Source organism: Melozone crissalis, unplaced genomic scaffold (genome assembly GCF_028551555.1).
Source record: "Melozone crissalis strain CALT ecotype California unplaced genomic scaffold, PUWL_Pcris_2 ptg000019l_1, whole genome shotgun sequence".
Lineage (NCBI taxonomy): Eukaryota > Metazoa > Chordata > Aves > Passeriformes > Passerellidae > Melozone > Melozone crissalis.
In genome coordinates this window covers 12,287,962-12,538,746 of record NW_026535797.1, presented here as the reverse complement: position 1 = coordinate 12,538,746, position 250,785 = coordinate 12,287,962, and the positions used below count along the sequence as shown (strand labels likewise).

Genomic DNA, 250,785 nt, shown 5'->3' with positions numbered 1-250,785 from the left:
TAAATTTTATTTTTCAAGAAATTCCATCCATGGGTACCAGTGCAGTGGTGTAAATTCCCTTTTCACCTTTTGAACTGAGAGTGTTTTAATATATCAACTGTGTTTGTTTTACTGTGGACCAAACTCTAGGAGTTAAGAGAAGCTGAAAACTCCCCCAGCATCTGAGTTCAAAAATTGGGGTTCAGTCCTACCCCTGCACAGGCTGGCCTCCAGCTGTAAGCAGGGAAGAGAAAAAGGCTCTCTCCATGGAGGAAAAAAAACCAGCAAAACCAGTAAAAATAACAAAAATCCTAATCTTTTGTTTTGTTTGTTTGATTGGTGTAGGTTCCCATGTACCTCTGTGTTGTGTCATCTGCATTTCATTGCTTTACTTTAAGATGTTTTGTGTTCTGTTTAAAGACAAGAAAAACTCATTGTGAATAATTGGATACCTGTGATCGTGAATAAAGTTGATTTAGATATCCTACAGCAGCACGGGTCGCTGAGGATTTCCCACTTCACGAAAGCAGCAAAACACAATGGCCAGCACAGTGTGAGGCTGAGGTAAAAGCAAGGGTGGCATGAGAGCCTCTTGCTTAGGGGGAGCTGGGGGGAGACATCTCAGACCTTCCTTTAGTTCTGGAGGATGAGAGGGCATTGGGAGGTGGGTATCAATATCCCCTTGGTGGACACCACACACACGTAAGGAATACAGGAAAGCACAGAAGTAAAAGCAAGAGTTAACATAATTTCTGAAAGCTTAGGCCTCACACTCCTGAGCCTCTTCCTGCCCTCCCTAGAGAGAAGTCACAGTTTCTTTACTCTCACTGCCTTGATTACAGTCTCTTCTGTAACCACAAAAAAGCACCCTCCACCAAAGAACTTGTGCTGTGAGGAGGAAAGCCAGGACATGCTGCTCTGCCTAGGAAGGGGCAGGTGGGGTGGCTGAAGATGAGGCAGAGCATCATCCCAGCCCTGGCAACATGCTGGGAAGGCCCACTGACAATCTGTGGTCTGGCCAAGCAAGATGCTGAGGTAAGGTGCAGATGCTTACTGGGTACATAGCAAGGGACACAAGGGCCCAAAGGGAATTTGGATTCTCCAGAGATCATGCCAGCTCCCTCAAAACCCAATCCTCTGCTGCAAGTATCTGCTCAGGAGCACACCTACAATACAACAAATGTGAGCTTTTTCTCCTCATCTTTTTGTTTAACTATTCAGTAGATGAGATTATCTGGATCACACTCTTGTCATGGGACATATTTGAGGTGGCATCTTCTCCCTCAGTGGGTATGCTCCATCTGCCAAGGGCCTGGGACAGCCCAGGAGTGGTGTCCTCAGCCTCTCCAGTTGAAACCATTCTACTCTTCAGTAGCCCTAAACATTCCAGGCTGGGTAAAGAGCCAAGCCAGCTTTCTCCAGCACCAGCCTGAGGAGATCCCAGCTGTTGGGACAAGGCAAGTCTGCACAGCCGTGTGCTGCCCTCCAAGAGCTGTTCCAGCTCCTGCTTTCCCGGGGACAGGATGACCTCTAGTGGGTCTGGAAAGCCTCCTCATTCCCTCAGGAGCAAGGGACAGGGTTGCACAGCACAGAAAGCCCTAGGACCTAGCAGCACTGACGTGCTGGATGTGCTGAGCCCAAGCACTGCCACAGATTAGGATGAGAGAAGTGCAAATGCTCTGGGCCAAACTCAGATCTCTTCCTTCCTTGGCACCAGCAAGAGGTACCGTGGCACATCTGCCAGGTTTCCCTCTGCCAACCTCAGCCTGTGCAGCCCCTCATGCTGCCATGTGCAACAGCCCCAGAGAGCTTTGCATCCTCATCTGCTGAGCATCGCTGGAGTCACCCCGCCCTGCCTGTCCTCCCTCCCCACATCCAAACCAGAGCTGCAATTTCACCATTGCTCCCCAAGGATTCTCCATCAAGACCAGCTGTGGTGCAGAACTGACCTGCCCCAGCCAGGGCACCCCAGCCCATCCCGCTGCTTCAGGCAGGGCTGCTCGGCTGCGGCACAGCCCGGGCGGGCGAGCAGGAGGCGGAGGAAGATGAGAGGGAGGATGCTCCGAGACTGGTCCAGGAGCTGCAGCGCTGGTCCAGCATCGCCACCTGGTGCCCGGCCCGGAGCTCAGCGCCGCTCCTGCCGAGATCGATTCTAACACTGCAAATACACTAAAGTAGGACCAGAAAAATTCAGTCTGGAGTGCAGCACAATTCTGGTAGCGGTTCTCCGAGAAAAAGGGGCAAGAAGTGAGCAATTAACAGTGAATTACAGTGTACAAGGGGATACATTAGTAAATAAATTGCATCAGCCCAAAAAAACCCCTTTCAAGCTGATTGGCTCACTCAGCACAAAGGGAAGAGAGGACACAGTTTCCTGTCACACTTGGCACTACGTTTGTGCCCAGGACTGTGTGTGCATCAGATTCAACTCCTGGCATCCTTCAGAGAGCAACAGGACTCCTTGGGCACCACTCACCTACACGCCAGCACAGAGGAATATCTACAGTCAGGCTTGGAACTGAAGAGATAAAAAACAACCTTGTTATCTCTCTATGTTACATGCCTTATTAAAACCTCCTTACCCAATATATCCCCTAATCCACTGCTTTTGGCATCCCCAAGAGTTGTCTCTGCATAAAAAATACAAAAATAAAGCATACACTAATAACTTTGGCCAGGGAACAAGACAAGGTCCATTTAACCTAAGATGAAATTTGCAATTGCATGAACATACACATTAAAAGTTATTTTGGGAAAGATAAATTCAGTGGAATTCAAGTGGAATCAAAACACTACTGAAAAAATTAGAAGAAAAACCCCAACAAAACAAACCAACTGGATCACAATTAAAAAGGTCAAAAATTTATTTTTCCTTAGGGCATAAGAGGCATTGTAAACAAAATACCAACAAACAAACAAACAAATCACAAGTCAATTCTTACAGTCTGCAAGCATTTGAAGATAGAGTACCCTTTTCCCACCTCCCCCCAAACACTGCAAGCCTGCTCAAATGGTAACAGGCAACAATCCTGGGCCCTGAAGGTCCAGGGAGTTTTGCCATGTCCCAAGCTGGGACTAAATTTCTCATGTAAGAAGGACACTGCATCTGTTTTATCAAACACTTAAAAAAAAAAAGGTCCAACAAAATATAAATATTACAGACAAAGATCAGATTTAGCACCACCTTTGGTCCAAGCAGTCAATGAACTGGGAGATGACAGGTACAGTTTGTTTAGCAAGTCCTTTCTGCCTGAGTCTTTGAAAACATTAGAGGTTCGTATTGCAAGAACTTGTAATTTCTCTGAGAAAACACTTCTCAAATTCTGGCAGTCCCTCACAATCTCCCAGGGTCCTGCACACAGGGAGGGGGGAGCATCCTGGCTGGGCAGCAGCACCCAGGTCAGCAAAGGTCACTCAGAGTGCTTGGCAGAGCCCTGTGGGACATGGCAAACACTGTGCCAAGGGTCTGCTCCTGCTGTGGCCCAGCAGAGCTCTGACTTCAGGCGTGGAGCAGGAATAGCACTGACAGCACGAATCCTGAATTTCCCTTTCCACCAACATTTGCCATCCTCCACCACCTGTGAGCTGCCAGGGAGGGAGATGGCAGATGCCTGGAAGGAGCTGAAGTTACCTAAATGTAAGTTATTTCAGCATATCTGGAACATGCAAATCAGGAGTTCTTTTATCAGCTGTAGTTTACTCCAAGGCCTTTTTAGGCTCATCTTTTCCAATACACATATGCCCATCAGATGCATGGTTCTGAATTTTTGCAAAGAGGTGTCACTGACCAGCACTAGCGTATGCCAGGACACAATCACAAGGACCTGTGACTTCTTAGAAGAAAAATTAGGTTAATACAGCACCTGGCCACATTTTATGCTTCTTACAACTCCCTCTCCTATAAGTGTCTAGAACTCAAATTGTCTTTTCCTTTCTTGCAGGAATTTTTGAGCAGTCCTGATTAACCATTATTAAATACTGTTCAGTTCCAAAATAACAACAGCTCTAACAAATGTCTATAGAGAAATGCTGAGATCTACTTTTAGACACAGTAATCTGAAGTCTTTGTTCTGCATCTTCCTATGTACAATTTCCCAAGACAGATGGTGTTTCTTATTCTCTGTTGAGAGACCCATGCCGAGTTTCCACCTTTACAGAGACATGATTAAAATTTCCCAGAAAAGCACTTGTTTTTACTTCTTTACTTTTACTGCTTTAGAATACACTGCTCTAGGGAAAAACCTCAACCTCAATTGCTTTTCATTGTTTTGCAGTTCTCTGAGCAAGCAGGTGGCTGTGGCACAGAGAGGAGGGCAGCCCCTCTGAGTGCATTCCCTGTCCCACACAGGGCACAGCCATGAGGACAGCTCTGAAATAGTTCTGGGCTAGGCACTGCAGTCAAGTAAAGTCTGCAAATTTGGATTAAGGGGGAGCTTATGCTTTTCACAGCTCATTCCCCCCACCACTGTCATACTCAGAGCAAATGAAAACATTGTGCTATGATGATTTCATTAATTCTTGCTGGGATAAAGCCACACTTCTGTTGTCCCAGTCACAGAAGCAGGCTCCCAGTACCATATATATCAGCTAAATCCTCACAGGTCCCAGCTGATTTGTGCTGAAGTCTGAGGAAAACTTCTAGAGAGTCATTTGGCAAAAAGGAGATCTGTATTCTCCTCAATGCTAATACATCTTTTGTGTTGGCCCACAGAAAATTTGCTCATTTTGTTAACCAGTACTGTAATCTGCATCCAGTCTTTACAAATGTTTACACACAGACTTAGGGACTGGTCACAAAAAGATCTGTTTTGTGCCAGTTCAGACAGACTGGGGCATCTAATCCCTCATTAACAGTAACTCTTGCCATCAATGGCAAAAGATGCTCTTAAGTGCAGCAAGTGTCACTTTTCTGGATTTCAGTTTTACTGGGATGACTGAGAAAGGCAATATTTTAATAATGCATATGATTTCCTGTCCTAGGAAAACCCCTCACAGACTCAAGCACATCTGTACCCTTGCAGGAGTTGTTCATTGTACAAACAGTTTTATCCAACTGGTCAGCATCTCAAGTTCATTGAACAAAAACTGAACAATGCTTGAAGCTACAGTTATTATTTCAGTCCCTAGCTCACATTTGTTATGACACATAATGAATGGCATGATATCTATCACCTCTCTAATAATTAATTAATGACCAAAAACTTTAACATCTACATGATCAACAATATTCACTCCACTGCCTTCAGTGGAGCTGGATCAGAGGCCAAAACAAAATATGGTCCTAAGCTGTTACCACAAAAAAGGATTTCCCCAGACTCATTTTCTTTCTCTCTTAGCTTAACTTGCAACCCAAAACAAACTAAATGGTCTCCTGCCCATAAACTCTCTTAAAAAAAAAAGCAAACCAAGAACAAACAAACAAAAAAAGCTCTCAGCTAACTCCTTCTCATATTTACTGCAACAGAAACCACACCAACTTCTAGACCTTTTCCGAAGCAGAACAGACAAATTGGTTCCCATATTAAAAACAAAACAAACAAAAGACAAAAAAAGTGTCACCAACTTGACCACACACACACTAAGACCAGCCACACATTTCTCTACCTCTGGTCACCAACATACTCTCCCAAGACTCCAAGCTCCCCCAGGTACATTCCCACCACCTAACCACTAAAAAACGGAGCTCTACACCAACACAGAAATGACAACAGCATCTAGTTTTCAAGGTCACATGAAGAACACCAACCACACAAGAAACCCACTGCAAAATTTCACTGAGACCAGGCCTAGATCCATTTTTTTTTTTTTTCTTTTTGGTCAACTAAAACTTTGGGACAGCAAACCCTCTAGGAGCTTCTAGTACAGACATGTGTCACTGCTCTGCTAATGCAGAGGAGAACAATAGCTCAAACAAATTTCAGCCTTCCTTCACCAGCAGGTTTAGGCTCCCAGTAACTCTCTACCCACATTTTGCAGAGATAATCTGGACTAATTAACAGCTCTGGAAACAGCTACAGATGTACACAGGCATCTGAGCTGCTTTCAACACCCACCTGGAGTTACCCACATCTCAACTTTAGCCTAAGCAGCAATCAATCAAGCTGCTGGCAGGGCCTCTCCTGATATGATATTTGATACTGAGCCTTAAGTGAGGAGGCTCATCTACATGATCCTTCCTAAACACTGCTAGCAGAATAATAAGCACTGCTGTCTGCAATTAAATCTGCACTAAAGGAACAGCACTGACGTCATGTGCAAGTCAGCCAGACAGCAGAAATGCACTTACTCTGTACACTACTGACCCCACTTTGGACCCTCAGTACAAAAAAGTCATTGTAATGCTACACATGCTTTGATTTTGCAATATTCCAGGTTTGAGCTCATCACGAGTAATGAGCAAGACTTTTCAGCAAGCCTGGTCAGCATGACACAGAAAAATTCCTCCTAGCAACTGGAAACAATTCTAGCTTCCTCCTTCCCTGAAAGTCCAAGACAGGAAGTAGTTAAGTCAGCTATTCACTGAAATACTTAATTTTTAAAAATGTTTATTTTTCTTTTCTTTTTTATTTGTTCCAGTTTACTAATTGCTACAGGCCAAGCTCCAGTGACTGCACTATTCTTTTCTGTCCTGCTTCAAGGGGACAGAAACAAACTGAATTAATGTGTTCTGGGGGGTCCAGAGTCAGGACAGAATTGAATGCCCCTCTAGGGGTTTTCTTTATTTATTACTACTTCCCTGGTGACCCAGAAGCAGTTCAAGAACAAGCTCTCCAACCACAAAAGAACTGTTTGCACAGAGAATGCTGCCACATTGCTTACCTTTCAGTCATCAAATACAGAGTCAATAACACCTTTGATGGGAAATATCTGGAGAAACCTGAAATATTTACCTAACTATTAAATATCATATTTTGAAAATTTTCTTTCAGTGCCAAGTGATTCTCCCTTCCACCTGTTTTTCTCCTCCATTAAACAGAGACCAGGACAGGTACCACTGTAACCCAACAACCCTGAGCATCAGGGAAAGGTCACTAAAGCCAACATTTTTCCAGAAGCACTACTAGCACCAGGTTGTTCCTGCCAACATGGACAGGTTTAGAACAGCCATGCTTGCCCAGTCCACCAGCTGAACCTTGGTGTATATAAACTCCCAGACACACAAACTGCCTCATCTGCAACAAGCAGATAACCTATGTTTGCCTTCTGTTGGTGGATCGGTGGCTTCAGGATACAGATTATCATAGTATATTAGGGACTGAAAAGAAATCAACTTTTCTCAATAACAAAAATCCTGTTACAGAGCAGTGATGTATTTAAACCATCTATACAGAGAAAGCACCTGCAGTGTCAGACCAAATAATTCATGGCCTTACTAGAAACATCTTTTTCCTCATATTTTATCTATCTCTCCCCCTGCCAATACAGTTACTTCTAATTTCTTTCCAAATGATCAACACAATTCCCATAATTTCAATTCAGTAACAAACAGGAGTCTCAACTCAGGACAGTAGTGGCTTATGCTGACAAGAACAGGTCTGTAAAATGCCAGTGTGAAGCTTTAAACCAAATTTATTTATAAAAAAACCAAACACAAAACAAAAAAGATTGCACTCTCCAACTAAAAATCAACACTACCTTGATGCAAGAACAAATGAAGAACATAGTTGATGGGACCAGCCCAGCCCTGACAATATAAAATGGGGAAACTAATTTGTTCTGACGATGCCAGTTGTGTCCGCACGCAGTGCGGCGCAGCTTCTGCTCCAGGAATTGCTGCAGACTCCTGGCCCTGATGCAAGGGCACCCAAGAGAAAAGAGCTCCTCATTCCACCCTTGGCCACCCTGCAAAACTGACACCCCAAAGGAGAGTTACAGGTGACTCCTTACAGACACCTATGCTCTGCTCCAAATTGGGTCTAAGATGGAGGAGGAAAAGCAGCAACAGCAACAAACATCCCAAGCCAAAGTCAGCTGACTGGGGGCTCCTGGATCCGGCCTTATGTACAGTACTTTGTTTGAAAATTACAGACACACACAACAGACACAACTGCTGAGCAGCACAGAGGGAGAGAAAGAGCAGCACAAGCACTGGGCAGCGTTAGCAGAGGCCATCAAACAGTTCAAGTGTGCGGACACATTCTCATGCATCATCGCAGTGCTGGTCTCTGCTTCTAGCAAGCAACAAAGAGCAAATGAAAACAAAATAACTTAGACAAACACATGCTCTCAGACCATCCTACTGGTACTGATGGCAGCTATCAAACACTGCACTGATACACAGCACTTCTCTACGTGGCTAAATATCATCTGAAGCAGACAGAGAAGGAGCTGCTGGTGATGGAAAAGCACCAGCAAATAGCAGCAAAGCTCCAGCTGGTTTTAAAGAGCTGCAATGTTGGCAGCACAGTGGATCATGGCAGAGCAGCACCAAGGCTAAGCAGCCCTGTGCACCCTTTGGAGGTGTAGGAACAGAGTGCACAGGGCTTGCTTGTGCTGAGAACGGTCCATGCTGAGCACCCACAAGGGTCTTCTGTCAGTGTAACTCTACTGATGCTCGCGGGCCTCTTGCCAGTTTAGACAAGGGCATGTGAAAGAATTAAGTTGGCTCCTCAAAACCAGATTGCTAATTGGTAAAGTATTAGAGGTTCTCCAAAATCACGTGTTTGATATACTATTTCAATACAGCTGCAGAATTCCGTTTTTCTGTTTGAATGCAAAGGTCTCTGGTAATATTAAGGCTTTTTGACAAACTTAAGAACAGCAGGACAAAAATTAAGCAGAAAACTGAGGTACATCTCTCCAGAGTAATTAACTAGAGCCACAGGAGATGTACTTTCCAGAGCTCAGTGAGTCAAGTGCTCTGGCTTTCACATTTCTCTTGCACCTTACAAAAATAGTCCAGTTTTTCAAAGGTAGTAGATTTTGCTGCTACCTGTAAAGTCACATTATTTTTGACAGCTGGAAGTTCTCCTTCCATTCAAATAGAATTTAATACAATATCTCTTTTGAAGAGCAAAGTTTCTGCCCAACTTTATTTAGGACCTGACAGATCCACCTTTGCAAGCCAAGAAATATGAAATCAATATCCAAAACATCTGTGAAATTCTGCAGGTGAGAATTAACCCAGATAAAAGGGAGACTTTTTCTTCTTAGGTTAACAATAAGGGCAGAAAAGTAAGGACCTGTGAAAATATTTCCATAGCTCTTGCAATAAATACAAGTAACAATGCAGTAGCCAAACTTGGGACTGCACCAGCAGAATTATTTTCCCTTCTGAAGCTACCACCAAATCTGAAGTGCAACAGAGGACTTAACTAGCAGAGACAAACCAGAAGACAGAATCATCCAGCAGAGACAAACCAGAAGACAGAATCATGCATGGATGACATACAGAGTGTTTCAAGCATAGCTCAGAAGTCCTGTATTGATAAGGATGTTAATACACAATCTATACATAATCCTGGCGACATGCTGCGTAATCCTTATGCTTCCACTAACAGGTGATACTTGTTTATGGAAAGCATCCATTCCCAACCCAAGCCACCCCAGCTGTCAGTCTCTACCTACCCAAGGGTCCTGTTTTCATCCAGTTGCCCCCTCCCTGCATTTCCCCTTCCCTAAGAGTGCATGAATAGAGAATTGCAAACATTTCACACTGCACGTTCCACTCCAAGTCCTGGATGAGGGGCCTGTTTATTCTATGAATATTGCACTTATCCACTCATTGGATTTGCTTTTTCTCAAGAATGCAGAATATTTGGGAAAAAATAGAAAAAATAGTAGGATACAACACAGGAAAATATGAGTTATTAACAAGCTAGCTATGAAGATCTAAAATTAAATAGTACTAGTTCTATTCTGTTAATACTAGTAATATGAAAATAATGAATGCTTTATCAAATTCCCTTGTTTTTCATATAAGATAAAAGCAGTAACTTTCTTTTTAACTGAGGAAAGCAATGAATATATATTACAATAAAATATGATTCATTAAGATCTGAAAGTGATGAAAACAATTATATAATGCCTTCGTCAAACTTTATAGCATCATAATGGAAGGAGTCTTTGGGGTACACATCCACAAGGGACAAATGCATTTTTTAGCTATACCCATGCAGATGTGAATTTCCATTTTGAAGAGTCTAGCTGCAAGATAATCCCAATCTTTCCTTATTGTGTATTTGCTACTACTGAATACAACAATTTAAAAACTTCCTGTTGACACATCAGTTGAGTACCTCAACATGTGCCCATCATCTCTTTTATCTTGAAAGGTGTGGCTTGCAAAGAACTGGTACATAGGACTGCATGGGGTGACAGCTAAAACAATGAACAGGAATTGCCTCCCATGGGGAAAGACCCCTAACAAAATGCATGACTCTTGCTGTTATGAGGAAGTGTTTTGAAAGGGGAGACAAGGGAAACCAGCAAATAAACTTTTCAGGCATTATATAAACCTCAATAACGAACTCAGAAGTGCTCATTATTATTAAAGTTGCAGTATACAGCAAGACACAATTTTCACATTCTTTAATTTTGTTCTCTGGCATTGGAGTTTGGAATTTCTGCTGGTCCAAATTCAAGACTTTTTGGAAAATACAGAGTTTGGGTGAGAGCAGACAGCACGAGCAGCTGCCTCTTCCCCCAGAGGAGGGCTCCCTTCAGCTGCAAATGGCTTTGCTCAAGCCCTGCAGACTCTTCCTTTTAACAATCTGAAAGAGAAATTTAAACAGTACTATTGATTTCTGCATTGAGTGTTCACTGAGGTGTACATTACATTTAAATATTGCTCTTGATCCAGTGTCAGTTCTGACAAATTTAGTAAAAAAGGTGACATTAACATTTTTAGAAAAGAGCTAAAACATTTCTAACACTACACTGCCCTCTGAGTACTCTGCCAGGTTTTCCTGCCCTGCAGTAAGCTTTGCTGATGTAGCTTAAGGCCCTTCCCTCTGCTTCACAGCTAAGAGTGAAGGGCTGGCTATTTCAGGTATCAGTAGAACCGACCAAAACTAGCGGCTCGCCGATGGAAAAAATAATTATTTTTCTGATATCTCTCAGCTGAAAGCATCAAAAAAAGAGAGAACGCCTCAGTGAGAGATGCTATGACAATGGTAAGACAGGAGTGGGAAAAATTACATTTGGAGTATTTGTTTTAAAAGTGCCCTTTTAAACACAAGCAGCCAAAACAACTACCAAGTGAAGGGAAGCCCAAATGGACGCTTTTCCTCCAGGGTGGAAGCCAGCATGCCAAGTGGTGGCCAACAATAATTTCTGGCACCAAGTAGGCCATCTGCAGCCCATCCTTTTTGGTGGTACAGGTGAGGGCAGAGGGAGGCCACAAGTGTGGCACTGCAGCCCATCTACAGGGTCTGGTCTCTCTCAGGAGGGCTGAAGCCTTTGAGATGGGATAAAGCAGCAACTGAGCCATGGAGCTGCTGCTGTGTGAGAAAATCCTGGCAGTACTGCAGGTAGCCTCATGCTGTGCCACCCTGCCCTGCCTGAGCACCGCAAACCACCTCCCTGCAAAATCCAGAGCTGGAGAAGAAAGCCAGCAAGATGGAAGAGGAGCTGTGGGACAGACAGACATCTGTCTCAGGCAGATCCTGAAGCCTCCTAACCTGAACCTTGCTGAGAACCTGCATCCACTGGGGCCAGCCCTGTGCAAGGCACATGGCAGCCAGGAACTGGAACTGTGCCACAAACACCTGTGCCACCCCACACCCTGCAAGCACTCCTGCACTTCACAGGTGCCCAGGGCTTGGATGTGCTGGATGCAAATGTGAGTATTTCCAGCAGTCTGAGCTCTTCTGTCTCCTTGCTGCTCTTCCCTCCTTGGATAGGGGCTCATGTCAGACCATACCATACTCAGAGAATTCAGTGGCTCAATGCAGAAGATCTGGGAGCTGTGCTTTACATCCCCCCAAAGAGACGACCTAGTGGGAATGTCTTTAAACAAAACTTTAGAATATTTTAAATAATAAGTTAATTCTTAATAAATATGTGCTTCAAGAAAATGATAATTATATACTGCACCTTTAAATAATGCACTTAGTTCTCTGCATTGGCTTCCATTTTGGTTTCTTTTACTGTTAAAGTGCATTAATTCAAAATAATGAACCACTTCCGCATCATTATTGTTAAAATAAATCATAACATTAATATGAATCACTAAGTCACTACTATTAGTACTGCAATCTAGCAGATAACTCTATGTATTGCTCTATTTAATACTGTCCAGCAGAAGAATATAATACTTCTATTATAATCTCACAACAGCTCCAGCAGTCTTTTATGGCTGCTACCATATTAGTACAACTAAAAATGGGGAGAAGTATGAGAGACAGGGCCACAATGTCTCACACTGACACACACCCAGTGAGATGAAGCTAACTGGACATGCACTTACACATTGCATGGTGAGACATCAACATACAGAGAGGACCCTGCAGTGGGATATGAGCTGTTGTGCAGTCACACCTCCTTCTCCTGCCACCACAATTTAAAGGGATCCCAAACAAACAGCCTCCCCTCCCCACCTGCACGCAGAGAGCTGCTCAAACCACAGCACTGTTTGTAGCCTGTAGCTGTGGCACCTGGATGTTGTTTCAGCTACCGAAAGGACATCAGCCACATTAGCTGTAGGCAACTCTCTCAGTGTTATCATGGAAATTAATAAAACTCCCAAACCACACACACATACACACACATAAGAAAAAAAAAAGAAAAGAAAAAAAAAAGAAAAAAAAAAGGCAAAAGACAAGAATAACATATAGGTTTCCTAATTTTTTTTTTTTTTGGCAGTGAAACATCCCCAGTAACATATGGTCTTGTTGTGCTGTTTTACTCAGCCCCTTGATCTCAGCTATTTTGAAGCCTTTATAACCTTCAACTTCCAAGCCAAATCAGTGTGAAACTCTGGTGGAAAAAAGGACATGTAATGCTTTGTGTAAACCAGTAGTGAAATGGTCTTCTGCCCCCGCCAGCCCACCCTCCCTTAGAACAGATTTACAATGTTGCCTATTATTTAAAGGAATTAGATATTGATCTTGAGTGATTAACAAGGCCATTTAAGAAAACCCCCAAGCATGACTTCCTTAAGCACAGTGGGGATTTAGTAAATTATGTTTACAGTACAAGGCTACCACACAAATAACTCCATGTTCCTAGCCTCTTCTGATGGGTATCTCTTCCACTTCCCACACTGTGTGCCACATTTCAAAACATGAGTTACAAAAGGCAAACAGAACTGGAAATAGAAGAGGCAGCTTCCTGGTTAGATGCATTGTAGACCAAATTGCTTTGATATGAAACCTCTGAGCCTGAGAAGCCCAGGCCCACTTTCCAGTACAAATGTACTCTTTGGATTCAAGTGGGAACAGAAACACATATTTGGCTCCTACTTCAGTTTTAAGTCTTTTCTGGTAAAACTAGACACACATACTAAGAAAATACAGTAAACCCAGAATGCACAGAAAAGACAAAAACAAAACACAAAAGCAATTCCCCAAAAATATACAAATTATGTGCAGACTGAGTTTGATGGCTTTTTTTTTTTCAACTCATTGTAAACAGTGATGTTGCGGAAGGTTTCAAATTTTTCTCACTAATATCTTGGTGGGCCCTGCCAGCAATCAGTGCCCTTGGATTTGGACCAGAGGGCAAAACAAGAATTAACACATCTGACAGCTTTGTCTTTAGTGTCTTAAGGGACTTTGTTGACCAACAAAAAGTTGGATAACTTTTGAGAAACCTAACTCTGGGAAGAGAATCAACCAGTGTCACCTGGCAGGAGTCAGGCACAGAACCAAACATGAAGCCTACACAGTAACAGACGTGTTTAAGCAACGGGTTTGTAGGTTTGTTTTTACAAGCACCAGTAGGCATCACTGCCCTTGAACACCTGAAAGCCCAACTCAAAGAACAAGACAGAATGAAAGGAAACAAAAAGCCCCCAACCCACACCACCTCATAGCCTCTTCCGGTGAGTTAGTCGTAACAATACTGAAGTCAGAGACCAAAACTCTCCGTGATGAAATGATGAAAAGGCTCCAACTCTGGATCTACCAACTGTTGAGTATAGTAAAAAAAAAAAAAAAAAAGTGAACATCTCCAAAGGATTAGAGTCCCTCTGTGTTTCAGAAACTTTCATTTGCTTCTCACTTTAAGTTGTGGAAAAGCATCCAAAATTCTTGGGTATTCCACATATTGACAAAAATGAGGAGAAAGGGAGCCAAGATTGTAAAACAGTTTGGCACAGAACTCCCCAGGTAGATGCATGTGTATTTCTCTCACAAAAGGCACACATTTGGTTTCCTATCAATAATGGGAAGGATGGGATGTCATACCCTGTTACACATACAAGATTATTAACAACTTCACAAAAAGGCATTTGACTATGCTGCATCTTCCTCGTAGTTGCTTACAACATGTAAACCCCACAAACCTCTTCAGAACATGGCAGATTTGTCCTCATATAGACTCCTTTGTACAAACTGGAGCACAGGGAAACGTCTTTTTGTGTAGCAATTTTTTTTCCACATGTACACAGCAGGAACAGTATAAATTAGGGAGGTTAAAGATATTGCAACATTAGTTCTTTTTCTCCAAATAATTTGAGGGCACCCAGCCTTTGAATGGCTTCACACCACTCATTATCTGGCAGTACCACCAGCCGTTCGGGTTCCTTTCGAGGACCTCCATGCAGACACCTTCCTGAAACCCCGCAGTCTCCTCATCCCCTTCATAGTCTGCAATGGAAACATAGATGTCCTTGAGGTTGTTGTGGATGAACTGGGATTTCTCAATGGGCTTTGGCCTGACTGTGGACACAGGGATGCCGTTCCTCTGCGTGGGGAGGTTGGAGGTGGTCTCAGAGCTCTCCGTGCCCAGCTGCTCTGGCTGCTTTCCCTTTGTGTCACCGGGCTGTGACCAGGCATTGCTGAAGGAGGAATTCCGGCGGACGGTCCTAAGTTGATCTGTGGCTGTTAAAGACTCATTCCTGCGCAAGGAGCACGACAGGTTGTTATCCTTTGGTGGTGGAGACACAAACACTGACTGCGGACGGACAGCAAGTTGTCTCACACCATTCCTCATTTTAACCGGTCCTGATGCTTTGGAAAAGCCACCAGGAGGTTTGCTTGGGATGGGTGGTGTTGCACGTTTGCTCTGGTTGATGGTGTTCAAAGCTTGAACCCTCTTCTCTATCTTCTCTAAACTGTTTGACTTGTTTTCATTTTTCCTGTTCCTGGCAAAAGAGGAATCAGTCTCTGCTGATGTAGTTTCTCGCTGGTTATCAGGGAGAGCCAAATAATGGGAAGGAGCCCAGCCTTCCATGTCTCCATACTTCAGGTACCACCATCCACTGGCTTGCTTTTCCAGCACTTCCACTTCTACTCCTGCTGGGAAGCAAATTTCAGAATCCTGTACCTTTTGGTATGAATCAGTGGTCACATAGAAACATCTGGAGTAATTTTCTTGTTCAGTTTTGGCAGTGTGGCTGGAGCAGAAGACGCCACGGGAAGGAGCTGTGATGAAATCAGCTGAGCTTCTCCGAACAGGGTCATCCTGGTTATCAGAAGCAGTGCGTGGGGGGCTCGCAGACTCCTCACTTCTTGAACCTTTGAGTCCACCTCTGAGCTGCCCAGTTGGCCTCAACTGACGCCTTAAAGTGCTAATGTCCATCTTTTCTTGGCTCTGAGAGTCTGCCTTGTTCAGGAAGGGTTTGGGCCTAACGATTGGCTTTGCTCTGATGGAAGGACTCTGCCCAGGGTCTTTCTTCATGCCTGCTCTTGGCACGCTACGTAAGCCAACATCTGAAGCTGATCTTGGTTTTGTCTCCTCACTCCTGGAATAGTGACATTTTCCAAGATCAGGCTGAATGTTTTTGTCAGTTTTGAGCTTCATGAGTGATGATTTTGGAGAGCTGGAAGATGGGGAATTCCTTCGGATCAAGGACAGAGAGGAGCTTTTCTGAGAATCAGAATCCCCACTAGATTCCTTGTTGGACAAAGCATCTTCCACATAACGCCTGAACCCCTCATTCTCATAGATGGTTTCTTCTTCATGAGCAACTTCTTCTGAAGACTCTCCTACTTTGAACTTAGCTTTCTGAAGTGATGACACAGGTGAAGGCTTGAGGGGCTGAAACAGTCGTTTTTCAGGAGTGCCCTCTTCATGGTGACTTTCACTCACTTCACACTCCGAGTCAAAGCCAAAGGCAGGTACATCATACTCAGGTTCTTCGTATTTCAGCTTGTGGGGAGAGTCCTGGGCATCTCCTGAAGAAACTGCTCCAGGAGTTGTTCCTTCTTCAGAGTCCTTTGGTTTACTGGGAGGTGCTGGGGGTGGAACCTTTGGGCGAGTTAAAGTACTGGTTCTTCTGTTCAAATTTGGTTTCTTTCTCTTGTCAATGTAAGATGCTGGAGCCCATCCTTCCTTCTCTCCAATCTGCACATACCACCAGCCCCCAGAATTCTTTTCGATAACCTAAGAGGCAACAAGGAACATGTTACTTAGAAAAAAATCTCAACTCACTGCTTCCCACTCCTCCCCTTCCAATCCACTCCCATGCAACAGATAAATATTACAATTTTTCCAGATACACTGTTAAGGCTCACCTCTGCTTTTTGTCCTCCACGAAAGCTTATGCCATCAGAGATGCATGACTGGAACTCAGCAATGGTGTAATATTCCACTTCCACGGAGGGTGGCTCTGGTGGCTTGGGTAACTGAAAACCCTACGGCAAATAGGATGCTTTGCTCATTTAAACCAAAGACACAATCAGCTAAACAGCAGTATGAAAAAAAAAGCTTTTATTCACTAAGACTCTTCCTTCTTCCTGTGCTACTTCCTAATGCTAACTGCCCAGGTCTCCTGAGCAGGAGATGATGTATTGATATGGGCTAAAAGAGAAAAACCTCTCAACATATGCACTGCTCATGCCACCTTCACCAACTATTAAAACTGTAATAATCTTTACCTGAATAGTAAAATGTTGTACTTGTGGGTGATGAAGTGTGAGCTGCCACTGCAGTCACACTAAGAGCAGCCAATTTACCCTCAGATTTTGTCCAGAAAGACTCAGCTCTGGATAACATGCCACAACTGCAGAAAATTGCATTGCAACAGACCCCTAACAGATTCTGCCTGACATTAAATACACTATCTTAAAATGTCATCCCAATGAATCATTGTTCTGTATCTGCTGCTGGACTTTTTAAACAATCTGAATTAGTCAGTGATGTGAGCTAATGGGCATCTCTTGTAGCAAGAAACAAGGATAATATTATAGACCCCCCCGCTTTGCCCAGCTGAAGTGCTAGAAAGGAAGGACTTTACTGCTTGATCAAAACAATTCCAGTTCCTCCCCATAAAGACCCAGAACCTCTACTCAATCCCAACACAACCTTGCTAAAGGTTCTATAAGAAGTGACACACTGCTATTTACAGCCATTCTGGCAGCATAGCAGGCTCCTCCAAAAGTCTAAGTGACTTTACATTAAGGTGCCACATTTTGCTACAATTATTTTTTAAGGTGATAAATGAGAAAAGTGTCCTTTCAGGAATTTCAGTATTGAAAGCTTTTCAGATGAGCACAGTGCTCATCTGCAGGGCAGCTAGGTGAAGCTGCACAGCTTCTGCACTTCACTACTTAGGGTTCTGTGAAAGAACCATAGGTCAGAGCATCCACAGACAAAGCACAGGACAGACAAAGACACAAAATGATCCTGAGCCATCAATGCGAGAAGGGCAAATCACACACTGTGCTTTATTCTCCTGCTCCTCTATTTCTATGATACCCTTTCTGTAACTAACAGTCGATGTTTCATCACGCACAGCATGTTGCATCTCACAGAGAATGCAGCTCTGCACCTTAGGAACCGTGTCTAACAATGTTATAATTGAATGTTTCTGCACTATAAATGCTGAAATACAGCAGAAGCACAGCATAATAAAATGCCTTCAGATAATAGGATAGTTTGGATTAAAAGAAGATAATTAAAACCAGCAGATATGCTCAGGGTTTCACATGCAATATCACTGTTATTTTTAGCATGGGATTAAGTGTCATAGTCTTGCCAAAACAAAGTCTAATTGAAAAGAATGCAAAGAAAAATAGGAAGAAAATGCTAATATGCTATTCATGTAGTTTGTTAGGAAGCATCTCTGGTGACAGAAAAATTACAAGTCGCATACGGCTCATAAAGGGTACAGTGAAGATTAAACACTATGCATTGCCTAGATAAACAAGCTATTAGCATGACTTTTTGTATAAATACACTACTGACTAGTTCCTATTGAAGATGACAATTCTAACCTCAAATTGGTACAAACTTCCAGGATTCTAGCTTTGGGGATAAGAAATCATAGGGGGGTCTCATTCCTGTAGCACACATCCTTCCACAGGATTCTGAGCCACTCCAAACATGCACAAGAGTGAAGCTCAGCCACCTCAAAGGGGGCAGCAAGGGAAGCAGGGGACACATTCCCAGTGGCTTAAGACAAGAGAAGGTCAGAAATTTCAGTCTGGGCTAAAGACACCCAGAAGACATTTAAACCTTCTGAGTCAGCCAAACAAGTTTTAATGCACAGAACACAGCAGCTTTATCCTATTCTCCCTTCAGACCTGATTAGCTGGGGCAATATTTTGAAAAACAGAAAATGTGATTTATCATTAGGATGCCCTGTGGTCTGCTCAACACTTAAACAATGAAATGAACAGGCATGCAAATAAAGGATCCCTCCCACCTTGTAGAGCTGCACAAAGTCTCACAGAGCACCCAGACACCTACCCACTGCTAAGATAAACCATAAACCAATACACACCAGACTGGACTCTCTTCGTGGGGGTGGCCTTGTTCTTAGATTTGGAGAACCTGAGCAGGAAAGGGAACAGGGAGAGTTTATTTAACTTCACAAGTACTGCTAAACACATTTTTCAGCAGCTCTCTGCTGTTACATAGTTTGAGAATAGAAGCCAGTATGTGCAATATTTAAGGCATCTCTATGAAACAAGATAGGAAACTATGAGAATATATTAGAAATACCAAGGTATCTTAGCTATTCATCTATGCTAAGCCAGCAAATTTAAGAGGAAATCACTGCCAGAAAGCAGTGGATTGTATTTTCTCCTGGATCTGACCAGCTTCATTGGAGACTGGATAACAAAGGACTGACTAATACCTATTTTCCCCCCAGCAGTAGAAGTAATTCACTAAACACTCACACTGTCCTCTCTCCTGTTATTCTGCCATTCCTTGCACAGAATAGCATCAGCATCTGCATTTTGTAGATGAAGTAGTAAAAAACACCATAGCAACTTGCCCCCAGGAAAACAGCAGAATAAATACAAGAGACGACACAGGTGGTCTCCTCAACTTGAACATGCTATCACATTATCTACTTTTCTGGCCTAGAAGGGCACATTTTAGAGCTTTCAAAAGGGGAAAAAAGTATTTTCTGGTAAAATTAACAAAGCAAACACATGTAGGCTAAGATAAAGAACCACCAGTCAGCCCGTGTATAAAGTGAAGTTAAATTTTATCAGTACTAGTGAAGGATCACATTCTGGAGTCCCTCTTGATACATCTACAGGCTATGCAAAGGTCTGCTTGTGTGGACTTGTCTGTAAGGCCAGGACGTGGGGCCTTAGCTGACAGGCAATACCAGCCCTGAAAGGTAGAGAACAGGACTTCACTGCAAGCCTGTGAAAACCCAGACTAATGTACTGCCTTACTTATTTGAGCTCGTTGTGGTGCTATCCTTGCTATGGCTGGGGATCCCTGGGCCAGTTTGGAAGCCTGCTTGTCTGGAGTCATCATGGCATTGCCATTAGAGTCATTGCACAGGATGGGCAAACTGATTTCCTTCTTGGTGATGTGAGTTTCTGCAGACTCGTTTTCTACTTGAGCTTCCTTGTCAGTAGATGACTTCTTGTTCAGCAGGTTACTGATCTCCATGATGTTTCCTATGATTTCCACTGGCCCAGTTAAGTTCTTTTTCCTAGATGGAAGATCATCTTTAGCCTTCTTTAGATATGAAGCTGGGGCCCAGCCTTCTTTGCCCAGATACCTGGAGAGGCAAAAGGAAACACCATCACATCAAACACAGCCTTCTCATGCATTTCAGGTAGAACAGATAAAGCAAAAGTGATGGATGAAAACATCAAAGAAAGTTTGCAGTTCTCAGACAAGATTTTGTAGTCTCTACTAATTTATTATCTATTGATTAGACATATCAAAGTCAGTTGAGCCAGCAGTGAACTGTGTAGATGAAAGCCACTAATCATCCTAGGGAAGGAGCCTTTCTGGACAAGAAATAGTTACACACAAGGTAAAGAGCTTCACCAGTTTGTTTCATGCCTCCCCTAGACAGTACTCGGCAAATCTAGTATTTTCCCACACAGCAAAAAAGCAAACAAGTAAGTAAAATATTTTAATAGTTTTTAAACTTCCTATTGGCAAGTCAGATTGAAAATGGGCTAAAATAGGGATGAGCAACACCTCATACAGAGAACCTGCACCTGCAGTTTAAGATCCTTGTGCAAACCACCCTCCCTGAAACTATAAAGAACACTGGCCCTCTTTCCATAATTCCCAGCCCTGCATGAGCAGCTTTTTACCATGGAACATGTGGGACTCAAACTACTGCAGCTTCTTCCAGCACTGCTAGATCAAGAAACAATTTGTCTGAGGAAAAATGGCTTTGATGGAGACTAATTTTCCTGAACAAGCTAGAGGCAATTTGAAGAAATAAACTGGGAAATGTTAACAGATACCTGAATCCAGTACATGCTCCTGAAACACCACCCTGAGCTGATCATGCTACACTTCAAACTGAGGTAATTCTTCCACAACTGGGCTTTAGGGAAGATTTCTTTTTATAACTCCTGCCATTCCTAACACCTCAGCAGGGATTTCAGATTACAATCAGACTCCAGGGAGGACCATGTGGACGAACTGCTTTCCCTAATGAAACCCTAACTTGGTACAGTGAGAGTCACTGAAACCCTTCTCTCTACTCTCTCAAGATACCCAAAGCAGGCACTTGAAGTGTAAGTGAGAAAGCAGGCATCATTAAAATCCTGGTGCTCAGGAAATCTGCAGGAAATACAAAGGTTAAAACAGGAGGACTCTAAGGTTCTTTATTGAAAAGGGAGCCTCATTAGACAGCAGAGGAAAGAACAGGGGCACATGGGATATGAGCAAATCACTTCCTGGCAGGTGAGCTTCTTTGTCATGACAGCACTTGGATTCTGAGGTTTCCAGTGAGATTTCTGCATCAAATCTCATCCTGGTCTTCCTCACGACATCCACACACTTGAGAGTGGCTCTGGGACTTTACAGGGAGAACAGGAAAATGCAGTGTAGATTTGATTCTCTAGACTTCTTTATTACTCTTCCTGTATAAAAGCAAATACAATTATAGCAATGACTAAAAGGATCTTTCTGTCCAAACTCCTGCCTTTCCCTCTTCACCCACCTAGACCAGGCAGGATACTAGAGATTCTGCTTCTCCTTACATACTTGCCTTCTGTCACACATGAAGGTAAATATGTATGATCTCTCCTGCTCAGAGAGTTTAGTGGCAAGGTTTTCCAGTGATTCTCATGTCAAAGGAAAGCATCCCAAGAGCTCTGAGCTTTCTGTGATGCATGGAGACTAACAAGAAGTAGCAGCCTAGTACTAACTTGATTTGACTTCAAAAATATACAGAGCATCCACTGTGTGATGCTATGTCAAGAAGCAATTTGGATCTATTCAATCTTGTCCCTTTTGAGGCTTTTCTGCTAGGCCTCAAACCAAGCCAAAAAAAGGAAAAGGAAAAGGAAATAAGGAAATGCCACAATTCCTGCTGTGTCAAGGCATCACCCAGTGCCATTTTCCTGTCCTGAAGACTTTTGGTTTCATTCCCTTTTCCAGCTAACAGCCCTTTTGCAGAGACCAATGCTCCCTGCTGCCTTTGCATCAAGGAAGTTTTTTTAAAGGACATTTTTGAGTTTATACTATGTGGAGGTGTAGAGGTCTCCATCTGTGAGAAAGCCACAGTGGCCAATGCACTGAGCACTCCAGTTCCAAAGGTTACTTGCAACAGAGCTTGACTGTGCAAAATCACCAAGAAAAAATAGTTTACATCCATCTTAGTTTGTGGGAGACTTAGCACGTTTGAGATCAGAAAGGCGCCCACAGGCAGGTTCTGCACTGGCCTGTCAGCACTCCTGCCAGCTGTAGTATTTGGATAAGCCTGGGTAACCCCACTGCTACAAACACCTCTGATCTCCCACAGTTTCTCCCCATGAATAACAGCAGCAAGAGATGGACAGTTAATAACTCTGAGCAACACATCCTCAGTAGAGAGGCTGTTGTAGGCTACTTCCTCCTCTGCCAGCTAATTTAACCTGAAGTTAATGCTGAGCAGTAGCTACCAGAAACTATCAGTTTATTTCTGCAATATCACAAATAAAAACTACTTATGTAAGTGAAATATGCTTAGATTTTTTACCTTAGTCCTTGAATTTGTTCATCTTTAAGCCCTTTGAAGAATAACCTTGGAAGATTCATCTTCCCCATTTTATAGGTGAAAGAACTGAAACAGCTGTTAATCAATTTCAGCAAAGTTCTGAACCAGTAACAATTTTCATTTCACATCTTAAGAGTTGACTCACAAGTATCCTTCCTTCCTTTATATTCAGAACCTACTGCAGATATTTGAAACCCCATCCAAGACTCCTCTTCATTTCAGGGCTGCCAGCACCTCCCAGCTGTGCTTCATTCTCATGGGCTCAGAGCAACCACAAAATGAAGGACATGAAGGCACATAAAAAAGCTTTACTTAGCATATTGGTACCAACTTGCCCTGCAGTCAGTCCACTTGGGCACCACATGATTGTACCTGCCACCTGGAGACAAAGTAAGATCTAAATGAGGGATGCTAATGCCAGCTATGGGCACCCTGGGAAGCAGAGATCTACTGAAATCAATGCAGCAGTAAGCAGGATCCCAGGACAGAGCCTTTCTTTAATTTCTCCCTAGTCCTGATTTTTTTAAGTCATAATGCATGTGGGGCGGCATAAAGACAGACAGCAATATTGCCTCTAGCTTGTACAGCATTGAATTGGGGGGGTCTCAGAATTAGGTGCAGTGATTTGGTTCCTTCATGCTTCCAAAACCCTCCCTGTTTATATTACATGAAGAAAAAAATGGATTAAAACCATAGGAATGTTGAAAAAAGTCAGAAGTGCCTCTGTAAGTCTGAGAGTCACATCTGCTTTCCAGCTCCAGAGCACTGGAATTACTCCAGAGGGAAGCAAACTAGGGAAATAAAAAAAATAATGAAAAAAAAAATAAAAGAAAAAAGAAAGAAAAGAAAAAGAAGGACAGGAAATGAGGATCAGCACATGGCCAAGAATTTGGAGAAATTACATATTTAAGGTGGAACAAGCTAATTTCTTTAAGGTGGATTTAATTACAAACTACTGGATTTACTTTCCTCTCTACACATTGAAGTGTGTTCAGCCTCTTACCCAGCTCAGGGTTCAGCTGCATTCTCCTCCTGCTCCCTCTCCCCTCACATTCACAAGGGGAGGAGGAGTTGCTCCTTCAAAGGCACTCAATACTCACAGAAGCAAATTTCTGCAGGAAGGGAATCCTTGTCTGAGGGGTACCTAACAGCATGCAGGGCAGTTTACATGTAACAAACAGCACAACAGCTGGAGATCAGCTATCCAGGCTGCAAAGGACCAGCTTGCAGGGATGGATCACATCATCAACATTTCTGGAAGTGCTGCCCATGGAAAAAAAAAACAAACCTGTTTCTAAGAGTTTAATCCTCCAGGAGGAAAGCAGCACCGTGGAGCACAGTTGGCATGCCCTATACTTGTCACACATACAGGGAGCACGTAACATCTTCCAACAAGAAGAGAGGTTCCTCAAATCAAAATGCCTCTTCCAAAAAAGCCAAGTACATGCAATCCCCACCCATCATGGGGTGGCTGGGGTATCCACTGTGCTTTCAGCAGATTCCATGAATGGAGATGACATGGAAACCACTGCAGCAAGTGTCATCATGCTCCAGAAGGCACTCTTGGCATATAGAAAAATGTGTATTTTGGGTTGACTCAAAGAGGTGTGTGAGAAAAAGGGGAAAAAAATTCAACTAATTGTAGGAGTGCTAATATGGCAAAGGGAAACCTACAGTAGTAACCAGGCTACATTGCAGAAATAAAATAGAAAAATAAACTAGAGGTGTCTTCCAATGGTTCTCCCCTCAGAAAAACCTATGAGCTTGATTCCCCCATCTGAGACTTTGGATTCCACTTCTGTAGACAATTAATGGAGAAAAAATGTGACCTGACCAAACCCAGGCATTTCTGAGCTCCTCCTATCTAGAGTGCCTTCCTGGCTCCACTGCTATCTTTATTAGCTTATTTGCTCCATGGGATCATTAGACAGAAAAGTGATTTCTTTTTTCCTTCTAAGTAAGGGAAATCAAGAAAAACAACAACACTGCTTCAGTCAGCATTTTCACAGTCCTCATCCATAGCCAATAAATCAAGCAGCATTCAAACAAAAGCAAGCTATAACTTGGGGAGGGAAAGAGGAAAAAAATCACTATAATTACATGTTGAATGGAAAAAGATGACTCCATGAGATGCTCTGCACTGCTGAGAGATCAACCTCCATTTTAAGCTACTTGTTGCATCACATCTTGTTTGAAGAGAAATGAGATGTCACAGCACTGAGAGGTTCACACACAGATACAAGACAAGAGGTAGAACCACAGAAGTGCACTAAAACCCAAATGCTGTGTGAACCTAGATGAAGAAAACTCTCATCAAGTGCTCATCCTGACACCCTACATCACTGAGGCAATATCTAACTTACAGTCTCCCCATAAGCATTTGCAAAGGAGATTCTTAAGTCAAAACTCTCTGCTAGGACTGCTGTTCCAACTACATAAAAAAATTTGATATACAATAACAACTTCACCTGCCCTTGGAATGCAGTCCCTCTACATTAGGAATATCCAATGTAGACAGGTAAAAATCAAAGCAAAATAGCTGAAACCATGGATAAGCTTGCACAAGAGCTATAGCCAGCAAATTTATCTCATATCCCTGAAAGTAGCACTACCTGCCCCAAACAGCTCAAGAGATCACAATCAGCCTTTCAGCATTGCTATAAATAGATTTAAATAAGTTGCAGAATACCTCTTATACTGGAAACACATGAAAATTATACACAACAGAAAGCCTTGTTAGGTCTCACAGATCTTAACTCAGATATGGGCTTTTAACTTGAAGCAAGAAAAAAAACCTCTAAAACTGCAAGTTAAGGCATTTCCTCACTGGAATGGCCTGCAGCCTTTGCAGACACTCTAGTGTTACTTTAGTCATCATCCAATTGCCTCAGACTTTTCTTTATATTTCTTCAAGAGGCATTATGAACAATTTGGGCTTCCCTGTCCAGCTACAGTATGATTTAAATGCTAGCATTGAGTGAATGACCAGAAAGGCTCATTGTCACAGTTTCTGCAGGTTGCACAGCTCCTTTACCTGATGTACCACCATCCTTCCAGGTTCTTTTGGATGACCTCCACGGTGACCCCTTTTTCGAAGCCAATCTCATCCTTCCCCTGGCTGGCGTACGGCTGGATGGTGACATATTTCTCTTCTGGTGAGGGGAGAAAAGGCAACATCAGTTAGGGTCAGGATCAGTCCAGCTGCTTTTCTGCACTGCTTGCTTTTAAGCTGTTTTGCAGTGATTACGTGAAGCCATCACAAAGGCGGAGCCCTGCTCAGGGGCCCACTGGTTATTTATGCTGACGACATGACAGATAATCAGCCCCTTGCCACTACCCTGCTGCTGATAATCACAAAATGTTTCCATGCCAATAATGACACCAAGTCCCCAGAGAGCTCCCCCCCTTTTCTTCCCGCCTCCCTCCCCTCTCCAAGTTCCTCGAGCGGGTAAGGGAGAGGATTTGAAGCTGGACTTAACTCCCGGACTGTAACTTGACAGAATCAATCCTGCTGCCAAATCAGCCGAGCATCGCGGCGGGAGCTGCAGCCAGTTGGCTCTTTGCACACACACATGGCTGCACGGAGCATTGTGTTACTGAAACCTGAGCACTGCATCCCCAGGGGGACACAGCTCCCAGCCCAGAGGGGCTGGCCCAGCACGCTGCTCTCCTCGCACCTCCCAAGCAGCACAGGTCTACAGCAATGAGCTTGAAACATTAAAAAAAAAGTGACAGAAGAACAAAATAGGTTTGTATATGACAGGAGGTAATACAGCATTTGCATTCATAGGCTGTGAAGTGCTTTACAAACATATTTTTGCTAAATATGACTCCAGAGAAATGCTCGTGTGACACTGGTGAAGGCGGGCCAGAACTAAGACACACACTTCAAAAGCACAGACTGGATTTCAAGTACAGTGTTGGAGCCAAAAATTTAGCATCCCTATTCATCTCCAGCATCTATCCCCTTCCCAGCTGGGCAGAGGTTTTAGGCAGACTTGCTGAGAGCAAGCCAATAAGCAGAGCAGAACAGACACTTGTCAACCTCTTCTTCCACCTACCCAGGAGTCATTTACTGCAGCATTCCCATTACACCCAAGGTCACCCTTTCTCTCTGGAGCTTAAAAAAATCACACCTGCCATTGAAAACTTGAACTACCATCCTTCCTGTGCAGCAGCAGACATGGGAAGTGTCACAGAACTCCTCTCCTCAACCCAGACTATGGTGCATGTGACAGTTTCTGTAGCCAGATTAAAGGCAGGGAAGGCAAGCAATGAAGTGCACCCCAGCCAGCCTTCCTAGCACTTCCTACCAGCAGTCACAACAAGGCAGGGAAAGAATAAATGGAGGGCTGTCAGTGCAGAGGAATGGGGAGGAAATGAAGTGAATCCAAAGCTCCTGATCACTGCAGAACAAAGGAGCCATGAAAAGGCTGCAGCAGCTTGAAGCGAGCACTCTTTAAGAGAGTAAAACAGATCCAAGCAGCTGTTTGGTTTTGTGGCTCAACTGTACTTTGTTGCTGGGTGAAGCATGGAAACTAATGAAAAATAAACCAAAGCCCTTACTGAGATAGAGTAAGAAATAATACCTCAGAAAAGGGAAAATAATGTTGACAGAGAATCCGATGGCAGTGAACTCAGCAAAGCTACATCTCTGAAGTCAAATTCCCTTGATTGGTCACATTTGGATCCTTCTAATTCTGATGGGGCAAAATCTGTCAAAACCTTTGCTACCAAGAGGAAAAGATTCTCTGCTGCTCTCCCCTAGGAGGGCTGCTTAACTGGCTTATAATTGGTAAGAAACTCCAGCTAGTTTGTAATTAGCACCATCAGCTTATGACACTTCCCCACAGAAATATTCTACTACAACATGGGGCCTGAAAAATGAAACCTGGCAAATGAAATCCCAGCCTCCAAGTCACAGGACAGGAGAGTTTTTCTAGCTAGGTTTCTGCTCTGGGTGGTAGAACTGGACTAATTTTCCCTCTGTTTTCAAGTCTGCTGCAGAAGGAGCTCCATGTCTGGTTTCCACTGCATGCAATGCACTAAACTGAACTGCAGAAGACCCCATGGCAGCTAGATTGTGTCCCTGTAAGGGCCAAGGGAAAGTTCAGAGCTGCTCTGTCCAGACACACAATGTTTCAGACACTTCCAGGGATGTTTCTAGGACAGTAATACTGAGCTAAGCATATATTTGCTGAGTCTTGGAAGAAGGCCCTGTTTTTTCTTTCCCCCATACCAAAGCTGCTTTATAACCCAGGCTGTCAGAGGTCACCCTTGCCACTAGAACTCCCACAGAAATTGCTGTGTTTATTCTATTTCCCCTCCACACAAACACCAGGCTCTGCTTCAGCTAAAGGCAGCTATTTAGCTCCTCTTGCTGGGCAGAGTGGTCCCGCTCCTCAGGGATGTGGCTTCCCTTCTTCTGCAGATAACCATGCACAGGGTGCTCATGCCTAGCTTCCTACAGACCTTTCCAAACTCGTGTGTGAGGAACTGAGACAGTGGTCACCCATCAACACCAAAGCACTGGAGGCTGATCACTCAGGAGAAACAGAAAGGCTCTTCTGAACTGCCACTGTCTCATTCTGTCCATGAGCACCCTCACTGCTTACATCTTCAGTCCTGTGGCTGTTAATTCAAGACTACTGCTTTTTGAGAATAAAGCCCTTTAGGTGACTCCTCCCTATAGAGAAGAAATAATTTTTAAAAAAGAGTGCATGGAAATATGGAGGGAAGAGAGAGAAAAAGGATCTCCTATGAAGCAAGACAATCAAAAGTGTTAAAAATCAAGTCTAGAAAAGAAGGTCCCACAATGTTTTTGTTTAGCAGCTCTATTTTTAAGCCTGCAGATAAAAGCCAGGAAGGCACCATTACAATTTCCCCTTGCAAACTACTTTGACAGCAAAAATTACATTTCCAAGATTACACACATTTGGTTTCTGTCAATGCTGCAGGAGATACCACAAACATACATGAGGTTTGTAACTTAAACAAACTGGAGATATGGGCCCCCTTGTAATCAAAGTGTAAATTCTGTTTTGTTTCTCAAAGATTATCTCTAGCCAGTGGACACTTTGTATAAACCAAAATTTGCTGAAGGGAGCAGGGGAACTCTCAGTGGACGTGTCACTGAAGAGGACCGATAATAGCATTCAACATATCAGATTATTATTCAAAAGTCTTTAGAAAAGATATTTGACACTTCATGACTGATATGTAAAGTTACTGTAAAGACAACTCAGATAAATGGTTTCATGAGAGAATCAGCAGAGCGTCAGACAGCAGAATGACACTGCTCTGAGTTACACTGACAAATCTGATATATCATGCTGGCTTCATTCAGCTTTTGTGACAGGCAAGAGTATAAAACAGAAGTCAGTGAACCATCCCAGACCTACCATTGAAGTTATATGCTCAGATCTACAGAGAATACAAAAGCATATAATTTTGGTTCATTAAGTTTTGACTTCAGAATTACCAGGGAAAAAAAAGACAAACAAAAGGATAATTCGTATTCCCCAGCTGCAGCTTCTGTTACATCAACCTCAGTGTTGAGGTCAAGTGGGCAGAATAAACTTTACTACATGCTACAAAGCACACACACCAGCTAAAAGGCTGCATTCAGAAACAATGGGATCAAAGTCCTACCCCCTTTGAGCTAAAAATGGCAAGAAGGCAGCTCTGCTATTACTGAGTGACATCCAGAGATCTATTAATTGGCAACTCCACTCCCATTCCTTTATCACTAATTTGCAGGCCCAAGACACCTTTCCCAGCTGAACTGAAGGAGGTTCCTCTCTGGATTTTGAGCTGCCCCAGTAAATCCAAACAAGGCATGCATGAAGAGGCAAAGCCCGTTTGGCAAAGAGCTACAATACACATCTGTCACATCATGCATTATCCAACTGCAACCTGCTTGGGTCGGAAGGAAAGGATTACTGTGCGTCATTCTCTCTCCTCCCCAGACACAGACACTATTTAAAATACACACAACCAGAAATTTTGCACTATTTCAACCACCCAGCTCATACCTTGCTGCTGTAGCTGTGCTCTCCCAGCCCTCCCAGACACCGTGGCAACCCAGTGCTCAGTCCACTACTTATTCCAAAGCCTCAATTCCCTGTCAATGTACCTTTCTCCTCTTCCTTTTCCTCCTTCCTAATAGAAGGCAGGCTTTTATTTTGCTCTGGTCCTACCTAAAGTCTCCTGAACCAACACAGTAGAGAACTGGGATCAAAATACAGGGACAGATCTTAGTGGATCACTGGGAAAATGGCATGGACAGCAGAGAACAGTACCTGTGTCCTTGGAACAGCCCGTAGTACTACAGAGAAGACTTTTTATAGCAACAAAGATTTTCCCCCAGAGAATACAGCACAGGTAGGGCTGTCCAGCTGGAAGGTGTGCACATACACAGGGACAAAGGATCAGAGCTGCACAGTGCCCTGCATGACAGCCACATGCACCACATGGTCTATACAGATGTACACAACAGCCCTGGTACAAGCAAATCACAGGTGTTTAAATGTTATGGATCACTTTCTCACAAGTTTTTAACATCTAATGTCCTTCTGTAACCAGAAAAGAAGGAAAAAGGAAAGAATACAAAAACCCCACCAAAACAGGAACACAACCATTTTGTGTTCCTCCAGCAACACCGTGGTGTTTTGCCAAGCTGAGGCCTCTTCTATACATAAACAGCAATAGCTCTAAAACTAAAAAGACACTTTAAAACCAGTTTTTGAATGCAGAGCAGAGTCAAAACAACTCATACAAAACTTGATCTAAAACCTGGCTAGTTTAAGCACGCTCACATTTCTTGTCCCACCCATTTTAAGATGAAGCTTAATGAAGTGCAACTTTTCACATAAAAAGAATTTATAATACAGCTATTAAACCATCATATGATTTGCACCAGAGCAAGATGACCTGTAGCCACCTTGGCAATGCTCATCACATAACAACAGGTCACCTCTCTAGTCACAGTGTAATGAGGACTGAAATACTACTTCTGTCTTGCCCAGCCTGTTCACTGGCTGTGATACAACATACTGGCTGCAGAAAAATGAGGGATGAGACATCTGACTTCTTAAATTTTAGAAGGACAATGTCAATGACAATTATTTTTGGATAATTGCAGACCTTGACAACTGTGCTTTCTTTTTTCCTTTTGTGTAGGATTGCAGCTTGCACGTGGTGAGCAGTTGGGCACATTCCAACACATTCCCTTTAAACAACCTATTTCTGAGTAAGCTTTCTTTTGTTTCACCTGATGTATTTCTGTCAAGTAGTAAAGGGAAATCTCAGAATAATTTTTAAGCATTGGTTATGGCATTTTCCATACCAAGTAACCTGTTAGGACACCTCTCTCACAGGAAAAACCTCAGGACAGCTAAGATAAAGCTCCATTCCCTCCTGAAGAAATTGTACTGACTTGGCTGACAAAGCAAGACACTGAACCTGACAGAGCCTGTGAGGCTCCTCCAATCCCATCTGTCAAACCAGAATTCCATATTTTGCATGTGTGACTGAGCACATTGAAGTTATGAGGTGCCTTGAAATGGCAACCTGGTCCCTCCTCTGGCTGTCTGGATTTATACCTAATGTCAGGTCAAGGACAGCAGACCTATGGTTTTACAGCTCGAGTTGTAACACAGAGCTTCAGTAGCTTTTCAAAATCTTCCTCATTCTATCTTCCCAGTTCCCTTGGCACTGCTATTGCAGATTCCTCCTAGTCTATCACTGAGGTGACAGACTTGCCCTGACATTTTCAAAGTTCTCCACCACTGCTGCTCCTCACTGTCCCTTCAGTGACTCTTTTGCACAGCCACTGCAGCCACCTCCTGCCTGCTTTTCTCCCTTCCCAGCCTTTCAGCACACACTGCTCTTGCAGAAGGCTCTTGGCACAGCACTTCTCCGGCATTTCAACCAGACTCCTACCAAGTGCATTCCCAATTCAGTTGTTCCATCTTGAATTTTCAAGCCTGTGTGCTGTGCCTTGCTTTAATGCCCTACTACACACACTCACACGTTCATGTGGATTTCCCCCTCCTTCAAATTCTGGTATCTTTTCCCACTCAGCCTCATGCCTTTCATATGATGCCTCATCAACCTGAGCATGCTCCTTCCTCGATGGTATCAAATAACCTGAGGCTCTCAAATCCTTCCTAAAAAAGGATACCCTGATTTCCTGCCTTCCCAAACAAGCTTAGTTTTAGTCCTTCTCTAAAAGCTTTTAAAAATACCGAAGAAGGATCATTTTACACTGTGAAAACCCCTTTGGTTGCAGTAAGATTCATGCCAAATTGCCACTTGCCCGCGTTCCTTTGACGCACAGATCTCCCTCTCTTTGTTTAGGCTGTAAACTTTCTGGGACAGGAGCCTTGCCTTGAAGCAGCTAAAATACCACGCACGTTTCCAGCCCTGCACAATCTGCCTCATCTTTCCCAGGCAAACAGCCAGTGGTCAGACATTTCTGCTTCCAAGTTCTGAGAGCCCCATTTCACATTCCTCTCCTTCACCTCTGTTTTGTAAGTTTTCTCTTTTCTGCCTCCATTAATAAGCGTGGAAGTTATCAGCAGTGCTCCAGGAGCCAACCAAATAAGGGAATCATTTCCTTTGCTCAGCTGGGGCTTGTAAATGCCCCCAACTTTCTGTGACCCCCTCCTGCTTTGATATGTAGGGGTAGGGGAAGGGATAGAGGGGAACTGAGCTAGAAATTATCCAATTAATGATTTCTCAGCAAAATGCAACAGCCCCAAACCTACATCTTCCAAACCACAGAAGAATTTTCTTTCAAAATACTTTCCCCTCTGTCAGCAGTCTGTGTTTGCCCTCCCCCACTCCTCCGCTCCACCCCCCCTTTGTCAGACCTGCTTCTGGAAAAAGTCTCTCTGTTCCAGAAAGCAATGCATTAATTCAACATGGACTTTGTTTTACTGGCCTAAATATTAAGAGAGAGAATGACTGTCCACAGTTATCAAATGTGTTCATCTGCAGACAGAAGCTCTTCAGCCTTTGTCCCTCTTCCCTTCCCTGATTTTTGTTTGAAATAATAGAAAACCTTGTGCCAACAGATAGAAAAGAACAATAATGACATTTCTTCTAAACAGCTTTGTATTGTGCACGCTCTTACTTCAACCAAGCAAGGACCAATAAGCATTTACTACTTTCCTTGGAGAACAGAGTAAAAGAAAACCCAAACAAACAAACAAAAACAAAAACAAAAAACAAAACAAAACAAAACAACCAAAGGAGAGAACAAACTAAGTCTGAAGCTGCTCTGTGCTGGTTTGATTTAGCACAGCAGTGTCACTCACAGTCTTCTGCTGTGATTGACAAACATTTCATCACCATCAATCACAAGCAGGAAAGAGTGAAAACAAGGGGAGAAGTCCCATGGAGGGGGCTTCCAAAGAGGGCAGAGCAGCTCTGGTGAGATGCAGGAAAGTGTAAGAGTGCACAGGCACATCAGCCAGGCTGGATTATCAATACTGACCAAGAGCTCTCTCCACAGCTACAAAACTGGCTGAAGAACCACCCACCTGGGCTAGGACATGGGGTTCCAGTATTAAAACCAACTCAGGATCAGGTTCAAGTATCAAGACCACTGGGTTACATGGCTGCCTTCCCTCTACACACCACCTTTGCCCACCAAGCTCCCTCACTCCCTAAGACAGGCAAGCAGTGGGAAGTTCTAACTTCAACTCTTTCAATGAACAGCTTATTCCTTGTGCTAGGAGCTACTCCTAAATAATTGGCTCATTTGGCAGAAATTCAGCCCATATGTCACTATATTGTTGGTATGAATAACTTTAAAGTGCTTTTCTGCATTGTAAAAGCTCCAATTGAAAGCCCTGGGCACAAAACCAAAGCAGCAATAACTTAGGTCAGATATCTGGCATAGAAGACAGGCATGTAACATCCCAATTTTGCCAATCAAACTGTAAAAGCAGAAATGACTTTTCATTAAATTAAGCCTGTAAATAATCCTAATTTCCCTTCCAGGGGAAGTTCCAAATAACTGCATGTGTAGAATTACTATTTAACCCTGCACAAAACATGAACTCTGCAGCTTGCAGGTCTAATGAATGTCAAGTCTGAGGAAAACTACAAACTTTCAGGGTTCTCCTCACAACCCATATTTGTATTACTGGAGTTTCAGAATGTATAGGAAAAAGTTTAGAAAATGTACCACATTTAACATTAAAAAAACCGCAAGCTTTGCAGCTACATAAGAAACACAAACCAATGTAATCTCTTAGATCTGGGCACACCACAGACCATTTTAAAGAGAAAAGTTCAGCAACAAAAGTCATCTGTTTCTCTTTGTAGAAACAGACTACAGCTGTTCCCTTTGCAGATTTTTTTTTCAGGTTTAAACAAGGAGCACTACCATGATATTCAACAATTTGTCTTTCATGTTTCTTATTCACGGACCCAGTAACATTGCTTCCAAATATCTGGAGGTCAGAGATGCCTAGCCTCTTCAAATGGCTTTGGGGAAAAGTTAGAAATAAATAAGCCATATGCTACCCCAAATAATTTTCCCCCATCAGGCACAGTCTAACAGGGAAGCAAACACTCTTCCCCTCTGCACTCCAGCTTTCTCAGTGTTTTCAACATTCAAGTCACTTAGAACATTCTGCCCTTCAGAAGCAATGCTTAATTCCTTTGATTCTGTCACAGGCCTAACTGATAAAAATGCTTATTAAAGGTACCCAAGCATAAATACAAATGGAGGCATCCTTTACAGCTTGCTTTTAAACTCCAGTGAACTCCTGGAGCTAACCCTTCCAGCTTCCAGCAGCAAGGACTATTTCAAGCAGAATATTGCTGGGTGGGAAGAATTTCAGCCAAAATGTTTAATTGAGTTTGTTTCCAAGGAAGAGGCCAAGTGGGGAAGGGGAAGCTGTTCTGCTTATGTTGAACAATTCTGGCAACCTCCTGTTTGAACAACTTGACTTCTTCTGTGCTTTGGAGCAAGGACTTGAAGGTTGGCAGGGGAGTGTATATGTACACTTTGTGCATTCTGTCATTTCAGTGCAAATTCACCCAAATTTGGCCTTGTTAGAAGTCTTCTGGGCTGGGATGGGAGGGGAAGATGGGAGAAAATCTCTCCTGACCTCATATAAACTGTGTTTTGTTAGAGAACAGCAGGCTGGACACCCAGAGAGACTCATACTTTCAACAACTGCAGTTTGGAAGGAGTAGATGTCTGCACAAGCTGCAGCTCTGCCAGATCATGAAGCCACTGTCTCCAACTTGTGCCCATTTATTCAAGTCACTTTCTTTATTTCCAGTAAGCCTGCTCTTGTAAGGATTCCCTAAGCTATCATTTCTGATGACAATAAACAGCTTATTTTTAGCTAGCTGTGGCTGAAATACATTGGAGAGACCTTATAGAAGCAGCTCAGACACAGAGGGTGCCCCAAACCTTGGACAAAATCACAGATTGCTGAAGTCTGTGCCAAGTCCAAGTGCCAAGATTCAGTTTGAGATAAAGCACATATTCTCCAACACCTTCAAAACCCCAGCCCTGCTTGGGCCTAATAGGGAAGAAACTGTAATGAAACAAGAAAAAGACAAAGATTCAAGAGATTAGGGGAGCCTGTACTGGGGAAGACTGCCAGGGAGGACACTGACACTGGTCTGGAGAAGATGTACACATGGTGGGCATCAGAATGCAAAAGGGAAAACCTGGAAATGCATCTTAGGTCCTTGAGTCTTACCAGCTGACTGCTAAGGGACTGGTTATGCAGTCTTAATATTTTATGGAGTTTTGTTTGCAATATTGCACAAATATTAAAGAATGCATTTGTTTTCACCAGTAAATAAATTGTTCAGAAAACTGATTCTCATAAATTCTCCCAGTTAAATTGCCAGGAAGCATCTAGCAGAGTTTGACAAAGCAAAGTCAGTAGCTCCCAAACAGCTGGGGCACAGAAGTAAGCACACTTTTTTTCCCCCCAAGACAGCATGTGGGCTTATGAGGGTTTTTTGGTGCCTTCAGAGTGCATTTGGTGGCTGAGAAGCAAGACCTTGTCTTCTGAAGGTAGTTTCAGTTTCTGCAAGGTCAAGCTATGGCAGGTAGAACACAGCTGTTGCTGCTTTTGTTGCCTCAATAATAATTTGAAACAAAGTTAAAGGGTCTGAAAAGCTGGGTGTGCTTGAGACAGGAGTCTGCACATGGTATCATCATCAAATCCAGGATGTAAATTTGCCACTTTAAAAGTACATTCCTTAATAGGGAAGGGCACCTTTCCATTAACTGGGAATCATCTCTTGTGCTTACATCAGTAAGGTTGTCTGAAAGTTACAGAGGTGCAAATGGTGCTTTGTCCCACCTTTCCTTTACCAAGGCCAATGAAAACACCGATGATTTTCCAAGTGGGGCAAGAGGTAGATAGGGATACCTTTGGCCTGGGAAAGATGATTCATCTGCCCTTAAGAAATATTTTACTTATAGGGCTCCTCAGGCTTCACCCAAACACAAGGTGTTCCCCCTTACCCTGCCACACTCACTGTTAGACCAGCAAAAGCTGAAAGAACACACAACAAACCAAACCAACTAAAATGCTGCTACTGGTGGCATTTTAAATACCTGGGAATGATGCCAAAAACTCCCAAAAGTTCTCAAGACTCTCTTTAGTACCAAGCACTGCTTGCAAGGAAGGGAGGGGAATGCAACTGGATTCTCATCTTTCCACACCACACGCTTTTCCAGTGTTCACATCTCCAACCATGGCTTTTTGGCATTCAACTCATTTTAACAGCCCTGTAAGTATCACTTGTCCTTACTGAGGCAGGAAAGACTGAGCACAAATATGCCCAAGTTAAAACACAACAGATGTGAGCTTCCCCAGCAGCCCAAAGTCAGGCTGCAGAGCTACCCCTGATGACCAGCCTCCAGCTCCTAGGGTGCCTAATGCTGGCTCTGAGCCACCCTCCAGGTGCCATGTACGAAACCCACAGCTGAACTCTGGAGTTTGGCCCCTCACTACCAAAGTGCCAAAGATGCAGGTCCTGCCACACAGCTGCTGAATTGCAGTGTGGCTTTTGGTGCCCCTGAGTGGCTGGTGCCAGAGGAAGCTGTGAATTCACCTCGGCTCTGCTGCCTGTTGACTATCCCGCCCAGCGTCCATCGCCGGTCCAGGCGCCTCAGGTGAGCCTTGCGTCGCTTAGAAACTAGTTTGGAACATGGATGGAAACAAAACAAAGGGGGAAAAAAAAGAAGAAAAAAAAAAGTGATGGGAGGGTGAGGAATAAAAACAAAACATGGTGTTTACAAGCACTGATCTTGTTAGTGGGAATGGGTTAGGTGGGATGCAGATGTTTTGTTTTAGTTTATACAATACAGTGGAACAAGTTAACTTCTTGAGCTTGAGCAATGTGAGCCATCCAGAACTGTCACAAATTGCTACTCCTGCTATTGGCATTTCTTAAAAAGCAGTAATTATAATTTAAAAAAAAATCAAAAACATATCCATACTCCAAAACAAGCTGCACAACTAAAGACAACTTGTCCAAGGAGAATGCAGTGGCAGGACACATCATCATTGCTGTTGTATCTCCTAATTCAGCTGCATGATCTTTGGGGAATTCAGTCTATTGCACACGACATGAAACCCAAGGGCTCTAAACCTCTCTAAGAAAAATTATCACACTATAAACAAACCCACAAACTCTTATGTAAGTTCCCTCATAAGACCAGCACTCAGGAACTGAACCCAAGTGAAAAGTCTGATGTGCTTGCAAGACATTCCTTGCATGCATTGCCACAGCTGGTTCTCATGATCAAAACTTCCAATATACAGATTACAATATCAGGAAAAAACTAACCTTGCAATTATTCAGCAGGCTCAAGAAGCTAACAAGTCAGGACTGAGTGTTAGTTACATACTCAAACAATACTTAAAACAATGCTTAAAGTATAAACAAAGACAAGACACTTATGGAAATGGCACTGTGAGAGCAGCTGTGCACAGAGGACATCACTTGTTTTCTGGAGCACATACTTAGATCTCTACTCAGATTCTTCCTTTGCCTGTACAGGTGTGAAAGACACTGGAACCATGAGACTGGCACAGAAACACAGACAAACACTTTTCCATTCAAGGGCTTCCATCCCAATTTGGCAACTACTGCAAGGGGACTAGATGCTGCTGCAAAGCAATGCAAGATATTGCAAGGCAGTGATATCTGAAGTGCAAACACAATCATTTTACCAGTGGTGCTGGAAAGCTGTTCATAAACTTTGATATCGCATCATTAATAATAATTCAATTCTGTATATGTGCAATTATTTAGGGATTATATCCTTATACTGGAGTAAGCACTGTTGTTTTCTAGAACTGTGTTCTGTTGGCAATTAGACACAGCAAAATTACTTGATTGGGAAATCATAAGCTGGACAAGAAAAAAAAAAAAAACTTCACCAACAAGTGGCTTTTGATTTTTGTCCTTTATATCTGTCAGGGACTTAGACCACACTTTTACATCCAGCCCACTCTCCTCAATTTCTCCTTTGCTGTAAGGCCCAAACCTTTCCACACCACCCTAGGTGGAGGTGTGGTGAATGGTGTTGAACAGGTACATTATCTAGTCTCTGGTACTCTGTACTTCCCCTTTGATCCCACGTTGGTCAAAAATCAACCACAGATTTTCAGATGAGCCAAATCTCAAAGTTTTAGATAGCTATGGTTTTGGCTCATGGAAATCACTGATCCTCTTGGAAGCCCATGGAGGGACAAAAGATGAGCAGATTTAACCTGGTGACTTTCCTGAAATCAACAGGACATTAGACTGCCAGTTACACACATGCTACACAGGGAGACAACAAAGGACACCTTGCTTGACACACAGATTACAGCAGAGAGAGAACTTGCAATAAGGCTGCCTGGGTCACACAGATCCACCACACTGTGTCCTCACAATGCATGGCCATCCCCAGTGACAGCCCTTTTACAATGATGCTTCTGTATGAGCCAGGGTTTTTACCTTAAAAATACTGAATTTTGTCATTTTGCCCAGACTTGGACTTGGTTGGTCATGCCACAGTCACCAGAAAGGTTGCCTATTAACAAGTGTCTACACCTTTCCAGAGATTATTTTAACATGTTTACTTTATCAGATCCTGTAGCTGTTAAATGTTTCTTTAGATTGCTGATTGTTTTCCAAGCCTTGCAAGATGTGTTGGTCTAAACACAGGCCTGGGTAACAATCAGTCTGCCTTCACCCAGACAAAAATGTTGTGCAAGCTCAGGTGCAGGGAGGAAACACTTCTGTCTTTCTCAGAGAACAGACTATTTAAAGAGACACATGAAAATATTACTGTTATATTAGTAGAGGCAGGATTATTAGCAAGATGTGTTCAGCACCCTGCTATCTTTACTGGGCCTGCCACAGCAGAGCAGACTTCAAGATTTGCCTGGCTTGTGGACTTGTTCCAGGCCTGTTCACATGGGGAGGGACAAGGGGCTGATACACAAAGCTCCCTACATCAGTGCTCCTGTGCTTTCCAAGTTGGGGGAGCAGAGAGATTGCACAGTTGCAGGAAGTCAATGTCTGTTGGAGTCAGTCTGAAACTTGTGCAAGCTCTAAATTGTGGGGCTAAGGCATTTATCCACTAGAGGTGCCTTCCTCCCCAGTTACATCTGAGCCCCTTTCTGCGGCCTACCTGGAGACAGCTGGCAAGTTTTCTGTCTACGTACAGTCACTTTGATAAACCTTTTTAAAGATAGTGAATCCAAGTGATTGATTCTTCTCCTATGAAGTAATTATATGGAGAAAAACAGCCCAAGTAGAGAAAAACTGGAGGGGAAGAAACAAAGAATGTAGGAAGTCTCAGCTTAGACAACTAATAATATAAACCAAAGTTACTAAAAAGCAAGCAAGCAAAATCTGGGGCACATAAAAGCAGCTGCAGAGGTTATGCAATTACATCTGTCACTGAGATGGAGCTGAGCAGAAAGGGAAGGGCAGTCTCAGGTTTCAGCATATCTGGATTTGGAGTGAGGCACAGAGCAGGACTGCTGACCATAGCTTAAGAGAGCAGTGTAATGGATAAAAAGGGACTGAGAGGAGGAGATAAGAAATATTTGATAGATTTTCCATTACCCAGAACAGACTGCTGGGTGGCAGCATCCCTGTGCAGAGTGCACTCCAGAGGGCAACATGAAAGAGGAGGAGAGCATGAAATGAAAGCAGTTTAAGCTGTAAGGCTGTCAAGCACACACCATATTTAAGAGTCAGGAGAAGGGAGGGAGCTAGAGACCAACAGTCAAGGCTTTCTCCAGTGCTTGCAGGGCAGAGCAGTAAAGTTCTGTTCTTTAATAACAGAGAAGTTTTACTCACTGCTTTTGCATCCACTGAGATGTTGCATCATACCAGACTGGTCCTGACCTACCAGTCTACAGCCAGTCTGTCTCTAAACCAGGATATGGGTAGACTTGAGCAGGGAAGAATGAGTTGCAGAGACCAAGCTTTCAATAAGCCACAGATGTCACCCTTGGAGCCCAGCACAAAGTCTGGTTCTGCCTGTGTGCTGTGTTAGTGGGCAGATGGTCACCCCAACACATCTCTAAGCCTCCTGCCTGTGCTAAGGAAAGGTCAGCTGAGTTTCCACATACATTTTACATAAGTGTCACGTCAAGAAGACCTAGATTTAGCAACAGATTCACTAGAATGGAGCAAATCATAATAAAAGTGTCCTTTGTACACAGTTGCTACATGAGAAGCCCATTAAGATGTGGTTAGTCTTTCATAATGGAACTGAGGAACATGCAATGCTGAACTATTCCATTTCTGGAACCCGAATTAAGCATCTTTAGTTAAAAAAAAAAAAGAAGAAAGCAGTGTGGCTAAATACATATACATGACAAATGGCATCTCACTTTTAACAGAATGAGACCATACCAATTAAAATTATCTTTCCACACAACCACAGACCATAGCAAACAGCAGTGAAACTATTTTCAAAGATTAATTTAAAAGAAATTATTGAGAAGCAACCATTAAAGTTAAATCTCACTCCTTTCAATGGCCTGTGGCTCTATCATGCATCTCCTACCAACTAGAAGCTCTCACTTGGGGGAAAAAGCATAAAGTAAGAGAATACCAGTTCTCTCTTGGTAATAAAAAGCTTTCCATACCTTCCCCAAATTTAGATGTGTTGATGTCAGAATCATCTCTGGTTCCATTTTGGGATTCCAGGTATGTAGCAGGGACCCATCCCTGCTCCTCTGCTGTGCTCACAAACCACCAACCTACAAAAAGAAGCAAAAGAAGTTTCTCAGTCAACATTTAGAGAAACAAGAATAGTAAAATGCTACAGAGAAGATGAGAGACTCAGCAGCTTTGGTGCATGTTTGAGGTATTCTGCAGCTTCCTAGAACAAGAAAGGGTTTAGTGCTATCACACCATTTCTAGCAGATCCTCTCCCAGTGGTAGTGTGCAGCCTTGCTAGAAAAAAGGTGCAGTGAAGCAAATATCAATTTATTTTAAGAAATTCAAAGTCCATTCACGACAACTTTGACTGAAATTCCCTAAGTCAATTGCACCTAGCTGGTCTTGCTATAAGCATATCTACAATATCAAAACACTTTGTATATGTAAATATGTACATGGGCACATATTAAACAGCACAAACACTGCCCAAATCCTAATATGAAGTATTACAAAAGGCAAATGAGGGAAACAGCAAACACATTCACTGAAGAGCACAGACTTCAGAGCAGGATATAAAAGTGCTTCTAGAGCACTTGTAACCACAGCTGGTGTTTAACAAACATGACCTGAATTCAATACCCTGAGAAGCTGGAAAGTACTGCACAGAACAGAAATAAAGTCAGAAAAGCCAACTGACATCTGACTTCAGGCCAAAAGCACCAGTTATTTGCCTTCCCACCTGAACATCCAAGTTTCAACCAGTATCTACAAAAATGTTAAGTATTCAGCAATATATATGGATATAACCTTTGAGTCATATCTGCGGATGGATGAATAAAATTATATGCATGCCAGTTTCAGATTAAATGCATTCCAACTGTAACTATCCTTGCCTCTTTTCTTGCTTGATTACACGGATTTATTGAATCCTCCAATGATTTTGACATAGACTCACTCACCCAAGGACTTGCTGCTCTCAGATAAAAGCACAATTAGATTCTCCTCCATTCTGATAAGGTCTGAGTTAAGACAACAGGGAAATAAAAAGTCTAACAGGTAACCAAACCACTTCTGTTGTTGCCTGTGATATGCCAGTTTTCCCAGAAAGCATAAGCTGCTTTGTCAGGACCATGCAAACTGTTGTCCATTACCACCCTTCCAGCTTCCCCAAAGGGAGTTGGGAAAACAGCTATTTCTGTACATACACCCCAGAACAGTTTACACTTTGATGGCTCATGTCATAAACACAGCAAATTTCACACAAGCCTGCCTGTGAAGAGCAAAGGTGCCAGCCTGGGCTGTAAAGAGATGGGCACCAACACCAGTGAGCTGTGAGGTGGCCACACATCCCTCCCAGAGCTGGGATCCCACAGCCCAGCCCAGTGAGGGGGAAGAAGGTCTGGGCTCTGCTCCCATGCCACATGCAACTGTCTGTAAGAGAAAAACCACCCTGCCGAAACAATGCTCAAGTGTTCATGCTAAAAGTCACCCAAGTTCATTCCAAATCCTGTCATGGAAGATTTTACCAGAGAACAGTAGCTGCAAGCCCTTGCATTCCTCCCTGGGGCATGTGGCTGGGAGACAATGGACCCCGAGCAGCAACCCCTCACATGGCCCTGGGCAGCTCCTAGGCAGCTCTATTTATTTACTCTCCAAATTCAGACACAGACTTCCATCTTCTGGCCCAGCAGAGGTTTGGAAACTTTGCTTCACGAGGCTCATGGTTGGAAAGTTTAAATTCAGTTATACTCCCTCAGCAGGAGGTGGATTCTCCTGCCACGAAGCCCACAGCAGTGAACATGCAGGATCTGCCAGACCGTTTCAAAAACACGTCCTCATGGTTGTTCCTGATTTCACCAGTAACATATCAACGTGGGTAGCAAACACAGTTTAACATACACTTATAATTAGGCACAAAATGTGAGAAGCTGGCTTCCAGCTGATATTAATTAGACTGGAATAGTTTACCTACTCTCTTCCTCAGAAAGAAATTAAACACAAGCGCAAAAAGGACTTGCCTACATTTAAAAATGTACATGTGGGCTGAATTCAAACCATGGTAAAACCATCTTTGGAGAGCTGAGTGGCACTTCCTTGACACCAACCCCGTGCTAGCCCATTTCACAATACAGCTCCTCTGGTTTGGGTCACTAGCCCCAGAGCAAGTTTAGATTTTTGCTTAGGGCCATAGTGGAGCTGAGTCTCCATCCATCTAAACGTGACTCAGGTTAAAGCTCCTAATTGCCACAGAACTCATAAAGCCATAATTTCTTTCTAAAGATTTCCTTTATAAATTCTGCACAAGGGTAAAGTATAAATGAGAAATCTCCACAGCTACTGAGAAATCACAGCATTTGTCCAAGCTCAGGGTAAACCTGGGCTTCAGCCCCCCACTCTGAAATTCTCTTCCCCAATTTCAAGCTTGCTTCTCAGAAGGACAGAAGAAAGGCTTTAATATAGCCCATTGAAATAGCATGTCAGCAGAAAAATGTGTGTTTTGCTTAAACAGACTCAACAACTGAGAAGACTGAGAAGCTTCCAGCAACACCCCCTGGCACCAGAGAAGTCACAATTGGGTGCTCACAAGCAAGATGTGCAAAGTCTCAGAGTGGCCAAGGAACCACTACTGAGGCAGCACATCCCTTGTGAGACCAAAACCTAAATTATAATGGCACTTGCAAGCCATAATACTACAGAAAGGAAATTACAGCACACAAGAATTAACTCCTAGCAGAAAATGGCTGCAGAGCAGACAAGCTCCTCAACACAGCCTGTGCATGACAGCCACACACTGCAGGACTCTGCTGGCTGATGAGGGGTTGGTTGCTCTGCACCAACCCCTCATCAGAAGCATTAGGGCAGCTGCCATATGGTACCACCCCCTCTTCTCCGTCAGGTTCATGAGTATTCATGGTTTGCAGGCAAATTAGACAGAATGGTCTTGGTTTGCACCATTATAGCCCAAACCTTTTGCAAAGAATCCCTTGTCCCATCTCCTGCCATCTTTCCCAACCCAGAGCATCACAGAAAACTTGCTTTTGAAACCCAGAACAAAACACTGCATTTATTTTGAGTTCTCCTTCTATGCTGGAGTTTAGCTTGACTTCACAATTCATTATTAAAACCATTCTGCAGCAACATCTGCAGGGAATTATGCAAAGTTATCTCTGTGCACTGCCAAGCCACACTGAGGTTCACTCTTTCACTCACACCATCTGTAAAAATTAGGCAGTGCTTTACAGCTTGAGTTAACCCTTACAGGTGCCCCTGGCTCTCAGGCACCAAAACAACTCTAACAATGATGTGGCATGGATGTCTAGACTGAGACTCCCAAGCCCTCGTCTCTGATGAGGATTTAAAGGGAGTTTGAGCTTCACAGAGCCACTGTGTCCAGAACAAGTTCAACTTGAGCTTTGCTGCATCACTCCAATTGCCTTAACACTAACCCAAGAACAGAAATTTTTAAGGTAGAAGTGTAATTTTGTCCCCACATATGTTGCTGCTTTGGTTGGCATCTGTCAGCATCCCTAGGCTGCAAGAGCCAAGATATCTCCTCATTCACAGAGTCCACCTAGGCTCAGATAACTCCCAGGCATTTCACAAGTTACCAAGAAACAGCCAGTTCCACTTGACAAGCATATAATGCACAGTGCAAGATGGTGATTGCAAAATGGATTGGTCACACTGGAGAATGACTAAATGATAAAAATACTTGGACTTTAAAAAATCATGTTCTTGCTCCTAATTGCATTCCAAGTCCTCTTCCCAAAAGGCTTTTGGAAAAGCAAAACAATTAAGCAAATGTTAGCCACAACATGCATCATGGGAAACTAGTGGAACCCAGTTAAGGAGGTATATTTTATGCCAGTTTTGCTCATGTTTGCATGCATCCTTACCCATCCATACTTCAATGGATGATGCACCTCAACAGGAGAACACGCTATTCCCATTGAAGCCTGTCTGATCATAAGATGCTACAAAACACTTCAAATACATAAAATTGCAGGATCATGCTGAACTTTGGTTTCTAATTCTCTCCTCAACCATTAATTTCTCTGTAGACTTTGACTGTCATTTTATGAGCTTAGCTAAAGTAAACAGGACTGATAGCACCACTGTAAAAGGGCATGACTATTTCTCCAGCATGAGTAGACTACACATTCTTCTAAACAAATACTTAAGTAACACTCCACCTCTCAAGAGTCTTGAAAAAATCCCACTCAAGCAGCAGTCTGGTACATTTGACACATGGTCTATGGGCTTCAGAGAGCTGTTCATTTTTAAGTCCCTTCGCCTTGGAACTCTCTCAAGAGGTTTTTTTGATCCAACAACATAAATTGTCCTACAAAGCAGTACTAGGTGCAATTAGGTCACTTCCAGACCAGTCACAGAGACCTCTTCATGCATATGGCTGATTACTTCCCTTCAGAGATATGATCTACTCATTAAAAACAGCTAAGACAAGGATGCTGCTGCTCAGTTGAAGGCACTTGCTTTTTCCAGCCCTCCAAAGCTCTTGCCCCACAGTACATATACATTTGATACACATAGGGCAGTCTCAGTAATTGCCTCTGACAGACCTCTGATGAATATGTAGAAGCAGATGTATAAAGGCACCAGAAGGCGCTTTTGCAAGAGGGATTTTCTGCAGTAAGCTTATTCTCACACTCACTCCTGTGTCTGTGTGCTGTTAGACACTACCATTGTCCATGCTGGCCCTGCTCTCTGCAAAAGGCTTTTTCAGTCCCACACACTTGGAAAAGGCACAGAAACCACAGAATTCATATGAAGGCCAGTCTACAATTGCTGAGAGTTTTATTCCTACAATTCACAGAAAAGGCATCTTTGAAATATGGAGATACATGCAAGAGGTCTTTCTAGCACAGAGCTGACTGCAGTTGAGGGTACAGCAATCTGTGAATGACTCACTGCAAGGAAGACTAAAGCTGTCATCCTAGGATGAATTTTTAAAGCTGGTGAAATATTAAAGGCAGCTTACACCTCAAAACACACAATGTTTCCCAGCCTGTGTGCACTGCAGTCTTCACTGCAGCCACCCCTCAACCATGCAGCAATGTTTGTCTTGTTTTAGAGATGAAAGTGGGGCCCAAAGACATGCTCCAGGAAGAAAGATATTTGTGGAAGACATCCTGCTCAAACACAATTAAGATCCACAGCACAGCTTCATAGCCTTTTATGTGTATGGGCCATAGATTACGATTCCAAATTAACAATGTATTATGATCTTTCCAGCCAGTTCATGTCCTAGAGCTACAGCCGGGAGTGTGGCTCACATGGGAAACCGTAAATCCAACAGGAAGTGTTGCCACCCCAAATGTCTGTGCCTGATTGCTCTAACATTCAAGAGTGAAGGCTCCTGCCTTGCAACTACTGTGTTTGCACTCCAGGTACTAAATCCTGCTTTAGGAACTCAGGAATAAAATTCAGCACCCCGTTACTGCTTAACACCAAGAGGTTTTTTAATTTGCTGCTGAAATACCCCACAGTGCTGTGATAGGGCAGAGCTGTTGGCTTTTTTTTTCATGTAAGAGAAAAGTGTAAAAAGGATCACACCTGTCCCTTCTTTCCTGGTAGCCTGACATGGGAATTTGGGGATTCTGCATGAGCTATGAAAGAAGGTCTTCTACCACAGTGGTAAAAAATTAATGAAGAAATACAAACACAAAAACTCAGCCTTTTAATTTTTCAAAGAGCACTTCTTGTTTGAAGAAGACAGTTGAGATTTAAAAGGTAATAAGCAAACATTTTGCTCCTGGTACCAATAACCCCAATAGCTGAAGGATATACCTTAGAAACCACACATCTATTCAACAGTAACCACACAGCCACAGGCTACAGTCTGCCCAGCAAGCTACCCTCAGTATTTAAAACTGAGTAACAGTTTTAATATTTAGTGAAGAGAGTATACATTGAAGGAGGATGAGAGGTTGCACACTCCTGTGCCTTGTGTTCAACTGAAAATTTACAGGTGTCCCTACAAAAATGCAATAGAAACCTGACCTTAAGAGAATCACTCTGGAACCCTGACAACCCAACCCTGGAAACACTTTTCTTTCCCTCCTTAGGGAGGGTCTGAAAGCTGACTTATGTTCTCATCAGAGTACAGGCTGCAACGGTTTTTGCTTAATTTGTTGATTGAAACAACACTTGAGAGGTTCCTGAGGAGAGGGAGAAGATGAGGAGCAGGCAGGGGGAGGTGGAGACTTCTGGAAGGCTGAAATTTGTGGATATCATTTTTTGGCTATTAACAGGACAGCATTCTGCCTTATGGAGCTAAAAGCCAAAAAGCTCTGCCTTATGGAACAAAAGGCCAAGAGCTGAGACCACAGTTTGCTTTCTCCACCAATATTTGATAGTAACTGCCAATGCTCAGGGCTCAGCAGCAGCATAGGGAATTGCAGTCCTTGCACTGCTTCAGGTGTCACTAAGCACAAGGAAAACTGAAGCGAATCCCAGATTTTAGGTGCTGTAACATACTCTTCCTGCAGTGACTGGTTGTTAAGGTAACCAGCTGGATTTGCTGCCCTAATCCTTCCAGTCTGTCTTCTTCCTACACTTCTACTGCCAATCTTGTGACATTTGTAGACAGAGAATTCTCAGCTGTGCTGTTAGCAAATCCCATTGCTGCTGCTCCTACAGCTGGCTGGTATGGAGAGGCCACTGCATGGGAATTAACATGCTAGTTAATGATTCTTCCTGGGCCCAAACCAGCGGACTAGGTGTGTACATAAGTGTTTGATACAGAGTCCCAAAATGCATCACAGATTCTGGCTGAAATATCTGGCTTGTTTGAGTTGGTTTCACATCACGTTATATGCATAAACACACATGTATCTATGTGGAAATTCACAGCCTGACCTCTGCTCTCAAACACACATTATCCTTGTCTTCTGTTGGGATTGGAATTGTGTTTCCCTAGTACTTTTGGAAAAAACAGAAGTGATCAGAACATGGGAAAAGTTCATGGGAAAGAGAAAACTGGATAATATACAACTCAGCTCTAATACTTTATGAGTTACATCACTAGCAGAGACGATGGATATTCCGAGTATTAGACAACTAGGAAATACCACAGTACTGTATTTATTCAAATCTTATAAGCTAGTAGTCAACAGGCCTTCTTAGAGGTGCACATTTGGCAAAATACTGATATATTTATCTCTCATTAGAGTGACACACACTTCTGGTGTCTGTGTGCACAGGGAGTTGTTCAAGAACAGCACACAGTTTATCTTTGTGTTCTGATAATACAAACTGATAGCTACAGAGTCCAAGTGCTATATCTGCAGCTATTTACTAGGGCCCAATTGTTACCCAGGGGCTTCCCCTCCCTGTTTAAAAAATGGCCTCAGATTTGTGTATTGACACAGCTGGAACAGAGCAATCTGCCAAACACGTTTTCTAGAATTGGCACGTACATCCACAAAGCCATCACATAATCCAGTACAAATTACACATTGTGTTCTTAAAGCAAGGGAATCAACACACTACCTACATTAACAGATAGGGAAAAGTCTTTAACATTGCCTGTAAATCCCAGATCAAGTCCCACCACATTCCACGTCACCAGTTCTTTTCAACTGTGAAGTACTCCAGTCTCCCCAAGACAGGAGAAGATGAAAGCATCATTTGCTAAGCCTGCTCATGTCCAGCTCCAAAACACACACAGCCAACATGCCCAGGGGGTGGCCAGCATCCCCAGATCCCTCGCTTTAGGGGATCTAAAGAGCAATCAAGTCAGCCAGTTCTACAGGTGAGTCAGCACCCAAGAAGCTGGAAAAAAAATATTTTCCAAGGCTCAAACATCCTAATGCCTTCTAAAAATAAATTTTAAATAATCTTTTCCTTCCTGCTTTTCTTTCAAGAACACCTAATGGTGAAATTGTCTGCGCAATGTCAGCTGCATTCCACATAGTACAACGCATCTGTGTATGTCGAACGTGCAATACCAACTCAGTCATTACAGAAAATACCGGGTTACTGATCACAGATCTTCCTTTTTGTTTTCTATCTGATCCATTTGGATACCAAATTTCCTGTCTGACCTCTCTGGTCATATTATACATCTATTTTCACCTTCTCTTGAATTCTTTTCTCTTAGGAAGTGAAAGATTTACACTGATCCTTCGAAGATGAAGTCTTAGTGATTTCAGTAACCACAAGGCAAGGTAAGATTGTGGAGATCACACAGACTGAATACCCAGTACAAAAAGTTCTGCATTAAGCCTCTAGGGGCAACAAGTGGTACTGGAGGGTCTCTTTCTTTCCCTTTCCCTAAAGTTTTGCTTACTTCAGACGGTCCCAGAAGCTGAGCAGTGAGGATACTGCCTGCTGCTAACATCTTCCAGTACAACCTTCCTGATCACGGGAAGGGATTCCTGGGGTACCTTCCTTCCTCCATGTCCAATTACAGCCCAGAACCATTAATTTTCTCCTCCAAAAGGACTTCTGTCCTATATTTCCTTTTGTATTGCTAGTGTTACGAAGATGCTGCTCAAGTAGGAAAGTTAAGCAAAAAATCAATCTGCCACCCTCCTTAAAGCCTGTCCCCCATCTCCTCTCCAGCAGCCCATCATTTAAAGGTTGAAATCTATAGACATGAGGCTTTAAGGAACCTGCCAAACTGATGTTGTTGTCACCATGTTTACATAAATCAGTAATTTACAAAGTCTCCCAATCAAGTGGGTTTGGCTGGGGTGCAGAGAGAGGAGGACTCTAGTAGAGAGGGCAAAATAAACAGAAATCTGGTGGGCAAACCCAACCCATGGCAGAAAAATAATCCACTGCCTTCAGAAAAGCTACGCCAACGTAGTCAGTGCCTGCAGCAAATGTTCCAGAGCCATGAACAAGAGATTCCAGTAAAGGCATGCAAACAGATGGCTTTCCACCCCACGGGGCACTGGAAGCCAAGGGAGACTCTATTAGTCATGACCAGTTGTGGGGTTGTATTTTCTGTGGTCAGGCAATGGGGTGCAACCATCAAGCTCACAAGTAATTTCCTTTACATTCACAGGACTTAATCTTAAAGAAAACACATTTTGTGTCCAAGCTTTCTCTAGGAAAACATGAATAAGCTTTCAAACGGGCCTTACAGTAATCTTGTCCAAAGATTACAAATTACTTCCTAATGGTTTAAAAAGTTACAGACCCCTAACCCCAGCTGATAGGAAATGGCCTTCACAGGCAGCAAAGAACGGCCAATATTTACTTCCCATACAGATTGACAAAAGTTGTTCTTGTTTAAATTTCTTATTCTGAAGTTTGTAGAGAGTGTAGTGTCAGTTGGGACATTACTGGGAATTCCTCATAATCACACAGAATCAGAATAAAGAGTCTGAGAACTCAGAAGAAAACCTAGCAGAGTACAAAACAGCACTGCAGGTGCTAGAGTCAAGATCATACACGAATTCCTTATTTAATTTAAAAACACATTTGCTGCCTCTGAGGCATGCTTTGGTTATGCCAGGACAGAACAGAGCAATGCTACACAAGAGCTTGAAGCAATGAACAAAGGCTATGGAATATCCAGCAGAAATCTGAGGATAAAGCAATCAAACAGCAATATTAGTTCAATCTGAAGCCCAGCTGAGTCACCAGATTAAAAATGCTGGCTTTTACAAATAGCTTTTGTGGGATCCTTCTGAACCACAACACTGCTGCTAAAGGAGCGGAGACACCTCGGTTTGCTGTGCAGCACTCAGATAACCATCTCACAAATGACCATTTCCACGTCCTGGCTGTTCCTAGAAGCTCTGCTGTCCAAATACAACTTCTGTCCAGCTCTACTTATTAGCTAGATCTGGCAAGATGGTAACCCAGATGCTGTGTTATCACAAACACTGATGTAAGCCGCATCCAGCACTCTGCTCTCTCTCTCTCTCTCTGACACCACTCATTGCCTTCCTCCTGAGCTCCATTCACTGTTTCTGCAGTGACCCTGGGAGCTGAGCCTCAAAGAGCTGCCTGCACACGGCTGCAGGAAATGACAGCTTCGGAAATGAGCACCAGAGTGATGAATAGCTGGCAACAAGAGCAGCCAGGGCGTTACTGCGCTGCCAATTCATAACCTACATTGTGCTCAGCAGGGACATACATGGGCAGGAGTATCACTGACACGCCCCAGAAGAGATTACAAACCCAACACATTGTGTTCTGAAGGGTTTTTCCAGGCTTCTCTAATATTTAGAAACTCAGATTTGTTACTATATTTTGTTCAGTGCGAAGCTGAACTAGTCCCATTTGGAGCAGATTATGGAAAACTGGAAAAAATGAAAAAAGGAGAAAAAGATTTGCCTTTTATCTTCATTCATCATGAAGTCCCAGACAATGAGTAGATTCTGTGCAGGTGAAACAGAAGGAGGTATTGATCTTTAAGGAAAGGGTAACAGATCATCCATGCAGACTTTAAAAACACAAACAGGAATAACTTGGGGTATCTGTGTCCATCAGCTCCAACAAAAAGGTGCATCAGCAGTGCATAAGAAAAGAAGGTAAATATAGCAAAGTTACTGAGGAAAAAAGCTCAGGTAAGGCAGCTTCCCCCCAGCTCAAAACCACTCCTATATTGCAGAAAATACTCTCCATACAGCCAAGTAACTAAGCATTAATTTCTACTCATTCTGGCTTAGTCTCTGGATACAAAGGGTACAGAGTTGGCTCAAGCACCTTTGCAGGATTTTTTTTCACCACATGGCAGAAAGCACATGATTTCCTGTAGTTTCCTTGGTTGTCTCACCTTGGATCTTGACTTTAAAGACTGACCTTGAGGCTTTGGTTGCTCCTTACAGACTGGAAAGGCAGGCTAGACTCAGATCAGAGAATCACTGTCCCAAGAAACCAGAAACACCTCACTGAGTTAGTCTTGCACTACATCAACAGCAATGTTTCTATTAACACCCTCCTGATGGAAAAAGGCCACGCTGTGGCAGCTTCAGATGCTGGTCTGCCTCCAGGAAGGTACAGTTAAGTGCACAATAAGTCAAAGTCCCAGTACATAAATATTTTCATTTTCTGACTCTCCTTTCTGTCTCCTGAAGCTTAAACAAAGCCAGAGCAGGCACTAAGCACAGATTTGCTGGCAACAATCAGGGAAGTTGATCTTTTGATGCTAAATAAAGGTTAGCAAGGCAAATTAATGACGTGAGATACAGAAGAGCTGTCAATCTCCATACATTTCACGGATCTGAGAAAAGACAAATAGATCATTGTGAGGCTTATTCCTTTCCATTAGGAATAAATCAACCATGAAACAAGGGCAAGAGTAATGCTGTCCTTGGGCAAAAAGCTGAGATTTGCAGACCCTTCATTACAAACACACATGCATTACACAATACAGCAGCATTTAAACTAAATAAGCAGCACAGTAAGGGATTACCTAAACCTGCTAGACAGATGATATAGAGGCATAGTGTTTATCTTTTCAACAGGGAGTCACTTAAGCTTACCCTATGAGTGAATGCTAGATTAAACCCTTCCCTCTCCCCAGCACAAGGCTACCAAAAGAGGAAATGCTGGACTGCCTGAAACTACACCTGGCCAGAGCCTGCTGCAAGCGCTAAACTTTGATGTATCTCCTGCTATTCCCCAATCGCTCTGAAAACCTTCAACAGAAAACCTTCAATGCAGGCATTTTGCAATCTTGCACTTTTCAGGATCTCACTCTTGGCAGACTCATGGCTTTTTTAGGGGTCGTTTTGGGGGTTTTAAAAAAATTTTCTTTCCCCTTCTCTCAAAGCACATTAATTTCCCCTTCTTGCTTTAGGAAAGGTCAGTGATGGAGCACAGAGGCTGCACATTCACTGCAAACTGAGAAAGAGGATGGTGCTGCAGCTGGGGAGCTGGCCCAGCTTTGGGGAGCTCTCCACAAGAGAGCTGAGAACCAGACCAGTTCTTTACGTGGGAGGAGTTTTTCCCTCCCCAGTTTCCAAGTCTTAGTTACTTCCCTTCCCCTCCTCCAACCCCCAGATCTGAACAGCATTTCCTTTGTCTGTTCCCCATGTAGACTTCCATTCTCTGGAGACGGGGCCTAAATGTCTAGCACAACAGGACCCTGATCTCAGCTGGCCCTTAGGCACTGCCATAAAAAACAAACAGATCACAGAAGCATGGCTCTTGCATTGTAAAACAGCCCAGATAGCAAATAAGTCTTTGGATAGGTCTGTTAGCTGACATACTAATTACACTGTTGGAATGCTATGCTTTCACAAAAGCTTGTATGGTCTCAAAGTTTATTCCAAAACATCCCCTTTAGTGATTATGAGTGCATTTGGAAAGGGAGCTGGAGCTCACTGCAATGCTAACAAAGTACATGCAATACTGTACCTCCAGCAACACCAAGGAGATTTCTTGCACACTTTAGGATGACTAATGAATTGAAGTTTCCTTGGCATGCTTCTCTCCTCACACATGTGGGCAAGGAATACAGAGTGGAAAGAACCCAACCTGGGGAGAAGCAAAGTGCAGACTCTTGTAGCCCTTAAATCCCTACTGGGGAAGAGGTTTTCCCATTGCATTTCAGGGATGTCTACCCCCTCCCTTGTTTGCATGGGCTGTTTGACACACACACACCCCTGAAATTCTCGGAGTGCAGCTCAGCAATACACTGTGCCATGCAGCTTGCAGAAGGCCAAGACCACACATTTTTGGGAAGGACAATCATCACTTCCACTTATGCACAGATTCCTAACATGAATTTCTTGGTCAATATTCTGGCTAGCAACTCACACCACCTGAAGGTTCCACATCCTCCTGATGTTCTTTCCTCCCATGTTAAGTTATAGCACAGCTCTCCTGCTCACAAGCCCTTTTCATGGAGATCATGCTTTCTCTGGCTGAGCCATTTGTCATTGATTGCTAATCCAAGTCAGTGAGTGGGGTTGCCCAGCACCAACACCTGCAGCCTTCCAACTGCCCTGCTAATAATCAGGTTAATCCAGATGCCAAACAATAACAGGAACTGTTTTAACAAAATTTGGAAGTCAAGCTTTACATTGTCCTAACATTAAAATTTAACTCTCTGTTATACAAGTGGTTAGATTTGTTGGTCACCAACCAGCACATACCACCTCAATGCTAAGATATGCATCTACTTGCTTGTCAACACATAAGATGAAGGAAAATGAAAACTCAAAGGAGATTCAATGTCTGGTCTTCAGAATATTTCTGGCCTTTAGCTTCTGAGAAGCATCATTAGGGCAGACCAGTGATTTTCCTATATTTATTTAAAAAAAAAACAAACAACCATGCAGAAGTGTGAGCAAAATGTGACTTCAGATCATTGTTTCTGTGCCTGTAGCTGTAGCATTTATAATGAGATCAATCAAAGCAAATGAGATGCCTGTCTGTCTTTAGCCAGAGGTCTCAGGACATGGCATTTCATTCAGATATTGCAAAGGACTTGCAAAAGAGATGAGGTATTGATTAAAAAGAAAAGCAGCTGATGCACCTCCTGCTCAGTCAGGCAAGCTGTTAAGTTTGAAGAAAAGGAACAAAATGAACTTTGGTTTGACTCCTCTGTGCCTGAAATTACTCTGCGACGACGATTCCCTGCTGCCAACACACACTCAGGCTCTGAGAGCAGGAATGATGGTGGCCAAGCCAAACACATGCGTGGCTGGAGAGCCCCAGAGCAGATTAGACAGCTCTTCTTTGTACCAATACATGAAACACATCTGGGGCACCCTGGCCATGTCAAGGGCACATTCCTTGGCTGAGCTGATGCTCTCTGAGCACCGCTGCAGGCACCAGTGAGGCTCATCTCTGGAGCACTGATACAGCACCTCCAGCAGCTCCCCAGGATGGCAGATGGACATCTCTGGGAATGAGACTTGTGAAACAGCCCTGAACCATTGATATTCTCACCCAGATTGTCTGAATCCCAGTGTAGGAAACATGCTAAAAGCATCCTTACTCTGAATCACAACGAAATGCTCAGTAAGAGGCTGGATTTACAGAAAACCAGCTGCAAGGAAACACAGTCCTTGGTCACAGTGTCCTGAGGAGTCTACTCAGATTAACAGATAAAACCTTATGTGCAAGTCCAGTTCCCACCTCAAAGTGCAATACTTCAGTCAGTTGTGCATCTGGAATCAAGCTGTTGCCACTCCAGACACAGTAACTCTCTAGAGGGGTCGGTTCTCCAGAGGCACAGGGCTGCAAAAAGCCCATTTCTCAAGGGGGATCTTTTGGTGGTTTTCAATTTCTTTTAAAATGTGTTGTTGGGGTTTTTTTTAAGGGAACAGAAATATTATAAATTGTTATTATAGTGATGATGTCATCCAATAAGAAAATAAAAAGATATACAATATGGAGTTCCCCTATTATCCATTTCCTGAAATATCAGAATGTTTTTAGTCACTTTATACTGGCCCATGAAGAAGGTAGGAAAATTAACACTGAGTCAGAGTTTAATGGCCAAACCCAAATGAAATGTAACAGCCTTTGAGATTATACACCATAGCTTTATCATGGATTTAGCAGTAAAAACTTTCAACTGTATACCATGAATGTTCAGTTTAACATTAGTAATAGAAGTTACATCACTGCTCATGTAAATCAGAAGTAATTTGATGGGGCATCAGAAGATTTAAGAAGAACACAGACATCTCTACCAGCAGGGAGCTCTTGTCCATGCAGCACAGCCTGACTCCAGCACCTTCCAATCCTCCCTGCGCTGCTCTTGCCAGAATGTTCACACTTTGCAGTGGTTTCAAGTTTCCAAATCAGGACCTTTGCTGGATTTTCAATTTTTATACCTCCCCATGCCAGCAGGAGGAAAAAAAAAATATTCTGAAGAATTTTAGTTTTTCCAGACTGCATACCAGGTTTAATTCTTTATTCTCTGTTACTATTGTCTATAAGCTCACTTGACAATTTTCAACTTTTCAGATTTACAGCCATTCCTAGCAAAGTATTTCATCCACAAATAAACGCAGCCATCCTTTTTCTGAAGGCAAGAGAAAATATATAGAAAGCACACAGATGTTTGGCAAGTACATCAAAGCTAGGCTAGTCAGTACAAAAATCCTCCCCAAAAGCCTTGACGTTCTCAGTGCTTTAACAATACAATCAAATTTTAAATATGAACAGAGGGGGATTCCAAACGGGTACATACCATCTACAATAATAAATTAATTGGAAGGCACAGAAACTTGGACTACAGAGAGCTGTATACTAAATTAGATGTGCCACTTCATTCTGTGAGACCAGGCACACTGGATCTGAATAAATCTTTGTTTTTCACATTAATATGAAATTAGATGAGGTTGGCCAGCGATATCAACTCCTGGCCAGTAGGTATCAACTTACTGTCTTTGGCAAAGTCCTGCTCCTGTGTTCTCTGCACAGCTGGAGAAGATGGTACTTGGCTCCCTGAGCCTGCTGTCCCAAGTACAGTCACTTTAGACACTCCTGGATCTTTGGCAAACAGAGAGCACTTCACCCTCCAACAACATTTCATAACTTCAGCACGTAATACCTTTTCCAAGGGAGGACAGATGTGCAGGAGTAGTTTCAGTCTTCCAAGAAGTTTTCCATCAGGATCTTAATTTTTCTTTGGCTGTGCAGTCCAAGAGCATAACCACAGCCCCTGCAAGGCTGAAGACAGGAGGCTGCAGCTCGAGCAGAGCCTGCTGCCAGCACACCATCCAGCTGCCCATCTGCTCCTCAGGGCTGGAGCTGCAGCTGTGGGGAGCCCTGCTAGCACACTGCTACTCCACTTTTCTGGAGAATTTTGAAAAGGGCATTGTGCAAGAATAGCTTGAGCCCAGCTTGTCCTACAAGGGAGATTTCAGCCAGAAGCCATTATGCCAAACATTTGGGTTTTTGAAGGGATAGAGAGGTATCATACAGAATGGGTGGGGGAGAAAGACTATTTTCTTTTCAGAATACCACATATCCCAGTTACAGTAAAGAAACCAGCAATAATACCTATCTGCATTCACAGGTTTGGTTTTAGGTTGTTTTGTTGGTTTGGGTTTTTTTTTTTTTTTTTTTTTTTTTTTTTTTAAATTATGCAATCTTTGAAGAGGAGAAGGATAAAGATGAACCTTCTGAGCTCAAAAAATTTCACTCTTGGCATGCCAAAGCCAGCAGTAGAAATGCCTGGATGTTCCACAGTGGCTTGGATATGTGCCACAGCACAAGAAGCCACTTCACAGTGAGCTGTCCTTGAGGGAGCACACTCCAGATCATTCAGCTTCAGGGAGAAGGGGCTACTTCCCTTCACTACAGAGCCCCAGCCTCTGTGTGTGTACATGTACTGCCCCCACCCAAACAGCCTTGGGGACTGAGGCCACAAACAAATTGTCATATTCCACAGAAAGGCATCAAATCCATGATTATATTCAACATGGATCACTATGGGCTAAAATAGCAGAAACCCTGCAAAAAAGTGGAAGGGAGAAGAAGCTGATAGGGAAGAAGCTGGTTGCACCCCCAAAATACCAGTGAAAAGTCACTGGTTTCAGTAGGGGTTTGGAGGTTGAAAGCTGAAGGACAGCCACAAGTTAACTTTCCAATTGCTGCATCCACCTTAGGAAATGTTGTTTGTTTTTGCAAATTACTATTAGGACACATCAGTTTTTGCTTACTATCCTTTTTTTTGCCAGGAAACCCTGATGCTGCCCCATGATTAAGAAGTCACTCAAATTCAGCAGAAACCAAACACTCCAGTGTCTTTGGCTGCAGTCACTCTACAAAGAGCAGTTGGGATCTTGTGACATCTGACAGTTTTCCTCTTCTCCAAGACTGACATTAACCAAAAGTCTCCTATTCAAAACAAAACGCTAGACAGAGCACAACCCACATTCCTATTTTGGGAAAGTCTGGATTGGAAACGCAATTTCTCATCTTGAACCCATGTGTAGCTGTTTGAGTGTAGTTCAGGAGCCATATGACATTTACAGTTTATTCCTTTGAATGCTATAGAAAGCTAATAAAAGAGTGAGAATCATCAGCAGAATGTACTACAAAATGCAACACAGAGTAAACTGGAGCAAACACTGATCATTTCATACCACTGCTGCCCACCAAGGACCTTCTGCAGCACAGAAGATATACAGTTTTGGGAAACAGCAACTTCATGACAAGTTGAGAGTGAAAAATGCAGGTTTTTGAAGGGAGGCTGGGTATTGTGCTCCCAACCTCATCCCAAGCCTGCTCCTCATTTTCATAAGGAACTGTATTTGGATTTTCCAGAGTGGCTGCCACCTATTCAGAAACTGGTCTTGAGCAGAAACAGCAAGGCTACACTGCTGCCAGCTCTTCAGCCCCTGCCTGGTCATGCTGTAAAGTCCTCTGCCTCTGAAATCCATTCTACCAGCCTTCAAATGGTGATTTCTGAACACTTCTGGGCAAAATTCCACCAGCAAAATACTATTGCTTTGAAACAGAAGAGGACAGCCAAAACTCCAAACAGAAATTGAAAGCACCTGCTGAAAAGGCTCCACTAGTATCTCCACAGTCCTTGACTAGTCAACACCTTACATTTTTATTTTTAAAACCTACTTCTGCCACGGTTTTTGGACCCTTTAAACCAACATCATCAAATTCCACTACGGATTTAGACTTCACAACGTGACTTCACTTCTCCAAGCACAGAGCAAGAGTCTTGTGAGAAGGCTTCGCTTCTGCCAGCATCCACTTCCAAGCTCTCCAGCCCTGGACAGCAGAGAATCCAAACAAACCAGGATAGCTGCGTAACAGCGCTCAGCCTCCCACGCGCCCCGGGGCCTCCTGCTACTGATGAGTTCTGTGAGCTCCCAAACAGAGCTGGGCCCAGCTGCCTGCTGGTTCTGAACTGCACGGCCTGGGCCACCACGGGCCGTGCCCATGCCATATTCTGTCCTGTGCATGGGACAGGAGGCAGGGCTCAGACATTTCAGGGAAGATTATGAAGCTGTATGAACACCCAACTAAACAAAAACCTGATATGGTCCATCCTGAGAGATGGAGAGGTGCACACGAATATCATGCCCAGCTGGGCACCCAGTTAGAAGAACTAGAATGATCATGGAGCACTTATTGACTTGAACAAAGCTGATATCCAGATCAACTTACTGGCAAAACTGCACAAAGTCCAGTCAATCAGTTAATCACTGTCTCAGTGCTGGCATTCCTGAATGGAAAGCAGCAAAAGAGCAGAGAAAGGTGGATGGAAAACATGACCAGCAATGCAACTCATTTTCCTCCTCCATACTAAAAGTCAACACAGACAGCAGAGAGCACAAGAAGAAAAAATTAAGGAACAGAGAAGAGGGCATGACAGAAGGATACATCTGAGTAGCAGACATCAGGAAAGAAAGAAGTTGATTTAAACTATCCTTTGCATTTCAGGCCACACAGCACCTCCCACAGCTAATGCACCTGGACCGCTTTCAAGGATGCTGGCCACACACTGCTCACATAAACTTCATGGGATTAACACTGCAGCCTGTGGGATGAATCATTCATATATCTTCCTTTTTTTATCCCACATTAAAATCTCAAAAGGAAGAAAACAGTGGCTTTCTCATAACAGATTTTCTCTCTCTACTCTATAAAACATGCAAAGGGCTTGTTACCAATTGGATATGCTGGGGCTACAGATACATTCCAAAGGAGTATGTAGCACCAAAATAAAAGCTCCTGAGTTACTTTACATCATTAGCTGTACTGTTTTCTGCTGTTCTATAGCTATTTGTTGTATTACAAATAGAAGCTGTCTATCTCCAGTGTGAGCTGGCCATTGGTGAGCATTCAGGGGAACTTGCCTTATTGGGTCACTTTCTCCCAGAAAGGAGGACTGTTCAGCTTCAGAAATCAAAGATAAGTAGTTCTGACCTCAGTTACAGGTTCAGTTGAACAGTTGTGACTAAAGTTGTGAAATTTGCTTTCTGAAGTGATGGTGTTTTTACCAATCTAGGTGAGGCTTCACTACAGCAACTGAGGCTCCTTCCTGCCAACTCAAAAGAAACACATCAAGTACCAATGGATGGTTTGACTCCAGAGCTCTACTTTGTAAGTGCAATTCTAGTCCATCCACCAAGACCTGATGATGGCACAGCTTTACAGCTACAGAAAAATGCCTCAGCATCACATTGTCAAGGCTAAAGTAAAACTTCAGTCCCAAAGAAACACAGTACTTTGATTTCCTTAAACTGAGGAACATGCTGCATTACATTTCCTTAGATTAGAACGTGCTCTTGACAGAAGAAATTAGAGAAGGATTGAGCTTTCACAAAAAAGCATTAATCACATTAGGTTCTTGACAGAAGGTATAGGAGACCAGTGAAAAGGAACTAGAGACACAGCAGAATAAATGATACCCAGGAAGGAAGTCACTAATCTCCACCTGCACTCAGTTATCCTCCTTTCAGATCTTCCCCCCCCATGCACATTTAAACTTCCACCAAATTTACCCGGGGCCACTCAAGTGGTCCATTCAGGAGTTTGCCCAAATAAGAGGCAAAGAAGAAATAGAGGAAGGATTATAAGATTTGAGAATATGGAGAAGAATTAGTAGGTTTGGCAAGTTTCAGCTGTAGCTGATGGTTTTCCTGATGTACCAAGGACCTGGCACTGTTTGTCTGCAGAAGCCAGAGTAGCTCATCTGGCAGCCTGCAGCCATTGCTGAGGCACAGGTGAGCTTGGCCCAGTCACTATTTCAATTCCTGTCATTGCAGTGCCTCCAAGCCACACTTGCCAAAGGCAAGTGCATACCCAAGCACTCAGCCTCTGCCACATCTACACAGAATTGGTGGAAAAAAGGCCCTTGGGCAACTCAAGTGCACCATGCAAGGAGGTGGCTACACTGGCATTTGTCACAGCATTACAAAGGGTGGCTCCATCTCATCTGTAATGGAAGTTTCCCTGAAACCACCAGTGTTTTCCCTCAAATGTCTCTACACAACAATTCCCGGTATCCAGAGCCAAATTTAAACCAGTGTCAGCAGGGATCTTGCAAGACATCCCCAGAACCATTCAGATCCCGAGATCCCACATGCACATTCTGCAGACAGTGTCCTTATTGTGGGAGGCTGGTTTCTGTTTGGGATTGTTAGCCTGGGAGTCTCTGGGGTGGCATGGGGAAAGCAACACCCTTTCATGTGGCTGCCTCTCAAACCTGGACACTTCTGTGAAAGAGATACTTAAATTCCCAGCTCTCAGTGAAGTGGAAAGGTTCACACGCCAGCCCCAGAAGCTCACTTCTTATTTTAAAGCCAATAGGCTAACAGCCCAGGAAGTGTATAGTCAGCTCTGAAAGTACAAAGACATCTGGAATGACCAAGTGTGTAATTTAACTTGTAGCTGGTACAGGAACCAGTTTTGCTTGCTGTGTTCAGGAGGAGCAAAAGAGGCATTTTCTACAGGACTCTCATTTGCCTGGCAATGAAAATAACATCCTATTTCTGGTCATTCTACTTTTATTCAAGCACATCTTGGTCACAGACTACTTAAAGCACGGGAATAACTTGCAAGCTCACTCTGAGCACACAGCTATCCTGTAATTTTAATTCTTCATACTCTGCAGAGCATTCCCTTCTCAGTAACAGTAAGGAATTTTAGTCAAAATTAAGAAGAAAACATCAAATTAACTGTCCCTCAGACTCTTGATCCTGTTTTCAGGCAAACAAGCAAGATTCACCTTCCCCCCCATGAGTCAGTGTGTGCAGCCTTGTCCTTGCAGACATCCAGAAATGCAGACTCTTCAGAGTGGTTTCCCGGACACTGAATAAACTGCCCTTGAGTTTAATCCTAGGGTTTCAGTGGTCAGTGATGGATCTTGCCAAGTTCACATTACCCATACTAAATCTCCAGCAATACTCAGTTAAGACAAATGGGTTGAGTCTCTCCAAGCAGCTCTGCTCTTCCTCGTGCATGGAGGCCTCCAGTAACATCCAAAAGCCATGAAAATCCATGTGGGAGAATGAAGTGTCATCTCTGAACCTACCAATGTTCAAGTCAATGATTCAGGTTTAATGTTAGATGCTGTTCTTCCAACCTTAGGGTCACCACTGCATGGAGATTTCCCATGCAACACCCTCCCCATCACTTCCATTGTGTTTGAGTAGGAATCATGTTTAGGGCTTTCATAACTTCAGTTTCAGCCTGCTGGAATTTGTAATTCCAACTCCATTCCAGGTCTGATCCCTGAGAGCTACCATCCTTTAAGAAGGATACATTTCACCTGCACATATGGTCACAGTTTGAGAGCCAGCACAGCACCTCAAGGCCTGCACATCAAATCATGAAGGTGTCACCTTACCCTCATCAGCACAGATGTATGCCTGACAGCATTGGTCTGGCTAGTCAGGCTGCTGCTAATCACAAGAAAGCAGCTTTCTTTAAGTACCAAACCAGTCTGTGATTCTTTAACAAACATATGGCAGGTGTGTTAACAAAGGAGCAAAGTGAAGCTCAGTCTGCAGCCTGAGTGCACCCAGCACTGCCCTTCCTCTCCAGGGGCTGGGAGACAGGATTGCATCACAGACAATCCCAGCAGCATGCTGACCAGAAAGGGTGTGCGTGTCATGAGAGAAAGATCTGCTGGACGCAGTTCTGCAACTGAATCACAACAGCTTTTCAAAGCAACACATCAGGGCATCCCAGCACACATTCACACTGCAGGGAAAAATGGGAGATACAGACCCAAGTGAGGTCTGGGAAATACTTGCTGTTACCACCAAGATGAAGTTTGACTACATTGCCAATACAACTGCAGTTCAGCTTCATTTGAAATAAAGCGATGTCCCACTGCACGTGCAACTTTCAGATGAAGTCACACTGTAACAAGATACAAAAACCTGAACTTGCCAGCAAATGCAGTAACAAGAAGCCAGCCAGTAAAACAGAGCTCCAAGAGAGCCCATCTCATCTGCTGCCTCTTCTAGAACTGCTCTGGTTAATCCAGCCACAAGCCAACATCTTTCTACCAAAAAAATAATTAAATTCTCCACCAACAATGCCAGAAAGTCTGATGTCCCAGCCCGGGGGAGTGAATAGGAAGAGCCAACATGCACCCTTTTGTCAAGCCACCCCCTAAACCTCATTGTATTATGGCAATCCTAAGCAAGGCAATTACTCCTATAGGTTTTGCTAAATCTGAAGATGGACAAGAAACTGGTTTGTGGCAAAACTGAACTCTTTTTAACATGAAAACCAAAAGCATGGAGTTATGTTGCTGGTTGTAACTGAAATGCGTCTGCTAATGATTAAAGCTTCCATTTTGCTGCCAAAGTATTATTGGAACTGCTTATTTGCTGTGCAGCTTGGGAGAAAAAAAATCTCTTCCATCCTTTATTAATCTTGTCCTCATCTGACACAACAAAAATGCACCATCAGTCTTTTTCTTACTTGGAAAAACAGGCCTGAAAGTCACTCCAAGAGCCAAAGTCTTTGTGTATAATTACTGTCTTGATTAACTAGAACAAAGGGCAGAAAACATCAGTTATCACGCATTAAATTCAGTATTTTGGGGACTTCTTTAAAGACATTTCATCAACCTGCTTTCTTAAAAGGAACTTTGATATAGCACAAATCCATGAAATAATTAAAAATAAATTATTTTTTAGGTATTTTTGGTTGGTTGTTTTTTTAAAAGCAGCCACATCCAAAGGAATGCAGCTCACAGGGTAACTATGGGACTCCTTGGAAGGCCTCAGCAATAATACTTGTATCTTCTTGGCCCCAGGTAGTTTCTTGCAGCAGTGCTGAGCTGGTGACCTATTTGGCTGATATAGGAAACTCAGTCATTAGAAAGTTTATGCATTCTAATATAAAAAGCAGATTTTCCTTGGAAAGATTTTCTTGGGGCAGGTTTCAGGGTCCCAAAACTGGCAGTGACTGCATAAACAGAGTAGGTAATGAGTAAAGGCTCCAAGAGGGGATGCTATGTAAATTTTTTCCTTTCCAGCCTGCCATCCTGGGCTGCAAACAGGGTATGCATGAGAAAGGTGGACTTTAACTCTCTGCCTGAGCATGAAGTCTCATCAGAGGAGGGTTAAATGAGAAGGGAAAGAGGAAGAAACTTGCAGGCAGCTGGAAATTTCAGAATTGAAGTTTTCAGAGGCCTGGTAGATATCCTACTGCTCAGGAGTAGCTGGATGTGTTGTACAGCAAACTTAAAGGCAGCAAAGCCTGTGGCCACTGCTCCTCCACCCCTAGCAATGTGTCCTGTTTGTCCAAAGCTGAAGTGCTTTTATGCACAGCTGAGTCTTCAGGTCTGTGGTTTCAGTGGTCACATCCCACCCTCTCCCCAGCAGACAGACTGACAGGGCAGTCTCAGAAATCCTGGAACACATTTCATGCCCACAGCTGGCAAATATGAAGCCCAGACAGGCTTGCTCCCCCTCCTGCTCCTAGAGGAGGTCTGGGGGGGGTCTCAGTGCCTTGGATTTGGAGAAATCAAAACAGATGCAGAGGAGAAACAATCTTCGCATGGGCTGACAGTGATATCTTTTTCTCCCCTTTGAAATACACTTTTTGTGGTCTGAAGACAAGAAAAGTCTCCCCACATGCTGACCTGGGAACCAGGACCTCTTTCAGTGCTGCCTGTGTGAGGGCTTGGCCCTAGCAATGGGCTTGCTCTGCTGGCACTTGTGAGGCAGGGCAGTTCCTTCCTCTCTTTGGCCTCCAATTCCCATTTCTTGAGAAATCAGAGAAATGTAGATGATATCCTCTAATCTACAATTAGACTGGAGATCTAACCACAATTAAATGAATAGTACATTGCTCTACTCAAGCCAGGTGGACAGAAGTTGAAAAGGGAACCTGCTTACTTCAGTGGAATGCTTACAAGATAGCATGGAAAAAATTCAGCCCTAGAGATAAATGTTTAATGTACCTGGTGACTTCCCAGTCACAGCAATCACCCTTCTCCTGAGCTGTGAGACATTTAGAGGTGTGGGAAAGCTGTCCCACAGAGGCATGATATCAGCTAAAGAAAAGACAAATGAATGCCAAAGTCCAAGTGGTTGGACTTTGGATGTCTCCACAAAATGGAAAAACCCTCACATAATTGAACTAGCCCTGTCAGAACACCAGTTGCTCAAGATTAAGACAAACAATGGGAGTAAGACTAGAAAAATGAATATAAACCACACATTGCAGCCCAAAACATTTGAAAAAATACGTACTAGAGGGACAGTTTCAAATTGGAAGCTGTTTTATGTCTTAATCTGGAGAGATGTTTCTTTAAAACTCTTTAAAAAGTGAACACTACATAAAAGGGATCTGATGGGTAGTGTTAAAAAGGAGAATGCTTTAGAGAAACATGACCCCATGACATTTTTTGTGTCCCTATAACTTGTTAATCCATCTTTTCCCTCCATAGGGGAATGAAATGAGGCAGTGTTGCTGGGAAAATAGTAATTAGTTTCTTACTACTCTGAAACCTTCAACTACAAACCCAAGAGAACACCAGTACTAGTTACCTTTGCAAGGCTTTATAAACACATCAAAGGTCACTTTAGTGTGACATTGAGCTGCTCCCAAATGAAGGAACCTCGACAACCCAAGCCACAGTCAACAACTCCATCCCAACAGGCAAAACTCCCCCAGCAGCAGAGCTCCAGAAGGTGTCCCAGGAAAGCTCCAGCAGAAGGAGGCACTGCAAAGGGCAGGGTTTTAGCAGACAGACATATTTCAAAAGCTCTTAATGAGCTTGTCATCAAGGAGGCAGAGCAAATACCAACTGCAATTTGAAGCTGGGCAAAGGAAAACCAAGTAAAGATGTCTTTGAAATGCAGAAAAGCTTCCCAGAAGAGATGGAAATGTCACAGCACGATTAAAGGGACACTCTCCACTTGTCACAGGGCTGGAACAAATAGCACCAGCAGAAAAGCAGGAGCCCACCTTAATCCCTTGGCACTGTCACAAAACAAAATGCATTTCAGAGGGGGCAGTGGAGAACAACCTCATTTTCCACAGTGATAGAGGACCACTACAAAACAGAGTAGTAACAACCCTGCAGTGGTTCCAACACAGAACTGCCTGCCAAGCTCTTAAACAGAAACAAACGTCAATTGCCATGAAAGTTACTAAGTGGGGCAGAGGAAGCCATTTAGACATCACAAGATAGCAACATAAATATCACAAAACATTCATAATTCAAGAATTTTGTTTTATGCAGCAACAGTCCAAGCTGGTGTGGTGGTGCTCAAGCAATATGCAGGCCTAGGAACTTCAGTCCCAATCCCTTTATTATTCAAACCTATGTACAGGGCAGTCTTGAACTGTAGCTCAGAGGTAACTACTTCAGAAGTGTTGTGGCATGATTCCTTTCTGGGCACAGTAAATTCAAGTTTAATTGTGGAAAATCACACGAGGGCTTCAGCCATACCAACACGTTTTGGCTGCTGAAATAAAACAGCCAGAAAAAGAAAGCAGCTGCCATCCTCCTTACTGAGGCACAGAGTTAAAAATTCAACCAGATGAGGAAAAGGCAAGAAAAAAGGTGTTCAGAAAATAGCTTACAAAACAATCACCAGAGAGCTCAGGGTAGGCTGTCAGGGGCTGCTTCCAGCTCACTCCATCTGCTAAAGTCATTAGACAGTGTCACCCCACCCTTGGGCTCCCCAGGGCAAGAGCAGAGGAGGGAGGGCTCCTCCTCATCTCCTGCTGACCCAGCTGTTTTGGTGTGAGTGCAAATTCTCTCCATCCATTCAACATTTAGCAAACAGGCCACTGGAAGAGGGAGTGCCTGTTTGCAGGGTTGGTCAGGCACTGTATTCCCAGAAAGGAGCTGATTTCCAGGAGAACTTGGCTAGAGCAAATCATCACATCCAGTTTTACCTCTCTGCTCTAAGTTTGTCCCAGGCTTCCCTTGGAGCCAGCACAGAACCTGGGTTAGTGCAGATGTCCCTGTTCCTCCTGTCAATACTCCATTTCCATTGAGTACTTTGAAACAAGGTACCCAGGCTCCCTCCAGAGACAGCAGTTTCCAAGACAGCTAAAATTTAAAATAAAACCCATCCTTTGCAACCAGATGCACCAACAGGATGTTTTGCTTATACTGCTGCAGCGCAAAGCAAAAAAACAACCAGGCTTGATCAGTGCCTCCAAAAAGCCTGAAGACAAAGACACTGCTGCAGTGAGACAATAAAGTGCCACTGAGCATCCTTACTCAGAGCTCTGAACCTCTGCCTGCCCAGAGCAGCCCTTCTCCAGCCCAGAGCTGCAAACATTTGAAGGAGGAAAGCATCTCTGCTTTGCCAGCATTGTCCCTGTTTGGAGAGAGAACTTCTACAAACACTGTTTTTATGACATTAAACAACTTTCCAGTAACTCCTAGCCAAAAATTCCAAATCACCCACCCTGCCTCCTCAGATGGCCTGTGTTTGACTGCATTAGTACACACATTGGGCAGAAACTGCAGCAGGGCAGGAACTGATTCATAAGTGGATCAAGTAACCTCTGCTGCTGGGCTGGTGCCAGGAAGGCAGGACACATGGCAAGGCAGCCCTGCATTCAGAATGCACACTGAAGGCCACACACCTTTGTTTTCTAAACAGGGGCTTGGGGTGGTCCTTCCTTGAACTTGGCCCTCCTTGTCAGAGAGTTATGAACACTGGCACATACAGAAGCAGCTGGACAAGCTGTCCCAGGTACTTAGTGGGGGCCACTCACCTAAACCTGTCCTCTGGCATAAAGCCAAAGTGCTAGAGGAAAAGTGTTCAACCTATACAAGTGTTTGCTTCTTCTCAAATTCCAGGCACAGCTCAAGGACTGACCAAGAGGGGAAGGGGTTGCTGTATGAGGGAATATTTACTTTTTATATCATGACCTTGGTCTCTTACAAGGCTTCAAATTCAAATACACAGACACACTGGGAAGAAGTGGAAACACAGAGAACTGAAGTAGTTTCTCAGAACAAACAGCAGGGCAAAGCTGGGTGTACAAACAGAAATCAAGTCCTGGATCATATCTGGTGAATTACACTGTCTTGAAATGCTACATGAAGGGAAAAAAAACCCCTCACTTTCTAAAGGAAGCCAACACACACCAATTGCACCTGAAATAAAGCACAGTGTTGGCAATTTCTGTGTCTGATAGCACATCTGACCAGCGGATGCAAAGCTATTGACAATTCACAAGCAAACTAGGAAACTGCTTTTGCAATTTGGTCTAGAGCTACAGTCACACTTGAAACCTAGAAAGCTGCTGGACTGCCACTTATCTGATAGAATAAACAGAAGAGTACTGGGTTTGGCCAGCTTTTACATGACAATACTAACGCTCAGAGACATCTTCTAGCACTGCACACAGTCCCTTCTGTGTATAGAGGGGGGATCATGAAGACGAGGACCTAGAGAAAGAGGTAGACCAGCAAAAAAGCAAATGCAAGATAGAAACAGTGATCTTTACAACATTTAAAACAAAAAAGCCTGACCAACACTAAAGAAAGGTGACTAAAAATCAATGCTACTTGTAAAAACAGGCATGGCAGAAGGGATATAAAGATGCGAGATTGGTCCATGAGTTACAAGAAACCCTGTTCCTCTGTTTCTACTTAGAACACTTTAAGGGTGTGCCTTCAGCCAAGATGCAGCAGTTAACCATGAAAGTAATGGCTCCTTCTGGTACCAAATAAATCCACTTAACCCTGGAAAGCAACACCTTCAAATAAAGGGTGCTGTGCTCCCCATGAAGAGGCAGAAGCCTAACTCCAAAAGGCCTCAATCTAAGAACAGGGAGCTTCCAACACAGAGGTCAGTGCATCCCCAGGAACTGAGAGTTGCATCCCCAAGGCCCCAGAGTTGTGGCCTTTCTATGTCCCTCTCCCAGGCCCTGACTGCAGCCAGTGAGCAGCACCAGTGAAACCTAATGGTGTAGCAGAGGACACTGCCAGGCACACACTCATCTCCTGACACTGTGTGGACAGCCAGCAAGTCCCAGGACCTCTAAGCCAGGACTCCCAGATGAGCAAAGATCTTCCTCAGCACCAAGCCCACAGCCCAGATAGAGAGAGAAAAGCAGCCTCCCTTCCCACCGATTCCTTTGGGCCCTGCTAAAGTTACACTAACCATAATAGCCTTGTCTTACGTATTACATGTACTGTAACGCTGAAAATTGGTCTGCAGTTATGTAATTGCAGAGGAAATGGCTACAGCCCGGCTCGGCCCAGCTGAGAACGCCATCCCACGACGGCTCCACCGCAGGCAGGGCTCCCGAGGGCTGCAAGGAAGGAGCTCCCATCCTGCCTGCAGCCACAGCAGCAGCAGCAGAGGCAGAGGGGCTCGGGACTGTGCTCATGCTTCAATATCTGTCAGGTTTTCCATTGCAAACACTGCCGACACAGTTTATAGCTCGACCATTTCAAGCCACATCCATGCAAAACTTGGCAGAGAGGGAGCTGCTCTGGCCCTCCCTCTTTCACCTTAAAGAAATCTGTCAGATTCCTGCTTTAAAGTCACAACATTATTTTTTCTGCAACAGAAATACATTTTTAAGTCATTCCAGGAGGCTTTTTTGGGTTTAAGGTTTAAAAGAAGCCTATGTAGTCGACAGACAGGACTTACGTCAACTACTCACATAGTTTTTCTGAAACAGCTCAGAAATGTTTAGATAGTGTTGGACAGAGCAGGTTGATTACACCATGCCTTTAAACAAATCACAGTCACTTCTAGCAAGAAACACAAGCCCTGTAACTACACCTCTTTTCCAGACAACATCTGTAGAGACTGTAAACCTCCTTTTTTCTCCTGATGCATTTGTAACCATTTCTACAGGCAGATTTTCCTCCCAGCTAAGGAAAAAAAGAGATGAGTATTCATCAGATACAACAGGCACATTGGGTATTTTGATCTTACAAACAGAATTAAGGTATGAAAGACAACTTTTGTTGAGCCAAGATAGGTGCTTGCTGCAAAAACCAAATGCTGGAGTCTGAGAGGTGGTACACTACTAAATAACTTGTTCTGAAGTACAACAGCTTTATTTAAGTGTAGCAAGGCTTGCTTCCACAGTAATTGCAGCAACAACCAGGTTATAGTGACCCAAAGGCTTCACAACTCAGATTAAGAGTTTTGGAAGTTATTCACTGCATACACTACACTGACCTTGCTCCTGAGTCATAATACTGGACAGAAGTTTGAACTTCAAATAATGTCCAACAGCACAATAATGAGGACAACTTGTCCAACTCTTTCAGTGAAAGAGAAAGCCAAATGAGACAAGGCCCATCTCCTATATGAGAAAATTAACACTGAGAAATACTATACAGTAAGCATGACACACTTAAGGTGAAGCTAAAGAAGCTTCATGAAATACCAGATAAGGCTTCAATAAATCAAATGTCAGATATTCCCCCTCTTCTACCTATGCCCTATACACTGGGCTCTGAACAAGCACAGTTTATGTCCTTCAGGAAAGCACACAACTTGGAAGCAAACATCAGAAAAGATGGTGACTCTAGCTCAGGCCCTAGAAGTGTGCAGAAGAAAATATCCAGCAGGATATGAGATGTGCACCATCATTTGGAAACTGATTGTGAGGTTCCTTGTGTAAAATCATAGGGACATTTGACCAGAAAAGAGAAGGTGTTTCTTTCCTACGAAAGCCATGCAACAAAGTCAAGTTAAAGTTTTTTCTGCTCCAGAAAACAAAAGAACCATTTAAGTGTCCTTTGCATCAGCAGGCAACCCTATTCAGGCAAGGTTTTAAAATGAAACAATAATCTGTGTGTCTTCACACATTTTAGCTCCTCAAAATACAGTTAAACACCCAAAGCAGACATGATATGTTATATACATGTCTGTAAATACAAGGAAGTTCAAAATATTGGCCCAACATCACATCCAGCACACACTGTCCAGTCTGAGAGCACTTTTCAGCTGTCAGCTAACAAGCTGTCCAGCAACTCTTCCTTCCTTTCACTGAAGACACTGTCCCTGCTGCAAGTGACATCCAAGTCACCTTGCATCTCCTTTGTATGGATTAGAAGAATGAGCCTCATTCATACATCACAGGTAGAGCTTCACAACACTTAAAAGGTCAACATAACAATACAGTCAAATACATGTGCATAGCCCAATAACCTTATTTTCTTGGAAATTATATCCCAGTGTTCTTAGAGGTCATAACCACATCTTCTAGGTTGGCTTGCTTACACTAAGCAGATACTCAAATTCAAGCCATAATTCATATGTTCTGAAAGACTCTTGACAAAATTTTGCTAGTTTCATTACATGCCATCCAAAGGTTCAGCTGTAGCTGAAGAGACAAGATACAGTATTGAAGTCATTCCTGTGGTATCCCTAACCTAGGGAAGAATTAAGAGACAGTTTGGAGTCCTGCTTTGGAATAGCTAAATCATGAGCTCCCTACAAGAACAGTCATAAAAGGCATCCAAGCAAGTGATGCTCTCTCCATCACCAATCTGTGACTTATGAGCTTATCTGATGTGTTTTTTAAAGGATATAGATATCTTTATTTTGTACATATATAAGAGCAAAATCACAGCATGGAATTCCAGGCTTAAATTTCCTTTTGTGTTTATGAAAGGAATCTGGTTGCCAAGCATTAGAATATGGTTTTAAGAAGTATAATCCAAATTCAAGGATGTTCCCTGAGAACAGTCCCATTCCAAGACCACCTAATTAATTTGAACCCTACATTCTCCATTTCTATCTCTGCATACCATGTGGTTCAATACAATGTGGTCTGAACTGTGCAAGGCAGAGAGACCACACTAAATGAAAACACAAAGGAACTCTAACTGGAATTCAGACACTTCTTGTATTATTTAACAGCCCAATTAATTCCCTTGGCTCCATAAGCCATTATCCAATACAAGGATCCCATGAATAGGAATATAAGTTGCCACAATATAACCAGGCTTGCTCTGATGGCAGGGACACCCACTACTGACAATGAGAACCTACAGGCTTGGGAGGATGCTTATCCACTAGGCCAGACACAGTACAAGAAGTGAAGACATTTTTCCCTCTTCAATCAAAACTACTTCTCTTAAGGGGGCAGATGAGCAGTTTGGTTTCCATTAGTTCTGTAAGTGATACAGTCAGTACCTAGGATATGGGTATTTCTGCCCACACTACCCTGTGCCCTGCCACACACAATCTTTTTGGACTCCACACAAAATCACCATCCAGCAAATGACTGTATCACTTTGAGCCAAACAAGCATGAGGCCTCATACAACAGAGAAACCACTGCTCCATTAAAAGAAGGGGAAAAAAATTACAATGAATGGTCATCCCTGTGGATAATCTGGCTCAAAGCTCTGGAAGTTGAATTTGAACCTTGGATCAGAGTGGCCCAGTGTCCTCAGGCTCTGCTGTGTCCAGCACACTGCAGAGCACGCAAGTGGCAAGAGCCCTGAATGTGTAGGCACCACAACGTGAGCCTTGGCTTGAACAGATCCAAATGTCAGCAGCTCCTCTGGATGAGGACACACAAGTCACGAGTGGGCTGGAAACCAGTCCTGGACAATTACTCCAGCTCTGGAGTAATACACAGGGAGTGCTGGAGAGGAGGAGGGGAGCTGCTGAAGACAGGCAGTTATTCAAACCAGCTGCTAAGCCACTCCAACCACTCACACGTACACAGTCTCCTGCATGTGTTCTGCCCAACTCAAAGCTACCAGGCATCCAAAAGTTTGAGTACAGAAAAGAAATCTATACAAACATTTGCCAAAAATCTCATTTTCCAAGTGCAAGCTGGTTATTCCACGCATGGCAGAAGGGGATTTCATCTTGCTTTTACATGACAGCCTCTGCCTCTTTGCCTCAAAATTCCCCAATTAACACTTCTGCAAGAAGTTTTGAAACTGTGTATGGCCACGTATTTATCTACGCACATTCTCTCCCCTCCCTACTGAGCTCTGGGCCACGGGCTAAGCTGTCAAGCCAAGTTTCATCCCAAGCAATTTTTAAACACTCATCCTATAAATCCTCTGCAAGGGGAGTTAGTAATGGAAATACTGACAGAAACTTGAAGAGACAACAGGGCAGCTATAGCAGCCTACTATACATCAGCTTCATTAGCTGCAGATCCTTCTCTCCATCACCTTCATTTTCCATTAGCGTACCTTGGCTAATTAACACACAAAACCTACGAAACATTCTTATAGTAGAAGGCAACATTTGGCCCCCAGCCCAAATCAACATCGAAAAACTTCAACATCCTCTGCCAGACATAGTAACTGTACCAGATGGAGCAAACGTACAGCTAACAAGTAGTGATGAGGAAACTGAAAGCAGAGGAACAAATGCAAAAATCAGACCATCAGAAGAGGGAAAAGCAGCAAATACAACTTACCGCTTTCGTTTTTCTCTATGACATCCACGACCTCTCCAGCCTGGAGGCTAATCTCAGAGTTCTCCTGCTTCTCATAGTTGGACACCACCACATATTGCTCCAGTATCATGGGTTCAGAGCTAGCATCAGCACCTGGGGAAGGGAAAAAGCAAGCCGTAAGCCAGCTTCCAGCCATGGCTCCTTGAGAGCGACCTCCGTCCATCCGATTCACAACAGGCCAACTTGTCACCAGAGCCAAGCGAATCAGCAAACAACCCTGGCTCGCAGCATATCCCCAAATGGCTGGCCATATAGAAACAGCCTCCTCTGGCCCACAACCCAGCAGCACAGAGGGACATTGGAGAGAAGAACAAGAAAAAAGGGGAGGAAAAAAAAATACAAAAAGGAGCCAAAAAAGTGAATTAGTTGCACAGTTTCATGACGGATTCTGAAAATAAACCTCTTCCCAACATGGTTTCCACAATCCTTGCTCCCATTCAGAGAAAAAAATCCTGGGCAGAAGCAGTATAAATCCACAGCTGAGCCATCCCCCCAGTAAACCCAAAGAAGAAACAGCTCTCCCCTTGGCGGCTCAGCTCCTTCTCCACTCTAAAGGCTTGAGCTGAAAGTCAAGAGGGGGCTGTAGATGCCAATCATATTCGTCTGCACTGCAGCCCTTAAATAGAAACACATGAGCGGGGCTGAAAGAGAGGGAGGTGGGGTGGAGGGAGCGAGGGGAGGGCGGGGAAGAGTGTTTACTTGAAACAGAAGAAGAAAAAAAGTTACAGCGCCAGATCTGTGCTCACACACGGCCGCCCCCTGCCCCGGCAGCCCCGCGGTTCCGCATTCCCCGGCGGGACCGGGCTCGGCTCCCCCTCTCCATCGCCCCTCTGGAGCCCTCGGAGCCGCCCCCACTTGTTTGGTTTCTCTTCCGAGCAAGGGCTTTCGGCTGTCAGAGCCATTTATGAATGAGCAGGCGCTCACGCCAACAGGGGCCACGAAAGGTGCAAAATAACGCTCTCCTCCCTCCCTTCCCCCACACCGCTGCTCTTTTTTTTTATTATTAGTATTATTTCTGACTTTTTCACCCCCAAACCGAAATCATGCATTTCGAGGTGGAGCCACGAGGCAGGCACAGCGCAGTGCCAGATGTGGAGGGAGCCCTCGGGCTGCTGCATCTGGACTCTGCAGTGCAGCACAAACAGTGCAGCACACACAGACCCTGCGCTCCCAAACCCGGGCACAGACCGGCTGTGCTCGGCCTAGAAACCGCCTTGAAAAGTCGTAAGAACCTCTCCGTTTAGGTCTTTACTTTGTAAGAGCCAACATGCCTTAATGCAAAATTATTTTACAGGTTTTCTCAATTACAGCAGTTTGGGACACTGGCATTACTAACATTTTACATGTTAAGAGGCAGTTCCTGTCGCTCTGGACTAAGATGCCAAATAAAAGGGAGGACAGAAGCAGATACACAACTTGCTGAATGTCCCATTTTACACAACAGGGACACAGCCAGGAGCAGACTTTGGGTTTTCCTGAATTTCTGATGACAAATTGGCTGCAAGAGACGGGAAGGAAGCAGCATGGTCTGAAACCATCCACCAGAAAAGTCAAGGGACTGACAACCAAGCACAGGATGCTGGGTGCTGTATTTCCAAACTCAGCATGTTCATATGTGTTTGGACTGGAGAGGCAAAGTGATTCTACAGACAAGTAATTAGCATCCCTGCCAAGAAAGAGGTAAAGAATGCATCAGCCATTAAAACAGCATCCTGTGAAATGAAAATCCTAGAAAAAAGGCAATTAATTCAACTGTTTCCTGAAACACTATCACAATGCCTCCCCTTGGACCAGGTTTAAGAAATCCAGAAAATTAGAAGACTTCCTTGCTCCCAAAGCATGCCTCTGCCTCTCCTCAAATTACGTAAGTTAATTTTCTTTAAAGAGGAGTCATCTCCTCTAGAAGCTTGTGTTTAAGAGATTTAGCTTTTCTATAGCTTGTTGAACCCCAGCCAGTAGCAGGAACAGGAGGAGAAGACCATGAACTGACAACACAGAAATTTATAATACGAATTTTCACCACAGCTATCCATTCCAAATCAGCATCATGTTTCTCTTCATGATCAGTCAACCTGACTCGTGCACTCTGGTTTAAACCAGTGCTAGTTGGGCTACCTGGAGTACAATGAGATGCTTTCCCCTGTTTCACACTGTTTCCTACACAGTCTCTTCTCCAGTCCAGAATCCAGCAGCATTATAATCTTCCTTCAACCTGCTTAGGCTGGCAATACCTACAACCCCTACTTTGTTTTAGTCTTGAGATAAATCCAAGGTTTTTAACCAGAAACAAAAGCTGTCATGGACTTTGTCATGGACTTATGTCTATGCACGTGCACCAGCAGATAATTCGGTGTGTAGAAAGGCAACAGGGACCAAACAGTGGCAAGGGGAGCAGGGGGCATGCAGGAAGCTAAACCGACAACTCAAATGCCTTCTTTCCTCCAACCTACTAGGCAGTTTTCATGGGACTGGAGTAAGGAAAAAAAGTCCAAAAGACTGCATTGGCTTGCTGGCAGGAGCAGTGTTCATGTGATGCATGTGTCCCTGCTGGGAACAAAGAGAGGACCAGGCTGGCAAACACCCCACCAGCAGCCAGAGAGGCCACGCCAGGGACTGTGTGCCAGGGGAATGCCCTTGCCAGGAAACACGGAGAATCAGCACTTCAAATCCACCTCTCAACTCTGCTTAAAAAAAAAAAAAAAAAAAAAAAAGGCACTTAAAATAGTTTGGCAAGATAGGTTATATCTGCATTCTCATATCTGAAACCCAGCAGGGTTTCTCTGCCCTGCCTTGGATAAAGTAGTCACTGCAGGAGGATTTCTTTGTCACTACAGGGGCTGGAGGAACACATACAATTAAGAGATTGTTTTAACAGACGCTTGTATAACTGCTACAGGGCTCCTATTAAGACCAAAAAAAAAAAAAAAGGGTGATAAATTCCTTGTTCTAGGAAGTAACCAAGGTCAAACAAACGTGTTCATTTACAGCTGCAGCAGATCATGCCTAGAGGATATCCCCCTTTCGAGGCGTGGGGTCCCTGTGGCTCCTGGAGTGATGGTCACCCAAGATTAGGTACTCCACAATGGGGATTTCAGTAAGAGCAAAGAAAGGAAGAAGAGGAGGAGGAAAAGACAGAGAAATAACTCCTTCCAGTAACCAAAAGCTTTAACCATTTTCTGGGTAGCCTGGTTTGGGTTGTTACTACATTCCCTTCAGGCACAGTCAGTAGAGTAAGGGATTCTAACCCTCCTCAGCCTTCCATCCCCCACAAGTTTTAGATGAATTACTGCTCAGTGACACTCAGGATGCCCACAACATTGCTGCTACACTATGTCAGACTCTCCAAAAGGGATTCAAAAGAACAAGACAGGCAACACCACAGGCAGCACAGCACCAATTACACCCACAGCCCTGGGCGCTTCCGCATCCCTGCCAATTAGTTCAGGTCTAATTTGTACCACAGGACACAGCATGCATTGAAGAGCAGCAGCCTGCTCAGTGTGAGCACGCCAGGGGACAGGGATGCAGCGTGGCACGAGTTCCCCAGCAAGCTCACATGCAGCTGCAATGCCACCCTGACACAACAGCCCTACTTTTTAAAAAGCGTCTTCAGCCCAGGCAGGAGAAATGGAGAGCAGAGGACAGGATAACATTGATGTGCCAGGTAGAGGCCCCCCCCTCCTCTCCCTCCAAAAAAGCAGAATTAGTGTTTTGGTTAAGCTCTTGCAAGCCCTCCCCAGAGCAGAGCACAGATTGCTGGCTGAAATAAGAGTTTGCTTGCCTCTCCATTTCTTTTTGCCTCGAGTCCGTTTCCCGGTTAAAGTCTTGAGGATACCCCTCCTCCTCTCCATAGGGCTCCACTTTACAATCCTCCCGCTCCTCACCTCAGCACTGCTCTTCCTGGGGTGGAGCAGGAATGTCATTGGAGCTTGTCCATGCCCCTCGCAGCTGGCACTATTAAGTGACAACAGTTGCACCCTGTCCCCCTCACCAGGCAGCGAGGAGGGAGCATCATTCCTCCTGCTGCATTCGGAGACCAGCAACTACTGTGAAGCCTCCTAAATAAGAGCGCAGAACGTCCGTTCCAACATCATCCTCCTCCTCCTCCTGTGTTGCAACAGCTACGACCTATGATGGTTTTGCAATAGCCAAAAAATGAAAACCACCAACTGGACTCCAAAAATAAAATCATCTGGATATGGGAATGTGAGACTCCTGATCTTTGCCAGATTACTCTGTTGTTATCAGGCTATAAACATGTCTGCTCTTTTAATCCATACAGTGCACAAGCTTTAATATTGCTCTTTCATGATTATCAATCAAATGTTTACAGATTAAGACTAAATGAATTAATACTGGGCTGGTCAATGGAAGTGCTGCAGCAGCAGCCAAAACCACAGAAACGGCCAGTGAACGCCATGAGGGTGAGTCACAGCTGAAGCACCAAGTGCAGGTAGTGCAGCCCTGGTGCAGGCACGGGCACAGCTGCTGGGGACACGTGCAGAGCCTGCACGCTGGGCTGGCTGGCACCCACGGCCCCCAGTGTCCTGGCATGCCATAAAATAATGGCACAGCTCTGCACTTTTCCACGCACAGGGAGGAGTAACTGTGGCAGCTTGGATCTAGAGCTGCGGTTTCTTGTTAAAGCCACTTCTTGAAGGGTAAACTTTTATGTATCTCTGGAAAACTCCTTTTGGGGAAGGATGAAGGGGGGAAAAAAAAAAAAGCCCAGAATAGCAGCAAGCCTACTTGAAATCCTCAGATCAGTCTAACCTCTTACAGCAATAAACCCAGCTCTAAATACATGGAATTTCTTCCCCTAAAAACTTCACCTCTTTTCTTTCTTATCAGAAGGACCACATAAGAAAGAAACATTAAAATTGCATGTTTTCTTTAAGCCTTCTCCCCGTGATTTATCCTGAGCTGTGTTAAGATAAAGACCTTAGTTCCATCTAAAAATTGGGTTAAGTGTGTACTGCACACAAGATAAAACAGACTTTGCCATGTAATGCATGTGAGAGTACACAAGAGTTCATCATATCTCAGCAGTGTTGGAAAAGCAGTTCTTAAAATAACCAGTTCCTAGAGTAAGCAGTGAGATGAGACTAATGAAGCCTGCTACAAATCTCTATGGGGACAACATGGATTCAGATCAAAACTGTGTTTCCCAGTCTAGGATCTCTCTTCTATTCAGTGAGAGGGTTTTTGTTTTGTCTTGGTGTTTTGGATTTTTGTTCATTTTTTATTCTTTGTGTGCCCTAAACAATCGGAGCTTTGACTCATCTCCTAGATACTCCTGCAGTACAGCCCTGTTGCCACTTACCAAAACTCAGACTGTATTTATATTTCAATTATTCCTGAAGGTAAGACTGCTACTGCCACAAGCTGTGAGTGAAGGGGATTCATCTTCATCCCTCCTGCCAGATAGCAATCCTCCCAATCCTAATAGTGTTTAGCCTCAGAGCTCAGAGGCTCTTCGTGTAGCAGCCCTGAGCCACAAAGCTTTAGGGACAGAGACAAAAGTTTATCACCTCCCACAGTTACTTCCGAAACTCAGTACAAATCCAGTCTCAAGGTCTTGATTATTGTCAATTATAGAAGAAAACAAACATTTTGGCAATTTTATTAAATGGGTTATTAATACACTCTGATTTCTGTAGTTCTTCCCTGAGCCTGGCCAGGTAGCTCTTCTACAAAGCACAAAGACACTCTACTGCATTTTCAGAAGAGAATTTCAGAAGCAGGTGGCACCCTGCTATTAGATAGAGATGGGTGGAAAGCAGAAAGGGAATGGTTTGGATTTGACCACCTAGGTAATGCAGAAGATTCAAAGCCAGAGAAGTTGAGCCTAAAACCTTGTCCAAAGCCCAAAAAATAAAACAAGACTGAGCATCATGCACTGAGCAATGGCCAGGTCAGTGTGCAAACCCTCTCACCCCAAGCTGGCAGTGATTGATGTGCAAGAAGTTTCTCCCTAAGTGAGCATCCATCCAACCATCCACCTTCCTTGCTCATGTTATCTGTAAGCCTTTCAGGACATGGGGCAATAGTAGCCAAAATCTAGCCCTTCTTGCTATCTTTTTGGCTAAACATGGCAAGATCTGGTCTAGATGGTAACTCCATGAGCTGCACTAAGTCTCTCCCAACCTCCTGCCTTGCTGCTACAAACAGCTGTAGGGGGCCCATGCCAACAGCACACATTGCCACCAAGAAGAGACTATGATCAGCAATCATAGCAGCAAAAGATTAACTGGATGCCTGGATTCATTCCCCACCATAAGACACACAATACTTTCTGTTACTTCCTAGAATCAAGATCTGGGTGAGCCTTCAGGAGTCTGGGACAAGTGGCAGCTTTAACTGTGGACTGTGGCTTCTAGCCCTGGAGTGTGTGTGACAGAGCAGCACAACACAGCCCCCACGGGGAGCGCTTCAGGAATGAGCCTGGCCCATGGTAAATGGCAGGAGCTGTCTCAAGCAGCTGCTCCAGTTCAGTTCTTCCCTCTTTACAGCCCTCAGCAGCATTTCCAACAAAATCCTGACCAACAGAAAAATTCAGTGCTGACCTTTGCCAAGTGGAGCCTATTGGTCTCGGGATTTTTATTTTTTATTTTTGATCGGCTGGGTTTTAAAATAAAGCCAAGAAAAATTAGAGGCAGGAGCGTGAAAGTAAAAAGTTGAGTCCTCTTTCCACTCCTTCTTGGAAAGTTGGCTCTCTGAACAGTGATTCCAACCAACTAGGTTACAGGTAGCAACAGTTAGGAATACTTAAGTAGTATTTTGCACACAAATCTGTTAAACTGTTTGGAGATTTTCACACAGCTGCCAAACTGGGTCTTCCACCAGGCTGAAGTCACCAATATACTCTGGCATTCATCCTAGTCCTGCTCAGTGGTGCAACGCATTCCCATCCCTCCACAAGGCACAAAGCAGACCGGCCAAGGATTTTAACAGCAGGAGGGTGACCAAACTGGGGTCCCACCACAGTACCTCCCAGGGTGTGGCTGTGTGGAACCCATCTTTTTCCAAAGTACAAAATGAAACCAATTTAATGTCTTGGTTAGAGTCTCCACTTCATGGAGCAGGTCCATAACCTCAGCTAGAGCTTGGGCAGCATGAAGCTGGCTTCTGTTCTCACCTCCAAGCCACAGCCCAGCTAGGACACATAAATGTACTACATAGGTAAAGATCACATCCAAATTCAAGTCTGATCTACCTGCTTGACATGTCAGGATACAGCCTATGGCAGATCTGGACTGAAGAACAGCTATTTTGGAAACTGGGGATTCATTTGGACGAGAAACTAAAAGGCCACATGAACTAGAACAGCATGGGGAGCTAAGAACTTGCCAAATGTACACAAGACTTTGGAGCAGCACTATGTATCAACATTCACCTTCTCAGACACCATGCAATGCAATTAATCACTTATATTTGCACACTCATCATGCACCTTTTTTTTGCCACTCTAGCAACATGCATTTAGTAAAAGCAGTAAGCAGAAGGAAAAAAATTGTATCTATTAGAAACTTTGCTTCCTTGCCCTTTGAGAAGGCTAAAAACCTTGGCATTCAGTTTGCCATTTTATATACCACAACATGAAACAGTCCCAACAGACCTATTGAGTCAAAGAAACCCAACCTCACTCCCCAGCCAGGTAATCTGAGGGGTTCTTGTCATTTTTCCTCAGGAACACCACCTCTTCTGTCTCCTCCTTAACATGTTTCTCTTCTGCTCAGTCTCATTCTGTTTTTCTCTCTCAACTCCCCCATGACCTATGAAGCAGCAGGCTCCTGTGACTGAATACTTCAGATATTTCTGCACTTTTATATCCAGTTACCACCCTCAAATTAGACCTATTCTGTAAATATGAGGCAGAGCCCCCAAGAAATATTCAACTTCTGTCAAGAACAGTGCTCCTGCAATCACAGCAGTCTTGCTCACAAAAAACTTCAGACAAGCAAGCACTCATCCATCAAGGATGGTGGGATTTTGTTCACATACTTTCAACAGGGCATGAACTTGAATATTTACCAAATCTGGTATGAAAATCAGCAGGAGTGTTTCCATCTTTCCTTGCCCCAGGACCTATATGTAGCCTTAACAGCTTGAGTGACCAGCCCAGCATCCTGTACAGACACAGGATCTATCACTTGTGATCTCTTCTTCTAAGTCTGAAGCAGAAGAGAATTCTTCTGTGATATTCCATGTCAAGTGACAAATGTTTGCAGAAGAAATCCACTGGTTACACAGCAGAAGTCTTGATTCCTTATACTATAAAGCTGAGTTTTTGCCTTGTGTGGGACTATAGCTCCCAAGCCCCTGACACCTCACCTAAAGCTGCTCCCCTGCTGCCTCCTCCTTCCTGACTCACTGCAACAAGGAGGATGATGCTCCCTTGAAAATTTTGCATCTTTATCAGAGTTTCAGCTTTTCCATGTGAAACCACTTCTATTTACTGGGGAAATGCAAAGAGCATTTCAGAAGGATAAGGAGTACACAGTCATGTTTCTCTGCCTTATCCTGACCCATAAAGTTTCTCCCATGTAGAATAGTGAGAGCACGGCTGTGCAGGTACTCAGCTGTGGCCAGACTCGACCCACCACAAAAGGGGAAGCTGCCTTGGACTGAGGCTTTGAGTTGGGCAAGGAAAATAAAACCCTGCAAACTACTAACTCCTGCTAGCAGCAGCATCAAAGTGAGGCAGTCATCAGAAAAGTAAAGCTCTTCCTTACTAGAAATCATGCATCATGGAAAACCAAAACACAAGCAGACAACAGGTCCTGGGTATTCACTGTCAGAAATTCACATTCAAGACAACTCCAAAACCACACACAGCTTGAACTAGAGAATTCTGGTTTTAACAGCATGCAGAACACCAAGACACAAGAATTTACCTGGAGTGACACTCTTTTTTGGAGTCTCAGACAAACTGGACATCCAAACTTGAAATCCAATCAAAGGGCAGCCATGAAAAAAGAAAGTAATTAGAGACACAAGAAAACAGTCAAAACCAGTCATATCAGAAAGTCTGAGAGTTAGTAAAGACAGTTTTGAAAGAGACAGCTTTTCTTAAGAGTAGTGTTGGCATGATGGGGACTCAGAGGAAGGCCAAGTCATAAGAAACAGCCAGTTAATTTTTATGTTTTAGTGGATTTGCAGAACTTCTGAAATTGATCTGTAGGTGATCCAGTTTTGACCTCTAAGAAAAAGATATGCCCTGAGCTTATTCCCAGTAGCTCAGAAGACACATACCAAGAGACAGTTTGACTTATTAAGCCTCAGACCTGCAAAACTATTTATCTTCGCAGCTGTTAATCATACCCAAAAGACACACAGACAACTGAAATTGAGCTTAGCAAACACATATAAGTTTCTACAAGCATCTTGTTACTCTGAAATTGCATTAAGGAAAATAACAATAGACAAATATGGAAAAGAGTACAAAGCTCCAATAAAGGTACATTCAGAGTATAACTAGAAAATCAATTTTTAAACTAATTAATGAGACAGAGATCAGGTTAAGGAAAAAGCTGATAGGAGTTGCTGCCAACAAGGTCAAAATGTTTCCCTCCCCCTCCATGAAATGAGGTGGAGATACTTGGCTTGGGAATTTAGGAATAATCTTCAAATGTTAAGTGTTAATTTTTTCTTAAATACACTAGAAATATGTTTTCAAAGTCAACAGATTTCCCCCCATTTCTAAATAACAAACATTCCCCTTCTCGGATGAAGGGGCAGAAGGGCAGCTGTTACTCTCTCTTTACCTGGGATAAGAGACATACAGAAAGAAATGTTTATATGACAATCTAAGAATTTCCTAAATTCTGACAACTCCAAAATGCAATTTGAAAAACTTATTTGCAATGGGGAACCCTGTTCTGGACCCAGCAGTTTAACAGAGAAAATGCACCCATCAACCAACTGGAGAGAAAAGCAGGCTATACTGGTGGCCTTGTCTATTTGTTACTGTATTTTGAATTGCAGAGTGACTCCAAGACAGTAAAAAGATGAAGAGATAGTAATGTAACAGATTCACAGTACATATGTAACTGAGGAATTGCTAGCATGATACAAACATTAAGAAACAGCTTTCAAACTTTCCTGATGGAAACCAGAGGTCCAAGAAACACATTGCTGTTTTCTTAGCACTGAGGGAATGCTGAGGTTTTGAAATCCAGTCCTTAAATTAGGGATACAATTTTCATTGTGTAGTTGCACTGCAATTCAAATGACTTCAGTACTTTGACTACTTTGCAGTAAACTCTCTATAGTGGCAGCTTGGAGAAATTCCTGAACTCCTTCAACCATCTGACTCCCCAACCCATGTGCTGCGCTGTCACAATACACTGCAAAATACACAGTGGTAAATAACAATAATTTACTTTGGACTGCCATTTAAGAAAAATTGAAAAAGTCTTTGCACTGGTGGAGTGCAACAGGAAATAATCTGGCAGAGTAACTTGTGCTGTAGCTCATGGAGGGAATATACAGCATGTTTCTGTTACGGGCTCGGGGCACGCACGGGAAGGGGTGAGAAGGAGTTGTTGTCAGCAACTTGTCTATTAGCTTTTGAATAGACTTCCACTGCCTTCAGAGCACGAGTATGAACTTCAGTCAGCTGTCAGATCTTTTTCCAGACAGAAGAACCTGAATATGACAATGATAAATCAAGCAGATGATGTATTGCAGGAGTAACTGAGGAAGTTTCAAAGTTTGCCCCCACCCAAGTTGCAGCAAAAGACAGAAACACCCAAAGTCAGAGGAAATACACTGCACTTAACACAAGTTTAGGGCTACTCTGGATCTGTCTACCCAAGAAGAGAGAGTTTAAACCTAGATCAACAGTAGCCATATCAACAGACACCCATGTGAGATCCCACCATAAATAAAGCAATTCTGTTAGCAATTACCAATTTCTCAAAAAAACTTCTTTTTAAACAAAGTATTTTTTCTTCTTGTCAAAGCTCTTTGGCTTAAGGCAGAAAAGAAGGGCAGTATAGGTATTAGCTGGCAAATAATCCCACAGGTCACCAGTGTGGGCTCCCCAGCCCAGGAAGCAGCATAAAAGCAGCAGCACTTCTGAGCTGCCCCAGCCTGACAGCAGCTAGAAGTGGATGAGGTTGCTTCTGAAGCAGAAGACAGCCAGCATATTTCAGCTGCTCCTGCACATCTGCTTAGCATTAAACTTCCTTCTTGGGGATTTTTTTTTTTTTATTCCAAGACGTTTAAGCTCTAATTGCTACCAGCTTTTAAGAGTCCCCCCTACAAATAATAAAAATATCAGACATTAGTGATAGATTCCACTTCACAGAGAGCTCAAACGAAGAGCCGCGGCGGGAGCCAGCGTACGGGGAGGAGGTCAGAGGCCTCAGAAACATGCTGTGCCTGAGCCAACAAAACACAAGCTTTGAACAGCCCCAGGTTTCCCCTTTAGGACTGGGTTTTACTGGAATTCTGCATGAGGCTTGGACCTGGTTTCCAATGGGATTGGTAACAGTAAATGAACAAACCTTCACTTCCTGCCATTCCTCTCCCCCAGTGCCACACGGCTGAGCACTGGCTGGTCTCTGATCACTTGGAAGTGCAGAGGGGGGAAATCTCAGTACCTGGAAGGAGAATTAAAGTTGCCTGCTCAAAGCAGGCCACTCCTAGGGCAATGGTATCCCAATTCTGCTCTTAACACCAGTCCCCACAGCCCCCGCTGCTGACTTCAATTGGAGCCAGAACAAACTCCTCCTACCGGAATTATTTTTAAAAGCTCAAAAGGAACATGAATCCATAAATTACAGCTAAGTCACGAGGCCGAGGCAGTTGTGAAGAGCACAGAGGAGGCTTTCCTTCAGAGCCACACTGCACAGAAATAGCAGCACAGCAGGCACGTCACTGGAAGTGGCTGCTGAGCCCCATCCCATCACTTTCAAGCTGCCACGATGGAGTTGGGCAACCCTCCCACGGGTCAAGGGGGTTCCTCAGGTGGGAAAGAAAAGGAAGGAGTCGAAGGGCAAAAAGCTTTGAAGACAAAATTAAGCTGGTTGCTCTGGTGAACATGAAACATATTATTCTAGATTTCAGCAGAAGCTTTTGTGCTGCCAGTGAGACTGGTTTGTTTGCTGCTCCTCCCACCTCTGGCAAGAGAGCAGGCGCCAGACTGCTGGGGACTAATGCTTTATGCTTGTGATACAGCTCCACTCATCTCATTTTAGCAGCAGACTATTTGTCTTCTGTACAGTTAGAGCAGAGCAAGCTTCCACAAAAAACCTACAATAGCTGGAGTCAGTCTAGAATTAAATGCATGAGCTCAATCTACCAAAATCCAGATACCACATTCATGGTACACATCAGTTCTACACATCCAGGTGGGCTCCTGCCCCAGCAGGTGCAGAGGAACTCCTCCTCCATGGGCATTTTAGCAGCAGCTGCTGATGCAGGTTCCTTTTGTTAGTAACCCTGTCTGAAATGTTCAGTTCAGTTTTGAGCCCAGCATCCATGATTTGACACTGCTGCCAGCACCAGGAGGACACTCTCCTGCAGAATCACAGTTGCTGGGGCTATCAGGGACCTTTACAACAAGATTTTTTTAAAACAAAAAGCTATCTAGCTTGTTAAGCTACATATTTCCCAACAACAGTCCTGCAGTAACTGTGGGCAATTGGATCATACCGGCCATGAGTTTCAATGTGGTTGTAGTTCTGGCAATGTAACCTTTTCCCCAAATGATTTTTGTGCATAGCTGAGAAATTAGCACAGGCCAAAGACAGGCCCCTACCAGTGATCTGGATGTGGCTGCCTTGCTTTGGAGGGCAGAGTTTAATTACACAGGTATGGCCTGTTCTTTGGAAGCGGCCTTCCATAGAAGATAACAGTCCCAGGGCCATTTAACTAATAAAACTATTTTGTTCTCATGAAGCCTTTAACGTCAACTGGGAATACCAAAATCTCCCAGCTGTTACAGTGCAACTTAAATTACTGAGAAAGGGATTATAAGAACAAGTGGCCATATTGAAGAGCTACTGACATCTGGTCCATTTCCAACACTGCTCTGTTCCACGAGTGCAGTTGAGTGTTTTGCAGACTCATTTTGTAGACTTTTATCCTTCCTGTCTTAATTGGAGGGGTGAAAAGAAAACAAGCAATGCAATCAGTGATTCCTCAGCCTGGAGCTGGGGGAAATAAATGCTTCTTCTGAGGAATGGGTGTGTTCTCATGCCAGCAGAGGTATCTGACAAGTCAGCAAAAAGTGGGCTGACCACATTGTTCCTTAAATGTGTCCACTTCTTAGAATTGGCCTAGAGCCTTGTTGGCTGCAATGTTCATCACATATGGCAGAATAGAAAACAGAAGTTGAGCCTGTATTTCAGTTTACATTTTGGAAGACAAGCCTGTATACATGAAGCACCATGTTGTTGTCCTGGGGGCTCTGGTGGGACACCTTACTGCCCCAAGCAGGAAGAGAACCCAAAAGCCAGGCTCAGTCTACTCAGTCCAGGGCTTCTTTCTGAAGTTTTGCCTCCACTTTTGCCCTTCTTGCTTCCTTTCTGCACTCTTCAGACAAGCAAAGGAACAACCTCCTCCTCCTCCTGACAAGGTGTGGCTGCCCAGTCAAGAGCAGAAAGCTCAGTGAGGAACCCCAAAACTGTGGGGCTTGTTTCTGCTTCCATCTGCAGACAGTGCACTATGCTCAATCCCTGTGGCCCTCTCCAAAATCTCCATCCCCGAGATCCACTGACCATCCTCTGTCAGCCTGTCTCCAGGTTTCTCTCCTCTAATCCCTTCCCCTTCAGCTGGGGCTTGACTCTTCAGTTAAATGGGAAGGCACTGAAATGCAACAGTACTAGACTAGGGGAGGAATACTTGGGTTGCTAAGCTCCCCCCAGAAGTAGAAGTACTTTTACCAGAGAATTCCTCTGATACAGAGTCTGTGTGCAGTTTTACAACACAGCTGGAAAGAGTAAAAAGGCAGATGAGCCTTCCTCTAAACTGGAACCATTGTCATGCATTCTTGGCTCACACAATTAATTCATTCAGTTAGGCAGAGAACAACAGATAGTCAGAGAAATGGGAGGATGGCACAGAAAGGTTGCAAGTGTTTTGATCTATCTCACACAGTCCTGCTCAGGGCACCCTGTTGAACTATGCCATTGATGCTTCACCCCTCAGGCTCCAGAGAGACCTAAACAAAACCCACATTTGTGCCCGGTGCCTGGCTCATTGTGAGCCTGGTCAGACATTAAACTTCTTAGGTACCACCACCACAATGACAGATTTATTTCTTACTGTAATTGCTGGGCAAGCAGCTGTCCCACACTAAGGTAGCTTAAATAAGCTTTCCTTGCTATTATGTCTGTGGGATGTTGATGCATTATACTTAAAGCAAGTATTTTAAGATAGTTGTTGAAGGAATACACATATATTATTTTTCTCCCCAATAGGAGACTGCATTTTAAAGTAAACCTCTCATCCCTGCTGAGATATCTCCTCTTCTATACATTTGAAGCTGAACATCACCTCCACTCCCCATGCCATCTGTTCAAGAGGGCTGTATCTTGAAAAAATATTTGACTAGTGGATTATCAAACATGCAAATCCAGCTAAAGTATCTGAGTAAAAGGATTGGCAGCAGGCATTAAATAAGGCCTTTAATTTTAGTCTTATTCACCAAGTTCAGCTTCATGACGAGCAGCCAGGGAGGGCCTGTCAGTGTGGGGGGTGGGGGCAGAGGTGCTGGGCTGCAGTGATGGGCACAGCCAGCAGCTCCCTCCCTCCCTGGCAGAAATGATCCCACCGGGAGCTGTCGGGCACCACCACGCCGCAGACCAACCTCGGACCACGTCCCCTTGCCACGTAGGCTGGCGCAGGCCAGACCCACACACACTGCCTGGAAAATGCTCACATCTGGCTTTCACGTGACTCGAGCGTGCCTCAGCAATTCATCATCTGGATAACTCACTCCTGCAGGGGAGAAATCCACAACCAGGGAGCCCTTTCCTGAGCTGGAACAGAGGAGTGGGGCCAGAGGATCGTGTGCTTGACAAACTGCACAGTGACACGCTCACAGCTGCGTTTTCACAGCCTCATCCAGTCCTTCGTCCTTTCTAAAAGTACAAACACAAAGAAAACTTAGTCCCAATTTTCCACTCTGTTTACTTCTGCAAAAACCCATTTTAATCCCGTTTGCAGACCCAGAAGTATCCAGGACTGTTTAGTTTTTGTTCTGGCAGCCATTGCTCACATTAACTCTTTCCACATGGCAAGTGGGGATTGTTTCCCACATGATCCCAGTGGTACAGCCCCTGCACATACAGTTTTGTACCAGTTCCAAGTTTTGCTGGGAAGTGCCTTGAATATCTGAATGCTAATCCACATCTACAGCTGTACAAACTGAGAGCATCACCCCTCTGAGGGAAAAACCAGCCTCCAGCCCTGCCAAAGAGGAGGGCAGAAAAGCCCCAGACATTGCACTTGGAAACTCACAGGTATGTACACATGCTGGGATTCATGTGTGGCTCAAAAGATGGAGCAAGAGTCAAGTCCCAGCTGTGAAGGAGCCATGCTGCCAAGCACAGAACACTCAGCAGCACTGGAGTGTCCAGGCAGAGCTGGCCATAATCAGTGCATACATTGTAACCCCTGCTGGACACCTCTGGAGGTAAAGCTTCCAGCCATTTCTGGTTAAGTGAGCTACTCCATCCAGAGTGAACTGGAGAGAGGGTTTGTGCTGTCACGCAGCCTGGACACAGGCCAGCTCGAATGGGCCAGGTGTGAAGCCATGCACAAAGCTAGATGCATTAGGGAGTGCTATTTTAGGGGTGAGTGCTCTCAACTGCTAAGGACACACATTCTACATCCAGATTTCCAGAATCTGGGGACAGAGTGCTCACCAGCATGAGACTAAGTTCCTCAAATGCCCAGGGAAGATTTTATCTGCTCCTCTCAGCCAGCCAGACCCATCTGTGCCCCATACAGATTCCTGCAGTGGTTGAGGATCAGCACCCTCTGCTCCAGCTCCCAAATGCACTTCTCACCTGCCTTACCCAGTGTGCCAAAATCAAAATACCAGCACTCTCTGTGCAAGAGAGGAAAAACCCACGCAGGCAGCGTTAATACCATCTGCCACTGACAGACAGAAGAGGGAGGAAGAACAGGAGCAGATGGAGAACAGAGAATTTCTTAAAACCAAGAGAAATGCCATTATATGCCCTAAGGTACCAAGTGCTTTCTCTGTGCTCGGCTGAAGACACTCTGAGGCATTTGCAGGGTTCAAACTGTTCTACCATGGCTGTGCTCAAGCCACACCTCATTCTTCCAGCCCTGCCTGCACCCAGTGTCCCTGCCCTCCCTCCTGGACACAGGGCTCTCTGCAGCACCGATGCTGAACTGGGAACGGCAAAGAACACAAACACATTCTTTTCCCTAATCCTGCACCCTGTCCCCACACTTCAGTTTAAAAGCCAAGGAGCGAAACAAAAAACCCACACAGCATACAAACATCTCTTTCCATCTTACCCCATCTTCCTCCCACCCCAGCATGTGGGCCACCCAGAAGATGACAGTGATCCTATACATCTAATGGGCCACACGTCCTGTCAGCAGAAAACTGAAGCAGTGCAGAATAAAGTCTCCTATCTGCTCTTCTCGTCAGTAGCCTCAGGCAGAAGTCCAAAGCACTTCAGTTTAAGCAGTGACTTTAAAAATATGGTGTACAAGGAGAAGTGTGAGATCAGCTTCCTTCTGCCAGAACACTACAGACTGGATTTGGAGTGTGGGATTGGAGTGGACAGATTCACACCTTGACTGAAGATGCAGAATTGGGTCACACACGCACAGATGCTGCAAGGACATGAAATCTGCCTGACTTAGCAGCAGCTCTTCCTCAAATTCTGCTCTCTGCTAGTGCACCTGAGCACAACAGCAGTAGTTTTGCCTTGGAAAAAAACAACCCAAACCCACAGAATGGATGCTCCTCTAGTTATATGAAAAGCTTGTTTTAAAAAAAAGACTTATGGTCTCGCTAAAAAAAAAATCAGGGAAGAAAATTAGGTTTTTGGGGAATAACTGCATCAAGCAAAAGCCAATAGACTGATCAGAAGTTTAGCAAATTCACTACATGAGGAAAAATAATTGTCAGTCATGAGAAGAGGAAGCTCTATCATTGATGACTGAATTCAAGATGCACATTGAGATCATTAACTACTAACTTCTTCCAGAACCAGGCCCAAGATGTATATCCCCAGTAATTAAATGAAAAGGTTTGTTTGGCCGTTAACTGCTATTGCTTTTGCCTACTTTGCCTACTCTATCCTTCTTTTATTACAAACTCCTTTATCTTCCTGAAAAGGAACAAAAAAAAAAAAAAAAAAAAAAAAAAAGGCAGCTATTTGAGAACCAAAATGTTCTGCCAGAATCTGCTGTTTTTAAATTCCATGCAGTAATTAGTACACACAGCCAAGCAGGTTAATCGTATGATGAGGGAACAGATCACAATTTCTGATCGAGAGCAATCTTGTCAGTACATGCTTGTGAAGTTATAAAATACTGAGTGGCAAACTATCTCATCCAGTTATCCTCATCAACAGGCCAAGTGGCACCAAGGAGCCAGTCCACCATCCCTGCTTCTGCCCTAATTGTAGGAAACAATGCAAGGAGCACAGGGCACACGTGTGATTCATCAGGACACAAACAAGAGCACATGCCTCAGTCTGCAGGGATCATGTCATACCACAGATTTCTTACAAGGATTAAGACACCAAGTTACATGGTTTAAGATGTTCCTGTGACCTTGCCATGGGCGTGGACAGATTTGCATCCCTATTCACCACCTTAAAAAAAACCAAAACAACCTTCCAAGCTAAAGCTTTCAGAGGAACTATAGGGAGACAGACTTCAGAGACAAACACCATGAGAGCAGAATGACTCAAAGTAACATTTGAGTTAAAAACCACATTTGAACTTTGTTGCTACTACCTGGGCTCAGAATTCACTGAGCAATGACGAAGTCCCTGCTTGGGGCAGGTAGCCCCCAGCATCTGCTGCAGTCGCCACTCTGAGAGAAGAGGCATTGCCTCATGCTGGGATTGACCATGGTAGTTAATTGGATTTTTCAGCCTCTTTAGTAACACACTTAGATTTGGCTTCTTTGAGAACCCAGTTAAAAGGCTTAGGAGTTCTTCTGGCTGAGAAGGTAAAACTGAGACAGATTTCACAGTCAGCTGGATTAGTTGAGGCATCCCCCAGTTCTAATACTAAACACAACTCCAGATGACATCCCATCAATACTGCAGCAACCTTAAGGCAAAGGAAAGGCAACACTATGTGCCTCTAGGAGCAGTCCTTCCTTCTCCCTCTACTGCAGTCATTTCCCACAATATTACCAAACACCTGCCAGGGCTGGAGGCTGTACATTCCCTGCTCACCCTGTGCCCATGCGTAGCTAAGTGCTTGCCACAGGCCTGTGAAGCTGGCAGAGACCTCCACACTCAATTCCATCAACCAGGCTTTGTTCCCAGGGTCACCACCGCAGTCCTGGAACAGGTAAAACCAGCTCCAGCCACACAGCCCTGCTGGTCCAGCTGGGAGCTCACACATTTGTCACCCCATAGTATGATTAAGCACAGAAAGGGTGGCACACACTATTCATTTTCTCCACATTGTCTTAAAGGAGGCAGCTCAGGTTAAGTCAAGAAAATAAAGCTCATTCATAAAAAGGAAAAAAAAAAGACAGCAAGCAAGACATGCCATGGAACTCTAAGTGCAGGCTAGACACATGCAGAGTGACAGGGTTAGAAAGGTTACGCTCTGAAGTGAAGAGCACAGCTCAGCTGTAAGGACAGAAAAAGCCACAAGTTGAGCCATTTCCCTTGGTAATTATAAAGGAAACAGAAAAAACCCTATCCCAAATAATACAAAAAACCAGCAATTAAGGCACTCCCTGAAGCTGTCAGAGTGCACATCCTTGGTGCACGAGGGCAAGAAAGAAAGTTTCTCTAGTAATGAAGAATTAGGCTGAGGAAGCAACTTGGGCCATCAGCTCCACCCGTAATTCCTAGGCAGCATCTCACAAAGTGATCAGCCACCAGGGCCCTTGGTGTTTTCACAACAATCTGCTTCTTTCTCACTTGAGGCCCCGCTTCTGTCATTGCTGAAACTCTCTCAACTCTGCTTAGTAATTTCCCCACTGAGGGAAAGACAGCATTACAGATGTTTCTATAAAAAGTTTGTGAAGTATCTTCCAATGGACGCTGAAGTTTTTATTTACTTGCCAGCAGATATATCCTTGCTAGTTTTAGATTACAGGAGGGAAAGAAAACAGTGATTGTTGGCTGTGTGTAGCCATAATCTTGCTAGTCCAAAAACTGGACAGGGAAATCCAGCTGAAAGATGGTTTACTCATTCAAGGAAGCCTCATCAGCATCCTGAGGCAACACTGGCTTGAACCAAATCATTAACTTGATATTCTAAGTGCCCAATTACTACTTGAAATAGGCTTCAGCTGCCAGACTCAGCCAAAGCACAGCCAGCTCCATGCAGACAGGATCTGAACAGTGAGGGAAAGGAAACACTGCAGGACTGATGGAGCCATAACTTCCATTTTATTAAAGCTTATTCCCCTTCACTTGGAGGAGCGCCCTACAGCATAGCACCAAGGTGCCAGAGGAAGCCACCAAGCAAAGGCTGTGCCCCCAGCAGCCAGATGGGCAGTCAGAGCAGGAGCAGTTTGGTTATGGTTCTAGAAGGGGATGGCCAGCAGTGCTCCTGCTCAGGCACATGGACAGTTGTGACCACAAGGGCTTGGTCACCTACAGGGCAGGTGACAGAGATCACTTTGAAAGCACCTCTTGTGCTGGATCTGACCTCAAGGTGAGCAAAGAGAGTCCTCTCAGGAGTTAAGAAGCACTGAGATTCAGTTTAGAAAAGTTGTGGAGCCCACACCAGCTCCCTATTGCCACCAAACAGCAGGCCCCAGATGCTTCAGCTTCCTGACTGGGATCCGACTTCTTTGGCATGAAACCAGCCAGGAAAGATTCTCAGCAAGGGGAGAGGGCAAGATCTTACCTCAGGAGTCTGCAGCTTTCTCTAGCCAGCAAGGGGGTTTGTGAGGTGGGTGACACAATGATATCTTTGGGGAGAAACATACTCCAACTGGTTTTATAAGCCACATCAGGATTAGCAGATATCTCAAGGGTTAATTAGTTCACCATGCACAGATGGTAGCTGGTAGGGTTTGCAGAATGGATTAACCTAATCTGTTGCTTGTAACGTACCATACAAATATCCATTCCTAGATTTGCAGCAATTCTACCCTTATTTAGATTTGGGGACAGAAAAACCACACAATGGATGCCAGCATAGAAGTAATGCCTGTTTTGATAACAAATGAGTAGCTGTTCACTTGGCTAATGCAATTGACAAACTGGAGTTTGAAAAGTAATTCCTTCCCATTTTGCTGCAGAGGGTCCTTGGGTGGACCAAGAAGAGCCCATTTGTTGCAAGTGTACAGAATATGCTCATGTAACCTCTCACAGTTGTACTGAGGGCTCTCCAGCACTGACAGATGGTCACAGAGCAACAATTCAATTGCCTGGAAACATGAAGGCAGCTTTCTGAGCAGCTCTGCAGCGTGTCAAATAAAGCCCCCCAAGTCCAAGGCACCAGCACATGTGGCATTTCAGGCCACAGCAAATGTCTGTGCCTTCACAGAGCCCCAGGTCTCTGAGCTGGCTGCAGGTTAAAGCATTTATAATTAGATCACATCCAGGCAAAGGGCTGTGTGTTTACACAGCCCTTTGCACAAGAGGAAGCCTGGCTCAGGGCTGGCATGCAGAGATGCCCCAGATCAGCACAAGACTCCCCTTTGTTTAGCTAAGGACATGCCACGCTATTGCATTTGGTTCAGAAGGTCTCAAATGTTTACAACCAGCATCAACTGCAGCAGTAAATGTTTCCATAACTCCTGTTAAACTCTGAACTTATCCAGTTTCTCCCTGCTCTAAGGGGTGAGCAGAGGACTAGCTAGACACTCACTCTGGCAAGGCAGAGGTCAGGGTAGAGGTGATGTTGGCTGTCTGAGGCATTCTCTGGATGTTTCTGCAATTGGCCACGCTGGTGTCATGCCTGCACATGCCTGAGACACAGCAGCTGTGGGATTCCTGCTGGACAGTGTGGGACAGCTGTGCTCACACCCAGCAGCCTCCTCCCAGCACAGCTTTGGTCAAGACACAGGATGTTCATAAGGTCTCATTTGTTGGGAGGTGCTTGCATTTAAAAATGCCTATTTGTCTCTTGTTTAAAGATGCAGTAGTTCCATGCACCTACAGAAGAAACTGCATTTCAAAGCTGTTTGTTATCTTGAAAGACCATCACAACAATCCTGAAAATCTGTGCTTATTTACCCCATCCCTTTTTCAAGTGTCATAAAGCTGATCTTTGTTAGAGGCTGTGACTGGCAATGCCCTTGGCATGTTCCTTTGCTCGTTGCGTGCATGCTCCCACAACATCCAGCTCCAAACAGAAGGAAGCATTCCTCATCCAGCTCCAAACAGAAGGAAGCATTCCTCTGCCATTCCAAAATCAAGCAAGGAGATGGCTGAGAACAGAGTCCCTTTATGCAGCTCCATTTGTTCATAGCACTGCTTCACATTCCTCTTTGTACAGGGCGAGTGCAGAAAGGGTGTCCGTCCCTCAGCTCCAGTGTGTCCAAGCCCTGGCTGCACAAACAGCCCAGCACCAAAAGGAAAGAAGTGCAGAAGGAGATCTGGCAGCATGAGGAGCTGGACAGCCAAAGGAGGGAGCCCAACCTGGGTGCCCCTGGCAGGGATGAATGACCATGGCACTTGGGGTGCTCAGGGCAGGGGACAAAAGAGTCCAGCAGGGCAGAGCACCCACAAATGGCATCTCAGCTACACTGACTCTACTGCTTTTCTCATGATGTCATGGCAGATCAGCTCCAACTTGCCCCAGAGCCACAGGAATGGAGAGGGAGCAGTTTCCTTCCACTCCCAAAGCAGTTCCTCACATCTCTGGCACATGAATTGCAATACTCTTTCATGTAAACTGGTGCACTGAGCCCAAAGCTCTATGTGCCTCCTAATGCTGTTCCAGGTCAGTGCTAAATCAGGTTGCCCCAGAGACTTCAGCAACGTTTTTCAAAGATTTTTTCATGGCCCAAAAGCCACCAGTGGTCAGGATGTGGCACTGAGCCAGGAACTCCCACACTCAGCTCTGCCCTCTACCAAAAAGTCACTTGGACTTTTTTATTTATGGTCAGCCCCTCTAGAGAAGGCACTGCTGCCAACTTAATTCACAGGCTGTTGGGAACACACACTTTCCTTAATATTACATTTAACAAGTCCTAGAAGTGCAACCCAGACAGAAGCTTTGCAGGAGATTAGGAAGCCCAAGCATGCCCTAATTTATTTGTGGGACCAGCACCTTGTACCATGCTTGCCCCTTCACTACCACACCCCACCTCAGGGAAATTCAAGGAAAGGTACCCAAAGTATTGGCCTGCAAAGGCAGCTGCCAATTGATACCCAGGCCACCAGGGTTAAGCAACAGCTTCTCTTTAGTGCATCACTTAGCTTATTATAGGATGGCAGCTTAAAAGCCCTCATAATTATCCAACAAATCAATCTAGACAGTGATATTCATTGCAGTCCAGTATATTACATTTATTTTCCCTTCCCTTCCAGAAACTAAGCCACTGCAGTGTTTCTTTATCATCTTAAAAAGCAGGAAGAAAAAAAAAATCCTCCTCTCCCTGCACACAGGCCAGAGTTTTCCAGGAGTCAGTATTGGTTTGAAAGGCTTCTCTTTGGATGCCCTGAATGCAATTTGAAGCATCCAAGGTTCCAAACAAAGTCAATGAGAGTTGCAGGTGCTCAATGCTGCTTAGGGAAAAAAAAAATTAAAAAATAGAAAGCCCTGACACATCCAGCTCACAGCAGCCAAACCCAGAGGCCCATAATTGCACATCCCTATTGAAAACACATCTGTAAAAATCACTAAGACCTACATGGGGAGGGGTAAAATTGGATTTATATAGTCTCAAATCAGAGTTTTATAGGACATTTCAATCCAGGATTTTAAGAGCAAAACACTGAGCTACAGCCTCTGAGGCAGCCCAAACCTAGACACAAGCATTGAGAACATTTTGCATGAGAAGCCTCCTCAGAGCATTTTGGAAAGGCATGACAAACGATTCAAATCAGCAGAGAAAAAGATATCCTTCCCCTCCAGAAAAGAACCCCAACTCTGACTCTGCACTTTGACCATTTGCAATGAAAAATAAAGAAATGTAATGCAATGATCATCTCACATTGGAGATGGAGCCGTATAAATACAGTTAGAGAAAAGCAGTCATTTTAACTGCAATAGTGTATACGGTTTATGGTATACATATAGCTATATAGCATACAGATATAGTTCTTCTATACAGTGCAAAGGAAGGAAACTGATGCTTATCTCCAGCAGGATTCAGCAATAAAAAGTTAAACTGCTACACAATTTCATACCACACGAAATAAACAGAAGGGGAAAAGCAGGGGGCTAAGGACACCTCTAGAATCATGCAGCACATAAAAAAAGCCTGGTGTCTTACCTGATTTCCTCTTTGAAGATCCATAGTCCCTGAAAAAAAGACAACAACAAATAGACATGGTTAGAGCTGGGAACGGTGCTGCGAGAACGGGTGCCTCCCAAATTTCCACCCATACGCTCCAGGGCTGGTGCTGCGCCCTCTCTCCCTCCCTGGGAGCGGAGCTGAGGGCACCGCGCACGGGCAGCACCGGGCCCCTGGGCAGCACCGGGCACGGGCAGCACCGGGCACGGGCAGCACCGGGCCCCTGGGCAGCACCGGGCACGGGCAGCACCGGCCCCCGGGCAGCACCGGCCCCCGGGCAGCACCGGCGGGGCTGCGGCAGCACCGGGGGCTCGGAGCATGTGATCAGCCGGGCAGAGCGAACCATCCACCGCCGGCGAGGCAGGGGAGAGGGGTATCATTCTTTCCCCTTTAAATTGCGCTGTTAAATGCACAGCTACTGGATTAACCCTTAGCGTGCCCCCGGAGAGGAGCGGGGGTGGGAGCTGTTTGCTGCAGGGATGCGGCGGCTCCGGGCTGAGCTGGCGCGGCTGGCAGTCCCGGACTAATTAATTTGTGAATAACCTCCGGTGCTCTCCTAGTTATCTCTGACAAGCACTTGGAAAGCACAAGAGGGAAAAAAAAAACCCAAACAAACCTAAACAAACCCCAAACTTTGTCTTTTCTTCTTTCTCTCAGCATAGAACACGCACCCTTACTATTCCATAGTGATTTAAAGGGTGCTGGCACCTCCACTCATGCACAACAGCTGAAACCCCACACAGCTGCTATGGGAAGGGAAGAAATTACAGAAGGAGCTGCAAGAACCGATTGGGATAAGCAAAACCGAGGACAGACACACTTGGCTGATGGCTGTGCTTCCCCGGGGTGCCCTCCGGAGCCGGTGAGCCCCAGTCCTGGCACGGGCAGCCCGGGCAGAGGCAGCGCCGCTGTGCCCGCACAGTGCCCACCTGGCAGAACCACCCACGGCAGGCTCTCCTCGCAGGAATCCCACCGGAGGGGCAGGCAGCAGCCTCTGCATTCTGGGGGGCTGGGCTGTCAGAAGTGGGGGTTTGTCCCTTGCGCCTTGCTCCATCTCCCAGGGGATCAGAGAGGGATTATCCCAAACTGTTTATTTAAGGAGAGTTTGGGGGCTCAGCTGAAGAGCCCCCAACGCTGTCTTGAGGGCAGAATTATGTCTACCTGTAAACTCTGTTTCTCCCAGAATTTTGTGTGCATCCCCATTTTGTGTACATACCCCCATGACTAGGAGACATGTCTAGGATTTACTTCCAGTGAGTAATAATTGGGAATTTTTTGTACCCTCTTTTAATTTCCCAGTGTCATTCTACTTCAATTAAATGGTTGTTTTCTCAGCCATATCTGTAGCTGTATTTGATGTGATGATGCTACTGCTCATGAATAAGTTGCTTCTTCTACAGAAGTGATATCATATGCAAATAAAATTCCTCTATATGGTGCCTGAAACAGATCCCTCAGACCAAGCCAGGGATGGCACAATCCCCAAAATGTAGTTCTCTACCCCAGCTTGGCTCCCATGCCAGTCTGGAGCTTTGTAGAGCTGTCAATACAGCTCTCCTGGCATGCAGAACTCAATTCACATGATTAGAAATGAGGTATTGATTGATTGATTGATTGATTGATTGTTAATTAGAGGAAATGAATTAATAATATAATTATAAAATAGTTATTTGCATCACTACCACCACCCAATTCACAGGGTTTAGTGAAAAATAAAGAAAAGCCAAACAACCTATGGGGCCAGTTTTCCTCTTTCCATTTAGTCTTTCTGTATGTTTTAAAGTCAGCTTTATTTGGGTTCTGATTTTGGAGTTCCAGAAAAAAACCCAGGTACCCTGTATCTCCCTGTCTTGTTACTTTTTTGTACACCCACATTTCACTCATAAAGTCAGAGTAAAGCAGTATCATATAAAATGAAGCTTGAAATAAAATGTTCATCTCCACAGTGAAACTCTGAAATCCAAAACTTGTTCCTCCCAGCAAGGACAGAAAAAAAAATAGAAAGCAAAGAAGATATAGCAAATAATCTTTCTGGCTGTGTAAAGTGCTCTTTGTCTTTATATTCTTCAACCCTTTTCTGCTAAAGAAGAAAGCCTGTGTTCCTGTTTTGCAATAGCAGCAGCAAGGAGCCCTGCCTGGCTCCATGTTTAATTTTTTTAATGTCTTACTATCCTGCATATGACTCATTGATGTATCTTCCCTCTTCCAAGTGATGATATATAAGGGTAATTCTTCTCAGCCTCACTGTTTTCAATGAAGCATTAATGTGAGGCTGAAGTATTGGTTTATGTCTCCAAACCAATAGAGGAAATTATTTAATGGTTTCTCTTAACTGTAACAATTTCCAAGTAGAAACTCTGATCTCCTGCAACCCAGACTGCTCCTGGCACACTGTTGACCCTTAGATCAGACAAAAAATGTGATCTTACAAAAGAAAAACCCTTCCATGGAAAGGTACAATCAATGTAATATCTGTAGCTATGCAGGGAAGCTCACTTTCTTTTCAGCTCTTGCTCTTTTTATCTTTTCATCTTTATACACACACGTATTTCCATTCTTCTTCCATTTCTGTATGAGAACAGACACCACCATCCTAACTCCACTGCCAGCCACAGCTACAAGAATAACAATGAAAGCAGTGGAAGGAACTGAAAGTAGCTCTGGCAGGTCTCTTCATCATCCAGGATCACTCCATACTGAACAAACACCTATCTCAAAAATAGCATATTTCTAGCCTTTTCTGAATTAGAATCTAGCAATTTTGTTTAAAGTCTTCCTGTGGGCCACCACCTTTAGCTGATGCTGAGCCCCATTACTGGCAGGGAAAATATTTCCTGCTGCTGATGGTATTAAAACACAGCTGGTGCCAAGCACGTCACACAAGCTGGATACTCTCCTTCAATGACAAAGGAGAGGGAAGATGGATCTCCTTTCTCATCAGCATTAGCCCAGGATGACATTACTGATTTGAAATCTAGCAGTGAATGTGAAAGGAGGACCATAGACATTGCTATAAAGCTGGCTGCCTTGTTAGCACATTAAGCTATCCAGAGTCTGGAAATTTCTGAATCATAAAAAGATCTTATGTTGAATTAATATGTCACTTGCAATCTCATTTAAATATGAAGATTGTATTAACAATGTTATGGAAAAGTTTTATGGCACATCTTTAGGGACTGACTTTGCTGCTGCATTTAGTGAGAGTTAATAAACATTGATGTGTGTGCACATGTGTTTTGATCTATCTAAATACATACAGATACACACAAACAGTGGCACTATTAGAAAGTTGTTTAAAAAGTGAGAAGAATCCTGACATTTGTTCTATAGAGACTAAGAAATGTTCCAAGTGGAAAAGACTGGAGGTGACTAGGTGCATTGGTGACAGCTGTGCCCACCTGTTTTCTAATTCACTTTGATTTATATCCATCCCAGAGGGTTTCTCCCGCATCGCCTCTGGAGACCTGGCAAGTCTGCAAAGCCTCCTGCAGGACCAGCTTCCCTTGGAGGTGATGGGTTCAGTCAGGGGACCTCATCCCTGTGGGACCCATGGTGCAAAGGCTCTTTTGAAAGCTTCTCCCCCTTGCTGTGGGACAGCAGACCCAGAAAGTTCACTCTCTGGGATTCCTCCTTTCCCAGATACGTCACACTTTAGCCTGGGGCCTCTGCCTGTCAGTAAAGCAAGGCTTGGCTTCAACTCATTTAGCAAAGATTTCAGACAACCATGAGTTTCAGCTATGAGGGAAAACAGTGCCTGCAAAGCATGAGGAGCTGTCAGACCCATGGCTGGGGGAGCTGCACAGAAGACACTGCAGCAGACGGGACAGAAGCTAAGAGAGAGCAAATCATCTTCCTGTCTCTTTCTCAGTGTTCTCTGTCCAAAGGCGATGAGACAGTGACAAACCCTGAGTAATGGAGGTCAGCCTGTATCCTCGAGAGTGTTTGAATACATAAATTGGAATTATTCTGTATTTGTTGGCTTTTGCTAATTCATGTTTAAGTACATTGTAGTCATTTCTGTTCCCAGGCTCCTTAATTCCTAAAAGTCTCTAGTGGGGTGGGCAGACTGTGGTGAAGATATATGACATTTCAAGCAAACAACTCAGATTATCATTTAGTCACCAATGATTTGCCAGGCAGATTAAAAGCACAGAAATATTTTTACAAGGAAGTCCACTCTCTCCTTCCCAACACTTAAGTTTGCAGTCAGTAATGAAGACGGCTTTTTCACAAACTGTTTTTCTTAGCACTGCTTTCAGATTCTGTGACACTATTTTTAAAGTAAACCAGTACAAAAATACTTTGCTACTACTCTTTATGTGCACAGGAATTCGAGCCTTGAGAATATATTTGTATCTTGAAACACTCCTTATTTTCATCAACAGCCAGACTGTCATTTTCTATTTGAGACAAGGCACAAAACCAAGTGTGACTGAGAACTGGCACCTGCCTATCACCAAGGACTATGGTTGAACGAGCACCTAACACCTTAATATTATCCAAACACACAGGAGCTATATGGAGAGTGGAGGGTTGTAATTCATACTTGTGGTACTCAGAGTGCAGAAGCTGAATCATGTGCATGAAGGCATCTCCATTCCCAGTGAGCTCTGAGACCCATATGACATGTAATAAAGCAAAAATTAACTCTGTGTGTTATGCATTGGGAATAGAAACTCAAACAGATGGATGCACACAGCTATACATTTTACCCCTACAGCATTCCATGCTCTGATATCATGAAACCACAGCTGATCTCTTTCCTGAGCCAAAGAAACAGATGAAGGCTTTCTTCCTTCTTCTTCTTCATATTTTTTTAGAAAGCATTCTGTTCATTTCCTGACATAAATCGTTGCATTGTGGAGCCCTCTCCACCATGAATCTGTCCTTTCTGAGCTGAGCTCGAGCTTTCCAGCCCTGTGAGAAAGGGCCCCATTGTGGTGGTCCCAAGACTCCAGAATTCCTTGCCGCGAGCAAGAGGGGCTTGTGGGGCAAGAGGAGAATCTGACTTCCACCCCAGGCATTTCTCACTGGCTGGACAGGGCCTCTGCTGCTGCTAAGAGGGGTAAACCACTGTGCAATCACATCCTTAAGAGAACAGGGACAAAACAAAAGAGAGGATTTTGCCTTCCTGTCACCTTCCTGTTGTCTTCACAGCGTGTCTGCAAAGCCAACAGCCCAACTAAATGTACTCTGTACTTCTGCTTAGGCTGCAGTGACTTTCTCTGCACTCTATAACAAAGGTGGCCCAGTTGGCTCACCAGGACCCAACTGGAGATCCTGATTTAGTGCTTTAGTGACTTCTGACAGCTTGCTTGAACCCAGCAACTTAAAATTCAACCAAAGTTTTCCCTGTGAAACTCTAAGCACAACACTGGAAAACTTATTAAGGGCAGAAGAGATCTCCCCTTTACCAGTAACCTTAGCTTGCATGAAAAGGCCAAGGTTGGAAGGAGATGGACACTGTCTCCTCTCCAGCAGTGCTCCCTATACCTGAATCCATGGATTTCTATCATGAGGCAGAGGTGCAGGACAAGGAAAGGCAGTATCCTCTGTTCTGCACTTATCCTGGAGATTAGCCCCCCACCATGTCCAAAGTGCAGGGGATGCAGAAGCTCCAGGACAAGTGACATCCCCATGGCCATCTCAGCCTCACACGGACACACTGTGCTTGAGAGCAGCAGCCACTTCTAACTTTATGTAGAATGGGTGTTAGAAGGACAAGAGATGGTTTGAGGCACCCAACCCTTTCCCTAAAATCTGTGGCATTTCTTTACTAAATGAGTAAGAAATGCCACAGATTTTTGTCCCAGGATTCCTCAGCAGTGAAGTTGATTGTTTGGCTCCAGAGAGCAACTTTAGTATTTGGCTCAGGCTAAAGAAATTCAGAATTAGCCTCTCGCATTTTTACAATTATATTTTTATGATGAAATTATCCTCCTGGAGGAAGGCAGAGCTTTGAAAATGCACATTCAGCATTTCACCAGGCTGTGAGGTACAGGGCAGGGCGCTCTGACAGCAAAGCCCAGCCTCTCTGGCACCAGGGAGAGATGGCTCAGCACAGGCTGGGGCTGCAGAGCACTGGAGCAATGAGCTAAGGCCATGTGATCCTCTACTGCAAGCAGCCTTGAAAAAGACAACACAAATGTTTATAGCAAGTTTTTCCTGGAAAGAAGTATAAAAACAAGGTCTTGCCTAAGAGTCACATCCTCATCTGTTTCTGGTTTACCTTGTTTATTCTTACAGATGGCAAATCTCTCCACAGGACAGAAAAACCTATTTACCTTAGCAAGAACTCTGCGTGGATGTGTTCTTCGCCTCCTCTAAACTGACCCTGCTTGTCCCTTGTGGGGAGGCCAAATTTATCTCTGTCTTACAATGACCAAGCATGTGTCACTTTATTATAGCCTTTACAGCATAAATGCTGAGTGATAAAAACAAGTTAATAAAAATTAATCATTCTCATGTGCAGGTTTTCCAGTTATGCCCTTCACTTGGGAATTTTATTACAAACAGCTACATGCAGATACAACATGCATAAAAGATGCATCTAATCAGAGTTACAAATTAAGTATTGAGTATCAGAGTAATAAATTCAAATGTACCTTATAAACTGGTCGGGCTAATGAGCTTGCATATACATCATATGAATCTGATTAAGAGCTTAAGAAGTCTGCACAGGCTTTGAATCTTTACTTCATTTTCTTGAGCCCTCCCTGATTTGAGGGTGGGTGCCTCAAATTCTCGTTTCTGTAGATGTGGGTCCAATCTCTGCTTAGCAAGCACATTGTCCATTTGGGTTTCTAAACTGCAGCCCAAAGAGTCCCCACTGCTGTCCCTCTCTGGGGACATCTTCTGCTGTGTCACACTAACTCTGCCCAGAGCTGTGTGTGCAGTGCCTGGCCACTGCCTCCCCCACCTCCCTGTCCCTATGGGTGACCTGCCCAAACGAGGTTTCACCCCGGCCAGCCAGGCTGTGCCTGCTCATGGGAGGCAGGATGCCATCACCCCCAGCACAGCATGCATGGAACTGACCATGTCACCCCCAAAATGCCCATCCCAGAAAGACCTTGGAAATGGAGAGAGGGAAGGAAGAGGAGAAAACTCCCAAGTGACAGACTACCAAGACTCAACTCCTGCTCCAGACACAGCTTGTCCAAAAAGGCTTTTGCCCCTGAATTACTGCCCCAGGAAGAACAACTGGAGCAGAGCAGTTTAAATCAAAGTAAGAGAAGAGCTTCTGCATGTAACACAGCTGAATCAGGGTACTCACTGCTGTTAGACTTTGTAATCACCAAAACCAGGCACGGGTTCAAAAAGCAATGAGATAAATTCATGAAGCAAGGATAAATGGTGGCTATTGTACTCCATGCTCTGGATGTTTTGACCCGAAGAGTCCCATAGAGGCTGAATGCCAGAAACAGAGAGGATACACAAGGGAAGTTCACTCTGTATTTGCTTTGTTTCTTGTATTGGCTGTAAGCCACTGTAGGAGACAGGAGGCCAGATGGGGCCCAGGTCTCACCTAATTGTGGCCTTATAATATATTCTCCTGTAAAAGATCAGACTGGATTAGGATAAATTACATCCAAATCACACTGCATTACTCAGCACATTAAATTGTCCTTAATCACGTACTTTGATGGTCTAGAGTCCTCCTTAAATTTACCTCCTGTGCATATTTCTGTGCCTATTCTGTTGAAATCACAGCTGAATTTCAACTGTACATAACCAGGCTCTAATGAAAAGCCAATAAGGCTCTTTGATCAAGCTTTAATAGGACTCATCATGGGGACATACTCTACTGTGGCAAATGGTTTCCTCATCCTGTCTCTTTCAGAAATGTTTTGTGAGCCTTTAAAAGCAATTTAGTCCTGATTTATGTTAGCTAAGTGATTTCTGTTGCACATGTGAGTTACAAGAAAAGGGCTCTCATCTCTATTTACTACACTGTTCAGGAAATCAGTTATAAATGCTGTAGTGCCTTCAATGTCTCTGACTTCAATGCAGCGGAAACCAGCAATCTGAGTGAATACTTCATCATCCCCAATTCTCCCACATGTGCATCCACGACTTAAAGAGGCAACCTATAGGATATTTTTTTTTTTGTAAAGGGTACTAAGATTCTCTTGTCTAAGCTGTTTACCTAAGCTGTTTCCAGCAGATATTCAAGGAAACAAGCATGCAGGTCTTTATAATAGAGAGCATATGAAACATATTGATGAGTATCTTATAAAATTAGGTGTGTGTTCAATAGGAGTGAGCATCTCATCACACATTCAGAGGTGAGGAATGTGGAAGGGGTGACTGAGCAAGCTCATGTGGTCAGCCAGGGATGCAAAGCAACCCAAAATTTTGATGGCTTGATCTGACCTGCCAGAGGCATCCAACAAGCCCTGGGCACAGGTTAGAGCAGGTCTATTCACCCCAGGGGACAGATGCCAGCAGGAGCCATTGCAAAGTGCCTGTGGCCAGTGTTGTAAGTGCTGCAGCTGCTACTGCTTTCCTCAGGGGTTGCTGAGCAAAGACATTCCCAATTCTTCTCACTCCTCATCTTGGGCAGAGAGACCTGAGAAAGGAGAAGTGACCCAAACAACAGTGCTTTGGGGTGCCCTCCTCCTGCTCTCCCCTCCTGCTCTTGAGAGAAAGCCCTTGGGACACGCAATTCCCCTCAGACACCACATCACACCTGTGAACACAGCTCCCCATGATGAACAGGGCTGGTGACATCGAGCCCTTGGAACACCCACAGGACCAGGACCCTTTCACAGGGAGACAAAGCAGAAGAATTTCCTGTCTGCCCTTTTCTTTCTGACTGCCCAAGGCATGAGGATACCCACTCACAGCCTCCTCTGAGCACTCTCCTTTGCCCCACAGCCACCCCCCTGTGTGTGCTGGGTTCCTCATCTCTCCCTGGGATTCCCCACAGCCCATCCCAGTGCCTGGTGCAAGTGCTGGCAGCAGCCCTCATGCTGGAGGCTCACACAGGGAAATCCCAGGCTGTCACTGGCATTTTTGACATTCTAAAGTCTCTTACTTGGCAAAATAAGAATTTATGTACAGGCATTTCCAGACATGGCCCCAGCCCTGCTGGACCTCTGGGCTCCCAGTGCAAAGGAGAGTGTGCCAGATGCTTGCTATTGGACAATTTTGTAGTTTTTTTCTGGCTATGTTTCTGGTGTGTTGTAGTTCTGTATACTCAACTGGCTTTTTAGCAACATGATGCTTGGACTTTTCTTGCTGCTCCTGCTACATGTCCAAGGGCAGTTGGACATGAAAGATTAGGACTGCAGTGAGCACAGACAGCAGATGGCTGTTGCATCTGTACTTACTTTGCACTGCTAAATACCCTATTGCCCTACCTAGTTTTACATCCTTTTTTAGTGGGAGATCTCCCCTGAATTTTTTAAATCATCTGTTGCACATATGGCCCTAAGAATGGTAAATATTTTTTCCAAGAGAGGCAAAAACTTATCATGCATGTGGGAAGGCAAGATCAAGCCCACAGTATGAACTCCAGCTTCATCTGGTGACTGCAGTCTTTCCTTTCCTCTTTACATTTCCTTCAGTCAGAGCAGGGAGATTAAAGCAGGGCTCCTTCCCAAATGTGCCTCAGCAGCATGTCCTCAGTTCACTGTCTTGCAACATCAAATATCTTTTCAGCATACTAAGCAGTGTAGTTCTCTATAAGACACCAATTTTATATTACTTGGAATTGTTTTCTGCCTGTTTCTACAAAGCAGCACATGGAAATATCTTTCAAGTCATTGGGTTCTTTAATTTACTAGTCAAGAGACATAAATCATGGCATGTAAGATCTACTGCAAGTTCATGAACTCTAGGAAATTTCTCTAATCACTATCCTTTGAATGGAGCTTTTTTCAGACACTGTAAACCTCCAAAACATAGCTAGTAAATTTTGCTGCATTGGCAACTACTAAAAGCAGACTTGTCTTCCCTGATTACCTACCAGGATCAGACAGTCTTAAAACATCCTCTGTGATTCTAACATTAAAACATAAAAGAAAAAAGAAGTCCTGAATTTGTCTTGCCCAATATAACTGTTGAGTTTCATTAAATTATTCCAAATTATCACTGACAGGCACCAATTTTGGGAGAAAAACAGAGGCACCTTCCCAAAGATAAAACCTTTCAAATACTAAGGTTACTTTCCAAGGTGACCAAACCCCTTTCAAATATCCAATTCTGATAGTAGGTCCAACTCTTTTTGGAGTTTTTTTTCCAATTTTTTTTCCAATTTTTTCTTTTTTACAATTATATGATAGTTGCAAAGAAGCATCACAAAGTTTCCAGAGTATTGCACCCTGGGAAGTATCAGACCCACTGAGAAAGGATTATTTGAGCACTCCAGGAGTGAATGGAGATGCTCTTTTTTTTGTAACAGGGTATGAAATAATAAATAAAAAAAGCCATGTACTTCAAGATGGTGTAAGAGATGGTTTCAGTCTCAATGCTCAGTTAATTTTAGGAAGGAAACAAAGAAAACAGCTATTTCACCCTGGATATACTGCAGATATCCATACTATAAGATTCCTGAAACTGAAGATAAACAGATACACCCTAAGTTTTATAGCCCTATACCCAAAATTATCTAAACTTCCAGTGAATTTTGCTGGACTGGTATTTGATAGATTATAATACTGAACTTAAAATTAAATTTTCAGAAGCAGAACGTGGTTTTGCTATTACATGTATGGATCCATCCTAACACTTTCTTTTGAGCCTTACTCAATTAAAACGGCAAATTAAAAAAATCATGTTACCCTCAAATATATGCTTGCATACTTGCCTCAAAACACCTCAAATCATGTCAACTGACTTTCTATGGTGACCAGCATTAAATAATAAATACCTCTGGAAAACAGAAGAAAATATCTTTTTATATGCATTTACAACACATTCAGATTGCACACAACATGAAACAATGCAATGTCTGAATAGACAAAAATTTTGCTGTTCAGTTCAGATACAAATTTGGATGTTTTTCAGATGTGCTCATGAAGGAAACAGTCAGTTTCTCCTTGTTCTTTTTATGCAATTCCTGTCCAATTCTCCATCCAGACATTAACTTTTAATTCACCTCGTACATCTCCAATGAGTGTGTGTGGCATTTCCAATATCTTTTTCCATGTTCTGTGTTCATAAAAGTGAAGAGGCATAATGAATGAATGCAATTACTTCCATCCATTCAGCTGGTTATAGGATCAGACCTTTAAATTCAGCTAAAGGATAAATAATTTGTTCCTTCAAAATGAATGATGATTCAGGGAGTTTTTCTGGCCTGAAACATGAAGGATCTCTATTTTTCAGAGCTAAATGGCCATTGTCAGCTCATTTCTTCTTCAACTGTTCATGTTATCTGATATATAGATATCACATGTGGGTGAAGGGAAAATGCCACTCATTGTCAGGCATTACACCCCCTCATTTTCAGCTGTTGATCTCACTTGCTCAGTAGTATCCCAAGCTTGGAATATCAATGAGGTTCTGCTAATGCCATGCCCTGCAATCAGCTTTTGTCCACTGTTTTCTCCCTTTGTTACCTGAAATGCCAGAAGCTGCACAATAATAAACCAAACCATCAGCAGGAACACTGCCTTTCCCACCAGGGCAGGCCATGCTGTGCCTGGCAGTAGCATCCACCACAGGATCACAGGAGCATCCCTGAGGTCCTGAGAGGTTTCTGTATGCTGAAGTTCACCCTGTGGTGTCCAGTTCCAAGTCTGAATTCAGTGCTATTTTGAATAATCTCTCATTACAGTAAAATATTGTGAGATTCAAAACTGTAATCCAGGCACACCAGCCACGAGATGGGGATTAGGAATCAGAGCATGAAACTGAGTCTCCTACTGCCAATAACCTACTTATTAACAATTTCTGCCCCAGTCATCCCCTGGGATGAAGCCAATTCCTGGAACCTTCTGCTTTGCCTCTGCCCCCTCTGCAGCATCAGCTTCCCACCCATCCCAGCCTTGCCACTTCTGGCCTCGAGCTGCTCTCTCCTGGGCAGCTGATTGCCTCCCTCCCTGCTGACAGCACACACCTCTAATGCAAAATGGCTCTGATCACTGCATGAACACCCTGAGCCCACAAAACCCAGCTCTGACCTACTCAGCAACAGCATGTGCAGCACCAAAAATTCAGCTTCAAGCCTTCAAGCTCTGCTGTGCATCCCTTCCATTAGCAGCGCCTGGGGAGCTCTGCAGAGACCTGCCTCATGATTAGATAAAAGCTTTTCCTTCTAAATCATTGTACAGAAGGAAACAAGAGCTTGAAAGACAGAATTCCATGCAGATTAGAGGCCAGGCACATCCCCTCTGCTGGTTATTTATGTATTTTCATTTTACACTAAGAAATGCAAGGTTTGGTTGAAGGGAGTAAGTTGCTTAATTTATTTATTGTGGTAACACTACCAAGACCCTTTTCTCAGTAAGACACAGAAAAGGAAAAAGTTTTTCACAAGAATAAATATTTTTTAAAACAGTGTTAAGAAAATCTTAGAGCTGTACATGCACCAAAGCAAATCTGGGGTGGTGATGACAAGCAAGAGATTTTTTTGCCTACTTCTCTGCCTCCACTGCCCCAGAGCCTGCAGGTCATATCATGCCCAACAGGTCCTTGAACTGCTCTAATCAGCAGTGAAACAGCCCAAAATGCAAACATAACACCCTGCCCCTCATCCCTCCTTTGGCTGCCTTGAGGGTCTCCAGAGGGTGAGCAAGGGAGCTGTGAGAGGAGCCAACCTGTGGGCACAGGGCAGAGGACACACACAGATGGGACACACCATGACTGTGGCTGCGCCTCACCACCAGCTCCAAAGAAAGTCCATCTCCAAAAAAGTACTTGAAAAAGAACTGCAATGATGACAACAGAGCTCCAAATGTGTCTCCAGGTGCACTTCTATTCAAAGCTTAAAGCCAGGAACATTTCAGAAGGAAAACTGCAGTTACGGTGGGGAACAGATCCCACATGAAAGAACTCAAGAGCATCCAGCTGCTAATGCAACCATGGCCATGTCATCTTCACAGCTGAGCACCCAGGAACTCCAGTGGATCTCTCTCCTCTGAAGGAGGAACAAGAGCCACAGCATTTCACATGAGGAAAGCTGAAAGTCACGAAAAGTGGAGGCTGAGGTTTAACTTCTCCATCCCTCAAAGGCTCAGACTCAGTTGTGCTGACCTTCCTCCTATCCCACAGTGTGAGTTTAAAAATACATTGCTCCTCTTGAAAGTGTGTCACAGCTCTTAGAAGCAAGAAAATCAGGTTGTGGGTAGGAGTAACTCCACAGTATATCTGCACCATGTGTATATATATATAGATATATATATACACACACACACACTTTTGAGCAACAGTCTTTAAAATTCTACTTTGCAGAAAGCAGACTTTTAGCACTTCAGGAGTGGAACACACTGTTATTATCAGAGGCTGGAAGCAGAACTGTTTTAAGAGGCAGGGGTCTTTTTCTATTAATTTTTTAGGAAACACAGTTTTTTTTATAGTTCAACTTTTCTAAAAAATCATTATTTTATGCTCAGACACAGCTCTTCACAAGTAATGCCACGCCAAATTTGGAAGATATGAGCACTGAATTATTTGGCAGAGGGATATACTCAAAGGAAAAGAAACTGCTTACAATTTATGATATGCTTTGATAGCAGTGATTTAAAAATGGTGGTGTTTCATTCCAGCAAATGGTACAATAACAAGCACAAGACTAATGATCTGATGCCTTATCAGAGATGTTCACAGGTCAGATAAAACCACACCATACCTGCAGGACCCAGCATTTCACAGACAGCTCTGTTTGAGTTTCTCCTGGGCTTTCATCCTCACAAGCCATATATCAACACCACCATCCCAAAAGGTGCCCTCAACACTGAAGGTTTTTCTGCTGACACTTTCAAACCTCTGAAATACATCTGGGCTGTGCCACCTCCCAGCCATGGCCACCTCAACCACCTGAGCTTCTTCCTCCATATGAGGCAGCAGTGAGACAGAAGAAACTGTTCAGCCCACATCAGGCTTTGCCAAACAGCTGGCAAAGAATAACCTTAGAAAAATGGATACTTAAGCAACTGTGGAGGAGATTTGTCAATTTTAGAGGGGCAGGATGAGATCACCCATTGCCTTCTGTTGTCCTTTGGCTGAAAACAGCCAACAGACAGCTGGACAGCCCCTGATCCTGCACTTAAACACAGTCACAGAGAAATTTGCATCTCATCACCATTTTGCATTTTTCTTTTCTTCTCACAGGCCTTCCCTTGGCTTGCTCCAGGGTTTCCAAGCCTGTATCACATCCCTTCACACCTGCTGGGGTCTGTTCACATTTAATGTTGAGCAGTAACAAATACTTTTCTTATATTCCTTCATTTAATAAAAAAAAACCAATTTTCAGAGTTCCCCTTGACTTAACATTTTTTTTGCCACATATTCTGTAGAAATAAGCCAGATTGTGCTCTGAGGATGCAACTGCAGGGGCTCAGAGGTGTGTGTGGTACCAATCTGTGCTGAATCACTGCAGTGCAGACTTGGGCTGGTGATGCTGCTCCATGGATCAGGACATGCAGGCAGGATTTCAGCAGCACCTGAGCTTTTCAATCATTTCCTTTGCTAAGGAAAAGGATTAATTTCTCAGAGAATGCTGTGGCACTCAGACTCCCTCATGCTGCCAGCCTGTGCTACCCTTGAAGAGGCTGCACAAGGACCATGCAGGCAGCCCTGTGTGATGTGAAGGGAATTGCTGCTGTTACTTAAAATAACCTGACACAGAAATGAGGCTCTGCTGGGACTCTCTCATCTGTCTGTGGATGGGCATGGTTGAAATTCCTCCTCCTGGGGTACTACAGAGCAGCAGCAGCACTTGTCCCAGCACCTGGGGTGAATTGTGACCATATCTTGGGCAAAAATTGAGTTTCACCCTTTACATCTGAAACTTCTCTCACCAAAAGATAGAAAGACACGTACTGGGTGCATTCAAATTTAAATATTACACTGAGATATGTTAGGTACCAGCACATGTGGTCTTTCCAAAGCTCACATGCTTGCAAGAACAACTTTTGATATTTATAGAATCACAGAATCATTTAGGTTAGAAAAGACCCTTAAGATCATCAAATCCAACTGTTAGCCAAGACTGCCATCAGTAAACCATGTCCATAAGCACCACATCTACCTGTCTTTTAAACAGCTCCATTATCTTTCCCTGGATTCAACTCAGCACCCTGAAATGTCTTTCTTGTGGTAAGATGCCCAAAACTGGACATAACACTTGAGAGCCCAGCACAGGGGGATGATCACAGCCTGGCCCTGCTGGGCACACTATTGCTGATAGAAGCTTTATAAAGCATTTTACAGACCAGCTTGCCAGTCCAGATGGATTTTCTGATCTGCTCTAGTTATGGAGGGATTTAACAGCGTTTGCCTTACAGCATGTGACTGGGAGAAGACTACAGACCAATGAGATTAAATGGCAGTACTGGAAAAAGTTAAGCAACAAAGTTTACTGAGAAACTTTTATTTCAGCATGTGCTACATCCTTCCCTCCTGGGGCCCATGCCTGACTCTCCCCCTGGAATCATTGTGCACTCAGACATATTAAGTCTGTCAAGAGATAAATGCCCAGAGACACAGTGATGCTCATCTTCCCTTCCTTCTGCATGATGCTGAAGAGCAGCTGAAGCCTTGACAAACCCAGGCTGCTTAGGGATGACTTCACACCCAAACTTCACCAAAGGCAGCTGTCCCCTCCTCAGTATCACACAGAACATTTGCATTCAGATTTTTCGCTTCATTTCATTTTGATCCATCTGCTCCTCCTGGCTCATTTCCTCTTGTCTGGTCAATACTTCAGAACAACTTGAATCATTTGTAAAATGAAGGACAGCGAGTCAGGCCCCAGGAGCAAGGCACACGAGGAGAGGCAGGCAGAAAAGAGAGCTGGGGCACAAGGAGGAAGGATGCTGAGGTCCCCAGGGAGCAGGGGCAGAACACAGAGCACAGCCCATGACATGCTGCTGCCTGATGAGACTGGGGCTTGGTCACTATTTCTGCCCCAGCACTACAGCTCTGTCTGCCACCACATTTTCAGCTGTTTGACAACTGGTGACGAAGATGCATCCCCCCTCCTGGCACTAGATTAAATTTTCCCTGCTGTGATACACAGGCTTTTTAACTATGTGTGGCTGACTCCTGCTTGCTTTGAATGATACGTGGTAAATGTGCTATATCCCTGTCCACAGGCATAGCCCCGAGTCCCTGTCATGTGTCAAGGGCACTGACCTTTGCTCTCTGCCCACTGAGTCCCAACAGGACTCATCTGGTGCCCATTTATGCTCAATTTCAGGCTCCTTTTTTGCCCCACTGCTCCACAGCTCCTTGTCTCTGGTTAATGTGTTGTTATCACTTTGGATCAGCAGACCCAGAGCAGGGTGAGGGTAGGTGCTGGCTCCAGGGAGCCCTCCTAGCCTGCCTATCCTTGCTTTTCAGACCAGATATCATTTGCCAGGCATGTCATGGCTCACAACAAAGTCCTGGCAGCACCCAGCTGTCACGGGACAAAGGCTCAGACACATCATCATCTCCTGCATCCTCTTCCCTCTCCAACTGGAGTCAGCCACAATGTGGAGAGGCCCAAGCCAGCCCCATGGGGACACCAAGCTTGGGTTGAAGCCTAGACGCCAAGGCTCTGCTTTATCTCTGCCTCAGAACAGAGCACAGCAAAAAACAACTCTTGGGACACTGCAGTGACCCATTAAAATTAATGGGGTTAAGTCATCCTGGTGTAAGTCACCAATTTCAAAAGATTTACACAAGGGATGAATCTGGAGCCATTATTTTTCTTCTTTGTGCCTTTCAGAAAGATGATCTGTTTTCCAGACTGCTGTGCTCAGCCAGTCTTTCTAACTAAATTAACTACCCTCTTGTCGGTCTCTTATTCCATGCTCTTGTCTACTGTCCAAGTAATTCCAACAACTGCTCACCTGCTCTGTTTTTCCCCGTGCTAAACGGCCCTCATAGACTTCCAAGCGGCCTAATTAATTTCCCTTTTCAGGGAAAAATGAAAAAATACTTAGAAAAAGCAACCACCCCAAACAAAGTTTCATTAGAGAAACCAGGAGAGCTGCATACCCTCCAGGCACATTTCTTCTCCACCCTTGGTTGGAATAGCAGGTAAAGGAGCAGGGAGAAGTGTAAAACCTCTACTTCCCTTAAAACTACAATGCACAAAACCTGCCTGATGTATGCCACATATACTCTTCTGTAATAGGAAGCACTTACTTTAGCTAAGGAGGTGCAGGGGACCACAAGACAGGCAGAGAAGCCTCATGTGTAACAGATACAAGCTCCCAGCTACTCTGTCCTCTGGAAGCCAGCCTTTATCCTGAGGAGGCTCGTTCACTGCCAGTGCAGATGGCCTTCAACTCTTTCAGCAAAGAGCTCGGTAACCTTAAAAAGCATAAATCAAAACTGTGTAAAATTGGCAGATGATTTGATAGGAAGAAATTGCCTTTTGGGGACTGCTTTACGTCTGCCAAATTCACCCAGACGCAGAACCACATATGGATTTCTAACCTATGCAGGTTTCAGTGGTGATTACAGTAGTGATTGTGGTATGAACCATGCTAGACATATTATTTTGGGAGAGCTGATGCATTAGAAGTAGACAATGAAAAGCTCAGAGTGTATTTGGTCCATGACTTAACCCACCTCCATAATTCCCAGGTATTCAGCTCTGCGGATTTTGGCACAGGGAAAGTGGACTTGAAACTCAGCTCCTGAACTTGTTTCAAACTTTGCTGAAAGTCCGGAGGTGTTTGGATCTGGAATATTGACTAGTAGCTCCCAAAAGAGGCTGCTAATTTCTCAGGGTGAGGCAGCAGAGGATGGAAGGAACCAGTGTTATTTCACTTTGCTCTAAGCGCGCTGCAGCCATCTGTGCAGCCGCTAAACCACAGGGCCTTGAAGGAACTACAGAAGAGTCTGACTGTAGAGTCAGGCACTGAGGAGCAGTGTCTGCCGGGCTGACACAGCCTGCTGGTACTCCTCAAACCCCTGCACGAAATGCTGCCTGACAGCTGCTTTCTATCCCCCGTGCTTTGGCCCCACCGCGCCCCCGCCAGCGCCTTTTGCAGCCCTGCTCAGACATGTACCAACCACGGATCAACATGAGTAACGGACTACAAACAAAAATACGGGGCGATCAGGAGCTGCACAAAGCTGCCTGTAAATCAGCCGAAAGTGGCGTGTTTCCATAACAAACACTCCGTTATCGCTGCTGCGCTCCCACCGGGGGAAGGAGCCGCGCTCCATCTGCCGGCCGCGCCCGCAGCCGCCGGGACGCTGCTCCCTGCGCCGAGACCGGGCCCCACCGATCCCTTCTGGCACAGCTGGGCAGGCACCGCCCGTGAAGAGAGACCAGCGCTGTCAGGATTTACACTGATAAAGAATAAAAGCGACAGCGCCGGTGTGAGAGGTGCTGGGCTGTGGCTGCGCAGGGATGAGGAGAAACTCTTCCCAGCTGGGACTGAGAAGTCACTGCTGCCACCTCTGTGAGACACAATCCATCACCATGCACAGAGCATGCAACAAGGCACGGTGGGTTCAGGGTGGGAAGCAGTCTGGGAACCAAGAGGTTTTTATTGCTGTTACAGGCAACAACACCTTTGTTTCCCTTGCCCTGACAACATTTTTTCATTATCCCTGGATATGCAGGGCTCCATAACAGCAAAAGCCATCTGCCTTCCCAGAGGTCTTCAGGTGAAATGTATTTGTCTCAATATGCTTGATGATGACATGGCAAAACTGTTGACACCTGAAAATACAAATGTACATGCAGCTGGCAAGGATCTGGGACGGCGCATGCATGTTACGTATGCTGACATATTTCATGTTTGCAAAATATGGATTTCCAAAGGACAGGCTCAGTGACACTTCCCAGCAGGACTTCAGGAAGTCCAAATGAGAGCAGAATCACTGTGTTACCCATCAGCCACAAGTGACCTCTGCTGGGGGTTGCCTTGAGAGCTAAAATAGAGCCTAAGCCATGAACAGAGAGACCAAGAAGCTCCCTTCAACCAAATCTGCACCAAAGGGAGGGTGTGAATTCAGGACTTCTCCATCCCTATCTCCCATTCATCCTATGAGTCCTGTCACACACAGCCTGTCCAACAAGGCTCCCACTAGGCAGAGACCCTGCCCACCCAACAGCAACAGCAGGCACAGGGCACCTCAAACCTGCATCAAACAGCCTCTTCCTGCTAATTACATTGTGCCAGCTAACGGGCTTTAAAAGCCTAATCCTGACTTATTTTTCCTACGTCACTTTTAATATAATGGGGACAAAACAGCTCACATCATTGTTCTTGAGGTATCAGGCAGTTTAATTTCTTGCTAATCTCCAAGCAGTCATAGCCCTTTTGATGTCTCATCCATATTTTAAAAGGATGTGGCAATCCTGATAGTTTAGAAATGTGCATGCAATTATGAATGCTAATACAATTAACAGTGAAAGACTCATACTTGGATCACAAACCCAGCTCTCTTTCAACTCAAGCTCTCCTTGGAGGCTTCCAAGTAAATGGGTCAGATAGCAGTACAAAACTCCAGATAAAGAAAACTAATGCTTAAGCGATAGAAAAGACCAACAAAATTCTTCAAAAAGCCCTGACTAGGCACTGTCAGAGAGATTAAAGACAGGAGCAGCTCCCTAGCTATCAGATGTCAGGGTCAAATTTCATGTAGGGTAACTCCTGGTGGAGTTACCCTGGGGATGGGAAGGATTTGCATCAGCGATGAACTGAACTGCAAGTAAGTCTCAGCCCTGTGCTGAGTGCAGCTTCAGGATTAGTGCCTGCATCCCCTGCACAGCACACACACGCACACAGAGAGCAAGGGATGAAAAATGCATGATCAAGTTTATGGCAAAGCTCCTGCCAAGGATCAAAGCTGCCGCCCCCAGCAACACTCAGTGGCCCCAGCCAGCTTCACATGCTGCCTTCTTGAATTTTCTAACATGGGAAAGCACATCAAAAGCCTTGAAAGGGGAAAAGCACATCTCCAAGGAACACCACCTTCAGCAGACAGGCAGTATTGAGAATGAGAGGGGCTTGTCAGCACTCTACAAACACCATGGGCACAAAACCAGTCAGTTTCCCAGAAAAGAAAAAACCTCACTTGTCCAAATCCAGCAACAATTAGCCCAGGGACATCCCATTTGAAGCTGGCACTGCCACAGCCAGGAATGCTCTGTGGTAAGGACACACCACTTGGTACAAATTTCATCAGTTCAAGTCAGTGGACTGAGACTGGTGCCTCTTCTCAGAAGCTTTGAGGAAATTTCCCAGAGCTGGGGGACCACAGGCAGCCAGCTCACATCAGAGCCTTGTCAGCCCACAGCTCTGCAGGCTGGGTCAGCATCTCCCCTGCTGGGAAGTGTTCCCACTTTTCCCTCCCTTTCTAGGGCACTGACTCACCTGTAGTGCGTGCAGAGTAAGGAGGCACTTTGCTCAGGTGCAGCCTCTCCTGTGAGGAGACATCCTGTGGCCAAGGTAAGCTGCTGCCCCAAGAGCTCAGCTGGGAACTGCTCTGGGTGCTGCTGGATGGTGGGAGCACATAGGAAGGGCAGAGACCCCAGCTGTCCCACCAGCAACTGGACATGGCTCTAAAACCAAGAGTGCTGCTGCTCAGTTTGTAATTTTTCAGTTCATAGTTTTTCAGCTCATAATTACAAATATATTTTCCTCTTAAGACCATTTTACAAACAGTTCTTAACTCTGTAGCTTACAAATTGCCCAGCTCTGGGTCAGATTGTTGCTTGCAATTGTAAAACATCAGAAGTTGCTTAATTAAATCAGGTTAGTGAGGTCCCAGGCCCCATTCCCACTCCCCTAGTCATAGTCATTCTTTCCTTTATTGTTTAAATCTCTGCACACCTCCTGCCCTTGCAGAGTCTTCCATTTCACCTGCAAATGAAGAGTAATTTTCCTTCAGAGCAGCATTTGGAGAGCTTTGATTGGAAATTTGCCCTTGTTCCATCATTTTTCAAAAGTTTTGTGTTCCAACCTGCTCCCTGCTTCAGGTTAAATGGAGCAACATGGAAAATGGTCTTACTGCAAGGCAGGAGCAGGGCCTGGCAGGGAACAGTTCAGCCTGGCTGACAAATTCCTGCAAGGACTGTATGTGTCTGCAGGTACCAGTGGGATGGATGGATGGATGGATGGATGGATGGATGGATGGATGGATGGATGGATGGGAGGTACAGGAGAAGCAGAGGCAGTCCCTGCCATCTAGGGAAGAGCTGTGTTTGGGAAGCTGTGCAAAGCCCTGAGCTTTGCTAAGGAGCATCAGTGTGATGAGGCAGCAGTCCAAGGGAGCTGCAGCAGATGTGGGGTGGGGTTTAATCCTTCCTGGGTCAAGCAAGGAGGCCAAAACCTAGATTAATGTACAGTGTGTCAGGCTGCACATGCAATGCCCTGGCAAAACCACTTGGAAACAAACACCCAGATTAGGTGCTGACAACTCCCCTAACAGGATCACACAGGAAATCTGGCCAGAAGAGCTGTCACTGACTTTCACAGCCAAAAACACGAGCAAGCCAGTGACACCTTCCACACTGAAGCTGTGCCGAGTGTCCTGGCACAGCCAAAGCTGGGGATGAGAAAAGTTTTCCTTTCCAAGTTGGCTCTTTAGCTTAGTGGAGCAGGAGCAAGAAGAGCCTGGTGATCTGCACAGCTTCCCAGGCCTGCAGAGATGATTCAGTCTAGTACCAAGTATTAAGGAGACAATTAGATAATCTTCAATCTCTTCCATATGCTTACAAATGTCTGATCCAGGTGTGGTTCTGTAGTTGTTAGTATTGATATTCAAGACTGCAGGTCTGCTTCTTTCCCATTCCCTCATCAAGTCTTAGATGTAATGGTATTAAATACCAAAAGATCACTATCATACGACTGATGGAAAAAGATAGGGCTGTAACACCTAATAAGAAGCCAGGTGGAAAAGCTATTTCATATCTGTTCATAGCAATATGTCACAGCTTTCCCACTGCTGTCCAGAGGAATTTCTGCTCTCTGGGGCATGGGAGCCAAGAGAGAGTCAGCTTCACAGGTGAGCATGGCAAGGGGTGAGGCAGAGGACACCCCTGGAGGGAGCAGAACACACGCACCACCACATCCAAAATCCAAGCAAACCAAATGCATTTTTTCCCAGCTCAGCTAGTGGTTTTTGCGGCACAATAAATGCATGTAAAGCACCATCTCCCCACGATGTGGCAGTAGCTGCCTGCGGAGCCCGTGACTCAGACCCTTCCCAATTCCAACCCTTGCCAGCAAGTGGAGCTGTTTATACTGCATGCTCCAAGCTGTGCAACAAATATGGCTTTGCAAGAGGGTTGCAGAGTTCTGCAAAACCACCAAATACAAACTTTAAAAATTGTAAGTTATCATCAGACATAGGGATAGTGAATAATGGCTGTGGTAGAAGGACTGTACACATCACATCCGTACACATGCACACGAGAACAAAATATTATTTCCTGCATCAAACGTCTCTTGACACAAAAAGGGCTTTTGGCTAAGTTTTGTGTGAAAACCTGCCAGAAATCCCTGCCCTCTGGGGCAATGTTGAACACAGAGCATTTTGTGGACAGGGGATAGATGTGCCCGTTGATGTCCCTGGCTGCCCTCCAGCTGAGGAAGTCCCTCTCCTGGCTTGCTGGGAAGGGAAGGACACTGGGCAGGTGAAACCCTGCCTGCCCTGCTGGGTTTGTTGTACCAGCTATTGCTGGTGAGAGGTGTCACCAGCAGATGTCCCAGGCAAAGCTCTTTGTAAAACAGATGCCAGCAATAGGAGGAACACGCTAGACACCAACCCAATGTCACAGCAGTCTCAGTGTAGTCTGCAAGAATGAAGGACAGGACACACAGGAAGAGCTTGTGCAAGACTGGGATAGGAAGCTGCTCCCTCCCTACTGGTGAGTCCTTCTGCTGACATAAAGGGCCCAATTCATCCCCTGACACCTGGTCTCCATGAACACAGCTTTTACTGACGTGATCTTCATGCTGCCCTGCTCATGAGTCCTCCCTGCAGTGGCACTCACAGGATCAGTCCTCTCCAGAACACGTCAGCCCACCCACACCTCAGGCTGCTGACCTGGGCCCATGTGAGGCCCCCACTGCTGGATATGCTGTGAGACCAAGGAGTGATGTCACCACTGACCAGAACAACTGTTGGATTGAGGGGACAATAAAAAAAGGCAATAGAAGAGACAAGTGTTCATCAAGGGTGGGGGGGGCACAAGAGCAGCAGATGAGTGCCATCAGGTATCACAGCATTTACCTTCAAGCAGTGTTACAGTGTTAGTTCAATAAATGTTACAGACCTTGGATTCACGAGCCATTTTCAGCCAGCAAGGTTCAGAGGACCTATGGACGGTCCACTGCTCCTTAGGCCTGGTAAGCAGTGACATTCAGGCAGCAGCACCACTCCCTTGCCCAGGGGTTGGCAGTCTCACACTGAGGTTGCTCCTACATGCTTTACCTGTCCTGCTTTTAGAGCTAAGGAGGCTTTTGGGAATGCATCCCTAGATCAGTGACACAGGACAGTGAAAGGACTGCTCTGCCTTCAGCAGAAACTTCCAGGCCAGCACAATTCTCTTTCCAGCTCCCCTCTAACCTGCTCCTCATGCAGAGGGGCCGAAGGACACGCACTGGGCTTACTCTCCCATCTCCTTCCACCTCACAGTGCAGACATGAATGAGGATTGAACTGGGTTGAGACAAAATCTGAAAAGGGCTGGCCCTACATATTGGCCTCTGGTTTGTGGAGGAGAGCAGGTCCTGCCCAAAAAGCTGCCACGAACCAAAACCTGGCCAGTGTGCAGTGGCTGGAGCCCAGGCAGGACACAAAGCTGCTCTCTGTGGCACACACAGCCTGGCACTTCACTGGTGGGCACAAGTCAGCCTTCCCCACACAGTGCCTGGGCAGTGGGAGCTGCTCCATGCAGCCATGCTCCCAGGCAGCCTGGAGCTCCCTCTGATATGGTTTAGATGGCATTTCCTCAGCACTGCCAAGCCATGAGCCCTGCGCTTTCTGGCACACAGGAGTACCTGCAGGCAGGGCTGTAGGGCCGTGTGCCGGGGTGAGGGAGCTCCTGGGCTGGGGGTGAGCTGCAGGGTGGGGGGCTCAGGACACTGGGATGGGCTCCTCCCCAGCTGCCCCCAGCAGGGCTGTTCTCCTGTGATAAGAACCATCCCTCAGCTCAGCTCTGCTGCAGGAAGTTTGTTCCTGTCACCCCATTTCCCACCTCCCTCCCCTCTCCCAGCAGGCTGGGGAGGTCACAGCCCTGGAATGTGCAGAGGAAGAAGGGACACAGGAGCAGGCTGTCTCTGCCACCCTCTCCCCAGCGTGCCCCCAGTGCCTGTGGCAGGACCCTGCAGCAATGTGCTTACAGAGAGAGGAAAGCCTCAGAGCAGCTCTGGGGGTTTGGTTGCCTTCTGAGCACAGGCCTGCAGCAAGCAGGCTGTTTGTGGACAAACAAGCCATCCCCTTTATAAATCCTTTATTTATTCCATTCTGCTTCCCCACCCTTCTGCCAGAGAGTCTGTCCCTGGCACTGTGCTGGGCAGGACAAACAGCTGATTCAACATCCAGCAATAGAGGGGAAGAGGTGGGAGCCCCAGAGCTGCCCGTGCTTGACACAGGACTCTGCTGGCAAAAATAACTTCTCTCCCCTTTGAGAGCCCCTCTGCAAGCCCATCTCCCCACAAAGTGGATCCTCTGCATCCCCTCATGCTCACTCCTCTCCACGCTGAAGAGCAACAAACTAACATTTCCATCCTTTCTCATTTGGGTCACTGGGTTGAGTGAGAGGAGGCAGAATGTTTCTCAGCTCCCAGGTCAGCACTTTGCAATGCCTCTGTTTCTGTGAGTGCTACACAGGCAGATTCCAACCCTTCCTCCAGGTCAAAGCAGCAGAACCCACCTCCAGGTGCAGCAGCAGAAGCAGGATGCACAGTGGTACAGAGTTGAGTAATGCAGTGCCCCACTTCAAACCTCCAAAAAATGCCTAGGGATTGATGTATCCCCAGGGTAACTCAGGGATATCAACAGCATCATCACACGTGGTGTCTGCCCAGCACTGTTACACAACCCCTGCGAGGCTGCTCACTGTGCCAAACACCATCTCTGCCCTTGCAGCAAGAACCAAGAGTTTGTTGCAGGACCTTCCCCAAGGGCTGGACTTTGCTGGCAGCCTGTGGGGAGGTGGCTCCCTGCCTCTCTCTCCCTCATTGCAGTTTAAGGGAAGTCCTTGCAGCAGAGCACAGGGAGACCTCCAGGATCACAGAGGAGCTGTAGGCATGGAGGGATGGATCCTCTTTGCCCTCTGTCTGAAGGAGCAATGCAGCCTTGACTCTTAGGCAGAGTCTGCAGGTGATTCCTCCCTTACAGTGACCCAGGTGACTTTTGCCCTGCTGTGCATCCACTGATTCCTTAAAGTCTTGTCCTGAGCCCCACGGGCAATCAGAGCAGACCTTGCCACAGGCAGCAGCAGCAGCACAGAGGAAATACATGGGAAGTCCAGTCCTTTCTATTAGTATTTCAGAAAGGGGAGAATTGCTGCAAGAATCCTGCACTGAATCCAATAAATTGCAGCTCTCTGCTTCTTATTTCTACCTCTGCCACCTTAGATCAAGTGGCATTTAGAAACCAAGAGAACAGGGCTGAAGGTGCTTGCAACTTGCAAAGCTCAACCAAGAAACTCATCTCCAAATGCTGGCAATGGCTGCCCCAGCTCTAAAGATCCCCTTGGAGGCTCTTCTGCCTCTCAGCTAAGCACAGTAATACTGCCTTACATTTATTCAGACCATATGTAATACACACAAGAGCCCATAAAAGCTTAAACAGCACAATAAACATTTGGAAAAGCACAGTGACCAGATTTATGGGTTTGGATACCTGCCAGCATGACCCACCAGAATCAGATCCTTAAGTTTTTGTGTAAGTCCAAGACATACATGCAACACAAACACAAATGTGCTATTATCCTTGGAAAAAAAAGATAAACAGCCCCCAAAGCCCATCCCCAGCACTGGAACATGACGGCCTTTCACTGCATCTGATTGGACTTTGTTTAAATCAAAGCCATAAAGAAGGTCTTGGCGAGGAGAAATAAATGTAGCACAACAAAACTTCACCCCAGAGCACACTGTAAAACTGACAAAGAGGGAAAGACAAAAAGATTTAGACACTTAATTTCCACTGAAGGGGAGATGAGTCCTGCTGTAGAAAAAGAGCTGTGCTTTGCCAAATTCCAAGATACTTTTGTACAAAGTTTCCTCCACAGGGATGATGTGATACCTCCTGTGCCACCTACCAGTTTGGAGGAAGGAGGTGATGGCTCAGCAGAACAGAAAACGTGTGAAATGATGACAGATCCCACGGTGTGCAAAACATTTTTACCCAAGGAACTGCAAAAACCTTGAGCTTTGAGTAAAAATGACTTTGGGATAGTGGGAGGGCAAGGCACCAGCAGGATGTAGAAGTTTCTCCATTTACCAAGCTTAAGAACAGATGAAAGAGTTCCAGTTTCCTGGCTTCTTGGGCATTTTATGGCACTGGGGTTTTTTACCCCTTTTACATTTAATAACATCTATGGCTAAACACAGTATTTTGAGTACCCACACCCCCTTCCAGTTCACAGAGATACTTCACAAGCAGGATTTAGCACAGTCGTGAGCATCCAGCGCTCGAGACAGAAACCAGGAATCCTGGAGCCATGTTTTGTGCCCTCATCCTGGGCAGAACCCCATCCCCAGACTTAAAGCAAAAGGAAAGAGATAAAAGAACAATACAAGATACTGCTTTTGAGAAACCTGCCTCATTTGTTATGATAAAGGAGAGCATTACGGATTCGCTGGCAATACATGGAAGGAGTTGCCCACCTCCCACACATAATTTCCCCCAAAATGTTTTTACAAGTCTAAGATGAGCTGCTACATAAAGTAATACAAAAGAAAAACTAAAACTTGATGACAGATTTACTCACATAAGGCTCAGGACGTGATGATGCCCTCGCTGTTAAAGGAGCAGCTCAGAAGCACTGCTCTGCTTTGCTCACTGACTGCAGAAAAAGGCTGTTTGTGTTTGCCTGCTGCTCTGGGAGGTGGGCTGTGACTGAGAACAAAAGCCACATGCAAGGGCACATTCTCTCACCCACTGGCACGGACACACTCAGGGACAGCTTTGCTTGGGACAGGGTCTGTCTGCAGCACCACTGCCATGGGGCAGCTGGGCACAAATGTGGGTTCCTCTTCCCCATCACAGCTACAGCCCATCCTGCTCTCGGTGCTGTCCTGCCATATAAAGAAGTGTGGACTGGTTGTTGTTGCTTCTGCACGGGTATCTACTGCTCATCTCAGGGGAGAGACTTCAGACCAGGCAATTCACCACAGTTTGGGGAAGAAGACAACACGGTGAGGTCAATCTTGAGCTAAAGCTCCCCCTTCACAGGCTGACGAGCAGGGGGTGAGTGTGTGGTTTTTTTAGAGGACTGTGAGACCAGTGGTAGAAGCAGAGAATTCAAGGGCATCCTGAAGAGTAGTCCCCCTGAAACCTAGGGCAAACAAGTTCAATGTTTCTTTAACACATTTCCCTCAAATATAGAATTTTGCAAAAATTGCCATTGACGCTGACCTGCTCCAGTAGATCCTGAAGTAACATATCAGCAAGTCAAACTGCTGGCATGCTAGGGGTGTTTGCAGAGGCAAATGGCAGAAAGTATGCCAAGAGTCTCAACATGAGGCTAAAATCCAGACCTTCTGGCTCCTGTTCTATCCTTGGTGACCTTTCAAAACCACTTTCATACTTTTGCTTCCCTGGTTCTAAAATAAAACCTGTATTTCACAGTCTAGCTGAGAGGGTTCATGTTTGGGCCATACCTCGAGGTGTAGAGTGAGATAAGTCTATAGAAGGGCAATGCAGTACTATTGCCATTGCTGATACTGGATGACTTACATGATGCTTTCTTTTCAGTATTATTATTAGGAACAATCCCTGGGAAGATTTTAGTTTCACTAAAAAAAGAAATAAGATAGATTATAGACAGCTAGTGACAAAAATAATCTGTTCCCATGTGGTTTGTGCTATTTAAAGGGACATAATACCTATTCTTGAAAAGACCAATTTCAGAAGACAAACAACTGACATCTGTCAGCATAAAAAAATTTGGAAAAATAGACTTAATACCATTTTCCAGAAGCTTTAGCTGTGCCTGAGATGACCCACAGTACAGCAGCGAGCGGGTGGAAGCACGCCCTGTGCAACAGAGCCCAGCCATCTCTTCTGTCAGAACACAAGCAGGGAGTAGTTTTTCTAGCCAATTTTTGGAGGAGGATCTTGGTTTCAAGCCAGGAGGTTGAAGGGTGAACAGAGCAGCATAGGGCTTGGTGCACAGGGAGAGTACTTTGAGCCACATTCCCACATTTCTGTTCACTGTCCCAGCTATGGTCAGGTGGGAAAAAAGCGATGCCGTCTGTACAGCCTGAATTTCACTTCCACTTCTCTTCTGCTGAAGTATCTGGTGGTTGGACAGAAGCCACTGAGCTAACAACATCTGTGCCTCACAATGAACAACAGTTGGAGGCACCAAGAAACTGGCAGAGAGTGGGAATTTGCCCCAGACAACATGAAATAAAGCAAGAAAGTCTTATTCCTCCTGCATTCCTTCTGCATCCTCCACGGCCATCTGCTGGGGAAAGCTGTCTGCTGGAATCCAGGGGTGCAACCCTGGGCTGAGCTGAGCGTGGGGCTGGAGCTGGAGAATGTGAGCAGACTGAGCAGGGGGACACAGCTGTGAGTACACGGATTTCCCAAATCACTTCTGGTTCAGTCACGTCCTGACCCTTATGCAACTGCAGTGAAGCATTGATCTTGTCCTGGTCTACAACCTGGAGGTAATTTAGAGATGTCCACAAAGTGGAAAATCCCAAACCACAGACTCTAAGTTAGGTTGTGTGGGTTTATATCTTTGTGTTTTGCTCTGGGACCAGCTAAAACTGCAGCAAAAACATTGGTAAAGAGAGAAGGACACATTCAATTAGGGCTGGTGCTGCCCATACAGTTCCTGTCACTAACAATCACTGGGAAGTCAGTGAGAGATGTCTCAGACACAGCATTCAGAGGGAGATGCTCAGCACATCATCCACTGCTGTCTCATTTATTCCAAACACCTAAAACAAAATGTTGGGGCAACTACAGAGAGAACAAGGCTGAACATAGAAAAGTGAGCTTGCTTTTCTTTGTCTCTAATATTAATAGGCATATTATGTAATTTTCTTGGCTTACTGATCCAGCAACTCTAGTTACAGGACAAGATGGGATTTCCTTGAGGTCATTCCCCCAAACTGTGTGAGTTGTTATTTTCCTGGCTCACCCACAAACAGAATGGCTTGCTCTTCTGAAATACTAATGTCCAACTGTTGAAAGGTTTTGCCAATCAAAACATTGTGGCCTTACCCCGATTTAATAATCTAAGGCATCAATCTCCCCTTTAGTATTTGTTTGATGTGTCCTGCACCCTGCTGAAATATCCCCTCCAGACCTCCCTGAGCTCAGGCTCTGATTGAAGAGAGATGCCATGCATCAGGCCTGCAGCTTTCTCTCTGAAATGTTTAGCAGGGGATGGTGGTAAAATGTATTTATTTTCATGTATTGAGGAAAGACCATATATTCCAGTCTCTTTTTTTTCCATCACTCAGAGATGGGCCTGAGGCCAAAACGGTGCTGCTAAGCTTGTTTTCTATTTAAAACCTTCATTTTTATTAATAACCCTTTACAACCTCCACACCAGCACGGCGGGAGTTGCATTTCCGTGTTATGTCATCGTGAACCGTTATGTATTTAATTCCTGTACCCACAAACCCATATGGACATCATTAAACACGCACCATACAGCATTAAAACCCTGTTCCATAAAGTGTGATTTAGTAAAAAAAAAAGAGCTATGAAGTGGAGATTTCTCTCTTTTTTTTTTTTTTTTTCCTAAGGTCATGGGAAAATGGAGAAGTAGGGGAGAGAGAAAGGGTTCAGCAGTGCTGCAGGTTAGCTCACAGCTCTCCACGCCTGCAGACTGAAAACCCAGCCTGCTTCATCCACCACAGAAGATTAATTACCCAGGAACTCCAGGCTGGTGATGATGAATTTCTGTTTGGCAGACCACAGAGACAACTTCTACAAAAATTACAGGTTACAAAACAGCAAAAATCCTTGGTGATTTTATTTCTGCCAAGTTAGTTTTCCATGACTTCTCCTTTTCTCCCTAAGAAATGCCCTTAGCAAGGCAAAAGAACAGGTGTGCCCACATTGCTGAGAGTCAGTTATCAGGGCCACTAACACGTATGAGGGTGGCACAGGGTTTGCTCCCAGCTTCTGTTCCAGCCTCAGGCTGTACTCTATGCAAACATCTAACCCAGCAATGAGGCAAGTTGTGTACCTTCTGTCATCCCTCTGTTATCTCACATGTGGTATTGGGGATGAAAAGATATGGGGAAGGGAGAAAGGGATAGGAGAAATACATCAGAGAGCAAATAAAACCAATGAACAGAGCACCAGTGGGACAAATAGAAGTGTAAGTGTTGCAATGCTGGGGGAAACAGCACAGAACATATTGAGAAAAAAGAAAACAATATCCAAGGGATGCAAGGGTAAGGAGAAAAAAAACAAAAACAAACCAAAACAGAGATAGCTAAAAATGACACAAGAAAAGATATGCCAGCATGAGGCAGAGAAGCTGATGCAGTCAGAGATAAAGCAGCCAGGTAAGAAAGCTAAAAGAAAGCAATAGATAAGAACAAAGCACAATGTAAAAATGTCATGTAAAAGATTTAGGTACATATGGAGAATGGGAGACAATAAGCAAATTGCCTACAACACACACTAGACACCTTCCAATGACCTAGTCCATTATACTGGAATGAGGCCTGCCAAGCCCTGTTTGATGGATGAATTCCCTCTGCTCACAGAGCAATGCTGGCTGAAGTGAACAGACCCCAGTGGAAATGGTATCTGACAGGATGTTTCAGCAAGCACAGCCAAACAAAGGTGCTCCTCACAGCCTTGTGCTTATGGCTTTCTCTCAGAGACGCTGCTTTCCCTTACGGTGACTCTATTGATGCTTCACTGATTTTACAGCTATAGAATTAAAAGGCCTCCTCAAGGATACAGATGAAGATACACATCTAATTGCTTTCATGCTCTTTTTAGTTGGGTTTTGGAATTTTTTAAATGAAAAGGTTGTAAAAACAAATGCATGAAACCAGCATCCAGGGCACACACAAATTATTTGCTATATCAAACCTCTAAATGATCAGGCCAATCAAGCCTTTCTCCTGTTTTGTGATATGTGTGTTTAAAAGTCTCCACAAGTAGATGTTACCTACCCTCTTCCCTTGAAAGCTGGTGACTTATTCCAGTTAAAATTGTTGTGTTGGCCCCAAAGCCTGTGTGTACATACTCCATACCTGCCCATCTCCAGGCAAGAAAGAAGAATTAACACATGATTTGTAGAGGGGGCTACTGATGAATGAACCTCCTTTGTATCCCAGAATTTTTATTCCCATCAAACAAACATACACATGCATACACACACAAATAACTCTGGGAGCACATGTGCTCCTGTTGAATTCAATACAGTTACTCACTGTGTAGGAAACTACCCACGTGCACTAATGTCTGGGGGAGGAGGAGGAGGCTGCTCTTGGGATGAGGCTGACAGCAAGTTTAATGTTATCTAGCTGCATTACTCTCGAGGTGAAATGTTTCTGACATGTGTCTCTGTTGGGCTGTGTCCTACTTCATTCAAAACCAGGAATTTGCTTTGATGTTTTGAAAATAAAGCCTTAAAAGAAGAAACAGACGTGACTGGCAAAACTTTTTCAGGAAACCTGCAAAGGACCACTAGAGCTGTAAGCTGTTAAATGGGTTTATTTTGTCTGTTTTGGGTAAATCCTCTTTTAAACTGATCATCACATATTCTACTCACACGGTTCTGTGGCATGTGAGTATATCTGAGCTGAATGAATCTGAAATGGAGATAAGACTGGAGACTTTCTGAGCATATATTTGGATAGACAAAATCATGTCAGAAAGCAAGGTTTGTTTGTTAAAGCCCAAAATTCTCTGTTTGCTGATATTAATTCAATCTTCTCTCAAACACTGCTTATCCTGCCAGAGATCAGGATGTATTGGGCAATAAACCAGGGCTCAGTAGTTTATATGCCTGTCCACAAAAACACTAAATATAAACTACTTGTCAGGAATCTGCAAGGACAAAATTATCTGATTTATGAGGATGCTGAATGATTGAGCCAAGACTGTATTTAAAAAAAAAAAAAAAAAGCCTTAAGAGAAAGCAGGCAAAAAGGGAAGAAAAACGAGTACTAATTATATAAATCACTGGAGACCAGCCTTCCATAAGAAGAGGGGGAAAGGGACTGCTCCTATGATGCCATTTCATCCCTTGCCTAACAATCCAAAAGCACATAACTTTCAAAGAACTGCATTTTTTCACAGGCTGGAAGCACCACAAAGCATCCTTCATCAGCCTGGCCTTTTGGCTGTTCTCCTTCTCCAAATGCAAATTCTACATCTGGAAAAAGCAGTAATCCTCTCTCCTGCCTGAAAGCCTCCTTTTATCTCCATTCTCCTCAGAACTCCTACTTCTTGCAACTCCTCACTCTGACATACGACTTTATTGAAGGGATTCAAGGTTTTCTGCTCATCTGCTGAGTGTCTGCCTCTCATTAAAGCCCAGGCTCACCTTTGGGGCTCTCTCACTGGCCAGCACAGGTCACCCTGTCCTCCCTCGCCAAGCATCTGTAACACAACCCCCTCCTGAACACCCAGAGGGGCAGAGCACGGTAACAATGAGCATTAACAAAGCTTATTTATCAGGGCTGGCAAGAAAAGCCTCTCATTAGCTGGGATGGTCTGTGCAGCTCGGGCTGCTCCTCCCCCAGGGGATGACACTGACGCATCGGGAGCATCGCTGACGCCCAAGTGCCCGTCCCACAGAGCCCGGCTTTGTGCAGCGAGACAAACAACAAGAGAGCTTTCCACTGACCTCTGCTGCAAGAGTTTACAGCTGTGGGCAGCGTCCCGGCAGCGGCCTGGCCCTTGGCTTCACTGCTAGGTGTGTGTGGAGGTGAAGGAACCAAGCCAGATCCACCCTGCAAGGTGCCTCAGCATCCAGGTCAGCTGCAGGCACTGCAGAGGTCATGTGCAGCTGAAGAACCTTGTCACTGGGACTACACAAAGTGCTCATTCTCTTACTCATGTGCCACCGAAATTTAGGAGCTGTGTTGCTAACATGTCCCATCTTGTAGGAAGAAATGTAGAACACTGGCAAGGTGTACCAGTTCCCCTACAAGAGTAAAAGCTGCCCCAGTTATTACTCATTTTGCATTTGCCCTTACTTTCAGGGGTTATGACAGCCTTACACCCCACTCTCTGCTCCTGTGTTCTGAGCAGTTGAACTAATTCTCCTGACTTGGGGTGAAAATTCACAGCACCACTGCCAGTGTCACACTGCTGGGGCTGGGCTTTTTCACAGCAAAACCCTTCCTGCTCCTCCTTTACCTCCCAAATATTCCCAATGCCCCAGCCCAGGGTTGCACCAGGGCTTACACTTTGATGCATTCACGAGTTCTTTTTCTGCTTGCCAGAGGCTGGCACAGGAGAAAGGGATCATGCACGTGGCTGATGCTGTCCCAGAGCTGACTGCTGGAATTGTGTAGGCAGCACCAGACACACCTCAGGACTGCCAGAGGCAGATCGAGTCCCAGCCCAGAGACCTGGGCACCACTGCAGAAGGGTCACCTGCAAAGCTGCCTGCCAGATGTCTCTGTGCATGTGTGTTCACTCCACAGCCATCCTGCTCCTCAGTAGGGCCAATGAAAACTATTTGATTTCAGGGATTTGGGACCACATTTCAACAGGAACTGAGGTTCATTTTTGGTTCAATGTTCTCATAAAAGAAAACTCCTCTTTTAGTTGGATTTAGAGAATAATTGACATCTCCACAAAATAGTGTGTTTTGAAATTTTAGCATCCTCAAGAACTATGCAGCTTCCTTAGAAAGAAAGGATGATGTTGGTGAGGATTGTTGGTAAGGATTTCCTTCTAATCCTTAGGAAAAGAACCAGCAATCTGTCCAGTGGGGAGCAGCAGAGACAGCAGCACTGCTAATTCACTAGTGCACCAGGAGAGCTTCAAGCCTCTGATGAACACTGTCTCTGGCATGAGTCACTCACACCTCACTCCTGGCATGCTTGGATGGGAAAGGAAAAGGTTTATCTTTTAGATAGGGTGCCCCAGCTGTTCTAATCCTACAGTTGTTGCCATGGTTGGCTTCTCATAAAGCAAAATACAATTTTTTTGGTCCTCACCATTCAACATTTTATTCTTCTTTTATATTTTCAAGTACTAGCTATCTCAGGTTACTGGTGATTTTTTGTGGTGGTTCCCAAAAGAGCCTGAACTGCCCTGATTTTTCAAACCCACTGTAATTGAAAGCAAATGTAATCAGACATACACAATGTTCTGAGGCTCACCACAGTGCACTGCAGTCAGCATTACTGCAGTGGCTGTTAAAACTCCTTGGAGCTGGGAAGAAATACAGCTTGCAAGAATCCAGCAAATAACCAGCATTTATTAGATTATACTAAAGTATTGCAAAGCCACAGTCAATCCTCTCTTCACTAAATATCTAAGGTCTGTTTAAATGAACATCTTCCTGAGCTTAGGCCAATTGTTTTAAGAGATGAACAAGGAAACAAGGAAAGAATTCTACTTCTAACACAGCAAATTCTGCAATCCTTACATCACTGTTGGTCTTACATTGTCCATTACTGTCAGCAGGGTCAGTCCAATCAAACTCTGCATAACTGGAAAAAGAAAGAGGCCCAAAAACAAAGGGTATCTTTGAACCCAGACACACAGCTCTAGCTGGAGATAAGCAGTAGCAAATCCCTTCCATAAAACTCCCCAACAAGATGCAAGCATTAAAAGAGAGGGTGGTGGTGTGATGGGGCAGGGGGGAGGGGGGTGGTTAATTGAATTCCCACTGCCTTCTTGAGTCTGCACTTAAAAGCAGGTCTAGGGTTATCTGTGAAATTTCAATTAAATCAAAAGCTTTGATAACATGATAAGTCATTCCAGAGTTTGGAGTCAAAACACATTGTTATTTGATCCTCTGCGTGTGTTTCTGGGAACAGCACGCATGAAAGACAGTCAGCAGCAGAGCAGTCAGGAAGATGGAAAGGGCGGAAATGAATCTACTAATAGATCACCGTGTCTCCTTAGCCAGAGACACTTGAGGTCTGGTATTTTTTTATATATACAGAGTCCTAAAGGTACCCCACTTCTCATGAGACCGAACACAGAACAAAAGAGATCACCTGGGACATGGGCAGCACTCCAGGGCATGGCTCCCTACTGCCCCAAAAGTTGGGCTTTTTTCCCAGGCTTGCTGTAAACAAGATTTTTACCTGCAACAGCATTGGGAGGTGAATGCAAATCTCTGTGACAGACACAAAACACTGAGCCCTGTGTATGTAATGGAATGGATTTCTAGCACAAACTCTTTGGTGGCCTGAGATGAACAGGTAAAGACAGGTACACTGAAAAATAATAATATGATTCAACCAACCAGAACCAAAACCTAGCTCTCATCTCAACAAAATGCAGGAGAGGCAGCAGCTCTCCAGAGAGACATGACTTGCTTGGCCTGTTGTTCAGCACCCTTTGATTGCTAAGGCTTCCTCCTCTCTCTTCAGAGGCAAGTGCTGGATGAGAAGGGCAGTGCCAGAGACTCTCAAAGTCCTGTTCACTGAGGAACATCACCTCTGCTTACCAGTGTTCAGACAGCAATGCTTCACCTTAAATAAATGTGAGATTTCAGCTCCACCTGGCCTGTGGTGGTAAACAGCATTTAATTAAAATACATTGTAAGCAATGCCTTCCCTTGTCACATATAGCACAGCCTGATAAAATCCTATCAAATGTAATGGGATGCCTTACCTTGCCCCCAAACAGGTCAAAATCACACAGAGGGTCACACTAGGCATGTGTACATGAGACTTTTATAACCAGTGAGGCTGCTGATCCTCAACAGTGCTAAAAACAAAGGGACTCTCCAGACAAGCAATGCCAAAATTACACAGCAATCAACACAAAGAGAGCAGACCACTGAAAAATCCCATCTGATCCCAGGCACCACTGGGGGATAACTCAGAACCCTCTTCTTCAGAGTAAAAGATCTTCATCAAACAACAGTGTGACCATATTATAGACACAGCCCTGACAGGCTGAGCTCTTCTCTGTGATATAATCATATCTGCAACGTAAGCTGCCTGCTCTGGCTTTCCAGAGATGTGACACACACAGGACAAGACAGGCTATACTCAACTCTGTCATGTTAGTGCATAGAAAACTCCACCCCAGCTCCTCCTGCCTGGCAAGTGATGAGTCACTGGTGACAGTGTGCAATTAACCTGCCAGCAGGGGCTCACCAGAGCAAGAAACACAGATAAAAAAAGGAAGTCCCTGTCCCTCGTCCTCTCCTCAGTTCCAGGCTTATCCACAGAGAAGATGAGGACCAGACACTTCTCTTCTGTATGAGATAAAGATTTCTTTTGTGTCTATCAGCACGGGCAGTTCAACCCTGTGGGCTGCAAACCAAGCATCATCTGCCTTTAAACAGAGAACTCCAGGACATCCTGTGGCATTGAGCCAAACCTCTCTAGAAATGAGTGCTCAAGGATAACTGGAACCTCCAATCCTTAACAACAAACTTGATAATCTCTGAATCCAGTTATTTTGTTTCTGATCCAATCCTGCCTTGTTAGGCCAGGGTTCCCCTACTGCCATAAACAAAGAAATTTACTCTTTTGACTTTCTAACTGGTTTTGCATCTAGGAGCACCAGCAGAACAAGCTTTCCGGACAGATTTTGGAAGTAATGTTTCTTCCAGCATTGAGTGATGATTTTTTAAAACAAATTATTTTTGTAACTGGTCATCTCTATAACTGTATTGTGGAAAGAACGGGGTTTCCTTACCAGAATCAAAACCTCTTAGCAAATCTCTGAAACCTAAATCTGCAATCATTCTGCAGGTAGAGCCAGGAGATGTAAGGAGCCTTTCCAACATCACAAAATAAATCAATGAGAAAGTAAGAAGCAAATTTCCCAGTGCCCTGCATTAACCACTCAGCTTCTCCAGAAAGAAGAAATTTTATGGTCTAAGTTAAACAGTAAGCAAACTATTACTTTCTAATCTACAAAATAGGCACTGGCAAATAATCAGCAGTGATTGCTCCTTTAGGATATGAGTAAAATTACTGGACAGGAAGAAAGATCTTGAGCCAACATGTTTGGCATTTAGTTTTTCTAAAGGCACCATCTCTGCATTTCAAGACACCTGAGTCACTACTCTTCTACAGTGAAAGAAAAAACAAGTTTTTTGAATTTGTGCTCATAAACAGGGAAATTTAACCAGCACTGACACTCTCTTGTGTTTCACCCCAGCAAGGCAGTGTCCAGTGCCACTGCTGAAGCTGCTGGGTGTTGGCAGAGCTCTAATCTCATTCTCATACTGATGAATTTCGAGTAAGTCTGTTTATTCTTGATCCATCCTGTGCCCATGACAGCATCCCACTTTTAAACCCTGCAGCCTGCTTATAACCAATCCAGGCAAAAGCTATTTCTGTACACTTGGCTGCCAGTGCTGAGTGTCAGTACATTAAACTGTCTTTGCTCCTCTCAGCTCTGTGTCCTTTCACAGTCAGGCCTAAAAGCATGAGCCAACCCAAATGTGATACCCAAGGCAAGGGATAAAAGCTCATGTTCCTCCAGCTGCCATTTTCTATAGGTTTTTTTTCTGGTTGCTGAACATATTTCATTTAATATGCTTTCAGTTTTCCCCCAGGTTTATTATTTTTATATTAATCTATGTGTAATTTCTTTTTTCATTTTCTGAAAGAGTAGCAAAAAAATTTTCAATCTTTTCTCAGGAAGGCTGAGTTATTTGCTGGTATCACCAGTGCTGCAGCCAGTAGCAAATTTCAATACCCTGCATTTGATATCCCAGTCCAAATCAGTTTATATGCTACAAACAAAAGGGAAAGCCCCATGTGAAACTAAAGCAGAGAACAAGTAATGAATCTGTTATTTCCTTTTCCCCATTCCTGCACTGGCTTAGTTTATTTAAGATAACAATCTCCAAGCCTTGCAGAGATCAGGAGCACTGATGAAAGGGAGCACACCCAGGGGAAGCACAGCCTCACCTGACCATGGCCCAGGGACTGAGCTCCTGCTCTGGGGGTCACCCCTGGCATTGGCCACACTTGCCCCTCTGTTCCTGGACTGCCCGACCTCTCAGCACAGACTGTGACAGTCCCACGCTGGGAGCAGGACACTGTAAAGCACTTCTGAGACATTTTTTTCCCACAAATTTAGGTGCTGAGGCCAAATATTACTAATAAATACAGCCCTAAACCAAGTATAATTCAGAAAATAAACACAGGTGTTCTACTACACTGGAGATACTCAAAGAGCTGTGGTACCTAATTCCCAGTGAAATCAGTGAGAGCTAGGTGACTAATTAGGAGTGGCCAAGAAAGGCTCTTGGCAATAACAGCCCTAATGCATTATTGCATCCTTAGCTACCTAAACCTCCATGAATAAATAATTCTTTGAGAATATTAAATTTTTCTTCCCTTCAAGACGAAGGGTTTTAACTGCCTTATGCTGTCACAATCTTTAATCAGAACTTTTTCCACTCTGTGTTTCAGAATTTACTTCCCAGGTTAAAAAAAAAAATCAAAGAAAAATAAAACCTGTATCTCTTTTCTGATTTTGCATTTCTTAGGGAAATCAATTTCCATTCTGCCTCTCTCAAGGGAAACAGATTTCCCAAATAAAATGTGTGCATTGAGCAGTCACAGTAACAGTGCCAAGTTCAGACTCTAATGCCAATTGTCATCAACTGGTGCTGAGCACATTCCTAAATGATGTGGAAATGATCTGAATTATCTGTATTGCAAGTCCTGTAAAAAAGAGCAATCACAAATAAAGAATGCCAGCTTTCCTCATAGCACATCAGCTCAGAGACTCAGCTGTCCAATGTATGGGGAAACACAATTCAAAAGCCATAAAATATAAGGGAAATATAAGCAATGAAATATAAGGGACTAAATGTAAGAGAAAATATTTTCATCATATCAAACAAATCAGAATAAACACAGATATTTTGCACATGAAAAGTTTTCTTCCTCTACCAATATGTAATTGAATTGTTATTACAGAGCAGGTCTGGGAAACAGAAATAACTGTATATAGACACAGTCATGCTTATGGATAGAAATAGTGTATTGGGGAGCTGTGCTTTAGCATCAATATGCTCATAAACTAAAGCAGCTTCCTTAACATGGTCCCTCCATTACCCTGGCTATTTCTGTTCAGCATCCTTATCAGGAATTTGTAATACATGAAGAATAAGAGGAGAATCCAGTTTCCATTTTACAGTGGCTGCCTGGCATCAGAGCATCCGAGTGTTACACCAATATTTATTTGACAGAGATATGATCAGTAAAGCTCCTGGCTACAGACCACAATAGAGCATTTCTGTTCTTTAGTAAAGGCACCTTCAGCATTAACTGCATTTTCAGCATGAACCCTCATAATATGTCACATACCTGTAAGTTCCCTAGCTTTTCTGGATTTGCATATTATTTGAAAATAATTTGCTTTATGATTCTCACAGGAAAATTATTCTCAGATACTGAACACTGCTTTAAATTCAGCTGATAATATTATTAGTGGTGGTTTAAACAGAAATCTTGTTTGAGACTGTATGCATTTCTATAGAGGGAAGTATTGGAGAACTGAATTCTTGGCTCTTGATCTGCTCTTTAGACTGGCTCTAGACATAAAGAAAAAACAAACTCTCACAAGACTGGTCTGGCTGTGATACTTTGAAACTCACTGCAAAAAAGCCCTAAGACCAGTAAACCATATGCAATGTCTAATTGATTAATCCTGCTTTTTGGGTATTTCTGTTATTTCTAGTAAAATAGAATCATTAAAAAAATTGGCTTCTGAGATTTTGTTTGTTGACTGTGAGCCCTGGCCTGACCTCAGCCTTGAATTTAAATCCCCAGCAGAAATCTGAAATTAATCTACCTCTGGTTTAGTTATCAGCAATTATAATTATTAACAGAAGTGTCCAGTAAATGAATGATTTTTTAGTGATATTAGAACAAAGGATAAATAAAAACACACTTCCTTCTTACCTCACAGTGTCGTTTCCCATGGCAGTGCAGGATCTGGCCCTTACACGGGCACGGTAAAGGACACAAGCCCAGCCATGCGCCTACAGACACAGGCATTTGCCCAAACACTGAAATGTCACATATTGGAAACAGAAGCAGCTGAGAACTGCTCCTCCTGTACCAGGGCTGATGGTTTGAAGCTTGCTTTCCCTGCAGCTAACCCAGGGGTGGAGTGAGAGCAGTCAAACAGCTGCCCTGGGAACACTGTCACTGTCGCTCCCAGTGACACAGCTCACAGTGCCCAGCCTGGCACACCACTGCTCTCTTGGCCCCCCAGCTCTTTGCAAAGCCATGCTTCCACCATGTGGAACAGCCTGAACAGCTCCCACACCATTCCACACAGGAATTCAGTGTCCTCCCATGGTCTCTCCCATGCCACATGAAGGAAACCTGCTGTTGGCAGCTATCTGGCCTGGAGCTATCTCCACCAGCAGGAGCAGGCTCGGAGGAGACTGTCAGCCAGTGCAAATGCTGAGATTTCTTGAGACATCTCTCCAGCTCTGTGCCTGTGAGCTGCTGTACCCAGGAGAGATTTAATGGGCTGGAAGAAATACCTTCTGCCTATTGTCACAGGACTTGAAGGCCTGGACCATCACCAAAACAGAAAACCTAAGCTGTGAATTCAAGCGAAGAAACTGGCCAGATTCTGAGAGATTGGGAAAGGCCTTTACTGCAGCTTTTACTGCAGCTTTTACTGCAGCTGGGCTGTGAGCTGCTCAGCACTGCAGGCACCCAGCACAGCAGCGTAGGAAATGACCATGCAGGGAGCAGCCAGGCAGCCAAACACGGCACAACCCGCACAGGAGCCACAGAGAAGCAGGGAGGAGGCAAGGGCAGGGCAGAGGACGGGCTGTAAGGAAGAAGCCAGTAACACATTTGTAAAGGCGCCTAAGGAATTGCAGGGGAGTTCTGGTGTCTTTCAGGACAATAGGAACAGAAGTGAAGAGCTCAGCTTTGTGGCTGAATTGATGCAGTGCTACATGGATTAGTGCACCATTGCAAGCCACGGCTCAGGAGTTAAAGGCAAGGATACCTCTCTGCACATCCCAGCTGCAAGGTAAACTAGACATTTCTGTGATTCCTCCCTCAAAGTTTAAACTCCCATGTATATCTGTCCGGAAGCACAGGTTTAGTCACTGACACTTAATAACTCAGTGGACTCTCTGGGCTCAACAACCCAAATGCCCATGGGATTAAGGTTACACTCCTGAAAATTAGTTAGTTAATTAAACCCTAGGTCAGGCTTTGTCTTATGAGGCCAAGCTGCTGCATAAAAACTGAGCAGGTCAACATGAAACTAAAGACCATCTCATTGTGCACAGAGAGGAGACATGCAGGCAGCACAAGCAATTCTGTCCTCTGCCCCTTGGTGGCCGAGTCACTTGCTTATTGTTCTTTAACCCAGCAAGCTGAATGCCAATGCCTGTGCTGACAGAGCAACATAGAAACCACCTCTGTGCTGAGGGCTAAAAGAAGCAGCTGAAGAAATAGATAACATAAATAGGATAGTCTAGATGATGCCTCCAGGCTACAGCCCTACCTCCAGTGAGAGGAATGATGAACCATGAGGTCTGGGGAAGACTGAATTCACAGGGCTTGGGCACCACTGGCTCACTGTTTCTGGCAGGGCTTGGCAGAGTAAGAAAACAAGGGAATACATTGGGATTTCTCTGGAATCATGCTCCTTCCTGCAGTGCCTGCTGAGGTTCAGAATCACCCTGGAGGTGTCCTTCCCCCAGACCCTACACAGTGGTCCAGTGAGCCTCAGATCTCCTCCCTTCCCCCTCAGTTCACAGAAGAAAAACACTAAGATGTTTCCATTGGCTTTTACATCATCTTTTTGTAGAGACTAATCTTCAGTTTCAACAATACATCTTTTGTGAAGCACTCCCAGCAGAAACCTTAGACACCTTCCCTAAGATCTGTTTGCTTACAGAAGATGAGGTAGGATTTGTTTAAACCCAGCTAGATTAATGTCTTGCAGACATTAGTGAAGTGAGATTTAATCAGGTTATTGCTCTACATTTTCCAGGGAAATAAATCACACTTATTACTAGGTTGGAATAGGATGCAAGGCTTGGGCTGAGAACATTTAGTCTTTTTTGTTTTTCCAGAGGGGAGTGAAGGGATAGCTTGAAAATTCCTGCAAGGCTGTCAAACAGGCCCTCTACAACTGTGAGTAGGGACAAGGGATGCAAGCCATAATGGTTAGTGTACACCTTGGGGTGGGCCTGGGTCCCAGGCCCCTGCCTTGCTGTAGGGTCTGCATCAGTAGAGAAAGCAGACAGGAGTTTCAAGCAGACTCATAACCCTCATTTGAGATCCTCCACGCAAACTCTTCCATAACTCTTAGGACCTAACTCCTCTTCTGGGTGTGTGTTTCTGCCTGGCACACAGGGATGTGTCTTTGCATTGCAAATGGGGTGTTGTGGGATCAGGCAACCTTTGCAAACCTAAATGGAAAGACCCTAAATGGAAACTCTCAGCGATGCTAGTAGTGCTTTCTTTAGTACACATGTTAACACATCTCCTTGTACAAAGCCATGCATGTGCAAGGAACAAAGTCTGAGAAATCAAATTGCAAAGGTCATCCTCTCTTTTTCACCAGCATGGGAGCAGACAGCTGAAGCCAATACAAATCTTTCAATAACTACAGGTTTGCATGTGCTGAAGTGCCCAAAGCCCATAAGCTTTGCATCCATTTCCCCTTATCCAGTGGGTGTGCAAACACAAGAGAAAGCAAATTACGGTAACACTGCCTGCAATCAGGTTTCAAATCGTGCAACAAACCAGCACAAAACACAATGGGACCAAGTCAAAATCTTATTGCAGAGTACAATAAAATATATCCTGTTTGGGATGAAAGAGAAAAGGAAATACCAGGCAAGGGAGCACTGTTGCTTGTAAATACCCTCCTGCCAATGCTTTCCCTGGATAAATGAGTCCTATGGACCCTGAGTGCATCAGCATGAATCAGCCTGTCTGCTCCAAGGTAAAAGCTACAATTCTGCCTCATGTTTAATGGGAGCTCTTTCCCTCCTCCATTTCTTGGCTTCCTGCTCAGAAAGAATAGACTCTCCAGAGACAATTTTGGATCTGGACCACAATCTTGCTCCCTGCTGATAGCTAAGTATCTCTGGGCAGGAGTACATTTAAAGAAGCAGCTGGTAATTATGAGCCAAGTGCTTACTGGCAGGATTTCCCCTGCTACTGAGCCAATGCTTTTTGGGAACTAAATGACTCCTTGGTGATAACTATCAGGTAAAACCTACAAGCCAGGGGAGGTTCCCTCATTAGAACCATGAGCAAGAAACAATGCAAAGGTGGGTGGAGGATGGCTGAAAATTGTGTCTGAGGGCTGCTTGACTTCCCTGTCCTCCATTCACCCACACGGGTTGTATGTAACTGCTGGGCATTTTCTAGGTAGTAATGAAAGCTACAAAATCTGTTCCCACGTCTACAGCAGTAATGAAAACAAATGACCTTTTCCTTCCAGCTAATCAAAATGTACCGAGCAGCACGGGAAAACCATCACCACACTTACTCTTTTGGAGGGTTAAGGTCTTCTGGGCGAGCCTCGAAGAACCTGAAGACTTCATCACACTGTGAAATATGGGGAGGAAGCCGAACCAGTGCCTGCAAAACAAAACAGAGAGTGAGAAGCACTTAGACATAAGCCAAGTTTGAAACATGACATCAAACATCTAAACTGCCACGCATGAGGAGGCAAAACAGCCCTGGCAGGGGGAAAAGAATACTGATAAACAACAGCACACGTGGCTACTTACCTTAGAAGACAGGAAACAGCAAGCCTTGACTGCAAATGTCAGGTAGGAAGCAATGAATTCAGACAAGCAACAGTTCTTAGAATCAGCCAATGTTATTTATTTTGCCATGTGCTCAAGAGCAAAATTTGGTTCATAAGTGCAAAACCATGACACTGCACAGATAATTGCCCTGTGGCTGGGACAGTCTGTGACATGGGCTTGCACCGCACCTCACATGCTGAGGTCAAGGTTCACAGGCCTTGTGTCAATGCACACAAATTCAACACCCACTCAGACAATAGATTAATGTGCTCATAAAGCCTTCCATGAAGTGCTGTCCACACAAAAAGCAGAGTTCGCTAAAAAAACCCCATAACCAAACCAAACCAAACAACAATTTGCTCCTAAATTAACAGGAAAGGAAGTTTGATTAAGCGTCTGAAAAAAACAAATCAAACCCAACCAAAACACAGAGAGGCTTTTTCTGAATGAAGAAGGCTGCACAGCACATCCTGGCTAGCAGCATCTGTGCACTCTCCTTGGCAGAGGGACATGGCACTTGTCACATTCAGCAATAGCTAAGTACAATCTGGGCATCAACCACATTATGTTGAAGTGTACTGGAAAGCAAGACCTAAAATAAGACAAGCACACAAGGTAGAAACATGCTATGAATTTGCTGTTCAGAATCTAGAGCTTTATGGTGCCAAGAGAAGTCAAAGAGCTGTCCCCAGCCCACAGAGATGGGCAGCAGCTCTCAGTGACATGACTGGGTGGCTGCCTCCAGAAATGACAAGCAGGAGAGGGAAAGAGGCTGGACTTCACCTCCTCCTGCGCTAAGTTATGCTGAAAATAGGCCACAGGTTAAATATAGACCAAGCTTCCTAGAGTTGCTGTAAACCTGTTTGACAAAATGAGATTGTCTGGCTCTTCTCCTAGTTGAAAGTAGGACAAACAAACTTGAAAGACAGATGAAAAATTGCACCAGAACTAAATGAAGAGATGCATTAGGTGAGCAGGTTATATTAACCATGAGGCATCTGACTGATCTTGGTCAGACACGCCAGAAGGTCCAACCAAAGCACAAAGGCAGGACAGGGCAGTTGGTTACCAACACAGCTGTTTTTAACCAGGCTTTAGAAGTGGCCAGATTTGTTTCCAAGACTACATTTGCTTGGGGATGTGAAGGAAAAGAGTTGGAAAAAGCCTGCTATGAAATTGTAGTCTCCAGTATTATATGATTTGGTCTTGTTTTGAGGTGTTCATAAATTCAAAAGTCAAATGCTTCACACCTACAGCTCTCCTTTCTTTTGTGAAGGGATATTATAAGAACATTAGGAAAATCCATTTGGTATCACTAGGCCTGTGAAAAATGAGGCTCTGGCCTTTGGTCATGTGGAATTGCACTACAGAACTGAAAAAGATGCCTTGCAAACGAAGCAGCATCAGATGCAGAAGCTGGGCAAGAGCTTGGTGGGTCCAAGTGCCAGGGTAAGCACCACAGGCTGCTGCACTAAGGCAGGATGAAACAGAACAGCTGGAAAGATCAAGCACTGTTACAGGAACAAAGGATGCCCTGGTCTCCACCTCTGTTTGTTCAAACTTGTCTAAAAGTGTAACAAAGGTGTGAGCTCTGCCTTTTTTTCCTACTGTACACAAATACATGCATCCAGCTGGCAAACCAGGAATAACACTGGGAAGTCAGGAAGTGCCCAGGAATAGTAATGATCACAGCATGTTGAAAGAGCCATGCCTCACTAGCACAGGCTAACAAGAACATAAACAACATTTATTCATCTGCACCCCAAGCAAGAGACAGCAAAGCAATGCTGTCTAACCAACAGTGGATGGAGCTGGTATTTAGCACTGGCTCTACTACTCACACCCTTCTTGGTCAGGGCAGGTTACTTAACCTCTTTTCATCAAATTCAGCTGGGATATATCTTCAGCTACCCCTTTACAATGCTGAGCAATAACACTTACCTAATCTGCAGAAAGGTTAGGAGGCTCAGATATTCAATATCTACAGTGTGTTTTGAAATCCCAAAGGGCTCAGTCTTGCACAGTCAATGGGGCAGGAGCAAGCAGTGCAAACGATATGTGTCATTACTAGAGAAACACAAATACCAGAGTCACACCCAGCACGGGGGTCTGGGGCATGAGACACCTTCCCAAAGAGTCCCCACTTCCCTGCAGGTCACAGGTGCTCACCCTTCCCAAGAACCAGGCTCCAGATGTCAATACTGAGCTGAGCACAGAGCGGGTGTTCAGTGATGGAGGAATGCAAAGCTGCTGTGGAGATTTTTGTTTCTAAATGAGGGAAGCTTTGGGAAATCTGAACCCCCTGAATCAGTGGTTGTCTGCTGGGAAACCCACAGAAGCACTGTGATCTTGCTAAGCTGAAGGAGGATGGCTGAAAAGCACCTCTCTGACTCCAGGCTTTTGCAGGGAGTAGATAAAAATCAGCCAGTCATTTCCACACCCAGCCATCCACCTTCCCACCCTGGGGCAGGGCTGGCTCTTCTGCTTCTGAATCATCTCCCTGTGCTGCAATTTCCAGCCTTATGCACAGAGATGGACTGAAATCCAGCCCACAGTAACTTGCCATTGCATGCTTTTTGGGAAGCTCAGGTGTAAAGTCAAACCAGTCAATTTTTACTTTTTTTTTTTTTTTTTTTTTTTAAGGAACAAAACCCAAAGAAGTGGTAAGAAACTCTAAGAAATGGTTTTAAAAAGTGCAACCAAGGGTATAAAACCAATCAGGATCCTTCTATTAAATTTTGAATAGCAGCAGGGAGCAGTGACACTGTTTAGTGAGACAAGTGTCTCTTCAGCAAATACACAACATTCACATGAACAAGTCAAAGCCAACACAATTCTGGTGAGCAAACAAAAAGTGCACTGAGGAGATCAGGGACACCACTGTCACTCTGCAAGGAGAAAATGCAAGCTTCTGGCATTTCCAGCAAGACAGTTCCAGGGCAGAGCTGCAACAGCCTGAAGGAAAGACTGCAGGGTCAAGGGAAGAAGTGTAAAGAGGAACAAAGAGGAACACAAAGGAGAGAAAGGACAGGGAAGTGACATTCTTCTGGAGATGTGGAAACCAGAGGTAAACACACACAGCTACAAACAGCAAGCATCCAGGAACTTGCACAGGAAAGGTGAGAGATAAAAAGAGCCAGCAAGCAGAACTCAGCCTTGCACAAGCACTGAGAACTATCAGTAATAGCATGTTTCCTTGCTTGGCATGCACAGGACGTGCACTGCTCAGCCCTCTCACATCCCTCAGGAGATAGATGGGCTTTCATGCGTCCTTCCAGCCTGTAATCGTGTCTGGCTCTGTAGTACAGCTCACAGCCTCGCAGAGCAGGTGACTCAAAAGGCTACTGAAAAGCTGAAACATTAGGCAGGGTGTGAGCAGGGTGTGCTGGGGATGGCCAGCTACTCTCAGAGCCCCAGCCCACCTGTGGAAAGCTGCTGTGTGCCACACGCAGCAATCAAACTGCGTACGGTTACATGAACTGGACACTGCTCCATGGGACTGTATCACAGCTCAAAGGCTTCATGGAATACCTGGTATAAAACCCTGCAGGCACTCCTAACAATGTGTTGAGTGCTGTGGATTGCATTTTTGCAGGTATACTTATAAAAAGCTGATGCAGAGATGTGTATATGCAGAGATGCAGAGCACATGTGTGGGTATGCACAGAATGGTATCCACCCCATGAACTTCATGTGTCTAACATGGGAGACTGGCCACACTTGTCTATCAACTTGTATCATTGCTAGAGAAAGCAGCATCCTCAGAGGGTGCTTAGTCTACCCCCTGCCATGGGTGTCTGTCTCTGGAAGGAGTGAATCACTGATTGTCTTCACACAGCCCCTAGAGACACTTCAGATGCACAGCTTTTAAATCCCTAATGCCCAGTGGGTTTATTCCCAGCTCTGCATAGAAAGACACAGTGCCAGCTCACAATACTGCACAGTTACGACTCCCTTGCTTTTCCTCTAATTGTTTATCATTTTCATTAACATTAGTCACTAGACCCAGATGTTTGGGAATGGCCATGAGCCCAGCAAGGGGGAAGGTGCAAATAAAATAGATGATTTCTGAGAACAAAGAAATAAATTGTTTCATCTATATGAAAACATCTTCTGTTTTACTGAGAATCTCAAGCTTGAACTAAAGCACTGAAGTGGTGGATGGCAAACACTGACAGGCAGGCAGAGAAGTGGATGAAGAATGAATAGGGGTGGTTCAGACTGGAGAAGAAGTGGGAATAAATAAAGAGCTGAGAAAAGGAGGAAAGAGGGTGCAGTTTTGGAAGTAACTGGAACATTGTAAGAGCTTCTGGCATGGAAGCACCATAACACAATGGAAAACAAGGCTCTGCTCCAGGTGCTGAGAAGAGTGTTGCAAAAAATTAACTCTCATTACTGCAGCCAGTCTAAATGCACTGGGATTCTGAAACATGGATTAAAAATGTCAGATCAAGTTTGAAAGTATTTCACTAACAACAGATAAATTTTGAAAGTATTTCAGTTAAACTCCCATTCTTGACCAGGACTACTATTCCATCTTCAATCAAACTAGCTTAGTTGTACAACAGATAGAGAGAGAAATGTCTGTGTACCTGTCTTAACAGGTTCAAGGATTAAACCTTGAAAGAGAGGCAGGACTGAGAGACCAAGAGGGAGGCAATTATGTTTGTGAAGTATTGTCTCTCAAATAGTGAACATTAATAAAAGAATGACATTAATAAAAGAACTTCCTGGAACTGATGTTACTTGCTCATTTAATTTCCATTTAGGTGATGTCCATTTGAATACTCAAGCCTCACTACAGAAAAGCTCCCAAGCTTCTTCTTAAAACTATATCCAGTTATTTGGGACAGCATGAAGGCATGTGACAAACCCAGGTTAGTGTTTATGACAATGGGATGTTACATCTTAAGATCTTCCCTGCACAAAGATGCTTCCCTCAATTAGGATCAGCACACACAAATATGGAAGTCAGCAAATTCTGGCCCAATTCTTCCCAGAGGGCTGTGAAAAGACAGAGCAATGGTTTTGTGAACCACTGACCTGAAAGGTCTTTCTTGGAGACAGGATGGTACACACTGGACAAACACTCACCAGAGGTGTGTTTGAGAGATCAAAAGCCTCATAAATAAAATGCCCCTTGGGAAGGGAGCTCTATGAAGTTGCTCTTTCTTTCACATTGGCAAAAATTCCTAAACAAATTTAGAAAATCGGGTCCAATGAGCCCAGAAGACCTTAAATCACACTAAACTAATTCCAAGCCTACAGTTAAGAGGGAAATCATCCAGCGAGACTAATTCCAGTGGGCAGCACACATTTACTGGCAAAACACAGTTTGTTTGGTAACTCACTCAGGTTACCAGTAAGGACATCCAGACTCTGCACTTTCATGCTTACAGATGAGAAAACTCCTGGAAATCTTCCCATGTATCCCACTCCTTTCGTTTTCGTTGCAACTTCAAAGTTTCCTGTAGCCTTAGCAAAACCACTGCCCTAGCTACCTCTGTGATGGCATTTCTCTAAGCTGCTACAAGGCACTGGGAACACCCCAGACATGAGTGGTACAGAGATGGAAGCGGTAGGGTCCAGAGGGATCATGCCCCTGATACAGAATCTTCTGCAGACCTCCCCTTACTGCCAAGTATCCCCACAAACTCTAAGACAACTTCTGCCTGGTTCTGGCACAGAAACCACAAACACTTCCACACAGCAGGAATAAGACCTGCTTCTCAGCCATGCAAATTTCCACACTGACAGTCTGCAAAAACAAGACAACAAATGGTCAAACATTTGCATCCCCCATTTGTGCTTCAGCTTTCCAGGACAGGTGACATGGATGGAGAACTCTTATCTTGCAAAAAAAAAAAGTCATGAACTTTGCACTTGAACCTGCCTCCCCCTCTGCTGCCACACAGATTCCAGGGGACAGAGGCCTATTGTTCTGTTTATTCATTTTATTCCATCAGCTTCACCCACATCATTCCAGCAAAAATCTCTAATTTTTACAAATTTGTCAGCCTACTCATTGAGGATTAATATGGACATAAGCTTTGAACTCTTATAGAAGTAGGACTGAACTTGTCAAAATTATGCTCTTGCTCTACAGTTCCATACAATTCTCTAAAGAATCAAAACATTTACTGGAGAAGGATAGAAAAGCAGAAAATGGGTACAAAGGCAAATTAAATACAAATTACAGTAAACTGCAAACAAAATAAAAAGACACTACATCAGGCACAAGAAACCGATGTGCCAGAGACCACTGGAATAATATTCTGGAGAAGTCACTAAAGTGATACTCAGTGCTGAGAACCACTGTGGCTGCTCCTGGAGACAGGGAACACTGGGCTGGAGGAAACTGGGCTAATCCAACACTGCAGGGTCTCTGTTCACAAAAGCAGCATCTATCAATACATAGATTAAACAGATTGGCTGCAGGGACATATCCAACCATGTTTGGGCAGCAGCAGCAGATCTGACCAAAGTGAAACCGTTCTATGATTCTATGACCTGAGCCAGACTTGTCCAAGAGAGAAAAAAGGAAATGAGGAGAGCAGGAATCACAGCACCACGATGTCAATGAATGTGCCATCAGCCACAACACCCCCTTGGCCATGACCAGCGGAGCCCCAGCAGGCCAGGCTGGGTCAGGTCAGGTCTGTCTGGGACACAGACAATGGGGTCCCAGAGAACCAGCTGCCCCTGGCCACCGCTTTCACTGCTGGGTGACAAAGTCCCTGCTTTCCCCACCAGCATCTGCTGGGTGAACCCTGACATCAGCCGGCCCCGCTGCTCCTGTCGCCGGCAGTTCCTGTCTGAAGAAGGGAGGCTGGGGACCCACTGAGACCCTACATATTTCAGAAAGAGCCATTTGGCTGCCAGCAGGAAGACAGTACACTAATTGTCACACAAGAAAGCCTGATCTCATGAGAGAAGACTTTAATTGCAGCTTCCTCACCCCGGGGGTGCAGATGGCATGGGTTTCACCACCACCACCACCCCCAGCACGCCTCAGGCACTTTGGCAATCTGCTTTCAATTTTGGATGAGCAAATGTCTGACTGGAGAAGTTCTTGGGAATGCTTTTTTCCCCCTCCACCTGCTCCTCTGACTTTCTAAAAATGGAAAGAAAACCTCAAGGGAAATAAGAGAGGAAGTCTGGGGTTTAAATAATGTGCTGACAGACTCGATACCTCTGCAAAAACTGGGAATCCTACTTGCCTAAGCAAGTAGGACTTGCCTAAGCAAACTACTTTTATTCTATTGACAGAGAATTAATTATCATCAAATCATAAACTCTAGTTTAGAAAGAAAAGATTAGGTGGCTTAATATTCTTCTCAACAGAGTAAAGCTTTTCTGTCCAGCAAGAAATTTCTAGGCTTTCACTCATGAGGAGAAGCATTCCTCGAAGACACAGGTCCACCCTCAGTGCTGCACAAGCCACCACTGTCCCTCATGTGGCACCAGGGGACAGACAGGCAGAAAACAGAAGACAACAACACCTTAGCTGTGCCACTCTGCCTGCTCAACTCCTGAATCATCAAGGCTGATGCAGAAAACAAATCCACATTTAGGGTAGGTGAGGCTTAGAGCCTTTACTGAGTAAATGAGGCACCAAACCAGTACATTAAGTTTGCCAGGGAAAAGCTGTGAGGGCCCTGGGATCAAATAGCAGCCTGTTTCCGCCTGCCCTGTCAGTCTGGGTGGTGTTTGGGAGGGACCATCCCGCCCTGTGATGGATGTCAGCACTGTGACACATCCATTCCTTTCTCCAGCAGGGAAATGCCAGTGCTCGTGGTGCCCTGAGCCCCCAGGCAGGAGGGTTGTGCCCCCAGAGCCTTACCCTGCAGTACTCATCGATGGGCTTCAGCCTCTTCACTGCTACGTCTCGGACATGGCTCCTCCGGAACAGGATCTTGCCTGAGGAGAGAACACACGAAGGGGAGGGTTAGGGGCATCACCTGCCAGGTGGGACAGCACAGCAGCACCAAACAGAGACGGCTTCATCCCTGGCTCCAGCCATGGCTGTCAGCATGAAACCTGGATGACTGCCACCACAGTCCTGCCTGTGTGAACTTCCAAAGGGGACCCAGGGACAGGGACAGAGGGGGGTTCTGATTTCACCCTGTAGGTAACACAGAAGGTTTTGGTTCCCTCACAGTGATGGCAGTACCCTGGAATGGACTGACACTTTGCTGTGACTCGCTCCCAATTGAGGGTCACTTTGGCACGGCCATGCTGGCTGTGCAGGAAGCATCAGGGGCTCCATCTGCTCCCCACTCACTGCCTCCCACTGTGGATGCTCCTGCCCTTCCAGCAGACAAACCACACATCCAGCTCACAAGCAAATACAAGACTGTTGGTGACAGAGCCCTTATAAATCTACACGGAGAAACCAAATAACAGAAGAAAAATAAACAAACTCTTTTTTTTTTTTTTAAACTAAAAGAAAAATAATAACCTCCATGTCCTTACTGGATGACATTTCTGCAAGCAGTTAAGATTAAATAAACAACCGGGTTTTGTGTGAAACTGATTGTAACAAAGTTTATCAAAATAATCTAGGAACTGAGTTTCCCCACACACAAGGATGTCATAGAGTTGGTATTTTTTTGGCTAGAAGGGATTATATCTTCATATCCTTTTTTGGTGGTTTTCTTCCCTTTTCCTTTTGTGCTGTATTTCTTTTAATACAATCAGACAAGAATAAATTGTATGTTCTCCTTGTGGTAGAAGAAAACACTATCTGCCAGCATTATTTAGTCCATGAAATATCTATAAAAAACCACATCTATACTACACCCTGCTCCAAACTTCTACCAACAGGCAAGTAAGATACTCATCCATAGATTGTGAGATAAGAAACTGGACTAAGAAATCAAATCAGATCCAAAATCTGAATATGTGGCTTTGACTTCATCCGATTGCACAATCTGGGAGGTTAATGAAATGGCAGCCTTTGACAGTCCAGTAGCACAGGCTCTAAGCCTCCCCCAGACACTGCCCCTTTTAGCTGCCTTTTCCTCCACAGCTGCTAATCTGGAAGGTGTTAAAGCCTTTTGTTTCAGACAGGAGAAAGTGGTTTATCTTTATCCCCAATTCTGGCAACAAAACAATTTGTGCTGTGAGGTGAAGCCATTTCCTGGTGCCATCAGTTTCCCTCTCTGGGTTCCCTGTGGTTATCTCATTACTATGCTGGTGTTGAGCCATCCCTGTAGGATATGATGCCTTGTGGTCACTGGGAAATCTTCAATGGGTGTCTGAGACATTGCATCATCTTGAGCAATTTACTCAAATTGCATCATCTTGAGCAATTTAGTCAGAAGCAGCTGGAGAAGGAAAGTGACCCTTCCATTCTCCTGCACTGACCCACACTGGACACACTGGAGGATTCTTGATTTCCTGCTTCTCTGTCTGGTAAATGGTGAGAATTATCTGCCTTGAGGATCACACTTATACTGCATAACAGCAATAAACTGCTTTTTGGGGGCAGAAAGAGGTAGGGGTAGCTATAGAGAAAGGAATAGTTCCTTTCTCAGTGCTCTAGAAATGCTGGTGTGGGAGACCTTGGTATTTTTTTTTTTTTTTGCAACTTTTATAAATATACTGCAAAGAGAAAATGACATTTTGGAAACATTCTCACTTTCTGGCTTTCCTGTTTTCAGTTCAAGCCATGAGTTGAAAGCTGAACGGGTGACCATATAAAAACATAAAGGAACCAAAGATTTAAACACATGAAAGATCTCCTGTAAATGCAACTCAGCTTTTCTCAAAGTAATAATAAAGGATGTTATATTAAACAGTACAAAAACGACCCCAGGATATGATGAATCTTAATTCAGTCCTTAAATGGAGATGGAAAATATCAGGGCAGCTGTGGTGTTAGGACAAAGCAAAGCCCAGAAGGTGCTTCCATTTTAATCCCATCAGCAAAAGGAAGATTTTCCTTCTACTGCTGGAAAGTGGAAAAGGCTCAATGAGGCCAGTGGGGAAGATCTGCAGCTGCCCAGTCCAGTATGGCATTCAAAGCTGAGATCTGGAGAAGACTGGGTATTTTAGAGCACTGTGGAGTGGCAGTCGACAAAGAAAAACCAAGAAGAAAAACAAGGACACTCTGCAAACACATCCAGTTCTGATGGGCAGCAAGGAGGGGACCCCCTCACAAATTCTGGAGGTCTTCAGGCACAGAAGTCTCATTGACAGAGTGACCTAAGGAGGGACAGCTTCCCAAGAGCCCAGCTTCTTCCCTTGTCTGGGAAGACAGACCGTGCTGATGGGGGCTCAGTCAATGCCAGCACAACCAACCAGCAGGGACTGCTGGCAGACCCAGTGCCGGTTACTGCTGCTCTCTCCAGCTCCCCCTTTTCTCCTGGTCTTCCTCTGAAAGCAAGGGAGGTCCCACAGGACTGGAAAAGGAAAGGAGTGTGAGAGACCCATGTTGTACACTCTTTGCCTTCTCCACGTGAGTGCAGACCCCATCAGTGGAAAGCTTTGCCTAACAAGCTCCCTTGATAGCATCACCATAAACCCAGGGAAGGCAGAGAGCTGGGCAGCAGGAGCACATCAGCCAGCAAGGAGCCCTCTGGACAGCACTGGAAAGGAGCATTTTGCCCAGCACCAACATCAAGTGGGAAAGTTCCAGGGGGGCTGGTAAATGCAGAACAGCCCAGACAATTTCCTGGCGAGGGTGGAGTAGTGGTTTATGTGCCACTTGGCTTTTCCTCCGGGAATATAAGGAAGGGATCTCTTCTCTGTGAGTACATAGAGCACTGCTTTCTCCCTCCTGAATTTTACTGCAGCTCTTTTAAGCCTCCTCAGGCACTACAGCCCCATTTTACAGAAGGATGAGTGGCTTTTCAGCACGCTGCAGCCCAGCTAGGAAGTGAACAGGAAATCTGTGTCAATTCAGATGGGAAGTCAAAGGTTACACGAGATGACGCTGCCTCATGCAAGTATTTCATTCACTGGTGTGCCAGGCTTGGACAGGGCCAGAGGAGGTCTGGCACATGTTAGAAAGGGCTCTGAAGACAGCAGCAATTGGAAAGAGAGACGTGGGAAAGACAGGGCTCCAGCCCTTCTGCTAATGCAGGATAACAGTATTTATTTTTATCATTTTTTCTTTAAAGAAAATATTATTCCTAGGAAATTAATATGGATAAGAGGCAAAGTATCAGGTTTAACATAGTAGAAGACATCTTAAGTCATCTCTTCATCTCTGTGTGTGTGTGTATATATATATATATGCAGTCTTTAATTTCACGACCACACACCTCTTCTCTCATAAGACCTAAGTTTCCTCCTGTATACACAGTGGGTGCACAAAGTGGGAATAATAAAGCTATGCAGGAGATTGTCTGTCTGGCAGCTGCTGATTCTGTAAGCTTAAAAGTATCCTCAGAATATCATTTTTTTCCTGCATCACCTCATATTTGGAGTAACGTAGACTTTTAACAAGTGCCATGAGGCCCAAGAACAAACTGGTTTAAATGCATCCAAACACTCTGATGCTCCCATGAGCCCACAGACCTGTGCTGAGTACACCAGAAGGGTCCACAGCCTAATGGTTTGTAATAGCCCAGGCTGTGGTTTGTACAGGGAAGAAACCCAGCTTGGTGGCACTGTGAAGCATGGTCTTGAGGCAGGACAGCACCAGGCACCACCAGCAAAGAACCAGCACGAGTTCCTGAGGGGATGCCTAGCAGGAGAACCCTGCTTTCCTTGTCTAGGAGGGGGACATATGGAACACAGTCCCTACAAGCACAGCAGATGCCAGCTGTCAGCAGCCACTGCCCTTGACTGGGGATTTGTAAGCTCTCAGACAGTCTCTAAAACAAATCTCCTGATCACACCTTTCACTGCCAAGGAGAGGTGCTGCACATCCAGGCCTTGAGACCTTCCAGGGATGCCTTGGTGACCTTCCCACCCTTGTGGCAGTGGCTCAGTGCTGAGCTGCCAGCCCTGCTGCTCCCCTGGAGCCAACAGTGAGAGGCAGCTGCTGCAGGGCCAGCAAGGAGCGGGGAGATTGTGTTTAGCTCCCTTCCAAATCTGACTGAGAACAGATTCATCTCTTGGTCTTACTCTCTGATTGCTGAGCTCGAGTCCCATTTCCAGGTATGTCTGGGTGATGGATTGGCCTAAGGACACCAATGGTTTGATGCAAAGAGCCTCTGCTAGAGACTAAGAAGAGACCAAACACACTCTCAAAGGGATGATGGACAAATGCATACTGACATTTAATCTTGAATTTCAAGCACCATCACCACACTTCAGAATGCAGCACGTGAAGCAAGCCATATGATAAATATTCTATAGTGGACAGCCTGAAGACTAATGGGAGCACTAAAAGTACTCTAATGTCTCATCTGATTTACGTTTAAAAGAGACATGTGCTGCCTTGACTACAGAAGCTCCAGCTGGGGAGGTTCTGTCAGTTCTCTCTCCCAGGAGCAGGAAAGAGCTCCTGCTTCTGCCTCTTCATGTTGTTCTTGTTGCTGGGCTGTTGATTCTCTGCCTTTTTTACCTGAAAACCTGGGAGGCACCAGGTCTGTATGTATTGACAAGCAACATGTTTAACCCAAGATCAACTTCTCAGAGGTACCTGGGAGATGAGGTCAGACTCTTCTTGCAATTACACTGCATCAGTAAACAAAAGTAAAGAATTTAGCCCGAGTGCAGTTATAGGTTCTTCTTTTGAGCTAAGAAGCTTCTTCCAGTGTAACTAAAACTATTTTGCCATTAAATTATTTTTATGAAGGCTTCTAATTCTTACACATGGCTATTAGAATTATTTTTATACACCAAATAAGCACAGGCCTGCAATCAAATATGACACAAATTCCCCTCAACCCAGTTAAGCTGTGACATCCACCTCAGGGTCCTGCCAAAATTCTCAGGCACCTGACACACAATCTAACTCCAAAATGGGGCACTTAAACATGCACTGCCACCTTGCACTGTAAAATAGATAGATCAACAGCACAATGATATGGAATATAACAAAAAATTATTTTTCTCATGAAAGTACATGTGAATGTCAATCAGATGGCAATCTGATAGCAGCCAGAAGGGAGGTGTGTTCCCTACAAAATAATATCTTACTTTTAAATGGGGATCCCAGTTTCCATGGATTGTTTCACCCATGATTTCCTGGAGTCAGAAAGTCAATGCCAGGGTCCTAACACTGATGGCATTTGCTCCTGACAAAGAAAGGGGAGGGAAATGATTCATAGTGTTTCCACTGGTGGGAGGGGGAAGGACTTTTTTAATAAGTAGAAACTCGTGACAGAGTCAGAACTGTTGGCTGAACTTGTCTTGCCAAAGAGCCTCAGCTGATAAAGGCCTTTGCTAATCAGCAGGAATTACCATGGAAGGTGACAAGAGGTGATAGAGACAGATGGGGCAGCCAGGAAAGCCACACAAGCAATAACAATATTGCCCTGAGATGTGGGGGATGGTGGGGACAGCGTCCTCCTGCCCTTGGATCCTGTTTTTAATGTGCAGAAGCTGCAATGTTAAAGAAAATCACCGAGAAGCAATAAAGCATGGGAAGTAACATGGCTTGTATAAAAGAGTATCACCAGGAAGATAAATCCTCCTCCATTAGAAGTGATAACCAGAATATGCCCTTATGTGAATAACTAGAAAGGAGAACCAAGTGACAGGGCTGGGTTGTCCTCCAGGGACAACAGCATCAGCTCCAGAGCAGCTTTGCTAGTCCACACTTTGTGAATTGAAGCATCAGGCACAGCTGGAAGGAGAAAAGCCACGAGCACTGACAGTGAAATTCAGGAGTGACAGATGGGGGCCATGGGGTGCAAATCTCAAGCTATGTTTGTAGAATATTTTGCATAAGCCAAGAGCTACTTCACATTGCTCTGTGTCCTAATGCTATCACCCAAACAACCCACTGCTGCTGTAATCTCCTCTTCACACCTCCCAGCTGCAAATCTCTCACCTCTCCAAAGCAAAGCAGGAATCACAGTGTAGGCAAATGATACAGAGCTTGGTCTGGAAAGGGCAGAAGTTGCACAAAATTATCCTTTCAATTTTTTCACTGTGGGGCAGCTCCCTGTGCACTGGTCTGTGAGCACCAGCAAACACAGAGATCCATCACCACTTCACTTAAAACAACTTTACCACCAGAGCACAGCAAAGTAAAGCATCCACCCCACACAAGATGATCTCAGTATAAGTACAAGTCCCCAGAATCCTTAAAACTGAACTTCCCAGTCTGTGGGTGGTCATAAAATGTTGGAAGTGTTGATTCAGTGGGTCAGGTCATCAATTTCTGCAGTGAAATTGGTGCCTCCTCAAACTACACAGCTCAGCTTCTCCAAGGGGAAAGTGAACTCGTGTGTAATTGTGGGTTGCAAGAGCTGCATTATCCTGCAAACAGCCAAGAGCTCTTAATTGCAGAAAGCAGTCAGTGTGTCTGAGGGCAGAGGGAGGAGTGTGATCACACCTGCAGCCAGCAGCTAGCACACCCTCACCTGGAGGAACCAACACCATGATAATTCCCAGTCGCATCGAGACAAGGACCCCAGAGAGGGTCAGATTTTCAAAACACCTAAGAAATGATTCCTTAGGGCTTTATCATACAGAGGATGCAGGAGTGTCCTGCTCTTTGCATAACCTTTGCTGCGCTGGGAGCAAAAGGCACAGAAAACCTTTCCAAAGCATCATCCTTACCTCTGCATGCTTCTCCCCAAGATAAGAATCACATCCACTGCACTCTTTGTTTCATTTTGTTGAACATCCTCCAAAAAGATCCATTTCCAAATATCCAGGACCAAGTTTTGCAAATTTAATGTGCAAAAAACACCAAGGCTTAAATAATGATCAGAGTATCTGGACCCTGCACCAAACTGAGAAACAGAGAAACACCGACCACTGCATCTGATTGCTGAAACACTTGGTTTTCCTCCCGTATCAGCTGGTGCCACTGTCCTGCCCTCCCCAAGGTAGTTAGTGGCTCCTAACCTGTGATTTCCAAATCATTAGGGCTCCACAGTCTGCAGAGCTATGTTCCAGAGTACCTTTCACTCCCTGGGCAGTGTTGCAATGATGTGGATCACTGCACGTTGGCCCAACAATTTTGGGAAGCAGCAGTTCCTGTGGGTATTTCACATTTGCTGGTGAAAATGGTTCTTTCATCTGAGCTACTTCAGTGCCTGACTCCTGAGTAGGACAAGGAAAGAGCCTCTCAAATGCCTTTGTGCCACCTTAACCATAAAAAATACTCATCCTAAAGGGCAAGACCCTGTCCCTGCAGCTACACTAACAAAACTCCTTCTCTGTTCTTTCCAAACCCACATCAAGTACCACACTGCTCACTGGGGTCTGGTAAAGTCACCTGGTGTCTTCCTACTGACACTGAGTGGTATGGACCCTCAGGAAAGGACCACATGGTTCCTCCTCAGTCTTTTAAAGCAGGAGCCTTAAGGAATAGAGCCTATTAAAACATTTATGCTGTCTTGTGAGATCTGTCATTCATGCAGGAGCTGGTGTGACACTAAGCTTGAGACACCACCTCAGAGGCCCTGGGCCAGCACCAGCCTTGCCAGCAGGGACCTTGGGGCTACATCCACTGGGATAAGAGACCCTGCAGCAGGGTCACTGCAGGGAGATGGACGTGCACCACACCCCTGCCAAACTGCACTGGAAAAGCACAGCAAGCCCCAGCCACATCCTCTGGCCTGATGGGCAATAACAGTGCTGGGGAGGCTCCACCCTTAAGCTGGTTGAGAACTGGAGCTGTGAATAAACTAATATTTCCACTCATACCACGTAGATCAAAGTTATTACAGGGAGGGTGGCCATGCAATAACGCGGTGCCACAGCGTGTGCTCTTACAGGAGCACTGCAAATTGAGGGGTAGGGATGCAAACGTGGCTTCACAAGGTCACAAAAGGAGCACACACTAATGAAAGCCATAGAGCCAGTCCCTAGATCCCTCTGCTGATCACATGTAGCATGAAAATACACCTACCTTGCTATCCAGGGCCAGAAAAATCTTCCTGTTCAGTTATTTTAATTGAAAACAAATTCTAAATTTCTGCCACAAAAGAGGCAAAACTCTTTCCAGTGGAAGACCTTGATTAAGTCAGCTGCCAGTTTACACATGCCCCATATTCTAGGAGGTGAAATTCAGCAGTCAGATCGGCAGGGACAGTGCTCCACAGAGCAGCCGGAGTATTTGGAAGGCACCAATTAACACAGAAATTAAACAAACAAACAATATGGTAGCAAACAAACTAGGCAAGGCTGGAACTCACCAGCTAGGGTTTCAGAGAGCTGTAGTAAGAAATTAACTCCCCAGTGCTTCACAAAACAGAGCACTGTTCTTGTTTCCTAAATCAAAGTGCTCTCCTGGAGTCCTCCAGGTGAAAGTGCTGACTGGTTTTAAGCTGAATTTTCACTAGATGACAGCAGGTACGGAAGAAGCTCCTGAACAACAACCAGACCAAAACTGGCTGGCCCCTGAGTCAAGAAGCTCATCACAGACCAAGACACCATCTCAAACCACAGACATAATCCTCTGATTCCAGACACATCTCTTCAATATATCTTACTTTTAAGTGTTATTAAGGCAATCTCTGGTAGGGATTTTCTCTCTGCCTGCTCTGATCCCTGATAAAGCTATTGCTGCTTCAAAGGCTCACAAGCATGCACTTTAGAGCAGGGATGACCAGTTTCTGTGCTTCAGGAGAAGGGAAATGGGCACACACTGGGGCTCTGACTGGTGCAGTCACCTTTGCACCAACCTGTGCCATCTTCAAAGCCAGACCTGCACCCCTTGTCCTGCAGTGCAATAACCCACCTGGGACTTTTGCCCACAGGTATTGATTGGATCTGACTAGGATGGAGATGATTCTTCCCATAGCAGCAGAGCACGGTGCTGTGCTTTGTATCTGCAGCTAGAAGGGTGTTGATAACACCCCAGTGTTTTGGTGCTCCAGAAGCAGTGCTCACACAGCCTCACAGCTGTCCAACATTGCCATCACCACCACTAGAAGGCTGGGGTGGGCAAAACCTTGGGAGGAGACATAGCCAGGACAGCTGACCCAAAGTGACCAAAGGGATATTCCAAACTGGATGACATCAACTCAGCAGTCAGAGCTGAGAGAAAGGAGGAGAAAGGAGGAGCATTCATTATTTATGACACTTGTCTTCCAGAGTAACCATTACACATAATGAAGCTCCACTTCCAAGGAAGCAGCCAGACACGGCCTGCTGATGGGAAGTAGAGAATAAATCTTTCATTTTCCTTTGCTTCCACATGTGACCTTTGCTTTCACTTTATCAAACTGCCTTCATCTTGACCCACAAGTTGTTTTTTCCCATCTTATTTCCCCCCTGCTTGTCCTGCTGAGAAGGAGAGTGATACAGCAGCTTTATGGGCTCCTGCTGTCCAGCCAAGGTCAGCCCACCCCATCACACTGCCTGATGGAGCAGCCTTTGGGTCAGGTCTGTGGCCAGGCCACCCAGCAGCACCTCCTCTCTAACTCCTGCCCATGAAACATCCCCTACTGCTCCAGCCTCCCTGCTCATGCACCAGGGTAACCACTCCTGCGGCAGGCAGGGGACACCATGGTCCATGTGGCACATGGGCTGCACCAACATGAGCCAGTGTTGGTCCCTTGGCCTCCTAGGGACAGCAAAGCTCACTCACACTGCTCCAGCTCGGCTGCACGGCTCGGAGCGCTCACACCAGCACTTATCACAGCTCAGCCGATGCACAGGAACAGGGAAATGATTTTATAATTACTTATCTGATAACTACCCTCCTTCACAGCCAGCTCCTCTGTGTGTGAGCACGTCAGCTGCTCCCAGCTCAGGCCACTCAATGCAAACTATGCTCAAGTGTGACTTGGCACCAGCAGTGCCTGCTGCTGCCAGAAGACAGTGGAGGACAGTGAAAAATTCCTCTCAGTTCCTCCACGTGCAAGAAAATGCAGTGTTAAGGCTGCAAGAGGACAGAGCTGCTGCCCTGCACCTCAGGATGCTGAGCAACCCCAGCTTTCCCTGGCTGCCTTCTCTGGGTTCAGCAAGGTGCTTATGTGTGATCAAAGGAGGAAACAGCACTGTCAGAAGTCAACAGCTTTGCCCACTGCAGAATAAAAAGCCTCTTTCAGAGATTAATGCTCTGAGCAATTACTCACCCCATGAAAGAAGAAGTGTCTTCAGCCAAGGTGACACCAGGACCCTAGGACCATGCACACTTTTGTTTCCCTTTCACAGTTAATATGGGCTTCTCATTTCCCAGGGAGAAGAAAAAAAAAAGGTGGACTGGAAACGAATGTTTTGCTATTTTTTTATTTTTAATGAGGATCACTTGGCCAGCAGCATGAAAACATGAAAACAACCCCAACTTTATTGCTAAATTAAAGAAAAAACACTAACATGAATAGGCACAGAAATCTGAATTAGGAATGTGAACTGGTAATTACCCTTTTGGGCCCTGATTAATTGCATTTGAAGCCACAGAGACACTGAGCCGCCAAACGGGACTGGCTGCAAACAAAATCCACCCCACAAACAAACCTGTCCTTCTCTCCCTGTGCCACCACACAGGAATGGCAGCTCCCCAAATGCTGTCTGCCTTTGTGTCCTGGTGTGCAGTGCTATTCAGGTCTGGATGGAGTTACAAAGTCACACTATTGGGCACCTCAGGTAACCCCTCTGAGGTGGTCCAGCCTGCAGACTTGTGGTCTCCCAGCAGAAGGTCAAGAATGGACAGATGCCATCTCCTCCAGCTCTAGATGGAGGATCACTATCTATGTGTTCAGCTCAGTTCAAGAATGCAGCTCCAGTAGTGGTTATTACACACTAAAAAGGGATGGAGGATTTAATCCACTTTGTTGCAGCAGTGTAGGAGTGCTGCATTTGGTTGGGAAAAAGGTCTCTGTAACCCAGCTCCCTCTCTACAAGATTGGACAGTAGAAGACAGGCAAGAACAGGGTACATGTAATGGGATCCTTCTCCTGATACACTCTTTCTGTTCCTGCACAGCAGAGCTCACACATTTTGGGAATTAGAAAAGAACTTTTAGCAACCAATGTTGGCTTCATCCTACGGAAACTGCCCAAGTGCATTTTTGAACCTACAGATTTTGTGGTCCCTGTAGAGTCCTCTGGAAAAGAATTTCATAATTTAATCACACAGCTTGTGATTTCATACTTCCTTTTGCTCACTTTAAGCTTGCTTTTCAGATTTCAAAGGCTGCACCTGGTTTTTGCATTCTGAGAAATAAAATTAATCATGTTTTCCTCATTCCCAAATTTTTGGTGATTTCACAAACTTCTGCTCTATCCCAACCATCACATTGTTCAAGACTGAAGACTTTTAGTCTATTTACTCCAATTCTACAAAAGCCAATTCCCCTCTGTAATCACCTCTGTCATTCTTCTCAGCGCTTTACTTTATTATGTACATTTTCTGAGAGGCAACACAGACCTGTATACAGTACTCACAACGTGGGGAAATCTTGGATTTTCACAGCTGAAGCTCTGGGTTTTGTTCCCCATTCTTTGCCTAATTCTTTTTAACACCACCTTTGGCGTTCTGACTGCTGCTGACTGTTGAGCTGCAGTTTTCAGGAAAACACCCTCAGAGCTACAGAAATCTCCTTCCTAGATTGAAATGGTTCTTCTCTCCCCGGCTTTGTGCTTACCACCACCAAACTGCCTTCTTACCACGGATATTATGAGATCCTCCCCCACTGTTTCCCAGTCAGCTCCCAATTTGAGTATCCTAAGTGAATTTCATGACCAGCCAAGTTAGTTATGTCACTAGCACTTCCTAAACCAAATCATTCAAGAATCCCTGCCAGTAAGTCCATGTATCTTTTCAGATAGGAAGTTTTTAAGTCCTCGTCCTCAGAGGATGCATTGTTTAAAAATGTAGGTTCGTTGACACCAATTAGCTTTCAATCCCGTATTTTAAAAACTCTTCTGTAACATTTTTATTTCAAATGTCAGAAACCAAGGATTGTTGTTAATGTCCACAATGGCAAAGCATTAAATGAAGGCTCCAAACTGGCAGAAAATAACCTTACAGCTTATATCAGTCATACATCAAATAACAAGAAAGGCTGTTAATATAATTATCTTCTTATTGCTATTTCGGGAGGCATGGTGGGTTTTGATGGATCTGGAAGTAACAGGATCTCTTAAGCCATAATTTACGAGCACTTCTGTCTTGAACAATTTTCCACATGGGAAATTAATCACATTCTGCCTAATGGGAGGAAAAATATCCCTTTGCAGTTTGAATTGGATTTGCCATGGTCAATTGGATGTGGGCTTCTTCTTTATCCCTACTTACAATCTGAGGTGTAGTGTTGCCATCTAAGATTCACTGTGCTAAATTCCACAGAGGAAGGCATTTCACTGGTGGGTGATACTTGTATGCAATTCCCATGATGAAATAAATATACCATCATGGCACAGCCACAGAATGAGATTGGGGCAGGAGTCAGGAATTGTACATAATTGTTGCAGAAACTACATCCCTGTAAATTTCAGTGGCAGCTGCTATATAGTCCACATATACTTTGGTGTAAGTTCTGTGAAAAGTAAGAAATTGGATTTAGGAAGCAGGCAGCACATATCCCTACTCCAGCCAACACAGATCAGCTGGACCCAGGTCAGGTGAAATGGCTCATCTGCCTCTCAGACAGTCAGCTCAAGCCACCATGAACCTACATTCTGACTTGAATGTGTAAAATACAAGTTTCCAAGTCACACAACTTCCAAAAGAGTCATGTTCTCAGATGTGTACCTGTATCTCAGGTACAACAGGAGTGAATTTAGCTGAGGCAATGGTTGCATATGTGAAATCACAACACCAGGAGCTCCATTTGGTACAGAAGTGCAAGACCTCTCAGCAGAGTCACTGCAAAGAGTCACACCACTCAGCAGAGCCCATCCAAAGCCAACCCAGGGCACGGGGTGCTGGGAGGTGACATCAAATGCTGCAAGACACTAAATGCTGGTGCAGTGCTGCAGCTCTGAATGACCCAGGACAAGGTGTCAATGGCAGCTCAAGCACTCACAGGTCTCATGTACCATGTAGACATTTACTCCTGCAGGTAAACTCCTGCAAGACACCACAAGGAACTGAAGGTTCCTCATGTGCCAGGCTAAGGACTCGTCTGGAAGCTGGCTGTTCTTTGTACCTCCACTGGCAGTCAAGAATGAGCTGTCCAGAAACTGGGGCTGGCCTTCCCTAAAGCTTTTACTGAAATAATTTGCCAAACTTCAGGTTTAGATTTTAATCCCTCCCTGTCTCATCATCAAAACCCCATAGTACAGAGCAGATGTCCTGGTGCCGATTCATCTCCACTTCTTGGAAAATCCCAACTTGTTTATGGTTCCAGTGGAAAAGGGGTGAGAAAGAGAGACTCGGAAAAGGTGACAGAAAATAAACCAGGAAACTAACACATCAGCTGGCACTGAGATAAAGAAGGTGTTTCCAGGTAGCAGGAAAAGATTCATGTCTCTGAAATCCTTTGACTTTGCCATTAAGAAGCAGAACACAGAGTTACTCAATATTTCTTTAAGGCTGAAAGACTAAAGGGAAACAGGATGGCTTAAAGTAGAAAAGGAGTAATCGTATGACTGGAAACTATGAGTGCCCCTAGCCAAGCACCCAAAGGAACTGAGCAATGTTCATTAGTCAGTGACTTTATTGGTACTTGGGACTTTCGACTTCTGAGCAAGATTTAGACCAAGGAGATATTCTGGGGCATGCTACTCTATTTATGTTTGGATGGAATTCAGTCTCACCCGGCATTATATTTTTCCATGCTGATTTAGGCAGAACCAGCCCTCGCTTTTTCCCTGTGCAGGGTAAGAGTGGGTCTCCTTCTTGGCATCAACAGGGTGGAAATGCCATTTCCCAACCAGCAGGGTGAGGGCAGAGGAGACAGATGAAGAAGAGTGGTTCTCTTGCAAAGAACAAAAAGATATTTTCCAAAGTATTTATTCCCAGAGCAGAAACCCTCAGTCCCAGACACAGTACAAACACAAGACAGTCCCTGAGATAAACTTGTTCACAACCAAAATGCCACTGTGGCTTTTGAACAAGTTAATAAATAGCAGGGAAGTGCCAAGCACCTGAATTAACACTGGGTACCTGTGTAAAACAAAGTCATACCACAAAATTACCTGACTGTGAGAAATACAGAGCATCAAAGGCTGCCTGCTCAGCAGCTTGGTGATGCTATACTTGCCACAGCAATGGTGGGCCAGATACAACTGCTACTAAGATCCTGTGAATGCAGGGATGGGTATGGAAAGAGAAGGAAACTGGGACCAGTGGAGACCAGCAGAGAAATTTTTCAGGCTCCCAAAAGCCCACAAGATGCAGCAGAACCTTCCACTGCACTCATCTGCAAAACAGACAAAAGAGTATTTCCTGCTGAGTTACATAAAACCATGAGGCTGCAAATGGATTTGAAAGATTGGGCTTTTTCCTTTAGACACACAAGAAGGAGGAAATAAAACTATTTCTTGCAACTGCTACAATGATTTCTCTGTGACAGAAGGCTTTCTGAATGCAGTATTCATATAGGTACACTTGAAAGAGCACAGGCAGCTGAGGGACTGGTGTTGTGGTGACACAAATTACACGGGTGCCACTTACAAATCAGAGTGGTGCTGTCCAGAAATCATGAAGTTTTGATTAAAAACCAGAAGCAGCTTAGGAAAAAAACTACATTTTGACAAGTTTCTATTACAGGGTAGACTAAAATCCCTCTTTTTGAGGCTGAGATCTTACATCCACAAACTAGCCTTACAACCCCTTCACATCCAGTTGCCACACACTCTGAATTAATCTTCATGACAATCTTTTCAGCGTGTAGCTCCAAAGAACCAAATCACAGAAACACAGCATGAGAGCTCAAGAGACCAGCAAATCCATTACCCTGATTCATGGTACAATCAGCTCTACCTATGGCACTACTGGGGAAGTCTGTTTAACCTGGAGCTACAGATCCCCAAAGTGGAGAGTCCTCACTTCCTGAGGCCATCCAAAACCACCTCTCCAGTGCACCACAACAAGAAAGGAGGATGCACATTCAGTGCATTTAGGACTTGAAGAAAACTTTAGGTCGTACTTACCACCTTAGTTTCTTTATGCTTTTTATCCAGAAAAAGTACCAGATGGATCTTTTTCACAGGTGTTTGTGTTGTTCAGGAGGCAGGTTTTTAAAACTTTTCTCTGGATGACTGTTTTCCACATTGCTTATTTTAGCTCATATTTTATAAATTTTTGTTCATGTGCCAAGAGGGAAAGTCAGGTGTATTTCAGATACTGCACTGGAAATTAATTTAATAACTATTACTTGAAAAAGAGGGCACTAACGTGAGCTTTTTGGAAATACAAAAACAAAGAATTTAACAAATTTCTGATGATTTCAGGACATAGAGAATATTTTATTTTTAAAGACAAGCAGATCAGTGTCCTGCAGTCAGATCTTGAGACAGCTCAGCCCCCTGGGAGTGATTCAGGAGGGTCACTTCTAAGTCAGCTCAACCAATCAGATTGCTTTAGATCATCTTATAACCCCCAGGAAACCTGCATCAGTAACAAACCACAGCATAAACCCAGAGCCCCCAACAAACCCCAGGCATTGCAGATGGGGAAAAGAAAAATTTCTTGGCCCTTTCAAGACATTGCAATAGGGAAACACTGTGGAAAGGGGAGCAGGTATTTCCAAATGGAAAAGCCATTAATGAGAACAGAGTCTGGCCCTGTGACTCGTAGGGATCAGAACCAAAGTGAGTGAGTGACATCGGAGCCAGCATCTCTGCTGTGAGGGAGAAACCAGCCGGGCTGTGCCACGAGATCAGAAACACAGGGAGCATCAGTGAGCCCCTGGCACAGACCAGAAACACAGGGAGCATCAGTGAGCCCCTGGGGACAGACCAGAAACACAGGGAGCATCAGTGAGCCCCTGGGCACAGACCAGAAACACAGGGAGCATCAGTGAGCCCCTGGGAACAGACCAGAAACACAGGGAGCATCAGTGAGCCCCTTGCATAGACCAGAAACACAGGGAGCATCAGTGAGCCCCTGGGGACAGCAAACCATTCCAGGCCACAGAGGACAGCAAAAAAAAAAAAAGATGAGTGGGAAGGGACAGCCTGACAGTCCCTTCATCACGTGCTGGCATTGAGATGGACCCAAAGGACTCCAAAAAGGGACACAAACACCCACTGTGGCTGCTCTGCAGCAGCACAAGAACCTGTGTGCTCATGGGGCTGAGGAAGCCAAGAGAAGCCGAGTCCTTGCGCCGGAAACAAGCTACGTGCAAGGACAGAAGCAAGAGACAGAAGTTAATGAGACTGAAGAGGATTATCCCCTCTCCCCAAGGGTCCACGGGTAAATACAGGTTTTCCTGCAAGCATACTGCCACTTGGAGTGATAGCTTTCCTTCCATTGTATTACAATAGCTAAGCAATTTGAAACAGAAGTCAAATTTCCAAACACATGCACAAACACACACCAGGAACTCATTGACACTTCAGAAAACAGGAGTCAGGGTCAGATGACACTTGGGCTCTTCTGAAAATTTCCTGCTGGAGCCTTTCACACTGTAAAACTACTCTGCAATAATTCGAACACTCCAGGCGGAAAAGCCAGCTGCTTCCCTAGGTCAGCCTGAGACCTGCTCTTGCGATCTTCCACTTGCTCACCCAAAACAATCCTGTTCTTAGGGAGGATGATTTCACTGCCTTCCCCAAGATACAGAAAAAGACCAGTTTGTGACTCCCATATGCCAATGGGAGGTTCCCTGCCTGCACCAGCCTCTGCTGGCATGATGCTCTGTTTCATGAGCCTGAGAGCATTGCTTTGAAGGAGGACAGAATAGAAATGAGGTACTATAAATCACTTGGGAAGGGAAGTGCTTGGCTCTCCAGACACCCACAGTCCTACATCCATACTCTTCTAGTGGTACCAATGTCAAGAGAAACTGTGCCTTTGGCAGCCTAACCTAAAACAGACTCCTGTGGGAAACATCTGGATACTGCCAGGGTGAGGGATGGGGCTCCCACCACCTCCACCCCTTCAAAATCCTATTGCAAAAATCACAGGTCACCAAATGCCCCAGTGCTCTAATGCCCAAATCCTTACTCCCCCCTTGCATCCACCACCCTCCCACCCTCTGAGGCTGCAGCAGTGAACCCTCCTCTCTTTGTTACACCAGTGCACACAGCAGCAGCCAAGAAACAGTTTTTCCTTTGCAAAAGAATCGATTCACCATAATGTAGTAATTTCACTCTCTGGTAATTAAAAAGCTTAAGCGCCAACTCACACTTCCAAGCATTTGCTCAGATGGGAGAAAAAATAACAAAAACAGTCAGAGGCATCAGCAGAACCACCCCTGTGAAAGGCCTAATTCCCTACATTGCTTTAATTAAAAGTGGATGAATAGCAATCTCTCAGCCCAGAGACCTTTAAGAGAAATAAAGTCAAACTATAGGCTTATGAAAATAAAACAGGAGGATGGAAACAAACACAAAAATCCTGCCAGTTTTAGGGCTTACAAGAGGATTATAACATCTGGACTCTCTTTTCAAGGAGAGGTGAACCAAGAAATGGATGGTGTAGACAGGACACAACCACCCTTGAAGCGAGTATCGTGCATAGGGAGCTGTTGATGGGAGAGGAGGAGCAGAAAGCTACAGAGAGGCAACAGCCTTGCCCACACATTTCTGTCTTCAAGGCTGCCTAGAGAAACACTCCTATCTGCTGACACCACAGAAAAAAGGATCTGGTTTAATTGCAAAAAAACAAAAGTGGGCCCAGGGGAGAACATCCAAATAGATGATGAGTACAGTCGACCTCCAGTGAAGCAGAGAACAAGTTGTGAGGAATAACCTAACCCATAAAAGCTAAGTATTTATCATCACTCTCACAGCAAGAGACCACCCTGCTCCAGAGGACCTCTGCAAACAAATGTGAGCAAGGAAGCTTTAACACAGCAACACCACCAGTCAGGGCATAGGTAACTGCAGGACTCTACTGCTGCAGTATTTGAGTGCTATACAATGTTTTATGCATTTATTCTTCTATTACACTGGGAAACATAGCAATTCTAGTTTGTCTCTCTTCTTCCCCAGCACAATATATGCAGAGAGTCTGGGGGTAGATTTGAACCCCATTTACTCTACCTGAGCCCCCAGATTTTCCATTTCCTATTTGTAAAGAACTTATGGAAGCATGGAAAGCTAGTGACACATCTTGGGCAGAATTAGTAACTAAACAGGGGCTTAACTGGTGATTCCCAAGATTCCAAGAGGGACAGAGAGAAATTGAAACCAAGCCCCCAAAGTGGGCTCCAGCCCTGCTCCCCTGGTCCCACGTGCACAGGTAAGGCTGCATGGCAGTGGATGCAGGATGTCACCTTGGGCTTTGGTGCAGCAGTGTCCACACACACATGCACACAATGAACCAAACTCAACTGCTTTTCCACTTGGGCCAGAGAAAATTAAAACCTTCTGAAAGCTGCTTTGTCTTAGAAAGAAAGCAAGTTTACTTTGCTTAGCTTTATTACAACTTAGCCTTTTTATCAGTCTGATTTCATTCTTAAGTCATTTTAAACCCTAGTATGGTATAATCTGGCAGCTACAGTGATGGGTTTTACACAGAAAAACACAGGGAAAAGGTTTTCAAAAGCACTCAGACCCGCTGTGACTGCTCCTCCTGAAGTCAACAGTAAATCCAATGATACCACTGGGAGCAGAGGTCAAGGCTGAGCAGGCTTGACACTACAGAAACTTATGGGTGGGATTTTCAATCTCTTCAAAACCCATTACTAATAACACAGTATATTAAAAGTAAAGAGCTAAGTTGTGACCCTGAAAATATTTACATATGTGCCTAGCTCACAGATTGTAAGTAATTATGGGAGGCCTGATTTCTCTCACTTTCTTTAATGAAAGCCAGGAACAAGGGCCCAGATGCTTGGAAAACCTTGGCTCACGGAGAGGGTCAGTTACAATGATTTGGTGGAATTACTCATGCTCTGCAGAGACTTTGAGCACAGGCATGCACACAGCAAGACTTCCTAGAAACACCACAATCTTCCTAAACCCTCAGCCACACACTGACATACAAACACACCAAATGTGAGATGGGACTTTTTGGGCTGTGATGGAGGTGGATAACAGCACTAAAATCCACTATCTTGTAATTGACTGTAGCAAAACTTGGACCAGAAAATGAAGGCTAGTCAAGAAAAACTGGAGGGGTGTGTGTTTTATTATTTGTGCAGATCTGACATTGTGACATGAACTAACTTAACTTCAAAGGATGAAACATCATTATTACAAAGCATTGCATTGAGTATAACCATTTCCAGGCTATTATGCAAGCCCAACTGAAATAATATTATGAGTACAGGATTATTCTTGTTCTCTATTAATCCAAGAGGAAGAGTGGTGTGACTTATTTTCTCATCCTGACAAATCATCTCAAGACACTGCTGAATCAGACATGTTTGCAGCTTAAGAGGAAATAAGTAAAAATGTTCAGCTTCTATTACTAATTTTGAGGATTCATTTACAGGAATGTAAAACTAAACCTCATTTAAATCCCCTCATTGTTCACCATATAAATCCTTAGATTGTGTAGTTACACTGGAATGAGAGGAAAAAAAAAATATTTAGAGGAGGTGACCTTCCCAGCTATTGGTTTCCAGGCAGTTTCACTCCCAGGTTCCTGCACAATACAGCAGTCTTCCCTGCAAACCTTTCAGGGGAAATGCTTCACTTGCATAAAGGCTGCAACTGTTCCCACTGAAGTGAAGCCATAAAACCATTGCAGTTGAATCAAAACCTGATAACAGCTTAATGGCATAAAGCAATATTTGGACTAAATTGAGCCTGATCATATCACTCTAAAGTTCTTTTCCAAGTTAAAAGGTTTTTATTTATAGTTTTTACTTACACCCAAGAGACTTTGACATATTTCAACTAACCTGCCTTCCTTGTCTTCTTAACCTTGGTCCCTTTCCAAGAGAAAAGATGTCATCTGACCACGAACAGGGTTTGATTTCCAGCAGCAGAATTAACCCACAACAAATCCCCTGTGTTTATTCACCGAGTGACGGTGCATGTTCTGGGGAGTGAGCTTAGCCAGTATTTCCTTGATGAAAGGGGTGGAGGGCAACAGGCTGGAGGGCAACATCAACCACTTCCATGAAACAAATCTTTGAATCCCACCTCTTCCAACTCTCCTGGTTTCACAGACAGCTCTGAGAGCAGAATCCAGCAAGACTCACCAGCGGACGGGTGTCACTCCACTGGGACTCACTGAATCTCCTCACACACATGCTGTCAGTCACCTCAGCCTGCTGCACTGCAGAAACAAGGCTTAGACTATGCAATCCTGGCTATAAACACAAACTGGACAAAGCAAAGCACACCAGAGTCTTCCCTTGACCTGCTGGGTACACACAGGAGGGACTTCAGAAATGCCTGAGTGGTCAGATACCACTGCAGTCACCACCACAGCTAAGGGAGGCTAATGCAATGACAACTCAGCAGTATCTACAGACCAAAGAGAGGCAATTCACCCTCTCTTTGACAGGAATGGAAAAAACAACATTTTTGTCTAGCGTTAGTGAAAGAAATTGAAAACAAGTATTACAGCAGGTTGAACAATGCCATGACCACAAGAAAAGCCTTTTCCTGTCTCTGAGGGTCTTTTTTTTGACTTGTGTCCAAGGGTCTTTTCAATCAGATCTAGTGATGTGCCTCCAATGTGCCTCCTCTGCTCACAACATAGTTCGTGTCTGCTTCAGACCTGGCTGGTGGTGGGCATGTGACGTGGGATGGCATCACACAAGATGCTGCAGCCCCCAGATCCTGGACACCTCAACAGCCTGCAGCAGCATTACCCTGCCTTCATTTCTCAAACACCCTTTCCATGGCTGCTCTGCTCTCTGGGAAGGAGCAGGGGTGCCAGTTACCTCACCAGCGGGGCTATCTCACTACCTTGGCTTTGTTACACCAACAAATGGGAAAGGAGGCCCAGGCAAGTGATTCAAGCAAGCTCTTAGTGGTCCAGCAGCACATTCCTGGCTGTGGGAGGCTGCAGGGAGCAGGTGGGTCAAGCAGGGCAGTATCACACTCCATCAGAGCAGCTTTTGCTTGGCAGACAGTGTCCTCCTTCCAGCTGCAGGCAGCCCACTGGTGGCTCCCCCAGCGCCTGTCACCACGTGCCAGAGCCAGCAGCAAGCAACCCCTTCTTGTCCCAGCCCCTGGAAGACGGTGGCTGGGGCATTGTGCATGAGTAAATATTTACGTAGCCAGGGCCTTCCTTCCCCTGCCCTGTATTTTCTCCCCTTCTTAAAATGTCACAGATCAGCTGTTTCCATAATTGTGCAGGAAATGAGTTCCCTGCTGGCTAGCAGCTTAACACTCACATGTGCTGGGTCTACTGTAGCTGCACCACTCACCTCTGCTGCTGGCCCCTGCATCCACCCAGAATCTTCGGATGATATGGCCAGAGGGGAAATGGGACAGTCAGGGACGTGGCCACAGAGCTGCCTGTGACTGTGGCAGCCACCACAGGAGCTTAGAGGAACCCCTATTCCCTGGTCCACGGGTCAGATCAGGATCCCAGGAGACCTGACAGTCTGTTTATGCCGCTTCAGAGCAAACATCCAAAGCAGACTAACGGAGTTTCCTGCCTGCACACAGCGGCGAGCGCACTCAGGAAATTCAGGCACATTTCAAGCTTGCGACTTCTTCTTTGTTCTTTGGACAAAGCCTTGTTCACTGGAGATGTTGCTAAAAGGATTATTATCTATAGGAGACTTCTTTTCCCAAGAGGAAATCTGCTAAACACACAAATCTGCATTTGCTGTGTTTTGTGGGAGGCGAGATTAATACAGGAACATTCTTCCTTCTGCTCTCCACATCTAACGACTTAAATAGACCAGCCGTGACGACACTGCCCACTGGGAATAGGCCCAAATGCCTTTCTCCTGTACTCCAGCCTGATGGCTTTACTCCTTGCCTGAGACAACACCAAACTACCCAGCATTTGGTGAGAAGAGTTGGAAGAATTTGGTGGGAATCACATCTAACAATGCACTCGGTGAAAAAGTGAAGTGTGTCCACCAGCCTAAACACCAGTCAAATCCCATCATGGGCAAACCAGATTGTGGATGTTTTGTTTATTCCAGGTCAGCCCTGTGCCGTTCAGAGCTCTGAATACAAGAAGCACCCTGCAAGCCTGAACTTGCCAATGCTTAGGATGTAAAAGCAGAAGGAATGTAACTTTCTGCTCTTTATTTAGAGGTGGCAAAACCCTGATAGAAAACGACATGGTGCAAGTGCTTAACTTCAGACCCACGGAAATTTGAGGGCAAACATTAATTAACTCAATACTGCCTACAAGCCTGGGGCCTGTATTAGCACCTCTCTGAATGGAAGAAGCTCAAGAGGATTGAATTTCTCACTCCTAGGACTTCCCTTTCCTCTTCTACCTACCCCTGGTTTCCTCTTTCTTATTCCCACGTTATTTCCTTCTCTCTACGTCAGCTTTCCCTTTAAATTGGACTAAACTCTAAAAAAGAAATCCCACAGGGGAGTAGACATGGCCATGGGTTATTTCATTACAGTGAAAACAGATTAACTTTGGCAAATCCCTGCCTGCAGTATCCCCTCACTCTGCTCCTGAGTATAAAGATCCCCTTATGAGTAACAACAATGTTCATGAGAGCCTGGAAAAAGCTGCATTGTGGAGCAGGGAGGTCTGCAAACACACCACACCAGAGAACATCACCACCTAAAAAGCTCAATAGATAGAGAAAATAAAGTAGGAGGAATCCAGCAGCAAATTCCCAGGTTCATTGTTTCCAATCTACAGGAAAAAAAATAATCACAACCTATTTTAAGCATGTGAGTATATAAATAAATCAGCTGGCCCAGCCAAAAGGCAAAGTGGGCTGAAAACAGATTCAAACACAGGTCTAGACTATTACTTAGCTCTGAATCTCAGCTGGGCTCTTCTCTCCTGTATTGCCTAGGCAACTTAAATTTGAACACAACAAAGACAAGATTAGGTAGATAAGTAATATCCAGAGGGAATATCTAGAGCCTGTGGGCTGCAAAGCCATCTGAGTCCCTGGCAAGCTTGACTACTGTGTTAAAAAGCACTTTCATTGTATGGGCCATTTGTTGATGGATTGTGGGAAAAAGTCAGATTTCAGACCGGAGAGGAAGACAAGCAAGCCCTTATATAAAGTCACCCTCTCCCCAGTCTGTGGGTTGAATGCAGAATGCTCTCAGACTTGCTACATACCACCCACTTTAGATTACAGACTTGCAGAGTTATTTTTAAAAAGTAATTATAGTAGTAGAGGGCACTCTCATATGGAATGGCTGCCTGAGGAAACAACGAGCCCAATGCAGGTCAAACTGCTTTTCAAGTCTATAATCGTGTTTATTTATTGCCTTTTAAAACAAGAATCAAAATCCAACTAATTTCTGAGGAAAAACGTCTGTATATTTCCCCAAGGAGTCCAGGCAGCTAGACTATACTGAAAACCTTCCCTGGCCTTTCAGTCTAGCATCCAGAGCTACAAAATAAAAATAAATAACCCCCATTAGCTCTGGCTTCAAGGAAACCCAGACCCAAATCCCTTTTCATTCTTTGTTTTCCCTAGAAACCGTGGCTTGATCATTACAAAATCCTCATCAGGAGATTCAAGTAGTCTAATGAGAGGCACATCATGATTTGCATATGCTGATTTGTGCCCAGAGGTAGTTTTTGGTTGAGCAAAACACAAGTTCTTAACCTGTGTGAGAAGAGTGGGTTTATACAAGCCCCAGAAAAAGGTTCAGTAGCTTTTTCCTATTCCAGTCCTCCTTTCAACTGTCAGCTGGTGGATTTTGGATCTGTATGCTGAGAAAGGACTCAGGAGAGACTGAGGCAAGAGGACTGGGTGCTTGGGCAGATACCAGCATTATTTTTTCCCACTTTTTCTTCCTTTTGTAATGGAATCAGACCCTTGATTCATGCCCTATTAATGCCCAAAGACCTTCAGAAGGCCCAGCCTGTGAATCAGCATGCAAAGCCAGCAGCCCCCTGCACTCCAGTCCGGGGGACTCCTTACAGCTCCCTCCTCAGTGGGCAGCTCTGCTTTTCCACAGCTTTTTCAATAGGCAGCAGCCTTAGGGCATCCTATGACCTCACACTTGACGCCTTGTCTTTCAACCAGAAAACACTTAAACCCTAAAAATATCTCCACAGAGCCTACAGAGAAGAATAGGCCTGTTCCCCTCAAACCATCAATCCTGTGGAGGAACAGCCGCTTCCTCCCGGCAGCCCCCGCTCTCCCTTCAAGCCCAGAGCCGACAGGAAATCCATTCTCCTCTTGTGAGAGACAGGAGATGGATTTTCCACAATAGCTCTCCTAGCAAGGCAGAAAACAGAAAGACACAATAGAAACTGTGAACTCAAACAATAGGAGCTGCTGAAGGGCAGCTCACCAGAAGCTCAGCATCACCCAAGTCCTAAATAAGCTGGAGTGGAAAGAAGCCAAGGACCTGTTAGCTGTCTTCCTAACACAATATCCAGGCTCAAACACAAGTTGGTTTTAAACCTGGAAGCACTCTCCCCTTTCAGAGAACAGGCAGGAAAATGTAAAATACATGCATTAAAATGAAATTGCACTGCATTATGGAATGGCCCCCTAAAAGATTACCATAGCTCTTCAAGCCCACAGCATCTCATGCCATGGTGCCATGGGTCACCTCTCCTCAGAGATGGGGACAGGGGACTGCAATGCTCACTTACTGCAGGTGGTGGAAGGGGATGGGGGCAGAGCCCCTCTTTCTTCAGGGAGTTTGTTGCCTCAGAAAAGCACAGCAGAACATCTTGGTTATTGATGTTACACAGGTAAGGCTCAGCAAACCAGACATCTGAGACTCTGTAGTGAGTGTGTCTATGCCTATCATGCCTGTAGGACTACCCCTACATATTAATGGAACACTGTTTCAAATAACTTAATTCATATTTTAATCTAAAACATAAGATGTGCATTGATAAAGAGAATTTTATCTGATCTCTCTTGGGTTTTTTAATCTTTATGCAACTTTTTGACTGGTTTTGAACTGCTGCAATCTTGTTCACTTCTGAGTAGGTCAGAGATAAAATTCTGAGGAATTCAAAATTACTCAAAAAAAAGTTTAAATAACTTCTTAATAACTTGCTGCCCTTGGTCAGACGGATGAAGGACAGAATAATCAAAAACAAATCTGAAATCTGCACATAAAATACAGCTAAGAATTAGGACAGCGAACGCATTTCCTTTTAAATGCTCTGCTACCAATCATCTCTCCAAGGGATAAAATGGCCTGCAATAAAAATACCTCTAAAAGTTCAAAGGCTCCTCCTTGGCCAGTGTGTGCCTTACAGTATCATCCCACTGCCTCCCAAGGTGGGCAGAATAAATGTTGAAAGCACTTTCCATGCACTGTACCCTGCTGAAATGCAGCACCTTGGACAAAATCACACATGGCCAAATCCTAATTTCGCTGGTGCTGGTCCCGATTGACACAGGCAGAACATGAATGGCTGGATCCGAGGGTCCCTGCAGTGCTGGCTGTGTGAGGATGAGCCCATCACCTCTGCTCCAGCACACGATCTCTGAACAAAACCCTGCTTCTCCTCCAGCCCGGAGCAAAACAAAAGGCGAAAAGCTGGAATATACACAGGTGAGAGGAAAAAAACCAAACAAACCAACCCTGTTCTCATCACCGTGGACAAAATTCTGCTGTTGCCAACCTGCCGAAGCCCTTTTCCGCAGCTGCGTCTCACCCAAAAGACAGCACTGGAAAGGGGAGGGGAAAAATCCAAACCCAACACCTCAGACCGAAACCAAACAGCAGACACAAGCACCTGGGATGCAGTTCATCGGCGGATCTCCTTCCCCACTGCAGCAGGAGCGGCAGGAGCGGAGGTGAGGAAGGTCCCAGCCGGCATTGGCGAGAGGCTGTTCCCCATGCTCCCGCAGGTGCCAGGGGGAGGCTCCCGGGGCACCCCCAGGTATCTGGGCGGCGCTGCCACGGCCGCCCGCGCCCTCTGCGCGCCAACCTCTCCCTGCCCGCAGCCTCCTGACTCACACACGGCCCTGCCCTCGCTCCTCCGGCTCACCTGTGCTGCGGGAACAGCCTCCAGCAAACCCGGCTGCGAGACACCGGCGCTCCTCTGGGGAGCCTGGCCCAGAGGTGAGGCAGCCAGGCAAGGCCTCCAGGCAGGTGTCAGCTCGGCCCACTCCCACCCTCTGCTCCCGGCAGGAGCAGAAAACGGGGCTGAACTCGCACCACCAGCAGGGAGGGATCTCTGCCGCCCTGAACTGCTGCCTGTCCATGAAACGCCCAGCAGGCACACGGTGTGTGCTCCCACTACCCACAAAGGAAAATGTCCCACAGACCCCTCTGAGATGGTGCCAGAGCGTTTCTCTTCTCAGGGGTAAAGCAGGTCAGCAGGGCACAGTGAGGTGACAGCAGCTGGGTGACATCTCATCCCCCATGCTGGCATCCCTCCAGTGCCCTGGGACACGGCCACCAAGCTACACTGGCAGCATACACCCCAAAATGGACAATTTCCTCTCTCCTCACCCTAGTCAAGGGGGGAGGAAAACCTGAGTGGGGAAAAAAAGGAAGAGAGAAGGTGCCTCTCTGGTAGAAGCTCCAAGCACTGGAGGCAGGGACTGGAGCCTTGTTTCTCCAGCTGCTTGGCCAAACTGGTAGGGCAGCCTGCAGTGATGATCCTGCTCCCCTGGGATAGGACTCAGCTTCCCAAGAGTTAGGAGAATCAGGCACATAAAGCAGTCTCCTCAAACAAGATGTCTCCCTCTCCAGGCAGCATGGAAGTTGCAGAGCAGACTCTCATTGAGGATTTATTTTCTCCTTCTAGCACATCCTATGCAAAAACCTCCTGATTCTTCAGTGGGGGTCAAAAGTGGTTTGAATCCAGCAGGGATCAAGCTGGAATCTGTGTGGGAAGTGCAAGGGGTTCCCATCATCAATGGCCAGCCCTCCATGCCATGGCAAGCTCAAGCCTCTCTCCAAGGCAGGGATCTGCAGCCCAGCAGGGCACAATGATTACATGCCATGCAGAGTGTTTTCCCCAGGGCTGCACTTTGGAAGATGCAGTGGAGCAAGAAGAGCTGACATCCCTCCAGCTTTGTCTCCAGATGGCTCTCCCACTTAGTGCCAAGAGAAATGAAAAACAATGCAAGCCCTAGAATCTTGGGTTAACCACTGCAAAACTGTAAATCCCAGAGTTGCATCGCCCTGTCTCTGCCATTTCATTTGCCACTGTGGTCTCCAGAAGCTCAGCAGATGAGCGTTCTTCCAGCTGAAATTCCTTCATTAATTACCATTAATTACCAAGATCCCTGGAAAAGGGAGCCCAAATCCACATCCCCTTTTCTCTGCTGACACAGATGTAAAAGTACCTGACAGGGAGGGAGAAAAACTACTCATCCACACTCCAAAGATCATTCTTCAGATATGCAGCAGGAGAGGTGATGGAGAAATCAGTGCATTGCAAATGGGCTCAACCAACAGCCACAATGGTCCATGCAAACAGCACTTTCCATCCATGTCTTCTTAGAGTAACAAACTTTTTGCTCTAGAGAGGGATTTTGCACCAAATCTTATTCTGACTCTTCCACAGTCTGCCTCCAAAGAAAAAAATTTCCTACCACCAGCTACAAAAATCCACAGAGTTTCTAATGCAGTTTTCTTTTGCACAGCTACTCCCAATGCAGGATTTTCCAACATTAAAAAGGAAAATCAGAGAGAAGAATGGAAAAACTCATGGGAAGAAGATAAAATGAGGAAAGGAGACAAAAATATAACTTTTGCACTCAAAGTACGGTTAAAAAAGATCACAAAAAAAACTGAAGACAAGGAAGTCACTCTTGAAAAGTAAAACAAAACTACAAAATTGTCCACAGGACATTTTCTGCAGGACTACCTGGCACTGTTTATAATTTCCTTGCACCTCCTCATGGTACTGAAAGTCCTATTTGTGTAAAGGAGAAGTGAGGATAAATACATTTGAAGAAAGAAATTGGTGAAAATAAGATGAAGGCTGGAGGAAAGAAGAAGTGCACTTCCTGTTGCTGAACCCAGTCTCTCCTTTGGGGGCAAGGCTCTGAACACCATTACATTTTACATGGTTTTACAGGTAAAAGATTTCCAGCACAGTCAAGCTCTAATTATTATTTCAGGTGAGCACCAACAAACAGGAGTTCCCGGATGGAATATGCCAACTTCCTAAGCCAGAGCTGATGGGGGATTTGTCCTACCCTGCAAGTGGCACAGCAAACCCTGGGCACTCAGAATACATGCAGAGCCACTCCAGCTTGGCTGGATCAGGCCCACAATAAGCAAGCAGGACCATAACATCTTCATAAAGCAGGATTTAAGTACAAACATCTGCCTTGCCATTTTTTAATTAGGGGAGTTTATAGCTAGATATTCGTTTCCGTAATGCAGGGCTCCAGCTGCAGAAATGCCATGCGCATTCTAATTTTGGCAGCCAGTTTATTTAACAGAGTTTGACATTGTTTGACATTTAGCTGAGTCACCTTGTTCCTGGGTAAAGCAACAAGGGCTGTTCAGCAGTTCAACAAGAAAGAGGCAGAGATTCAATATCAAAAGTAGAACATATATCACAGAAATTTTAAATTAAATACAGCTGAGGTCTATTCTGTTCTGGCAGCTTCTCTCTTTGGGACACTAAGTCAACCCAAATGTTTTCCAGATATCACTCTTCCTCTCAAGGGCATGTGGCACTACCATCTCCCTCATGTTCCTGGAGGGTGGGAAGGGTAGGAAGTGTTGTAATGGGCATATGCGGTTTATCTCACCCTCTGCAAATATCACCCACACATATATCAGGACATCCAAACACTATGATCTGCACAAAGGCTGAGGAGCAGCCACCTGCACTCAGTCAACATTTTTCTAGGACAAAATAAAACAGGCCAGTGACAGTCTACACAGGAGGAACAAATGCTACCTGCAGACAGGATTTTCCTACAGCACCTCATGTGAAGCCATCTGCACTCCTGTACAGTACTTTCAAGGACCTCAGAATGCTTTCCAGTAAGAAAAGCAGGCCAGCAGTATCCCTTCTTATCACAAAGAGGTTTCATAAGGTGATTTGGCTATGAGTTTGTTGGTGGTACAGCTACAAAGAGAGCCCACTCTTAGACTTTTCTCCTCACCACCTTCCTCTGGCTACAGAGTCTGGATGCAGCACAGAACACTGCAGAGAGCAAACCCCGAGCCTGGGACTGCCTTCCACAAGGGAGGAGGAGGAGGCTGCCAAGACACTGCCAGGCAGCCTTGCTGCCCTGCTGTGGCTCTGATGCTGGTGTTGTGTATTTGTGCTGCTGGTTATTAATTCCCTACTCCCCAGTAACCTTGGAGATGTGCTCACCACACATCTGGAGCAGCTGCTTTGCCTGCAAAGAGCGTTAGGGACTGCAGCATGCTCCTGGTGAGGACAAAGCCCTCCCATCCCAGCTTCTCTTCACAGACCTTAAGGGAAGAGCTGGGATCTCCTTTTTATAGAGAGAGACAGAAGGGACCTTTTAACAAGCTGAAAATACTTCACTTATCCTGGCAGGCAGTGCAGTGAGCCAAGCTTAGAGCCAGCAGCCAGAATGATGCAGGCAGACAATAGGGAGCTGGCCAAGCCTGCACTGCCAAGAGCACGCTGTGGTCTGGCTCATCTCCCCCATGCCATCCCTGCAGCTGCTGCTGGAAGAAGCTATGCAGAAGTGTGTGCTCAGGACAGCATATCCATCATGTTCACACACTCTACAGAAGGTGTCAGAGGGTCAGTGGCTCAGCATTGCAGAAATCCCTATTTGCCTTTAACCTTCCTTCAGTTTCCTTTCTCTTGCAGGGGCAACTCCAGTTTTTCATTCCTTATTGTACAGTAACAGTGTCTGCAGAGCTGCAGTATCTAGCAATGACAAAGACTGACTCTGGTCCCCAGTGGTCTCCCAAATGGTGGCTGGAGCTCAGGCTACCTGGCTGCACCCCAAAGACATAGCCCCTCAGAAGCCCTCAAATCCCTTTGTGTAACAGGGCATGAGCCAACCTGAATCTGAACAGCTGAGGAAAGGTCCCCTGAGAGCCCTAAACACCATGCCAGCTATTTTAGGAGGTGCAGGTCTGATATCACAGGGCTGTGTGTATGAGCTCCCAGGGAAAAGGCATTTATAAGAATGGTCACAAAAAGTACCAGAGACAGTAGCCAGGGAACTGCAGTCTCCAGCTGCTCTCAGCCATCTTATTTAGGGCTTTCCCCACAGCATTACCTGGTAGAAAAGGAATGATTCTTTGCTTGGGATCCTTCTGGCCTCCTTCAATAGGGAACTTGTCCAGAAGCTGCATCTGCAAAGAAAGCACAACAAACATCTTAGGGGGAAACATGGACCATTTGCATAGGGACCAAGGGACCTCTTGGTTTGTGTGTGGTTTGAGACAGAAGCAACTGCAGGAATTACTTTGTCTTGTTGGAGGGGAGCCTGTACTTAAAAAGGTATGATACAGTTCACTCCAAGAAAGGGAGGGCAAGTTTCTGGCAGCACAAAGGAGCTGGGATAGGGCCCAGGCAGACAGCTGAGCCCGGCCTTGCTGTCATTCTAAAATTAGGCTCCCAGTTTTTGCTACGCATGCACCTTGTCTCTAATACACAGCCTGGCTAAGTGCTGGTGCAGCAACAGGTTTTACCTGTCCATCTGACAGACCACTCTTCTGGCTGAAAATGCTGTTCAAGCAACCAAATTAAAGCATATCTAATAAAACACCTGCTCTGCTTTTATAGCAGTGCCAGAAAGACCCACTGCCCTTGTCCAGTAAGAAAGAACTCCTGTTCTCCCAGGGAGACAGAGATGGGGTTTTGGGGAATATCTTCCACTTCAGTCCTTACATAGAGGACAGCAGGCAAGGAGGCCTCAGAGAGCAAAGCATCCCACAGAATGCCAGCCCCATGAATGGCCTGAAAGCACAGCTCAAGGTGGGTGTGCTCCCAGCCCAGCAGCCTTTAGCACATGGTTTCCCAGCCTAGGAAAGCCACATGCTGATCTGACATTCCTAAAGGAGCTCTATGATGTATCCTTGGATGATGAGACCTGATGGACCAGTGCCACTGAGGCTGAAGACCAGCTGAAAGGCCTCAGGCAGAAAGATGCACCTGCTCTAGTGACACCTTCATGGACTTGCCCAAAGAAGATCAACTCCAGCCCTGAAAAATGCCAGAGCCTCTCATCTCTCCCATTCACCCTCTGCAATCTTTTGCTCTCATTCAGCAGTGGTACTACCAAGACAGAGACCCAAATCTTCACATTCTGTTTCATTTCTCCCTGTGCTTCCTATGCACGATGTCTCTGTGCTGCCCAGTGTCCCCTCCCTACTCAGAAGCCCTGGCTCCCTCGGGCAGGGGGAACTCCAGAGCTCCTGCCAGCCCCAGGGCTCCTTTCCAACACACCAGGAGAGACATCTTTCAACTCACAGTCCACATCTCCTGTGATGTCTGAGGAAGGCAAGGAAGCAAAAGCAAGCAGTAGTGTTACTTGCCCTTGCAGAATCCCTATCTCCTCACCTCAACAGGATCTACAGCTCAACACAAATAGGAAAAGTGGCAACAAGAGCTGGGGGAAGGGAGGGGACACTCGTCAATCAGCATTTAATCTCATCAGTGCTACATGCCCAACAGGGAGGCTGTGCAAGTTAAAAGGGTTTTGCTAGCTCGACAGATTTCCTTTTAAAAATATTTTTTGCTAACTTGGGGAAAAACAGTCAGAATTTTTTTTTATTATTATTTTTTACTGGTTTTGTTTTAAGCACGCAGAATCCTTCTCGTCTTCCACCGCACACAACATCTCCAGCGTTTTCAGCATATGGCACAGCAAACCAAAAATCAAGAGGAAACTCGGCAGTAGAAGCAACATCTGTGCAGAAGAAGGACTTAAAAGATCCCACATGTTTCCCCATCAGGGAGTCAGCCTGGTAAATAAATAGACCATGGCTTTGCGGATTGTTAGCTAACTCGCTTTTCTGCCTACAGAGACAGATTTTTTATTGAAAATGGGAAATTTTGTTTTCTTGTAGGTAGAGCTCTGGGTGTCTGAGGTCAGGCATGGGCAAGAGCTTCTTTCAAAGAAGAGGGGGGGAAAAAAAAAGAGGGGGAGGGAATTCCCACCTACTGACTTCAAGTTTCACTGCTGCTACACTTTTAGCCAGGAAGGCAATTCTCACTTGACTACGTGGTGACTGATTGAAGCTGGAACTGATACAGTCAAATTCCCAGGGTTATTCTTGGAGTTAGATTAGCTTGGCTAATACAAGCCTTTTTAACCACATCAAGAGAGCCACAACGTGTATAACTTAGTGCTATTTATCTAAAGGGTGGATATCAGCAAAATAGATACAATAAACTGAAGCTGGAAGGGTTTGGCTAAACTTTCCTAGACTACACTTTCCACCCCAGCTCTTGCCTCCACTGGGAAGGTCTGGGGGAGGCAGGGGCACTCCAGAAGCCACAGAACCTTCAGGATGTTAAAGTCAAATAAAGTGCAGCAGACACAGAAAGCCTTCCTCAGCACTTTCCTGCACCCAGTTCTGCCATTCAAAGCCAGAGCAAGTTAAAGTCCTAAAAAAGCAGGATTCTGTATCCTCCCACCCACAGAGAGGGATGCAAAGTGGAAGATGAGGAGGAGATGTATACAGGAGGAAAAAAGCACCAGTGGACTTGAATTAAACATCCCAAATCTTCCAAAGATGATGGAGTGTCTCAAGCCAATGCCTAACATCCCCCCTCAGCCCAGCTGTGGTAAGAGGAGACAAAGAGAGTAGCTGGGAATTAAAAAGTTAAGGGCTGAACTACCAAAACTCCTCTTGGTAAGCACAGCCCTTCCCTCACATGATTAACAGACAAAGGCCAATAAACAGATTTTCAGTTCTCTTAATTAAATGTCTGCAGAGCCATCTGAAAGTCAAAAACTCTTTTGTCTGTGACAAATGTTTTTCCATTAAAGGAAGTTATTCTTGTTATAACTGCAAATACACATATGATTGATGGGAAAAACCCTGCACTTAATGCCCCAGGTTATTCTGCTCAGACATGGGCAGTCTCCACAAGTTGTTGCTCACATCTTTGATGTGTGACAGTTAACTTAGGGACAAAGTTTGCTAAATCAGAAAGCAATTCTGCCGCCTGGAGTAAAGTCATCCCAGTATGAAAGCAAAGAAGGGAAGATGCAGAGTCACAAAGAATTGAATTAGGGATGAAGCTGGCTTTGAACAGACAGGAAAACAGAGCTGGGCAGTGCATTTTGGCCAAACTGGATGAGCTCAGTTCATCTGCTTGCAACGAGGAGGAGCCTCCAACTGCATGAGTGGTGCAGCGAGCAGAAAGAAACACATAACCACATCCCTGTACCACAGGGTGGAGGATCCCTTTGCAGACAGGGAGGGCTTATGGAAACCAGGAAGTGAGCTTTCCATCCACTCAGGCAGCAGGTCTGGAGTCAGGCTGAACAAACACATCCCATTCTCACTTGTGGCACAACAGATGCATGAATAACTCACCACCAAAACTGCCTCTCCAGACTGCTCTTTCCTGCTGAAGTCCTGCACAGTCCAGCTTTCTGTCCCAAGCACCTTACTTCTTGCTTCTGACTAAAACTCCTTTAGAAGACCTGCTATAAAACCCTGTGGTCCAGATTATGACTTTCTTGCAGCAGTCACCAAATGATCATCAATTAATCTCATTAAAAAATCAAGGGAATTACTCATGTGAGCTGCTGCTTATTAAAAAGAGCAGACTCAAGAGCACTGGCCTGCCCCACTCCTTTCTATTTGTACATAAGCATGAAATCACTTGACTTACAAGAATAAAATAGGAAGATTCCAAAGTATCAACTCAACCACTTCCCCAGGCATCTTCCTTCTCATGTCTTCTGCTTCAGGCCATCTTTAGTTAAAATGCAAACATATAGTGAAGAAAGAGCCTCTCCTGCACTCCTGCACACAAGAACCATTTGGGTTTGCCACATAACAGCATCTTTGGTCATTTCACATGAGCTTGGCTGTGAAAATAAGATTCCACCCCTGTCTGCCTTGCAATGGTAATACCTGGTTTAAAATCTTAATAAAGAAAAACAAGCACTCTTTGAGATGCTACAGGTGGCATTTCTGAGGATGAGAAGCCAAGCAGCTTCCTGATAATTTACTTACTACATTTTACCTATCTTGGTTAAATTTTCATGAAACAACATTTCTTTCTGCTGCACACATAAGGACTTACAGCACCCAAGATGAAGAGGCAGCTTCTCTTGGGAGGGAGAGGCTTGTACTCTGCTACAAGCCAACCAGTGCAGGGGACACAAACATATAACCTGTTCAATGGCTTGGCCCTGTGGCATTTGCCAGTGGGAACTTTGTTCCTGGTTTGGTTTTGAGGTTTTGGAAGCTTGAGTCCAAATCCAGCTCCCTAAAATGAACCCACTGAGCCAGCTACCTGACCTCCACCTATGCCTTATACCACAGACTGTAGATGGGCTGTTGGTTCCTCCCCTTCCTCCTTGCAGCAATTTTAATTCCTCTGGTTTGAAGAATTAATTTCTCCTCTTATAATGAGCAAATGAGGACATCCACGTAACCTCTTAGTGTGGAAATCTTTCTGATTCCTTTTCAAGTGGATGCAGGTTTGCCCAGATAAAAATCAAAGCTCTGCAGGAGGTCAGCACTGCAGTCAAGGGGAGATTTATTTTTAAGACAAAGATCCTGAGGGTGACTTTCATGCAAGCCCCTTACTTTGGCAAGCAAAACGACATTCATTGCTGCAAAATTATAAAGGACTGTGACCTTCTACAGGGAGAGATGAGGCCTCTCTCCCTTTCCAGGCCATCATTTACTTGTGTCCCAGACAAAGAGCAGTTGAAAATCAAACCATGACCAAGAGCAGCAGAGTTTTTGCAAGGTGCCCCTACAAATCCCACCTGGCCACCTTACTCTTGGCCACTCAGGTGGTCCCAAGACTGCATTTCTTCCTACACTGAATGCCAAGAGGCACATCAGCTTCCCTTTTTCCAAGTGCTATCAGAAAATGCATTTTTCATTAAAAACGAGGTAACCTGACAATAACCTTAATTTAGACACTGATGGACTTGAAAGGTAAAATATTAGAGGACAGTCAGGCATCAGGCACATCCCTTCTCACAAGGCTGATCTGATCTCAGAGTCCCAAGGAGGAAAGAAGGGCTACAGCCAGCTGGGAGACAAGGAAGAGGAGAGGAGGCATCTGTGCATGTATGGGGTTGTGTGCACACTTCTGAGAGAGTCTGCCAAAGAAACTGGAAGAAAAGCAAAGATTCTGAAAGGGGTCTGAAACTGGTGATGATGGAACTCACACCTCAGCAAGAGGAGTTAAGGGCATCTGCAAATCAGAAAAGACTGAAAGTCTCTGATGCAGATAACATAAGTTCAGATGAGGAGGAAAGGTAAGATACCAGAATAGGAGCTATTAATTAAACCCCTGAGGAGCTGCAGTAATTTCCTTTCATTTTGAAGCTGGAAACCAGCTGTGCTGCTTGCTGAGGGGATTGATGGTTTCAGCATCATCAGCTATATTTTGAATTATAAACCATGCGATCTGCAAGAAAGGGAATGGCCAGGATGGGTTTGAATTCTGTCATCTGCCAGGGTTTTCTGGTGGGTAAACCACTCTGTTTCTGTCTCTGGTTTTGCACCTGCAAAATGTGAGACAGATCTCAGGTAGGTGGCATGAGATGTAATCAAGAGCCATCAAAGGCTCTGAGCCTTAAGCTGCAGAGCAGGAGACAGAGACTGAATTCAGAGGAACTACACTCCTCTAAACCCAGCAGGATGGAAGCAAATGGAAGAAATATTATTGGTGGTTTTCAGATGCAATTATCCTCTCCTTTGCAGGCTTGTCCATCCATAGCATCCTCCAAATCCTGGTTAACCAGGGAATCCAAAGGGGTCTTTCACTTAGGAAAGATGGTTGGCCCCAGTTTCCAGAGAATGCATCTCGTGCTGCTTGGTAACATATCAACATTTAAATGTCAGCAGGTGAACACAAGCAAGAGAGTGGGGAACACAAGAGACTATCTCCACAAATTCACCTTCTACATACTGGCCTAGAGAAGATAATTTCTTCAGTTGTTTGGTTTTAGAATAGGTGTTCTGCTAAGGTGAGTCAGTGGAGCACCCATGATGTAAGGAAGGACCTCATTTACTCCAGCTCAGGACCACACCAGCTGAGATCAATGACAGGAGACACATGGCAGGGAATGAAACCTCTGCTGCTGGGGCAGATCCTCCACAGCCGACAGCTGTTAGACAACTTTCTCTAGATTACTCTGAGCTTCTTTTTATTCCTCCTCTGCTTCACTGTCTCACAGGGACAACAAACCAGTTCACTGTCACAGACTCAAGACAGCAGGAGGCCTGCTTAACTCCCACCCCTTCAAAATCGGCCAGAGCAGAACTGTTCCTGAGCATAAGAACAACTAGGAAAAGTTTGCAAAAGATCTTTGGGTGAGGACATGGAACAGACTGAGCCTAGGGGAGCTCATCTGTTAGCCACTCACACATAGAACTGACAACTTACACAGCAGAAGGAGGTGGAACTCCATCTCTTCCTAAAGCAGTAACGGGTTCCACAATGCAGCAAGAATAACTTTATCAGGCAGCCAGTGACACTGGCTCCCTTGTGGTGTTACATGATGATGCCACAGCATGCTACAATTCAATGCCTGAGAAGCAGCAGCAACTGCTTTCCTTTTATTTTTAAAGAAAAAAAAAAAAGTTACAGCAAAAAGTCATCCGGATAACCAGCTGACATGCCTGACAATTACAGCATTATAGGATATGTTCTGAATTAAATATAGTGCAATCCGTGAGAAAGTCAAACAAAAGCAGGAAAATGCATATAAAATAAAGAGAACAGACATTTACAGCATGGTGTAATCCTCAAAGGGAAAATGCCTTTCTCAGGTCTGAAAATTTCTACAAGAAATCCTGGAAATCTTACAAATCTCTCAGTATCCAAATAAAACAGCCAGGGGAGGAGAAGGCAGGGAGCAGAGACTGGGGGTCTCTCCCCAACGTGATCCATCAAAAGAGGGAGTGCTGTTTCCCAGCTGAGACATTTGGTACTTTTCATAAAGAAATGCAGCCTTCTCTAAAGGCTCCACAGAACTAGCCTGGCTTTGTGGCTAACACAGCCTGGCAAAACATTCTGAGGTGCTGGTTGGGGATGGCAGAGGTGCTTGGTGCATCTCTGAAGAGCTTCTCAGAAAGCCCACACTGTCCTTTCACAGAGCAGCTATTGAAGTCTCCTGCCAGAAGCATTTTCTTTCCCCTGTGCTAAATTAAACTGGCCTCATCCAACTTAACCACACTGGAAGATGCTTGGACAAAGGCTACTTCATACTTTTCCATCTATCCACGGTGATTACACATCCCCTGTTACTCTGGTATCTACAGAGGATTTGTCCCAACAGCATCCCTGGGAAGTAAGGCCATACCACAATGCCTGTTTTAGAGAGATGAATGCTGCAGTTATGTGGCACCACAGGGTCATGCAGAGCTGTGAGAGCCATGTTGATGCCCTGCCCCATCAGGTAGGGCAGAGGAGAGCCTTCTAGGGAAGGCTCATAATTTTGTGATAGGATGCAAGAAATTTGTTGGATTTTTTTCCGGAGCTGGCACATCCAGAGCCAGCCCAGGTGCTCAGGCTGCACACCCTAGGCATCTTCTAAAGGATCACTGCAGGTCACAGTAAAAATCCTGTCTGGAAGAAAAGCTAACTTCAAGAGAAGAGCATCTTTCCTGACATCCTGCAATTTTTTATCCTTACAAAACCCACAGGCTTTAAGGGTTCTTTCAGATTGCACATAAGCAGCAGGAGACCAGCGTGTCCCAGTGACAGACACTGCAGCAACAGTGCCCTTGGACACTCAGCTCTGTCCTTCAGGCAGCAGAACTGCATCTGACAGCACTGTCAGAGCAGAGGTTCCAGTTTTAAACACAATGGCAAGTCTGAGAGCTTCACTGAAAGGGAGCAAAGCACCAAGGTCACTTCCATTAATCACTGCTTCCTACATCACTTAGGCATTTTAAAAAGTATTTACTCTCTATCTTTTTTTAAATTTCAACCCTTTGAAGCCAATGACTGAAATACATGGCAGCCCCACTAAGACTATAAGGTTTATCAGTTCACTAAATTTACCAAGCCACTTTAAAGGCCTCAAAATGCAAAAACTGAGAGTGCCTGCCCTAAATTTGTGCAAGTAGGAGCAGCTCAAGTCATCTTAGCCCAGCACAATGACTGGACAGATCAGTAGGAAGTTGCAGGGGTCTGAAAAACCTTTGGGTCTTTAAACAAAACCCCAGGCAGCAGCACCAAACACTGCATTGCAGCTGCAAGCAGGGTGCTTGAGGAGTATCCCAAAAGCAGCACAAGGGCCATGAGCAGAGTGCTGGTAATCAACTGCATCCTTACCGTTAGGACACACACCAAATATTGTCAGCGTGATTCACAGGCTGTTTTGGTTTTACCACTGCTTTGTTCAGTGCTGTCAGATCATCCAGGGAACCAAACTCCTGCTCTGCTCTGCAACATGACTGATTTAGGATGGCACATTGTGGGAATGGGGGCTGGCCCCTCATTATTGGGTCCCCTTGTTTGCCAGTGTGACTCCTGGGTTCAGGCAGTCCCCAAAAGGGATGTCAGGAGCTGGAGAATCACATTGGTCATGCAATGCCCTCTTCTATTCTCCCTTACTCCTCTCTCAAAAAGAGAGAACAGTGGATTTCATGGGTGTTTTATGTGGTGACTACCCAGACAGCCAGACCCCATCTTTGCAAACTGATTCTGTTTGAACTGGTGCAAAGCCCGGCACAGAAACTCTCTGAAACCAAATTTATACATTGGATGGTCATGGAACTTGCACCCACAGAATCAAACCTTAGAGAGTCTTCTAAGTTGCTCACACAGTGCTGACCATAGTTTTAACTAAACCCTGATAAAAACACACCCTCATTTAAATTGGTTCACTTTTATGAGTCCACAAGAGTGCTTCCCTGCTCCCACTGCTAAGAGAGAAATGAGACTTTAGCTCCAAATGCATGAAACTTAATCCCTCTGTTTTCATAATCTACATCTCCTCTACAGCCTGTTAGCTTTGCTTGATATATTGTCCCCTGGAAACCATGAGTAACTTCAATATTGAAAACAGAAACAATAGCTCTGAACACAATGGCACATTTCACTTCACAAACTCCATCTGAAATGGTATCTACTCATCTCTGTAGGACACTTCTCATAGCTCTGGGGAGAGCATCTGCCCGAGGAGAGCGGCCGCCCAGCGCAGTACAATGGGGAATCCGCGCCAAGCACAACACAACCACAGGTTTTAACTCCACGCTGGGAGGAGACTCCTTTGTCTTCTTTTCTTCCTCCCTCCCCACCTCCAAGCCCCAAGATGTTTTGTCTGAGTATCTGGTTCCAAACACACGTGCATCTCATCTTTGGGGGGATCTAGAAAGGAGTTCAGACAACGAATCCCACCACCTGAGCAGGCAGAGGTGATATGTAAGAGATACCTTGCTGCAGCCTCCAGGGAGGTAACAAGCAGCCAGCAGGACAGGTTTCAGAGAGCTCAGAGGCAGCTGCCAGCTTTACACCCCACCCCAGCACGGGCCCTTCAGCCCAGGCACTGCCCAGCCTGGGTGCTGTGCTGGCATCTCCCCAGGATGCTCACGTGGCACACAGGGACAGCAGAGGTTGTCAGTGCATGGGAAGGGCAGATTCCAAAAGCACTGGCTGTCCAGTTGGGCTTGCAATGCAGAGAGGAAAGGATTTACACACTAGAATACAACGTGAGAACAAACCCAGGTTTGCAACCATCTGTCTTTACTGGTGCCTACAATAATGTGGCTCAGAGATTGGTCTCTCTCTGTAGATTTATTTCTGGACAGGGGTACAAAGTCCATTGTATCAAAAATGTGTTTTAATCAGCCCTCCCATCACCAGCCCAACCACAAAGCACAGGCACCTGAGCTGCACAGTCAGACCCACACCAGCTCCTTCTGATCCCTGCCCCAACATGCACTATGGACAACTTTCTCTCTTTAAAAGCAAAAGGGGCATTTGGGTAACATCAGAGTTCATAAAGTCCATGCCCTCCAAGGAGGAGAATCCCAGGGGACTCAGAACCAGAGCAGTCCCAAAGGACTCAGCACCCTACAAAGGGAGGCTAGAACTGAAATCTTATTTTTATAAAGTACAAGTCTGCCTGAGGAGTTTCATTAATGTAATGGAGAACAAAAGCAAACCCTGGGAAAGGAGAGAGGCCTGGCTGGTGGCCATGGCTGCTGCTCAGAGCTGGGTGGGCACTCCAGGTGTTTACAGGGCTCCGTGTTACGCTCTGCATGCTCCAGCCCTGCCCTGGGATTTCCACTCAGATAAAAATCATCCATCCCTGGACTCATTCCTTGTGGGCCAGATGCTGTTCTGTCTATCATACCAACTAATCACATGTAATGCTTGGCAGAGTTTGAAAAGCATCGATGGAGGTCTTTGACAGCAGTAGGGGTTATTTTGGTCTTTTTTTATCTCAGTAGCTTTTAAGTGGCACAGGCACATTGTCAAGAAATACTTTCAGGGCTGTGACTTTTCCAAACTTGCTGATGAGACAACAGCTACAAGTTGTGAGGGAGAAAGAGCACATGGAGGCAGATGCTTGCATCCAGGAGGAGACAGACTCCTTCCAGCTCTGTCCTTCCACAGGAGGTTTCCTGCCTGCATTCCTGCCTGGTGCCATTTGCAAGAACTGATGGTGAGAGCATGGTCAGCAGCACCAGGTGCACCCAGCACATTGTTAGCCACCACAGGCAGCACAGTGCTGCCTTGCAAGCCAGAGCTGCTGTGCCCATCCCTGTCAGGGCAGCAGCAGAGCTTTAAGCCAAGGGTGGCCACAGGGGCTGAGCACCAGCACCCATGGGTTGAGGGCAGCTGGGTACATGTCCAGCTGCTCAGTGAGCATTTATGCCTGCTCTCCTCTGGCAGATGCTCTTCCAGGAACACAAGGAGCAGTGCAGCACCAGGAACAGTTTGCACTTAACTAGGCATGTTCTCAGTCATAAAACAAAAACACAAGTGTTCTCCAGCCTGCTGGCCACACATGCACACCATGGTGGCCAGCTGAAGGGTTCACACTGTGTGTGCACTGATGTGAGATGTGCTTGGCTGATTCAAGGAAAGGGTGCTGGGGAAAGCAAGCCACAGGAAATTGTAGCCACAACAACTCATCATATACAGCAGCTCCTTCCCAAATATTTCTATGGGGAAGAAGGTGAACTACAAACTACTTTGGTGGGCAGGCTGATGACCATCCAGGACATCCAGCAGGGATGATGCAGATTTCTATGCCTTTCCACATCTTGTGACCAGCTTTAGAAGCTGGATGGGGCAGACAGGCAGGGCAAACAAGCACAGCAGTCATTTGTGCCCTGCTGGGCACTGTGCAAGCATCCTGGACTATTTCTCATCCTCTCTGTGGATTTGCACATGTCTATTCTTTGCTCCTCTCCATCACACAAAGCCACAATAAAGGAACATCAGAAAGATGTCCAGACTGTGGAAACATCCTCAAAAGTGTGTTGAAAAGTCCAAGCCTAGCTAACAAGCTGCAGGTACCACAAAGCTCTCTTCTGCCCTTGCCCCTGGCTCAGATAGAAAATTAACATTTCACAGACTCCTCCTGAAATTGCATTTAAGATATTTTGTCACAGAAAATATCCAGGAAGACACTAACTTGGATCAGAGATTCAAGCCATACCCAGGCCTGTAATTCCCCTGTGAGCAGCAGTCAGGCTGTCTGATGGCACTGCCCTATGAGACCTGGCTGCTGGTTTGGAAAGCCCACATGATCCTTGTGTCCTCCATGGGGTTATCCATCTTTAGCACCTCAGCATTTTGGCTGCAAGGAATCAGGTCTAGAGAACTGCCATCTGCAGAAACCAGCACGAGGAATTCAATTAAACAAATAAAAGAAAAAGATACCAAGAAAGAAGTGAAGTGAGGAGGAGGTGGGAAGAGGAATGACATATCAACTGCTTTCTACCAGGCACAAGCAGCTTCAAAAATTGAGTTCCACATATGCACCCTGCTGAGAGTAAGAGAAATATCAGAGCACAGAATGGCCCATTTTCCATCAGAAAGCACGACACAAGGTTCATCAAAGCACAGCTACTGCCAGCCTCCCTTTGTCATCAAACAGGGGCAGAAAAGGCGTGGGAGGGCATCAGCTACACTGCCATGGCCAGCACAGAGAATGCTCTTTGCCAGCAACCCAGATGCAAAGTTATCTTCCTTAATTAGGGCTTCCTTTGGCTCAAGTAACTGACCAAATAAATTACACTTCCAGACACAAATAAGTATTTTGCTGAGCCAGGTGCAGACAATTGTTTCTAGCCCTTCATCTGGGACTGGTGCATGTCTCTGCATGAGGTCTGGTGCCAGAGAACATCGTGCTGGCCAAGAACGAAGGAAAACCTGAGAGTGGCTGAGGATCAACAGAAACAAAACTCAGAAGAAATTTTTTCCACCCTAACAGGTGCAGAGATGTGATTAAATGTGCCTCAAAACTCAGGCTTTCAGCACAGCCTGAGCCTCACACTGCAGATTCAAAACGGGCAAGGAGGCTTTGAAATCCCAGCCCTGCTTTGAGCCCTGCATATCAGTATCAGCCTGGAGAAGGATTTGAAGCCAGAGGAAGATGCTCATGTTTCGAAAGGGGAGGCAAAGGGGCTGCTCTCCATTACAAGAGAAACTGCAAGAGCAGCTTGGGCAGGTAATCCCCTTGCCTGAATGTGGGACTGAACAGCATTAAACACTGCAAGTACAATAGAGACTTGAAAGCAAAAACAGATTTTCCTTCCTAACCATTCTGAGACATGCAACAAGGTAAACTGCCAGACAGCTTCACTTGCCTTTCTGTTAAAACTGAGCAAAAGAATAGGATCCAAACACCAATGCTGCTAACAGATGGGCTGACACTGTAATAGAATCTCATCCACTTAAAAGCATCTCTCAAATGTCAGAGGTAGAAAAAGAACTCCAGACTTCATGTCCGGACTCTGAATGAGTCCCTCGAGGTATTGCTTCCATATTTGATCCATGCAGAAAGAACCTATTTCTATAATCAGATGGAACATAGAGAAAGAAGGAAAAACTGAGATGAGGAAGACATAACTGCTGGAGAATTATGGGGCTGATTCTGAGTATAATGCTGACTTGCAGGAGTCTGACAGTTCTGGGACATGTACAGGTGTCCTGTGTGCCTACAAGCAGATTAAAAAAAATCAATATATAACTACTCCAAAAAGCAAGAGAAAGAGCCAATTTCTGCAAAATCAATGATTTCTAGGATGCAGAGGCCACTTTTCCATGGTTTAGAACTCAAGTGAAGGTCAGGTTTTTTTCATGATGCCACTGAATTTTCAGGCACAACTGAATTCCCTTCCCAGGAAAACCTCTCTCACACCTGCCTCCCCAGCTGGGAAGTCTCCAGGAGCCATTATGGCTCCCCACTGATAGCAGTGAGCATACAATGATTATGTAGTTAAGGAGTACCTACAAACTGGCTTATTCTTTATTGAGAGGGCAGTGAAACACTGGAGCTGGCTACCTAGAGGAGTGGCTGATGCCCTAAGCCTCCCAGGAGTTAAGAGGCACTTAGACAGTACCCTTAACTTGCTTTAATTTTTGGTCAGCCCAGAAGTGCCCAGGCAGCTGGACTACATGGTAATTTTATATCCCTTCCAACTGGAATATTCTCTTCTAATAATGAAGGCCCATAGCATGGACATACAGCAAGAGTTTCTCTCTGTCAAGATTATGACAATCTCAGAAGACGAGAATTTTCTGTGAACTTTACTGTCCTTGGAGCAGAGCCCAATACTCAGGACTGAATTTAAAACTCCACATAAGAACAAAATGATCAGAGTTCTTGACATGACCACAGACACCATTGCATGCGGATACCTGACAGCCACATTTTAACTTACCCTCTCAAATCCATGGGAGATGTCTGTCGTCCCAGCTGTCCCCATCTCCCTTCCTTACATTGGTAAAATACTGCTAGCAATGTAACACCCTGATTTCAACAGAGAGCTCCCAAATTCAACTGATCACAGTGAACAAAGGTGTTATATATTTCAATTTGTCTTGCAGCTTCTCTTGCCTTTTCTAGCCCCTAACACCAGACAGATGTAGCTCTGCTCAGAGCTGCTGTGTCCTACTGAAATACAAATAAATGAGCAGGCTATTATGAGGGAAGGAAAGAGTTAGTTTTGAATATTGACTTATCTGAGAGCCTGGTGTATTTGAAATCAATTTTTTGAAATATATTTAAAGGGCTCTCTTTTATAGAGGGATTTTGTAATGACGTGGAAAATTCACAGCTCCCAACATCAAGCCATGGGTGGAGGGAGTCTGGAGAATGAATTAAAAATAATGTGTCTGTTTGCAGAAATTAGCAGCACCGATTTAAATCCACACTCCCCTCCCTCCTCAAATAACCACCCTGTGAACAGAGGTGGTTTATGGAGTCCTCTGGAAAATGTTCCTCATGGCCTCCATTCCGGACCCAAAATAAAATACTTGACATGGCAGCAAATACCTCACCAGGATGCTGCTCTCTCTTCCTCCAGCCCACGCCTCCCATTTGCTGCTCATTAAATGAAACAGCAGGTGCTGAGACCACAAGTGCAGCAGGGCTGGAGCGAGTGCAGTGATTAAACTCCCCTGGAATGTCTTCTTGGAGAGCTGCATCTTTCCAGGGACCGGACTCTTGGAGGGAAGAAGAGATCAGAGGCGAGGGCTGGGTCAGCCTTGGCTCTGAGCTCCACGATCAGAGGGTGCTTTCAAAGGACAGCGGATCTCTAGAGACATCAGGGCTCTGAGCGAGGTGCTGGCACCTCTGTTCAGCCAAACCACCTTGCCAGCATCCCTGCTAGCACACAACACAGTGTGCTCTGCCTCTGGGCTGGAGACTTCTCCTTTCTCACCCAGCTGAGAACCATCACAACAACGCAGAGCAGCCTCCCCCATACCCAGGCATGTCTGGGCACCTCAAATCTTCAAGCAAAGATTAGCAATGCAGTCCCTGAGGCAGGAAGCCATCCCAGCCTAGCCCTGGGTGAGGCTAGGGAATGGATGTATCACAAGCCAGAGTGCCAGAGCTGGCCAGGAGAGCTGCGGGTTGTGTCTGAACACATGACACACCAGGTCATGCTAATGAAAGATTCCTAGTTGCCACCCAGAGCAAATGCCTGCAAGCCCAGAGAACAATTTTGTAAGAGTAACTCACTCTTTGGGATGTGTCCTTACCCCATGACTCCTGGCACATCCATTTACCTGCTGCCTCTGTGCTGCAATCTCATCCACAAGGTACTCTGGGGACACAGCATGGACTGAATCCCCCCCAGTTCCTTCACATGAAAAAGAATGCTGGTATTCTTGCTGGCACCAATGCCCTCACCAAGCAGGGACCAGAAATCAAAATGAAAGGCAAATGTTATTCTGTTATTGACAGGGCAGACACTGTGCTGTTAAGAAATGGACAGGCATGGAGCAAGGGGCATTTATGGGCAGCCAGAGCTGAGCAGCTCATCACCCCAGCTCTTCCTGCATCCTGCTCTGGGGCCTCCTTGTTTTGCCCTGCTCACCATGCACTCCATCAACATCTCCCTCCCATCCCAGCATGCCAGTCTCACCCAGGTGACTTCCCATGGAGACAGGACAGGATAACTGTAATCACCCAAAGGCCAGCAGTGCATCCTAACTCAGGGGGACCCTAAACCAGTTACCAACTGGGGTAACATGGTACAAGCTTAGAAATAAATTCCTCATCCCTTCTACAAATTCCATTTCCAACCACAAGACTCCATAGGTCCAGGACATAATCCCAAGAACAAAAAACACTATTTATATTTCTGCTGAGCACTTAACTTCTGTTTGGTCACTCTGCTGATGTTTCACTTCTTCACCAAACCCTGTCAGAAATGGCTGGGGGCTCAGGGAGAGGAGAGGGAACGTGGTCATTACGGTCTGGCTTAGCTACTGTAATACAGCTAACATTTGGCTCTGTTAAAAACACTCCAAACCATAGACTTCAAAGCATTTCACAAATATTAATGAATAAACTTTCTCCAGAAGGGCTGATTATAGCCCCCATTTTATGGGTGGGTATTTCCAGATAACCTTCCTGCCACACCAGAAGTTCCCCCCCTCCTTCTTCCACACCACAGACTCCAAGTTCCTAATTACAAAAAAAAATTTCCACATTAAGGCAATGAAATATATTTTGACCTAAGAGTGGAACAGGATTCAGCATGAGGTTTCCTAACAACAACAGGCAGGAACTGACAGCCCTAGTGCTCCTGCAGCTCACAGCACATCCCTGCTCAGCTGGATAATCCTGGGCTCTCCCACACCCAGAACCAACCTGAAGCTTGGTAGGACTTCTGTCTACCTTGGAAGCACCTTTTGCAAACTCTTCCCTTCACACAAGCATAGCCAGGGACCACCCTCACAGAGCACATCACTTGTTCCATCCACCTTATTCCCAGAATCCAATGGCAAATGAATCTCTACCACCTCCTGAAGTACCAACTGCTGAATCCTACCCTTACGTGCAAGCAACCAGCACCCTCTAACCCCCAGCACAGTAACACAGCGAGCATTGCACAAGGCAACAGAGGTTTCTGCAAAGCTGCACCAACAGTTACCAACACACCAGAAAACTACCAGACAACCTGGACTTGTCACAAGGACACAGGTGTGCAGCATGTGCCATCCCACAATGTACCTTCTTCTCCAGGAAGACCCATGCCAGTTCTGTTCAAGCAGCAGCACATCACTGTAGTGACCAGGAAAAGCCTGGACTTGGATGTCAAACATTCCCAGACAACAGAGAGGCCACAACATTCCCACTCACCGGGGAATGAGGCAAAAGGCAGAATTTAGCCAGATAAAAGGAAAAGTCTGTGAAATAATTTTTTGGTCCAGGTGGATAAGGTGCATTCCCTTCTAAGAAAAAACTTTTATCATCAAAATCAACCTAGCCCTTTGAAATAATTTTTTCCCTATTATAATTTTACTTAGTCCTTTCCTGGTTTGCTTTTTAATTTCTTTCCATTTGGCATTTTCCCCTCTCTTTCACAGTGTTTTCGTGGTTTGTCCTTCACCTCTCTCAAAACACCTGGCTGAAGGGAGCAGCTCAGCAAGTCTCACTGGTTTTCTTAACACACCCTTTAAAAAACAAATGACCCAGACACATGGCTCTGATGTTACCTCTGTTTGCAAAAGCACCACTAAATCGATTAGGATCTGCCCTTGACTGACCTGGTGAATCAGAGGCACTCCTGCATCAACACTGATGCCTCAAGAATGGCTTTAATAGAGAGCTCTGCTTGTACTACAGAATTACAGAAATTATCTTAAACACACTGTGATGCTTTTCTGAGGCTCTGCTTAGTCCTTTGTGAGGTCGTTCACAGCTCCTGCCGTCAAGAACTTGTCAGCAACCTGTCGAAGTGCAAACCTCCTCGCTGGCCTGCAACTCCTTGCTCTGCTGTCTTTGCATCTTCAGAGGGTCCCAGGTAGGATAGCTTAAAAAAACTTTAGTTATGGCCACTTTGTGGGTCGATGCTCAATGGCAGGTGTGGACTCAGCAGGCTGCCAGCCAGGTCAGTGCCAAAGGATCTGATGTGCTGTAAGAATTCAAGTCCTTCCTTTCCTGCACAGATCTGACAGACCAGAACTCTCCTTTTAAAATGAAAAAGCAAAAGATGGATAAAAAAGCCCTCAGCTTGGCTGAATGCTGTGGAAACAGGGCACCCAGGAAGGAGTGTGCACAAAGCTGTGCTTCCCCAGAGCATCACTAGTCCTGCTTTTTGCGTGACTTCACCGTGTGTGTTCTCAGCTCTGTGGGTTTTACTGCCCTGACCGCCCCACTTCAATGCTTCCCCTGAAGGGAGGGAAGTGGAAATTGCAAAAGGCAGTTCTGCAGTGGGAATACTTGCATTTGCATGAGATGTGAAACTGCTCTGCTTGCAGAAAAGGAGAAGCATGCTGTGATTCGAGGCAAACAGGAAGGAAACAGGGGGCAAACAAAACTCCTGATTTCATGCTCCATACATTGATGGTGAAAAGATCAGTCATTCAGATGCTATGGGGAAGAAGCAAATAGCACCCAGTGCTCATAAATCAGGCTGGGGTGAACCTGATCAGGAGCCTTCCCTATGGCAGGCAGGACTGTACACAGTCCACAGTGAAAGAGATGCTAGCTGATGCTTTTCTGTGTCCTGTAAGCAAGCATGGTGTGACAGGACCAAGAGCTACTGCTCCTTCCAGACGGGGCCTTCCCACATCTGAGCCTGTCAGAGCAGAAAGCCGGCAGGGGTGAGGTGACATGGAAAAGAGCCCTGACAGAGCCCTGCATAAACTTTCCATTATGGCTGGGCAATTTTCTATTTGCACTTAAATGCAATAATGTAAATAAACTCCCCGTAACCCTTCCAGGGCTATTTAGGACGTTTGCGAAAACAACCGGCTCCTCTCATCGCGAGCCAAGGGATGCGAACACAACAGGCACTTCTCATCTTGGTCTCCACACACTTAATGAAAGTGAAGGATTGTATTCCCTGCACAAAAGCAGAATTGTGTTTCAGGGCTGGGGGTGTGAACTCCATGCAATTTTCCGGCAGTATAAATAATTGAAAGCTGAATACGATTAGGGGAGAGCGACAACATAGTGCAGGGGGTGGGATTGTCATGCCTGAGCTTTCGGGGCTTGGGTGCTTCAGGGAAAAAAAGGCCATGGAGAAATCCTGCCAAGGAATTTAATTTTCACACAGATGTTCCAGAAAAAAAAAAAAATAAAAAGGTTGATCTTGATCTTTGGTAAGAGGAAATATGCTAATAAAGTGGCACTTGGAGAATTTGCTGCCTGTGTGAGGGCCAGAGCTGCAGCTTTGGCTGGGGCTGGTCCCACAGCCAAACCACGCTCCTGTGTTTTATTGCTCCAGCAAACAAAACCTGGAACAAGGGTAACAAACAAGAGGGCTGCTCCCAAGGCTGAGCTTAAAGTCCTGTTGTAGAGATCTATGAGGAGAGGTTCCAACAGCAAAATAATGGAGATGGAGGAGGGATAAAACAGGAGGTATACACTGAGCCTTTATGCACTCTGATGAAGAAAGGCTTTTAGCCCAGTTTTTATCATGATTCTGCATAATGCCTTCTATGAGATGCTGTCCAAGCACAAAACCAGCACATCTGGGCCCCATATCAAATCCTTCCAGCATGATTCAGAATTTTTAGCAATTTCAGGCATATTTTTATATTTTCATTAGCACCACAATCTTGCAAGGACTCATGCTCCAAATACACTGGATTTTTAACATGTAAAGCAAACAACAGCCATGAAAATAAGTCTGAGTCCTCCACAACTGATATGTCAATCCAGTTCATTAGGAAGAACTTGTTGCTTTTCCTCTCTGTGGCTGTATCCAGGAGAGCCCTTATCACAGCACAGGTCCTCCAACATCCTCACTGTCTCCAAGCCAGCAATAAGTGGAGGGTGGTAAGAGCACCTTACACAAACCAAAACTCTAGAAAGCAAGGGAATAATTCCAGAAAATAACACTTTTGGCCAATTTCACTGTTTTCAGTGCCTGCTAGAGGCAGACCACATACAGTAAAAAGGACACAGCTAAGAAGTCAACAACTTCTTTGTGATGCTCCCAGTATTTCCTAAAAAATACCCAAACAAACAAAACTCATTTGCCTAGCTATATATACAGCCCAGCCCACAGAGACAGAGTGGCATGGGTATCACCTCTGTTCTTGCCTCGCTGCCAACTACTCACACCCTGAGGAGTTGACTAAGCCACCATCTCTTTCTAAGGTCACCCATGTCCTGGCCAGAGAGGTGCTGAGCAGCAAGTATTTCCCTGTAGCCACCCTGCAGGAGATTCCCATGCTGCAGATTAGGGGCAATATTCAAGTGGCAGCTTTATGCTCCAACAGAACCCAAGTGAAGAAGTACAAAAGGGAGGGTTCCCATAGGCTGGGTCACGCCCTCAGCTGTGGGTTCTTTGCCATGGCCACTCAGTGCACCTCTGTTGTAGGTTGGCAGGCACTTTGCCATTTCCTCATCATGGCCCTCATCTTCGTCTGACGTGCAAAGTCTCTTTAAAAACAAATACTGGAAGCTGAACAGATTGTTTTGCCAAGCAAACATTTAAATAATGATGGAAATTATAATTATAAACAACTCTATGCATTCATTGAACACAAAGATACTTCCCCAAGCCACTTGGTACCCTAAAGCATTGAGGGTTAGAAGGACACATGGTATTTGGATAGCTTTTAAATCACTGGCAACAACCATTCTCAGCTCAATAACTATGTCAGCTATTAATTTTTTCCCAGGGGCATCTCAGTTCCCCTGGGGAGGCCTGTTACAAGCTTGTTGCTGGGCTATTTTTCTGAGAGCAGCATTGAGGGGTCTCTCCTACTGAAGCCGAGTCTTGCAGCGTGGCTGCACCAGGAGCTCCAGCAGAGCTGCCAAAACAGTGGAGGAACAGTCAGCCCTCAAAGATGGTGCAGGGCTCCTCCTGGAAATCTGGTTTTCTGCATCCCCTGCAAACCTTGCACTGCAAGTTACTGCATGCACTGTCTGGGATAACAGCAGCAAACAACTGTGTTTACTCAGAAGAAAGGATGTGCCATTTCTCCCCAAGGAGCCAGCACTGACCTTTGGGAACAGATGTGTTGACAGACCCATGTTCAGATTTCCTCTGAATTTTCCCAGTCTTGTTTCAGTTTCAATAATGCTCTTAAGGAAGCTGTTTATAAATGAAACCCAACTGTTGTTGCACTAACTCCATCCCCACATTTGCAAGATTATCAAGGATGTCTCTGAAGCCAAGCAATGGGTCTGAACCTGACGGGTCAGATATGAAGCCAGGCCCCTGGTCTGGAGAAGGATTTCACAGCAGCTCTCAGCATCTACAGCAGGGCCAGGATGCTGAACACCAAGGGAATGGGAACAGGGGAAATGTGATCCTTGCAACCCAGACCATGCTGGCCAAGGCCAGCACAGCGCCCAGAGCAGAGGGAGGCACATGCAGAGCCCAGCAGGACAAACCCCAATTTCACTGTGCACTTGCACCACAGCCTGATGCAGCAACACCTGCCATGCTGTTCCACCCCTGTCCCATTCAACCCCACCTGCTCCCCCAGCTTTCCTGCCCTTTTCCTTGGGCACCCTCAGATGCACACACACAGTCCAACAAACACGCCCTGAGCTCGTCAGAGGCTGGGAATCCTTTCAGCACAAACCTCCCACGCTGGAGAGGGGCAAGCTGCATCTCGCATGGAGCAGTAGCAGCAGCCCTCCTTCCCTCCCTGCCCTGCCCACAGTGCCAGCAGGAGCTCTGCACAGGGTGGCACCTGCAGAAGAGACAATCACCCACTGCTCTGGATGGCTGGGGAGACCAGTGGGAGACTCTCACCCTGCTAGAGGCCTGGTGGGTTGGGGTTAGGAGTCAGCATTTGCAAACACAGGAGAACACTTGCCCCATTGCATTCTTACCTACACTCCTCACCACTGCCAAACTTAGTGCATGCTTGAACTTGTCCATTCACTGCTCCTGCAGAGCTAAAAGCACAAACAACATGAAATATCAGAGGCCCTACAAAAACAATCGCTACTGAGTCAGACTGCACTGGACCACCAAAATTAGGGCTGTAGGTCTCCACTTGGGCAATTAACCCAGACTAACTACTGGAGTGAATATACACAATTCCATCAGAATCACAGAATTCCCTCTTTGCTCTGTCCCAGAAAGCCTGCATGCCAAAGCCACCAGGTCCTGTTTCAAATCATAGTGACCCAGTGAAATCCAGGCACATGGCACAGTAACAATCAAACTGGGAATGAGAGTGGACACTACCCTATTTGGTACAGCTCGGGGTAATGGAGAAAGGGATATTGTTACAGAATAGTGTAACAGGAGAACAATCAATAGCAGCAGCATTTACATGAACTTCAGTCTAAGAAAAGCAGAGATACAAACTGCAATTACTAGTTTTTTTATATTACCATTTTTGTTTAATGTCATCTCCAGTGCTCTGTTACCCCATTATAGCACTATAAACAATCAGGACGACCCAAGAAATAACAAATGAAGCTCTTGATGTTTTATCATCTGGATGAAAACAACTTACAGGTCTTTACTCTTCCTAATAAAATTCTTGATAGTCTTTACTTTTTTAATGCTGTAATTGGCTGCTAGTGAGTTCCTCTTTCTGTGCCACTTTGAAGAAAACCTGCTTAGATCAGCAAACCACATTGGGCAGATAATATTTTGCTGATACACAGAGCCAGTGCTTGAACAGAGCCTTGTTTATTTTCCTTTTCAATATTGTGACATTTCAGACATCTCCTTGCAGCCAAACCTCCAGTGTGTGTCATTGTGTGGGGAGGCTGAGATCTGCCTGCCCGTCATTCCTGCCGCGGCTCCGGCGATGCCGCTCCGCTCCTGCACAGCCAGGCACGCAACGTGGGATGGTGGCATGCTGCTAAATCCAGCTGCTGTGCTCCACCTTGGAGAAAGCTGCACTACACCTGCTGTGAGAAAGGATCCTCCCCCAGCTCTGCACACAGACCCAGCCATCTTCACAGAGCAGAGGGTCGGGTCCCTCTGCTGAGGCGCAGGTCCTGTTCATGCTCTAACTGCAAGCACTCAGCTGCAAATCCCCATTCTCCAAAAGCACTTTCCAGCAAGAAAAACACAGGCCTTACATCTGCAGATGTCTTTTACTGCACAGTGGAAATGCCAGGAGTTATCCCTGCTATCCCAGTAAAGGACCCCTGCTGTCCTTTCTCACCTCCTTTGGGGACAACAGCAGCATTACTGAACTATCCTCTCAGGACAGAATCCTGCAACCACCACCAGCAAATCCATCAATGATGATGGAAGACCTCAAGCAGCATCCAGGGAACGTGTCCCAGTGAGACACCAGCCTGTCACAAGGGTCAGCACTACTGACAGGTGATGTTCACATCACTCTCCTCATGCTCCTCCATTCTGCACTGCAGACAAAGGCAAGGAAACTACATTCAAAATATTACATTAGGAGATAGCTTTGACCCCACATGGTGCTCAGGTGCAAATGTCTCCCCAGGGTGAAAGACAACAGATAATTGGATTTGACAAGCAATTTATAGTAGTGCTTTCATCTATGCAGAGTTAATTCAATCTTTTCAATCCTATTTACTGAAACACTGGCACTCACATGTATTCTGCTGCCATCATTTGACCCATGCTCAGGAGCAGATGTGACTGGCTGCACAATTAAATGATGCAGCAATACCCTAATTTAATTTAAAATCTGTGTTTACAGATATCCAGCCCTCACTGAAGCAGCACAGGGCTGACACTTGGTTTGCTGCTTTGGGTTCTGTTTGCTGTACTTCTTACACCTTTGTGGGGCAAACAAATCCTCTGGTATGACCATCCTTACTGCCCTATTACTAAACTGAAAAACAACCTGACTCCCAATTCAAGCATATGCACTGCTGAAATAGCACAGCCAAACTCTCCTTGGATTTGAATCCTTGGGACAGAGCAGCCTCTTACCGCCTGCAGTGCCTAATAGAATTTGCAAAGAAGTGTTTTAAAAAATGCAGCTTCTACTAATGCTGCAGCTCTCAAAACCACTGAGCCACTTCCCACAGAGACAGCTGTTTGGGGAAGGGTGGGCTCTTTTTTAAAGAAACATGAAAATGGAGTAGTGACATTAATTATCTGTATTCCTCCCTCCTTGCTCCTGGGCAGCCCCTGGGTTTCCCCATGGGTGGGATCCAGTGTCACTGTCAATGGCAGCCACTGCAGCCCTGATTAAGTCATTACAAGTCAGCCCTTGTTCCTCTACTTCCAGTCAAGAGCAAAGCAGACACGTGCAGCCTTCAGAAGCCCTGAAGTGCAGCTCTGTTGGTGACACAGCAGGGTGAGTGCAGTTGGCAGAGACCTGTGGGCTCCAGCTGTTTTGGACATGAGTGGTGCCCGTGAGTTGGCTGAGCATCACTCCCTGAGAATTTGCTTGGTTCTCTCCAGAAGTGCCACATGGGGATAAGCAGGGATATTATCAAAGAAGATTGATTATGCTGAGACCACCTTACCATGCATGGTATGAGATCGCAAACCCCACGTGCAACCAGTGCTGGGTTAGAAGTTCAAGCTTCCAGCAAAAATCTGGAAAGCACAAGTCATCCCAAGATCTGGAGCTAATTTCTCTTTGAACAAGAATCTCTGCACATCAAGCCATAGATTTCCCAAAATGAAAGGGTTGCTCAAAGTCCCCCTTAGCATTCATTTACTTTTCCAACTCTCTTTGCAGGATTCATTAGAGCTGGAAACACAAATTTCTATTCAAGATCCAAAGCAGTTTCCTTTGCGTCACCTAAGAGATGCTCAGGCATAATCAAAAATCCAGAAAGAGTACTAGGAGGGGATAAATAAAAAAACAGCTATCACCTTTGGGAGTCTAAAAGCACATTATGGCAGCCTGAGCACACAGGGCCTTGTCCCCATCTCACAGCTGGGAAACTGAGGCACAGATGGACAAAGTACAGAGACATGGCAGGACTGTGCAAATCTTGAGTAACCTCAATTTCTGTAACTCTGCAAGAGCTAAAGAGGGGGCTGACACTGCTCATGCAGCCTTGGCCCTGACAGAGATCCCTGGGAGGGAAAAGGGTTAAAGAAGGGAATTCTGTTACTTTCTTGTCGTATTTTCTCGTGGGGGGAGAAGCGTCATGCAAGCAGGAGTTTTCCACTGGCTAGGCCCCCTTGCACTTATCAATGGGACCTTTCAGGACTCACTCCCTGATTGAGACATCATTTCCTGTCCAACACACTAACCCCATTGATAACTCCACACTTGATGGGAACTTTTCAAACCTACCAGGAAAGGCCGGGAGACCCAAAACAACATATACATGAAAACAGAACTGGGGTGAAAAGAGAAAGAAGAGAGAAAAAGAAAGAAACAGTTTTGGCCACAATTTGCAAGCTGACAAGAAATGTTTGTGACTATGGAGCAGGTATCTTTAGCAGGTACAGCAGACACAGAGAAGATGCTGACATACAATTGCAGCAGTGGGACTGGCAGGCCTGGCACTTCAGCCCAGTTAGAAATGCAGATGGGCACAAGAGGAAGCTTAAGAACATCCCTCTCTTGTCTTCCTGCTACACAGCATAAAGAAATTCGGACTGGCTGTAGAAATGGTCACTGAGGGAAGGCCAGGAGGCCATAACAACTGATACAGCTTACAAAACAGACTACAGACTTTAGGTTTCCAAATACCAGAAATGAAACAAAGAGGAGCAAAGATGAAACTACAGCTCTTTAAGTTACCCCAAACAAAAACCCTTTTTTCCCTAATTTATCATACAAAAAAGGCTCAGTGTTACTTCTCAGGACACAGCACAGTCAGCTACATCCTCAATACTGACCATAAGGACTCACTTGGTATTGTAACCTCAGCCCAGCTCCAAACACAAGCTCCAGTCCAAAAACCAACCTTTCCCCCAAAGTTCAACAGCTTTTACTTTTACCCCAGGCAATTAGTATTGCTGCCTACAAAGCTACAATGATACAAAAATACCAGCAGATCTGGATTATTGCCAAACAGAACATCAGCCCCAAAGCTCCCCCTACCCATGCAGGCACCTGGGAGCACTACCAGAAATGAAGCAGCTGATTCCTAGTTTCAAACCCTGGTCAGCAGCTATCCAGTAAGAAAGCTTTTGATGAAATCTAAACATACAGGCACAGAATAGAGGAAAGGAGCTGTACAAAACAGCAGGAGCCAGGACACTGGCTGGCTGGGGAGATGGTTAGGAAGAGAGACTGGAAAGTTTCCACTGCAATCTCTGTTACTGAACTGCTGTGGGAGTGTGCAAAAGCTCTGTTGTTTTCAGTTACTTGGGTAAGTAGTTTCTGGGGGCCCAAAATGTAGTGCTCTCTCTGTTTTAAGTGCATCTGAAGTATTTAAAATTAGATCTCCTCTTTAATAGGAACCATTCATGAAAATGTCAGCTTTAAATGTCTTTACACTGCAAGTTACTCACTGTGAGCATACCACCCACTTATCTTATACCCTACAAGGGCAGAGTCTGAAAAGTTTCAAGATCATGACATGTAACAGACCAAACAAGCACAAAGCCTTATTTAAAGGCACTATTAACCCAGCTGGAAACATGACTAGAAGCATGAGTAGAAATAATATTTTATGTTAGACAGGACAGACTTACCTGCAGGTCAAAGAACTTGCTGTATCTCCTGTAGATGATCTGGGAAGTCAGGTCAGACCATGTTACATTGATGATATAGACCTGATCAGGGAAAAGAAAACACAAATCAGCCTGGGCCAGGAAGCACAGGACACGTGCAAAGGCAGAACAGCCAACAGAGGTTAATTTCAGCTCTCACTGGCTGTTCCCACTCCCACTGAGGAATATAGCCCTGGGAGCAGGACTAGCCTAAATTAAAGCCTGTTGCAGCCTCCAACACAAGTCTTGGGGGATCACTCAGTGCTCTCCCACACATCCCCATCAGCAGGTCCCACCGACTTGGCTCTGCCTGGGATAAAAGCTCTAATTGAGGGACGCCGTATTTTCTGGTCTGTGGTAGCACACCCTGCCTTGTGTCCTCTTTGGAGGGTCCCAGGGCCAGCTACAGGCATGGCTGGGTGAGCTATTCCACCCTTGCAGCAACAGCTCCTCAGGGGGTGCTGACCTCCAGCCCCACGCTCCAGGTTTGTGTATGGAGCTGTGGCTGCCACCCTTCCCAAGCAAGGAGTGGCTCTGGTTCCACAGGAAATCCAAAGGAAAGGCAGCTCCCCAGGTGCTGTGGAATTACAGCCATGAAACAGCATTGTGGAATTACAGCCATTGCTCACTCACACCCATACGTGTGTGACAGAAACCAAACCCTGCCACAGCACACAGCTCTTGCTGAGTCACATCAGGGGATGTAAAGCTGGACAGTGAGAGCGACACTGCTTCCTTGCATTGATGGAAACAGCAACAGAAACCTGGAAAAAGCCCAGGATTTCCCTTGCCCAGCCCTAATCCATCCCCAAAACAATTCTCTTACAGAAATACTGTTTAGCCAGAAGCTGTGATAAAAATGGTTTGCACGCACACACACACACGCAAACTTGTACATACACATATAAACACACACACAAAACATGAAAACATTGCCTTTTGACCCTGGTATCTCCAAGATTTTTTTTTTTTAAAGTTACAAATACACTAGGTTCTGCTCTCATACACTTGCCCTCAGGCCAATGCTGGTCCTGCTGCCTTGATGACAGATCCACAAGAAGACTTCAACAAACACAGGATGGAGTTATCAAGGGTGACCATGGACATCAATATAATGAAAATCACAGCTAGGAGAGCTCCTGGGCCTTTAAAGCAATTCCCAGGTTTCACATATGGACTGAGATAACGATCTGGCAGAGGAAACAGGCAAGCATTCCTCCTCCCTCAGGCACAGCACTGCAGCAGGAGATGTCCCTTCAGCCATGGAAGCAGAAGTGAAGCTCTCAGTCTCCAGCAATGGGGGATGGATAAGCATCACCTCCTTCCCCACCTCCCCCAGGACACCAGTCCATCTTCCAAGCTACTGATTCAATTGCTTCTGTGTTTTTACCAATAAAAATTATTGCATGAAAATCCCTGCAGGGATGTTGAATATTGGCCTTGACAACATTTTTCCAAGGACCACCAGTGGATGTTTTTTTCTTCCTCTTTCCCAGTAGGAGAGGTATCCTCCGAGAAACCACAGAGATCCTGCAGCCCTGCTTCCCTCTCTGCCTGCTACAATCACATTCAGTCCCCAAGGCATTCTGCCTCCCATCTCCTGCAGCCCAGTTTCATGGCACTCAACAAATGTAGATGCTGAGCACAGGCTGTTAAGGAGATCTGGGGCCTTTCTCATGATTGTATCAAACATATCTGCTCTTCCCACCAGGGCAGAGACCATCAGGGCTGACAAAGGGAAGAGCCTGACTCTCAGCAAACCCAGGTTACTCTGCTGCATCTCATCATTCTCCTGGAAAACCAAACCACCCGACCTCCTTCCTGCAATGCCAGTATACACAAGGGTGACATCAGCCCTGCCCTGCTGCATGGAGGGGAGACAAGCCTGTGTGAAATGAAGATTTCAGGTCCCCTTTAAAGATTTTACCCACACAGTCAAGGCAGAGGAGTGAGAGCCTAGGAAGGAAGCTGCTGTTGCCAATTTTCAGGCCGGCCACACTACGCTGAAGAATATTTTTCCATGTGTTTGTTGTGGGAAAAAAAAAAGTTTGTAGCTTCACTCTGAGCTAATTCACACACAAATATTTCTACTCATCCTCTATCCAACAGCTACTTTCAGATGGAAAACCCATTGGATTAAAAACAGATCTTGACAGATGGGAGCTGAATAGGCTCCAAAAGCAACTTCAGATACTGTAATTCTGGCCCTGAGTTCTCACAAAGGGAATGAGACAGGAGGAGAAACATATTGCACATGTAAATAAAGATTATAATTTTTCGTTCATTATGCATCTTTTCTTCAGAAACTAGAAACAAAACACATATGCCACAGACATCCAGGCACTTTGAATTTCATGGCACTTCAGACTTCTCTGTGCTGCTCTTCAGAGCCCACAGAAACTGTGAGTTCCTGAAATTTTTAACAGCCTACAAGTCTGCTTGTTCAAAACCTAATCCAAGCAGAAGTCAATCCTGCTTTAAGATTCCAGTTTGGTGGTGCAGTAAGTGGCACAACGCCTCCATGACACAAGGAGGGGCAGAGTTGGGTGCACAGGGATATTCTGGGCAAGAGGTTGGATTTATTTGGTGCAGGGAACAGGTGTAGGAGCAGCACCCACTGCATGGTACAGACATTGCCCAGATCTGAAATTCAGGCTCTGTGGGGATGAAGCTGCCACTGACTTCAGTCAAGCCAGGATTTTGCTGCACATTTAGGACAGCAATTAAATCTTTTTGAGCCTGAAGTCTCCTCAAGCCCAGTAAGTGATGGATGGGACAGCATGCAGATACACTGACTTCTATTTCAAGGAAAGATTACAGCAGAAGCAAGAAAAGCCTTTAATCATAACCTGGTGCTATGTAAAGTGAAAAACCAGTGGGCTAAAAATCTGCTTGGTGGGAGACAGGTGCAAAACCTAAATCAGCTATTGATCTTTTTTGCTTGTTTGCCCAAACCAAATTGCTTCCCAAAAGCCACCATTTAAAATAATGGGGTTTGAAAAAGATTTGTAAAATGCCATGTTATAAATGCAAGGTCTAGAGGTTTCAGAAGCCTTAGATATCACATTTCTCTCCCTTAGAGATCTGAGTTTGGAAGTTATTTGCTTCTGCTGCCTTGGTCAGATGCATAACCTTTTCACGAGCAGCAAATATTACATCAGCTTACCTCACCATATTTATTTTTTCCTCAGATCTTAAAATGGGTTGCTGTGAAAGTGATCAACAATGTCCCAAGAGAGAGGGAGAAAAGCAGTCCTGGGGGAGCCCAGGGTCATGCAAATGCAAGGGGACAAGGAGGCAGCAGGAAATATCAGATAAATAGGGAGAGTCACCCAAGGCTTGAACACCCAGCAGAGCCAGCATTGCTCTCACAGCCTTTTGCAGAATCAAGGGAAGGCTTTCTGTGGCATCCAGCAACTCCCCAAAACTGAGCCACACAAGGCACCACTCCAACCTGCAGCTGGTCCTGCCCACAAGACAGTCCTGGCTCCTTGGCACATTCTGTCTTGATAAAAAGATAAAATCAAAGTACCTTACATGCCTGGGAGCAAGCTCTTTCATGTAAGCACAGTGTTTTCCTACACACAACCAAACTGTAATTGAGATTCCAAATTACTACAGTAATTAATTACTAAAGGCAAAGAGACCTGCTTTATGTATCTGCCATGCTTATAACCATAAAGGAGTAAAAATGCAAATGCTATTCAAATGCTTCACCTTAAAAATCTTTAACAAAAGGTCCTTAACAATGAATGAAAATTGAAGTAGAAATTACAAACAACTCATTGCACAATCATTGGGTGCTCCAGCCACTAAGAATGTTCACATTTTAATTTCCCAAGTCCAGTCTTTTTTTGATGTATTATTATATTTTTAAATAAATCCTTCTTCAGAGAAACAAGAAGCTGACTTGAAAGACTGTAGAATATTAATCAGGAACTGAGCTTGATAAGTAGCTCTTAATATTCATGGCTTATGAAAGAAGGTGCAGGGTGCTCTTCCAGCATACGTCACATTGAGACTGCCACAATACACAGAGTACCACCATACAATTTCAGAAAGCTTCAACCCACAAAGAGTGACATCCTACCATTTCAGAAGGCTTCAAGTGTCTGCCCTTCTTGCTTTTTAGCCCAACCTTTTATCCCCTCATGTTGATGCACTGCCCCTGTGTGCCCTCTGCTCCCTGTGGTGGTTGCTCAGTGCCCCTGGGCACTCCATGGCTCGTTATCCTTGATGCTGCTCACCTGCTGCTCACAGCTGTGCCCATTGGGGATGGGGATCAGCCACAGCCCCACTCCCAATCCCCACAAACTGTGTGCCTACAGGGTGCCAGGGGGATTTTATCAGCTGCTAATTATTGTTGTTTAATTCTAGCTCTGGGAAACTTCTTTGCCCACCAGAGAGCAGAAAATTTATTGTAAACTGAAGGCATTGCTCTCCCTTGACTGTCTACACAAGCAATGAGGAGAGATGACTTTCTACTACAAAACACAGCCACTCTAACGTCACTGGGCATGACCTTATCACTGACTGTCTTGTTTTCACTGGAAAATATCCAGCTCTAGGCAGCACAAACCCCAGAGGTAACAAATTCAGGTTATTCTCACGTGACCTATTTTTCAATTGTTTCTTCAGAGGTTAACACCTTGTTGTGTACAGCCAGATGAGCTGGAGTGGAAGTCAAATGTCTGAAACTGGTCGTGTGACGAGACCAAGATTAGAACATAGACAAACACAAGAGCGATTGGCAAAGATTGAAAAGCAGAAACCAGAAATATCCCTGCACACATTAGAGAGGGTGTTGTTAACCTCTAATAAGTCATTACCGTAAACACCAGCTATTAAGAGAGTTCTGGGAATGCAAAAGACAACACTATGGTGCAGTTTGTGTGCAGATACCATCGTGATATCCTCCTTTATCCTGGAAAATGTCAGCTTCTTCAAAGACTCTTGTTTAAGTGTTGGACGTTTGTCCTCCTATGAATCAGGTTTGAGTTGGAAAACATACACCTTCTCCCTGTATTCAGATGCCATCACCACCTGTGAGCTGGAAGCTTTCCACCAGCACAGCTCAGCATGTGAATGCTCCCTGCTCCACTTCCATGCAAAGTCAACTCAGCTCCTGCAAGGCTTGCAGCAATTTCAGCTGCTTCATTTACCTGGCAGGGTTTGCATTAAAACAACTTAAACTGCAGCAAAGTCAACATTCATTTGTGCCCTAAATTACCAGAGTACAGTACTGCACCAACTCACTGTTTGCATAACCTTTTAATGTCAAATGTGTGCTGATGAGCACAAATTGGTGCTGGCCCAGATCCAGATTTGAAGTGATATCAGCCTAGGGACAGCAATTTTAGTACCCACAAGACCAAAGCAGCAAAGCTATTCAGCTTCCTGATGCGGTTTGGTGGATTTTAGGTATCTTCCTCCATCCGGTAAGACCCCCTGGCAGCTGGGGTTTCCCCAGGATAAGGGGCCCTAGTGTCCTCAATTTCTGCCCTACACAAGGGCCAGTGTGGCAACAGGAAGGGTGGAATGCTCCAGGAATAAACACAGAGAGTGTAAGCTCATGCATACATCACCTGTGCCTTCACTTGGCTTGGACCACATCTGACTCTGGATTCAGCACAGCACAGGCTTCTTGCCCAGCTCACTAACATCCAAAAGGCCCCAAAAATCACTGTGAGATCTGGGAAATTCCCACAGAGGTGAAGTCAGACCCTCAGCCCCAAGCCAGTGGTAAGTCCATCACTGGTGCCATGCAATGAGGTCACCTTTCAGCACTATGGTCTCTGAGGTACCTCAGCTCGGTGCAGGGCCAAGGAAGGGCTATTTTCAAACCCACTCCCGAGCTGTTCTCACTCCAGGATTTTGAAGACTGAGCTGAGAAACAGAGATGAGACTTGGAAGAAATATGAGACCCAGGGAGCCCCAGACAGGAAAGGTCCTTGCAGGGTGGCTGCTGCCAGGGTAGGATGCCTCAGAGCAGTCCCAAGGAGGGGCTGATGTGGGCTGCACACAGGTGTGGGGCATCTGGCTGTCTCATGCACCAGATGTGCTCTCACAGACACCCCTCTACCCAGCTCGTGTTTCCATTACCAGTGGGGAAAATGTAACTGAGAAAAGACAAAATGACCCAGGGGTCTCATGGACAAATGTTGCATGTACCTAAGTCTTGGAAGCAAAGCAGAGTTACACTGTGCTGGGAGGGAGCAAACTGAACAGCTCTAGCATTTGGCAGTTCTCATCTGTGAGCAGCCACCACACAGGCAACTAAAGCAGGACGTAGCAATTCCAGTTTCCATCAAAATTTGCAAGCTAATTAACAGTCAAACATACAAGTGAGGGGGAAGAAAAAAAAAACAGGGAGGGGAAGATATGAGAGTTTTCCTTTCTCCACATTTCTTTTGTGGATCTTGTTTCACCTCTAAGCTACAGTGTAAAAGGATTAATGCTGCCTCTCTTTTCAGTCATATCACACCAAATCTGATGTGAGTACTCAAAAAAAACAAACTCCTTTCCAGCTCCTAATCTAGTCATATTCTCAAGACTCAAACTGGGTCCACTCTAGTTTAGAAAACCACATCACTACTGCAACCTATCTGAGCACAGATCTTCCTCTTGGTGGAGCAGTAACCAGGGTGAAATCTCTTTCTCTTTGCCAGATCCCAGTACTTAAAAACAAATGAGAATAGCAAACAACTGCCTCGAGCCAGCCAGCAGACATCCCTGGAACACAGGAAGAGGAACTCACTGGAGTATGGAGGCACCTGGCTGGATGACTTTGCTGGTTTCCTAGCTCCAGGGGGACAGACCAGACACAGAACAGAGCTGTGTCTGGATGAGGAATCCAGCTCGTCGTGTCACACAGGCAGAATAAGACAGTACTTAGCCTCCCATATTTTTCTCATGCATTGATGAGGTTTTAAAGCCCACAGTACAAATTCTGATTTAGTCTCCACTTCACCCCTCAGGTTTATGGCATTTGCCAACTTGAGTTTCTAAACAGTCTTCAGGCCTCTCCAGCATCTTCCTGCTAAGAAGATTCTGAGTTGTCCCACACATTCAGAGCCATAAGCCAAAAGCAGAAAACCACCCTGCTGTATTTCTCTAAATGGCCATGTAAATGACCATGAGAGGCATAAAAAGGTAAAAAGTGGAATCTGCACCCATGTTTTGTGGCAGTAACTTGACCAGAGAGTTGCAGAACTAGAACAGCTGGGAGCCCAGCAGCTTGGTTACAAACCACCTCCGAGCCTCTTGCCAGGCTTGTTTGATTACTTCATTTAAGTTCATCCTTGGGGGTGTGTGAGCAGAATATGATGTGTCTGATTCTTGCAGACATGCAGTATCTGTGCTGCATTAGCAGGGTTTTATTTGCTCTTAACTGATATCCTGGGCCATGTCAAAGACCTGTCAAGGCTATCTCAACTCCAGCATATCCAACAACTACAGCTTACAGAAAGAGAAAAAGAAACAGCATTATTAGTGACTGGTCACTTCTCCACTACCACTTCCCAGCTTCTGGAAGCAGATGAGCAGCTTCCCTGCAAGGGGAGGAGACAAAGCAAGGGGACAGCATCCACCCATTACATTTACACATGTGTACATGAGGGAGAGGGAGCATCTGTGAGGAGCACAATGAGGACTCATATTTCTGTTTCCAGTCTGTCTCAATCCACCTACATTTACTTTCCACGTGTGATGGAACTATTTGTGAAGCAGAATAACCACAAGACTCAGTTTCTGCCTTTTAAGAGTTGTCAGGTTATTAGAAAATAGAACATCTAAGCCTAGATGCATTAGAACCTTAGAGTGACAAATGTAAAATGGAAACAAGTACATACAGGCTCTCTGTGAAACCTGCCTCCCTTGTGGCCTTCTCAAATACCCTACCCAGGTCTGAAAGAGGCTGTGCAAGGCAAGCAAACAAAAATTATAGAGCTGCACTTGGAGGTAAAGATTTTTCAGCTTACTGCCTCTTAAATCTGAATGCCTTCAGACTTTTAAACTATTTTAACTCAATGCTTGTGTCCTTCTCCTCAGCAGATGGTTGGTGTTTCATGACAACCCTAAAATATGAGCATTTCCTGGTGGAAGAAGAAAATCTCCACTCAAGAAAAGAGAATTGGAAAAAGAAACAATCAACGGACAAAATAGACTCATGAATTTTAAATCCCCCAAGTTTCCCTGACCAATTTTGAATACAGGAATTACATCAATTTCACTGAACTGGTTTTAGAGAATTATTTGTATCTGAAGTTGTTCTGAAATAAAACCTATCACCCCCAAAGAGTACAGCTTAATGTGGAAGTCCTCGGGGCCAGTGCTGGATGGGGAAGCGAGGTGGAGGTTTTTCTAAGCCAATCATTTCTCAGGTCCTACATCATCATGTCAGTTGCAAGGAAAACAACAGACACCAAGGGGAAACAGCACTTAAAAAAAAATTACTTTCCAATATGAAATTACTTAATTCCCCTGTCCTTCTTCTCTACCAAGGAACAAATCTTAAAAACCGACTCAAAACTGGCTTCATCCTCCTTCAACTGAAATGAATTTTAACAAGAAAGTATTGAGGCAGGCATGAGCATTTCAAAAATCACTCCTCAGTTTACACATCTTGCAATGTTCAGCTGTAAGAGATCACTCTGCTGTCATCAGCAATGATGATCATTCAGACGAGGGCAATGTTTTTATATTAAATCCAATCCTGGTCCAAATGCATCTGATTTTGACTGCCATTACAGCATCATTAGACTCACAGAAGCCAACAGGAAGAGTTTAATTCCCTTCAGGGTGCTGGATCAAACCTCACATGAAAGCAAGATTGGTAAAGTATCAGAAGGATGCTGCCAAATTGAAGAGGCTTATGACAGAAGCAGCTGAATTAATTTTGGCACAAGAGGAATTGACTTGAGGGATGTTCAAAATAGGACAAGCAGAGCTCTGCTCATATTTCAGGCAAAAGGATCTTTGTCATGGAGTGCCCTGGGGCCAGGGATACAGGAATAGCTTGGTCAAATAAGAACTAACAAAAACCTGCTTGCTACTGTTAAGTGCATCAAGATTGACAAGACAGAGAGACAAAATACAACCTGGAAATTGCTGTTTTCTACATGTCTCAACCACCCCTGCACCGAGTTATTTGTGCCTGTGGGAGTTCTCTTGGAGCACCTCTCTGCTCTGAGAACAAGGGCCCTTCTACCCTGTACCAGCAGGCCTGGGCTGATGCATTTCCCCAGCTGTGGAGCTCATGCTCAGTGCTGGAGCAGGCACAGCTTGTGGGCACACGCAGACACAGCACACCGTGGTGCTGCCCAGCCCGTTTCACACAGCCCCAGAGCGGCTCTGCTGCAGCGACAGACCCTCACTGGCCCAGAGGGCGAGTGCTCCCTGCCCAGGCTGCCTTGGGGCTGCAAAGAGGCCTTGCTGCTACAGCCCAGCCTCCCTTCTGGCTCCCAGCATCCAGGATTCCTGCTCTGCAGCAACACTTGCATGTCGTTTATATTAGCATGCAAATCTTCCGGCTTTGATTCGTAACCTTACGTATGACCCCCAGATGCAGCGGTTGGAAAAGCAAAGGAAGGGCCTGGGAAAATGAGCAAAACTCCTCCAGGCCCTTCCAGAACAATGACAAAGCTCTGGGACATTCTTAGTCCAAATAATGGAAATCTCCTGGGATTTTGCCATAGAATAGTGGGATTTTTTTTCTTCTCATTTTGAGTAGAGGGAAATAAAAAGTTCATGTAAACCAACAGACCCTCAGATTCACAAAGCCAGACCTGAGGGGCATAGTACTCTAAGTGTGAAAAAAAACAACTCTGAAACAACTCTTCTAGTTTCTATCCTGTTTGTGTAGCTACGTTTTTCATGCGTGCCTAAAGGATAAAACTTGAGGTGAAATCAACATCAACCAGCAAAGCATTCCAGAACTGCCAGCATAACATGCTGACAGATCACAGAATGGTGTGGATTGGAAAGGACCTTGAAGATGATCTAGCTGCAACCCCCCTGCCATGAGCAGGGAAACTGTAATTGCATTTTAAATGCAAAATGATAGAAGAGCAACTGAAAAAAGGAGCTATCCTCAAAACATAAAACACCATTCTGCAAATGTTCAATGCACATAGATCTTTAATTATACTGCATGACTACATCTATATATATCTATAAAAATATAAAAGAATGAATGTACTTGTTCTTTACAGAACAATTCTGACAATGTAAAACCAATTCCTGGAAAAAAGGGAACAAATTTCCACAGCCCCTGAAAGACGCAATGCTGAAGTCACTGGAAAAATGTCTTTCACTGTAGTGACCTTTGACTTCAGGCTTTAGAGAAATCTGTTTCTAGTGGGGAGAAGAGTGAAAGAAGAAAATGATTTTGTGTCCTAGTCTTGCAAACAATGACTGAATTGCACTGCAAAATGCCTAAGAGGCAAACACGGAGCACCCTCCTTATTCCAGCCCTCAGCCCCCGGCCTTCTGGCCAAACCAGGAGAACTGATGCAAGAGTCCAGTGCAGAATGGATTCCCTCCCGGCAGGGCACGGCACTCAATTGGACACAAAATTACCTTCTTCCTGTGGACCTTCAGGGTTTACAGGAAGATGCTGTGCCAAATCCTCACACCCTCAATCACTGCCTCTCTGCTAAGCTGAACTATTGTCTCTGCCCTTTCCTTCCCTCCTACTCTTCTCACAACCATCCTCCTTTTCCCTCCTTTTCCCACGCTTGGCTTCCTGCCTTCCCATTTGCAGGAACAGCCTCTCCAGCCCCAGCCAGGCAGGACTGTCACAGGCAGTGCAAACCCATCCCTCTCCAACTCTGCAATCTGGCCCACACACAGGGACAGGCACAGGGACAGGCACGGGGACACTGAGCCGTGCCCAGCAGCTTCCAGACCTTCCAGCACTCCGGGAGGAGCGAGCACTGCTCTGCCCTGCCAGGATCCAGAGATGGGAGAGATGGGGGAGAGATGGGGGGAGAGATGGGGGAGAGATGGGGGAGAGATGGGGGAGCTGCTTTGTCCAGCCCAGAGCAATACCAGGCTTTGGGTATTTCTGCTTAAAATGTTGCCCCCTTTAAACCCTACAAATATAAGGATCTGATGGTAGGAAAAGCTCTTCAACTGATGGGCACAGGGATGGCTGCTGGACAGGACAGTGCCACTGCCTTGCTTCAGCCCCAGCTGAGGAGCTGGGAGATGAGTCTCCAGGCTGTTCTGCAGCCAGAGGAGAAAGCTGTCCTACTGACCTGCACTGCCCACCAACCCAACCTGCTTCTCTGCAGTTTGTACATGGGGTACAAAGGAGATAGGCCCCTAAAAGAATGCTAAATTAGCATTAAATTAGCAACTGATTATCAGCAGTTGTGACCATACTGCCAAAGGATCCGCTCACCAAATCCAGCCCCATCCTGGCTCAAGGCCTGGCACAAGCCACCACCTGAGCTCCTGCTGTGAGCCTGGACTCTTTCAGTGTAGGGGTGAAAAACACTCCCAGGGATTTTCAGTCACTCTAAGCTGGGCTTTGTCACTTGCACAGCTTCTTCCCATAAAAAACTCCACATCTTCTCTAGAGATGCACACTGCTGTTTGGAAATGCAGCTTCTGCCAGAGATGCCAGGGTGGCAGTGGCTACACTAATTCCTTCTTGTTTCACAGCTCAGGCAAAAGCCTCACATACCCTGGGAATTACTCATTTTTGGAAGGAAGGTATGTGGCTGCAAGTCAGCATGTGCCCCATTAGAAATAAGCTTTTAAGGGCCATGCCCATATTATATGTTCTATCAAAATCACTAATAAAACATGAATCAGCAAAAAGACTTATAAGTTTACATTTCTGTCAAATTCAGGGCTTACAGTGCTTGAGAACAATAAACAAACCTCTTCCTTTCATTCCCAAGGCTGAATGTTCTCCCACTCTTAGCCACTTAAAGGGAATTATGTATGTTGCACAGACAGAAACTCTATTAAATCTGCTGAAATGTCCACCCAAAGCCCAGAAAGATCACTGACTGTAACAGCAGGCTTTCAAGAACTAATACAGCTGCACTCAACACATCAGCACCTGGAGACAGCAGGAATTTGCTAGGCAGAATTTGGAGAAAAAGTCCTAGCTTTATGCAACCCTAAACTGGGATCTCAAACTGGCCAAAGCTACTCATCTCAGATCCTTCTCAAGGTAGGTGCCAAGGATACACATCCATCTCCAGAGGTGCCTCTTCCTCTGCCTGCAGGAAGAGACAAATCCAGGCAGACATCTAATGCCTACAAGCTGAAGCTAAGGTGGATGTACAGTAAGGATGATGCAGAGATGCCCAAATTGACACCAACGTGTGTCTCCTCTGTGATGCAGCACTGTCAGTCCAAAGCAGCTTGGCTGAGTCAGCTCACTCACACGAAGAGCCCCAAATCTTTGCTGGGCACATGAGCTCTGGCTCAGCACCACTGGTAGTGATGTAACACTTCCATGTGCCTGACCCTTTTAAAAAAAACAAGGACTTGACTCCAATCCTCATTCAAAAGATTCAAAGTTTTTAACCTGGGTCCCCAGAGTGATTCTAAATTCTAATTTATGAAGCGCCAAACAGGAAGGAGCTGGAGGCAGCGCTGCAATTCACCACGAGGCAGAGAGGCAAAGAGCAGGGAGAGACAAACCCTGCAGCCACCTCTGGCCAGGGGGCAAGCTGAGCTGAAATCCCTCACCCCCGTGTGCAGGGCATGAAGCAGTGGGCTGAATGCCACAAAATGCAGGAGGTGTGAATTACAGCATCTTAACTCACACCCTGAAGTGTCTTATTGCAAAAGGGCTTCTGGCAGAGGTAGGATTTTTTATTTCCAATGTTGTAATTCCCCTGTCTCTTCCCTCTCCCCCACAACAGCCCCTCCAGCAGAGGTACATCCAAAGAGGATCAAATCTCACCCTCCTCAGCCCTGTGAAATGCAAGCAGAACTAGCAGGACTTGGCCCACTGTACCTTTTCTTAAGGCTTCAGCAATATTAAATTAATATTCTTTAAATATGAAACACTTGTTGCCTTGGAACCACACAAAGATGGATGTGAAATCACTGGATTCACAGATGGGTGCTATGGGTGGGCTCTGCTGAAAGGGAAAGCTTCCCATGCTCCAGCAGAATTCCTCCCTTTCCATCTTCCTTCCACACACCCCTGTGGCAGGAGCAGAGGGGCTGCCACGAGGTGCAAGGAAAGCTCTCGGGGTCAGGGCCTCCTTCTCCAGCTCTGTGTGCAGGCTGCTGATGGGAGCTGGCTTCCACCTGCATGCTCACAGGTAAAAACAAATCCTTGCCCACACACCAGCAGATGGAGAATGTCAAATGTGAGGGCACTGCCCTCAGCAACTCCACTGGGCCACCAGCTCCAGGATTTGCCCTGGTCTCCTCAGGAAGAAGGAATGGACATCCTGGACATCCCCTAGTTGGAGCAGCAGAGTGATCCATCACGCCAGGGCCAGGAGAATAGATTCCGTGGTTGAAAAAAACTAAAATCTGGGGCAAAAATCTGTGACAAGTCAACCAAATTCCACTGGAAGCAGCAAACATGGAGCAAATGTTCCACAAGGCATCCCAAATCCTGTCTGACACAGCCCCTGTGGCTGCCCTCACTTGATGGAAGGGACAAAGTCACACAAAATGATGGCAGGAGCTCTAGCAGACGAGAAAGCCACAGGCTTGGGTGCCAGAGAGACACCAGCAGGCTCCCACAGTCTCTCCTCCCTTTAACCATGCAAATTGCTCCTGAGGGTAAGCAAAGGAGGCCAGTTGGAGAGCAGACTGGTAGTTTCAGGGGAGGATAAGCACCAGCCCTGAGACGTGGCTGACCACAGGGCAAAACCACAGCCCCATCAGCATTCTGCAGGAGTGTCTCAGACAGGCCAGGACTGCCCTGGATGGGACAGACCAGAGCACAGCTGGGGCTGCATAGCTCTCTGTGCTCCACAGGACACGATTTCTGCTCCCCCGGCTGCCTGGGAGGCTTCTCCACCAGCAACACAGAGACAGCCAAAACCTTCCTCAAGGCTTGTAAATAAGGAGGCACACCTCACTTGATGGTGAGATCTTTCCTGTTTTCCATGGTCACAAAAAACCCCTTTTCTGAATACTGAGATGAGTGATTTGCTTTGGTCCCATGGATAAATGTCACCTCCTCAGGACAGGAAATCTTCCTAGAAAGTGTAGGGCAGAGACTGAACAGCCTGTGGAGATCACAACAGCAATCCCTTGGAGACTCAGCCTGCCAGGGCACTGAAGGACAGAGCAAACTTCAAGAATGGTCAACTTCTGGCCTTAATTCCAGAAATTTCAATGGGATTTAAGCCTGCACTTAACTCTTGTCACTGCTCTGCAGCCTGTGACCATCAAGGCCTTTCTCTCTGTCCCTTTGTCCCAAGAAGTGACAAATTACAGTGCCTGGACTTCTACAACTGCTGATTTGGGGTCTCTGTGAAAGTCCTAACTTGCTGAGTATCATCCTACTATAATTCTGGGCTTTCCCCAAAGCAGTCCGTGCAGTTGGTCTACACCCCTGACCAACAGTGCTTTTCCAGCCCTGCAGAGATGAGCAGGAACCCTCCAGCCCAACATCCCCACAACTCCAGCACACACAGATTGCTCCCACACCCTATTTTCACACATCACTCACAACCTGCCCACTTTCAGCTGGAGGTGACTGAATCCTCTCCATATTGGCTCACTTCTTGCCACAGCTGCAGCAGCCTACACAAGCTTCCAACCCTTGTTAAACCTCACGAGCTGTGGATGCCAGCCTGGGGAGGGATCTGGAGCAGCCCCTCCGTGGTGGCAGGGAAGCCAAGCCATGGCTGCAGCCACTCAGCAGCCAGAACTCTGTGCAGAGGCTGCCACAAGGCTTTGGTGTCTAAGCACTGCCTCTTAGCTTGAAACCATGAAAAGCCTCAGTCAGCAAGTCACAAGCCCCCCAGGTCAGCAAACCACTATCACAGCAAGAAATCAGAAAGCAGAAAAATGTCACACTTCTACCTGATCAGCCCCATTGCAGGCCCCTGGATTTAAGAAGCAGGACAGCCAAAATAGGCTGATTTTTTTTTTCAGGAGTTCAGAGAAATCCCATCTGTGGGAAAGGGGTATTGATTCCCACCTACAGATGTGGCCACTCAAACAGGTCCACCAGCACACCTGGAAACACCTGAGAGGCTGACTGGAGACCCAGCAACCCTCTCAGTGACATGGGAACCCTCCTTAGCTAAAAACCAGCTCCAAAGCACCACTGAACTACAAATCTCCTTGGCAGGGTAAATTATCGGAGCATGATTTAAAAGTGAGCTCTGAAGTGAGGGAGCTCAGCCAACCCCTGCATCTGGCCACAATATTGAGAGTCAATCCCCTGGTTAACAACCTCAGACTCCATCGAGGTGTGACATTAAAAAACAACCCAAATAATATCCCAGCCATGTCATTTTATTCTTTTTTTCCCTTGAAAGGACATCTGGCATGCAAGCCTTGGGTTTTCCCTCATCCCAGAAAAACCAACAGCCACATTTTCCAGAGGTCTCTTTTCCCTACCCAGGGAGTGGAAGGGATGCAGTCAGTTAATGCATGGCTCCTAACATTTTTCCAACGAGCTGGTTGGACTCCCATTCCCTTCTCCCATAGAGGAACACAGCTGCTATAATCAGCCTGTAGCTGGGAAGGGGATGGAAATACCATTCCTGTCTCTGCTGCATAAAAATCAGCAGCTGACACTGACAGATTGCAATGAACCCATAACCTCCTTTAAGAAGGTAAAGCATCTCTTATCTCCCACAGAAAAACCCTCCAGAAACAAGTGCCTCAGGCTGGACATATCTATTTACAGTAACAGTCTGTAGATCTGTTCCTAAAACTAACTCAAGCAAAGCTTCCTCCACGTCCAGGCTCTTGCATGTACCTTTGTAACCCCTTTAGAAAAGCAGTTTCAGGACTGCTCTGGTGAAGCAAACACTGATTTCAGTTGCACAGTGTGAGGGCTGCAGCTCTTGTGCTCCCAGCAAATGTTCTGTCCTAGCAGGCAACAAACCTGGTAACAGTGGAAAATATTTGTGCAGCCTCTCCTGTTTTTAGGTTGACATGAGCTGAAATTCTCTTCCAGCTTCATGTTCTTGTGAATTTTTTCAGCTGCCAAGAAACCATCTTTTCACCAGGAGGAGCTGTGGAAATGGGCTTGGATATCTATCACAGCTCCAGCAACCTGACCAAACTCCTCATGACAAAACCAGGTAGGACTCAGACCAAGCCAAACAACAAAACAACTTTAGCTCCTACACTCAAGTGAGCACAGGGCCAAGGACCACTGATGCCAGTGGGATTGGTGTGAGGATGGAGCTTGTGAGAGGCCAAATCTGAGCTGTGAAACATTGAAGAGTTGTTTCCCAAACATTAGAACATGGCCTTAAAAAGGACCACAGTGTTTCCAGAGGAAAATAGAATTGAAGCTACAAGACTGAGAGGGAGCCTTGTTTGGAAGCTCCAGTCCAAGAACCAACTCAACCTTGTCACTGGCTCAAAGCTGAGGGGCTGCATCTGGATGTGAGGGCAGTAAGAGAGTGTTGTTTTCCAGTAAGGGAAGAAATGCTTTTTGAGAAAATCTTGTGCTTTGGTTTTAAAGACCCATGGTGAAATGCAGAGGAAATTCACAAGCTTGAGAATACCAGTACCTGCACACACAGCTGGGACATAAACTTGACAGTGCCAGACACAAGGCAGAAGAAAAAAGTGTTTTGGAAGCAATGGTTTTTTTCCAGGAAAAAAGAGCAACGTGGCTATAAAATAATGCATTTTCATACCAAGTTTATTTCAAGCCTTGTGCTACAGGCAGTGCTGGCCTACTGACTGCCAAGCTGGCTACTGGGTTTCTCTTCACCCTGTGATACTTATTTGATTGGCAAGATAGTATTCCAGAGCAATAAAATCCTCCTGGAACATTCTTCCAATAAAACAAATTCCTTTTCTTAGTAATCATTTTATTTGACTAATTATTAGCAGCACTTGGAACAAAACAGAGAGCACAGGCAGAATCCAAGAGGATTCAGTCCCTGCCCAGCAGCTGCTCATGCACTGCCTGAGATGGATCAGGACTGAGATCTCCATCTCAGCTCCCCATCCTGGACAGCAGAATAAGCAGAAATCTACTGGGAGCATGCTGGGGAGCTGCCTGCTCTAGGGAATGATGTATGCCAAGGTCAATAACATCTGACTCAACTTTATCTCCTACCTTGGCCTAGGAAAGATGCTCTCTTGGGCACTTGCCTTCAAGGAGCAGTCCTGTTTATCCACATCAGCACAGGTAAGTTTGCTCTACAGGGTGCAACATCCCTCTGCAATGATGAAATTGCCCTTTGGCAGGGATGGGGAAGAGTAGTAGCTGTACTTTCCCTATACAAAGCAAACAAAAAGTATATTCCTTCCATTTCTTTATCAGCAACCAAAGATATAATCTGGATGCAGTACCCGGGAGACTGAACTGCTCTGCAGCCCATAGGGAAGCAGCATGGTAAGGGAAGGTCTGGTTAAACCCAGATGAAATCCATTCTAGGGGCACTGTAGAGCAGAGATTAAAATTCAGGAGTTGGACGGCAGTTATTCACAGAAATGAAGGAAGAATCAAGGGCACATTTATTTTTAAATTCACAACCAATATGAGGGTCATGTTGCTGAAATGCAGTAGTCCAGTGCACCCCATGCAACCAAAGCTGCCCCTCCCAGCAGCAGAACAAACTCCCTGGAGTCTCTCTGGGGCACACACTCGAGTCCTGTGGGATATTCCTGTGGGATATAAAGAGCCTGCTGACTCGTTGGCAGGGGCACAGCAGCTCAGTCACGCACAAAATGTGAAAATCCTGGAACAGTTCTTGCCTCACTCCGTGTGCCGGCACAGACACACACAGCCCCCCAGCCCAGCGGGGATGGGATATCCCAGCACCAAATGCTTCAGAAAGTTCAAACACCAGGCATGGCTGGTGGGGAGAGAGCACAGGCTTCAGCACCACGGGGAAGGAGGGCCCCAAGGCTCCAGCCCACCTCCAGCTCCATCCCCTCTCCCACGGTGCCTGGGGTAGTGTTTCCACTGAAGTCCTGTGGTTCCACAGACCCACATCTGAGGCCAAGAGCAAAAGCAATCCTGGGATGAACCTGCCCTGCACAACGTGCAGAGGGCAACATAGTTGTCCCCAGAACAAGGAATGTGAAGCTTAAAATAATCCTGAGGGGCAGGCAGGGGGAAAGGACAATATCCTGAAGCATAAAACCACGATAAGCACATTCGTTTCGCAGTTGCTCGAATATGAAGCCAACCCCTGGAGCTCTGCCAGCCAGTCAGTATTTTTATGACTGTATCAAAGCACATGATAAAAACAAAAAGCTTAAGGGTCAAACTCAGTGCCAGGATTAGTAACCAGCTGAAGTGAATAGCATGATACCAGGTCTGAACAGGATCCTCCGATCACTTAAAACACGTCTGCTTTTTTTACATGGACAGCAGCCGTGCCTGAAACCTGTGTGCCACATTCCTCCTCTTCAGGCTTCAGTTCAGGTGGGGAGGGCTTTGTGCAAAACCTCTAAACCATCCCCACCAACAGGCACCAGCAGAGCCTGCAGCTGTCTGGAGTCACGTAACAGCAGAGCACTCTGTCCAGGCCCTTCCCTCATTGCTATTTCAGTCCTTTAATACAGACACTTGCCCCTGTCAGGGCTGCCCCCCACAGCAGTGGAATATTTCCAAATATCCCTGCATTAGGCACTAATACTCACAGGTGAAGCCTGCAAGCATCAGGAGAAGAGCAGAGCTCCCTTCTGAGTAGATCTCAAGTTCTTACAAGGAGGACTAGATATTTTTAACTTATTCAGAATAAGGAATCAGCCAACTTGTGCTAAGGGATTTAACAGAAGAAGCTGCATCAGAGATTCTGAAAGACCAAAGGGTCCTTTCATGCTACATCAGAAACTGTAGGTTGAGAAAGGGAATTCATTGCAGAGCAGGAGATCCCAGCCCATGGGAACTGTGTCCATGACTGCCAGCAGCTGAGGCTGAAGGAGCCACTTGGGAGCCCTGCTCAGACTGTGGCTGCTTTCCCAAAAGCCAGCATGGTCACTCCAGAGCTCCACCATGGTTACACACATGGATGCTGCTCGCTGGCACTGCTGCAGCTCAGAGAACAAAGGGTTTGCAGCAGCTCTGAGCTGAAATGCCTGGAATCCAAACCCATCAGAGACACCTTCTCACCCTGTGGGTATCAGTACTCTGTGCCCTCCTCAGCTTTGTCCTGATAAGGAATGAGCCAGGAGAGGGACGTGGCACTGGGGTGGTGGCATGTCCCCTGCTGCAGACAGGAGCTGAATGGATCCAGCAGGACGTGGTGCCACATCCCCCCACTGCAGCCTCCTTCTGCATGGCCACACAGCCAGGGCATCCAACAGAGACCTTCACTTCCAGCTGAATTTCTCTTTTATCCAAGGAGACAGGAGCCTTCCCTATGGAATCATCTCCAAGAGTGAATTTAAATGTAATAGATCAGAGAGAAGCTTAAAGCTTGGGTTGTTTGCTCTAAACACTGGATGGCTTGGTTATTTTGTCCACTGGTTAGGCTCCCTTTTATGTTACACATAGAGATAATTCCTGCTTTTCTAGGGCAAAACTGGGAGTGATTTCCTTTCAAAAAAGCTTTTCGACTAAATAAAATTACTCATTTATGGCATTCAGCATTTTTCAACAGTGCTTTTCATTTCTGCAGAAGATGCAGTATTTTATTCCAGAGGATGAAAATTCAAATAAAAGCCTTTTTCCACCTTTCAGCAGGAAAGAAATCCTTTTTTTATTGAGCGCTAACTGCAATGACAATTCTCAAGTTTGTGTTATTTCACTGAAACAACAGTTTGAAATACACAATTCTAGCCAGTTGCTTCCATTGCAGACAGAAGCTCTCTTACAACAGGAATTAAGGACAATTTGGGGACTATGTATGCACAATGGAGGGTTTTGGTATGTACATGTCATTGCGACCAATTTGTACACAAAGACAAAATTACAGCTGGAGGAAAGCACTGAGGGAGGACATGACTGTGAACAGAAAGAGAAAAGTCTGATCTCCCTTGTTCAAGCTGTTTACCACCCATCACTTCTGTACCTAAGCTCTGACTTCATTTCACACAAGGTGACAAAAAGCTCTCATCCCACAAAGTGCTGAGCATGCTCTACTCCCACACACCTCTCTCCATCATCAAGGCTGGGTGGATCTGGGGCTGCACTCAGCCCCAAAAACACAGAGAGATGGCACCAAACATCACTTCTAGACTGCCCCAGGCAAGCTGTAATTTTGATTAAAGAAGAATTTCTAGCTCCCCCAAGCAGACTCAGCTCCCACTCAAATTTTCCTTTTGATCTGTCTGCCCCCTTCATCAGATTTTTGAAGAGTTAACGGTGTTGTCTTCCCTCCTTCCTGACACTGTCTGACCTGCAAGGCTTGGCTGGGGCCAGGCTCAAAGAACATCATACAATAACACACCTCTTCTGATGCAATGTGTCTGTGAGAGATGATGGGGCTGTATCACTCCTTTGCACAAAATCTGAGAGCAATTCTGGGGAAGAAAATGCCAAAAGGAACTGTTTTCCAGGAATAAATCAACAACCTGTCACAAACAGCATATGCAATAATTTCCTTGTTTACAGCTACAACTTGTCTGATGAAGCAATTAAAAACAAAAACCACCATGATTTTTCTGATCTTCTTCCTTACCTGAAACTGGTATCAGCAGGACAAACATAGGTCTGAGCACACTCCAAAAAGAAGGTGTAGCCTTATCCCAGAATATATTTTAAATATACTTCATATCTAGTAAACCACAAGGTTGTTTAACACATGACTCCAGAACCCCAATGTCACTGCTGCCACATCCCCATTCAAGGACAGCTGGGCAGGGAACAGAACTAAACTTGCAAGCACTGTCTCTCCTTGTGACTGCACAGAACATTTGTACCACCCTGTAGAGGTACTTGGCATTTGCTAAGCTGAAAACATTGTCAAGGATAGAAAAACGCCCCTATGTCCCCCAAAACTGAAGTAGGGAAAAGACAAGGAAAAAACAATGGCTTGCATCAAGCTAAAAAACCCCAGTGGTCACCATGACCTTCATTAAGGTAATTCTGAAACTCTGATTTTAATAACATAGGGGAAAAAAGGAGGGAGAAAAACCCCAGCTGATGATTGATTTGCCAACAGCAGTGTGCAGCCAGGGTGAGGACAGAAGCCATGTCTCCTGATATTTGAATTTCTGTGAGAGATGTTTCACCACAGCTTTTCCCTTGAGAAACTCCTCTCACTGAAACTGCAGTTTAAATATCCCTCACTTCAAGGGGCTGAAATTTCAAAGCAGATGAGCCCTTCCATGAAACCCCATCCTCATGTTGTTCTCCTTGCTGCCTGAAGGAGATGATGCTGCTCCTATCTTAACATTATCAAATGGGGACATTATCAAACCAAAGACATTGGTTTTGAACCAGTTTCATGTGCCTATAGCAGACCAAACTGTGGAAAAGCCAACCTATTTTGGCTTGCTGGCCCAACTGCAGCCTTTGAGCACAGAGTTCTGATTCTGTGGACCAGTTTGTGTATCCTGGAGAAAGGAGGACTGTAATACCTTAGTGACATGGCATGGGGACAGACAGCCCTGACACTCAGAGACAGACAGGCAGATCCCAGCTGACTTTAAGGGAAAGGGTTTGCAGTGCAAATCCCAGCATCCAGGATGAGAAATTAGGTAAATACCCCAAGCTCTGTGCTGTCCCAGCCACACAAACCAAGGGCTACAGGCAGCTCCAGCACACCTGCACAAGATCCTGTGATGGCACAGACCTGCTTTCTTTATAAGAAAAAAAGTAAGTAGAACAAAAAAAAAGTAAAAAAAAATGAAAGCAGACTGTTCTTTCTTGTGTTTGCTATGATTTTTTACACTTAGCATTCACAAAGTGAGATGTGGGAGTCCAAAAAGCTGCTTAAGGTCACCCCACAAATGTGCCAAGGCAGAGACCTCCAGACCTGAGGGATGCACTGAATTGCTGTCCTTGCAGGACTTGCATTGATTTTCCTTTCTTGCCCCTTGGAGCACATCTATGGAGCTTGGAGCAGGTGCAGGGCAGAAGAAGGCAAGCTATAAAGAAGTGGCTCCCAGGCAGACACTGAGAACCACCACAGCATGGGTCAGCACCTCGGGCAGCTCGGCTCTCCCCAGCAGGGAGCGTGTGGGGACTGCAGGTGAGATCTCAATCACACTTTTGGCACTGGACATCTCTCTCAGATTCTCAGAGCAGCCAGTGGGACAAACCTGTGTGCACACCTTGGCTGTGTAAGGCAGATCAAGGGCACCCAACTCTTGTCCCATCCTCTCATCTAAAACAGAGGAGAAAACAATTCCAAGTACTGACCCTTGCAACTGTTCTGATGACTAAAGAGCCAGGTTATAAAAGTGCTGAAGCTGACACTTACTTCTTGCTAATTCTTATTCTGAGTATAAAATTAAACAGTTCATTTTAAAAGCAGTAAAATGATTCCCACTTCAGAACACAACTCTCAAGGGGAAAAGAGAAAGTTTGCAATTTCAGCAGGGCAATGCATGAGATGGTCTGTTAATTACCAAAGGAAAGGCAGCTGGTTCAGTTCCTGCTATCTTAATCATTTTCCTTTCTTTGATGTCTTGATCACATCTTTTGAACAACACGCTTGAAGCATAACACTGCAGAGATCACTTATTTTCATAATGAAAAGGAAATATTTTGCTCCATGCATAATATTTAGTTATCGTGATAGGCTGCACTGATAGGGCTTCATATATTGTATTTTCAAACTAATGCTGAGTTTAAAAGGCCTGCAGGGCAGTGCAAGGCTTCTATCAAATGATAAATACGTAATCAGTGTACATGTCCAGCATCCTTTAAAGTGATATCAAATGGTTTCTAATAAGAAAGATGCAAGCACCCAAAAGTTTCTTGTCCTAAAGGCATGAAAAGGAAGTTTACTTGTTTCTCATTTTAGTTTTCAAAGTTAAAATATCTAGGCCATATGAAAATGACATTAATCCTTCACACAGTGTGACAGCATATCCACTGCTGCAGTGAATACATAATCAAAAACTCTCTCCCACTTCCCACAGACACCAGAGAGGGCCAAAAATCTGGAGCAAGCACAGAGTTTTGAAAGCTGCCAAGAACAGGATGGAGTTCTGTGAGAGCTGCAGTGATCTATAGAAAATATATTTGCATGTTCCTTCACACAGTGCTGCAGGAACAGGAAAAGCTGGAGGATGACCCAGCTACACGTACATGGCACTGAATTCCTCGAGAGGCAGCTGGCCTCGAGTGCTGGGACAGCAGCTTTCTACAGCTGCCTGCAGTTAGAAGGTCCTTCCTTAATAAATGGGCTGAGATTCAACTTATCCTAACTGTAAATTAGAACTGAAGTCAGTAGGGATATTCCCAACAGGCTGCACACCAGAGTAAGAGGTAGTGAAGCATGCAGGAGAACTCACTAAAAAGATGTTCAGAGACAGGAAAAATGTCTCCAAAATGCTTATAACCTGGGCAGAAAGGTCAGGGTTATGGAAAAACTCAGCCTTGGCTCTAATTCTCTATGTACAATCTGAGTCTTGATATTGCAGGTTACACTGAATCTATCTGAACAAAACCTGGCTGTGGAGGAGTGACTTCAGGATGCAGACTTGACTTTAAGCACAACACCCATTTCCTCACTCTTTTCACTTGAAACCAGATGTTTTTATATTTGTGTGTGTGACATTTACACTTAACAATGCAGACTCTGGTCAAATTTAATGAAACAGTGAGCAAAGCTATGGTTAAACTACTTCCTATGTGCAAGAGCACTTTGAACATCGTGTGTGTCACAGAGGCTGGTGAGTCAGAGGCACAACCACTGCCCAGCTGAGGGGCCAGATCTGCTTAGAGCTGCAGCTGGGCAGATGTGGGAGGCAGCTGGCCACTGCTCCCCATGGCCTGGTGCTGCCCCTTCCCTCCTGTGGTTAGCAGCACCTCACATCTGCCAGAAGGACCAGGTGTGCCACCCCTTGAAAGTACAGAGAGGAAAACCCTGCAGGAAATGGGCTCCAGTTAATCCCCACTGGTTTGGGAGGAGGATGTGACCTGTGGTTGGGAGTAGCTGGAAGAGATGGCACTTGACCCCAGCACAGGATAGCATCCCTGACCACAGCTCCTGCCTTCCAACCAACATCAGAGCTACTCTTCCAAAAAAGGAAATAATTTGGGGCTCTTTTGGCTCCCTGAATTGGCTAACCAGAGTCTCAGAGAAGCACCAAGACAAAGAGGTTGCAGGGAAGAGGATCAGGGCTGTCCCTGGCTCAGCAGCACTGTCACCCTCCCCAGCAGGAGCCTGACTGGCTCTGGACCCAGACCCAGGTGCTCCTCTGGTGGGAGCTGCATGGGGTGTTGAAAAGGGGATGTGCACCATGCACCCAGACACACAGTAACAACCTGAAACACTCACACCACCAGCACATGGGAAAGAACAGAGACACAAACACCTTCCCTAACACCCCTGTCCTTGTATTTGCCCCACTGCAGAGCAGCTTCCAAAAGCTGCTCACCTTCATATTCAAAAGAACCTTCTGTTCCACTGCTGCAGAGGCAGAGCCAGTGTGAGGGCAGCCCAAAAGCCAGCCCAGATTCCTGACCAGGTGACAGAGGCCTCCCATGCTCTACTTGGCCTTTCTCCAGTGAGGTCCCAGGAGTGGAGAAAGGCAGGGATCAGCATTAATGCCAGCCAAGGCAGGGGGAGGCACTGCCTGGGAGTGAGCACACTCATCCTGCCCTTAGGGGAATGGTGGGCAGACACAGCCATGGCCCTCACTGTCCTCCTTGCCAGGAGCAGATACACACCCCTCAGCCACAGCTTCATTCTCTAATTCAGCACTGCACAGAGCAGAATTCTACCCAGCCAGCTTCCAAAAACAAAAACAGACTGATTTTTGTTGCTGGGGCAGCCCCCTACATTCACAGAGCCAGTAAGGGGCAGCTCCCTGTCCCTGTGCTGTCCCCTGACAGCTGAGCCACCCAGGAGCTGGGATGTGCCAAAGGAGCCCTCACAGCTGCAAGGCCACGAAAAACTGAGCCAGTGCATTCTGCAAAAATGTCAGCAACAGCTGCTGCAGCAACTTCAGTTTCTTGCCCCTACATGTACAATTCTCCCCCAGCACAGGACAGCCCAAGTAATTTCTATCACCAGGGGTTTGTGCTACCTAGGGAATGCTAAGCATGCAGCTGAATCCTGATTTAAAAATTCATATTTATTAGGAAATCACATTTCTAGTGGGTTAATGATATATTTCACTAGAGGAGTTTTAGGGCTTCCTAAAGAATATTACTGTATCTCTAAATTAGATTGAAAGACACTTAGTATGTTTGTAATTTGGCCTATTTTCAGCAACAGTAATGATAATAGTTTTTATATCCTGTTTCTCCTCCTGCCAGCATGAAGGAAAACTCTTAGAGTCTAAGACAACAGCAACCAACACAGGATAATAAAACCACAGATTGTAGAAATATGAAGACACAAAATAAATCAAATTAGAAGATGTCATTTGAGAGAGGGAGGCATCTCACGTTGTGATAACAGACTCTCCTGCTGGCAAATCCATAGCACTCCATGGCCAGAATCATCATTAGCATGTTACTTTACAAAGATCTATTAGACCAGGAGAGAAATGAAAAGATCTCCCCACCACAAAAAACAGTGAAGCAGTGGAAGTTGCAAAAGAGGCCTTTGATTCACCCTTAATTCACCAGATGAATCATTTCATATTGAGCAAACATCAAACCACACTAAAGGGACACAACCAAAACCTCCCAGTCCCTGAAGCCCCTTCAGCTGGCTCACTAAACCATGCAACATTGATCACACACATTGCCAAAGTGCTATGATTTACCTTATTACATGCATTATTTAATTCATGGCATCTTTGCATAAACCTTGACCTGCACTGCAAGACCATTTGACTCAGTTTATGTACAAAGAAGGCAAGTTTGCTCTGCCATGTATTCGAGGAGGCTGAGTTTGAGGCAGGGTGAGCACTCATGCACTGTTACTTATTAAGTTGCAGTAAATGGCCCATGAGATTTAAACAGAGATCAAAGGAAGACCAAATCCTGCCCCTGCAATTTTGGCAACAGCATCTCTTTGCAAGATCAGTTTTGAGCATGTGGAGTCGAAATCATTATTATAGTTCACTGCTCAAGCATGAGGCACCTCAATTTCTCTGCCCAGCAAACCTCCATGGACACAAGGAGGAATTCAGATGTGGCAGAGTTACCTGGTGAGAGTCAACTGGTTTTCTTCATCAGCTGCACACTCACAGTAAAAGAGAATTAACCAATTTTTAAAACTCACATCAGAGAAAAAACTTCAGAGGAAAGAGTTTTGCAATAAATGTTCTTAATTTTAATGCTGCTTGTATAATCTTTATGTATTAGTGTAACAAAAAGTCTAGTAAGCATTTCATAGCCAGAGCAGCACTGCTAAGTGTTAGCCTCCCTTTATCTAAGATGAGTGACAGCTGTTGGCAATCCCTCCAGCCCAGCTCCTGCTAATCCCCATCTGCCCATGAGGCAATGTGAGCTCAGGAAATGGGCCCAGTATCCCAGGCACGTTATCATTAACAGTGTCCCCCCTTCCTACTTTACAATTTGTTCCTGTGCCTTCACAGACACATCTCTGGGGAGGGAGCCAGGCACTGCTGTTTGACCCAGGTGCTTGCAGCTGCACCTGACACAAAATGGCTCATTCTACACTCAAGGGTGCCAACCGTGCAATGCCCAGGAGATGCTTTTTTCCCTCCCTGGTCAGTGCAGAGTGCTGACCCCAGTTCCTCAGGCCAGCAGCCAGAACAAAGAGCTGCTTGATGTGTTCAGCAATCATCTAAGACACTACTAAGGACTATCCTTTTTCTTGCCCCAAAACATATTCAAGCAGCCAGAGCAGCATTGGAAAACCAGAGCCACACCTGATACTGGCCAGCACCAGCTGAGAGGATGCTGGTGTGGGCAGCTCAAAAACCTCCAGAAACAGTGCAGTTTCTAGCACACAGGTACTCACCATCTCCTGAGAAAACAGTCTCAGGCAGGCCTACAAAATCCCAAAGAAATCCCAAATACACTCTCTTGGGGCCACTCTTTCCTAAGATCTGCTCAGTGACAGGCAAGTTGTACCAGATCTCCCACCTTGCAGGAATAAAAAACACCCACTAAGATCCACACCATTTCCATGCAGGACTGCATGGGTTTCACCAGGAGTGTATGAGTGTTTCACCAGCCCTGGTTCCTCCCCATCACCCATTTTCAGCCTCTCTATACATAAAGCCTTTTGGCAGAAACTTAACAACAAACAATCATCACCATCCCAGCTCAAATGGTCCCATCAATGCAGAAAGATGGTTTGCAACCTTCTGGTTTTGCCTTTAGCAAATTACATTCAAGAGCTGCAAGAGCTTCCCTCATGATCCCCCACGCTGCTACCTATTGGTGACACTGTCACAGTAAGCACAGGCTCCTAAAAATGCTTCTGTAGTTTCACTGATGCTTGTGGAAAAGTGCAAAGATACCAACTATCATTTAAACAAGTGGTCTCTGCACATTTTTGCTCCCCTGAACAGTGAATTTAAGTCCAAGAAAGCCTATGTTACTTCTGCCAGCACTTCTGAAACAGACCACAAAGCTCAGTGTGAAAACTGCCTTAAAACATAAGGGACCATGTTCCCCTCTGGGGTCTCCCAAAGAAAACAGCCTCTACGACAGAGTTCAACATCTGAAGGGCAAATGAGTCTCAGGCTGCTTTGATGAAATAGGCTGCAGCCATCCTAAAGCCTCCTTAGTTCACTGACACATCTTGTAGGACTGATTTGTTAAAAAAACAGGCACTGAGTGTGCCAGAGAGGACAGTGAGCAATCTTCATGTCAGGTCCTGGGAATGTTCCCCAGCACAGGGAGATGGAGAGACACCAGCCAGCAGGACAGCTGGCCAAACAGCCAGGGTCAAGGACAGCTTTGGACCAGGAGCTCAGCCCTTTAGAATAGAGTCAGGATCCAGCTTTGTAAAGGGGACAGCTTCAAGTGACACTAAATTTAATGGCAGTAGGTCTATAACCTCACAACTAACACTCACGAGGACTGAAATCCCAGGGGCTGCTATGGCCTTATCCTTACCCCAGAGACAAATGCCAAAAATATTAAAAAATAGCAGATAGGGAAGATGAAAAGAGAGTGTTTGTCTGAAACATCCCAGCATCATTTTAGGTTCATCAGCATCACAAACCAGCCTACAAAGGAGCTTGCTGATAATCACCCCAGCTATCTCTGCCGATACACGTAAGATGTGTCACATCACTTCTGTGTCTGCCAACACCACAAGCTCCAAATGTGACCCTGGCTCCCTTCCCCAGGCACTGAGAAACTCGTGTTATGTTTGGCTCCCCCCTTGTCCTCCCTCCACAAACACAGCATGCTTCCAGAGCGTCAATCTGGAATTATTTACTGCTGCTGAAGCTCAGACAGAAACCGCAGGCCACCTCTCCTCTCGCCCAAGCAGGACGTGCAGAGCTTGTCCAAGTGAGAGGGAGCTTCACCCAAGTGCTCCAGCAGCCCTGCCAAGAGTGTCATCAGGCAACCTGCTGCCCCCTACAACCATGCCCTTCTCTCCCACTCTATTCCCAAGACCTGCGGAAAACCAGTTTATCAGTGCTACCAGAACATTAAATAGACACCATCTGCTTAAAATTACCTTCATTAAAGCTAACGTGACAACATAATCAGCCATATTTTCTCTCCTCTGCTTTTCTAAGTGGAGTGTCACTTGCAAGGATTTGGGACTGGCTCTGAAACTCCCTGAAGGGAGGAAAATGAAACCGTGACAGAAGCACAAGTTACAGGCATCCTCCCTCATGTTGACACGGCATACAGCTTGTGGATGGTACAGGTCCAGGAGTGCATCTACTCCAAATCACATCTGGCTACATCTGGAAAACCACCCATCAATGCCAACCTTACTCTTGGCATCTGCATCTGACCCCTGCCAGCATGAGCAAGGCTGTTTTAAGCAGATTGGATCCTGACCACTGAAGGTAACTTTACAAATCTTTTTTTCCATATCCTTCACAGAAACAGCTGGAAATAAGTCTAGAAGCAAACCAAGGAACAAGAGCTACAAGAATATTATAAATGGTTTTATTTGATCTGTGGTGTTGTTTCTGAAAGCTATGGAAGTTAATTTATAATGTTAGCAATTTGACAACCAGTCTTTTTAGCAGAACTCAGCTATTGTGTTTTGAAACAAACAGGATCTAACATGGGCAGGGCCTTGCCTGTGACTATGACTTGGCCATTATTTTATCAACTAGAAGCAAGGCTGGGCTGCAAAACCCTTCACCTTGTTTTACATGCAGAGTCCAAGAGTTTGTCTTGGCTAACATAACCAGAAGATCAAGGTTTACAAACCAAGGCATTTCTGCTGAGCAGGTACAGGAGCCTCATCTGACACAAATGCACTGGAGAGTGCTACCCACAACTGCTAAGCCCTACACATTTCCCATAAAACATCAGAGGTGTTTGATGGACACAGAGACCAGAACATGGGCAACAGTGGGAAAAAAGCCTGGGAACTCAGATCAAGCCCCAAAGTGAATGGACACTTGCTGATGAGAGCACTGCACAGTTGGCTTTGGCGCTTGGCTCCTGGTAAAACAATGACATAATGCTGTGTTTACTAGCAGGGAAATCTGAGGGTTGGAAATGGATCTGTAAAAAACCACTGACACGTTTTTTTTGACAAGCCAACAGATTAACATCTATTGTCACTGGGGCAAGGCCAAACTGCACTGGAAATGGTCCAGGAGTTTGATGTCACTGAGAGGCTCACAAGGACGTCAGCTGAAGAGTGTTCCCATGTCACCTCAGCATTTCTGCAGTTCTGTTTAACCCTTTCTGCCACAAGGTACAGTACGGAACATATTGGCTTTTTGGCAATAGAGGTTTGACCAAGATTGCACCAGCTCACATTGCCCAGATACAGAAGGTTGATGAAGGGCCAGGCAGGACAGGCTGCTGGCAGATAAAACATACATTTGACTGTCAGGTCTTTGCTAGTACTAACTAAAGTCTCTCTCTTTCCACAAATACAAACAGTAGACATTATTTCTTCATTAGACTCCTTAGGATCACTGCAAGTCACCTGTGAACCAAATCACATGGCCAGCTGCACCCTCACCCTCATCTGAGTCAAAGTCTTTATCATAACCCAGCCAACGCCTCTCACACACAGTAGAAACAACACCCAGGAGGTTTTAGCTCCACACAAGAGCCCCACAAAGGATACCTGGAACCCCATAAATGCCAGTGCCTGGTAGAGAACAATCTCACTCCAATCAGATGAATCAGGGCCCTGATGGCTCAGAATCACTGCAGGGATAACATGATGGGCAGAGCCCCACAAAGCCCTTGGCACACAGGGAAAGTGTTGGGCAACCTTTCCTCAGGAGTGGCAAAAACATCAGTGCTATGCTCTCAGTCTTCCACAGACCCTCAGATCCCAGAGGAAGGACCTGGAGATGGCCCATAAGATGCTCTTCAGTCCAGCACTACTGCATTTGGCAGAGCACCTAAAACTCCAGAATTAAGACAATGGGAAATAACCCCATGCTGTGGGCAGTCTTAGAGCTTGCCAGAAGGAGGAGAAAAAATTGGAAGAATAAAAGAATATTTTTAGGGTCTGGCTAGGACTGTGGCATCAGCTCTGATGGAACCAATTGCAAACCTCTCCTTTCCACCTCATTTCTTTGACCATACCCTCCTCTTGCTCCAGTGCAGAGCAATACAGAAGTGAAAACAAAGCAGATGTGTGTACACACAGACAAAGATCTCGCATCAAAACCCCAATCCCTACCAAACACCTGCACACTCCCTCAACGTACCAAGAGAAGAATTCTGTAAAACAGCAACCCCAATGGTCATTCTGGCCAACACCAGGGCATGCAGTCTTACAGCTCAGGGAGTGGTAGAAAACCCAGCACCATCACAGCCAAGCAGTTTGGCCAACAGCACCAGAGGGAGGCCAAGGGGCTGAGCAGCAGTGCCCGGCTCCATCCTCAGCTGTCATTCCTCTGACCCTGCTCCCTCAGGCCAGAGCCCCAGTTATTCCAAAACAGGAGATCCCACCAAGCCAGCAGTGCCTCTCACACCTGTACAGTCACCCTCCAGTGCCACCAGCAAATTGCCTTTGCTGCTCAAAAGGCCACTGGTCCCTACAGCCAGAGGGAGGTTTAAGGACAGACAGACAGACAGACAGACTCTGCTGCACAGACCATGCCTGCAATCTCCAAGGGTTGTTACCCATGGAAAATTCACTGACAGTATTTTTAGTTTAAATGGAACTATTTATACTGGGGATGCCTATATTAAATGATGAAATACAAGCTACAGCTGCCCAGCTCAGAAACAGGTGGAAAGCTGCTTCTTCAAAACAGTGCAGAGTTTTGACACAGGCTTCTACAATCACAAAGACAGCAGCAAAAGTTTAAACTGAAAATTTCTTCTCGAACAATAAGAGCCAAAACACTCCTCCATATGCTTCAAGTGAGAGTATTCCAGAGGTGGCAACTGCTAGATTTCTCTTGAGTAAAACATCCTGGGTTGCCTTTATAAAACATTTTTGCTGAAAGGTTAGAGGAAAACTTAGCTGAATTTGAGGGGCTGGGGGAAAAAAGAACTTATTAAGGACATCCAGGGCTTGTAAAATTCATAAGGTACAGGATTGCTACTTTCTGGTACATGGAAAACCAGCATGGATGTTCCTCTAGAACCAGTCATTTTTTATTCTTCTTTGTTTTTAACTGAAAATAAGCAGCCTTTTGATTAATAAAAAGCCATATTACCATCAGTGATGCTTCAGGGTTTCTAGACAGTTTCACCTGATGGAGACATATTTATAAAACACACACACACAGCTTCCTTCCTGTTGCTGGCTTTCCTCTGTCCCATCCCAAAGCCACCTCCAGAGCCTGTTTTAATCCCACTGAGGAAAATGCTTAACTGTCTTCCTGTGACATGTCTGGGAGATGGGAGGAGGGACATGCACTTAGTCTGCTCTCCATGGCTTTCTTCCAGAAAAATACTTCACATATCCTTGTTTGTTTGTTTTTAAATTCTAGGTGACTTTAATGTCAGTGAAAGTTGCTGCAGTGATAGCTCTGGGAAACTTCAGGCCTCCCCCTTAGGCATCAGCAGGGGCTGTGCCAGCTGCCCTGATTCTGCAGAAGACCAGGAGCTCATCTGCCTCTTCTACCATCCACCACAGGAAAGCTCAGCTCAGGCTGCTCAAGATGAGGCAGGTGTCAAAGCATCAAATTTTCAGGCAAAGGGAATAGACTGAGCTCAAAGCAGCAAAGCTTGCAGGGCATGGGAATTGAAAAACACTTAAAACTGATTTTCAAAGTACTTTGCTTGGGGTCAGAGGGGTTTACTGGCAGGCTTGCACCTGCTGGAGAGGTGAAAATCAGGAATAACATTCTAGGCACAAAAAAATACATGCATGAGTTAATGTATAAATAATAAATAACCTTAGTCAAAGAGTGGAAAATCTCATAGGATGCTGAGGGAGCAATTAGAAATCTCATGTTCACAGAGCTAGGAAAGCATTAATTGAGATGTTCTCTGCTGCATCAAGCCCTGAGGGTACAAGAATATCTGGAAAGAAGACTGCATCTGTGCCAGGGAGCCTTCCTGGCAGGTAATGCAGAGACACCAGAGAGAGCAGCCAGCAGCTCACTGCCAAGGCTACTCCCACAAAGACCATACTCCATGCTCCACCTCAAACACTTCCACAGACCCTGGGACTCCAAGACAGGGAGGCAAGCCCATGGGGAGCAGGCTCAGAGTCGACAAGCACAGCTGGCATCCTAGATGTGTGTTTCCTCAGAGGGGAATGCAGCTCTTATGCCATCTCAATCACTACCTGAGCACTGCCAGGGAAGCTCAGCCTTGCTCCCATTTCTGGATAACAGCCTGACCTTGGCCATCCCACAGCCTCTGCTCCCAGGGCAGCCCTGCCCATAGAGGAAGATGATCCATCTTGGGGGTTTCAAAGCTGATGCCAGCAGTCAGCCCTGAAGTAACACCTGCATCTCTACACTTGATAAAAGGTGAGTAAATCTTGTTGGCTTTGCAGCAGAGCACACCGAGATCCAGAGAGCCTAAAGGCCACACTGGTAAAGACTCTTCTACCACACTGCACAATGTCCTGTGTGTATCACACTGGAAGTTTGTTCAAACCTCTCTGGTGATTTATGAACTTCATGTGTTAAAGTTTGCATTTTCAGGCATGTCCTGGACAGTGGAGACCTGGCTTCCAGCATTTCTGGGGCAGCTTGGAAGACAGCTGTAAAGGAGACAGAATGGCAGCGTGGAGCTCCTGTTTAAACACAGCTATGGTTAGTAGAGATTTGGCATGTTTCTCCCCATGAACAGAGATAGGGGTGTTTTCCTTGTAAACAAGTTTTCCTTGCATCAAGCCCATAAAACCATGCTGCTGACTACTGAGAGCATAAACCCATGCTACTGACTCTGAGAGCATCAGAGCCCTGCATCCCTGAGTTTAGCCAGCATGGTTTACAGGAAAAACAAAACACACCCCATTGGTCAGAGAAACAGTGCCAGCAACGTATCAAAACATTATCACTGCCAGTCAGGCTTCAAACATGCTATGTGTGGGACCACACACACACTCATGGACACTTAGAGTCTAGGAATAGTTTATTCTATCCAGTGAGTCAACTCAAAGAAACTGAAGAAGCTGCACTCTAACAATACAGAATCAGAGCTTTGTTGTGAAGCCATGGTACACTCAGAGCAGCGTCTGCCATGACCAATTAGGAATGCACTCAGCAAACCAGTGCAGCCCGTGATGTTCTGATGGAGACACAAAGCTGGGGATGTGTATTCTGCCCACTAAAGGAGAATGCTCCCAGTCCAAGGGCTTGGTTGGCTATCTACACATTGACCTCCTCTTCCAAAAACTGGAATAAGAAGGAGCTTTGTCAAAATCAAAAAGCATGAGGGCACCAATTAAGATCATCATTACACTCAAGCACTTATGGGTACAATGAATAGAATATTTATTTACTCTACCTTCAGTAGAGCTCAGGGTAATCTAAAGGTTATTATCCTTTCTTGTGCCCATTTTTTTGCAGCAAGACCTAAATGCTGACCAGACAGTAGCTTGGGTTACCACTATGCCCAGACAATCACCTGCTCAGGTGGCTGAGGTTGTCTCTCTGCTCCCTCCTGCCTGTCCCTGGCTGTCATCACCTGTCCCTCACAGCCCAGTGCAGACACCACCTCTCAGGTCTGTCTGCACACGTTTCAGTACAAAAAGCATCCTTGCTTTGTAATAAATGCTCTTATGCATTCCAACCCTTGCCCCACATTTATAAATACATACAATGAGAATATCATATAACTGACATCTAGTGAATGTATGTTTGAAGGAGTAAATTATTATTATTATTACTGTATATTTATCTTGAAGGTGGAGCAAAGAGTGAGAGCTCTAAAGTGGGAAGACTCTAACTAATCTGAAGGATATTCCACTTTAAAATCCTTTGAGGTGAAGAAAATCACCTGGTTTCCTTTAGTTTTAGCCCCCACACCCCAAATTTGAAGATGTCCCTGCCCAGAAGAATAACAAACAGATCCTGGAAACTGAATTTTTACTTATAAAGTAAAGACAAAGGAAAATGCACTATATTAAAAAAACTTAGTAATTACAAACTTCTCAGTAAAAGTTTCAATAAAGCCTCTCTAGAGGTGTGAACCAAAGCCCAGGAAAGTTACTAGGAGGGTTTTTTCCATCAACTTGACTGTATTTGGCTTTGACACTACCTGATTAAACAGCAGACACCACCAATTTCAAACAGTATGCTACTGTGCTGCTCTCTGCCTTCTGCATGCAATATTTACACAGCACGCTCCAGGCGAGGTGTCTGCTCTGGCTACATGAAAGCCTTCAGCCTCACAATGTCACACAGCACACGGTGCTGCCAGCCCCTCTCATGGTTCTGCTCTTCCCTGTGGCTTCTGGGGACAGTTCCCTTTGCGTGAGCAGGCACAGATTAAGAGGATACAGCATGAAAAAGGAAGATCAAAAAAAAGAAAACCACTTCACATTAGAAGGTCCAGCTGCTTCCTCCCAAATGACTAAATTAGAGAGCTCGTACGTCACCTCCTGCCTCAGGTAGGGTCACATTGAATCCCTCTTCCTGTTTAATCCATATAAAATGGGAAATGGGTTTTGAGGAAGACAATGATTGAATACAAGAGTAGTATTTTTTCAGACTGTATTTTTTATCAGGTAATCAGCAGCAAGACTGCTTTGAAAGCCAAAGAAAATAACATGAAATGCTACACACACTTCACGGGTGGCTCTGGGTCAACCACTTCTTGCTTTGTGCTTCCAGTGAGGATACCAGCACATATCCTACCTTGCAGGGACAGAGGAGGCAATGCCTTGGAGCTGCTCTCTGAGGGCTAGGGGTGTGGGTGAGATGAACAGACAAGCTGCTCTGGGATGCAGGAAGTCTGGGCTCCCTTTCCTATTCCAACAATTGCTTCCTTAGGATGTCTGTGCATCTCTCTCTCTCCATGCTTTGGTGTCTCAGTTCCTCTCCCTTTTAACTCAAAGCAGTGAGACTGGTGTAGTTTTGACTACAAGCCATCTTGCTGAATTGCAGCAGTGGGCTCCAGCACCCACACACTGAGCCCAGGCAGGGCTCTCATGAAGCCAGAAGTCACATGCAGCTGCAGCAGCCAACAGCATTTGTGCTGTGTCTTAGGCCATCATCACCCTGGCAACCAAGTCCAGTGAAAGTCAATAGTAGCATCTTCATTGTTTTTAAAATGGAACTTGGAGGCTTTGAAGCTGTTGTCCCCAGCTCATGGACTTCCTAAAAGCTTTTCCCTGAACTTTCATTTAGCTGCCCTCCCAGCACACTCAACCACAGGGGAGCCAGTGCAGGCAGCCTGCTGGGACATAAGGCCTCTGGATTATTTCATCCTGCCCTGACCACCACACATCAGGACAACTACCTCGCCTCTCTATTGAAATATAATCTATTCCAAAGGCTGGACACAGCCATTTGCTTTGCAAACTGTTGAATTTAGATACCACTGCCTCCTGGCTGAATGTTCCCAGCCCAAAGCTCTGCTGGAAGAAAGAACTGGGAGTGCTCCTTGATCTGCTGGGCTCCCTGAATGCATTGAAGCAGCCTCAAGTTGCACAGGACAACTCATTTGATGAGCCAAGCAGGGGGAATTCAGCTCCTTCTCCCAGGGTAGCAATTCCTTCTCCAGGGTCTACTAACACAGGAGCAAAGATCCTTGCCATTAAACCATGTCCAGACTCCCCATCAGTGCTGGCCATGGTATAAACAGCAGCTTGCAGCAAAGAGAATAAAGCCATGAAGATGCCTGATTGTGTCAGAGTTGCTCAAGTCTGAGCAGTAAAAGCAGGAGCAGCCAAGAGACAAGGAGCAGAGCTTGACCCTATCAGTACAAGATTTTTCTTCAAAGCAGGCTGACATTTTACAACAGGTCACTTGAGACAAGCACACTCATGTTCTCCTGGGAGCAGTGCTGAAACCCTACACAGCAGAATTCAGTCCCTTAACAGTCAGAAACGTCAGTACCCTGAGGAGGTCAGCAACCACTGACCATCCATGCAGGGACATTCCCACAAGAGATCTCAAGGCATTCAGAGGTAGCAATAGGAAACAATTGCCCTGGGGAGGAGCTGGGACAGTATACAGGCATCTCAGATGACTGACATCAGCAGTGCACCTCAGTCTAACTGGAAGGAGGCAGAGCAGCCACTTGTAAGCCAAGAACATTTTACTTCTGTGCTGGACAAAGCTGAAAAACACACAAAGCCCAGCTGAAACAGGAGTAGAGCAGTGCTGAAAGAGAAAATCTCTACTGACACATCCGTCCCGGCCCTTGGGATAACACAGGCACGCTTAAGAGACCTCAGAAATTACCTCAAGCCTATAAATGTCTGGTGAGATAATGCACATCACTAAGTGCTCAGTCCCCAGCAGAAAAGCAAGTGGTAAGAGAAGGGGTGGGGGATCCTCTTCATCTGGCTTCTAATGAATGTTTGCCATCACCCAGGTCTGCAAAGCAGTGAACAGGTGAAGATGCAAACCCAGTCTCATCTCCCTGGGAGCAAGATCAAGCACATCTGTAGGCAGAGACTTCCTGCAGGGCTGCTAAAGGAGATAGACATTTGGGTAAAGGGTTAGATATCTGCCTGAAGATAAGCTGGGAGCAGAGAGAGGGGAGGAGAGGGGAGGTGTCCTCTTTAACCTCCATGATGGATGGCTGAAGGAGGCAAGCATCAACAGTGGACCCTTTGAAATACAGAATTTCTGGTTTGGGATCATTTCGTGCTTAGTTCAGACAATCACAATTTCAGACCAAAAGCCAGAGAAGCCACCCCATGAACAGATCAAACCTCATCAACTGGGAAAAGAGGGTTTCTGACTATTTAGTGCTTAGCAGGGGCCAGAAAAGGCATTTGGATTTTGCTACCAGCTTTTTCTCTTCAGAATAACTGGCACCTTCAACCACTAACTGCACTGTCCTAACCCACCCAGCTTCACTGCAGCACTGCTCAGCCAATGTGTGACCCCCGTTGCATCAGGGGTCTTTCCAACAAACCCAGACTTGACCTTCCTGATATTGTTTTTGTTAAAAGAGAAGGGAGAAAGCAAGGAGATTTAACATTTTTTCAAGTATTAGCAAGTGCAAATCAATTTTTAAAAGATCATCAGTATGGAGAAATGGAAAACTAATTTGAAAAGTCAAAAGCTCTAAGAGCAGCAGTAGCTTGTGTTGGGGATATACCATACAAGAGGCATGTGGTTATTGATCCAACCTTCTGTTTATCCTTTCACATGCTGCCAGCCAGGGCCCCCAGCCAGCCAGGTGGTGTTGTGCAACCCAGTTGCAGAGAAGGATGCAGAGGGAAGCACTGCAGACTTCTTCCCCAGTAAGGATTTCCCAGAAGAGGGTAGAGAGCTGGCTGGGTTCCTATCAATAGCACTGGAGCCAAGATTTTAATCTATTCCCACAGGCAGAGCCTTATTCAACTTCCAGTGAGGCAGAGCCTTTTTCACCTTCTCCAGAAGTTTCACACACACAGGATCATAGCCGAGGATATGTAAAGCTGTCTTCATTCTTTAGCTTTCTTTATTCAAAGCCACAAAAGCTGTGCTCACGTCATGAAAGACACCTGCTCCAGGCAATGACTCCTGGCAGCTAAGCCAAGCAGTGCAGGGGCTTATGTGCTACTCACATTTAGCCCTCTCCACGTGCTCACAATCCCTAAGGTGTGCCTTCATCTCTCCAGGTTCCACTATGGTCCTGAAAGATCACAATTAAAAGGAGAGAGAGTCGTGTTAAAACACCTGCGATACTTAGGTCACCATCCACCAGAGAAACACATCATTAATCTGATGCCAAGGCACGTTTGCATGGCCTGAAGGCTTGGCATGAAGACATTTATGGATGCTGGAGATAGAAAAGCTTTTTGATATTTCAAAGCCACATAGAGCAAAGAACATAAAGCTTTGCACTCTCCAAACTATCCACAGGCAATGGAGAGAGCTAAATCCTAAATTATATTAACCTTAGAAGAAAATACTCATCTCATGTTAGAAAAAGAGCACAGAATCAAAGGAACAGCAACCAATGGGTCCGACCCAGGGAACTGAATTCTTTGGAAGCATGGGTCCACACTCAGTGACAGATGACAGAGCGACCCCATTGTACTGAACACTGTACAGCCACAGATGAAACTAAGTGGGACAAAAGGCAGACACACCATTCATCACCAAACAAACCAGTTAGTTTGTGGGGTTGGTTTGGGCCGAGAACTGGGCACATGGAGGTGTGGAACTGTTGTACAGAAGAGCATATCAGTTAAGGTGTACGGTGAGAAGGGTGATGCAAAGAAACAACTTTGCCACTAGAAGCACTGAAGAGATCTTGGAATAGTCTAGGTTGCTGTTTATTAACATGCAATGACAACGATCATCAAGGAAAAAGATGTATTTTACAGGTAAACACAGGAAATATTTTCTTTCAAATTCTGTAAACACAGGGTTTAAATCCTTGTTTTCTGGTCATTTTCCAGCAAACAAGAAATGAACAGTGTCAATTTCTCTCCAAGAGAAGAGATTGCAAGCAATCCAAGAGTCTGGAAGATATTGTTAGCAGTTCTTTTGTATATTTCGGAGCTTGGCAGATGTACTTTTCTGATGCTGAACTGCGACCACTTTTCGTGTGCGATAACACCCTGCAGCTATGTCAGCCACAGTCCACAGCAAAGTCTGCAGAAACCAAATAAACCTTTCCCACCTGGAAGCAGTGAGTGCATAATAGACTGAATGCACAGGTCCAGCTGCAACCTGAGAGGACATAAGACCTACAACTTCCAGTTTATGAATTGGTCCCAAGATGCTTAATTCCATGGTAGATGAGAGCTTCAGCTTTACAGGAGTGCATCTCCCAGCAACATAGTGCCCTCTAGCCTTAAACGGGATTATGGTCTAAGTCTCAGAGGAAAAACCTCAGTGATATGCAACACTAATATAAAGGTTTATGTCCAGTCTTTGGCCTTATCTTTTCAACAATCCATTCAGCTGCTGATCAGCTCTGGAGAAATCTGGCAGACACACAATGCCAGGAAACACAGTATACTCAGAGCAATTTCACACCAGATACAATACTCCCTCAGGCTTTTCCTTACCAAAGCTGGAAGGTTTACCATCTCTATAGACAAAAATCCAGCTTTCTGTGTTTTAAAATGCATGTTGTATCCTGAGAAACAGTTAAAGGATTTGGTGCAACTAAAATCCAGAAACAGTGAGAGACAGAGAAGCAAAAATACTTCTCTACCAGTGTGGAGAGAGAAAAGCTACTGACTGTATGCTGCAAACTCCTTCAGGCAAAGACACCTCCACATGACAGGCTGCAACACAGGAGTCTGGGAAAATGGTTAAAAACTCTCCTCTAATGCTGTGCTATTGGCAGTAAGGTGTGAAAGGAAGAAGGTGAAAGAGAGATAAAAGAGATCCAAACGCTGAGTCTGCCTTGGGAAACATGCAGACAGACTGCCCCCTCAAAGAAGGTCTGAGTGTAACTTAGGGGTGAGAACGAGCGAAGATGCGCTCGGCACCGCCGGCTGCCCGACCCCGCCGCAGCCGAACCTCGCTCCGCTCCCCACCGCGCACCCCGGCCAAGACGGGGACAGCCGGGGGACCCGGGAGACCTGCCCCATCCTGCCCTGGGACTGGTGAGGAGGAAGAGAGGGAAACTTCAGAACGGTAACCTTGAAACGAGCCAAGAATCAAACGGGGTGAAAGAGGGTGAGGAAGAGGAGCCGCACCTCCAGAGCAGGAGGCCGCGGGCAGCCCCGCGGGCGCCTCACCTGGGGCCGGCGTCTCGCCCACATGAGGCGAGGGACGGCTCCGGGCATGGCTCCGGGCACGGCTCCGGGCTCGGCTTCGGGCACCGCTCCGGGCTCCGGGCACGGCTGCAGACACCGCTCCGGGCTCCGGGCACCGCTCCGGGCACGGCTGCGGGCACCGCTCCGGGCTCCGAGCACCACTCCGGGCTCCGCGACCGCTCCGCGTCCGGCCCGTCCCCCCTCACACGTGCGCACCCCGCGCCCCGCCGGCACTCACGTAGTGTTTCGAGGGGTTCCTCCGCTTCTCCACGTCCACCACGTTGGCGTCCAGCACGCTGTAGGACAGCATCTTCGCGCAGCCCGGCGCGGCTCCGCCGCTCCCTGCCGGCGCTGGCAGCACCCTCCGCCGCGGCGATGCCGAACGGGCGGCAGGGAGACAGCCAAGGGAGGATGCCCCAGTGCCGGCTCCGCCCCTGCCGCGGCGGCGGCGTCTCCCCGCTCACAGCAGTCCAACCCAGCCCGGCTCCGCTCCCTGCCCGCTGCCCCGGGGCTGCGCGGCCACTGCGGCGGCGGCGGCAGCGGCGGCGGGAGGGGCCGGGCCGGGCCGGCGGCTCCGCCCCCGGGTGGCAGCGGAGGGCTCTGGCGGGACGGGGCGGGCGGGGACGGGAGCCACCGCCCCCCAGTGCCGGAGAGGGCGGGCAGCTGCCCCCGGGCCCGGGCAGAGCCCCCGCTCCCTGCCGAGACACCGCGGCCCGGCCTCGAGGAGAGCCGGGGGGAAGGGGCCGGGGGAGCCGCAGGGCCTTCCATGGCTGCAGAAAGGGTCCGGAATGCCCTCCCCGAGCGGCCAAGGCCACGCCGGAAAGCCGCGAGTGAGGGGCCGAGCCCGCTCGCACCGGGCTCCAGCTGGGAGCTCAAGGTCGGCCAGGGAAGGTCCGCAGTGCCCCGGCCCGCAGGGACACACGGACATCACAGCTGGAGGAAGGTTGCACAGACCCGCTATTATGAGGACTTTTTAGAGCTGATTCTGCTCTTTGTATATACATGCACAGGTAAATGGATATCATCTTAGTCCCACGCCAAGAAGAGTTTGCCCCAGAAATTTCAGGTTTTGTTTTTGTTTGGGTTTTTTTTTTCCAGTAATGCATCATTAATTTGCATATGATTATTTTAAAGTTACATCAGAAATGGGAACTTCAAAGTGATCTTCCAGCCCTCAGCTTGTTTTATGACATGCATTAGCTATTCACCAAATTAACTGAAGTTGCTAAGATCTCTCCTTTCTCTGAAGTCCCTTCAAGAGCAGCCCGTGCAGATTTTCCAGTAAGATTCCAGAGTGCTGCTGTCGGCTCAAGACCTGCCAGCCCAGGAGTGCAGAGAGGACCAGCTCCTGGCAAAATAAACTTCTCATTTACAGTCAGAACAGTCCATCTCAATGTGATTTCCTTTGTCGTGCTCTAGTCACAATTTCTGAAACAGAACTTTTACAATGTTACTGGCCCTGAAACAATAATCTTGAGACAGACACCACAGTCACAAAGCCTTAGGTATTTGGGCCAGAAAGCTGGCATTAAAAAGTGGCTGTTTTCAGAACATAGCAGGTTTCCACAAGCAGCCTAAGGGAGGAAAAAAAAAAAAAAAAAAAAAGAAAAGAAAAGAAAAAAAAGTCAGGAGAAGCCCATCAGTGCATAAGATATCAGCTACTGCCAGGTAGGAACCAGGTATCTGCTGGCATAGTGACAAGGACAGATGCTCTGAGCCAGCCTTCTCCTCCCTTCTCAGCTAATATACACAGTTTACCAAAATAAATGACCTGACATAAAATGCTAAAATGCCAGCATCCCTCCCCAGGAGGTGCATAGGTATACATGAGACAAGGAGGGCAACAGAGGGGAAAACCTCATGTGCCACTTCCATTGTCACTTTTGAGGCTTATCTTCTTCAAGGCACCCTCTTCTCTTCTTTGAGGGACTTCCCACCTCTAATCCTCATGCATGACACAAGGCAGAAGAACAATTATTTACATTAGAAACCTTTGCTGTTTAGACTGGCCAAGAAGTCCCTGGTGTGCAGAGCAAACAAAGAAGATTCTTTCTTCAAAATGTAAATATTCAAATAACCCATTGATAAAAATATTCCTGATGTGGCCAGTGTGATTGGGGTCTTGGATGCCTCTTCCCTGTGAACCATTATAATACACATCACACACTCCATCCCATTCTCCTATCACGCTGTCCAGAAAAAAAAAAAAAAAAATCAAGGGTCCCGTCCACTGTTGAAGACTCAGGGTTTGTTTTAAAACAGCTTTCAAAACATGTCATTGTGAGGGAGAGACAAAATACATCATTCTCCAAACACCCTCCCCAACCTGACATTTTTAATGATTGGCATCTTTTTACTGATACTCTTCTCTTCTGCTCTTGTAAGGAAGGAGTTTCTGTTTTCAACCAAACCTGAGACTGGTGCCTTGGGGTTTGCAGCCCTTTGGTGTCTACCCCGTTCTTTCACAGCATCTGCCCCACTGTTCCCCTTCCCTCTATTCAACAGAATTTGATTCTCCTCTGCTCCACACAACCCATCCCACCTGCAAAGCCTGGCCAGCCTTTGCAGCTCTGTCCCCCCCCTCCTCTATTATCTGATGGGTTTGTGCTCACAGCCACCTCCTGCTCTCCTTGTTTGCTTGCTGCATCTGTCCATGCATGTAGGAAAAATGTGTGTTGCCAGGGGCATGGATAGTTCTTTTAAAACATGTACAACACCCAGTCTAGTGGGAGTCCAATCTCCAAGTATTGCAAAGCTGGCAGAAGAATAACCAAAACCCCTTATTATGCTGCAGGCTTGGGAAAATCTGCTCCTGTCTTAGGCAGCAGCTGGGAAATTGAAGCTGATGGCACTTCCCAGGCTTGTGTTGGAGAGCTGGGCTCCAGCTGCTGGGGCTGAATGGAAGCGAGCCTGGGTACACTGAGGAGCACAGCAGGCTGGGTGCAGAACAACCTGTACCTGACCAGGGCCATGAACACAAGGCTGAGACACTTAATTTGTAGGAAAATAACTCTGGAGATTTTAGTGCTGAAACTCCTAATATCTACCTTTTTTTTTATTTTTCTTACTGAAGTCCTATCATAGCATGAGAATATCACCGCTGTTAAAACAATTTTAACACATATATTAGTATAAATATTAATTGCTGATTTAATAACTCACTTTCAAAGTCTCATGCTTCTGATAAAATTCACCTGAGGAACACCCTGGGAAATTCACCTTCTGAAGGTTGAAATAAACCAGCCATTTTTAAAACCGTTTTTTCTCCTCTTTTGCTAGATGGGTATTTGGGTAAAGATTCTTCTTTCACTTTTTTTGAACAAGCAGGTAATCACGTTAGCCTCACAGACCTAGTGCAGCTAGAGCCCAGCAGCCTGGACTCTGCTCCAATTACAGCAAAAGCTGAACCGTGACAGAATGTGTGTATGTGATGTTGTCAGAGCTGGAGCATGACTTGAGTTTTCATATTTCAAGAGGACTCTGTCATGCTGGCAATTTTTTTGTAAATAAGCATTTGAGTTGTAAATTGAAAACACTTGGATCATTAAATCAGTGAGAAAATAAAACAAGGGTCAGGCTTTTCTGTGCTCCATTAGGGCCATTTCTAATGTCTCTTATTAATTCATGGCATGTCACTGTAGATAGGTAAGTGCCCCTGAATGTTAACCATGCTGGGGTCTAGCAGCCCTGTCTGTGGTGGCTGGACTTGTTGTTAAAGATGATTTTCCTTTCTGTTTTCTGACTGAGCAGCCAGGTGGAACACAGGGTTTTCCTGTCCCACTAACTGAAGAGACTCTAACGGTGCTCAGCACCCTGGGGGAGAAATAAAATGCCATGAGCTCAGCCCCTTGGGGGAAGGGGAACCGTGCAGTGCTGTGCATGACAGATTAGCCACACAACTCATTACTGGCAACTGGAGTTGCATGCATAATCTGCTAGACATGGTACTAGAGATGTGCCCCTTAGGGTTTTATTGGCTCTGATGTGCAACAGCACAACACAGAGCCTTTGTTACAGTCCCATCTCAGCTTCTGTACTTACAAAACCCCAGCTTTTTAAAAAGGCTGCTTTCCATGCAGTCCTTCCACTTCAGCATTTCAACATACACAGCCTTTGATAGGAATGACAGAAATGGTAGAGCCTGTCTGGCATTCAAATCTCAAACTCTGAAACAAAGCACGGTGTGATCTTTTTTCTTATTTTTTTAAAAGCCAGTTGCATTTCATCTTCTTGGGAGATTACTGCTCTTCGAATGAAATTCTCTCTAGAGATAAATAGGCCCAGCTAATATGGTAGAAGGCAGCCAAAGGAACCAGCAGCAGTGCTGGCAGAGCAAATCCCCCCTCCTCTAGCACAGTATCTTTGTGCCCCTTCCCCTCCCAGCCTCCTCAGCAGAGACTGCTGCTTTGTCAGCCCCTCTGTGCAATCTACTATAATGGAAAAACCAAAATAATCATTCCTTCTGCAGGCAGCGTACATGCTTTTCCACTAGCATAACAGCTTTTACTTACATTATGAAAGAACTGCTTCACCCTCTGGACTTAAATTATAGATTATCCTTTCCTTGAAGCAGCTATCTTACAGTTTAACACTTTCATGCCTAAAATACTTTTTCAGTCCTCTCTTAGTAGTTGTGGATGAAGGATTTCCCACTGTGGTGTGAGCCCTGCACAGTGTTTAGGGTGGCAGCAGCACATTGTACCCTGCTTTTCATCCATGTACACCTTGTACTTTTCCATTTTTACAGAGGCTTTGTAGATATCTCTTGAAGCACTTAAAAAAATAAAGCAAGCCCAAGCCACACTTTTCTTTATGTATTATTTACCTATATATGTGTCAGACTTATATTTGAGACAGCTGAAGT

General features: G+C 45.3%; 1 protein-coding gene across 6 annotated transcripts; it reads right to left on the bottom strand.

Moving 5' to 3' along the window:
- Positions 1–12,946: 12,946 nt before the first annotated feature.
- SH3PXD2A (SH3 and PX domains 2A) lies at positions 12,947–246,231 on the bottom strand. Of its 6 annotated transcripts, XM_054276800.1 has the most exons (15): positions 246,160–246,231; positions 205,306–205,386; positions 179,196–179,271; positions 148,662–148,738; positions 140,554–140,645; positions 96,584–96,612; positions 81,885–81,932; positions 72,949–73,080; positions 40,657–40,770; positions 36,608–36,691; positions 25,536–25,653; positions 19,719–20,053; positions 18,809–18,858; positions 16,599–16,718; positions 12,947–16,467 (listed from the first exon to the last, which is right to left on the bottom strand). In XM_054276800.1, the coding sequence occupies exons 1-15, from the start codon at positions 246,229–246,231 to the stop codon at positions 14,572–14,574; spliced, it is 3,324 nt and encodes a 1,107-aa protein (XP_054132775.1). In that variant the 3' UTR covers positions 12,947–14,571. The 6 variants fall into 6 exon arrangements, with proteins under 6 accessions (XP_054132775.1, XP_054132776.1, XP_054132777.1 ...); XM_054276801.1 differs by lacking the exon at positions 36,608–36,691 and having other exon boundaries at positions 12,948–16,467; XM_054276802.1 differs by lacking the exon at positions 246,160–246,231 and having other exon boundaries at positions 12,949–16,467; positions 16,599–16,709; positions 205,306–205,378.
- Positions 246,232–250,785: the final 4,554 nt, after the last annotated feature.

What these genes read in the sequence shown, in the direction of transcription:
- SH3PXD2A (XM_054276800.1), bottom strand. Translation starts at nt 246,231, where the DNA reads ATGCTGTCCTACAGCGTGCTGGACGCCAACGTGGTGGACGTGGAGAAG. An exon ending in GGAACCCCTCGAAACACTAC is followed by an intron (nt 205,387 to 246,159) that starts GTGAGTGCCGGC and finishes TTCCCTGATCAG; the next exon opens with GTCTATATCATCAATGTAAC. An exon ending in CCATCGATGAGTACTGCAGG is followed by an intron (nt 140,646 to 148,661) that starts GTAAGGCTCTGG and finishes TTTGTTTTGCAG; the next exon opens with GCACTGGTTCGGCTTCCTCC.